At 39.6% G+C, this 211,991-nt stretch overlaps 1 protein-coding gene and 1 long non-coding RNA gene across 5 annotated transcripts; one reads left to right on the top strand and one right to left on the bottom strand.

Annotated features, from left to right (window-relative positions):
- Nucleotides 1-68,691: 68,691 nt before the first annotated feature.
- On the bottom strand, nucleotides 68,692-70,725 carry LOC131575841 (uncharacterized). 3 transcript variants are annotated; one of them, XR_009276872.1, is made up of 3 exons: nucleotides 70,535-70,725; nucleotides 69,371-69,457; nucleotides 68,692-68,963 (listed from the first exon to the last, which is right to left on the bottom strand). It is a non-coding gene; the product is annotated as an uncharacterized LOC131575841 (long non-coding RNA). The 3 variants fall into 3 exon arrangements; XR_009276873.1 differs by lacking the exon at nucleotides 70,535-70,725 and adding an exon at nucleotides 70,073-70,172; XR_009276871.1 differs by lacking the exon at nucleotides 70,535-70,725 and adding an exon at nucleotides 69,822-70,010.
- Nucleotides 69,525-192,778, top strand: ZEB1 (zinc finger E-box binding homeobox 1). Of its 2 annotated transcripts, none has more exons than XM_058831840.1 (9): nucleotides 69,525-69,647; nucleotides 168,519-168,719; nucleotides 173,928-173,990; nucleotides 175,615-175,776; nucleotides 178,657-178,859; nucleotides 183,905-184,010; nucleotides 184,813-186,623; nucleotides 188,111-188,291; nucleotides 190,281-192,778. In XM_058831840.1, exons 1-9 carry the CDS (start codon nucleotides 69,590-69,592, stop codon nucleotides 190,838-190,840), a joined length of 3,345 nt encoding a protein of 1,114 aa, XP_058687823.1. In that variant the 5' UTR covers nucleotides 69,525-69,589; the 3' UTR covers nucleotides 190,841-192,778. The 2 variants fall into 2 exon arrangements, with proteins under 2 accessions (XP_058687823.1, XP_058687824.1); XM_058831841.1 differs by lacking the exon at nucleotides 69,525-69,647 and adding an exon at nucleotides 70,160-70,530.
- The last annotated feature ends 19,213 nt before the right edge of the window (nucleotides 192,779-211,991 follow it).

The following is a 211,991-nucleotide window of genomic DNA, read 5'->3' as shown; positions in this document are numbered from 1 at the left end:
CAAATCCTTCATGTGCCTGCTTTGGAGCAGGCGCCTGGGATCGGGTGTCTCTGCTGCGCACTCTGACCAGCGGGTCTCACTGCGGGTCTCTCCCAGGCTCCCCTGCTGAAGCCGCTCCGCTTTGTATGAGCTGATTAAATATTCAGAGGAGGAGAATGAAAAGGGCTCTGCGGCTTGGGGTGGGGGTGTTCATCCAGGAGGCCGGCTCCCAGTCCCCGTGCCAATGAATATTTAATCGCTTTGTACAAAGTGGAAGAGTTTCAAAAGGAATCCCTGAAAATCTGTAGCTTGGCAGCTCGGGTATTTAACCGAGAAGAGTCTTGGGTCAGAGCCTCTTTTCAGTATTGTGCGGGAGAAGGGATTTAGAAGTAAAACCCTGAGAAATGCTTTGGCCACTACAGTCTTCAGGACACAGCTTCAGGGTCGTTGTGTGAGAGCCGGCTTAGCTCGGAGGAAGGAGCTCTGTCCTTCCCACCCCAATTAGCCACGTGTGCCCTGCAGGGCTCCGAGCGCTGCGATCCCTCCCGGGCAGCGCGCACGGGCTGCGGCGGGGGCTGAGCTGAGCCATTGCCACACAGCTACCCCCGAGTCCCTCGGTGGCTTTTGCACTGGGGCTGTCGCTCAGCAGTGTCGTGTTCACCTTCCTGAGAAACATCCAGCGATTTCCTGGGACGGCGGCGAGGTTGTGCTCTTGCCGCTGCCAGCTGAGGCTCTGAGCAGGTCCTCCCGGATGGGTTTGTAGTGTTGGACAGCTTCTACTGCTCTGTTCCTGGCCAGTGGCTGCCCTTGGGAAAAGAAGAGATTTTAGAGAGCCCAACATCTTTTCCTGCTACAATATTCATGGGGGGGGGGGGGGGGGGGGAAACAAGTCTGTTTTATGATCGCAGCAACCTTCACTACATATTTTTGTAACTGCATAGGAACAAGTAACTATGTTATTATAAACTGGAGTCAATTTGTATCTACACCCGTTTGTAACTATAGGTACACGTATACATCTAGTAACATATACGAGTGTATAATGCATCTCTGTCAATAAAATTCAGTGCTTGCAGTCTGGAAGTGATCATGCCTGGCTATCAACAAAGCTATCCTCCCCAGCACCCTGCCAAACATTGCCATGGCTTATCGTATCACTTCAGCAATCAAACTACAAGTTCGTTGTGGATGAAACCCCAGCCTGGATTCAGAGAAATATTTACAGATGTGCTTAACTTTCCATGAGTGAAATTCCACCCTTATTTAGTAACACACTTGATTTCAGCAAGATCCAGCTGCTGCTCCAGGGCTGACATCCCTGGCTGTGCTGGTCCTTCTCTGAAGCAGCCTGGGCATAGAGTATTATCTGCATATTATTGGGTTTTATAGGAACTTGAAGAAAAGAGGACTAGTCGTTCTTTTTCAGTTTTTGTGCTGTGGGAGAGAGAAGCAGCAAGGACTGAATAAAGGACACCAGAGGGGTTCCCTCCATCCTTGCTGCTGGAACCCACATTGCCCTGCCCCTCCTACAGCACTAACCCTTCGGGCTGAGCTCCCCGGGAAACTGAGGCAAGCGCTGGCCAGACCTGCAGGTGGGCTCCTGGGATTCCCAGGCTGTACGTGCTGAAGGGCCCTGCCTCTCTGCCTTCCCGCACGGCTGCTGTTCCCCCGCCCCAAAAACGTGACCTGGGGAAGCATCCTCATCTGCCATCATCCCTCCTCTGCCGGGTCACACTCTCAGCGTGAGAAACCTCCCCTGCTTTGGAGTGAAACCGGACTCCGCACGCCCGCTGAAGGTGTCCAGATGTCGTGGTTCCACCAGCAGCAGCGGCCCCCGGAGGGGAATCGCCCGGTGGCCAGAACGCCGCGCTCTGCCGGTCCCCCGCGCAGATGGCCAACCTGGAAATCCCACCCCAGCGCTGCCGCGTGGGAGATGCCGATCGGCCAAATCTGCTGCTGTCAGCAAAAGACAAAACCTCTCCCAAGCCCTGCGGCTGGCGATAAAAGGGAGCGGGCACAGGAGCAGCCCTGCGGAGGCCCCTCGGGAACAATGGCAACCTTTTCGGGAGCCGGCGAGGCAAAGCTGGACAAAGGCGCACGCTGCCCCCAAACTCCAGCTGCTGCCTCGACACAAAACAGGGGGCTGCGAATTTGGTTTCTTTCATCTAAATCCTCTTAGGCGGTGCGAACGCGGAGAGCGGGCGAGCACCCTCGCGTGTCACACTCGGCCGCCAGTGCACGCAGCCTCAAGTGCCGGGCCACAATTTATTGTGGGTTTATTTGACTTTGTAGGAACGGGGAGCTTTCCGTGATGGGAGCGAGCAGGAAAACAGGCAGCGGAGGGGCACGGAGAGTATTGACCAGTGAATTTGTGCCTGCCTTGCTCTGTTTTGCCTGGAAAAGGCTGAGCTTTTCATATTCTGAAAAGCCAGATGAACAGCGCAAGCCATTAGTCACCCAGGTATTTACAGTGTTTTTCCTATTTCCTTTCTCCCATGGCCTCTGTGGTCAGCAGTATAAAATTCCTAGGCACTCCCACCTAAACACAAGTTTCCTGTTTATGCTCTCAGTGGCTTTTATGTTTAGCTGTTAAAACCCGTTGTCTAAAGAACCATAAAACAATATGAACAGAGGCTGCAGGTGAGCAAGCAGGGGGGGAAAAGCGAAGCCATGAGCAGGCTGCGCGGAGGCTGCTCTGGCCAGGGAAGCGGGGCTGGGGGAACAAAGGAACAAAGCGGCAGCCGGGCTTTGCTGCTGCTGCTGCTGCTGCTGCTGCCCGAGCGCCGCCGGGTGCGCCCTGCGCGGCCACCTCAGCCCGAGAGCTGCGCTGCCTGAGCTTCCTCATCTCAAATCAGCCGAAAACCCTGGCATTAAAACTTAGCTGGGTCAATGGGTGGTAAAAGTCATTCGAGGTCTGTGTTATTGAATAACGTAGAGTTGTTTAATTTGAGTTATGGCACTTCTTTTGAAGTATTTTCATTACAGTAGCGTTGCACTCACGCTGCTCCTGTTTGGTCTGGCAGCATTTACATCATGTAAGTTCCTCCTCTAATGTCAGTCATGTCCGCTTCATCCTGAAACCTAGGAGAAGAGTTGTCGGCGAGAGCAACGCTGAGATTCTCTGGAGCTGCAGGAAGGGAGAAGCTCCAGCTGACCATCAAACCTACCTCTGGAATTCCACTGAGAATCCCTGCCCTGCCGCAGGCTTTCCTACACCTCCAGACTGCACAAACAATTGAAAGTTATGCTGACATCAAGAACATCCAATTTAATACACTTTGTTGTGACCACATGAGGTCATAATTTCTAAAGACACAAAATATGATACCGGTCACACCACAGATTTAGATAGCTCTTCCCAGAGCCTTTAGACAACTTTATACCCATAGTTATATCTATATCACAAAGTAATAGTATACTTTATTATATATTATATATTATACAATATTATACAACTCATTTTTATCACCCTCTCAAATATGCCAACTGTTCAAAATAACACTATCATTAGCTTTTATTATCACTGAAATAAAAATGAATAATTATAAAAATACAAAATAGACCTTAGCCCACCATAAAATTCGTAATTAAAACTAACAAAATTTCTGCAAAAACTTTCATACACAACAGTGTGATTTAAGGGCCTTTGTCAATATTGTCTTTGATTTTTTTGGTTGATTTGGTTTAACCAGACACTTACAGCTATTAAAACATAGTCTTGTGTATTTAATTATATCATACATTATGTCATTTTTTACTACAGACACCATTGACATTTCATGTATTTCATCCAGTTATTAGTAAAGAATAATTAAGCTTTTACTATTATAACTGCTTTTCATGATCCTTTGTCTTCTAGAGCAAGATAGAGCAGAAGTAGCAAAATTTAATTATTAGATACTAAGATTTACTTGCTTTCAGGTTATACATCAATAGTTCCTGTATACAAAGCAAGGACTGGATGATATGACAGAATCTATGTGTTCACTTACAGACATCAGCATGGGTGAATAACAGATCCACTGTGTTCAAAATCTCAACATACACAGGGAGATGGTTTTATGTGGACATATAATATATATAAATACTTGTGATCTGTATATTGCATAGGTTTTTGGTTTTTTGCTTAGTGAGACTAAAAAGGTTCCAACATGTACAAAGACTTCATATGCAATATATGTAACATCATTTCAACAGCTCTGTTTGTACTGGCAACTCTCTCATGAGTGATATGTCACTTCACAAGCTTTTTTAAACACTCTCTTTTGAATACAGATGGTCTTATTTCCAAATATCATTACGTTTCTCTGTATGATGCACAGGCTGCTGGCCTGAACTAAGTCGCTGGTGTAGATGCACCAGTGCTCAGGTTTGGCTCTTACTGGCCTGGTTCCTTCAGATCCTCCATTTAAATACACAGACTTCAGAGCAGTGTGTTCCCAAATCTCATCTTCTGACAAACTCTTTGCAACCCTGTTCAAATGAGCCCCTTCCTGGCCTTCCCTGAAGAAGTTAACACATGTAAAACTTCTTTCTTTTGTCACCAGCTGACATTACTCTTTCCCACTCCAGAGAAGGGAAAAATTTGAATAGCTGAAATATTTGAAAGCGCCTCCCAGGCCTGGCTGTCAACAGAAAATTAACTTAGTCACAAATCAAGCTAATTTGTAGATAGGATGAAGCATTACAATAGGAGACACATGGGTGAAAAAAACAAAAAGATATGGGAAATCTTTGAAGAAGTCAACACAAAGGAAGTACTTTAATGTAGTCTTGATTCTGCAAATCACTTCTGTTTCATGCTCAACATCCCAGAGAGGCATCAGCACCTGGAATGTGCGTAGGCAGAAGGTAGACAGGGAGATGACTCACTGATGCAGGAACACAAGAGGGGAAGACAGAGCATCATCTGTGTGAACCTTTGAAGGGAAAAGAAAGTGTCTCTGCTGACAGAAGGTTACAAATCTTCATGCTTGTTGCAATGTGTGCATCCGACCACCAGCATCATTCTAAGAGCAGCCAAGGAAGCATGAAGAGAAAAGTCTGCTTTAAGAAAATCAATCTGAAACCTGTATTTAATTCTACAAGCAATAAAGCTTTTTACCAGTGCTGAGGCAAAACCAGACCTGGCAGAATGTGATCTTTGCCTTACTGCTAGTTCTGGGGTGAGAGCAAGCAGAAGTTTCCAGCAAAGTACATTTTGTTTCCACAAGTTATGAGGCCTCTATGTAGCAAGTGAGGACCTCCTTGTGGCCATTTTCCACCCATACCAGTGACAATGTACAAGTGTGTAATTCGCTCCTCAGTCTCTTAGGAAGTACGGCTTTCCCTTTCTCCTGTCACAGAAGTTCTAGTGCCAATAAAAATATCAAATAGGCATAACAAATCTGTTGTTCCTTTGTCAGGTCACTAGCAGCTGTGTTCCTGAAAGCCAGAGAGCTTTCAGCAGCCCTGAGGGAGCCAGGCAGTCTCCAAGCTGGAAGTGCAGAGGGTGGAGTTTGGGCAGAGGAGGAAGGACTGAATGGCTTCCTTCTCGAGTGCTCGGTCAAGGTGGGCACCCTGTTCCTCACGGTGGGTGGTGCAGCTGCCTGTGGTGGCTCCTGCAGGCGGGGCTGTGTCTGCCGAGCTGCAGCTCCCGAGCTGAATTGTCCCAGGTGACTCGAGGCTGTCCTGCCAGTGACCCACCTGGCGATGGTGTCCCTGCTGTGGCCACGCTCCTCTCCTGTGCCACCTGCATTTCCCTACCAGCCACTGCACTGCGAGCAGTTGTGCTGGTCCAAGCAGGCAGGGAAAAGGGAAAGCAGCATCTTCTCTCTAGCCCATTTTCCCTGCCAGGATAAAGGTCACCCCAAAAGAGGTTTCTGTGGGAGGGAGGAAAGAGGTGAGGGGCAGCTCTCAAGGAGCAACCCAGCTCCTGCTGCAGCCAAGACAGCCCTCACAGCCATGGAGGGAAAGCCACTGCCCCCATGCCCAGGCACCTTTATAAAGAGAGCATTCCCTCACTTCCACCTGGTGCTGCATGATAATCCACAGAAATTCAAAAAGTTTCCTCTCTCTGCTCTGGCTCATCACAGAGCTGGTCCTCACAGCACCACAGCTGGAATTTCAACTTTAAAAGACTAAATGTTGTTTTCTGTACCACTGGCACTCAAAAATGGAATACCAATATGGGTCTGCACATAAATCTGATCTTCCCTGGAAATGCTTGGGCTGGGCCCATTTTAAACTGCAAAAAGTAAAATTACTAAACACACACTCCCTGCCTCATGTAGATGTGCTACTCTTTCCTCCCTGAATTTCACACGTCTCTGATTAAAGAGGAAACCAGAAGTTTCACTGTTTGCTGTGATAATTGCTATTATATTTCCATTTTGACTCAACTGATATTATGTGTGGTCCAGTTCATACACAAAGCTTGACTTGTTGACTTGAACTACAGCTGGGTGGATCTTCTGTAATGAGACTTGAAGCCAGGTGTACACAGATATAAATCACAGGCCAAGTTGAATTCAAATTTGCAGAGACTCACAAGGCTTTCAGCAGACATGGACCAGTCTCTGCTTACAGGTGGGAGTCAGACTGAAATCTGGCTTCATCTATTTTTCTGGAAATCCCAAAACAAAGCACAGCTAGCAGTTTGAGAGAAGTTTGGCTTCGTTTTTACAAATTTAATAGCAAAAAAATCCACACTAAGGAAAACTGCACAAAATAGCTTCAAGAACCCCTGAAGCTAGGACTGCTGAGATTAATTTACTGTCCCACATTACTTCCCTAGTATAAGTACATAGTGATTTCTGCCAGTCAGCTCCCTTGAAGTCAGTAGGAGTTTTGTAACACGTTCCATTGCTGCAGTCACTTTCCATTATCCATGGGTGGCTTCTCTGTTGGCAGATAAGCTGCATCCTGGGCCTGAGCCAGCTGAGCCAGCTCTGTGCAGCTCGGCTGAGATGGAGCCCTGAGCTCAGCCCTGGCCCTGCACACCTCTGGGTGACCACGGAGCAGACACTGGAACCGGCTGGTTTGATCTGCTGTGAAGGCAGAGAAACTTTCAAAGGATTGGGAAAGGGGAAGGTTGGTGACAGAAAGCAGTAACAAGCTTCAAAAAAATAGTTAAAGCCCTTTGAAAAACAGTTAATGTGGAATGGGCCCATTTAGAATTCACTCTTCACTCTTCACTACTGACTGAGTTTTTCCAAGTGCAAGGAAAAGATCTGTCAGTGCTTCTAAATTGCAAGGAACGGGGAAGGTATTGCAGAGTTGTACTTCCCTGTGGCACCAGCCAGCCTCATCCTGGGCTCTCCTGGGGGAGAATTCTGCCTGCTCTCATGCCCACAGGCAGGCACTGCCCCCCTCCTCCCCCCATTGCTGGGTGTTGGCAGACTCCACTCCTGCATGGTTGCCTAATTTCCACGAGTGTAGAAACCTCAGGTCTGAGCTTTCTTTTGCACTTCAGGCAGAACCCCCAGAACAAAGAATTGATCCAACAGGGATGAACCTTGCTTCAATGAGCAATTTCTACTTGGTCTCTTTGTGATGGAGAGAGGAGAAAGAAAATTAAGTGCAAAACCCATCTATTTATCCAGTCCTTGTTGATTCTAAACAGCTCTAATATGTACAGTTCTGCCTTTATAGAGGACACCACATACACTGTATATACACATTTATTTACACACAGCCACAGGTTGCATGGCAAGTTATCTGTGGAATGGTGTCTTGGAGCTTTACCAAGTCATGGAGGAATGTGGCTACACAGATTGAGGGGAATTCAGAGAAGATGTTTTGTTAGCTCATCCAAAGGAAAGAGTGTTAACATATACTTGGGAGGCTGTGAGCAGGGAAGGCTAAAAAATAGTAAGCACAGAAAAGAGAGGCACTCAACCCATGAAAAACATATTAAATAGTCCATTTAATCCTCAGTCTTTATTTTCAAGCAACAAAACTGGTTTTCATGGAAGTCCCCACTCCTAGCCTCAAGTCCCCTTGTTTTCAGAGATTTTGTGTGGCAAGGGAGCCATCTGTAGCAGCACAGCATGGACATATCTCCAATGACACAAACAGCCTTACCCAACAATAACAGTGTAATATCTTCTTCCCTCTGGAATTTTATATCACACAAGATTTCCCAAATGTGGATAACTGCTGTGAAAGATATCAACCCCTTTTAGCCAGTTTGCAAATTATATGAATGCACTAAGTTCCCTGTGCTAGGACACCTTCTCTCATGCTGTATCCATGGAGCATGCATAAGCTCTCAATTGTTCCCCACTGAATGGAGAGCTGAAATGCCAGATCTGCAGAGGTCCATTTTAAGGCCTGCTGTGGCTGTTTCTGTCTCTCAGCAGTGGACAGCTGCTGACACTGACTTCTCCTCAAATGCACCAGTGTGGCAAGAGAGGCAGTCCATTCCAGTTAGTTCAAAACAGGAGAAAGTGCCCCTAGCAGTGATCTGGAGTCACCTTTGGATCCTCCAGGTGCCACTGAAAGGAGCTGTCTCTCCCAGCACTATGCAGTGCCCTCAGAGCTGTCACTCTAGAGCTGTGGGGCCAGAGGAAAGGTTTGGATGTGCCCAGCTCTCAGATACACAGGTAGTCATGAGCCTTATGGGGATTTCTTTTGTCAGGACTTCAGGTTTCATTCTGCAAGGCTACAAGAAACTCCAGTAGAAATTCTCAAATTTCTCAAAATATCTGTGAGGAGCACATTGCTGCCCAAAAATATCCAAGAGAATATAGAGAAGGTGGCTTGGGACCCTGTGGCAGTTTCACAAGCAGTGAAAAGTGCTTCTGAGCTTCTTTGCTCTACTCCTTTCTGTGCAGGGATATAGAGATGCTCAAAAGTCACAGAAAAAGGGTGAGACAGAAGTGTCTCCAAATCACAACAGCAAATATCCTCACAAAAGTACTCCAAATTCAGTGGTCACACAACAAAATGCAATAAATCCTGAGTAACATCACTTGGCTCAGAGTGCATGACTGATGTCAGATTTTTTGAACAGAAAGACTTAAATCACCTCAAGATGAAAACTGCATTAAGGATCAGAGAACAGACAGAATCCCTGTCCTCTTCTCCTGATCAGATTTCTCCTTGATATATGGCTCCCAAAGTATAAAGAACAAGAAGTTGTTGAAGTAAAAATCAGCTCAAGGTGTGTGGGATGAGAGGTAGAAGAGTCTCAGACACAGATACTGCTGGAGATTTGGCAATGTCTCGTATCAAGCAGAGTGAAAATTTCAGACATCAGCAGTTTGGTCTAAACCCACTGTTTTGCATGTGGGTTTTACAAACCCAAGCTTGTACAACAGATGTCACAAAATGTCCCCAGACATATCTAAAAGACAATTCACAGGCAGCTCCTACCTCCCTAAACATTTTAGGGATTTAATCTGTAATCCAAGAGTTTGATCTCAGGCATGTAAATGTTTGAATTAAATGCTTGATTTGGACCTGGCTCCTCATCCTGTCTTATTTCTGCTTGGGTTTATTGGGAATACAAACCTTTGGAGTGTGGATGTGTCATCTATTTTGTTTCTGCTGACTTTGGCATGTGAACATATCCTGCTTGTAAAGACGACGAGGCTGATCCCCACGGTGGCCAGCTGGATGGATCTCATAAGGGACTACCTCCTGTTGAAGTAAATTGTTTTGATTCCTCTAACAGAAGCCAGGAGAGTTCTACAATTAATGGCCCACAATATTGGAATGCCTGAAATCTCAAAGAAAACAGGTTGTCAGTGCACTATACATCAGGTCTGGGGAGTGCTGGCCTGCTGAATTTACCTTCTCTGGTTATGCAGGACCCAGAAATGGGCATGTAGGTTCATACTAACTGACCATGACAAAATTTACCAGAACCCACAAAAGTAAAATAAAATAAAATAAAATAAAATAAAATAAAATAAAATAAAATAAAATAAAATAAAATAAAATAAAATAAAATAAAATAAAATAAAATAAAATAAAATAAAATAAAATAAAATAAAATAAAATAAAATAAAAACTGATATTTTGTATAATTGGACCTGCTGCAAGGTGATGGATCTGCATAGATGCCTCACAGGTGCATACTGGAAACTGGAGAATGGTAAATGATACCTATGTCATAGCAGTCCTGCACAAATCCTACATACCCAGAATTAGAAAATGCCATACTGAATACATTTATTAGTTTTATTTCTGCCTGCACCATTACTGTTTTATCCCAGCCATGTAGTTATTTCACATGCTAACAGGGATCAGGCCACTTCAACCAAGGATATATGGAGAAGTGGGAAAAGACTGATGCTCCAGCCTGGTTAGGTACTGCTGATCCTCAAAATACTCATATTCACAGAGAGAAGCTGTGTGATCATCTCAGGGGGTGCCCATGTGCTGCAACCGAGCTGTTCAACACTGCCCAAAACCCATGGAGGTGTGTGGGGCAGGGACAACTATACATAAACCTATACAAACCTAAAACTATACATAAAACCTACACATGAAAGGCACTGAAAGTGGAGAAAACTGTTCTGCTCTAGTGTGACTTTTGGGAGTCTGAAAAGGGAACTAATGTAGCTACTGAAGCACAGATCTATACCACAGCTCACTGTGCATTTAAAAGCAATATAACCACCCATCAAATGGCAGAGCAGTCAATATATTCACATGTATTCCTCTTTTTTTTTTAAAGGATACAAGATGTACTTGGCCCCTGAGGGTAATGGGGTGGGGAAGAGGCAGAGACTTAAGCCCATGTACATGTCTACTCTCTCATCACTCTGCTGTGGTGGCCTCTTTACCCATTAGAGGAGCTAAAAGGAAGTCTGAACAAGTAAAGGATCCAGATGAAAATTTACTTACCACATATTAAAATAATTATTTCTAGAGCAATATGGCTCACTTTTCATTCTTTATAAAATCCCCCATGATGTACTCCTATCCACTATCTGTTCCAAAACCCATTGCGTCCTCTTTTTAATGAGTATCAGATGCATCCTTGGAATTTGTAACTTTATCAAGTTCAGGCTTCTGCAATCCAACTCTTAGAAATATGTCCTACATTCATATGAAAATTACACTGAAATCAAAAAACACAAAGGAACTGGGCCCAGTGGTCCACTGCAATGTTTGGAACATGAGCTATTCAACCAAAAGCAGCCAAATAGAACCCTAACAGGATTTTTTCGATGTTTAGTGGGAAGGTATCTGCCAGACTCACCTGTTTCAATGTGTGCCCATGCATTACATAGTCCCACCACTTTCTAATCTGCCAGATCCCACCTCCTCTTTGTCCTCTTCTTTGATTTCTCTGGAGTGAAGGCATCAGTCCTATGGACTGGGGTCCTGGAATCACAGAAACCTCTGGAAACAAATAACCCTTTCCTATCTGCCATTTTACATCTAAATTCCCCTTCTTCACTGAAGACCCACTGTGAATACAGACATATGTTTTTAAAGAGACACAGTTTTGTCTTGCTGATCACAATGTAATTAGAAAACTATTTGGCACATACAGGAACTTCCATACTAATTTGGCACTATCCCATCCTACTACTGGCAGCATTGGTTTTGCTCCCTGTTGGCGACTCTCCGAGATGTCTTACAGCTCCTGGAAACATCAGCCATGCCTGTTCAGGGAATAAGCTGGCAGGATGCTGACACCTTGTGCAGTACATCCAGCAGCAGTGTGGCTGTGTGATGTTGGCTCATTATCAGACTCCACCACTGGATCTTCTGCTGGGGTATGGCATTACAGAGACAGGTGCATGGTTTGTATTATGAAAGCCAGCATGACATTTCCCATTAACTCAGCTTCAATTACAAGGTTTTATCTGAGTTATGCTTCAAAGTGGGGTCCTATGTCAATTCCTCATTAGCTTTTTTTCCTGAAGAACTTACAGGAGAAAGCAAGTGTTTCCCCCTTTGGTCTCATTTGCTTTAATAAGAAAGGACACATCCAGCTCCTGAGTTATGATGCTTCAGGTTTCAGAGGTTTCAGATATCCTGGTTGATGATCCATGGGAATATGGGTCTCCCTAGTCTAGTGCATTGTCTCCAGAATTCCTGTCACTTTCATCAGTAATGAGAAAACACATATTGCTAGTTCGTGTGGGGCAATTCTGGAAGAAAAGAGCTCATAACTTTTACAAAGGAATTTTTTTATCATGATTACTTGGCCAATGACTACTTTCTTCTTGCTGTTTGGATATTTTAGCTGTCCCACTAAATCAGAACTCCATGCCCTCTAAGTGAACACACCGGCAAAACATGAAATAATCCAGTGTGGTGAAGCCTTTGCCTGATCTACTACAGGACTGAGCCATCCTCCTTGGTGCTATTGATCTTCATTCTGAGCAGTCCTTTGAAATCCAGCCTCCCTTGTCATTTCCAGGGTTATCTGAGCTTCCTTCAGAGGCTTTTCACTGCCTTCCTCTGAGTATTTTATAAGAGGGAAATGTAAAGCTGCTTTTTCTTTCCTAGCCCCTCCCTACGTTTCCTCAGTCTCTCCTTGGTGTAAGTGGCTACTCGTGCCTCCTCATGCCTGTTGGAACACTGTGCGGGTCCCAGCAGCTCCAGAAGCCATTCTCAGTATTGCTGACACCAGCCACTCCCATATCATGACCTATCCAAAAAAAGTGCAAATTTTGTTGGTTTTTTTGTTGGGTTCTTTTTGCTTTTTTGAAACTTTGGGAGTCAGAGTTTCAATTTTGTTTGTACAGTATGAAAAAATTAATTTCCTTCTTTCAATGAAACCTTTGATTTTCACACAGTATTACTGCCAGTGAGAAAGGGCACAGCAAACAACTCTGGGACGAGGTTTATGATAAATGTGGAGGGTCATAGAGCAGAGAATATCTGCTACTGCCCCTCTGGCTTCAATCCACTATGCCAGGCCAGGGAAAACGTTTTGGCTCTTCATGTCATTTGCAGCCACTGTAACTAGTGCAGTGCAAACATTACTTTTATAAAAGCCTGCTGCTTTTCTAATCCTGCAGAATACATTAAAAACTTTCTTCAGTGAATTCTACAGGTTTGCTCTACCCTACTTATTCATGGTTCTCTTTGTCAGCTTTAAAAGTGCCATCTTGTAAATGCAAGCTTCCCTTTTCCTTGTTTTCTGGGACAGGCAGAACAAGAGCGTCTGACTGGCAAAGATGCTGATCCCCAATGCTCATGAAAATGTGGGAGGAATTAGGTCCTTCCAGCAGATTTGACTGCATTCTCCAGAAACTAAGCTTTCATTTAAAAACCTAATGAAGTGTTTAGCCCTTCTGGTAGCAAAGATAACCATGTTTCAGTTTGAATTTTACAGGGGTTATCTTGTGTCAAAGCCAGAGAAACTGCAACTGAACCAGAGTTAGGAGCTTCCTCTCTTTATCTTAAATGGGAGCGAGGTGTAAAGCAACGTGCCAAGGATATTGGTGCACCACAGACCTGGATACAGAGACAAATTTTGCTGAAAAGAGGCTGAGGGGTTGATCCAGTCTGGATGGGGATTCCCATGGGATTCAGCCATCTCCTGCCTCCTCTCCACTCCTTACTGCTCACTGTCATTGCTCTCCTGCAGTTCCATCCCCCAGCCCTTCCTTTTGTGGTGCCTTCATGAGTCCTGATGAACAATGTTTCAGTTTTCCACATGGGTTTGCACACCGAGGCCATACATATGACAATAATTAATAATATGAGGCAAGATGTGCCACGATCTTTGTTGGAAAATGACAGAGGGGCAAATTTTGGCAGAAGTGCTTGGAAATATCCTGAAAAGGAGCAGCTGGGCCAATGCTGATGAGGAATCTGTGTGCTCAGACACCCCTTACCCCTACCCAAACCTTCCCATTCTCCCAGCTTTTGGTACATTGCCAGAAGGATTGGCTGGCTCCTAGACACAAGTGAGCAACTTCATCATCCTCGGCCCTTCTTCTCACTTGGGAACCATGAATTATTCACAGGTTCTTTTAGCAGGTTCACATTGTACATGTGGCATCTGAAGTCATACACAGTAATGATGCTGATGAGCCACCCCTCTGAGTGCACACGTGGCTACACCTGCAGCCACATCTGCACACCAGGGTAGGCACATTCTTATTCTCTTCTTAATGCATCCCCTCACTGCAGCATCTCAGGAACATTTTTTTTGCTTCTGCTGCTTGGTATCTTCACTGAGCTCTTCACAATAATGCTCAGGTCTTTCCTCCAGAGATTACAGTTAATTCAGAAGCCATCAGTGTGTCAGAGTAGTTTAAATTATTTCTTTCAAATGCATTACCTTTTAGTTCAAGTTCATCTGCCATCATGTTAGGACAACCACTGGTGATATTAGAGTTGTCTGGTGTTTCAAACAATCCTTTTCAGCTTTTCCTTTCTGATCAAGCTTTTATCAGCTGCTTATTTTGACATTTCATTGTTCATCAAATTCTTAGTGTTATTAGGAAATACAGTACTTAGCAAATCCACTGAAACTATGATCATAGTCTTAAGACATCTGTCTTAAGACATAAAAAAATCTATAAAAACCCTAATGGGTACATTCCTTATCTCAAAGTCCATATTTGTCTGCTGTCTGTTGTAAACAGATCCTCATAGAAAGTGAAGGAAATCAGTGTAATGTATGTACAACATAGTCACCTGCACAGGGATAGATAAAAAATAGTCCTTATAGACATCCTTAGGGCGCTTCGCTCTTAATATTTTTCAGCCTCAGGCTTCAGACACTTATTTCCACTGCCAGCTTGTCTCTTCAGCAGTTGTTAATCCAGGACAAGATTTTACCTCATCTTCTTGTTACCAGACTTCTTTCATATTCTCACAGGCAGAATCCTATCGGAAGGTTTTCAACACTCTAAATAAATTATATCCATCATCTTGCTTTAATGTACTTTTTTTTTTTTCATCTCAGAGAATTCTATGAGTTTAGGAGAAGCATAATTTACTTCTATGTATGTCATGCTAGTATGTTCTTACCAAATTATAAAGATTCTTGTGCTTTATTGGTCTAATTATTTTCTCTATTTTCTACACTCTGAAGTATTTCATTCAAAAACTATCCTTAGCTCCATTTTTAAATATGGGCTCCATATTGAGCACTTCTGCCTGTGTTGGTGCCTCAGTTGCTTTATGTGAGGGAAAACTGTCTAAGCTTTTAATCGCAAACTACCTTCAGATATCTCAGTAGCCTCAGCAGCTCTTGGAATTAACTGCAGCAGAGAAAGCAGCATACCTTGAAATGAGAGCTTTCAACATTATTTTTTTCTTTTTAAAGATTGTTTCCAGATAACTATCTTACTACAAATCTCCTCCACAGTTTTAACAAATCTTGTTATAATAATTCACTGGGTGTTATGCATAAGCTGCTCTGACACAGTCGTTTCCATGAATGACTTTACTGGGAATATTACTGCAAACTGAGGAAAACAAAAGCTCTATGGGAACTTTAACTCTACCAGCTAGACTACTGTACTTAGCTGAGAGGACTATTATTAACCCATTTACAGAGACATTTACTTGAATAATGAATGAGCTATTGCATGCTGTAATATGCTACTGCATGCTGTAGGCTGTGAGACTTAAAAAGAAAAGCTGAAAGTGTTCACACAGAACAGTGGAGGACAAACAAGGAAAAAGGAAGAATATTGTCAAAGATTTAATTTTTCTTTTAGGTTAGTTTTGGAAAGGTGTTGATTGACATCTGAGAATAGTGATCTTCCTCCCAAAGATTAAGATGAAAATGAGTCCATATGTGAAACTGCACCTTTGAGAGGGCAGAAGGTAAATTAGCCCTCAGACACAAAACTCTTTATTTTTTCTTCCCTACAGAAATGGATCCTCTTCCCTCTCCCTCACTTAATCCCACACAGCTCAAGGCAATTTTTTATCAAGCTGCCAGGAACACCACAGCTGGGCTGTGCCAAGGCACTGGCTGGGCAGTCCTGACCTCCACCAGGTGTGAGCTCCTGCTGCCTAGAAAGGTGCCCAGCTGCACCGCAATGTCCCAGCTGGCCGGAGACAATGGCTCAGAGGACACAGAGCTAGCACAGAGTTATTGCAGTGTGAGGAAGCACCACTATCCCTCTGGTCACACACCTCTCTGAGGCCTCAGGCCATTGGTGATTCCATGCATGAAGCTGAGAGTCCCCTTGAGTACTTCATGGCCACCTCTCTGGACATTTCTGCGAGGTCCGGTCCTTTCAGAAGGGAAAAGGATTTACAGTCAGGTCTTCCATGGCCCAGACAAAGGACAAGGTGAGCAGAAGAGGAAGGGGGATGAAATGACACTTCCCCTTCTGGCTCCTTCCTTGCTTCCTTCTTCCTACCTTCTTGCCAAAAAAAAAGGAAGAAATGAAGTGAAACTATTTGAGCACCTTGAGCTGAGCTCACAAATAGTTTCAGGACTTTCAAAACCCCATTTCCATGTAAATTTACTCTTCCTCCAAGGATTTCACCAGTTTCTTTCTTACTCCTGGTTTTATTTTCTGACTGGTTATAGTGTGCTGAGAGGCCAGCAATAAGGCCACTGTTAACACTGCTCAGCCTTTTGTTTATTGGAAACAACTTTCTTCCTCTGTAGAACTGTCTTAAGATGTTTCAAGCTCCTTTCAGTCCTGTTTGCACCCTGCCTGACTTTACTTTTTTGACATCTCTCCAATCATGTTATAAATACACTTTTTAATCACCTGTTTTTCTAGAATACTATTTTGATTTAACACACTGTTAAATTTTTCCCAGGTGAAAATTAGCCATTTATTGTCATTTGTTATTTTTCACTAGGCTGAATTCACATATACCAGTTTTGTGCCTTTCAGCTAGGAAGAATCTTATCCGAACTTTAGGGGCATATGTAATTTATCCTTTCCATATCCACATAGTAATAAAAAATCCTGTTTGTTTATTTCCTCATAAATTCACTGAATCCCTTGAAGGCAGACTGTTGGCAAAACACTGGAAAAAAAACTTATATTTTTTTTCAATTTTTAAAAATTCTTATTATTCCTACAGCTACTTTTGCTGCAAACATTTCATATTTACAATCATTTCATATTTATTGAATTTTTTAATATGAGGCTGTTCATTTTTCTTTTTGTGGATGCATGGAGGAGGGATTTTAATTTTCTGGAAGTTACCTGGATGGCTCCAACCACCTGTTCAGTCTTTGTGCTTGGCCAGCTGGCAGAGGGAGCTGCAGGCACCCAGCCCCAGCCTGAGTGTTCGTACTCTGACATGCAGGGTGCCTGCTCTTCTCACAGTGGGAGCCACCCTGCCATGTCCCATGGCCAACTTCGGCTTCACATTTACACTCTCAGAGCTCACTCCTGTGATGAAGCTGAGGACTCACCAACACGAGATGAGATGAGATGTGCATGGAGAGCTGAGGAGCCGCATTGCACATCACTGGGAATCACCTCATTGCTTTGAAACCTCTGGCTTTAATAGACATTTTTATTGGCTTTGCCTCCCAAGGTGTTTTTCTTCCTGTCTCCATTCATCTTGCCACCTATAAAAGAGTCCAGAGTTTGTACAGGGACACAAAAGTAATTTGAATCAGACTAGATTAATTTCTATATTGCAGTCATTCCAAGAAACAACATAGCTAATACTATGTGTGAGAGTAAAGCAAATTTGGACTGCTTTCATGTTTTAATGAAAAGTACATTCCACTGAGTATCAACACCAAACAGCATTACCTAGAGATATGTTAATAATAGTTCTGCCACTTACTGGAAGATTAAGATTTCACAATTCTCACAGAAGCACAGCATTCTATGTAAATTCCTCTTAAACCTTGAAAACAGTACTACAGAACTAATAATTTATTTATTTTAAAAATGTCAGCAGGGTATGACCACTGAATGAAACATCTCATTTCCAAGAACATCTTCAGGGATGATGGCAAATTACAGGCACTCACAGCAATGCACATGGCATTAAAGAATACAGTGTACGATCAAATATGACAAGTGGAGGACTGTTGGGTTTTTTTATAAGGAGAACAATAAATTTGCCTAAAAGGTAGATAAATTGTGATAGAATGTAACATTCTGTACTATGGTGTTCCAGTTCAGTGGCTTTGAATAACTAAGGAATTTAGTTTAATTTTTATTTCAGAAAATTTAAACCCTCTCATCTTCACAGCTCTCAGTCTGTGTTAGCTATCAAACATAGTCTGATATTTCAGTAGACAGAGAAATAATAACCTAATCTACAGCAAAGAAGTTTTATACAACTAGATTTTTTTCATTTTTCCCTCCCAGGGAAACTATCATAGAATTTCTTGCTGCTATTTTATATAAGATACTGCTGTGGGGTTTATATTTTCTTTCTCATGTAAAGTGTTTTCTATTTTTTTTCTTGAATTTTATCATTCATTCATCTTTGTAATAGTTTTTTCAAGTCTCAGACTTTCTACTTTTACAAAAATTATCCAGTGACGCCAACGGTACACATGAAGTTTCATTTGCTGAAATAAAACCACAGATGGCTTAATTAAAAGAAATCCAGTTTCCATCAGAGCAGCAATGGTCTGGAAATTGCCCTATAAGTAAATATGGATCCAAAGATCACAGAAGATACAGAAATATTTTAAGGTCTCAGCGTAAGATTTCCTGCTTAAATATATCATGCTGTGCTTTCTTATTCCTTTTTGCAATACTGTTTCTGTAGAAAGATGCCTCAAAAAAATCATAAGAAAGAAGTTTACAGTGCTGCACAACTCCCAGATACAGACATAATTACATGTTTTAGAGGCTTTAGGGTCAGGCACTCACCTGGTACAGGTCAGGATGGCCCTGCTGGCTGCAGCTCATATCAGGTGGGACTTCAGCTTTCATGATTTCCATGAAGTCTCTGTAATGTACGGTGGGTTACAGATTTAAGTGCTTGTAGTTTTGTTGATTACACAAATGTTTCCAAAGAACATGATGTTGAAACAAAGTGTGTTTCTCTACAGAACAGATATTTCTCCATGTTTAGACACTGCAGGGACCATTGCCTGGGAAAAAACTTTTTTTAAAGTCTCACTTGCCTGAGAGTCTCTAAGCCTCATGCTTGGGGCCTGGGCATATCCTGCCCTGCTTGCAGCACGTGCCTTTTCCCTGAGCTCCCACGGGGGTAGCCCTTCTGTGGGTACCAGGACCAGGGCACACAAGCTGGGAGCAGCAGCACAGGACCAGGGCTCACAGACCAGCCCTCCCTGTACACCACAACACCTGAGAGCACACACAAAGCTGTGCTAACACCCACTGACACAGCCAGCGGTTCTTCAGAAGCTCCTGAGTACTCAGCTGTCACTCCTCAGTGGGAAACTGTTTTTATTTCTGAGGTGGCCAGGGCTGCCCTGCGGGAGCAGCAGGTGCTGGCTGCAGAGTGCCCGGTGCCAGCGGGTCCCAGCTGGGTCCCATTGCAGCAGCTCAGCCACCTCTTGCCTCCTGTGCCACCCAGGCAGACCAAAACTCCTGAGCTGTGGCATGCATGACTCAAATGCTGGAACAGGAATCCAGGAAAGGATAGGATTCACCACTCTGCTGGGATACTCTGTACTGTTTTATGGGGGAAAACATTTCTTCAGTGTTGCCCACAACTCCCTTCAGTAGGGGAGTTATTTAGTACTAAAAACCCTTTCTTTACCACCTCCACTTCCTATCCCAAAACAGGAGCAATGAGTAGAGTTCTCTCTCTACTTGAGAACTCATTTATAATCCCTCCAGTGTTCTGCCCCTGCCATGGGCCTTGGGACATTAAAGTAACAGTAAGAAAGTCTCAGATTATTTTTACATCATTATGAATGGCACCAGTCCATTATTTTCCTCTTCATCCTATGCTACACTGGTTGCACCCTGGCCACTTATGAGCTTTGGCCTGCAGCCTCTGGAGTGTTGGTTCAGCATGAACTCCTGCTGTTTTCCCTGCCAGGAAGCTTGAGATGATCATCTGCAATAGTCCTCACAGACAGTGTAGGTTAAAAACCTGTTTTGTGAGTATTTTGTATCTCATGTGCATCCCATAGCAAGGTGAACCTTGTTCCCAGTTCTCCTTTCTGTCAAGTGCAAACACAGAGCACAAATGGCTGAGAAAGCCTTTGGCTAAAGCTTCTACCTTTTTTTCAAAACAGAGAATTACCTGGGATAGTGCATGCACACCTGGGAACATGACAGGATCACAATATGGGCTTTTTCCTCCAGGAGCCACCTGCAGCAATTGCCTCTTTCCGTAGCCATAATCCACAATCCTCCAGCTGCAGCTTGAAACTTCAGCAGAGAAATTTGGGTACTCAGCAGAGCAGAAACACACATCATTGTCTGCTACAGCTGCATCCCATGTCCTCCTGAAGGCCTGCAAGCTGAGGTTTAAGACTGAGTCCTGAACATGCAGGTGAAGAAAACACATTCAGGACAAACATGTCAAAAGTTGGATCAGAAATCTATATCCCAAACAGGATAAAATGCAAGAAGACAGATTTCTACTCCAGACTAGGCTAGACAGAGAGACGTAAGAAAGAGAATAAATCTGTACAAAAATTGGAAAGAGGACCAATATGAATAAAAGAATAAAAGAGAGGAGCAGAAGTATTCGTAGTACTGCCAAAGAAAAACTGACTGATCTTGCAAAGCTTGAGGCAAAAGAGCAAGAGCTCTTCAGCAGTGTAAAACATAAGGACTTAGAAGTGAGACACTATGGATCAGACCTTGCCTCAGTTTCCCACAGAGATGATGAGTTTAATCATGATAGAAAAAGACAGATGATGGTAAAAAGAGCTGGAAATCACGGTGGAAACAAAACTCAAGGAGTTGAATGCACTTGGTTCAGAGAAACGGTATGATCTCATCTGTGCGTTCTGAAAAATACTGGCACAAAAAATGGCAAGACGGGTGCTTCAGCAGGAAAACAAAGTACTCAGATTAATTCTAGACTCATTAGTCTGTCTCAGCAGTACTGATAGTTTAAAACAAATTCTGAAGAAAATCATGATTTTAAAAAGTGATAAAACGCAACAGGAGTGATTTTAAGGTAGCTTCTGCCAGATTGCCCTAGATAAAACATTAAATTTATCTCACAAAAAAAATATTCCATACGAAGTCTCTGGGCTTTACTAGGATATTTTACCATAGGTCATATGGAATTCCTTTCTTTAAACTGGAAAAGCTGGGGTCAGTTGGGAAAGTGAAAGGTGAGTAAGAAGTTGGCTTAGAGATAGGAGTGTGGAGGAAAAGGAGACAATGAGTAATCCTGCAAGAAATATGGGGCTGGAGGGAGGTTAGTAGGAGAGACTCCAAAGTCTTAATATTTTGATAATGACCTTGTCAAAGCCATTAGAACTGTGCAGATGAATTAGCTGGTGACCTAATGTTAAGGAACATCATGAATACAGAGGAATAGCAGAATACCATACAAAAGAAGAATTATACGGCCCTTGAGGCTAGAGTAAAGGGAAGGGATGAAATCCTACAGTACCAAAAATGAGCTCATGCTCTTGGGAACAAAAGATCCTCATGCAGGAACCAGTCCTAGCTTCCAACTATGGAATTTGCTCAGTCATGCCAGCATAACAAAAGCGTTCTCTCTCATTGACTGGAGTAATCTCCAAAACACCTATAAATTATAAAACAAAATTGTATGGGCAAAGCAAGAGGAGGTGACATTTTACCCTCTGCTCCAGGGTGAATGGGTGCCCCATCAGCATCATCTTCATAAAATCCTCCTGTGAGTGACAGCCTCACACACAGGTACGTGTGGGACAGCCCCTGGAGCTCCCTGTGCTGGCTCCTGACCCCTGAGGTGGAGCAGCCTGTCCCGTTCTCTGGCTGGGCACCAGGCAGCCTCGGGGCACAGGAGACTCGAAGGTCTGTCTTACCACAAGTTTCTCGACAGTCCTGGTCAGGAACAGGGGGTTTGGAGCAGGCTCAGAAACAACAGATGGTCAACCTCAAGGGACTGGTTTTGGAGGAGAGCGCTCCCAAATCTCTCAGTAAGAAATAGAGGGAGCTATTTTTTTCCCCTAATGTGGGCATGGCAACCTCCATTGCTTGGCACCTTTTTTTGGTCAGTTTTCATATGCCATGGAGGGCATGGGCACAGATGACTTTTTGCAGAGCAGTTTCTCTTGAGGCCTTGTGGAGCCTCAAGGAGAAACATTAGCCAAAAAATAAAGCAGGAGCCGACTAAATTTGCTCCCTTGCCATATTGCTCTGCCACCACAGACGCGAGCGCTTGAATTCAGACCTAAGCATACGTGCTTGCAAATTCACAAATGCATTTCCCTGAGCTAGAGGTACTTTGCATAAACTGAATAGAGGCAGTTTGGATTAACTTGGCTATAGATCCAGCACAGACCCAGAATTTGGGTGTTCCCACACAATAGAGGAAAAGGAGCCTTCTTTAAGCTTGCTGAATAAGTACTGAATAGTATTTTCAATACTCTTTATGGAGTGTCTGTAATTATTAAATCTGACTCTAAGCAGTGGATAAAGACCTCTGAAGTTTTGAAATTGTAAATATTCTAAATATCAAGCTCTAACAAGGTGTGCATATGGCCAGTTCTGTGTGTGAATAAGCTACTAAGGTATTTATAAAAAGACAGAAAATAGTCTACCCAAAAATCTCTCAAATCAGCAAAATAAATTTAGTGGCTATTTTTCAGCTTTGAAGGAAAGAGCGTCATAGGTCTATTCAATTTCCACATGTTAAGACCTCAAAATTACAGTCAAATATGACTTTGGAGTGATTACTGCTGCAATGTAAGGACTTGTCTATAAAAAATGCACAGAAAGAATTTGTCTGGAAAACAGAAATTCTGATGACACCACAGTATCAGCAAGGAGCTTGGTAAAGATCCCAAACACATCTATAATACATGGGCTGAAATCATGGTTTAAATTTATTGTTCAATTACAGCTTCAGGCTCTTGGAGTTCACTGCTGCCAAGAAATATATATGACATTAAATTATGGAATATTTTCTTAAATATTTTAATACATTTGAGTACTTGTAACATTTTATTTAAGCATATTATTCAGAGAACAGAAAACATTGCTCTTTCCTAATTAAAGGTGTGAGTCAGCAAGACCAATAAAATGCTTACTCCAGTGTTGGAAAACTCTGAAGAGGGAGAAAAATTCTATTAGAAAGTCCCCTATTATCCTGGTAGTGCCTGTCTGAGTGACATCTCAATGTATTTTTGCTGAGTTAAGCCTTACAAGGCCCATCCACTTATGGCACAAGATTTCATCTCACCATTAATTTATTTGATTTGTCAAGAGATTAATAGGCATGTGAGATGTTAGTTAAAATTTCAGAGCACCTTGTGAGGCTCTATCAGATAGAGGAAGGCTATTATCAGCAGGAGTGTAGATGTTATCTGAAGGGTGGAAGGCCACAAAATGTGGGGTGGGACCGATCACCTTAGGTGAGAAGGGCCATGCAGACACTGGGCAGCGCCTTCCCACTGCTCTGGCCAATGCCAAACTATCAAAAAAGGACCAGATAAGAAATGGTATCTTAATTTCCAAAGAGTATTCTGTCAGGGGTTGAGCTGTTTTGCTTCTGTGACCCCTGAAAGACATATTCGATGTTGTAGCTCTGTAGAGGCATGAGGGTTAGCAGACTAAAAGTTTGGTCTCTCACTTGGAAGGTTGGACCCACACCTGAAGAGCTCAGCAGCTGGAGGCCTGGCCAGCTACCTCTGGATGAGGCAGGTCTGCTCCTTGGTGCACTGGGATCCAGTTTTCTTTCACCTTTTCTTTTCTTTGGAAAACACAGCAAAGAATGCATCCCTCACCCCTGCATGGATTTAGGCTTTCACCAGGCTCTGTAGGTAAATGTGAAAGGTAGGAAGAGCCCTTGGTTCTGTAACTCAGATGGAGCTCTGTGGAGCAGCAAAGGCAGAGCAGAGGATTACAAAAAGATTTTCACCTTTACTCTAGCTCTTCTAGTTGCTGAATGGATCAATCATTAAAGCAGATTGCATGGCTTTTCAAATGGTTTAGAATGATTTGTGGGCATCCATCTTTCTCCACTTTCTCCAGAACCATTAAATAGGTTGTCTCAGATCTGAGATCTGTTAAGTAGGAATGCAGTATTTAAACTGGGATTACCCTCTCAGCTGCAAATTTTTAATAAAATTTCTAAATGGCAACATTACTGTCATTAGTAATGAAGTAGATACAATTATTGCTAAGTGAACATTTGATACATATTAATAGCATCTCATTCAAACATGCAGGAAAATTGCATTAGTTCCAGAATGTATCCTGCAGGGAACAGTCTCTCACTGCCATGAGGCCAGATTCCCATGTTGATAAAACCCAAATAGTTAAAAGAATAACTTCTGATAGGTTTGAGAGAAAAATATTTTCAACAGCCTCCCAAAAATCAAGGGTCTGATCCCTTGTGAGTGAGGGGTAAATCTGTTCAGCCACTGTAATGCTCTTCTACTCCACAGCCTCCTTGATACTCCCTGTGTTGTAAGAACTGAACTCAGCTCCTCTACCTACTTTCACAGATTATTTAAATCAGAGCTATGCTCTTTAGTTGCAGTTACCTGTCCCTGTTAATGCAGTAAGTGTCTGGTTGGTGCTCATTAGCCCCTGTGCATGAGCACATATCTCATCTGGGCTTCAGGTAATAGCCTCTCCACTGTGAGGGTCACATGCAGAGATGGTGATGCTCTTCTCCACTGCCATCCTTCCAGGAGACTTTCTGAAGTGAAGCATTGCTACTGTGCAAATCTCCTGGAAACAGCTGTCTGCTGAAGTTTGCTGTGTCTTCAAATATTTAATGAAATCCTTATAGAAGTTGAGGCTCAAATTAAAACTGAGACAAGAGTCTGGTAGGATTTGAAAAGCCCAATTCAGTGAGAGTCATGAGAGTCTCTTGAAGCAAGGCTCTCTGAAGTGGTACAGTCATTTCTCTGGATGAACATATGTTTGCCTTGTCCCTGTAGGAGTGGAGCACATTCCCCACCAACACACAGTCTCGTTGTTCTAAAGAGGGATTTTCTGAACATCAGCAGCTTGTTCAAATGCTAATCCTGAAATTATTGAAGCAATTCTCTAAAGACTATTATTTTTGCAATACATATTAGAGTGCTATTCTGAACACTGTTTTTCTTTTCATCTGTCCACAAAACCTGCAAGAAATTTTCCTATTTAGGGCGTGAGTCTGCACCTTTGAATTTAGCAGGAGCGTTAGAATTGAAATAATATAAATCCAGATTTTTTTTATGTGGTACATAAAATAGGACTTTTCCAACAGCCAGAACTTATAAACATCATGTATTTTCCCTTTTTTAAGGGGAGTGGCACAACAGTGTTGCCAGAAAATAAATATTCCCTGTTCTCTTTCCATTTCTTTCTTGTACACACACATTCATAGTGAATGTCAAGAAAATTACAGCATAAATTACTATAACTGAGAGTTTAGAAATTGCCCAGAACTATAAAAATGTTGGATTGAAAACAGTCAGAGAGAGCTTGTGACTCGCTGAGTACTGACCATGAACACTACAGGGGAAGAAGATGGACATGGAGCTTGCAATAAGAGACTGGCAATCTTTCTAGGGAACTCGCAGTCTGTGACTGAAAACATCCCAGATAACACATATCCCCAGAGCCATTTGGGCTGAAATGTAGATCTCCTCCTCCTACTACCAGATTGGTGGATTTCTGCACGTTGAGAGCAGCAGTGTTAGTGCTACCAACCATCACACTTAGCCCTTCCCCTTCTAGACAATTCCATTGGTATAATGCCATATTTTCCATCTGAAGATCAGTTTTATCTCACAGTTAGAGCCTCCAGTGTAATGTTTGCAGAGGTCTGACAATCCAGGATTTACCTGGAATGTGTGACTGCAGGCAGAAGAGCCAGTGGCAAATGCTGTGGGTAAGCAGAAAGATCCAGACACCAAGGCCCTCACTGTGAGCGTGACAGCATTGGAGCTTTTATGCCACATCCTGTGTCTCCTCTTTGCACCATGTCTTGCTTCCATTACATCTCTGTTTCCGTCTTCAAACATCAACATTGCATGGGTGTGGTGTGGTTTTAAACTGCCCTTGTATGTCCTTCATTTTTGTGCAAGGAATACCAACACATCTCCCCAAAATGGATTTTCTCAAAAGTTTTATCTAAGACCAACATATTTATGTTATAGATATCAGATCTGAGTTTTTCAGAATCAGCATCAGCAGACAGTGTCAGATAAGAGTGTGAATATCTTGGCATATCTGTATTCCTTTCCCTATAGAGGCAGGGAAGGAGTGAATTCAAGACACTGTGACTCTAATTTAAAAGTGGCTTTCAGAATTTCTGTTTCACATGTAAAGCAGTGACTGCCTTAATCCTGAATATTTTCCTGTAGTCTTACAAATCCTGATAATTATTTGGAAATTACAGCAGCAGCATCGAATTTTTATGGGAAAATTTTGTTCAGGATTTACTTACTTCCTGAGGAATATATCTGTTAGTGTGGTTGCTTTCCCATAGAACTTGCAAGGAGGATGCTGCTTAACACCCCAAATGTTAAAAAACTAACAGTCTCTTCTAGAAGTGAATCTGCAGAGAGTAAACTGACCCACAATGAGTCATAATTTTCTGGGAATAAGCAACCCAAGACTGTGTCATCAGAATGGGGAAATACCATAAGCACAGCAGTTTTGCTAGCAGCCACCTGAGATTAAATAACTTGCTTGAACATCATCCAGACATCCTGTCATGGCTGTGAGGTCACCATGGCAAATAATAGATGATAATGTGTGAGTTCAAGGACATAGCTGAGCTTTATATGATTTGTTCCTGGGTCAAAAATATTTCTGTCTTTTATTGATATTGTTATTATCCCAATACAAAATAGGGAAATGGTGAATACAATGTATTTCTCAGAAGAAATTAGAAAAAAGTGAGGACCTTTCATGCTCTTTCTTAATTGAGCGGTTCAAACACCTCTGGAGACTTTCCTTTGTATTTACTGATTTTTTCCTTTGAGCGTTCTGCAGGTGGAAATTTTCCTGGGAAAAAACAGGCTCCTAAAGAGAAGAAACCACATTGTTGCAACAGCTGAAACCTTGGAACCCTCCACAAACATTTTCACAAGCTGAAGGAGTAGCCAGGCAATAGGCATTTTCAAATTGTTGCTATCTACCTTAAATCATCCAGAACAGCCCTGTGTATTCCCAGTTTTTGGCCCGAGGTGTAGGTTTCTTGGGCCTCCTGGAATAACTCCAAATCCCGACCGAGATGACGGTGCCAAGGCCTTAAGTGCTGCAGCCCTGCTTCTATCACTGTGCAGAGCCAGGGAAGAAAAGCGATCTGGGTCCTGCCAAGCAGACCACAAATGATTCGCTGAGCCCATTGTTGCTTTGTTTCCCTTAAAATAGGGGTTCTTTTCTCTTCCTGGCCATGTTTTTTACCAGTATGTGATGCTGACTTGTTCCCAAATGTGAAAGGAGACCCTGGTGGACTGTGAAACTGCAGGGGCCAAAGGTTTGTCTGGTGAAAGGAAAATTTTGTGCTTCCTCTCCCAGCCCCGATGGGGCTGGTGGCCATCTCCAGTAGCAGGTAGACCACCATCCTGCTGGGAGCACACCCCACATCCACAGTGCCCCAGGTTAGGCCAGCCCCAGGATTCCAGCTTGTTAGTGACCCCAGTGCCAGCAGCAGAAAAGGCTTGGGATGCACAGCCCTCCTGACCCATGCCTCATCCTGCTTGGCACCACTCCTTGGAGTGCAACAGTGGAGTGGGCTCTGCTGGGCTGGACGCAGCCAAAGAGAAGGAGAGCATCAGGGGCAGTAAATAAGTGCATGTTAAAAGTTAATGCCATCAGTCAAAAGCCTCAAATGTTCCGAGATGGAACATTATCAATCTTTGAAAGTTATTATGCAGAAGCAAGCCACTGAGTGCATAAATATTTTATAAATCTTAAACTATTGAACAGTTATTGGAGCTAGGATTTAATCTCTTTCAGCCTGACTTGACAAAATAACAAAAAAGGGGGTCATAGTGAGAAAACAGGCTATGAACTGGTGTGATGAAACCTTGGAGTCTATCCAGAGAGTCCATTCTTCTCCCATAGTGGTAATTGTTGTAATTCACTGACTTTAATGAAGTTACTTTTTATTCACACACAAAATAAGCTGGAAAAAATATAGTGCAAAGCTCTTGATTATCTTCGGAAGGTTTCAGTATTTGAACTCATCATCTGTGTTGCAAGGTTGTCTTCTGTGTGGTAAATACTCCTAGTGCCCTTCAACTGCAGATATAGACTTTATTTTGTCATAAAACCAAAGGAACAGACTTGATATATGAGGGCCTTTAGATGTGCCCTAAAGTTCTTCCCACAAATACATGGGAAAATTCCCAAAGTTTTCCTGAAGGAGTGCTTTATACTGTGACTATGACCCTTTACATCTCCATAATGACTTTATTTGCTGTGTTAATTTTAAGAAACATTGGGGAATGCCCCAGTGTGGCTTTCCAAATGGTTAGACAGAGCTTCTCCCAGCTGCACGTAAAACCTCATGCATTTTCTCACCTGCACAAACAAGGATGAACTCACTAAACTGCAAACTTGGCTTTGCAGATGTTTTCCTTTTGTTTGCTTCCTGCAGACCCTTTACTTTTGTCTATGTCCTGCATAACATGGAAAGGACTTTACTGACAGATTCTGGACAATTAAAATTTGCTGCCTGCCTCAGGAGCAGCTGCTGCAGCACTTCCAGCTCCCAAAGGTGGCCCACACCAGCTGCCTGCAGTGCAGGGCTCCTGTCCAAGGGCTCATCACGATGGGATCAGGGCCCTGGTGCTCTGAGGGTACCTGGCAGGTGGAAAGTGGAGCTGCCTCAAATGGAAACACAACATCCACTGCTTTCCTTTTACTGGGCACGGTTTGCCCTGCCTGGAGGATGTCTCTCCTGCTTTCTGGGAAGGGAAGAACAAACCCTGCCAGGTCATGCTGTCAGGACCTCTGACTCTTCTCTGCCGTGTCTGAACACTCCCACATACTCATAGCACAGAAAATGGCCTGCCCTTAAGCACAGCCCGACAAATGTCTTCTCTTTCTTTTCCATTTCTGGGAGTTTTTTGTTTGGTTTTGGCTGAGATTTTTTTCCCAAAAAAAAAAAAATCCCCTTTTCTCTGTGTGTATAAGACAGGAAGATCTGCTTTCCTGGAGTCAGTCTATAAATGAGTTGACTGGCTTTGACCCCGGGGAAGAAAGACAAACTTCTTTACTAATCTATTAGAAAAGGGTCTCATTCTGGTTAAAGGGAGGCTGGTTTCTAGCTCCTTTTTCTGCTGAATATTGCCACAGATTTTCTGATGCAAAGCACTGGGAGAGATTTTTGCAGTAAAAGTTTAAAATATAATTTTTTTAGGAAAAGTGCTCCTTTCTTTTACATAAGGCTTTTCAGCCTTGGTCATACTGATAAGAGGTGCCCATGGAGCACTTGTACCAGCACTGACTGGAGAAACACTGGGCATGATTAGACGGTGTCTGTATGATAGCAGTGTAGCTTAGACCCCATTAAATTAAATTAGACTTCCCATTAAATTAAATTAGTCTCCTCTTTACTTCTGGGCTCACCTGACACAAAGAAAATGAATTGCTGTGATTTACATGCTGCTTTGGCTTGTACCATCTTTCAGCCGCTCGACATGTAAGACGCACACATTTAAATCCATGTACAATAAAGTAAATGAAGGTGGATTGAAGGAAACACAGAAGTATGCAAGATTTGGTGACTTGTGTGGGAATTTGTCCTGCCAGTCTCAGTCCTGGCACGAAGGGAAGCCTTAGTGGCTACAGCAGGATTCTCCATCCCTGCCCTCCCCTTCAGACCTAACCCTGTAGCCACTTCTGGGTTTTCCTTTGGTTTCTCTGAGGGATATGGAATGTTTTTTATGGATTCCACCTCCCTTCATCATCCTCCCTCACTCCTATCCCTAAGGCAAGCGTGAAACAGCATTCCTTTTGTAACCTCCAAAGAAAAACTTATAACATTTCATTCACTCATTAGCAATTTTTGGTGCTTGTTTCCCTCCTGTGTATCAGTGAAGCTGGTTAAAGGAAGAGACTACTTAATTTTGACTTTCTGCCTGCTCAATATAACTCTCCTTCTTTTATGAAACAGCACAGCATATTATGAAGAAATATTTACTGCATTAAGCAACAGTTTCCAAGGGCAGCTGGTATAGAAACATTCTGTTAAACTTTAGTCTGTGTTTTATTTTTAAAGTTACTTCTTCTCAATGTAAATTCTGACTCTGGAAATTTCCTTCCGATGTTTAATCAGCCCCTGGGAAACGCACTTGCAGCAGCTGTTCTTTTGAAGCTGGCACACCAGACCAAGCTCCATATTAGATAAAGAGCGTTTCTCATATCTCCATTCAGAATAGTCAAAATTTAAAGGCTCAGCTAGATATCCTCCAGCTTCAGCAGCGCTGGTGAGAGTACAGTCAGCCTGTGCCTTCAGTTTGCATACTTTCAGACCTCCAGGATTTACAGAGCTTTAGGGGTTCAATACTATATCATACACCATTTGAGAATTTGCCTTCACCCAGGCAAGATAATTGCCTGTATTTTGCATTTTCTCTGATTTTTCCTGACATCCTTTCTTCCTTCACTTTATTCTTTGCTCACAGACACCTGTTCACTAATGTCTACATCTTAGAGGGGAACATCGTGTTTCCTCCATTCCGCCTTGAATGTATTCAGAGACAGTTCTACATGATGCTGAAGTTCTCAAAAGCCTCATACTTGGGGTACAAGAAATACTACGTTGCTGAAATTTAACTGTATCTGAGAATCCTGCTGAATAAAGTTGAATTAAGCTCAATATCAGTGGTGTTGGAGAGAGCTCAATCTTCTTCAGAACAAGTCCCTGCCTGTGTAGGGTACTCCTGGAAAGGGGCTACAGTTCTGCTCCAGGGAGCTGAAGGTACTGGTTTCACCACAGAATCCTTTCTGTTATAAATACTGGTTTTTCATAAGAAAACATATCTAAAAATATACTATAAATCGCTGATTTTTCCTAAGAAAATAATGATAAAATACAAAAGATACATCAGAATGCTAGCACAAGCTAGAAGTACTTTGTTTCCTTGTGTTATGCTACATTTTTTAAATGTAAAATAATAATTTGATTTTATAGAACATGATTGATTTACCTTTTTTAAATGTAAAATAGAATTTTTTTCACATAAAGGTGGCATTCAGTAATATTGATTTCTTACTGTTATATATATTGTCCCATCAGTGTGCCACTATCAGCTCAGTGTATCTTTATCAGTATGGGCCAACACTGTTGGCCTTAAATGCAGCAGGAGTAAAAACAGTTTGCATTTTAGAGATGCAGAGTGTAAAATGCCTCTCCTGGGATTCATCTGGAGTGGAGAACTAAGGAAGTTTTAAGACTCTCCAGGCTTGCAACTGAGGGAGTGTCAAGACAGGTGGACATAAGAGACTACAGATGCCATGAGATGTTAACTTGTCTTAGGCTGTTCGGCTGGGGAGCTGCAAGGTCTGCACTGCCTTGCTCATGCATGGTCCTGCAGATAACCAACAGCCCTGGTCCCAGCATGCACAGAGCAGAACCAGAGCCCCTCTCTGCCTCCTCTGGAGAGGAGGATAACAGCCATGGCTGGTGGGAGATGTCAGAGGTAGCAGAGGATGCCACAGGAGTGATAAAGGTGGGGGTCATGACAGCCGGCCACCAAAGCCTTTGAGTGCACAGCAGGAGCTGTGGGGACACTCCTGACTGTCCAGTGTGGTGGGGTGTGATCTCTGTGCCCTCCCTGTCCTCAGCCCTGGACTCAGCTCAGCAGGAGTTATGCCATAGAACATAGTCTGCTCTTATTGTGACTTCAAAAAGATAGTGAAAAAAATAAAATGGGTATACAGCCCAAAATGCATTATGGCCAGGTTAAAATGGCCAGCAAAGGGTTTTGTGTTTGACCACACATGTTCATAGAAATTTGAGTAATTACGTGCCAACCTCAGGCTGAGAGGTTGATACGAGGGGAGAGGATTGCATAGCATTAAATGAGCAATCATGCACAGGTGGACAGTGCAAATGATAAGATCTCAGAGACTGCAATTAATGAGAGAAAAATAGATGATCTCAGAATTAAAACGTAAATTGGAGCACTGACATCTGGAAAATAAAAACTCACATGAATATGAGATGGTAAATGTGGAACAGTTTGCCCTATGTCTTAAGAAATAATATACAAGTCTGATGAGTGGAGTCTTTTTGTGTACTGCTGCACATACTTTGGGCTCAGCAACTTATAAAGTCTTCCCTCAGATTTTTTTTCCCCTAACAAGACTTCAAAATATAGTCCAGTATATTTTTCACTCAGTGCTTTGGTACCATGATGTCATACACATTTTAAGGAACTGCACCAAAGAAAAGAAAGAAATTTAGAAATACATATTAATCTTGCACTGTTTAGGACCTTGGCAAAAACACGATGGAATACGTTCTTTTCAAGGCTCTTGGCTTGGGCAAAGCAAGCTACGCATGTAGTTCATGAAGGCTCTCTAAAAAGCTTCACTGTGACTGCAGCATGTGTTTTAAATGGTCTCTAGTCCCTATTAATCTATTTTCTGGTTTTCTTCCAGTCCTCTTCATTGCTATCTCCACTTGCTGCAGAAATCGAGCACTTGTGTACGTGGGAGGTGTGGTGTAGCACGGATTTATCATGCCAAACAGAGCACTCCTTATTGGAGGCATGCTGCTAATACCTCTGAAAGGCTACAGGGCCTGCTGGAAGGGACTTAAATCATCTGCTGGTATTTATTGCAGCTCAAAGTTATGCATGCAAAATAGTCATAAAAGGGGTGGCTCGATGAATCTTTCCTGCCCTGAACTTGCACTGCACCTTTAGCTGACCTGCTCTGGCTCAGGCAATTGGCACATGAGTTCTCCCATCCCTGTCCTGCTCCCTCCTCTTCTTCTCAGGGGGGAAAGGACGACAACAGGAAGCTGTCAGCTGCAGACCTGCTGTCAGGTTCCTTTGAGATGTGTGATCCCCTGGCAGGGCCCCAGTGGCCCAGCAGTGCCTGGCTGGCCCCTGCCTGCTCCTTGGCTCCGACTTCCCTTGCAGAGACACCAACCCCAGTTCAGGGATCCCTCTGGCAGCCCCCAGCCAGGGCCCTGAGCAGCAGCACTGCTGCTGCCTTGGGATCCTGAGCTGAGCTGGAGGGGGTTGCTGCTCTCACCTCACCTCGCTGCCCAAAACAGTTGTTACATCTCAGCCCAGATGCTTCATTTCAGAGGCGAATGCCGTGATTCCTGTATACATTTGCTTTCTCAGCTTGTCAAGCACTTAAGTGCCTTTCATCTTGAAGTATCCTAAATGATAATATGCACTTATATAGCTTAAGCTGCTCTAATGAATGAGGTTCTTCATAAACACTTGGTAATTAGGTCTCACAACAGCCCGATGAGCTGGGAACAACTCTTTGCAGTGGTGCAGAGGGATGAGCTGAGGCTGGGAGGAGACAGGCAGGGTTCAGGCTGTCAGCTCAACTCAAAGCTCAGTGGCCATGAGGCTCTGGGAGCTGTGTCTGCACCGAGAAGAGTTGCCCTTATGTCCACGAGGAAAGAGCACAAAACCCAGACTTTTTCCCAGACATTACTTTCCATATGAATGAGGGTAGTGAAAACTGAACTGTTTCTGCTTCCTCGGTGCCTGCCCACTACCTCTGCTCAGAGCTTGTGGTGACCCAGCCCAGCCCCTTGTCCCAGTGTTGATGTTGTTGGTGGTGGAACAGGGACCCTGGCACTGCTGCCAAAGTCCTGCTGGACTTGGTCATCACAGCCTCCTGGGAAATTCATGCCCATTTTGGCTAGGGAGTGACCAGGGATTTCTAGGCAAGTATCAATTGGCTTCAGACATGTTCTTGAAGGAAACAGCAAAGAGGAATGTTCATATGAGGAAAGAGCCTTTCCCATCAGAAAACATTCAAAGGAATCCAAAGGAAAAAAGAAAATCACTAAACATGTCTGCCCACAGACTTCTCTTGCTTTGACTCTTTTTTTACCTTTCTCAGCATTGCTGTCATCTGTCACTGGCAGCTCTAGTGTGGGAATTTCCTTTCTCTCTGACTATTTTGTAGCACTTTCAGCACTGAGACAATCAGGAATTATACTTATCACAATTCTAGCTTTCAGCTAAAGGAAAGGACCTCTTCTGCAAGGTCTTTCATTGTGTCTTCCACAGTGGCTCTTCCAAAATTACAATGAAATCTGCATGCTTGAGTCAAAAAAATTGGCACTGCTCAGATACATGCAGCTGTTACTTTTCCTCTAGTGGGTTCTTATACAACTTCCAGATACTGAACTACCCTTTGTGTGCGATCTTCCTATCTCTTTGCTGCTGCCACTTGTTTTTTACTAACTCATATCATTCAGGTATCCTGCTGAGGTATCATACAGTAATGTTGTTGCCTTCTTCCCACGATGCCCATGAAGACATCAACCTACCCATTTCCCACTTTTCTGAGCCCTGAAGTTACCCACTCCAGCAGTCAGCAGTGTGTGTTTTGCCTTGCCAATGCAGTAAAACTAAGACAGCAACGAAGCATTATAGTAAAAAAACCTGTCCCTGTGTTTTTTCCAACTTTGTTGTGGATTTGCTGGTGCTGCAAAGGTGTGTTTTTGGTGACCTGTCTTGCCTGCCCTCCTGCTCTGTGGGGATGGTTTCCCTTTGTTATTTGACTGTTCCTTGCTGCATCTTTCAATTCAGTTTGTGCTTTTTTCCCTCATGCCAGCTCCCCCCTCCATCTACTTCCCTCTGTGCTGAGGGTTTTCCTGCCCTCTAAGCCCCGCTCCCCATTTCTGCTCAGCTTAGCAAGCCCTGGGCCTGCCTCAGTGCCCAGCAGGAGGGGACACCAGCCCTGTCCCCTCGGCACACACTCAACAGCAAAGTCGCACTAATGCTTTCATTTGCCTCCTTTCACTCCCCTCCCTCTCTCTTGAGGTGCAATCTGTCTTTCCTTACACCAGAGAGTGTGAGCAGAGAGAAACCAGACTCAAGGCAAAATTCCCATTAACTTCAGTGGGGGCAGGATTTCACCTCAAGTGTTTCATGTTCTGGGCACTGGACAACAACATGAAAGGACTCCACACTTGTAAAACCTGAGACGCTGCAGCCATTCAAGCCAAGCAAATGCAGATGCAGTTCCTGGTGCCCCCTCCAAGACCCTCTCCACAGCCACACTTGCTCCTCCAAGACCTTTGGAGGTCATTAATCTCTCCTCTTAGCTGTTTATTGCTGCCATGTTGGCAGCTATTGCTGAGCGAGGAGTTACCCCTGCACAGCCTGAGCTGGGCTCTGACAGCTGCTGCTGCTGTCCAACAGTACCTAGAGCCTTGTTGTCTTCCAAGTGTGCCCCCCTTCAGTCCAGCTTTCCCCATTTTGTTTGTGTTATTGCTACTGAGGAGGCTTTTTAAGCCTCTTTGGCTGCTTCGGTCATGCAGGCTCCTCTGGATTCCTAGGACACCCATTTCCTCAGCACTCCTGTGTCAAATCAGTGAATTCCTGAAATCTTGCTATGTCTGCCTTCCTCTCCACTTGCCTTCTGGTGATCTGTCTTCAGTTTTACCTCCAGTGCTGCCTTCAGTACCAGCAGGCACCCAGCAGCACCCCTGTGTCTGCAGATCACATCATTTTCTCGTGCCTCACGGCTGGTCTGCCACTCAGGCACTGCCCATTGCCCTACAGTGGCTTTACCCCCAGCTCTCTTTATTGCTGCAAGCCACCGGTCTATCCCAGCACTGTGATGCCTGTGGCTGCTGACAGCCTGTCTGTCACTTTACCCTGGGGTCTAGATTTTGCTACTCACTGGTCTCTTGCTGAGCTGGTGTTCCGTCCCTGGGAGGATTGCTGCAAGAGCATGGTATTTCCAAATAGACATCTCTTCTTGTCTCTGCAGTTTTTGCTCCTGGCTCTTTACTGTCATTCCTGCCTTTCACTTGTTTTGTAGGTACCCAGGGGAAGAGGTCTTATGCTCAGATTCTCCTGGTACTGAATTATTTGAATTATGCTGCAGTGCATTACAACCTACTGAGAAATGTACCTTGCATTTCATGATCTCTGTTCTTGCTTGAATGCCTTCCACACAACCCAGTTTTTTAGAAAGAGAAATAACAATTTAGCATGGCCATGTAGTTAGTGCCTTTAAAACAGAACAAATAATTTCTGACTCTTTTTGGGCCTGGTATTTTCCTGACCTGATCACTCAATGGTCACACTACTTGATGTACATCAGCTGAGCATCCTATTTTGGCTGCCAGAGATAATCACTGGCTTGCCTGAGTGTTCATCTCCTGGAGCCAGTCTGCTGGGACTACTGCTCTGCCTATTGCCATGGTCACAGATGGTATCTTACCAAGCAGCAACAGGGAGTTTCCTTGGCAATATTCCCTCTACCAATGACCGTGAGCTGCTCTACTTTCTACAGCACCTGGAGCTCTTCAGTACTTTGTTAGATGCCTGGACATTTCCAACATAGTTTCATCATGTGTTAAATAGTATTTATTTTCCTCAGAGAAATGTAGCTTGGGAGTAGTTCTAAGGACAGTACTTTATTTCCCACTGTAGTACTAAAGAAAAAAAAAGTCATGTAATTGCTTAGTGTAATTACATATGTCATTAGGACCTCTCTGGGATACTAGCACTGATCAAAGCCTCTAAGTTGGACTAATGGGCCTAAAGAAAATAGAGGAGAGAAACTCTTCTCTAGGTCTTTCTCTACCCAACAGTATGCTGGGACTCTGTCACCAAATGCCCAGGACTTCTCTGGGCATTTGCTCTGCTTTGTTCACAGTTGTCCTTCTGTGGCAGCAGACTGGAGCTCTGGTTGTCCCACAGAGACTGAGGCCCCCAGGCTCCCCATTCCTGTCCCTGGGTTTTCCGGAGGGAAGACAGCTGCCTGTCTGTACAAATGGTCAGATTTCTTCTTTTAGTTGGGGCTCATCAATCAGTGTCCTTCAGAAACCAACAGACATCAGATGCAGAGGACTAGCAACATGCTAATTTTGCCCTAATGTTCTCCTCCTGACCATTGTGCTGAGGTTGCAGAATGCAGTCAGATATTCCTACAGACTTCCTCTGTCTCACAGCTCTGTCTGCAATACCCCCAAGATGCTGGTGCTGCAGCACCTCTCTGTCTGGCCAGGTGCTCAGGGGCATTTCTTCCAAGCTTTCCTTGCCAGGAGCTGTGTGGGCACTGATAGGCAGCTGAATGGCTCATCCATCTCAGTGAGCCCATTACTGCACCACGAGAGGTGCACACCACAGGTGTGATCATATTATTTAGTCATTCTTTTCAATATTCGGTTTACCTGACTTCAGTGGAAGGTGCTGTGGTTACCTGAGAGTTTTCTCCCTGCCAAGGCAGACCCAGACTCCATGTGGCACTGGAGGATGAATGATGCCTGTTTCTGCAGACCTGCCTGTGCTTTATCACTGTCTTGCAAAAACAGACAATCTGCAGCACTCATGGATGCACTCTGTGGAGTAGGGCAGGGAGACCATCTCTAACTTCAGCCACATCTTAGGCTCTGAGAATCTGTGATATCCAGGACCTTCCTCCCAGGAGGATTGTTTAGATACTGCCCAGAGTTTCACCTTTCCATCCTCTCTTCTCCAACAGAAGCTGTGGCTGATCCTGGTGACAACAGCTCTGTCTTCAGCTGTCTCAACAGCCACCTTGATCACCTTACTGGTCACAGAATGGGTTTGTGACCCAGCTCTTGTTGGCTTTTCTCCACCTGATCAGCTGTTCTGCAGTGCTCCATTCACCTGCTTGCACCCACAACCCACATAGAGGTTTTTTCCAGACAGTTCAGAAGAGGACTTTTTCTGGTGTCCCATATCTGTTCTGCCCTTGTGTCCATTTCTTCCCCAGGGCAGTTTTGTAGCCCTTGCTATTTTGAGGCATTTAACTATGTTTTAGAACTGTTTCTTTCACTGATCATTCCAGCAAGCTGGAAGCACACATCTCACAAATGACCCGGTTATTAACTGGGAAATATTTAATGTCTCCAAATTCATAGGTGATGCCAGATTTCTCATCTGTGTAGTATAAATCTCAATTTTCCTCTTGGGCAGTCTCATCTGCCTGGAACAGGCCATTTGTCTGACACTGTTATCCACTTGTTCTGTAATTTGGATATTATTCCTTGCTGAAGTCTCACTCACTCCTTGCTATTTCCTGTGTCTATTGAGACCAAGAACATGAGCAAGAAAGTAAATAAAAAAGCTTTACCTTTACTTTTGTCTTTTCACAGCTGTGGCCATGGCTCTGTATAAGCATTTAGGTTTTTTACCCCACTTTCCCCCCCTACTCAGAGTATCTCTCCTAACTCTCTACCTTCTTTATCTACTTGGACTCTATTTGTTAATCCTGCAACCTACTAAGTGCATGTCTCAACTGCTGGGGCCAAAGCTGGGAAAATAAAGGCAGTAATACACAAAGTTGTTGCATCTGTGGCAAACACAGCCATGTGCACACAGATTGACCTTTTACTGCCTTCTCCAAAATATTCTGCCTTGCAGGCTGTTTTCCTCCCCCAGCTTCCAAGCAGGTTCATATATCCAATGTTGAGCTCAAGACCTCCTACCAGCATGACCTCCTACCTTGAAATCAGTCATTTTATTAAAACATTCCTCCAAGGTAGTCTGGGTCTGTTTCACAAACAGGGAACCACGAATTCCAGAATTTCAACTCTTTACTCAGGGGGGAAAATAAAAAAAAAAACATTAATTAAAAAGAACCTTTATTTAGATGAAAGCAAGTGATATGAAGGAGGGGAAGAATTTTTTATTCCTATATGGCAGTAGAAGAGAAAGCTTTGGATGTTCAGATAAAATAGCAGATTAGTAAGTCAGACATTTCTGATTTCTAATATAAAACAAGGATAACAACATTTTCTTGGGCAGAGAGTGGGGGATGTTAGAGGGTGGAAGGGGTGGTAGGAAGGGGATGCTGGGACATCAAGAAATTTGGACTTTGTAAATATTTCATAGAGTAAAAGCTACTTCCATTAGCTTCTTCTGTTTACTTCATCTAGGCAACACAGGTGCTTGCAGATCCCACTCCAGATGTATTGCATGTGCTGATACAGCACATGCAGATAATTCTGCTGTTATCTTGAACTAGCAGAATTCTGTCTGTCTTCTGTAATGAGGAGAAGCCACAACTTCTTAGAAGCATATTTTGGAGAAGTAAATAAAAAAAGAAGAAAGAAAATCTGACCTCTAAGGGCCCAGCAGACAAGTAACCTGAATACCAAGTTTCTTTATTTTTTAGTATGCATTTTTCTAAGTAGCAAGAAAAAAATTACAAATTTAAATTAACTATCAATGGCGAAAGAAAGAAATATGATTGAGACTTAAGGATTTGTGTCAACATCTGGACTTGGGGCTTGAAAACTAGGTGGCTGAGGTCATTCCACTTTATAAACCCACCTTATGAACAGTATACACAGCCTACGAGCAAGTGCAAAACCTGGAGTCACATAAACAGTGTATTTCATTCCTGAACACTGAAATAACAAAAAGGGCAGAGCCAAAGGGTTCCTCTCAACATATGCACTTTAAATATATGTGAAGGGCCTATGTGACACAGAAATAGCAACACTGGGAATACAGAAAATGAGACTGAACAATGTTTACATTACCTTTTTTCTTTTTACAGAGGTGAAGGGTTAAATTTGTTTAACGATAGACTGTTGTGGTCAAGGATATGGGCTCCATCACCTTTCCAAGGCTCTCTGAATGATTAAAACTAATAAAGAGTTTTCACAGAAACAAATTCTTATCGTAATCTGAAGAAATTTCTCCCAATAAACATATTTACTTGTTAAAGCAAGTAAGAACACTTTTGCTTTATGGTGAAAACTGACATAAAAAATTAAATGGACTGTTCCTTTAAATCTTAGGCATCCTTCTCTCCCATGCACCTTCTTATCCCATCCAGCAGGTCAGAGCTACCCAGCAGTGCACAGGGATTAATTGTGACAGCTGTGTTCCACCTATGACTATTAGCAAACCTGCTCTGATCTCAACATGAAAACGGAGACTTGTTTCTGCACCCAAATGTTGGCCTCATGCTATTTGGTTGAAATTAGCAGTCAAAGGAAGCTTAAGGGCAGCTCTACAAGCACGAAGTTCCTCACTGTCTCAAAACACAAAGCCCATGTCTCTCAAACTGGTGTTTCTGAGACAGTGGGGGCTGAACACATTGTGCAATGCTCTGCAGCAGCCAAAGGGACAAGCAGCCTGCAAGAGCTCACAGGAGAGAAACAGCAAGAGGACCAGAAATCAGTGTACCATTGCCTCAGCCCTCAGAGCTCCTGCTTCTTGAGTGCTGCACGGGGCCAGGTGATCTCATTTTAGAGAGTACGCAGTAAGAACTGCAGAGAATAAAGGATGTACGATGCAGATCAGAGGTCTGGAAAAGCATTTGCAGAGGAAACCTGCTGTGGCTAGTATTTTCAATTTCAGAAGTGAAATTATTCCTCTTTTCTACAGCTGTAATGCAAATCTGTGAAATTACAAATGGTTTGTGGGGAAAAAAAAGAGAAAATTAGATGCTTTGTCACAACAGAATTAGAGACAGCCAAAGTGCTTATCCAACAGTAAGTTTAAAACAATCCAACATCACCCTTTTTCCTTACAGTTCTTAATTATTCTCTGGAATCTGTTGTCACAGACAGGGCTGAAATAATAGCTGAGTGAAAAAATAAATTCATTTGTTGTTTGAAACTGAACACTATCATAACTATATGTATATCTATGCATAATGAGCCCACAGCTTCAAAGTGAACTACTTATTGCAAAATTCCTTAAAACACTATTATAAAATGGGAGAGTACAAGGAATCTCATTCTGTAGTTTCCCCATTCTCCATGGAGCTCTAACACGGCCTAAAACACACTGGAGACAGGATTAGGGGGCTGAAGGGGCTGGGTCTGATCCAATTTCCTAGTTCCTGTATTCTTAAGAGAGTTATGGGCAGGTGGCCAGGCAGTGTGCAACCATCTCAACGTCTTCATTTTTGAAATGTGAATATACAGACTACAGCCACTGATAGCTTGGAGCTGTGAGGAAGGAGTGTAGAGGAAGTTCACACCAGCAGACCTGATTCCTGGGGACTTGAATGCTATCTTCCATGGGGGATTTGCACTCAAACTCAGCTTAATTCACTAGTCTGAAGACGAATGAACAGTGATGATGGTATCCTTTTGGGAGATACTTATGACTTTCACCTAGCTCACAGAAAAACTTTTTCAAAGAACATGTGAATGATTTCATGAATCACAACACAGATTTAGGTTTGTTCTACCAAAAATTCCCACAAGGCAATATTGATCTGAAATTGCCTTTAAAATAAAAACCTGATGACTTAGACTTAAAAGGTCTACGTTGGGAATAATAATTTGAAGCTTTTTTCCCTTCTTTGACCCATGTTTGTTTAGTTGCATAAAATAACTTTGAAACAGCACTGTCTTTTTGTCAGGTTGGACCACAGGTCAGATAGCAGCAGTTCTGTGACAAATAAACCTCTCAGTGTGTCACCAAATTGTGATAACTTTCATTCCTGGTAGTGGCACCCAATGGATAGCTAATATGATCTCATGCTAGTCTGGGCCTGCAGACTTTACAGAGAGAGCCAACTTCTGCAAGGTAAGTTAATCTAATTTATATAACCACTGCTAACGAGGACCAAAGAGAAACAGAAGAATGGAATGACTCGGAGAACTTCTAAGTAAAGAGAAAACCTTCCACATTGAGGGCTAGTAACAATCAAAATCTGTTCTTAGCTGATGGCTGTGCTAATTTCATGTCATACACAAATTGGACCAGCACACCAAGATGGCCTTGCTTTGGGTGTCTGGACAAAACCAAGGGCTTAGGATGTCACAAAAGCCAAAAGGCTTTATCCTGATTGCACTAGCTCTTTGGGCCAGGGCTGACTGTGGGACAGGGAGGTAAAAGCTGGACCCCTGCTGCAGTTTCTTGGTGGATGGGCAGAAAAACCTGTCTTTCAGCATGCTCATTTCAGCTCAGTTGTACATGGCCCCTAAGTCCAGCAGGAGAAAAGCCTTGGGCAGAAAAATAAACACTGTCCAGTTAATTTTCCTCAAAATGTCAATCTGTTTTGTGATTTCATACATTCATAGAAAAAATTATGCCTTTTTTTTTTTTCATACAATTTGTCACTTGAGACCTATATTTTCATTCTTGGATCTTGCCAGTCATTTCAAGAGTTTCGGCACTGAGAAAAACATCTTATCTCCATAACATCACAACAAAGAAGTTACCTCTTCCAATTTCAGACTCAGTCTAAAAATTTATAAGAAGCAAATCTTTCATAAGATTTCTGAATGATTTATTGTTGTTGTCATGAAAATATTTTCTTATTTACAGGTTCAACATTTCTGCTAATGTTATATTTCTGACATTATCTGCATGGTAGATGCTTCCATTATCTTCTTCCTTCATGGGTGGAAATTGGTGACAATTGGAACTTTAGCTATTCGTGCTTTTTCAAAAAAGGTACTTGTATAGAAAGAAATGCCCTGTTTTGCCAGCGTAACCATGAACATACTTGCTTAATGTGTGTTGCTACTGTGCTTGTAAAATGTATATGCCTTCCCTGGCCAGAAAAAACCTCAAATGCAAGAAACTCTTCAGGAGGAAGGGGGTATATTACTGTAACTCTGTTGAGTTCTGTAAATGTGCAATGTACAATTTTGGCTGAATTTTTAAAAATTTGAATCATATTTTAATTTTGCCTATTTTTCTCCCATAATCCTTGTTATGACAGTTTGCATATTTCAATACTAAGATTTATTTTGTTCCCATTTCTTAATATTGCCCAGAGACAGCAAAACAGCCTGACTACCATTAAACATGTATTTTACATTGGAGCCCAAATATTTGATTGAATTGGTTGTTTCAGTGACTTAATTACCTAATTGCTGAGGTTTTATTTCTGTGATAGAAATTGCCAATGGGTTTGGAGGATCAGTTTCATTCCTGGATACTGGAAATAATCCCCTTCCAAATGACATAAATAGTTGAACAATTCAGGCAAAATATGCCCTGAATGTACATCCAATGCAAACTTTGGCTTAAGCAAGTTGGAACATCATGTCTGTTTTTCTTTAAATTCATTTTTACAGAATACTAGGTGTCTACTTGAGTTATATTTTAAGATTATGACATTATTAAAATTATACTTTTGTGTGTATATGCTCAATGCCACATTTCTGATTTTTTCCCCCCGAGCGTAGTCTTATATTGCTTAGATTAAAGATAATGTTGCAAACTGCTCATTTTTAAACAGATGCAATCAATATCACAATCTTCCAACATCTGCAGTGCAGAAACAGAGAGAACCTGGAGGGTTGAGGCTTTCCAAAAGGAAATATCATGAGATGAAAGTGAATTAATATTTGGAAACTACATCTCATATATTTGTCTTAAAGATGGATTCTAGATAAAATCTCATCAGCCTTTCTATTTATATTTAAATAAAACTTGTTCTTTAATGGTTAATAACAGAATCACTCCAAATCTATGTATTAGTATATGCTTTACATTTCGAATGGTTTCCATAATTGCCGGTTGGTGAGCGTATATCAAACCTGGCAAACTAGACTAGTGCTCACTCAGCTCCTTGGTTTGGCTAGAAAGACAGCCAAAACACGTCCTTGAAACTGAAGGAGAAAACCTGAGGTGTGGCATGGAGCAAGAGCAGAGAGTAGATGTGTTCCATAAAAAGGTCCTTTGCCTGCTCTTCTAGTAGTATTCGCTTTTTAACGCACTAATATCTTTGGAAGTGGTAATTTTATGGCAAATACAAGGATGTAAACACTCAAGTTATGTTCCAGCACTAACAGCAGAAAAAAGCCTTGTCATAATGCCAGGAATTCTCTTGGAAACTTTGGGTGAGGACTTTGGGGAGGTAACTGCTGCTGAGGAGAAGGAGGAGGTTTGTGGCTGTGTGGCGAAGGCGCTGCTTCCCCACTGCCCACCAACCTGGCCTTGGGGACTGCAACATCAGACATTCCCAGCAAAGCCACAGGGAGGGCATGGCAAACTCAGCATCTGAACGTGAGATCCTGACTTTAACAGCTCCACTATTTATGGGGCCGTTTCCTATGTGATTGCCAGGAGATCAAAGGCTGGCCCGGTGGAAGGGCTCCCTGTGCAGCCTGGACTGCAATGAGCGGTGTAGGATGGGATGCCTGGGCTCCTGCTCTGTGCAAGAAGTGAAGAGGAGAGAAGAGTCAGATCCTGAGAATGAAGGTACAATTAAAAGTGAAGCAGATATTGCTACCCACCATCACAGCAGGTCTGGGGCTTGGTTATGTGCTGTGAAGAGCTGTCTGGGAGCTCAGCTGAGCTCTGTTGGCAGTGGGAGCAGTGGCAGTGCTACCTGGAGAAGCGCAATGCACAACATTTCTGAAACTCCACCTTTGGAATTATACTCACCGTAGCATTAAAATTTCACAAAACATTTCAGGCTTTGACATAGTTTGACACAGGATTTTATGGTGACCTTGAAAGGGTGAGACTGGAGTGGTATGTCAGACAGGTGGATACTTCTCCAGATCTGCTGTGCAGCCCACTCTGTTGCTAAAAATCTAAACAATTATAACTTAGATGCAGCCAAACAGATATTGGATTGTTCTCACTTTTTGTAAAATAAATTCACTGCCAGACTGAGACATTGTATGCCAAGTTTCAGACTGGAGTGCGTTTTATGGCTGAATTATAAACCCTGGAAGAAGAGGTTTGCAATGTAAATGCTGACACAGGCAGAGCTGTAACAGAGTGAACAGTACTGCAGTGATATCTTATTTACCTCTAGCAAGGAGCATATATGAAAAACTAAATTATATATTCTTGCTGCTAATATCATTTAATCAGTAAAGCTTTTCTCTGATTTTATTTGGTAAAATTTATTTGAGGTTGAATTTATTTTAGGTTTAGATTTATTAGGTTAAAACTAAAAAGGTTGTGCATCGTTTAAGCAAGAGTTACAATAGTCTGTGTATTTCTCTGCACCACATGATTTACACATGTGCATGTGATAAAACACATATTTATTTTAAATAGATTACAAACTATTTTACATAAAAGGAAAATTTAGAAAGAACAGAAAATAATAACAAAAAAGTAAGCAAAACTGCAGCAACTTATTGCAAATGATTGCAACCATCACAAAAGGCAAGCAGAGGTGACTGTTGTATGTAATTGAGTACCCAAAAAGTACCCAGTGCTGCCTTTTTTCCAGATATGAATAATTTACAGCAGAAACCCCAGAAATACTCTGCTGTAGCACGACATCTGCTTAACTGAGCAGGAAAGACTTGCGTTGAGCTAGCAAGTTAAAAATGGGAGGACAGTCATTCATAGGTAATCTGAATAGAGCAGTCCGGAAATTTTGGCCACTGGCTGCCAGTCTCTTCCATGACCCACAAATGCAGCACATCTGTTGGGGATGTACAGGGTGCAGAATCTGCTTGATCAAGTTGTCTCTAGGTTGGTCCTGTGTAAGAATCAGTGCCTGTGCCTTAGCATTCTGTGCTGTGACTTCTCTGATGTCCATTTCTGGGTGTGGTTTGGCTAGCTGCATTGCAGAATGAACCTTCTAATTCTGAGAAGTGGTTTTTCAGGCACCTCTGTCATTTCTGGATGAAATATATTCAGTCTTCTGGAGCCGACAAATAAGTCTAACCATGCAATGTACAGTGTTTTCTCCTGTATTTTATAAAAGTGAAATGACTGAAATAATGTTTCAGGAGAAGATTTTGCTCTCCTTGCTCCAGCGTGCTTTGGCAGTCCCCACGCAGTGAATAGTTTCTCCAGCTTCAGAGGAATGCCTCTTGGATGAAGATAGGGCTCACGGTGAATTTAGCTGGCCTGCTGCTGCTGCAGGAATTCAGGAACATGCTCTTACACATTATACAGGAAAAATTACACAAATGTCCAACGACAAGTATATATTGTTGACATTGTATCCAAGAAAAACTATTGTATACATGAAAGAATGTGTCTGTTTGGCACTAGCTGAAATAAGAACAGGCAAGAATTTGTGGTCTGGGTTCTTTTTAAGTTTTTACATGATGAGACCGAGCACCAGTTTCTGAGCACTTTTGCAACACTTCCCTGTATTGGTCCTCTTCCCTGTCCCCTCGCCAACAGTTCTGCACAGTTTGCTGAGCGTCCCCTCGAGCTCTGAGATTAGTGAGATATCCTACATTTTTCTGCTTAGAAACAGGAATCAAATTGAAAAACTCAGACTGATTTTCTTTTTCGTAATTTGTTTATTTCTCCACCTACGAAGCAAAGGCAGTCTTTGCTCTGTAATTTAATGTCCACCTCTTTTTCCACCAGGTTGGTTTGGTATTTCCTTTGCAAACCTCAATTGTTGGCATTAAAATCTTGGCCATTTCAACTCTACTGAACTAAAACTTGGCAAGCAGATTGTCAGTTAGCATTTAATTTATTCTTCTAAAATATCTTGCTTTTTATGAGTAATCTATGACCAGTCTTTATCCCTGCAATCCTCACAACACTTCTAAGCCTCCTGAAAGTGAATCACTGGAAGCAACTGGTTTAAAAATGCTGCTGACTCTCTTCACAAACACATAAACCAGAGACTGCAGAGCCCAAATTCTGTACCAAAGTTCAGTTATCATTCTGTCTATGTGTCTGTCTGTCTGCCTGCAGGCAGCCTTTCTTAACGCTTCTCCATATCAGGCCAAAGTCTCTCAGCAGGAGAGGTAGACAGTCCTTACCAAAGCCAAAAGGGCAGAAAAGCAAGAAGGCACAGAATAAATCTCTCCTGGTGCAAGATCTGGACTGTCACCTCAGTGCTCTGAAAAGGTGTTACCTGTTAGAAAAGGTGCCACAGCATAGAAGAGTTTCTACTTCCAGTAATACACAGGACCCTGTACCAATTAATTATGTTTTAAAATGGTGGGGTCAGGGTGTAGAGAGGCCCAGATGAAGCACCACAGAATCAAAGCTCACCCTAACCCAGAGCAGTAACTTGCAGCCAGAGGCAGGAATAAGACAAAGAGGCCGTGTTGTAGGGCCAGGTGAGTTAGGAGGTGGGAAAAGCCCTTTACCTCTGCCTGTAAAGGTCAAAGCGTAAAGTGTACCCAAGTGCACCTCAATACTGATAGTCAGGAGTGAAGAAAGGTAGCTCTGAAAGCTCCCTGTGAGCACAGGGAGGAGCAGGTTTCACAGAATCACTGAATATTCTGAGTTGGAATGTACCCACAAGGACCATTAAGTACAGCTCTTAAGTGAATGGCCTGTTCAGGGAGTGAACCCATGACCCTGGCATTATCAGCACCCTGCTCTTACTAGTTGAGGTAATCTTAATGGTGAGAGATAGTCCTGACCTTTCCTCACCACCAGCTGACATCCCTCAATGTGTGGTGTCTCCAAGTGTGGGGTGACAGGCACTCAGCCCTCTTCCTGAAGGGGTAAATCACAGTGGTATCCCAACAGCATGGGGAGCTCACTTCATGTGGACAAACCCTCTGGTAGCCAGCCCTGCTGCCATGGTCAAGTGCAGCACATTTGTTCAGAGCTAGCTGGTAATTAAAACCTGATCCCAGGGGAAAAAACTGATACATTTAAAGCCAGGAAAAATAAAATAAGTGCTTATTTGTAAAAACACATGGGTAGAATAAGGTGGAGCTGCTCAAAGGGGTATAGCTCAGCATGGTAATATTTAGATTTCTTTCTCAGAAAGCCATGGAAAGGCAAGTGCAGGTCCCATGTCCCCCATCTCTGATGCCATCACCTCACCAAGGCTATGGAGTTAGTGGGAGCTGGATTCACTTTGGAAGAGCAGGGAGAACAGGGGAAAGGCTTCCTGACCATGATCTTGACACAAGATTCCTGGGAAATGTAGTAGACACTACCTGTTTCCTAGCAAATCACACAAACAGGTAATAGCAGTTTTTAAAGGAAGGCCTCTTCTATAATTGTCCATTTTGAAGGGGAAGGAGGTAGTCAGAGCACTGTGGTTTAACTGCTGGGTAGCAGCTCCATTTTTGGTCTGCTAGCAATGAAAGGCTGCTTGGGTTCATGGTGCACCTGAAGTATTCCTTGATTGACATGGGAAAAACTGTTCAAAGCCCAGTATGCCAGGATGGATGACATTATTTTCCTGAACCCAGTTGCAGGGTATTCTCTTGGGATAGGTGGCATACCATCTGACTCATCTGCTAGTAGGGTGTGCTGCTAAGTGACCACAAGTTAAATAAACCTGAATTCCTCAGTCATGACTGAGGGATAATGAGGAAAGTTCCCTTCAGCCCTGCGAGTAGCTTCTGCAGGTGTTGGACATCTGGAACTCCCTCAGCTTCCAAAAATCTATTAACCATGGAGAAGAAAACAGACTGAGTAGATTATTGTGGGTTTGGATGAAATAAGAAATCAGAGACATTTCTGATGAACAAACTCTGCTTATAAGTGCTTGCTACAATCACTGTTCCCATGCTAAATGGTTTCTCTCTAGAAGTTACCACAAAGTCTTTGCTTTTCATGAAAATCATATAAGCAGAACCAGCTACCTGGTCAGGACAGTCCATATAAAGCACTCAAATAAATTCTCAGGTATGTGAGTAATTTATTTCTTCATATGTCAGGAAAACAGAATACATGTAAAAAGCCACATAATTCTGTAAAGATAACTTGTGCTGAAATTCAACAAAGCATGTTATTTTTAGTAGTTTCAGATCATAAGTGGACATTTTACAGAGAAACCTACAAAAGCTAGTTGTGCTTTCTGGTAGTAATTACCTCCCACAAATATGACTCACTTCTGCAGTTTAAATGCAATGGTTTAGTGTCCCAAAATCAACAGTTTTATAAATAAATCTCTGAATCACAGACTGAATGCCTGAAGTGTTTAAATATTTCTTACTGGCCTGGGAAGTAGTTTGCATTTAAGGTTTTTCTTCATAACAAATTCCCAGTGAGCAGGACTGACACTGAAAGGGACTGAATACAGACAAAGTAGAAAGGCTGCAGTGGTATAGGCTGCTCCAGAGGTCTGGAGCAGGATAGCATAAACTAAGTTTTCTCAGTCTTTAGTATTTATGCTAACAAGAAGTGGGATTACCAAGCTAGATGTGAATAGGACCCAAGATAGAATCAAATTTTCCTGTTTCATCGCATCCTCTTCGATGGAAAATATACCAGGAGCTGGAGTCACCTGGCTCCAAGCAGAACTGGGGGGGACAGTTTCTGTTCTCCTGGGGTGCAGATCATCTCCATAAGAAATGAGGAATGACCATAGGAGAAGAGGCCTCTCTTCAAAAGGCCAGCAAGGTTAAAAAAGAAAATAATTTCACATTCCAAGATAATTGGATTTTATATTGTGAAAACTACAGTTAATACAATAGTTACTAACTCTACTTAACTTGTAGCTAGTTTTTTTTTTAATTACATGAGGCTTTTCGCTTGAATGCGCTCAGGTTTGCTTCCTGCCTGACGTTCAGCACGGCAGTGCTCCTGCAGGAGGGCGATCGCTGCCGCTGCGGCGCATCCGCGGTCCCACCGGGAATGTGCTACACGGTCGAGGGAGCAGAGCTGCATCAGGCATCCTCTGTCCCGCCCGCTGCTGCTGCTGCTCAACATCAGCTTTCAGCTCTTTCTGGGTTCGCTTCCTGCTCTGCAGCTGTTCCCGCGGCCGCTCTGTCTGCCTGGAATTGGCAGGACACGGGGAAACACATCGGCTCTGCGGCCGCCAAGGGCCGGCTGCTGCCAGGGCAGGGCGGCCGAGCCTCCCCCGGGCCGGCTGCCTTCGCTCCCGCTGCCCGCGGCGGAGCGGCCCGGGAGGGGAGAGGCCCCGAGCGCGGCCCCGAGCGCGGCCCCGAGCGCGGCCCCGAGCGCGGCCCCGAGCGCGGCCCCGAGCGCGGCCCCGAGCTGCCGCACGGAGCTCCCGCCTGGGCCGCGCCGGGCACCGCGCACGGAGCGCTGCAAAAGGGCGGAAAAAGGAGAAAAAGAAGATGAATCTCACCTGTGGAGTTTTACCCAAAGGAAAATGAGCTGTCTCGGGAAAAAAAAAAAAAAACAACAACAAAACAACAAAAAAAACACCCCCCCCCCCCCCCCCAAAAATAATAACAAAAAAGCATTAATTTTTGCTGTGTCCTTTCGAGGATTCTTCTAGTTACACTGCACATTAAACTCAGATTTTCCCCAGTTAGACAAGAAACAAAAACAACCAACCAACCAAAAAAACCCAAAACCCATCCCTCCCCTAGCTGACATTGCCATGCCGGCATGGCTTGCTTTACTAGAGGTGACCTAAATAATATTAATCTGATCAGATTGAAAAGCAGAAATATTTATACATGTACACGTGTTGAAAAGTCAGTTAACTTGGAAAACAAAACCACACAGAAGACAAGAAATGCAGAAATGCAGCTGAAACCTATAAGCCTTCTATCTTTATTTAATTGCAATCTGTCAGTTAAAATCACTACTGAATGTGGGATTTCTACTGAGAAGTTATGTATCATAAGTGACAGCACAGAACATGCAGTCCTTTTTATTTATATTTAATTAGAGAAAAAAATTACAGAGAAAAAGGAAAAGGCAAGAGAACAGAAACCCAAAGAAATAGGAGCTGAAAAAAAGAAAGAGAGAAAGAAGCAGGAACATTTTAGATGGATCATCCACTAGCAATTAATCAAAGATTTCTAAAAAGTTCAAGCCCAGAGTCTGCAGCCTTATCTTGGCTAAGGAGTCTCAATGTGATCTACAAAACAGCCCACTTATGAGTAAATGCATTCACCTCTTGGCTGACTCATCCTCAGACATTTGCTTTTCTCCTTTATTTATATTTCAGCTGCTATAAAATCTCTAATGCTTCTTCAAACCTACCTTTGTGGAACACACTGATCATTGCTGTTTCTACTGCATGGCCACTCAGAGACCTGCTGTACCAGCCCCAAAAGCGGCAAATTCTCCACCTGTGAGTTTTTAAAATGTTATTGGTAACAGGACAGTGAATTTATTTTCTCTGTCATCTTACCTCCAGCAACTGGATAACTTTGTCAGGCTCAGTTATATCCATTTACTTTTATTTTATCTAGATATAGATGTTCCTCTGATATTATGCAAGCAAAGATTAGAACAGAGCACATCATTACAATTATTGTGAGGCTCCATTTTTGATGACTGTGCACAACATCATTTAATCAATCACATAAACTCTCTACAGTGATCCCCTGTGAGCTGTAGACTCTGTGCATGTTGCCAGCCACTACAACACTTGCTTTCCACAAGCTGCCTGCCCTGGTGCAGTCAGCAGGCACATGCTGCCCAAGACTTTCTGCATGATTGCAATTTTTAAAAGTGCAAGGCCTCCTGATGCTTTTACTTAGAGTTTTACATTATTATTTTGCATAAAATACAAGTGCCTTGAAGAAGGTGGCACCATTAACATAGCTTTTCTTGTTTTTTTTTTTTCCCCAGAAAAAGTCAGGAAGGGGGACTGAGGTACTAGACATGAGCAGAAACTTAAAAGTAGAAAATGTGAGATCAAGAATTTAAACTAACAACAAGAGCAAAATGGAAACAACAGAGGAGCAAGATAATAATGAACTTGCTGGCTGATCACAGGATTAGTGCAGCTGAGACAGGATTGTCCTGATAAAATACAAACATGATTAAATGATGCAAAACATGATCATAAGATATAGAAAAGCATTGGCAGCACACAGGAAGAACTCAGGCCCTTGTCCAAGGCATTGGACACCTCTACTGACATCTTTTGAATAACTGGGATGCTCACACAGAAAAGACAAATGCAAACAGAGATAGGTGCAGAGTGAGGCTGTGAGGTTAAACACTTTATTTTATAAAGCCAGAACGGAGATATAATTGCTGTCTTTAAGTCTCTCCTAATCACGTTATTGATGCAAATAAAAAAAAAAATTAAATAAAGGTACAGATCTAGAAATACCTTAGCAATGAAACACATTAGCAGAACTAAATAGGTTTGAAAACCTACACTGACTTTTCTGAACAACACTCAAGAGCTATGCAGGCACACCAGCCCTCCCAAGGCCAAGTGAGAGATGTGACTGTCCCAGTTAGCACAGAGATGGAGAGTAAGAAGAGCTGGCAGATTACTGGTATCTGCTGTGCTCAAACTACCTACCTATCCCTGCCTATCCCTACCCCTTGGTCAGCTTTACGGAGTCTGAAGCCATGGGGACATTTCAATAGCCTGCAAATGCTGCCCCTTTACTGCTGAGTCCCTCTTCCTGAGGGAAGCTGGTATCTCTTCAGTAGGCTGGGGAAAGACTTTATCCTATCTTTCATCCTGAGCCTACAAGGTGGAAGTAAAGGTGGCCTCAAATATAAACACCCCAAGGCTTAGGTCCTCGAGGAACAGGGCTCAGATACAGCCTCCCCTGCTGCTCTTGCCAAGGATAGCTGCTCTGCCAACCCCTCTGAGAACAAGTGAGTCGCTAAAGGTCACATTTCTCTTGAGGGACAGCGAGTTCCTGCACAGGTTGTGCCCTAGGCATAACCGCAGCACAGCCCCCTCTGTCCTCGCCCGCTCTCTCCTCCCTGCAGAGGCCAGGCCTAATTGGGTTCCTATTTTTGCCCTTGCTGCAGAACGCCTGAAAAGGAAGAAAATTTTCTTCACAGTAAAAAGATGTTTCAAAGAGAAGAAATGCTGCCTGAGCTGCCTGAGCTCAGTGGCTCTTGTGGTGTGCTCCTTATACGTATTCAGACTCTTGCTGTAGATGCTCCAAGGCTTTCCACTGGTACAGTTTCCTCTCAAATGCTGTGTAGTCATTTGTCCTCTGCTTGAGATCACAGCTGTGAAATGCTTCAAGTGGCGAGTGTGCTGTCCCCTCTTTGGCTGCAGTGACAGAGGGCACAGCTATGTAAGCCATGGAGGCAGGACGCTGGCACATCATCCTGAGAATGCACTTTGAAGCAGTGAAGAATATGGAGTCTGATTAATGCATCTGCAGTGCAAAAAATGGACAGTGATTGTCCTTTGTTTCTGTATTTGTGACTTTGCAATGTGGATTGATCACAGTGCTCTGAACTCAGCAGATTTTCTCCCTGAAAGCCGGGGAAAGCATTGGTGCTTTATTTAGAGAGGATTTCTGGAAAGCCTGTTGCATACACATATCAACAACGACTTGCTTGGATGGTTTTGATTTAATAGGGTTTTGAAAAGCATATGGAGAAAATTTCTGTTGTAGTGCGTTTGCCTTAGAAGTGAGCCATGCCTGAAGGGGTGAGTTCTTAGCAGTTACAATGTGTCCAGGTAAAGTGCGTGCTGGGATGCGTATCTGTGTCCTTCTGCAAGCTCTGGGGCCTGTGGCTGGATTGTACCTTGCTGAAGAATTCAGCTTGTATGGAGGCAAGGCTCTGTGTAGAACTTACATTTGCTAAAATGTTTTGCTCAAGGCCTTGAGTTTTGTAATGTTTTTTATGACGTTTGCTCTTTGGAGCAATACCTACAATATGTTCATTTTCCTTTTACTCCAAGCTCCAGCAATCACCCTAAAATGGCATTACATAACATAGCACATCTGGCCTGGAAAAGGGCAGTTCAAATAATTTATATTTGGGTTGTGATCATTATTTTAATGTAGGTCTAGTGAGGGGATTGAAGACAGATAATGTTTCTAAAATTTGAAAAATTTTACCTTGCTCTTTTATAGTATTTGACGTTCCTTTATTTCCAGATCATGGGAAAAGCCCTTCAGAGTTGACACACAGGAGAAATATGGAATACAAGCAAGGTGTGTCTGCAGTCTGCAGGGACTCCAATACACCCTGCACTAACAGTTAAACAAGAGGGAATTTGCATCCCTCGAACATCACAGCATTTTGGTTACGTTTGATTTTCTGAATATTCCCTCTCTTACAAATAGTTTCTAATTTCATGGTGTGCAGTAGCAAGTCTGAACAGACAAAAATCAGGTCACTGTTATTCAGACATATTTTATTTCAAAATAACCCAGTACCTGATGCAATTCACTTTAAATAGTACATCCTCAAATCATTGTTTTAGAAGCTTCCTTAAAATTTGTTAAGGGGCTTTTCTGCTTCCCTATTGAAATTTACAGTGGTCTGTTCAGCAAGGAAGAAACCAATCATGGTCTCAAATTAAAAATTATCTACACAGACCAAAATAAAGCAATATATACATGTTAAGTCTTTGCAGGACAACCATAAAAGAGAAGTTATAAAAACTGACTATGTCATCCAAAGCACAGAGAAAACAGAAAATATCAGACCATTTAGTAACTTAATTTAATCAAGTTGCAAGCACATGAAGTACTCATTTCTCAGCCGTCACTGTGATTTTCAGATGGGAGTCAAACCTTCAGGATTATTCCAAACAGGTCTCACAAGTTATTTAAAAGTACGTATTCATTATTTATAGCTAAAGTATTTCTCTTGTTTCACTTACAATGAAACTAACAATTGATCTTTTTATTGGCTTAAAGAGCATTATTCAACCTGATTAAAGACCTTAGTTTCTCAATGCAGACTGGAAAATACAGCACACTCATGACAGAGCAGGTAAATATGAAGTACAAATGCATAGATGCTAATGTGAAAGGCAACATATCTCACTCACATTGGGGAACAAGAAGGAACTGAAAGAGAAAAGACTGGGAAGTAAGCAGAAGAGGAAAGGAGACAAGAATAAGCACTAACAACCTGAGTCAACATTAACAAGAAAAGACTCCCTGAAGGGAAGAGGTCCCTTTCTCATGACTTTTCTGTTTATTGATTCAAATGGAAGTAGATAGATACCACACTGTGGGCCTGTTTTCTAATTAGCAAACAAACAGAAAGCTATAATTACAACATCTGATTTAAAGAATGCATGAAAAGCAATCTTACTGTTTTGACTATGACCTGTTTAGTCTGCTTTGAGCTTTTAGGAGTTCAATATCAGAGGTTATGGAACAGATGGAAAAAAAAGTAACACTAGCACATTTTTTCCCATAAGCTAAATAATAGGGCATGGAGTAGGTAGATATCACATAAGTGATAGACAAAACCTTGATTTAGATTCTAGAACTTGTAAACACCCTACACGTTGCAATTTTTAGTTACTGAAAATCAGTATTATATCTTTAGTCTGAAAAACAAAAATCCAAACAAAAACCTTCCCAGATAATTTTAGAATGCAGCAATGTGTCAAACTTGCTTATCAAAAAAATCACAGCTCACTTTGGTTTTTCATCCATATCATACAGGAAGGATGCTTTCAGCACACTGTAAATCAGTTGCATATCCAATGTCATTAACTTTAACACAGTCTTCCCAAGGTTTTGTAGCTCTGCAGTGTCCCTGGTCACACTCACAGCTTGCAGCAATCACGACTAGGTTGCAGACATACTCCCACCAGATTTTCTGGATCCAATGAAGCCACAAGAACACATGTGTTTGCACTGATCCCACGCTTAATCTCACCACAGGAAAAGCTGCTCAGACTTGCTCTAAGCCTGCAGTTAAATGGAAGAAGACAGACAACTTCCAGGGCCTGACCCAATATCCACCAGTTTCTCATGGAGACTTGGCAAAGACAGTGCTAACCTGTCCATCAGGCCCCTTGGCATTCAGTGTCCAGCACACCCAGCTCTAAGAGCTGTTTCCAAACCAGGAGCAATATGTCTTATTTAAATTGCTGGTTTGTGAACTTATCTCTAAATACTCCCACGGGAACACAGTGAAGTATCAAAACTCAGTATCTAAAATTATTGACATACTGAGTAACCTGTGAAGGAAAACAAACATATCTCTCTAATCACAGAAACAGAAGATTGGTATTGCTTCTGTGAAGACTAATAAGACCATTTATTTCGTATTTCTTAGATGCTATTGATGACGGGAAAAAAAAAAGGGAGGGCTGGGAGAAGGATACAAGGAGAATGAAGAGCAGAAGAGATTTTCACTTTGGTAGAGCCCCGAGGAAGTACCAGAGCTTCTGTCTATGTTATATCAATAATATCCTATTTGTTAGCAGTGAGCTGGATGCTAAAAAATAGCTTAAGAGAGAATGGAGCTAAGACACAGTGCTGTATGCCAAATAATCTTTACTGACCAAGATCGCAAAATTGTCAACTTTACATGTCTTCAACATTTTTATTATTATGGTTTTAAAAGTCAGTATCCAAAGAGCATCTGATAATGCCTTCCAGAGAAACACCTAGGAAGAAGTCAGTGAGTCAGGTGGTCATAAAACCAATTTCTGGTTTTACAGTGATGCTAAAGACCAAATTAATTTATAAGAGGGAGAATAAAATCTACACTTCAAAATTTTGTATATACCAGGGAATTTTACTGGTAAAACAGGGAAGGAAAATAACTATGCATTTCACCAGCTAAGCCCCACTAAAGTTAAAATTGCTGGGAGGTTAAATATGTACATATTTCTGCTGCCTTTCAGCATTTTTAGTGGTGGATCAATCAAGTGTTTTTCAGTGATCTAATTCTGTCCCTGCTTCGGAGCATGCTTGAGTAGATGGATATTTTTTTTCTTTTTTTGGACATCCATGTGCTAAATTAGTACAAAGAGCTACAACTTCTGAGACTTTGCACAGAAAGCAGAAAAGACATCATAACAAGATGGTGAGTTCTTTGCCAAATTTTAAACAAGCTTAAAATATAGAACTTCTCCACATGGTCAAAATACTATATTTTTGCTTAATTGCATGATAGATACTGATGAAAAATTTTGCTGAACTTCTGACTTGAAAAAGTTGGACTGTGGGATTTAGCCAGCAAAGAAAACTCCTGTCCAATCAGGTAAAATTTCAACCAACCAACAGCTGAAATTACAGCCAACTAAAGCCTGCCTCTTATAATGGAAATGACAGACATCAGTAATTGTAGGTCAGCACCAGTTCTGTCTACAACTGGGTAATTTTATTTTCATCCTTAGAAATGAATGGAGTTTAGGGAAAAAAAAAACTTTTACCTATTCAATTCAAAATACATCTTCACTATTCCTCTGATTTGGGCCAGCTAGCAGCAACAGAATTCCCACCCCACTTGTTTGCTGTGGTTACACAGCCCTGTGTTATTTCCACTATCTCACACACAGAGCCAGAAGAACTTGGAAGATGAAAATACTTTTGCTTTCAAATATTTTCCTTTTAAAAGCAGAAAGCTAAGTGTAATTCTATGAATGCATTATTATTTTGGAAGCACTGCTGAAGTCAGGAAATTCCAAGTCAATGCTATATTATATTCATTGTGCAGATGTACCACTTTCTATTCCTCTTTTCCTTGTTAAATATAACCTGTTGTGGCGTATTTTTTATTACAGAATGTGCAGTGGGACAGTTTCTGCAGTAATGTTGGAATCTCCACCCAGGGGAGATTAGTTACATATGGAAGTGGATGGGCAAAAAAGAAGAGTAAAAAATGGCTGAAAGCAAGGCACTATGTGAAAATGGAGCTCAGAATCCATAGGACTTTCACTTTGAGAGACTCAAAACATTGCTCATTTTCAGATAATTATAATAGGATATCTGTCTCCCTCACGTCTCACTAACCAGTAGCTTCGTTATTTTTTTGTAACATTCTGTACCAAAAATTTGTACTTAAAATTCTGTGAATGATTACTAATTCAAATATTTGGTAATTCACTTGTTCTTTATCTACACTTCACTATTATGGAGCAGTTCGCTCTAAACCACTTATGAATATAAAGTAATAAATAATATGTATACCATTAAAATGAGAAAACAAACAAAAAGCCACCAAAAAAATCCCCTCGAAAACCAAAAAAACCCAAAAAACCCACAAGAGTTCTCAAGCGACTTAAACTGATTTACAGCCCCACCGGTTCTTCCCAGACACAGGTCATCCTCTTGCCTCAAGGCTCTGCCTAATTGAGGATCCTTATTACGAGCTCATGCCGCAGGATGTCTTCCAACCTGATCTGGCTGCCTCGCTCTGCTAATGGGGCGCTAATGGTGCTTTCCCCGGGGGGATGCGCAGGGTGTCCCGGGGCTCGGGAAGCGGGGGAGCAGCTCCGGGCAGGGGCACCCAGCCGCTGCCTGAGCCGCTCCTGAGGCTGTTGGCTGCCAACAGCACACCAGGAGAGTTTCCAGAAACCTCTGGCTTATGCCTCTGCTAACCAGACAGGAATTAAATACTACAGAAGGCAGTTGTGTTGCTTGCCATTTCATACCTCGCTTTAAGCAGCACTTTGACAAAAAAGTTCTTTTGCTGGGCTTTCTCCCCAAAGCACGGTTTTACTTCTCCTCTTGTCACTTCTCTCTGCCTTTGCAAAAGCAGCTTTTCCAGTTATATGCCAGTGACACCCACTTCTACCCATCACTCTGCACAACTGGCTCCTGACAAATTTGCCTACCGTTCAGTTTTGGGCAATGGATTTATTTCATCTGTGTCATTCCAGAAATGGACCACAACTGCTTTTTAATCTTTACTTCTTTGAAGTGTAACTACGGCTAATTACCCTTAAGAAATTGCATTGAAACACTCTTATAATGATATAAACTGTTACAAAATACTAAATACACTAAAACCAAAAATTTGGATGCTGTGTACATCAATTAAAGCAAGAAGAAATGGGCACCAAGCACCAGCAGTAGTGTGTAGAAGAGATGGAACAGTGATGCTAGTAAATCTTATAGTAAGGCCCACCACAGACAGCTCTGTAGGTACTTAGTACTGACTAATTGATCACCCCAAAATCCTTCTTTAGTAGAGTCCTGTGGATTAAACCAGTGGGATTGATTCTGGGTATAATCTGTAATTGCAGTTCTTGGGTTCCATGAGTAATGGGTCTCTCCTTGTATTTTCCTTGGATGTTCAAAAGAAGAGGCTATGAAAGCACTCCAATCCTTTCTTTCCTTCTCTAACATTCTGACATCCTCAGCTGTAATTAGGACTCCCAAGAGAGAATATGTATTGACTTAATGCTGACTTGACTCAGCAGAATGTGGTGAAGCAACATCTCAAACCTCCCTCTGTTCATATCAAAGAGCACTGATTTCCAAGGAATAGCTTTCCCTGTCTCTCTAAGTGCCTTCTGTAGATTCCCACTCTGGGAACAGTTGGATAAGCAGTGCTGTCAGGTGAGGAGGGAACATGCTCCCAGTGATGGATGCATCACCAGCAAGCAGAGCACTCACCACTGGTCAGATGGACTCTGTTAAGAAAACACATGGTTAGAGCCTGATGGAGCAGCACTGAAAAATTCATAATGGAAAATGAAAACAAGGTGATTACCTTTAGCCTTGTGGAATGTGATCTAATTCCTAATGGGAGAGGCAAAGAGAAAAACCTGACACTCTGCTCAGTGTATACATTAACCCCTAAAATTTCCTAACATATAGTCAATGTAAATTAACCTTCGTGTTTTATTATTACATTTAACTGTGTCATTATTAAATCACTACTCCCTATTATTTTCTGCATAACCCTAAGCCAGTAGTTTCTTAAACTCTTTGACTCTTTTTAGACAGGAAGGTTATATTCACTTAGCATCTAACAGAGGAATTTAGCTTTTATCTGATACTGCTTTGCATCTTGCTTCAATATGTTTTGATTAAACATGGCAAGCTAAAATATTCTTTCTAATACTGGAATGATGTTTTTCTTTTAAAAATATCCCAGATGGTCAGATAACAAAAGACAGGTCTGTTCAATGAAATTGACAGTAACCTAAAAACTGGAGAATACTAGTCTCTAATATCAACTAGCATCTTCTAAAGGGAAAGATAGAAAAATTACTGCTACATACTCATCCTGAAACTTACATTCTCAGGCTAGGGATCAATGTCCTGATATTAATTGATGCCTATATTTTATTTTTGAGATTGTATCTTTAACTAGAACTTAGAAGGGCCCTCCAAAGCCTGCAGAAGGGTTGTGGTCCAAGAAGCACTGCATCTTCTTGAGGAAGCAGGAGTCTTCCTCATGACTTCAGGAAGTAATGGATCTCTGTAACGAAACAGCATGCTCACCTTTCATACACGATCTAGGAGAACACAGGGAGAGCCATATGGCATGTCCTAAAATTAGATATCACTTAACACAGTACCTAATTGCAAGGCCACAGAGCCTACATCTGTTGGAACTGGGTCTAGCATGAAATGTCAAATGCAGATTTAGATATAAGTAGGTTTGCAAAAGGGAAGTGTTTTTGACATTCTTTTAATTGAGGAAGAAAAGAGATTTCTGATGAATTTAAGATTCTGAGGAGGAAGAGCAAAAGGTTTGGAGAAAACTGAATCTTTTCCCATCAGGAAAGTGCAATTAAAAATATTTGGAACTTTTCTGCTATCTACTCCTCCATGCTATTCCCCAACAGAGATATGTCTTCTTAGCTGGTAGTTAACAGTACAGTAGAAGTTGTTGGAACAGGAAAAACACTTTTCTTGGTAAAGGAAATTTCCCATTTTGGCTAGATTCTCAAAGTATTTAGGAAGACTACTATGATGAATGAAATGTGTCTGATATGATGTATGACCTTCCATACATTGCATAAGTCAAAATCACACATAAGCATCTGCCCAGGGCTGCCTTCCATGGAAATTCCAAGATTGTCTTCCGAGTGGGGTTTGCATAACCTGCATGATTAGGATTTGGAAACTATTTTGAACAAGGAGGAAAGATACATTAACATTGCCAAGTGACACACCTTCTCAAGCTGCAGGAAGAGAGGGGGTAATGTAGCTAACATGCTATGGGATAAAATTAAAAATCCCTGACGAAAGAGAAGCATTATTATTTCCATTCTGTAATGTTGCCATCCATACTGGATACAGCTGGAGCAGCTGAAAAGAACATTGATCCTACAACTGGAAACAGTAGCCTCTTCAGCCACTTCAAATAAATTGGAGAAAGACTGGGTCTGCAGCTGCTGGTCCAGTGGAGCATTTTTAATTTGGACTACTGCTGTTTTCAGTTTGTTAATACATGGGGATTTGAACAGCAGCCTTGGCTGCGGTGGGAGTAATCTCCTGGGAAGGGATGGGGCAGCCAGATGCGGGTATAACCAAGGGATCATGAATCTAGGCCAAGCCCATGATTTTGTGACCTTCCTAATCTTTAAAAATAGCTTTATGCATGTGTGTATATACACAAACAGATAAATTAGTATCTGTAGTAACAGATATACACCATAAATACTATTTAAAATTGTTTTGCACATTTTTTAACATTCTGAAAGGTAAGAAAAGCTACTGAAGAAAGGCATCCTGAGCCCTGGTGCTCATGGTAGGACATGAGAGACAGTATTGTATAGCAAGCAAGTAAAAGAACACACAGATGAATTTACATTAAATATTTCCATTCCATTTTAACCACGGGTTTTGCTCTGGTACATTTGGTGATTCCTGGCTGGCTAGGTACTGCGTCTATATTTTCTTTTATGTATGAAGAACAGCCTGTTTGCTAAGTTTGGCATTTCAGACTAGGTAGTCACAGCAATGGACAGGTCTGTCTGTTTGCTTTTTTTTTTCTCTGATCTTGCCCAAGTCAACAGAAAGGGTTATCCATCACTGTTCCAGAGGAAAAACAGGCTGGGCAAAAGGCACCAAAACAGTTTGCTTAGGATTCATACCAGTATGCATCAGTTTAAGGAGAATGGAGACCCAAGCAATGTCCTTAAAATGCAGTTACAGACGTTGTAAAACAAATGTAGCGCATTACTGTTCAACAGAAAATGTGACTGTGATTTGACTCAGATTAAGACTACGCTGTAGTTAGAATGTCTTGAAATAGATTCTGAAAAATAGTTGCCCATAAACTACCTGTCAAAGGAGAAATTAACAGGAGTTGAAAACATAATTTTTTAGACCTTCTGGAACAAACATTTAAGCAAGAAAAAATGTTAAGATAAAAACATTATGGAACATATAAATGCTATTTAGGAGCTGAGCACTATTTGTGAAGAAATCAGCAACTAAAGATAAAGCAGTCTAAGGTGAAGGATGCAAGGTAAGTACAATCCTGGATTCACGGTGAAGAACACTATTGAAGTGAGGAGTTTATCCATTTTGCAAAGTAATGTAACACCAAAAATTAGAAATGAATCACACGAAATTTTTGACATTAGAATAAATGGCATGGCACCAAGTACTATTGTTAATACAATTAAGTGAATTTTTCCGTCCTTCTCTGAAAGATGTTGCAATGATGAATCCAAATACATCTGACAGCAGGAGCAAAGTTTGAACTTTAGAATTGCAAATCTCTGCAGAATAAGGCCTCCACAGTTATCCTCTCTATGGTAAGACTGCCCAGATGTTTTATAAACATTTTTCTGTATTTAAAATATTTATGGGAAAGAATAAAGCAATTTTTTGTGCCATAACAATGCTTTTGTTTCCTTTGGTGTTGTGTGAGATATGGCACATTATATGAAAATCCACAGAGGATGGCCTTGTCATGAAACAGTATCTAAATATAGTTGGCAAAGCATCAAGTTGCAGGTGAGACAACAAATTCTAGGACTTTTCACCCCACAAAACTGGGAATGAAAATTAGAGCAGAGGAATGAAGTCATCTCCAAAACACCAAACACCTCACGACAGGAAAATATACCTCACTGATTGGAGCGATGTCAGGAGTAAGAGATGGGTTGGAATTCATCTCAATTTATTTATGTGCCTGTGAGATGTGCCAGACTGCACTGACTAGATCCCCACTAACTACAAAGGCAGTTGGAAGGAAGAGCCCACAAGTAAAACTATATGAGGCAGCTGAGTCCCACACATGGTCACCTACCATGGTTACTAAACAGGAATTAGTCATCACCTGCAAGAACTCAGCTGCTACAGTGAAGGCCTACCAACAGCTACTGAAATAGGCAATGAATCTTCTAAACAAAATTCAACCACCTAAACCAAATATATTTTTAATTTTTTTACTTCAGATAGTTTTTTTGTATTTGCAAACCCGTGGTCAGTCAAGATCCTGGAGACACCTACAAAGCTCTGAATTACTATTTTCAGCTTCTACCTAATTCCAGTTACTCAGGATTTTTCAGGTAAATTCTCTGGGCATGTGAAGATCTACTTCTGGTATTCCCTAATCTGCCTAATTTTTCACTCTACCTAACCACCTGCAGATCTTTAAATTTGGTTTTTCTCTACCTAACTGCTCTTCAGCAACCAATCTGGGCTTTTCAGAACAAGCCCAGCATGCATGAAACATTGGGTATGATCAATCTTTAATATGAAATCCCAGTAGTCACTGAGTTCCTGCAGGATATTAAAAACCAAGGTTCAATTATATCCTCTTCTAATAAAAATCTGAACCATTGTCACTCAGCAATGATGGAAATTCACCTTCCTAAAGAAAATTCAGATGGTCTTCATCTGTACTGATCAATGTTTTTGGTTATAAAATACTTAAAATAATAATGGAACTAGAGAAATATATTAGTCTAATGGCCATAACATTTATCTAAGCGGTGTGGAGAGTATTTAAGTTCTTCTCTTAAACAGAACATCTTCCCTTAAGAGAACACAGGAGCTCCTGTCCTTTTTACAGTACTTAGTCATGAATAAGAGAAAATGAGAGTTCTTCATAATATCTAAAGCCCACGGATTTAAGATACTGCCCACCATAGACATCTCTGTTCAAATCTCCCCACTAAGAACAGGGAACCTAGTAAAGTGAATTTTCAAGTCATTTAGTTCATAGAAACCTGTGGACCACCTGCTCTGCTTTAACAATTGCTTTAATGCAGACTTTTAATACGTGAGTAAAAAAAGACATTTTCTAGATGATCCCACATAAAATCTTTTTAGACCTTTTTTCCCACAAGGGAAAACAGAAAACCTTATTATTTGGATGGAGTCAAACTAGGCTTTTCTTTTTGATAGTGCAACTCAAAATTCTTGATACGCATAGCCTTATGTGAGATTTACAATCCCTTTCCAATTCTTGTATCAACACATGATTATTCTTGCATTAAACTGCTGTTCACTGCTCCAATAAACTCAACTCAGATATAATTACAGTAGAATTTTATACAGCTCTGTAGTTCCAACAAGTTTGGTCTATGCATCTGAGTTTCAAACATATTGCATTTTAACACCATATGGTTGTAACTACCAGACAGACCTTGCCTTGCCAACCCTGAGAATCAGACCAACTATGCTGAGTGCACCAAAGCTTCACTTGACAATCCAGAAATTACCGTTGCAATATCTGTTTCTCCTTACGGCATTGCCAGATGATTTGTTGAGGTCTCTTAATGAAAATGAGACTTTCAACTGTATTTATTTGTTTGTTTTGATAGACTCTCATACTTTTTTTTTTCTTGTTTTCTTTATGTTAATTCTGTATATTCAGAAGACATACTGCAAGCTCCAGAGCAACAGCTTTCCTTTTATGTATTAACAAACATTCCCTGGAGAAGCATTACGCACTTAAAGTGAGAAAAAACAAGAAAGGAGAGATAACAAATGAGTAATGCCTAACATTAGAATGTGTGTCAACTACTAAAACCCCCAAATATAAATGAAAAAGCTATGCAATGAAATAATTAAGAAATCAGTTTTAAGTTGGGATTTAAAGAGCTATGTGAGCCAGCTGTATAGATATCATAACAAAGGGAATAACCCCAGATGAGAGCCAAAAGAGCAATTGCACAAAACTGTGAGACAGCAAGCAGCAAGAGGGCTGGGCAGCAGAACTAAATCAGAAATAGAGTGGAAGTTGCAGAAGCAAACAAACATGATCCATATGTGAAAATATTCACAACGTATTAGTGTTTAATTAGCATAAAAGATAAGAACACTTAGCAGAGTCATCATAAACAAAGATGAATGGAAAACGTGCTGCTATTAAAAGTGGGCAATCTAACTGCACTACAAGTGTAATTTGATCAGTCACAACTTCACATGTAATTTTTTTTAAAAAGCAGTATCTTGAAACAGCACTTTGCTACTGCATCTAGTGGTAGAAAATAGTGTTGAAGTAGACATTCTCATCTGAATGAGAATACCTCATCAAGTATTTTGGAAACAAACAAAAAACCCCTACAACTGTTCACTATCCACAACTTATACCCAAATATACATTCCAATTCCATTTTGAACACAGAAGATTTGCCTTTTGGATGAAGAATGTGAAATGACTTTTTCAAGTTTTTTCTCAATTTTTTGCTTGTTTGAAGGCTCTGAAACAGAGATCACACTGAAAGTTGAAATTAGTATAAGAATGGAAGAGTAGGTCCTTGTTATATTCCAGTACATTCATTTTTTACAGCATACAAACCTGACATATGTATCAGCACAGGTTATATTGCTTTCAAGATAAAAACAATATGCAACAAGTAGGGCAAAGGGAGAGCAAGAGAAACAAAATGGGTTTGAGGGCCTTTGTGACCTTCACAAACACTTTTTCTTAATAATGAAAATGTTAGCAAAGTCAGCTGCATATGTGCAAGCAATATAAATTATATATATATATATATAATAGCTATCTATAGCAACATTCTTATTGATGATTTATGGCAGTTACACTCTCACACATCTTTCAAGAGGTACAATCTCCTCAAGTTGTGCAAAGACATGACAACTTATTAGACCTCACAAGTTTCAAGCTTTAAATAAACAAGTAAAGTATTCATACATGGTAAAGTATGGAAACAGAAAACAAAATTACGAGTTGTGGAAATTGAAAAAAAGGTAACTTACTGTGAGAAATATTTACAAAGTCTGCTCTAAATGAATGTGAAAATTTCAAGCAGCTTTACCATTTTTTGAGACTATACAACATCCCAGGGTATACCTCCAAAACTTATTAATTTGTAAGCATAAATAAAAATTGGAAGACCATCTGAAAGGGCACTACATCTCTATGTTCTTACCTCTAAAATTAACGTTTTATTCAAGATTATCTCCTCAGCTGCAGCAAAATGTATTTCTCTGTCATTGTTCTCCTAACAAATCTTTCAACCATGATTCCTATGGAGGAATAAAAGTGCATTTAACAAAAATCTAAAAGAAAAATCATCAACTGAAAAATAGATTTTAGGAACTGAGATTTCAAGAAATACATGGAAGTGAAAACAAAGTTTCACTAGAGAAAATCAGAAAACAAACAAACAAACACAAAAAAAGAATCTCAACAAATCAGAAATTAAACAAGAAACAATACTGAGCATTTTCCCACTGTAACTCTCCATTGAAAATTCAAACTAAATTCAAACTAAATTAACACCCTTGAATCTAGAATACTCAAGATATGATGTGAAACTTCATAAGTCTTAATAACTAGTAGGAATACAAAGGACTGATTGCTTTTATTTAATGATACATACTTAAGAGATCATAAATCATAACGCCATATGCAGGAACATTTTTAAAATGGGAAAAATGGTCTGTAAGAATCATTACCTGTTTTTTGAAGATCCATAGAACAGTGTGACTATGGAAGTATTTTAATGCTTGTCTTCAGACAATGAAAATAAATTTCAAAAAAGGTGAAGTACAGCAGCTGTGCAATCTCATGTTTTAATTACAATATGCCTATTTAGGTTTCCTAAATTCCCACACGAATTATGTTAGTAGAAATTGTTATGGATCACCACTGTCTTAGAATTCCTCCTTTAAAGAGATATCTTCTCAAGACTGCCACATTTAGGAGGATGAAGAAATATGCCTCTTCACTAAGATTTTGCAAATTAATACATTCATTAATTCCTGCATCCTTGACTGAAAAGTCAGACTGAAAGCTGTGGATCACAATGGAATACCAGATTTTCTATTCTTGAAGCACAAACCAGTTTAAATTACATATACAACATGCTCACGTATTGCAGAATGTGACAAAAATAATAGGAACTTTACCTAGTTGCTTTGCATCCAGAATTAGAAGTATGTATTAGGTAAAAATTCTTTTACAGTGGCCGCATCCTTAATTTAGCACAGTAAAAAAGGGGAACTTTGTATATCTGTATATCTAAATCTATTTATATCTATCTATATCTATATCTATTTGTCTATATCTATATATATACAAGGGTGTGAAGTGTCCAGCTGGTCAGATTAAATACAACAAAGTTTAAAAATCAAACCCTGAAAACCCAACCTGTCTACATACTTCCAAGTTGTGAATGAGACACTTTTCACAATGAATCATGATTTGGGTCACCAATAACTTGATGCAAAACATAATTCTCTGATCCTTTTTTAGTTTCTAGTCTTTCTTGGTCTCAAAGATGATGTATACAAAGGTTGCTTTTATTTTCTCTTCTCATTTATCCAAAACATAGCAGTGTACAGCTACCAATGTTCCTGCCAGCTTCAGTTCTGCTCTTCAGAAACTAATGGGCAGCAGGAGTTGTCACCAGTTTCTTCCAGCTGCCTGGAAATCTCAGGAGACTCAAGTTCAAACAGACACTAGGGCTACTGGAAAAAAGAGCAAAACAAACATCAGGAGACTGTTTCTCTTCTCATTCTGTTAGGAAACATAAATTGCCCAAAAGGAAGAGACAAGAATTCTTATCCAGAGGTGAAAAGTGACAAAACTCAATGAAACATAAGCTCTTCAAAGTTGCTTAAAGAGGGCCTGGAACTTTTTGTGGGCATACAGAATATTCTTACAAATCTACAAATATGTTTACACATATTATTTGCAACCACCTTCTAAGAACATGACTAAATTTAAGGAAGTAAAAACTTTGCATGAAAACCTGTAAAGAATTCCTTGGTTCATCCTCAAATTCATGCACAGAATAATAAAAAACATCTAACAATTCCAAAACTCCTTAAGCACCCATTTGCAGACAGTTTCACAGCCATGGGTTATCTTCTGCACAGAAACTTTTCAAGCAAAGATGTTGAACTAAAAACAAAACTCTGCCTTGAAATTTGTAATTCACTCACTAGAAATTTGAGCTGACAAGTTTCACTTTTATCTTATAGTTGGTTTCATGTTGCAGTTCTTAGCCAGCCTCATATTTGTGGTTCAGTACTCCCAGCTGATGCCAAATCTAATGCTTTTGAATGACTCCTGTTAGTTCACCAAGCACTTGGTAATGTTCGATTTGCTTCTTTCATCACTTGTAGGTAGATCCTTATTAAAATGTTGAGGTTAGCAGCCAACCATCACTGAGTAAAGACACATGTGTAAAAACAATACAGCTAAACTTAATAATTGTTTGAGAACTATCAGACAAATTATTGGTTTTGACTGCAACCACTGTTTTCATGTGAGGATCCAAACACAAGACTTGGGGGTTTTTGAGGGTAAAATTGATAATGAAAATATCCCTTTGGATCTTTACCTAATTCTGCAACCATTTTAGCCCACTACTTCTCTTCTAAGCACTTCTCATTGTCCAGACTTTTGTGGGAGGTTCAGATGCAAAGTATACCCATAAACTGACAGTGTTCAATAGTTAATTTCCTAGAGACATGTTATGCTCCTTCCAGGAAATGAGGTTGCTTGTTACAGATGTGAATATCTAGCATGTGGAATATGACAATGTAGAACAGCTGAAGGCCTCAAGTTCTGTAGCGTATCAATTTCTTATTGAAAGTATCTCATTAAGAGAAATGCTTTCACTGAAATTTAATTTCTTTAGATAAAAGAGTCCCCAGAAGCACAGAACTATAAATTCTACAGAATCATGCCAAGATAAGGTAAAAAAAAGAGAAATGAGGAAGCCTAGAAGCAAACTTACTAAATTATTTTATTGCCTGAAGTGAAAAGCAAGAGTAAATAAATAGTACAAGTGTTTGATGGTTTTAATTTTTAATACATTAAATAAATTCATTAAGCACAACAGATGTTGCTTATTAACTATCCCTGAAAGATTGCTCTCTTCTCTTTATTTTTTACGGCACAGAATTTTATACCTCTCCTCCTCTTCGTAAAACCGGGAAGTATGACTAAGGAAAGCCCGAGTGCGGCATTTTTCACGTACGGTGGGAACGGCGTCACTGTGCTCCAGCTGTTTCCTTCTCGCTCAATCCTGTAAGAGCAGACGCCGGTCCCGGTGAGCCCCGGCCCCGGTGGGCACCGGTGAGCCCCGGCTGCGCCCCGCGCCGCGCCAGGTGCGAGCCCCGCGGGCCGGGAGCGCGGCCCCGAGCGAGCCGGGACAGCCCCGCGGGGCAGGGGAGCCGGGCCGCGCCGCCTCAGCCCCGCCGCACCTGGGGCGGCTGCCGGGGGCCGCACCTGGCAGCGGGGCGGGCACCGGGCCGGCCCTCAGCGGAGCGCCTCGGGACTGCGCCGCGGGGATCCTCCTGCGCCGCCCGGGGACCGGAGATCACCGACACCCCCACCCCGGCCCCGCCCCGCAGGGGTCCCCCCGCGCTGCCGCGGGCGCGGGGGTCGGGAGATCCGAGCCCACCCGGGCGGCGCCGCCGCCGCTCCCGCTACCTGCGGCCGCAACTTTTCCCCCGCCGCCGTTCAAATGCGCTGCCGTAAAGCGCCCGTCTCCCGTGGCAACAAGGTTCCGGGCGAGCACTAGGTGTAGGAAGGTGATGTAAAAGTAAAACCACCCAGTGTCGTAAACCAGGTCCGGGGGGGAGGGGAGGGAGTGAGGGGGGCGGGCGGGGGAGGAGGTGACTGGAGCATTTAGACACCAGCGAGCGGATCATGGCGGATGGCCCCAGGTGTAAGCGCAGGAAGCAGCCGAACCCGCGCCGCAACAACGGTCAGTCACCCGCGGGGCAGCGCCGCGGCCGCGCTGGGGCGGCGGCGGGGCCGGGGCGGGGGCCGGGCACAGCCGTCCCGAGCGCGCAGGGGGGAGGTCGGGCGGGCGCCAAAGTAATTCCCCCGCCGCGGCTCGCCGGGAGCGCGGCTCCCTCCGCACCGTTATATCCGCTACCTGGAGCCTCCCTCGCCGCTGCCTCCCTCCTCCGCCTAGCGGTGCCTCCGCACTTCGCCGCTGTCCGGGACCGTTACACGCTGCTTCCCCCTCACGCCCCGCGACCGCCCCGCCGCCGGCAGCGGGCTCGGGGGCCCCCGGCCGCGCCGCCGCCCTCCGGCCCCGGCGGGGACGCCGAGCCCTGCGGGGAGCGGCGGGGGAGCAGCCGCCGCCCGGCCGGCCGCGACAGCCCCAACTCCGAAACTTGTTACCTGCGCGCTACCCCGGGTGGAGCGGGGCCTCCCTTCAACCCCGCGGGCGGGATCGCCCCGCCGCCCGCCCGGGAGCGCCTTTACCACCCGCCGGAGTTTCCCCCCCGTTTGCCCGGCAGCGGGCCGGCTCCTCGCCCCCGGCCGGCGCTCGCCTTTCGTGGGGCGGCGGTGGGGGACGCCGGCCGTCCCCGAGCGGGTACACCCGGGAGCACACGCGGGGGAGGCACTGCCGCCGCAGCGGGCAGCGATTCGCGCGGGGGCAGCGCAGCCGCCCCGGGCCGGCGCCCCCGCTCCGCGCCCGCCCGCCCGCTCCGCGCCTCCCCGCCCCGCCGAGAGTTGGTGCCCGGTGGCGCCCCGCGGCCGCGCTGCCGCCCCGCCGGGCCGGTGGGGAAGGGAGGGCTGCGCCCGGGTGGCGGGGGCGGGCGGCGAAGTTTCTTCCCTTCCCTCTGGCTTCGGAGGTACCTGTTTGTATAATAATGGGTGGTAACGGTTTGGCCGGGGGCCCCCGCTCCGCTCTCCGTGCGTGTGTGACCAGCTGCTGCAGTCTATATAAGGAATTACATTTACATTTCAGACTTAGGGGCTGCTGTGGGGTGGTGTTTTTTCCCCTTTGGTACGTGTGTTACTTTAAGATGCAATGGGAAGGTACACGGCGAGGGGAATAAAGACTCGTAACACCCACTCTCTACTTATTTTCTGGAAAATGGAGAAGTAGTTCGGTCCTCGTAGCACGACTCTTCGGAATAGGTTGTAGACTAGGCGATTTTGTAACCCTCCTTGGTAATTTTGGGTTTTATGTGGCATTTCCTGTGCAGGGTCACAGATAGGAAGGCTTTGCCTGCCATCTGAGATGTTTTCATATGCAGTGAACAGTCTCCGAAATAGATCGGAGTCACGATCGGTGCTTCACCTCTCTAATCCTGACTGTTCAGGGCGTAAGGTGGTGATAAATGACGGCCTTTCCAGGGGCTAACGGGTTGGTTTGATTGTGTTGAACTTAAAAGGGTTTTCTTATTTTTGCTGTGTGCGTTTTGTAGCAAGTGTTCTTATTTGCACGCTCGTATTATTAATTTCTTGTCCTAGTGTAAATATTTATATTTACCTCATGATTTGGCTGTGCTAAAGGTAAGTTTGGAAAGTGCTTTTCTCTTTACCTTATTAAAAATGTGGATGATTAGAGAAAGGGGCTTTTCTTGTTGCTGACGACAACATGTGTGACATGTGAGTCTGAAACCACCCAGCGTCTGTGCAGGAGCTGTAAACATGTTTACCTGAACAGGAAAGAAAATGGATTTTTCTCTTAAAGATCCAGTGATGTGAATACTATACTCTTAAAGCATATCAACAGATGCCTTGAGAGAGAAATTTTCTGAAAACCTGGCTTTTGAAATCGACGGGAAAAAAAGATCCTTGATTGCTGCAGCAAATGGCAACTTGTGCAGGTAGAAAAAAAAGATGGTGTTTAGTTTTCTCCTGCATGCATGTCAGCCCCCTCCTGTCTGCTGCTTTCATTCTCAAGGGAGGGATTTATTTACCACGCTTGCTGTCAGTGTTTTTCCTTTGTGCTTAATATTAGAAAACCAGATTTAAGGCTGTTTAGCACAAACCGTTTTGTCTGCAGCGTGTATCACTTGCAGAAAACAAAAGGTGTATAAGATGTAGTATCATTCCAGGTATCTTTCATCTTCATCACTTTTGGACCTCATTGCTGTACCCACTTTATTATAAAAAGCCTCTGATTCTTTATCAACTAGTTCTGCAATGTAAAATGTAGTGTGTCTTGGTTTAGGCTGGTTTTGGCTCCTTTTATTGAGGAATTAAAACCAACTTAAGTCATTGTGCATTGGAGCATCGGGATTGGTTAGATAATAGAATCTGGATAATAGAGATTTCTCAGCAGTGGGTTTATGTTTGACTTGCAAATATTTACTGAAGAAAATGCACAGAAAAAATATTAACCCTTTAACCTTTAAAATAAATAAGTATGAGGCTTTTTTTTTCTTCAAGTCTTTAAATGCACTTGGTTCTTATAGGTATCTTCTGTTAATGAGGAATGGGCATAGGGGAGATGCATAAATAACTGGCTTGTTTGTAGTATAAGAAACAAAAGCATTTTTATGCTGTTTCCTCTCTAGTTTCCCACAGAATAGGAGATTATTACAGAGAGATTGCACTAAACATCCAGTGTGTCAGTTAATAATACTGGGCTATGGCATTGAGTTATTATACTGTAAACTTTTCTTCTTTTTACCTCTTGTGAAAAACTTAATACAGCTATTCTTACACTCTAAACTTTTGTTTTGTTTTTTTATTTCCCCTGCTTTCTCTCTGTGTTTGGGAGCCATCCTGGTTCATTAGCTCTATCTGGAAAGACAGTCTTACCTTCTTAACTCTAGAGCTGGTTCCTTTTCTACCTTGTTTATTGCTCCCTATGGGAGATCAGCAAAGAGCCGATTGGTGCTGCCATTAAAGCCTCCACTTACAAGGAAATCTGGCACTTCCTACCTGAAGAAAACTACCCTGTGTCATTGTCCTTAGTTCTGGCCAATACACAAAAACATCTGCTACAGCAGAACAGTTAACAAAGTGTTGAGGTAATGTGATACAGCAGAAACACAGCACTGGAAGTCTCTCATCCTATCTACTTCTTCCCCTTCTCCCCCTCTTTTGGTAAAAAAATGAAGAGGAGGAAAGAGACACGCTTTGGGTATTTTTTGCCGGTCATCTGCGTAGCCACACTCTTGTGAGACTCCTGTGTAGACTTCAAATAGATTCAATATCAGCAAAGGTTTTCTTATTCTGAGTTGGTTTACAGTCAGGATTAATTGCTTTCTTAGCTTCTGTCATGTATGTTATGGGATTGTCTCAGTTCTTGCTAAACAGCAAAACTAAAAGTGACACATCTTGTTCTTCAGCAATGCTGTGAGATAAGTAAAACAAACAAAATATTTTAAACTTTCCTTCTAAGAGTGTAAAAAGATATCAACTTTAAGTATAGATATTCTGAAAATAATGCAAGTATGCCTTCACGTTTTCAGATGCATATTTAATGGTAAAAAGAAGAATGTTTGAATCTGAGTGAATTCTGCACGCTGTCAGGTACATGTGAGGAGAAGGTATAAATAAGCCAGCCTTGGTCACAGTGAGTTCATTACCAAAAGGTTATGTAAATTGACTCGTTAGAGTGCTATTTCAGTTGCTTTACAGTTGATGCTCCTCTCTTTTTATTTCTATTAGATAACAATTTAATATAAAATTTTGCTACTAAGCTAAGAACTGTAAGAAGACTGTAAGTCCCTTTGAATACGGCAAAAACATATTTCTTTTAGCTCCGAGGTGTTAACTACTGGAAGGGTGTCAGGTGTTAGTGACACTTGGGATACAGCATTCCTGGTTGTGCCTGTCTTCTCTTGCCCCTTGCCTTCCTTTTTTGCTAGGTATCATGTTTTCACTCTAGTGTTAATTTAAATTTGCAATTTGGGATTTGTGGAATGTAGCCTGAGTTAAAATTCCAGGCACAGTGAACAGGTCTACACAGACAACTGAATTAACTGTTTGAGACCAAGGAAACCTCTCTTATAAACAAGTAGTACTTCTGTTTTAATGTTAGCTATTGAAATATAATGTAGTTCTCTTAAAAAGGTCTCTATCTCTTAATTCCTCTGTCAGTTGTGAAGTAGGGTATCTTAAGGTAATTAACTACCTGAAGCAGTTGGGTTTTTTTTTTAAGGTAATTTGTTTCCCGAAACAGTTTGCCTTGCTTGTAGGGTTCTGTATGCATGCTGCTGAAAGGGTTAATGAAAAGTAGTGATAAGATGAAACTTTTCTTCTGACATGGGCTTCTCACTCATAGAAATCACTCAGTTTCTTTAGTTAGAAGTCTGAGGATTTGACTTCTTTGAATTCAGTCCAAATTTTCTGTTGAATATTTTTAGTTACATCAGATAGTCTCAGTGGGGAGGGGTTTCTGTGGACTTTGGGCTTTATGACAGGTCCTGTTAATTGGTGTTACTGGCTTTGGTTGGGCCCTTGCTCTCTGTAAGCAGCTTCTCTGTGGACAGAGCAGGAAGAAGGGGTTCTACAGCTGTTCCCTGCTTCCTTCCCCACTGAGACTCCAGTTGTGGCATTGACCTGTAATTTCTTCTTATAGAAGTTTTCCAGTGCTGGGGGGAGAAGCTGAAGCACTCTGAAGTCAAAATATCACTATAATACCTTTCCTCATGTGGAAACATGAGTTTTAAGAGAGTTTAAAATGCCACTGAGGAATGGTACACATTTTTAACGTGTGTAAGACTCTGTATTACTGTGGTAAAGAAATAAAATTAACTTCTTTGAAACTCGGGTTGTAGGTTTTTTGCTTGTTGAGGTTTTTTAAGTGATTTTTGATCAACTTCTCTCTATTGCAGAGAAACTGCTGGAACTGCCTTATCTGGCCAAATGCCTCTTAAGCATCCCTGCTTCTAAATTCAGTCATTATTTACTAAAAATATAAACTTACTGCTCTCAAGTCATTAGCTGTTTGTAGTCACTTCACAAACATTTAACTAATTGATGTTGGAAGCTGAATGGAGTAAGTGTGCTTTGTCAACTGTAAACCCAGTCTTTAGCAGTACATACTGCATCTCTGGAAATCATAAGGATTCTATGCATAATAGGTTTCAAATACCAACAAGTAGGGTTTGAAAACCAAGAATTACTGTTTTATGTAGGCTTTCATACTGTATTGCACTTCCAGGTTAACTTTCAGCTGATTAACATCAGTATTTCTGAATTTTTGGTGGTTGTTACCTACATTTTTCAAGAAGACTCACACATAGGATCTCTTCTGTTTCAGATAAGTAAGCAGAACCCTGTCTTTCATTTGTGGTCTCAGAAACATTGGTGCTTCATTCTGGAAGCTATAATAGGCCTGTTATTTGTGAGAACTAAATTCTCAAGTGACTTACCCAAGGTCACACAGGAAGTCCATAGCAAGACTGAGTCTCAATCCATTTTTAATCCTCAGGACTACCCTTGCCTTTGGCTTGATCTAGAGTCTTAAAGGGAAAGAATAGTTTTGTCATTTGGTAGTTACTATTCCTTTCAGCTTAATTGTTTAAGTTCTTTCATATTTATTGGAATATTTTTGCTTTCAGCAAACAAGTGGCAAGAAGCAAAACTCAGTTTTGTCTTTAGCTATTTTTGGATGGTATTAAGATAGCATTTTTACTGGTGATGTTTCCTGTCTTCATAGTCTATGAAATGATGTGCCAGAGAAGTAGAATGTTGTCTTCTGGTGTGTTTTATATTCCCAAATCTTAAGTTCAGTGATGCAAGGGTAGACAAAAATCACATCAGGAGGGAATTAGTTAAAGACTGCATTGACATCAACACCCCTGCTGGGATGTGGAGAGTTTTAAAGGGGGCTGTTTTCTTGGAGTTTAACATCTGGGCAGAAATTATTTCATCAGATGTTGCTTTTGTTGTGACAGTAATGACTAAAGAATGGTCTCAGTGTATTACTGGTATTTCTAATATTTGAAACTAATAAGTTGGTAAAAAAGCATAAGTCCTCCTCAAAACAAAAATTTCCCAGAAACATGTAAGTGTCAGGCCTGGGTAAGTCAAACACATGCAGGTCTAGGTTTTACCACCACAGCTGTTTGTCACAGGTGGAGCTGTGTGGGAAGTGGCTGTGGGTGCAGGTGGGTGCTGCTCCTGCCTGGGTAGCGTGAGGCAAAGGTGGGTGTGAAGAGTGTTCTCATATCTTCATTTGTGAAGATGTGTGGTTAGCTCCAGTCATGAGACGCTGCAATACATCAGTTTGGGTAGGGATTCTTTCCTGCCAAGGGAAATGCTATTTGAAGTCCTCAGTTGTTAAAAAAAAAAAAAAAAAAAAAAAGAACAAACCCCTAAGCAGAGGTTGGAGAGCAGAGGGTTGTATGCATGAATGCTGGATGGGTGAGGCAAAGCCTCAAATGTATGGTGAAGGAGGGAGAGTGGAATAGGTAGGGGAGTAGTCTGCTTCTCACTGAAGGTCTGATGCCTGATTTGTGATGTACCTTGCTGGCCTTCCAGGGAGGAATGTATTTGTCTGCTGCATGAGAAGAACACAGCAGTAAATAGCTTTGACCTCAGTTGGCTGGGTGATGCCTTGAAATATTGGAATTGTTTTTGAGTTCTGTAGGGGGTTTCATGAATGTATTGTTTTGTAATTCTTTCTACTTCCATGTTATGTTGGCAAGTTTTTTAAACCTTTTATAAGACATTGCCTCTAACATTCTTCGTTGATTTCTTTTTAGCTAAATATTATGGGCTCATTTATTTCTACCTCATGCTTGCTTTTCTAGTTGTCCAGTTCCTTGCATCTTATTTTATTGTTGTTGGCAAGAGTAACAAAAACTTGATATTTTAAAAAACTGTTCACATTTGCAACTTTCTAATCTTTGTGACCATTTCTTTTAAGGAAATACTGGAGTTGCTTTTATTTTTCCTACTGTTATTTTAATATATTTATTTTAAATATGTTTATTTAATAATCTATTTATCTCTTTCTTGCATAGATAAATAATATTCCTGAGTGACAGCCAAGGAGAATGGGAAGCCCACTCAAGAGCAGTGAGACTTGATGGATAAAATACTGACTCCAGTTAAATGCAGCATAGCTTTATAAATCTATTTCAGTACTCCTGAGAAAAATACTACTTCCATCACACAGTATGTAAGCACCTTTCAGGCAGTAAAAATGTATGTACTGAGTCTTCCTGTATCTTGGCCTGTACATCCAATTCCTTATGTAATTACCTGGCAGCTTACATTCATGTGTTAAGAGGATAGGTGATGGTAGACTAGAAAGAAGAAACTTCTCAAATTTTTATCTGTGTGTGGAGCAACAGAATTCAGATGTTTCAGTTGGGTAGTGCTGAACATATTAACTGGGTTTCTTTAGACTTGTACATTTGTCCCCAGAAGGGACAGTAGAGAAGAAAGGAGCCTTTGCTACTTTGCCTCACTCTTATTGTCTCAGAAACCATTACTGTAATGTAACTATATCTTTTATTTTAACATGCTTTTTCAGAGCAACAGAAGTTAACTAAAAATATGCTTTCTCATTTTTGAGAAGTCAGTACTATTTGAAAGCAGCCTGTTTCAGTTCTCTCCTTTTCAGCTGTCATTCCCAGCTGTCACAATCTCCTTGATGTGAGGACTTTACCCCCGTTGTTTCAAAGAAGTTTGGTTAACAGCTGCTGTCACCCAAAGGTTAAAACCTGAAAATGGGCATCCTTTATTGGCTTCCTTACAAATATTTGGTTTCTGTTTGGTAGCATCTTTCTTGTTGCTCTCTGTTCAGTGTGTTCCATTGATCCTATTTTTGGAGAACTGTGTAAAGCAAATGAACATGTCTAACGATGAATGTATTCTTTGGGATGTGGTAGGGTGCTTAATTATAACTGAAAAAGAGAGCAAAAAAAATTCTTTGCTGTGCTGAGATTACATTGCATCCTGTTCACTTAGTATCTGTGAATATGAGTAGCAGCTCTTCAGTGAAAGGACATGAAAAATTAGTTCTTTAAACACCAAGAACCCTCTATGATATTGGAGTGTATCAGAAAGAAAAGAAACAACTGTTCCTTAGCTAACTGCATGGTATACTGTTCTTCTTTTGATGCAGATATCCTCTCTTTCTGAAACTCCTTGGTTCTTTAGCTTCTCACTGGTCAAGTGATAGATCAGGAACACTGGAAGAGCTGGCAAGATCATTGGAGATAAGTGAGTTACAAACCTTGCCATTCACCATGATCCTGAGAGTGACTTTCATGGATAATACTTGAAGTAAAGGGGTTAAGAGTCTGATGTGGTAGAGAGTATTTTTACCTATGAGCTAGTGTGCCTGTCCTTGTTAGAATCAAATGCTAGTTGGGCCAGTGATGCTAGAGAACACCTTCAGTTATTGTGATATAAAATGTTTTCATCATTTCAGCAAATATCCCTTTCCCAAATCTCTTTGATACGCAGCTGACAGAAAGTGAGGGCAATTTTCTGTTCTATTTTGTAGGCATCCATCCACAGATGTGTATATGGAAGAAAGCAAAATGATATTACAAAACATCACAAATGCAGTACAGTTTGAAAAAAGGCCTGGGGAAATCTATTCCATCTGAAAAAGGGCAAAATAAAGAACAGAAAAATCATGCCTTAACTACAAGACTTAAGTTGATTTTTGTTGAACTGGTAGATCCCTAAAGAAGCAGGTTGGGATTTTTATTTGTCTGTTTTCCTAACACCTTCCTCCTCACCTGAGCTAACATAATTTTTATTAATGCCCAGAAACATCAGGGAGATGATTTGTCCCTTTTTCTAAGACGCACTTGTCTTCAAACAGTTTTTCTTAATGCCTTGAGGTATTTTTGCCTTGTGTGCTTCCAGGTATGTATCAGATTTTCCTTCTTCACACCTTCTAGTCCGTTTTATAATTGCTCTTAAGTTCCTGTAAGCTATCTACTGCAAGTCATGTTAAGTCTTAGACTGGAAAAGGAGGTACTGTTCAGAATCTGTAACCTGTTTAATCTTCCATCTTGTTTTATGTCTTTCCATAGCCTTTCCTTTTCTTCGCAGTATTTCTGGCACAGCTATTTGGTTAAGTCAAGCAAAATAGAACCAGTCTCGCACTACTGGATTCATTCTTATGCTATTGTTCACAGGAAGGACCTAGGTACAGTTTGCCTGGTAAAGAGCATGAGGTGGTGAATAAGGACTTTGAAGCAGATTTGGAGCTGTAATGACTGGCTTCCTTCCCTGCTGCTGTCCCTTCCCCTTCCTTGCTAAGCATTTTCATTTGAAATACTAAGGTGTGGTCATTGGGCATAGCTGTTCTCAACTTCCAGTAATTTTTTGCTCACTACTGAGCTGCACCATAATTACATATGCAAATGTAGTAATTTTTTTTCCCTTCTTACCTTGTACATGTGGAAAAGGAAGATAAGGTTGCAGAGTTCTGTTGGGGAGGTGCTGCTATTGAGGGGGTACTGCAGGTGGCTGCAGGAGACAAGTACTCGACCTGCAGGACAAGGCTCAGCAGGGGATTTCAGAACTTCCAATATCTGAAAGGCAACAAGAAAACAGTCTTCTTGCCAACTTTAGATAGGATCAGATTGTAGGATGGCTTGTTGTAACAACCTATTTTGATACATTCTAGCTACTGAGTGCTGAAAGTTAATTTGCATTTCCAGTATGGATTTGTTCTGTAGACATATATGAATCTACATCTATCTATACATGTATGTATATCTGTAGTTATATCCAATAATTTAATCTTTTAGACTGGCTTGGATGCTCCCAGTAGTAACACAAGGTAGACTTCTGTTCATAAGTGTTGTAATGATAGTAAAACCACAGAGACGAATTCTGTAGAACAGACTATTCTGACAATTTCTGCCCTTCATGGTAAGGCTTACCTTGTACATTTTCCAGATTTGGAATTGATGTACTGTATTCCTGGAACACTGAATATGATTTTGAGCAAATATTGGAAGATGGAATTGGTTCTATAGTGCAATCAAAATGCTGTGAGGCTTTCTGCACAAAAGAGAAATAATACCTTAGAAATGAGAAGCAGAATTTAATTGGTAGTTGTGGCATAGGAAAAGGGAAATAGTTCCAGTGACACATCACGCAGGATAACATGCCATAGTTCTCTGTTTCACCACGTGATTAATCTCGCCTGCATAGTTCATGTAGTAGTTATGTGATGGAGACAGACACCTTAAAAAGATGAGCCTGGCTTTTTCCTCAGCATGTGAGTGAATAAAACTAGTGGCAGATTTTCTATTTCTGTGAAGTAAGCCAGTTCACAAAAGGAGAATTTTAACTTTCCAACTGTAAAGGATACAAATAAACCTAGGCGAATAAAAATCATGAGACACAGCAGGGGTTTATGATCCTGACAGAAAATTCTTATGAGATGTCTGATGCAAACTGTTGTCTGTGGATCTGATGCTTCAAAAATATTTTTGGCAGTAGCGCTTGTGACAGTGCTAAGATGCTTTCCTTCAGTAGTGAAATAAATCAAGGTGGTTAAGAACTCCAGTAAATACGGGTATTTTCTTTTCTTTAGAAGTTGCAAGCCTTCTCCATGTGTTTATGTCACGTGCCTGGAAAAAAGTAATTTAAAAACTCCTTGTTGTGCACTACTGTATGCAAATCATTTCATTGCATTTGTTTTTTTCATGTGTATGGTGTCACAATACTTTGGCATATAGAAAATATATACAGCTTTTTAGAAAAGAGTGAGTTGATTTTTGAGTTGGTAAAAAAACAGAAGAGCTGAAATTGGAAGCTCGTAAAATGTCTTGTTTTAATAGTTTACAGTTTCCTGTATTTAGCTCTTATTTCATCTTTCTGACTTTTGATAATATTTTTAAGCATTTTGGAGGTCTCATATTCCAAATTCTCAGAACAAAAATGTTTGTGACTTTTCAAGTTCCAAGGTGTTCACTTACTGTGTAAAGTCTCCCAGGTTTGTGCCTTAATGTATCTTAATAGGCATCCTAATGAAGCTTTTTATCCCTTACATGTTTCCCCAACCTGTCTACCTTTAAAGAATTCATGTGTCTTCCTTCAACCACAGGTTTAAGTAGGACTGTCAATCCAATGTGTGTCTTGTTCATTTTTGGGTCTACTGTTGGAACACTTTGTAGCTGAAGTGTGTGTGCGCATGTGCAGCTGCATGTGCTGTTTTCCTGCCTTTTCCTTTTGTCTGTCAAGCTTCTGGCTGATAGCAGATTAGCCATCTGAATGTGGGCAGCAAAGAGTAATGGGCTGTACAGAATGCCTGGGGCTTCTTGCATACAATAAAATGACTCCATTATAAAGCAAAAAATGACAAGCTTGCCATGGAAGATGTCTGTACTGGGGAGATGGAGAGTAGCCTTTGGTTTATGATTGTGTTAATGGGTGTAAAATAAACTTTATTTTTTTTTTTGAACCGTCAAAAGTATTCCTAGGTGCTTTACAGAGCATTGCTGATGGTTCTTCTAGCAGGAAAATACTTATGAGCTAAATTGGTGATGTACTACTTGCTATTCCTGATTGCTGTTATATGTGTGGGGGAAGGAAGGGAGTAACAGCATGATGGCTCAGTTTCATTTTCATCATGCAGGTGTGTGTGTTTTTTTCCTTTCTTTTCAATTTTTTTTATCTCTAATGTTTTGCTTAGTTACAGGATTACATAATCTGCCCTGCAGAACTGTGTTAGGTTTATGAAGTCTTTTGGAAGATGTGCTAATACAGATTTGAAGGAAATTGGGCCAGGAACATGGCTGAGATGCAGGGAATCCAGATGCTGGAGAAGGACATGAAATATAAAGCTGTAGAGAGTTGGATCGTTGTCAGTAGAAAAATGAAGCTGTGTGCAGAGGCATAGTAGCAGGAAAACTAGCAGGGAATCTTATCAAGTTTTTTTTGACAGCTATACTTACCTGTATTAAGAATTTGGTGTTTAAAAAGCCCTCTTGATTGTCTACAGTTTACTGTGTCAGTAAGCAGTAGTGGCTGCTTGTGCACTTCTAAATTCCAGTTACAGCTCTCAAGAAGATGTTTTGTTTGTTTTTATGGCATTCAAGCTCTAAAAGGTGCTCTCCCCTGTAAAAAAAACAAAAAACAAAACAGGTGCAGTGTGTTAATTTATGCTAAATGGAAGATCTTCTTGGTTTGCATCTGCTCGGGAAATTAAGACAGCTGATATATATGAGCTTCCAAGCTAACTGGCAAGTCAGGATAACAACAATTTGGTATATAGAATATGGATGTATTGTTAAAAAATGGAAAACTTGTCTTAAAATGCTTGATTAAACATACCTCTTAACTGATATTTGATGTGGTTTGTCTTGCTTGTTGTAGTCTGTTCAATATGTCGTGATTACTGCTGAAGTGGACTCTGGAAATCTATGCTTTAGCAGCAAAATGTATGAATTGTGATGTTTAATAAATAAAATGGGAATACTGTTTGAACAAGCATTATTTTTCTCATTCTGTTAGCTGCTGCCAGGTCTCCTTGCGACTGGTCTGGATGAGGATGCTGTTTGTTGTAAGGATCATGTCCTTCAACAATCTCCTTTTAGCTACATGTTACACACCAACTTTCCCCAGTCTCTTGGATTGATTTGTCTTAAGCAAAAACCCTTTCCAAAAATTTCTGCTCCCCTCCTGTCCTCCAATAAAGTCTGCTGCCCATCACCTCCTCCCCCTCTCCCAAGAAAAAGGAAACAAATGAAACTGATTATACCATAGAGCTCCGCAAATGCTGCTCCCTTGACAGCAATATTAATTCTCTTTACATACATTTTTATTTTGCATTCAGAATTGTTTCTATAATCATATAGCCTTTTTGTGGTGCTGAAGACTGTAGCTACTTAGCAAGGAAGCTGGTGATGAAACTAAAGCTCAGTTAACTATCTCTAACAGTGGGTAGTATGTAACTGGTGACAAATAAAATACATTCCAGACTAGTTTAAGAGAGATCTGTGGGGTTTTTCTTGTCTCCTCTTTCCTTGCCCCATGTGATTGCTGTGGTTTACAGTAGGAAGCCACTAGTTTCTGCAGTCACAGATGGAAAGGGAGGTGTATTCATGGGTAAATGATGTAAAGACATCTGAGTAAGAATAAGAAAGTGAACTCTCTTAGGGGGGAAGGAGTTAGCTACATATTTTACAAATCTTTCAACATCTGTGACTTAATTGACACTCCTGCAAGCAGTGTGTTGCACATTAATGCAGCTTAGGAGAGCTGCATTTATGAATATGAATAAAAAGATCTAGACCTGTTCTTGTCTTTTATAGGATTTTCATAGTTGTACATCAGACTCAGAAGGGTATTGCCTTCGACTGACCTGGCTGACATGGCTACAGTATCATGCCAAGGCTTGTTTTCAGGACAGATATGGAAAATTGCAGAAGAGCAGAGTGGCAGAACAGTTGAAAGCTGATCTTCACTTAACCCAAAGAGAATGTGGAAAATGGGGGTTTTATTATCTTAAAAGTATTTAAGTACAGAAAAAATATTATTTTGGTGGACAGTTTTACCTGTGGTTTTCTGTGTTGTTTAAGGTGAGATGGTGGTATAGCTGACTCAAACAGCATATTATGAGGAAAGTTTGCAGATATGAAAGGATCTGTGCTAATATATTCTAAACATCCATAGAAAAAGCCTTATGATGAGATATATACCATTGAGGGGTGGAGTGGGGTGTGTGGAATCCAGTGTCCTTGCTTCCTAGAGTTGAATGTTTGCTCTTCATTAATGGGATGTGATATGGTATGTCAGTCTGCCTGACCAAGCGCTACAGTTTCTAAATGTCCCTATCAGACAAATGCACTAAAACCAGGAATTTTTGGGAACTTTCTGGGTCCTGCTAGTACCTGTTAGTTTGGAATGTTAACCAAACATTTGGTTAACAACTATGGTTGAAGTTTTCTATTTAAAAATACACTAGTAAAATATAATCCTAGTACTAATAAATAGGATTAACCCTCAGTTATAACAGCCTTTGGGTTGATGCTTAAGATCTCTTTGTAATTTTTTTGTTGTCAAATACTAGTACAGCAGGTTTGGAATCCTGAGTTTAGGACATGTTAATTTAGAGTACCAGCTGCAGAGCTATGAAGTGCCTGAACTCACATGGGGCAGAAACTTGTAAATCTATATTTTTTAGGTTTCAAAGGTAACCAGTTCAGAATATTTATTGCTAGATTTAATTCAAACTACAGCATATTTTAAAACTCTTCAAAGAGATTGTCTTTTGCTGATTGGAGTGAGGAGGATGCGGAAGGAGCTTAGTGTCTCCTCTGTAACGTATCTAGCGTATGAAGTATGAATTTATGGAAGGCCTTGTGCAAACAGAAGTGCAATGCTTGTCACAAAATGAGATGCTTAGAAAATACAGGCCTGGAAGGTGCTGTCCTGTATCCTTCACCTTTTGTCCCCCCACCTCAATTTTCCTGTTGTGAACCATAGTGGCCAGCCCTTGCCTTAAGCTTTGACCAGCACAACGCTGTTAGATGTGGAAGCTCACAGGTTTACGGTGATTTGCTCTTGCTCCCTACTTCAGCCCAGAACCACACAGTTTACCTGTCTTTTAATTGTCTGCTGTTTTTCTTAGGTAGAACAGATTTGTTTCTGCAGTAGACAAGTTAGGGTATGTGAAATATTGTTTGTTGCCATTTTTTCTATGCGTTGTAGGCCCTGTGTGAATCCTGGTGACTCCAGCAAATACAAAGAAGAGTCTTTTAGGTGTGCTGTATAGACAGATGTTATAAAGCCTCATGGCTTTTTCCTTATTCTGGAATGGAATAGTTCTTAAAAGAAGTTAAATGAGTCAGTGCAATATTCTCGCTCCTGGATGAAGTAGTGAATCCTGTCATGCTTATCTAGCTGTCCAAGAACGTCAAGATTTTAAGATGTGCAGAGCTACAGTGTTTATTTTCCTCCATTCTTCCCCTTCTTCCAAGCAAGACTGTTTTAGAGATGGGAAAATATGCTACCAAAAAAAGCCAAATCTATGTTTTTCAGCTTAAATAAAGCATATGATTATCTCTGCTGTAATAATAGGTGGTTTAGATTTCTTGGAGTAAATCATGCAGTTCTGGAAAACCTATGTGACTATTACAGGGTACTTCAGTGGACAGTCTCTGATACAGTTGGGAACTCTTTAATTTGGGTAACTTGCAGAGACTGAAATGTAATCCTCAGCTGATCAGCCTGCAGCGTATGAGAAGGAGTGTCAAGTTCTGTTTTGGAGGAAGCGTGTATTCAGAATCATTCAGGTTCATTCACTTGTGCTTGCCCTTAGATTTCCTTTTGATGTTGACTTGTAATGGTGTTCTGCAAAACTATACAGCCAAAAGCATGTTGATATTACTGCCTTGGGTGTTATTGATGAGACTAATCTATACCTCTGATTCTATTTTTTGTTTTGTTTTTTAAGGTTTTGTTAACTGAGTCTTATTTCTCTGTATGTTACAGATTCCCAAATTAACTGGTAGCCATCACAGCCATCTACAAAACTCAGAATATTGTAAAACTAGGAAGCAACTGGACCAACATGACAAATCTGTTTGCTTACACAGCATGATAGAAAAGAAGGGATTTCTGTACCATCTTAAACACAACCTGCCAGGCATTAGGAAAGCAATGTGCTTTGTTCACAGCGGGGGACAGAAGGGATTTGGAGAGAAGTGAGGCCTGCATTGCCTTGTGATGCTTGTGTTGTCATCCTCACGTGAGAAAGAATAAGTCGTTTTTTAGTCATCTCTCTTGTATCAAACCCTCTAGAAGTGTTATTTTTGCTGTTTTTCTCTATTTCTGCAAGTGGGACACTCATGGAAAGCCTACATGTAGCTTTCCATTTAGGCTTGGGGGCTCTGGAACAAAATATTCAGTCTTTGAGGTCATGTCAATCTTTTACTTTTAATGGAATCTTAGTTATTCATGTGGGAAAGGTGCAGATGAAGAAGTCATACTGAGCATCTGCAGGATTCGGAGGGGCTATTTCCTTAGCCAAAAAAGAACAAGCATATTTTGTGCTTCTTTGAGAAGTGTTTTTTTTCCCCATTTGTCAAAATAATAAAGACTGTCTCCTGCCCAAAGGTTATTTAAATTGATGCCCTAGTGTTTGAGATGAGAGCATGTAATGTAACTAATTCCTGTCAGTTAATGGCGTGTGTCCCACTAAACACAGCCCTCTTGCTGCTGCCTTGAGAAGCAGTTAGTTGGACAGTCCCATGTCTGCTGATACCAAATTGTATGGTGGAAACTGTGAGGAATAGAGGCTGTGTTTTAGCTGATGCACTCACAGTGCTTTGGCATAGGACCTAGAGGTGGTAGTAGTAGGAGATGTTGGTGCCTTACTGTTCAGCTTGGCGGTGTCTGGGTTGCTGACAAAGTGACAGAAACATGTCTGATTGCCAGCTTTGGTAAGCCAGCATCCTTATGTGAAACCATCTCCTGTAATAAAGTGAGGTTTGAAATTCTCTCAAGTTAAGACATCTACTGATGTCTACTGGTGGGAAAATGCTATATTATTTGTAAGACGTGAAGAAATAGAGTTGTTCCTAGGAAAACAGTGCCTCAGGAATACCACAGTTTAGGGTGTAGACCTCTTCGTTGGCAGTAAAAACAAATAACAACTTGCTTGCTGAACTGTGACCTGTTTTGGAGTGACAGTCTTGCAGCTTGCTGAATCGACAGCTGGGCTTGCCACTGTGCTGCCCGGAGCTGAGAGCGAGCTTCACAAAGGCTTTGGAAGAATACATTTGTTTTCCTTCACTGTTGTTATTTCTCAGCAGGTTTTCAGTTGCTGCTCCCCCACTTTTAGTAGCCCTGAAGCTTCCCAGCCTGCTACTGTTTCAAGTTGGTTTCTTGTGTGCCTTCTTTAAATATCCTTAATGGCAGCTGGAAGACTCAAATATTTGAGGAACTAAGAAAATCAATGAAAAGTTATTTGATAAAGCTTTTTGAGCTCTCTGGTTTAGCTAAGTGATTTAAATGTGACTTTTTTTTCCGGTTTGAATCAACTAATTAACCTCTAGTTAGGTAAAAAAAAACCTGTGGGTTTGTTTTTTTATGTAAAGAGGGAAGGATATAAATGGTTTGGTTAGACCTTCTTTCTAATAATAATTCAATATTCTGCAGATGAGTTATATGAGTTGACATGAATCTGGCTAAAAAGGAAAATGATCCATCTTTTCCAGATGAGGTAGTGCCAATTGTGAGGATTAAATGTTCATGCAAAAATTATATTATCTCTGAGCTAAATTTTGCTAAACATGCATGACATATTTTGCTGGCATAAACTGTATGTCAGTGTTTGTGGCGATGGGGGTTTAAACTAGTTCATTTCAAATCCTAGCAAGCAGCAGCTGAAACACTGCTGAATGACCTTTGACATAGGGACCCATGAATGCCCCAAGTATGATTTCACTTTCACCATGTTCTTTGTGAATCTGAATGCTTGTCAAATCAGATGTGTGTTTAGACCTTTTCACTGAATATGCTTGGAGGGAAAGAACAAAGCCTGGGGTCAACTTGGCATAATCCCTGCGTTTATCTTTATTCTATTATAGCGGCTTGAGGGGGATGGAGTTACTATTCTCTGTGAGGTGAAAGTGCAAGTTGAGTGTAGGTAGGCTATCCGTCTTTTCTTCCAGACTTTCCCAGCAGCCTAACCGGTCTCCCATGATTTACTTGTGTTAATGAATGGCTGACTAGGCAGATTGCTGGCTGATCCATGTGCTTTGCTAGTTTTTCTACCTATCACTATTCTGTAGCTGCCGCTCCTACCGACTGGTGTAAAAAAGCACCTATAGCTTGTCCTGGGTAGCACATGCAGGAATGGCTCTGTGCTGCAAAGTGCTTTGTTCTCCCCAGAGGACACGGGAGAGGAAATAACATGGGTTTTCGCATTACAACTACTTTTGCTTCAGTACAAATAATTTTGTTTTATTTTAAGAGATAAGCAGCTTCATATGGTACATATGTATTTTTTGCTTTTGCAGGCTATTAGTCACACCAAGTAAGGAGTGACTAAGTCTGTTATTACCCATTCAAATTGGGAAAGCCTTTGTCTCTTAAGGGAAGAACCGTGGAGTTCTATGAAATGATTGTTATAGACTTTTTGCAGTATTTTTAGATTTTACTCCTCTGGTAGATTCACTTCACAATACAGGATTGTTTCTGTGTGGAACTGGAGTGGTCTGAATCTGTAAACGAGCTATTGTGCAGTAAAGTACAAGTGGGTGGAGGAGCTATATGACAAAAGGCCTAGTTACCTTTACAGTTTGTTCGCTGTACCTCATACACTTTGTTTCAGAAGAAAAGCACTATTCAGCGACTGGAGGATAAGGAGGCAGCCTTTCACACGAGGCTTATGGGAAATTTCTCTCTGACTTGGGGGTTGTGTACCTTCTGAGGCTTTCCCTGAAACAACTTAATGTGTCTCTGAACCCTGTGCACTTCTTGGGGTGAGCACTTCCAAGTCTGATGCTTTGGCCAGTGTTTTCCACCCTAACACAAGCACTTGTTTCGGTTTTTCCCGTTGGATTTTTAATTAAATTCAGAAAAATTTATTTTTTAAGGAAAGAGTGTGTTCATTTGCTTTTTAAAGGGTTCCAAACTAGGAAATAAAGCACCCTCATTAACTTCAGATATTTAAAGCACATTAAACATCAAGGAGATCTGTCTTCTTTTATATATGTAACTAAACCTGTTAAGAGTAATTGTGAAATCATGAGTGTACTTCTCTTGTTTTTAAACTAAACTTTGAAGCTCCATGTCCTCAGCAGTTCCCTTCAACTTCTTCCATGTGTTTTCATTGTTTAGTTTCTCTTTTCATAGCTTAGAGGATAAGTACTTAGAAACCTGTTAATTCTGCTTGAAAACAAATATGCTTTGCGCAGCACCCAATTCTCAGATTTAAAACACTTTTGCACAAAGAATTGCTCTGGAGCTGGATGTTTTGGGGCTTTGGATTTATTTTTATTTTTTTTTGGGCAGGAGAATTGTGTTATGTCAGTCCATCTTGGAAGAGAGAATGAGTGCTCTGGGAGGACTCTGCTTCTCTTGCCTGACCCAGGCAAGCAGGGGATGGCTGAAGACAAGAAGCAGCCACATACTTTGTCTGAACATTAATACCCATAGCTGGCTTCTGCTTCCCTCCCAGAAGCACTGGAAGGTGTACTCAGCCCCACAGCTCACAGCCCTGCACATGAGTTGGAACTAAAAGACTTCAGCTCAGCAGAATAATTTTGAAAAAGTAGTGGAGGCCTGGACCTATACCTGTGTTAACTGTCTGGGTTATGGAGGCAGTAGCCACTAGAAAGAGGGCAGAAGAGGTATTTCATAATCTCTTGCTGCTGTAAGAAATATGTTTAGTGCCTTTGTTTGACACTACCAACATAATTTTGCTCAGAATCTCAGGCTGGGCAGCATGGTGTGCTTTTTTGCTTGGTTCCTGCCCTGTGTACCCTCTTCCTATCAGAACCTGCCTAGGTTTGAATGTTGCACTTACATACCTACGTGTCACTAGCTTGCATTTAAGACCCTACAAATCTGCCTGTTGTGTTCTTTGTGGCATGCTTTGTTCAATTGTATAGTAATAATGACAGCAAGAACTTGCATCTTAAAACCCCTTACTGTTGCAGGCTGTAAACTAGTAAGTTACAAAATATGCCACAATGCTTACTGTTTCTCAGTATAACAAAACTCTGAACAGTTCCACCATAGGTGAATGAAACTGATATGTGTTTTCCAGAGCTGTTTATGAGCTCTTATCTACTAATCTTGGGTACTTGTAATTAATACCAGAAAATCCTTTGCTTGTATTAATCAGAATGAAAAGGCAAGAGTCAAATGTTCACTTTTGCAGTTTCATGCTTTTTAATTGGTAAATCAAATCTTCTGTTCCTAAAATGCTACTTATATGTTATGTAATAACAGCTGTTCTTTTATTTCTGCCTTCCTCCTCTTCTGTCAGGCTATGAAACTACATGCTGTGTAAGAGTTTCTATTTTCTTTGTTCTCTGTTTCCAGACTGTTTCAAACTTGAAATGTTAAGGGAGGTTTTCCAGTAACTAATGCTCCCACAGCTTCTCCATTGGTTTCCAAGCCTGGTATGTTCTCTTGGGGTTCTTTTGGGTCTGGTGGTGTGAGGGTGGGATTTGGAGAAGCATCTCAACTAGCTGTGAAGTGAAGGCTGAACTGAAGAAGCAGTGCTGGAGGAAACATACCTGCTGTTTTGTACCTAGTTGCGAAGCTGATCTGATTTCACAGTTGATCTCAAATGCAGTCTAGTTGGAGACTGCTATATACTCCAGTAATACCAAGAGCTGACAATTCAGGAATGTAAACTTGTTGGATTTTACATTTCTCTTACTGTCCCAAGTGCCAGCGCCTGGGGGAATAAATGGTGTGCCTTAAAGACTAATTTGAATAGTTGAGACCATAAAAGCATGGAGAGAAGTGCATTCAAAGCCACAGTTCCTGGCAGAATAGCTGACCAGAAGTCTGCCATGTGGGGATTCTTCAGCTCATCTGCCCCTGCAACTTGCCATGCGGCTGCAGAGTCTTCTTGCTAATTTGGGAGGTTTTCCTTCTGAGGCCTGGAGCCCACTGACATAAAGCATTCCTTCAAACTGGACTGAAATCTATGTACTACCTTCCTGCTGTAGTTTTCAGCTCTTAACAATGTAATTTGTTGAACATGTTGAACATGAACATGTGAATGGCCTTATCTCAAATTGGAAACTGGTGGGGTTGTCTCCAGGTTTCTCTCTGTCTGGGAACAGTTGAGTTGGGTCCTCCCGAATAGACATTGGCTACTGACAGCCCCAAGGCTTTTGTTTTTGCTTTGAGCTTTAGCTAACTACTGTCATTTGGTTATGTTTTAGAATGCTTTGTTCCAAAATAAAAATTAAAAGTTACCTCGTGTTAATTTAAAAATGGCTCTGATCCTATTTACGTACCAACTACTAAAGACTGAAACAAGGCAACAGCCCCAGATTGCTAGTACTGTGGAGCTGTTTTCCAGGATTTTTATTTGTTGGTTGGTGTGGTTAATTTCTCGAAGCCATTCCTGTCCTAGTAACTAAGAGAGGATGCAGGACAATCAAAATAATTACTAATTTAAGTCCTCAGGCAAAATAACAGAGAGGATGCTACTTTGGGATTACTTGACAAAGTATGAGATGAAGGAAATAATATCCTGTCAAGTAAAGGTTTAGGAAAAGTGTTAGGTCTGGTGGTCATGTTGAGAAAGTAAAGGTAGGGAAAGAACAGCTTTTGTCAGACTTCAAGACGGCAGAATAATGCAGAATCACTGTCATGTTATTTACAGCAATATTTTGCTCAAGTCTTCCTGTAATTGCTGCTTTAATATCTTTATTTCTTGACTGAAAATCATTCCTGGTCAAGGAGGCAGGCAAACCCAAAGGAGAATAAGAATTACTGAATTGTAGATAGTGGTTTCACTCACACTCTCCGCTGGAGAATCCTGTTTACCAAGAAAGTCGGGTGTAGATGAGCACCCCAGTAAGCCAACTGTTGGCATCTCAAGGGTTAAGAATGTAGCCTGTGCTTTAGCTGCTTTCACTCTTGTGTCCTTTCCTCTGACCGTGATACTGAGGGGCTGAGAGAAAGAGGGATGTTAGCCTGCATAATTGTCAAACAAGTGGTCCCAGTGTTATTCTATGGGCAACCAATTGATGCAATCTGTGGCTCTGTCAACAAGTGGATCTGTTATCTCACAATTGGGAGAGATTAAGAACAAGTGGTCAATTTACGCCAATTCAGGGAAGTGGTGCTTTGTTGTCTTATTGCAGTGTCTGAGCATGCCCTAACTCAAATTCTAGCTTCTGTGTTGTAGGAGTTTTCTAGTGTGGGATTTTTTTTGTTTGTTTGGGGTTTTGTTTCCTTTAGAATACATTTTTTTCTTTCACTCAACCTTTATTTACTTAATTTTCTAGTTTGTAAGTCTGGTGCTATGTATGCACGTGTGGCAACTGGAAAAAATGTGACAAAACTATAATAAAAAGATACATCCGTGTCAGCCCTTCACTACGCACCCAGTTCATGAATGAAGGATGTTTTCCCTGAGCAGTTGTGTGCTGGAAGTCATTCAGATGTGTTGCTATTTTGAAAGACAACTTTTGTAGGGCAGGATCTCTCTCTCCTTGTGTGTATCTAAAAACTATTTTCATGCAGACTGAAAGTTGTATGGAACATAGTTCAGGAATTCTAGTCGTTCTGTTAGCAGGCTTTCTTATTGACTTCTCTTTTTCCCTACGTCCTTTTTCAGAATAGGTTATTTTAAAGGACTGTTGTCCCAGGGGTTGCTTACAGCATGTGTGTGTTTGGCCTATCAGCATGCCTATGTACTTTGGCTGTATAAATTGTAGGGCTGGCTCACAGTCTTGGGCACCTAAATTTAGATACCAGGGTGTGAGCTCATTGCCTGTGCTCCCATTATAGTTTGCAGAGACCTAGCCAGTGGACCTGAAGAACTGTTCAGCTGACTGAACATAGGTATCTGCTTTAGACTGAGCAGAATATATCGTTGATTATAGTGGGAACTTAAGCAACTAGTTGATGAAAAAATTCCTGAATCTGCGTTTTTCTGTCTGTGAGCTGTGTCTCATCTTAATGCTGCTTTTACCTCTACCAGTTGAAAAACTGTTTTACACTCCTTCACTGTTAAAACTGCTTTAGTGAGTTCTCTCCTATATTACTTTCTTTTGAAAATAATAATAGTGGTTGAAATTTCTGAGTGCTAAAAGCTGCATTTTGAAGATGTTACCTGTGTAGAACTTTCTCTAACAATCTCATCTTCAGTTCTCTGGGAGTCACAGACTGGTATCTTAGTTCAGCTGGGAAACATGCCATCCCCCTGACCCATGTACCTTCCTTCAGAACATTTGGTATTGACCCATCTGACTCAAGTCAGGTTTCTTGTGTCTCCTACTGGGAAAAGAATGAGCTTTTTGCAGTCTATATGCCATCTCCAAGTGTTGTGAGGAAACAGCAATGAGATTGTGCTGTTTTCCCTTGTTCAGTTGCATATGCTGCCATAGACGGTCACAACTAGCTTTTAACTTTAAATGTTAATTTCTGTTGATTACTTATAGTGTTTTTGTACTGAACTGATTGATTATAAATGAGACTGAGGCATTGGGGTGGGGAGGTTTAATAATGGGGAAAGCTGCTTTGAATTGAAATGTGTCCGTGAAGGACTAATTTTATTTTATTTTTTTAATAACAGTGAAGTTTTCAGGGCCTTGAGTTCAATGTGATTAGAGTAATTGCTAGTTGTTTCAGATCAAGGAAAAATCAGTTATGTAGCTGAGCAACTTAGACACAACACAAAAATGTCTTTTCTTATTCCCTTCTTCTTCTTCCTGTATAGTAGTAGCTACCTTCTTGAAGGTTTCTTCATAGCCAGAGTGCATGTCTTGGATTTTGCTGTCCTCAATATTCAGAGTGCTCACTAACCACAGGATTCATTCAGTACTTAAAGAGTGAAGTGGCTGGGGGCAGGGGGGACGACAGCACAGACAAGAAGTGAAGAATGGTGCTTAAACAAATAGATACTTTTAGTTAAATCTCCCACACTGTATGAAATTATAGCTGAAATTGTTCAATTTTTTGGTGTTCATACTGTACAGTGTTGTTTTACAGTCCTTTTGAATTCATTTATGGAAATGAATAGATCTGTTAGAACAGGAGTAGGTTTGCACCCTTGTAATAAACATGGGGGTTGGTGGAAGGCAGGTGAGGCATCCTGCAGGCATTCACCCTTAACTGGGTCTCTTAAAATCTCAGATTCTGAGGTAAAGCGATGGGATTATTTGAACCATCCCTACAGGTGTAGATTTTTTAGGAGATTAAGAGGGTTGATAACTCAAACTTCATGCTGCTTTTTTTCTTCAGTGTCCTGCTTTGCAGATATAAATACAGGCAGCCTGAGAAGTATCTTTTCTTCCTTTTATTCTCACCCATAACTGTATCAATATAGTATCCATCTGCTTTGAAACATCAGTTTGTATCTGGGTTTTTTTGTGTCGTGGCTTGTACTTGAGAGTTAAAAATTCCTATTAAAAATTACAAGGAAATAAGTCTATATGCATAACTGTATTAAAATTCTTGCATTAATTTTTCCAAATTTCCACTGAAAAGAGCTAATATAATTTCATGGACTGAGCAATATATTATTCTATTTTTGTAGAAATCAAAATCTCTTGAAGTTATACAAGAAGCTCTATTAAAAATCACCACATTTCTTCAGTGATCCGAAAATGTGATATTTGAATGAAAATGATCTATGCAGTGTTTTCTTCTGATCCTTTCATGTTAGTGTGAATTTCAAGAAGTCTTTAGGAAATACTTAAAAAAACCCCAAAACATACTAAAACAATGCATTTTTAGCTGTTCCAAATACCCTTCTGAAGAATTCAAATCCATGTGTTTGACAGTGAAACTTACAAAAAGTATATATGAAAGAAACTGGTGATGTGAAAATAATTTGTCCTGTATGTAGCAGTAAGTGAGATTATCTATGCAGAAGGAATGTTCACTCGCTGACTTTTCATATTGACCTTTTGGGGATTTCAATCTTGAATAGCTTCAGCAAGAATGTTCAGCAAGAATGTTCAGAAGAAAACACTAGAAAGTCTTTCAAACTGTGGTTACTCACTGCTGCTAATGTGTGCATACCTTTGAAAGGATGGTCCTAGAAGACACTGAGGTTCGTGCTGGCCAGCTGATTGTGACTTCCAGGACTCTGAAATGGCTCCTCATTGACTGGAAAATGCTAAGGAGGTGGTGTTGCCATTGTATATGTCACTAGTGAAGACCAAAGGTAGAATATCATGCCTGCTTCTTGTACCAACTCTTCAGACTTGCTGCCAGCATGACATACAAGAAAGCTTGTGTCTGTGTTCATATTAAAGAAACAAACCAAAGTCAAACAAATATAAAAAACTACCATCACCACAAACAAAAACCAACCCCCAAAAACTAAACCACCAAACTTACATTAAAATTTTAGTAAAACTGTTTGTGCTGAGAATAAAGGAGCCTATTTTGAGTTTACCTGGAGGAAGAGTAGGAAATGGTGTGGTAAGTCTCATAGCTCAGAGGAGGATGTGAAAGCTGAAGTTGGGTTGTTCTAGCAGATAAAGGTAGATGTCTGTTGCTTCTCAGCAGTTACTTCTAGCATAGCTTCTTCTGCATGTCAGATCTTAAAGACAGTTAAATTTGGGGAATTTACCAAATGTTAGTTTGTCATGACCATAAATTAATCTTTTTAATAGGCTTAATAAGCCTTTTTAAATAGTCGTTTCTGGGTTAACCAGGAATCATGGACTTCTTGAGCTGGTGGCTGAAGCTTGTGTTCTGTGCTGCTCAAGGTGACAGACTAGATCATCATGCTGTGTCTGTTTTTAACCCAGGAATGGAGGGGACACACAATTCTTTGCACATTTGTAAATTGATTACAGTCTAGATATAAGATTTCTATATTTGTGTTTGAGAAATGTTCCTAAATACTGATTGCTTAAGAAAAGTTGGGAAAAACTTCCTCAGATGCAGTTAGGATAAGATTAGATGCATGCAACATGTCTCTAAGTTTGGAGAATATATGCAGCCTTTTTCACAAATATTCTTTTATGTGATAATTTGACTGTATGTCTTCTACACTTTGTTTAAAATGAATATGTCTGCATCCCTATCTCATGGCAGAAGTACATTGCAGTGAAAGGGTTGGTGGGAAGCATCGGTGTCTGTGAAAGCTTGCTGCAGATAGTGAAGCTCTTAGAGGTTATTTGCCCCAACAGGTAAATTGTGAAGTTAATTAATAGCTAAATCTTATAACATCTCCACTACTGAGTTTTGTGTGTAATCTAAACAGTTGAAGAGGGATATTCTTGGGGTTATAACACAGGAACAGCAGGAAAAGTTACTCTCAGGTAGAACTGTAGGTTATTTGCATTACTTAAATGTTCAAATATCAGACTTCTGAGTTTTTGAATGATGCACCTGGCTGTACTTTGTCTGGGAGCTGGGTGACGCTAGGTTCTCTTTATTGGTCACATGTGCAGCAGCTGCCCACAATAAGCTGGAGATGCTCTTGGTCTGCACCTGATAGCCCAGATTTCTTTCAACTAGATTGTTGTATTGGGAAGAAACATAGTTACACTGTGCAATGTATTGGCTGCTCTTGGCTTCTTAAAGCTCAGCAAGGAGTGAGTATACTATTAATATCCTTCTGTTACAAGACGTGTTTTATTGTTTACCCCTCAAGATGTTTGAGCATTTTTTAAAGTCAGCTTTAAACATGGAATGCTCTTGACTGGGGTGGAAGGGGAAAATATGCATTCCTGATACAGTCAATGATCCTTTCTGCTGTTTATTGAATGGAATGACTGACAAAGGTGACTTTTTCGTTCCTTGCTTATGTGCTGATGCTCCTTAAATCTCTGACATTACCATTGGAAAGGTTTTGATTACATTTTTTATAGCACTGTGCATATCTAGTAATTTTGATTTATCTTCCAGAAGGGGAGAAAAGTAGTTGTGGTGTTTCAAATGGATCAGTAAGGAGAAAGGAACTATGCTGGTCATCAGCATAACTGCAACTCTAATTGCTAGCTATTTTGCAAAGCAATGATGATGATGTGAAATAGTCATCTTTTTCCCATTCTTCTCTTGGATGCACTCTTCTGTAGGCTCTTGCTAGTGCAGTTGAAAGCTAGTAAATAATGGTTGTAACCTACAATGCTGCAGTTCCAATGTTTGCTTTTTCTCTGAGGTGGTTTTCTGCTGAATGTGTGTGCTCTTTGATTATCTGCTCTGTGCTTCAGCATATCTAGAGTGCCTGGCCTTCTGTGGAAGCACAGTCCAACATGACCCTTAATTACACAGCTGGCAAAGGGCACTGGTGTTGGCCAGGAAGAGTTTTGAAATGCTGGCAGCCCCAGGAGCCTGTCTGCTTTCTGGATTGTGCAGGAGTTGTCTGCAGGACTCTGCTTGGTAAACTCCAGGAGATAGAATCCTATGGGTCAACCAGCTTTCCTAGACAGGAATGGGAAATATTTCACCACTTTACTTAATAGCTTCCTCCTAAAAATTAAACAACAAAGGTTTTTTTGGGTGGAAGAATTACCCAGGAAGTAATATCCATACACAGTGCAGTTCCATTCAACGTTGAATGTAGCTCCTTGCTGAAGTCAGTGAAAAGTTACAATGTAAATCAACCTCTACAAATTATTTTTCTGCAAGCAACATCATTACTCTGGTTCAGAAAATCTAGTTCTTTCCTGAAGTCTTGAATAGAGCAGATAAACTTAGTTTAGTTAGTGCAACATGCATCATAGACTTTCATCTACTGCATCTTGCTCAAGTTGGAATCTCTACAGGAACTGTATGCTACTTTAATGTTTGGATTTTTTTAGTTTTGGGAAAGTGATGTTCTCAGCTAAAAATTATTCTTTCAACAGTAGAAACCAAAAATATCTTCAGATTCTGGGTATTGTAGGAATTTTAATGTATTTGTTCTGTTCCAAGCATAAGGACATAAGTGGCAGGGAACTGTTTTGGGTTTTATAAGTTGATTAGAGTTATTTCTTCTTTAGAAGGATGTGATTGTTCTAGTGTGTCCTTGGTGCAGTAGCATGTATAATTGAACTGAATCAAGGCCAACAGTCTCTGTTGGTATAATTACAGCACTGAGATGTTCATCATCTCCTGTGTAGGGGCAAAAATCCATGGTCTATGCTAGAAGAGCTCAGCTCAACTGAAGTTTAGAACAGGCTGCATCTGTTTCATCCCAGATATTCTTCTGAGTCAACTTACTGGTTATTTGTGTCTTCGTCTTTTTTTTCCTTCCAGTTTTTGCATTCAAGCTATGCTTTTTCATGGTTTTTTGTTTATATTACAAAGGTAATAAAAGATGGGTGCTTTTTGGTGTTGGGGTCCAAGTGGACCTTCCTGCTTGTGGATCTGTGTGAGGTTTTTTTCCTTTCTTTCCCCTTCTCCCTGCCCACTTAAACCCCCTTCTCCCCCCACTTTGCTCCAGTCCCCAACCTACCTGGGGTGTTTAGGTTTATTGCTAGCAGTGCTCTGATCCCAGTTTCTGGTGAAATAAGAACAAAGCTTCTGCTAACCATTGCTAAATGTGATGAATATAACAATTACACCAATGTGAAGCTCAGCCTTGGTTTTCTTTTAGGATGGTGCTCTGAAGTTGAACTCGGAATGTTTTTGGTAAGGTCAGTAATGACGTAGAACAGTCCTGTCATGATCATTTAGAGTTGTGTAGTATTTGTGTGTGAAGGACTAGGGACAGGGATATCTGTATTGAGTAATTTTATTTTTTTTAATGGGAATTTCTTTCAAACTAATTGAGTACCATCTCACTAGTTTGAACAGGTCAGAAAAAATCTTTCTTTTAATGTAAGAAAACCTGTTGCTTTCAACTTCAACATTTCGGTAGTTTCTTTTGCTGCCAAGTAAAAGCAGTAAGTTCCTCCTGCTGTGCCATGAAGATAAAAGTTTAAATAACAGTCTTGGTAACTGAAAAGCATGTCTTGTCCTGTGACTGAATTAACTGCTAACAACGTTATCATACCTGCCAGTGACTTCCTTTGAGGTATATCAACCAACTTTTGGTAAAGAAAGACTCCTGCTATGATGTCTGCTGGAATCTGGACAGCTGATCACCAATTTCCAGTGGTTGTTTTGAACCACCAAAGCAGCACTTATATGATAATGGACCATTTCAAACCTGTATGGTTTGTACTTACTTTAGTAGAGCTGTCAAGTCAAGTGAAGCAGCTGAAAATGAGTCCAGCAGTTTTTTATGTAGGTTCGAAGAGTTCCCTAAGGAGTAACTTCTGAAAGAGACCCATGAGGAATTTCTTTTAAATGCTTAACAATGTTTTTGATACCATAAACTGTAACAGATTTTCGATGTAGAAAGCAGTCAGCTGTCAGGCATCGTTTGGAAAATTACTTTCTTAAGAGAAAAGAAAAAAAGAGATGGAAGTTTTATTTGCATGAGTCTTTCCTTTCCTAAAACAGCACTACCATTTATCCAGCCATTCATGTCATGAACGTGAGAAACATGGAAGAAATGCAGGTTTTGTCCCAATGTATAGGAGTTTAGGAAAAGTCCCATAAAGAATATTTCTATAGCTTTGAGCTCCAAAACCCAAAGCCCTCATCCCTCCCCTCCAATTTTAATTGTGGTTGGAATAGATGAAACAAATCGCAAAGCTAACTAATACAAAGATGTCTGACAGTCTGTTTTGCAACTCATTTCAAAGTAAGATGTGTGGCATTTAGCTGGCTGTAAGAAACTGTTCATAGTCTATTATTTTGAGGTTTCAGAATCTAAGTATTCACATTTAGAAATAAATTTCACTGGTGTTAGTTTCACTCTTTCTGACTCCAGGTTATACGTGCTATTTTTACATTAATAAATAGCACAACCAATAAAATATATTAGGTATAGCTGAAGGCATTATTAACAGCTTAGCTTCCACTGTTCCCATGGAGGTGAGATGTGAATGAAGAGCTCAACTTGTGTTTTGAAGATGAGAACACAGCTTTGCTGCCATACTTTTACCGATCCAAACCTGAAAGTTGTTACGTTGTTGAGATAGCACCTATTTGGGGATTGTCAAGCCAGCTTGGTGTTGAATTCTGTTTAAAATGACCAGACTTCTTGAAATGTTGCAATACTTGTCGCAGTGAGGGTGGCTGCAACAAATTTTTAAGTCCCCTGATATCAGGACAGAGGGGTGGTGAGAAAATAAATAGGAGCAGGAGTGATGGTTGGCACCAGGAAAATAACACTTCAATAAGGAATAAAAGAAAATAGAGATGATGCCCAAAAGCTGAACAACAATGACCAGGGGGAGCTCTGTGGGGGTGACCAGCCAAAGACAAGCACAAATGAAGGCACAACAATATATAACCTTAGGGGACAAACATTCTAGTAGCCTTACCATATAGGGAGCAATGTTACCCAGTCTGTAACTGACACGTAACTTATTTAACATAACGAGGGGTTATGCTTTCCAACCCCGGAACGCTATGAAAGCATATGCTTTGGGAAAGACTTTTAGGCTGCTGCAACTTAAATGAAAGATTCCCACAGCTTCAGATGGATAGGTGACCCTTCAGAGGCAATAGTCGACTGGCTCGAGTCCCTGGCCAGGCTGAATTCCACAAATACTCCTATGTTATTTAACTGTATAAACATGTTGTGCTGCCTTCATCCCTTCCTTCTAGCCTAACTGTGGAGTGAGACAGGCAATAATGAATGTTAGTGGACAGGGAGAGAGCAGATCACACATAAGTGAAGATATGTGTGCTTCAGCTGGCGAGCTCTTTACTTTTTGAGCTGTAGGAATGATACTTTGGTTTGTCTTGAGTGGGCATTCCTGTGGTTGGTTCTTCTATTGTGCTCTAATGCTTTTAATGGCATACTTAACAATTCAAACAACCTTTTTGCACAAAAATGTCTTCTGTTTTGTAATTTACTACTATTATTGAAGCTCATACCTTCCCATTAGAGAAAGGGTATGCAGTTCCAAGAGTCTCATATTTCAAGGCAAGAATATTTTCTATAGATAACTGCTTGGTCTTGTGTCAGGAGAGGAACATCTCTTTTGGGGCATCTCAGAGCTAACTTGCAGCAAAGTCAGGAAGGTAGACACTATGGTCTATTGTCATTGTCACAGTAGTGCTATGTAGTCACTGGGAATCAGGATGGAGCTGGTAGAGTCAGTTGAAAATCCTGAATCTGTTGCTGCATGCTGATACGTCTCATTGTACAGCAGTTCTGTTTCCTTATGCTCTGTGCCTCAAATAGGGGTGTTCTGAAGGTTTACAAAACAGAAGGATTTATGCTGTTTCTCAAGCATTAGGCTGCCACTGTATTTGGACAAAAACCTTTGAAACACAGCCACCTGTTCAAATTTGCTTTGTGAAACCAGTATTTCATATTTCCCCTATTGAAGCAGATATCTACAGCATATTCTTATACTATGTACTACCTATTGTTATGACTTCAGTCACTGTTTCTTTAAGTCATCTATGAATGATGGAATTCACCTTGTTAATGCCTCTAAATTTGATAGTTCTCATTGTGTGGCAATTCCTGTGCATTTCAAGTTCTGAAATTTAATGGCCTGTTCCCTGGTATGAAAGCATCCACTTTTTTTTTACTTTTCTCAACCTCATTAAATGTACTGAGAAGTAATTCATTATTTTTCTGTGAAGGTGTCTGACCAAGATATGGGAGAAGTCCTTGTCCTGATACTGAAGCATGTGTGGTAAATTCATTGGCCTATGTGAAACAGGACGAGTCCCATGGAAAAGCTTTTAGCATGATCTCTTGTGATTGTCATACATTCTCTGTTAATATAAACCTTTAATTTTCTTTGTTTTGGATAAGAAAAGAGATGATCTGCTGCTATATGCAATTGACTCACTTTAAAGGCACTATTTAGAAGGGAAAGAGTTTGGCTCAGTAAAAAGATTTGATTGTGAAGTACAGAAAACTTGTCTGTGAAGCTGTGGATGAGGGAAATGAAGTTAATGTTCCAGCCATCCATCAATACCTCATCCCAAAACACTACTGCACTTCAGATGAAGTAGGACACCAAATGAAAGGCGAGACAGTAATGTATTGGAAATTCATCCTGATTGCATTGGTTTCAGAGGTGTTGGCAAGAGGCATGGCCAGGTGTCTTGACTGATATAGCTATGGCAGTAAAATGTCCCTGAGTCACGTAGGAGTTTACATTGACAAGCTGATTTTCCTGTAACACACTTGGAGCTATTAAGACAAGCCAGTAAATGTTGTTAGATCTGTCCTTCTCCTGGGCAGACAGTGCAGATCATCATTTGGCTGATTGCATCAAACTGGCAGAGCCCTTCAATTACAGATCTCATGCTGCAGAGTGGAATGGTATTCTTGAGGCCTATGGAACACGGGTTTCCTCACCCATATGAATCTGAAGGATGGTGGAGCATGACCTCATTTCTGTGCTGGTGCACGGTGGCTCCAGTGGTCATCTAACACAAGAACTGAAGGCTTAAACTCTTGCAATTTCGGATAACCAGGCTCTTCTCAAGCCTGATTAACTGTTAATTCCTTATCAATTTAGCTTCTGCTGTGTCATGCCCTTTATTTTAATTGCCGTGACTCACCATATGGGCACCAGCGTGTTATGCTGAGCTCAAGTAATAGCCTTCCCTCGGTCATGGCCGTGCTTCGGCGTCGAGCTCTGGCTGTGAGCGGCATTGGGTTACTCATGAGAGGAAGGGTGTGGAGGAAATGTGATACAGCTTGACAAATGGCCTGTAACCCTTTTAGCCTGAACCTGCCAGAACATACACACATAGTCAAGGCCATATGCTGCTTAGAGTTCATTTTATATATGAAAAGAGAAGAGCAGCTGGCAGACATAGCTAATACAGGGAGATACAGACATAGCAACTCATGGAGTTGAGATGTCCCAGGCCTGAAGCTTCAGGCTTGTGGGAACCAGCCTAGTTGCAGGAGAGATGACATGTTTTAAGGCTGTGTGTTAATTCAATGGCAAAAAAATCAGTTCTAACTTTTTGGGTTTTTTATAACAGGAGCATAAGCAAAACAGGAAAAATTATCAGAAATTGTACTTCAAGTACAGGTGGTTGGTGCAGTGCTTTTTCTGAGGAAATAGTAGCTGACAAATGCGGAATGAAAAGACACCCAGACAAATGTAGAGACCCATAACATGTTTGAAGATACAATATAAAGCCTCAGTGTGAAAAAGCAAACCTGAGCAAGAATTAAAAGCTTTGGAATAAAGTTTTCTACTTCTTGCCTCGTGTTTGCTTTGTATTTTTCTCTTGTAAACTTCACGGTTTAGTATTTAAGTGTGGTTGTTTGTTTTCAGCTAATAGTAAGCCAGTCACAAGGCAAGCAGATTCATGTTTTGCAGTCTCTTGTAAGGACCTTCTGTCTCTGTGATACATTGAAGAAATAATGCCAAGCATTATGACTACATCAAACTCAGAAGTGTTCATATAACTGTCAGTAAACACTGTCTTGATAGGCTGTAGGCTTTATTGTAGTCTCAGTGTTCCTTTGACAGCCTCATTTGCCATCATGCTAGTCCAAGAGCAGCGAAGGAGGTGGCTTTATTAGGGGGTGACCAGGAAAGCAATGGGAGAAGGAGCCACGTTCTCAAAAATATTTATTCTGTGCATTTTGCAACCATTTCCCCTGTACTTATGTGGGCTGAAGATGTTTCTGTGTAACAACTGGGTTTTTTTTGTAAATTCATCCCTTACTGTTCCCACTGGGCCTTTTCCTCAGCTGCTTATTTTCTTCTGTCTCATACTGCGAGTGAAGAAGAAAAGTAGAAAATTTTTCCAGTGTTTGGAATAGAATCAGCCAGGAATGGCCTTGGGTTGTCTTCCAGAGCAGAGAGACGTGCTGCAGTGAAAGGAGTGCACTGGGAAAGAGGCATGAAAGGAGCTATGGCAGACTGTCCTATGGGATAAGGGATGAAGTACACTAGTTTCATCTTAATTTAATGTGAAATGTGGGGGAAGGCTGAGGATGGGGATTGTAAGCTCTGTATTACATAAAAGTATAAGATTCTGGAACTTAGCTTTGCATGATGGAAGCATTATGTAACAAAATAAAATATTAATATGAGATTTTTAGCAAGGAGACAAATTTAAGATTTAACACTTGTCATAGCTATACTAAAGCCACTGGATTTGTATGATTCAGAAATCTAAGAACTGTCTGTTATGTTCAAAGGAGTCTCTCCCTGTGTGCCTTCTGTACTCCCATCTCTTCATCTTCCAATTATTTGCTTCTCTTATATTTGGGAGAAAAATGTTAGATGACTTTTCTGTGTGGCTTAATGTACACAGCTTGGCAGTAACGTTTTGTAATTGTTGACTGTTGATGATGACTTTTCCTCTTACTGAAAATACATTTTATGGTTGGGCAAGTTGTGGAAAAATTCACTTAAGTTTTCTAACAGTGATTTTTAATGCTCCATTTGCTGGGGGTGCAGCTAAAGTGGGGAAATCAGTTTTGGCTGTGAGTTCCATGTTGCATGTGTTTTACTAACAAAGGTCAATGCTTACATTTTCACTTCAGAAGTGCTTGGAACTAGACCTCTGGAAGAAGCAGTTTGTTAGGCTTCATTGCCTGTTGAATAGGAGTTTAGTCAATGGTTAAATTACTTTGCATGTGAACTATGACTCTTTTATGACCTGTTTAAAACTAATTAACACGACATGCTTACTTGAAGCAACTTGTGAGTTTTGACTTCGAACAACAAAAAACAAAGCCTGAGCAAGTGCTAAACTCCTACAGTTAGACTTCAGTCCGCTTAAAAAAAATTTCCCCTGAATCAGAAGTGTAAAACTAACACACTTTACTTTTCTCTCTTTCTGTATGCATGCTTTTTCTTTCAGCTACAACCAATCACAGTAAAATACTTCATTTATATTCTACCATGGGAGGGAAGGATGACAATAGCAGCACATGGGGAAGTTTGACCTTTAAAGGTTCTTTCCAACCCAAGCTGTTCCATGATTCTGAGTTTCAGGTCAGAAGCATATACAATGCCTGACACACCACCTCTACCAAAAAAAATCCCAAACCCCAACAGCACTCACCAAAAAAAAGCCTCCAAGAGTGCACACCTATAGAAAACCAAACCCAAACCAGCCCTATCATTAAGCAAAACTTAGAAGAGAGCAAGAGCAGAAGTATAAAGTACTTTCAATAATGCTGCTGGTTTAGGTAAGCAGCTCTTTAACTGAGAGATTTTCATCACATATGGTGGCATAAAGAAATGTAATTTGTAGCAAGAAGTAAACAAATTATTACTACCAAACTTGAAATCACAGTTGGTAGCATTTTGTTCTGTTTGTTTTGGTGTTTTTGTTTGGATTTTTTTTAAACTTGTGTGTTGTCATTTTGTTTCTTATATTGAGCAGTTTTACAAGTCAGGTGTAACATTTCAGGAGCAGTATCAAAATACATACCTTCAGTTTCTTTATCTAAAAATGTGGTTCGTTCCTTTTATGCAATCCTTTTCTTAAAGAATGCCTACAAATTACTTTTAGTATCAGTGGCAGGGATGTCTTGTATCTTCTTTCCCCTGTCTCATTGGCTGTTTAGAACATATAATTTAAAATAGAGATGCTTCTGAGGCTTTCCCAAGCTATCTGTCCATATTAAACATTCTAATCACTAGTAGAGTGTGTAAGCCTGAGCTGCCCTGTGTTAGAACATGCGATTGTGGCACATACTGCCAGGAGGAAATCTCATTTCCAGTAACTGGGTGGCAGAGTCTGAATCCACTACAGCTAGAAAAGAAGGAATCTGTGGGCATGAAGAAAATGCTGGGTTTTGTCTTGGTGTTCACTTTTAATTATTCTTCTGACAAGAACTAAGTGTAAGTTTGGAAAAAATTGATAGTGATTTTTCCTTCACAAGCTGAGATGTAATTCCAGGTTCATTTACATCAGGCACCTGGGATCACTCTTCTACTGCTTTATTGCAAAAAAGCTCCACCTATCATTATGCCATTATACAACTATGTGAAATTTTGTGGGGATTAGGGGATTTAAAAGCGAAGTGTGTATATAGGCTCGAGATCAAAGTGTAATTGTACTGTTAAGTAAATGCTGATGGGTCACAGTTTGTGCTTCTTAGTCCTGAAAAGGTAAGTAAAAAATTCTTGGAGCAAGACACCAGTATGTACATCTTAAGATTTAAGAGCCCTCCAGTGGCTAAGTGTATCTTTCATTTATGCAGATGAAAACAGTGTAGACTAATATTGTTTTATAGAGGTGCTGCTAAATACATTTGTATGATCTCCATTACGTTTATGTCTGTTTAGACTTTATCCTATCTAATGTGCTGTTGTATTGCAAAAGAGAAAGGTGTCAGTAGAGTCTGTTGTGGGCATCTCTCCCTCCCCAAACCCTTTGTATCTGTTTTTGTTTGATTTGGGATTTGCTGACAAAGCAGCAGCACTTACCAAAAGCTTATTGGATAATTGCTTCTTAAAACGGTGATTTGCATGTTTTCTTAATGTAGTAAGTCGTGCTGAATCTCCTTCGCTGTAAGAGTTTGCCACTGCTAGCCAAACACTGAGTTACTGCTGGGACAGTTACTTGCTGTAACATGAGGTAAATTTCCCTCTCATCTTCCCTAAGCAAACAAACACAAAAAAAAATTGCTTGGAATTTCTGCAATATTCTGTTGATTCCTCTGCCTTTCAGTCTATTCTGGGAAGTGGCTTTACATTTTCTTTGCTGTGGTGTTGCTTGTGGGTGTAGGTTTGGAGACTTTTGTGAGTCTTTCGGGAACTTCTGGATACTGGAGATCAACAGCAGAGACAGCTGGCTGATTGCTCCTATGGTTATTAGCAGGCAGATGGAGCAAAAAGCATGTCAGTCTTTTTGGCACTATTTCAGCTACACTTGCCCTCTGCACAAAGGACTTTTGTATTTTCTGTTACACTGAGGATCCTTGTATAGCAAAACAAATCATGATGGGAAAATTAAGTATATGCGATATTTGTACCCCTTGTGACTCTTCACTATTGTAATCCTTCTGTGCTCAGCTTGGGATAAACTTCATGTTGAAACCTTTGTTTTCTCCTAGGAAATAGTGCAAGGCCTCAGCTTGTGTCTAAGAGTAAACTACACAGGATCTACAAGTCTGGAAATCCAGACCATGGCTTCTTCTTGTGTCCTGGGCAGTGACATCCTTTCTATATCACTGTGAACCAAACCAGCAAGGGGTGCTGGAAGAAACTGTTTGTGAGACTATTTTAATATAATTAGAGGGAGGTAATTTCTGCTAATTAGTCAGTTATTTTGGTTGCCCCAAAATAATCAAAGGAAATTTTAAAAGTGGGGTGTTTTCCCTTGCCTTCACTGTGTTTGAAACTATGAAGACTGATATCCTCACACTAAAAAGGTAAAATTAAGATAGCATCACATCTTGAGGAAGGTGAGACTTTCCTTTAATTAATGGTCTCTAGTATAAATTTTTATCCCATAAGACCTAGAAACTGACATGGATTTATAAGAACTAGAGAGTATTTTCTGACTATAATAAAGAAAAAAATCCCTCAGTATTTCTGACTTTTATATAAAAATGAGATTTGTGAGGGTGTTTTTTTGGCTGCCACTGTTCTCTCCATTTTCTGTTAGAAATTTTTAGTGGGATCAAGGACTACTCACTCCTTGGTGAAAGCTTTTTTACTTTAGAATAGTGATGCCCCTGAAGGACATGGGATGTGCTCAGATCCACTTTTACACATGTTGACTTGTTTAACCATTTCTTAAAGAAATGCCCAGTTTCACAGCTGATCATGGATAGGCAGTCCAGGAACAACTAACCTTTTGGTTTTTTCATGCTAGCTGCATCTTCATCTCACTGAATTTATATAAAAGCTCATTGAAGCGTAGGAACTTCTGTCTGGTGGGGAGAAAACAGCATCTTCGGACAATTTTAGTTTTTTGGTGGTTTTAATTTGTTTTTATTGGTTGAGGTTTTGTTTATTTGTACTTATCTGTCTCTCTGCAGAATTTAATCTGATAGAAATTTTTGTTCTTCACTTACATATTGTATTTGGGATTCTGGATCTGTACTTTCTAGGACAAGTTAGAAAACTAGAACAGAGCTTTTTCTTTCACCTGTTTTCTACGCAATGTGAGGTAGCATGTGCATGTATGTTGAACAGATACACTAATGTGTATTAGGAATGGAAATTCTCAGTTTGTATATGTGTTGAATGGGCTTTTCTGGGGAATTAAAGGCATGCCAGGTGCATTGCTTCTGTCAGAACTTCTGCATGGATACGTAAGGTGTAAAACATTTTAAGTGATTAGGAGGCAAGCTGCTCATGCAGTATGGTTTAACTGAGTCTTTGGATTAGATAGATGTTTTCAGTAAATAATTGTAACACACTTTCTATTTATGTCTTTCATTGCACAAGATGTAAAATATGTAGCATGTACAGTGATTCAATGCTTGTTAAAGCAGCTTTGAGCCTTTCTAAATGAGTTGGTTCCAGATGTACTGAAGAGCTTCATCTTCTATGGCAGTATAAAATGAGACTTTATATTTTTTTCCCAGAGTTCTTGCTGGTGATCCTCACATACTACTGTGACCATCAGATGCTTTGGGGACTGAATAATTGTAGGTTGAGGGGGTTTTATATTGTATGGATGTATGAAAGTAGTCACCACATCGCAGAGTCCTCAGTTAAGCTACATCTTTCTTACATTGAATGAAGTTGAAGTTATGTTTTTGATGTTGAAAAATGATAATTCATAGTGTATCTAATGTTGAACAATCAAAACTGATCTGCTGAAAGATGAAATGTACCAGTTTCATGGAAGTATGATCAAAGCGTGAGGAGGATAGGGGGGTTTCTTTTCTTGTATAATCCTGTCTCGGTGTATGGAAGGATATGTGGTATTGAAAAAATCAGCATTTTTTTAGGTGAGCATAACCAGCCTATCTTTAATTGTGAGGATGTGCTTGAAGAAATGAATGCCTGGCTCATATTGCACTCCTCTTCGAGAAGCTTTACCAAGTGCAGAAGTTGAGCTCAACAAAGCTAGTTGTGAGAAAACCTGACTGTTTCTACCTAACCACGAGTATTTCTACACTGAATCTCACTACTGTTTTGTTAGTAATTTTTCTGCCTTTTTTTGTTTCTGCACTAATGTGCAAGTATGGTTAAGGAACTTGGTGATAAAGTGAAACAGGTGACTGCTTTTATCCTAGCTGGAACTGTCTTCTTTGAAGGATTTTTGGAGATTTGGCATGTGTCCTTGTAATAAACACTGATTGTTTTCCCAAAAATTACATGCTTGCTCTTCCTTGCTACCTTGAAAGATTAGTAATGAGGAAGAATACATCCACCTTATGGAAGAAAAGTAGACCTCATCTTAATTTTTTTCCTACTGTCTTTGACTCCTGTGCTGTAATCAGTTTCAAATGGAGTAGTTGTGTTCAGTTCATGGTGCTGCCTAGCTCTGGTAATCAGTCTCCCTCTTCTGAATCAAGAATAGGCACTGGCTTTAAGGTTGCTTCATGTTGAATGAAGAGCATGTGTATGGTTTGGTTTGTTTGCTTTGTTTGGGGTTTCATTTTTGTGGGTATTTTTTTTGTTTGTATTTATTTTTTAATTTCACTAATGCTTTATGTAGAGCATCTCCCACTCACTGTACCTTTGAGTATAACTCTCACTTAGAGCCAGTTTAGGTCATTTGCAGCCCTTTAATATTGTCAGCAACATGTAATCCCTTACAGCAGGTGTCTGTTAGGCATTAGGTTACTATGGGAAATTCTGTACAATAATGATAAGCTGCTTTTTGTATTTATCAAAAACATACCCATCTGAGGCTTAGGATATTATTTGCTGCCTTTCATGCATCTTTTTTTGCCACTTGTATATAGTCTTTAAGAGTACTTTGTAGGTTAATGTGGAATCACTTGCTTATTTTGTTAGTAAACAAACAGTCACCAGCTTCTTGCTGTGGAGCACATGATTGAGGAAGTTTCATATGTCTATTTAAGGCCAACTTTAAAGACTTTCCCTAGAATTAGATGGAGAGCTCTTCACAGGCTTGATCTAAATGGGGTTTCATCTGTTTTTAGAGTCTCTTCACATTGAAGTTATTGTCAACATAGCTTGCTATTTTGGATATACTGTGTGTTTCATGGGTTAATGAAAGTTAATATGGTCTTTTTAAGCAGTATGGACCAAATTATGTTATTTCAAGAGTCTTTGAAATTGTCAGAAACTTCTTGGCAGAACTTAGCTCCTGATGCCATTTTAAATTTCTGACTTCAGGTTCCCCTTAGGCAAATAATATGACCATAAGTTAGAACTTGGGCTTGGTGAACTGTGTTTCATAGGCTACCCTGATTGCTTCTCAGTGTATGGATATCATTGAAAGTTTAGAGAAAAGCTGTAGGACATGTAAGAACTTAAATCTACTCAAGGAAATGTATGCAAAAGATGTTAAATCTTCTCAGGCGGTAGAGGAAATGCTAACTCCATACAGTAATTGTACTGTTAAGTTCAACTCAACATGCCATGAAGTGATGGGAAAATTAAACTTTTTGTTGTTTTTTAAAGAGTTGTGATGGACTGGAGCTTTTGAGAGCAGTCCCTCAAGCACAGCCATTTTGAAAATTGATTATAATTATTTTGGGCTTTTGCTGAGGCTATTCTTCATTTATTTTGTCTACTTAAAGCCCCTCTAAAGTACTTGAACCAGGTTATTTACCAAATTAAACAGATAATTAGAATTTGAATTATATTTTTACTAGTATTAAATCCAACTGTGATACTAGAGATGCCTGATATAACAAGAACACAAATTATCAGAACACATTGGCTAACTCCAGGAAAGCAGTTTCAGAAGAGAAGTCAAAACAACTCATATTTTGAGTAAATCCTGAGTTGGAGTGAGTTCATCTGGGTGTTTTACAGATGTTTTGTGGTGTACTGTATAACTCAGAGTAATGTTTTTCATGGTGAGCAACTGTAGACTGGGGACAAAACCAGAAGTAGTGTTATTAATATCTCAGGATGCTTCTAAATTAATCTTACGTTAGGAAAATAGTAATTTACAGAGGTACATGTTACAATATTTCCTGAACAAAGTAAATCTGAAAGGCAGCTTTTGGCAGTATAATTAAGGCTTTTGTGGAGTTAATATGTATAATTCATACCTGTCAAGTCTTGAAAACTAGACCTTCTTAGTGAGACCTCATCCAGAAATGCTCTGGCTTTAGTAGCATGAAAATAGGCACATGCAGAAGTGTGTGAACCTCTTTCTGTGTCTGTTTGTGTTAATAACCTCTTCTCATACTGTTCAGAATGACAAATAGTGACAGCATACCCAAACAGACAAATTATTGGAATAATAATGATGAATAACCTTAGATACTTGCTCTGTGAAATCTGTCATCTTTAAAGCTTTTAGTACGTGTAAAGGTCATGGAAAGCTAGACAGTGAAGTTGTTCAGAAAGTTAAAAGAAATATTCAGATTATCCAAGTTCTTTAAGCTGTAGGAGTTTGTGTTTGTCAGGCTTTCAAGTACCATCTTAATGCACTTCAGTACATAGAAGAAAAATGCTTCTGCAGGAGACTGTGTAGTCTCACAGCAGAACTGTGTCCCCTTGATGTACTGCTACCACCCATGCCTGCAGAGATTCCCCAGCTTCTGCTTGTCCTTAAGGCTTCAGCTCATGAATGAAGTCAATGCTAAGAGTCCTCAGGTATGGTTTGAAACTGTAATTCATAGTTTTTTCCTTCTAGCTGGTCTTCTGTTCACTGAACTCACAATTGTGCTTGGGAATTTGCTTTTGCACTCTGGCATGTAAAGCAGTTGAAGCAGTAGTTTCTACAACATACGGGATTGTCTTACTGACTCAAGAAGCAGAAGACTGAGTGATAATCCATCTAGGATGGGAGTGGGTCTGGGAAGCAGGACAAATTAGACATGTTCCCTATTCTGAGAGGGTAAGGAGATTGCTGAACTAATTACACTAGTCTGTTAATTACATTAGTCCATGTCCTAATGCATTAGAGGATCTGTGTGTTCTGGGAAGATAGGTCTCCTACTAAAGTTAAAATCATTTCCCTTATGGTGGATCTCCTGTGGGGGTCTCAGGTCCTGCCAATAAACCTGTTCTGGGCTCTTCTCTCCACAGGTCCTACTAGGAGTCTGCTCCAGTATGGGCTTCTCACTGGGTCTGTCTTCTTTGGGCATCCACCTGCTCTGGTGTGTGGTCTTCCACGGGCTGCAGGTGCATATTTGCTCCACTGTGGACCTGCAGGGGCACAGCCACCTCACCATGGTCTTCACCATGGGCTGCAGGAGAACCTCAGCTCTGGCACATGGAGCACCTCCTCCCCCTACTTTTCCCCTAATCTTGGTGTCTGCAGAGTTGTTTCTCTTCCATATTAACTCTTCTCTCCACTATTATTATTCCAAGCAGTTTCCCCCTTCTTAAATGTTTTATTCTGGAGGTGCTGATGCACGGGCTTGGCCTGGAGCTGGCTGGTATTGTCTCTGTTGGACGTAGAGGAAGCCATTGGCATCTTCTCCTAGAAGCCCCTGCTGTAGTCCCCTGCTACCAACACCTTACAATGCAAACCTGATACAAACCTGGATCTTGTGACATTCCTTAAAGAATGTTTGAAGGGAGGATGAACTGGACTTTAAGCAATATTGACAAGACTGTCATTCTGTTGAGGAAAAAGCCTCCCAGCAAAACTAATGCTGCCTTCACTTAGTTTGGCTTGTCCTTCCAGTGGTCCAAGGGCATTAATTTGCTGAAATTGTTTTGTTTATAGTGACCCTACAGATTTGTTGACAAGTGGTGTGTATTTATGCCATGCTGAAAGTGAGAGAAGTTTCAAATGTGAGGTGTACAAGTGTAATGGTGTTGGGACACTACTGGGATTGTGTGGAGACAGCCTTGATCTGTAACTATGTTGTCCTGGGCTCTCAGCTGAGAGGTGTGGTAAGTAATATGATTGTGTGTAAATGCCAGTAAGGGCCCTTACAGGATTTAATTAGCACAGAAGAGCTTTGGTTATGCAGGCTGAAATAATTAACTGGTTTTGGAATTGATAGCTCCATTTTTAATAGTGATGATCTGTGACTCCTAATTTAGATGAGATGCAGGAATAAGAGGGCAGAATAAAGATTAATACTTAAATTTAGATAATGAAATTCAGATTGATACTTGATCTTTCTAGTTTTCCCCCTTTTTTTGCAGCATTCTATTTTTCTCTCTTCAAAGTTTAAATATATTTATCTCAATTTTAAAATTTTATCTCAATTTTAGTTTTGTGATGTTGTAGCATTTTTGGAGATAGGAAAAGGAGATAATTTCTGTAAAAATATCTTCGTATCAGTCAATATTTGTCAAATGTCATCTTTGAGACTTCTGTTAGTAAGCATTGGCATTAGTGATTAACCTGCTGTGCCCACTTCTGTATTTAACTGACCTGCATTGTTCATGGGGAAGTTGGAGATTAACAGAACAAAATATGATTATTCCAGCACCTAATCAATTCTGGATGTGATTTTGGTCCTCGAGTGATGGCATTTACTGGCAGTTGCTGACTAAATTTCTGAATTTGTTTAATTGCTAAATATACATTTTAGAGGTGTTAGCTCCAGTGATCTTTGTGGGTCACTTTCAGTGCGGGATGCTCCATGATTATTTGGAAAGCTGTTCATGTTTGGGAGACGGGGGAAGTATTTTAGTACAGGCTTATATATGCACTGCTTGTTGTCTTTCATCGTCTACCTGGGCATCTTCTTGGATTAGGTAACCTGTACTTGTATCTTTAACTATTTAGGTCTTCCCAGTTTTTATCCCTGAGGAGTTCTACTCTTAAGTGTCCTCCTATAGTCTGCTGTAGGAATTTTATATCTTAAAAAGGCAGTTGTCCATGCAGAGAGAAGTGTAGAAGCATATATTCATCTCATAGCAGTTGCAAACAGTTCCTGAAGAAAGTATTGTGAGCTACAACCTAAGTATTTATGTTTCAAGGAAAAACTTACAAGAAATGCAGCACAGGTGTTTCAGTGTCCTTCCTGAGCACCTTGTACTTATTGTACACAAGTAAGTGCTGTTGCACTTCTCTTACTTAACTGGAGAACAGGTTGAAGTTACTCAAAACTGTTTGTAAAAAAGCATGACTAACTCCCACTGTAATAGGAAAACATAAACAGTTGCAGTTTGACTAAGCCTTAAATTCTACATGTTTTGTTCTCAATGGAGAAGATGTATGGGTGATAAAACACAGCATGGACTAGATACTCAAGCTTTGCAAATGTTTCATATTAGTATGATAGTTTGCAATCCCATACCTTGTGAAGGTACCCCCTGTAGTAAGATTGAGGGGAGCTGGTTTCGGTGGGAGTTTTAGTTCTTACAAATTTTAGGTACTTTTTCCTCTTTACTCTTCAGCTGTCTCTACAGTAATTATCCATCCATATGTTTGTGCTTCTTTCAACTAAATTATTGCTCACTTGTAATGTTTCCAGATACTGTCTACTTACAAATTAGCAGCTGCTCAAAACAAAACAGATTTAGAAGAACATGTAAAAGGTTACTTTTAAAGAAGAAAAATGTGCTTGCAATTAAATAGCTTTAAATAAATTGAGAGAAAGCTAGTTTTCCTTGTATGTAACTTCCCATGTTTCATTTTAAGGGTGCAATCAGTTAATACAAGTAGTAGTCCAATGTAGGTTTAAGTGTTGAATGTTTTTCTCTTCAGTCAACTGCTAGTACCCATAGTGTATAAAAGGTAAAGCTACTGGGCCAGATTAAAGCATTGTATTCTGACTTCCATAAACATCTCCCTCCTTATGAAACACAGTTGAACACTATAGCTGAATAGTGCTCTGGATTACTGATGTAAGTCTGCGCTGTGTCACTGTCAGTTTGGTGCGATGAGAGTTTTTAAAACATCCTTTCAGTATGCATTGCATTTCTCAGTGTAAACTACCATCCCTTGTACTGGTTCCCTGTTTTTTTGCTTTCATCTTACTTGGCAGCATGTAGAACAGCAGCAGGAAGAAGGAATGAAAGCTGGAAAAATTTCAGTTGCTGAAGAAGTTATAGAATGTCCTTGTAAGCTATTGATAGGAGCCCTGCTCTTGCAAGATGTGTGCAAGTGTTGGTGCTAATGAAAATTGCTGCATCATGCTTCCTGCCCTGCATAACCTGGCATAACAGCTCATGGGTTTTACTTTGTAATCTGCCTGTTGCTGTGGGATTTCTGCAGGAGAAGGTTGATGCATTTCTGCTTGTGGAATTTTGTTTATAATTGCTTGTCACTGGATGGAAATGGATCGAAGGTACAGGTTGAACACGTGTTGTTCTAGATGATCTCAGACTGCCGCCAGCACAGTGGGTTTTTACGCATTTCCAGTTGAGCTTGTGAACACTTGTAGCAAACCACTCACTCATTCTTCCATGGAACGGGCTTGGATGCAGTTACTGTATTCATGTTTGGCATGTGGAAATATTTAACATGTGTAACCTGGCAGAAAGTTAAGTATATTCTAAATTCATTGTTAAGAGAGAGACAAAAGTTTATATTGTGTGTATCTGTGGCTTTAATGATTCATAGTTGAAAATAAACAGTGGTAATAAATGAGAATATTTGGCTTAAGTTTTGTATGCTAAGGAAAGAGACTCTGCAATGCTGGTGTTACACTGATGTTAAAAAGTGTGAAAATAAAGTTGTTCCATGTCCAGCACAGTGATGGCATTAATTCCTACTTACTCTGCTGTGCAGAGCAACAATAACTCCTGCCAATCTCCTCTGTTTGGGAGGGACAAAAGGGTGGGGAAGAATGTCAGACTGTTAGCATAGTTTTCTAGTCCCATTTCAAATATTTATTGAGCTTGTTAACAAATACAAAATAAGCCAGAGTGCTTGTCAAAGAGAGGGCTTGACTCCTTTTGTTGCCCTTGTGCCATTATGTAATACAAAGTTACACAGAAGTGGGTCAGAAAGATAACTTCCATGTTCCGTGGTCCTAATGGCTCTTCATACTATATATTCAACACTTGAAACCAAAAAGTAAACAGAATAGGCTATATTTAAAACCATAATTCCATGAGGTTTTTTTCATGTTCATGTTGATGTTGAGGGCTTTCCTTTCCTCTCACCTCTGGGAGGAAATTAGTAATTAATAATTTTATGTGTTTCTAAAAGGCTTGGAACCAAGGTAATTTCAGATGAAAATTTGGGATGATTTGGCTAAGGAAAATAACAGGATTCTTTTGAGATTATACAAGTCCTGAACTTTCTTCCTCCTCTTTCCTTTTATTTGCTGTGTTCAAGCTACATCTTCCCACTCCAAATCAGTGTTTCTGGGCTAGGGACAGCATGTCAGTAGCAGCACTGCCTCAGTCCACAAGCTCCATGGACCTTCTCTTGTGTTACATTAAGCCATTAAGCTTTCTTTAAAAGTATTAAACATTCAGTGGGCTCTGACTGTATAGACAGAAACAGTTATTTCATAAATATCTGAGGAGTGATACAGCTGTTTCAGCACAGGTTCTCTTTAGGAGAATGTGTTTAACTTCTAAATGATGGGCTCACATGTTCTCTTTTGTCCCCTATTTTTCTACTGCTACAGTGAAGATGGCCCAGATAAGCATTCTATTAAGTTGTAGTGCCTGGATAGAGTGATATTACTGAACACAAGAAGCTTTGAAATTTATAAAGCTCATGCTCCAATGTAATAAACAGAATTGCCAGAAGGCTGCATGTGTCAATTAGCTAGAAGATGTGGGGGGACAGGATGGGACAGGACTGTAAACAAGCAGTGTAAATACCTTTCTTCCTTATTTTCTGAATGAGTGTGCTCTGATTTTGCTTGGATTGGCTTCTCAGAGATGATAAACTTGTCGGAGTCAGAGGCGATCCTTTTGCTCTAAAGTGTCAGTGTAAATCTTTTAAAATTCTTCTTTCTTTTGGTCACTTCATCTGTAATGTCTTGTAAGAGAATACCAGTTTTCACTACTCCATAATGCACAGGTTGAAAAGGAGCAGTACAGTATTCTTTTCTGCCCTGTCTTTCAGGAAACAACTTCCTTGTGAAGAAGTTTTGTGTATACTTTGTGTGGGGTTTTAATAGATGAGTTACCAGATCCCTGAGTCGTGTGAGCATCTTGTTTGCATAAGTTGAAAACAAGATATTTGTAGTTTCCCTGCAGCTGTCCTCTGTCTGTGCCTGTAAGAAGCAAAGTAAACTGAAAAATCTATATTTAAAACCCAACAACTGAACTGATACAGGCAGAATTCCTTCTCCCTGCCACCAGTCTTTGAGGAAGACTGCTATAAAAATATGTTCTTGTGAGGTGTGTTAGGAGATACAGAACTTATGATTTGCAATTTGTACTGATGCAGGTACACTATGTAGGTTTAGTTATGTAATTAGTTAATCATATGCATTTAACCATAAAAAGTATTTTTTATGGTCTTTTAAAAAATTTTAAATAAAATAAATCTCAGAACTCCTGTCACTTTAGAATGTCCTACATATCTACTATGTTTCAGCAGTAAGGGGTGTTTTAAGATGCTGATGGGATTGGTATTCAATGCAAAGCTAAGCTGTTGGTGTTTCTGAACCAGAGCTTTACCTGAACTTGTGTAGAAAGCAGAATTCTTCACGTTCTCTGTTTTCCTCACGGTACGAAAATTACTGAGGGGTGAACTTGTGTGTCAGGATAACATTTTGGGATATAATTTAAATGAAGATACGGTGCTTTATCAGTCTTAACTTTGTGTGATGAGCATTGTCAGAGAACAGATTCTGTGATAAGGATCCATCCTTTGCAAAGAACAAGTTCATTATGGCTTGTACTCTCTCCCACTGTCCCTTATTTTTGTATCTAGTGCTTAAAATCTTTTGATCTATGAGAAAATCCTAGTTTGTTTTTGTTTTATTCCATTGATAAAAGTCTTGACAACTTCATATTCTATTTCCTTACAAGTGTTAATTTATGGCCAAAAAGCCTGATCCAGGCAATAACCCCTTATGCACAGCTTGGGAAGAATAGTTGAAACTGAAGTAAACATCAAGTGACGGCCCTTGAAACCCAAGACCTTCTGAAGTATAAATCTGCTTCTCTAATTCATCCATTTTAGGAGAAGCTTGTTATTTTTACTGATGTTTAGGTCATCTTATCTTATTCAAGTTTGCAATAGTATTCTCTGGATCGATGTTAAAATAATATCCCTTGTGCTGCCCTCCTTCTCCAACCCCATGTCTGTCTCTGTCCCACACACAGAGTCACAGACAAACCTCAGAACTCTTCATTGTTGCATGTTGACTTATCTGTGGGGATATTATGCCTCAGGGGGGGCAGGGTGTGAGTCTTAGAAAACAGTTTTTTAAAGAAAAAATGAATACTTTTACTACTGGATGCCTAAGTCATCTCTGCAATGATAAAAGTTTCATCCTTTAAAATGTATTCCTCTTGCAGGAATAACTCCTACATTAGTTCTCAGCTGGAAAATTCCCTTGTTTTACACAACAATTGTATTTAAGCTTCCAAATACTATGGTCTTTCTGTTCATCCTCAGTCATTAGTAAAGTACAGGCTACAGGGCAGGGGGAGAGATAACTTACATGTTTTGGTCAGATTCAGAGCTGTAGAGTGGCTCACACGCTGATCTTTGCAAGAGCAGTTCTGGTATCTATGTGGCTTTTGGGAATTTGTTAGCAGCTACGTGTATGCAGTGATCTTAGACACTTTGTAGCTTACTTTCAGTTTCCATTTTTTCATTTGGTATGGGTATGTGTTGTTCATTGTTTTAAGGTGCTTAAAAATTTAGTTCTGATTCTTCAGGAAGTTTCCTGCTGTTTCAAAGAGCAGTTATGCTGTCTTGACTTGGAGAATTGTACAGAAATATTTATGCAAGTCTTCCTTCAACCTATGCAGAGATACAACAAACTTTGGTATTGTGTGTGCTTGTATCAGTATTGGAATCTGCTTTCTGGGGACTCCACTGTGACCCTTGTTATCCCTTTCTCATGTTGGCTCTTTTAATTGGATACTGAGTAAATTATTTTGTTTAAGATTTGTCTGGTTTCTTTTTATAACTAATATATATGTGGTTTAAGGTAAATGCTTCCCTTCTCTGTTAATTTAATCTCGTATTTGGGATTTTTTGTGCTGGTTATTACTTCGAGAATTTCAGTGATAAGACTGTTTTACAGTTTTGAGTATGTGAGTGATGTGAAATGTTCAAGAACAGGGAATTACAAACTTAAGTAGCAGTGATATTCATTAAGTATAAGTAAGGCAATTCTTTAAGCAGATATTTACTCTAAGAAATTAAACAAATTGTAAGAGTCACATCGAAGAAACATTCTAGCTGATCACATCTTGACTGACATTTCATATTAATAAAATAAAAGTAAAATGTCTTCTTGTTTCTTGTGAGAGTTCAGCCTGCTGGAAATGCACATGGTATTGGGTAATACAGGTTCAAGTACTAAGCTGTTGAAGCCAATAGCTAACATTAATGTGCCTTCTGGAGGTGGAATGCAGATACTCTACTGCCATGAGTAGTAATTGCCATGTTATAATGTCATGCCCTGGTTTCAGCAGCTGCTTGTAAATATTGCAGATTTTGAGCTTTCATGTAGAAATCTGTAGACACCATTTGGTTTAAAATATTGTGTTTATTCTGTTTTCCCTGTGAGTTCTTGCTTGGTTTGTGTTAGATTCCAAATAAATAGTCCATTAGGAAAAAAACCTGTTTGTGCACAGTACTTGTATTTTACTTGTCAGTACTTCTGTGTAGTATGCTAAGAGATTTTATTCTAATTAAGATTGTCTGACTTTTTTTATTATTAAATTATTTTATTATCAAAGGCAAGTAAAGAGAAATTAGTACTTCAGGTTTGTCAGTGTACTGAAGTTACATGTTAGTGTGTTCTGTGACCTACATACTTCCCCAACATGGACACTTGTGCAAGGGCTGTAGTAAGTCAAATAAGGCATTTCAATAGAAGTCAGAAAGGTCAGGTAGAAGAAGGGACTTAACATATTTTAAAGGTAAAAAATGCTAGCTTTTTAAATGTATAACTTTTCATTTATTTGTTAAACAATTAAGAAGATGCAGATGCCATTGTAGTATCCAGATTTTTTTTGATCTCCTCAGCCAAATACATTTTTAAGAAAGCTTTTATTATTTTATTTTCTACTCTTTCCCCTCCCTCCTGTGCCCTTTCTGAAAGCATTCCTAACCTCTGGTTGCAAAATGCAGTTCTATTATTAACTTATTTTTAAATCTTTATAAAATGGTTTTATAACATGTCCAGTTACTGCTTTTGATACTCTAAGATATCTGTATTTCTCCTATGCAAGTTGAAAGGGAAAACAAAAAAAAGGATTGTGCTTTTTCCTCCTCCTCCTTTGAATTAATTTAGAGAAAACTCTGAGAACTAAAAATTTAGATTCTAACGCCAGTGTTTTTATTTCCTTCATACTTTTATATTAGAGAGGAAAAGTAACTTTACAGAGTTATGGCCAGTTGAAGACTTCCAGCTTTTTAGATAGGAACCAACATCACTCAATAAACTGCTGTCAAGTAGAATAGGTGTTCATGGCAGTAGGTAAAGAAGCATTACTAAATATGTGTCTGTGTTTAAATAGTTAAATGGAGGTACCAAAACATGCACTATAATGAATAGTAAAGAGCACTACAATACAGCTGAGGCGTACAATGCATTAATTTTCTGATTACATGACTGTATGCAATTATTATGACTAGTAAATGAATGTGAAATGTAAATGGGGAGGAAGAATAGGCAGTAAAGTCATATTTAAGTTTAAAAATGTTAAATTTAAAACAACTGTCTTGTTACTCTGAACTTTGAGACAAAAGCTTCAAGGAGATTTGTTTAATTTGTTTAAAATTTGTTTAAAATATCTTTCAGTAAGAAGCTCTGCATGAGCAAAGGTTTAGTGCCAAACTAGTTAGGATATTTTACATTAAAAAAATAAAAGTAATAGAGTATGATCATGCTATCTTACTCAGAAGGAATTATTCAAAATTCATATTTATTTCCTATCTGTGAGTAAGAGGAGTTCTGGCTTCTTGTCAATAGAAAAATTTTAACTTTTGTCCTACATCTTCATTGTGTCCAGTTTACTTGGACCCTGAAAGAGAGTGAAGTTATCATAAGCTGCCTGTAGTGTTTATTCATGTCTGTTAAAATTCAGTTTGTATTCTTGACAATTTTATAATTGTGCTAAATTCTAGACTTGAGCCCATCATAAATTAACAACATTCTTTCAGTCTTATGTCCTGATCTACAGGCTCTAACTAACCTACCCTTGTGTTCATGAGTAGGTTCAATCTTGTAGTTTTTTTGGGTCTGGGTTTTTTGTAGTTTGGTTTTCGAGGGTGTGTGTAATAAATTCTTAAACCTATTCTTAGTTCCGTATCAAATGTCCCATGGCCTATGTTCAAAACCTCAGAGCTGGGATCTTGCTATTACTTCTGCAGGAAGACCACAGGACAATTCTGTGTGGGACTTGTGTCAAGACCTTGGATGTGGCCAAAGGTTGTCTGCTGTCTTCTTGGTGTGATACTGCTTTGGTATGTCAGAATGGGACACCCTCAGCTCTGTGCTCTGCAACTGCTTTGTCCCTGCTAATGCTCGGTAATTTCTAGTGAACCAGCTTTGGCAGCCTCTGTTTCTTGCAGTGTCTGATGAACCTTTGCATGTTGTGTTTGAAAAAGGCATGGTAAACTTAGGTTAAAGCATTAGTCAAAAATTTAAAAAATAAAAATCAACAAAAGACCACAACTGTATCGTGGTAGGAAAAGAAAAAGATACATTAGTGGTGACTTTCATCTACAGCAATGCAATTAAAGACATACAACAGAATAGGTGTACCTTAGTTGATTTTCCAACCAATTTTTTTCAACACTTTTTTGGTATCTAAAGCTACTCTAATATTCTTGACTGAAGACCATCTAAAATTTCTACTGAAACTGATATGATGATATAATTACCAGGGTTTATCATTGAGTAAATCAGCTTGCTTATTCAGTGACTTAGCTTTAAATCTGATGGAATTTTCTTTTAATAAGACATTTAGAAATACTGTAAATGAAAATATGCATTTCAGAAGTGGGAGGGAAAATAGCAATGCACCTTGATGCTACTGAGGCATCTTGGAAAGTCTGATAGAATAATACTTTCCTAACTTGTTTACCAGGCAATTGAGAAAGTACTTTTCCTTAATCTGCAAATTATGTTGGAGTTTTCTGTATGGTAAGCATATCCTGCTGCTAAAATGGATTGATGAATAGTAGTACTGATAAGGATTATGGGGTTTAATGAATACATTATAGTTCTTCATATTCATACATTCAAACAGCTACTGAAAATCTTCTCCTGAGGCTTGTATTCAACTCCTGATTCAGAATATTTGAAAATGTAAAATTCAGAGTTTCTTCAGCTTCAAGACATCCTGTCAAAATATTTGTATATTTATTACTTTTGATGTATAATAAATGTCAAGACCTGGCTGTGAATGTCTTTAATTTTATTGTCAATTTTACTTAAGATTGCTTTGATTTGAGTAGGGTTCTTTTGCTTTCTCTTTTAGGATGCAAGTAATCACTTCATATATTGCCTCATGGAATGAAGAAGCCAAAAGAAATTAGTAAATGTATGTGAATAAGAATGACTGAAAACAGAGTTCTGTAAAGATTACAGTAGATAATAGAAGTTTTTAGTTACTCTTTAAACTTCTTTGTGAGAAAGAAAGTGCTATTGTAGTTGCAGTTTAATCTCATGAACACTACTGAGATGCATAAAAGTGATTCTTGTTTTATGGCTTATGGCTCTTGCTAAGATTTTTTGTTCCATAAAACTGTCCCTAGAGAACTTTATGTATACATAGAGATTTGCGTATCATCTCTGTTAGGTGATGTGACCGTATACTTCTTTTGACAGTGCTGCCTGACACTTGCAGGAGTCAGGTTAAACATGTTTGCAATATATTGATCTTGAAATCTCTTAGTTATGTATCTGATGATACAAGTGTTGATGTTATAAGGAACCAAAAATTCAGTTTTAGTCATTGTTATTTCCCATCAGTCAATACTGACCTGGCTAGCATTGAATGGAGATGGACATTCCTGTAGTTTTTTTTTCAATATTAAATTCTAGTTGCATATGCCAGTAGAAGATATTATTTTAAAATAAAATAAAGAAAATGCATTATTAATACATCAGACTCATATTCTTACATCTTCTGTGCTTCCATTAAAGAACAGTCTAAACTTATTAACTCCCAAACTTAACCCAAATGAATTTGTTTTCAGAAGGAGTGTTTCATTTGGTTGTAAACATTGTTGAGTTCTCACAAACCAAAGTATCTTACAGCACAGTATACAATGGGGAAAAATTATAACGTATTTAATTAGGTACTTACAGTGGAGAATGCAGCACATAAGTGGGCTGCAGAAGTGCAAAAATAAAAGCTGTGATTGCTGAAGGGGGGTGATACAGCTTTCACTTCAGGCTGCTGTTGTGCTCTGGCGTTAATATGCAAATAAATGCACATATACACAATCACATCGTCCCCAGCTGAACTTTGTTGTCCCCTCAAGGTCACAATAAAATCATTGCCCACAGTGATTGTATTCACAGATAATATGATTTGAAAGATGTGGAGGTGCCTTTTAAATTACACTGTAAGACTGGCAGATTCCAGCAAGACTGAAGAAATGCTTGGTCCTCCTTTTAGAGGAGGTGATAAGTTTGTGCAAGAAGTTGCCAGTATCCCAGTACCCAGTATGACACCTTCATTAGACAGCAGAAATATCACAGACAGATTGTTGGAGAGCTTGTAAGGGAAAGTGGTTTTGACTTGTCCTAAATGATATACTGAACCTGAATGAGGATACTGGAAATACTGCTATTGAGGAATAATTACTCTAACAGCAATCAGGCTACACTTAATTCCTGCAGGAATGTTTCAGCTGTCCAAAATAAGTCCTTTGTAGTTTTGTTGAAGTCCCCTCCCCACCCCCTACTGGGGTGTCTGTAAAAATGTTCCTTAAAACTAAAAAGAAATGGAAAGGGGCAGCCCAGAGTGGTGTGATTTTTCTTGAAGCCTTGAAATCACCACACAACCTGCAAGTGGTTGACTTGTAGGAAAGATCAAGAGAGTTTGTGTGATTAGATGGTACAGTAAATGGAAGTACTGAAAGAGAAAGATAACCTTTCCTCATAAAGTTCAAATGGTACCCAGCATTGGGAATAGGAAGTATATTAGGTTCTAGTAGGCTTAATCCAGAAACACTAGAGACGGCCAAACCAAGAGTCTGGGGAACAATTTACAAGGTGCCTGAAAACTATTAAAGCCTGGTTTTTCAAGCATCTGAAACAAGAAGCTTTCTGTAATACTAGAAACTGATTAATGTATGCAAGCGGCACTTGAAGAAAGTAAGGTCACAGAACAAAAAAGCGATGCCTTTAGGTAAGTGCGCTGTTCAAAGTACAGGAGGTCAGACAAGTTCACTTCAGTCCAGCTCTGCTGTATTGCAAAAGGAAACTGCCTTGAAACAGGTTGTTAAGGGTTTGGAGGTGGGGGGAGCGAGCAGCCCCTTAGGTAATGTGTAGTCTTCCTTACGGATGACATGAGAATGAAATCACTGAGCAATCTGTGGCATTCACTGTATTTATTGCTCAGGTCCGCTTCAGTATTGGGGCACTTGGGAAGGAGGGTACAGCTCAGGGATGAGTCCAGAGAGTTCCAGACCTGCAGGTTTCACACTTCTGATTTCTCTAAGAGTCACCAGGCAGGTGGACAAGAGGGATGTGCAGTTGATGTGGTTAGGAAAAACCCTTGTGAAAGGTTATTGAATCCTTTAGACAGAGAAATTAATTTAAAGTTGAGGGTACTAGAAAAAGGGAGTGGTGATAAAATAGGGTACTCACACAAATACAGAAAACTTTTGCTGTTCAGTAAATTATCTGGAAAAGGGTGTGGAGAGCAAAAAGAGTAATTTTGCAAATGATGTGAAGTTATTCAGGGTCATGGAAAAAAGGGTGACATAGAATTGCAGAGATTTCATGCTAGAGTAGCAAAAGGGACAAGGGAAATTCAGTGTTTTAAGAACTCTAATACTGAAGCAGAATACTTGTCCTATGGTAAAGGACAAGTAGCTGGTCTGTGGTTCCTAACACATACAACAAAAGACCAGACAGTTGTCTCATCTTTCAGAGAGACTAAAATCCTAACATGATATATAAAATTTTTCAGCAGAAATTCATGCAATAAAAGGAGTTATGCTGTAGCAGCTAGAATAAGAAAATAGATATTAAACCTAGTACTATTTAAACAATGGAGGGTTTTTTTTCTTACAAATTAGGCAGTGCTTTAAGTAAGAAGTTATGAGAAGTAGAATCACTGTTGAAAAGAGGTGGAATGACAATATGAACATTTGAAGTTGCAAATAGAATATAGATACAGATAAAAGTAGAAAGCAGAACTGGAAAACAGCTGAGCTTAGATGAAATTGCCATTTCATTTAAGCTGTTTTTTGGAACCAAATATTAATGTATTTTAACAGTTGATTGTGAGATCAAATATGTAAAATCCATTTTTTAAAAGTACAAAATTAACTGATGTAAATTGTGTAGCTGTTTCCTATGTTAAGGAAAATTTCATAAGCATAGAAAGAATTGGAGAGAGGAAGCTGGAGTGAAACATGACAGACATTCTGGTAACAATGCTCCTGACTTCTTAGAGTTTTGATTTTTACTTAAAGAATTTATTTGAGGCAGATTGTATTGGTTACTGCAGTTGGGATTAGTTTATATCTCCAAGGAAATCAATACCATAACACACCATTAAACTAAACCAAAACTGCAATACAGGCACACTGAAAAGGTCTTTATCGTTCATTATGTATCAGATTATCGTATTTACCAAATTACATAGAGGGAAAATATCAACAACATTTTATCTAGTCTGTAGCCAGCATAATCTAATTTAAAATAAATATGATACAAAAATCAGTGCAGAACAGGAAAGAACAATAAAAGGAAAAATTACAATCTAAGGGGCAAGTATAATGCAAGGAGGAAGAAAAATTCTGCAGTATAGTTGCTTTACATGGTTGCTGCTACCACAGAATTACTTCTCTTGTAAGAACCAAAAGAACAGATTAATTCACTGTCAAATCAAATTTTCCCCCTGAGACTACATATAACATTAAAAATGGGAACAGTGGATTTTTAGCAGCTCTCCATCTGAACCAGAGTGCAGCAGACTCCAGAGTCCATCTAGTTGCTGTAAATTCTTTCTTTTTCAAGACAAGACATACCATTCTGCAACATTCCCTCTTCACATCTTCACATTGAAAAGAGAAGACATCTTTTCAATTATATTCTCTGTTCAGTCTTCAACTGCAGGAATGGAATTTTTTCTTTCAAATCAAACACACCCACTCTAAATACGCAATATGTGTTGGATTCCAGTCTTTCTCTGGGTTTATTATCTTAGTTCAAATCTTTAAGACCAAGCTTTTCCATTGAGCTCCAGAGGATGCATGTGCATGTAAAAAGGGAGAAAATATGTCAGCAATTCTATTAATTCATATTTATTCTCTAGAAGTGATTAACAGGTTTTGAAGTTTATTTTGGACAAAGGGCTACTATATTTTGGAGAGAAATTCATCCTTAGTCATGCCATTGATATGTATATAAAGTGAGTCACCATCACCTGTTCTTTATTCCCAGTGTAGAAGAGTTCACTGTCTAACATTCATTTCTTCTTGGCTTTTGGCAGATCTGTGGATACTCTGACTGAGAAAAAAATGCTTGTATCTTACCAGAAAAGGATTGTTTTTAAAAACTGCTGTTTTTTTTTCCTGGTGATTTTACTTGTTAAACTTTAGCAGCAAAAGAAGCTTTTAATGCTTTAAGTGGGCTGTGAACATAATTTACCACTTTGGGTTTAATTAATTGTTGATATCCGAATCTTGTCAAATGTAATTTGCTTTGAAAGAAGCATGACAGCAAATGGAGTACCTGGAGACTGTAGTCTAGGATTTGGAAGTCTTGTTCTATTTTAAAAAAAAAGAGAACCCTTGGAGCGAGACCCTTTTAAATCCCTGTCCTTCTTGATTTATATGTTCTTATGCCTTAAAACAGTTTTAACTTTTATTGCTCTAAGTGAACACTCAGAGGTTAAGAAATGGCAAGCTACATAGTTAATTTGGGTCCCACTACCTTTCTGCTCTGTTCTGTCTTTTCTCTCCAAATGTAGATTCTTCACTGAATGTATGTGCATGTATGTGTATGGGTAATTGCTTTTAGGTTCCTGATAACTTGAATTTTTTCCACATAATTCAGGTTTCAGTGCAGATGTGTGGTATATATTTAATGGAAAATTAGTTCACAGCATTTTTCCACCTTATTATTCCATATATTTCTTTGAATCTTGAAGTGTCAGAAATAAATAAATAAATATTAATAAATATTAATAAAAATAATAAAAATATAATTATTTCTAACTAGGTATTTGTAATACTTCACAACTATCTCTTTTCACAACGCACAATTGTAAAGGGAGGGTTTTCCATTGGTTTTGGGTGACTTTTTTTACATTCTTAAATACTTCAATAATTGTGCAATACAAGGAATAGCTCCCGCTAACATAGCTGCAGCTGAGTAGTTAGTAGCTGTTTGCTTTAGAAGAAAATTCAGGTGGATATCTGAAAAAAGTGGAGAAAGTAGCATAAATAATGAAGTTTAAATAAATTTGGTGTGAATTACCTGCTTGGTGTCAACAGAGAATCTGTGGCAAGGACAGGAATAGCATATACTTATATCAGCAAGAGACTGTCTTGCTGCAATCCTGGTATCATTCACAACTTTGCAAGTTCTGCACTAAATGAACCAAAGATACAACAGTCACTGACGGTTCCTCATTCTTTCCCAGTGGAGATGCATCCTCTACACTGAAGGGTAAAACAGTTTTGTTGGGAAGGGCCACATAAAGAATAGTTTCATATGACTTTATTTTCATGTGAGGTGGGAAAAGTGGAGTTTAACAGCATGAACTGATACCTTTGCACTTCCATTCTGACAGCCTGTATGCAGTTGATCAGCAAGTTGTGACCTCTTGAATTCCCCATGAAGTCCTGTGGCCTGGGCTGTTGCTGGTTCCACTGACTGCTGTAGGATAGGAGAAGGCATGTTTTGCTAGCAAGCTGTATAGCCTTTGCCAAGAAAGAAGACAAATAACAGTTAGGAGTTAGGCATTCCACTTGAAAAAGTTCTGAAAAGCAGAGCAGCTTCTGCTTTCTCTGCAGCTCTGACCATGAAAATTTCTCTTTCCCAACTTGCTTTTGCATTCCCTATCCCTCCCTGCTCCATCTTTGCATGTTTGTCTCAGTCTTGTTCATGGTATCTAATTGCGTTATTCAGAGTTCCTGTGTCAATAACCCTCTTTGTTCAGACTGTACCAATATCTTCATGGAAGCTTACCTGGTTCCCTTCTCCCTTTTTTTCTGACTACCATGCTTTATTTCCTTCCTTGGAACTCTTTCTAATTTTTCTCCTTTTTGCTCTGTTCCGTCTTCTTGTGCCCCCACCTCACCAGTGTCTGTCAGAAGAAATGGAAAAGAGCTACACAAATATGTCTTCTTCCCACTGCCTTTCAGCATCTGTGCTGTTGTCTTTGTGTCCCCTCCTTTGCATTCCCAGTTTCCCAGCTCTGAGATAGTCCCTGCTTGTGCCTTTCTCTCTGTTCCCAATTTTCCCACTTTCTCAGCATCCTCATTCTCACTCTTCACCCAACTGCTTGTTAGTCCTTCACCTGCCATTTTTCTTGTTGTCTCTTAGTCAACTGCCTGTCTTCCATGATTTGGTTTTCCACTGACCCTCCCTCCAGTTACCACTGTTCTTGCCAAGTAGGCTCAGATCCTCCCTTGCCAGTTTCCTGCAGCTTCCCACTCACCACATTTGCTACAATCTACTTTTTTCCTTTTCCTCACTTCATTCATGCCCTTTGCATTCTAATCACAGTTTCCTTTCTGTGTTGCCTAGGTGTCAGCACAGAGTAGTTGAAAGCTAAGGAGAAACTTTCTGGCTTCTGGACTGCATTTTCAGTGCTTACCTAATCAAAGAGCTAAAACTGTGTGGAAAATTCATTTTTGAAAAGACCAACTTTATCCTTGAAGTCATAGTTGTCAAAGAAAGATTGTAAAACTGTCTTGGTAAAGTTCCTAAACTTTTTCCAGTGCTGCTGTGGCAGTATTCTTCCAGATAATGTCAGTGCATAAAAGATATTCAGTTGTTGGGGCTGTGTCTATATACTGTATAAAACAGTTTGGGGGCTGTAACTTGGAAACTTTTACTCTGGGGAAAATGGAGCAAAGCTACCTCTGACAATATTTGAACATGTCCACAGTTTTCAGACAGCTTAGCTGATAAAGTTGAAAAGACCTACTGAGAGTTGCTATGTGGTGTTGTGGATCTTTTTTTATTGTCATTAGTATGTACAAATTTATTACTCCCACAGTGCCACAGGAGATGTATTTTAGGCCAGTTCTAGGGGATGAAAACAGTAAAATGTAAATTCCTATCCTGTAAATTATACATTGTTAAGGAAACAATCCTTCTACTGAAGGCTCCTTCTACTAAATGTACAGGTGCCACCATGCTCAAAGGTGAGGCTTCAGTGTGTGTGCCCATGTATTTTACTCAGGTTTTTAAATATTTTCTGTATCTAGGTTTCTTGGAATTATTTTAGCTATTTTATGACAGATGAGCTCCATGTTGAGTATTTGCCTCAAATTAGACAATATGTCAAAACTCTAACAAAGTTGGCTTATGTTACTTTTTATAAGAAAGTGAAAACAAAGTGTTCTGATGGCAACCTGAATGTTGAGCAATCTTTGAATTTCATTCTAGCCTGCATAATTTTAAACAGCTCTTGTGGGATAATAATAAATGTCTTGGTTCCTTGCTGCACTGTTGGAAAAAGGAGCTATCCCTTAACCATGATGACAAGGTAATTAAAGCCTCTCTTCTGCCTCTTTATCACTGCTGTCACTTTGCTCTCCCATCCTTACTGGTGAGAGTGTGCAGTTTCACCAGAGCCAAACTAGTAAAGTCTAGTCAAGGACTCAGATTTTTAGTGTCTTTAAAGATAGAAATTATCAAAACTGTTGCCTTGTTTTCTGCAGCTGAGTCATCTAATCTGATTGTAAGGACTGTGTGCCCTGAGTCAGACTAAGGATCTGGCTAGGGAGTGGCCTTCACTGGTTCTCTGTATAGTTTTTGAGGTCCCTCTGGGAATGAGGGTGTGTTCATGCCTTCTACTTCCAGGCTTCACAGAGATTCCTATGTGATGGAGGCTTTTCTGCGTGGAGCATTCTGGCGTAGGCTTTCCTTTTTCCTGTTTGAGGGCTCCAAGGTGACAAATAGCTCTTTACCTTCATATCAAAAGATACTTTCCAAAACTATTCTGAGCTGCCAGTCTTTCACCAAAACCCCTTAGAACCTGCAAGCTTCTCAACACAATTGGATCCCTCTTGGTCATTCAGAAGGTGAGGAGAAACCTTGCTGAGAAGCTGTAGCACGATCCCCATCCTGCACACAGGCCTGAAGACCCCCTTACCTGCTAGAGAGCCCATGAGCTAGATTTAAGTAGCCTTGATGGATCCCATGCTGCTTGTCTGTCCCACCTGCTGCAGAAGTTGAGCGCTGCAATTTTCCATCTTAGGCAAGTCTTCCTAGACTCACATTTCTGGGCAGAGCACCACTGGGTATCATCCACCATCTCCTTGGACACCTTCAAGGATCAGTGGGTGTTGGCAGTGCTGCTCTGCTTGGCATCTCCTCATAATTCATCTTCTAGCCTCCAAACCCTGACAATTATTTGATTTGTTGTTCAGCTCTGACAGATGAGCTGTTTGGTTTTGCAGCATAAATGGAGAAAAATGTAAAAGATACTTACTAACTGCAGATGGTATGGGAATATTGTGAAAAAGAACAGCAAACTATCCAAATTGAGCACTGTGGCTCAGTGGCCTCAGTAACTTCCTGAATAAAAAGGTCTGATTGCAATAAAAGTCAAACAAGATTTTCTTTTTATTATTTTTTTTCTTTTTATTTCACACTGCTTTTTTTAAAATTGTTGAGTTTTGCTTACAGGGAGAAATTTTGCAGTGACAAACCAATAGTAATAACATCTATTTTGTATTGCAGTAAATGATGTGAAATGCTGCTTATTTAGTTTTTAATGCCTAACAATCAATACTTCTTCCTGAACTGTCACACACTTCATGATTGTTTTGTTTAGTGTATTAAAATAGGTGGTGCTTTTTATAAGCTTGGAGTTGGAGCTGTGTAAACATGGAACAGCTATTATGAAATGCACTGAAAACATTCTCAATGACTTAAGCACTGAACATGTCGATGATTGCAAAGATTTTCATTTTCTGTATTAATGTTACTGTATGAAAGTTAATTTCCATGTTTAACTTTTTATTTTAGAAGCTTCATTAGTACAGTTTTGGTTTTTACCAATAGCCCATAGCAGCAGTCAAAAGGCATTTGATGTGGTTGTTTCTATATGCCTTTAGTAGAATTACACTTGCTTTTACCAAGGTTTCACTATGTGTAAAACGAGTTTAGCATTTCACTGCTCTGATTTTTAGGTTCATCCCCTTAAATTCAGGGTTTTATAATGTGTATATGTATTTTTTTATGATTATGGCTTTTAAAATACCTAATTTCTGAAAATAAAACTGTCATCCTGTGACAGAGAAAAAAACCCAACCCATTAAGGTGCCATTACATAAAAAATAAAAAATACTTTTTAACTTCTGCCTTTGATATGTTAGAAATGTTCCATTTCTGTGTTTCTCTGCCTCTTTGCCTCTTTGTTAATGCTGTACAATGTATATATATATTTATATTTATATATATACATATATATATATATTTTTTTAATGTCTTTTTGGTTGCAATTTCAATGAATCTGGGAGAAAAACCCCAGCTTTTTCTGATGCTAGTAAGAGGATTTTTGGCATGGTACATGAGCTGGAATTGGATGTTAAAGTGGAGCAACAAACAATCTTGAGGAAGTAGATTATTTGATTTTTCCTATTTATAAGTTTCATGCTGTTTTAAATTAGGTACACCTGTAAAACGGAAAAGGAATGTATTTTAGTGCACTTCCTAGAGAAAATACAGAGCATTTTTAATTAGTGTGATGACTAGTCAACTTAATCTGTTCTGTTCTTCTTGGAAAATTTACTAATTTTTGTTTTTCTTGACACCACTTATTTCGTCCATTCTGTTTGCACCTCTTTGACCTGTAAGAATCAATACTCTCCGCTGTTTTTCAGTGTTTACTTTTACATTATGGCACTGAAAGCATGACCCCTTGGGATCCTTCCTGCCTAGCATAAGCTGATATGGCACAGATTGCTTAGGGAAGAAGAGTTAGAAGCATCCTGTTTGGGTTTGTGTTTTGTTTTGTTGAGTTTTTTGGTTTTTTTATTTTCTTGGAACAGCTTCAGCTTGTGAAAGTTGTCAGAGTTGCAGTTTTACTTTGCAAGTGGCACTTTGATTTAAATGTAAGTCTGGAAAACAGCAGGAAGCTGTGGTTAAAAATAGCTGTAAGTATTTCCTTATCTTCTAAAGTATTAATTGACAAAAATCTATACTGCCCTCATCTGTTCTTTTCCTTTCAATTCTTGAACATCTGCTTTACCAGATTTTCCTCATAACAGCAGTTCCAGACTCTCATATTTAATCTTAGAACCAATATCTGACTAATTATTTAAATATGTATTAAATATATGCTGCATCTGGGAGACACATTACCTTGTAAAAGCATGATTTTATTTCCTTTTTCGTTTTGTTTTCGTGTTTTTCTTGTTGTTCCTTATTGCTTTGTAAAAATTTAAGTCTTCATGCTGGAGTTTGCCCTGTTTCTTCTTAGGATTCATATCTGTATCAAGAATTCCTTTTTGCTGTAGAGTGACTTTGCAAAGTTTATGAAGTGAAATTTGAGCAAATGATTTGTCTTAAGTTCTGAACGCAGTTCTGTAAGGTTTCATTAAGACTTTTCATTTGATTTTTAACTGAGAAAAGGTTGCAAAAGGATGGTGAATTTAAGGCCCGGAAAGAAGGTTTTGATATGGCTAGCAATGTACCCCTAAGGATACTCTACTTGGAATTCAGGGTTCTCAAGTGTGGGTTATAAATGTGTACTGTTGTTAAGATTTAGTTCTCATCAGAGATCTAGTAAGTAAGGTATGTTCCATCTTAAATATTTAAATGATACATTTTTTTTCCTACTAATCATAATAGCTCTTAGAATTTCAGGAGCCCTCAAAATGATAATTTTTAGGTGTCCTTGATATCTCTCAAACTGAATCCATAGCTGAAAAACCACTCTGTTCAGCAAGATTTTGGTGCTGAATCTCAGACATGAGTGTAGGTCTCCTTAGCATTATTTCATTAACTGCTTACAATCTTCGTATCATCTAAAAATAAAAATAATAAATTGACAAAGGTTTTAAAAACTGTGGAGAAACTGCCTGCAAAACCTGGTTTAGCCCAACCATGTGTACACTTGAAAAAAGGCTCTGTGTAGTATTTTTTAATTGAATATTAAATTATGTGTGCCTGTCACATTACTTTGATGTTTTGTTAACCTCTTTGAATTCTGTGGGTTAAAGGAACTGTAAAGAGATGACCTGGAAACTAGCTGATGGGGAAGAGAAGGCTCTAAGGAAAGCATCAAGGAGCAGGTTGTAGCTCCTTGCCAGGGCTGATATCGACTGAGGTTATTAGGAAAAGAGGAGGGTAAATGTTTGCAAAGGCTTTTAAAGTACCACAGACTACTGTACAGGTAAAGCTTTGTCTTCAAACTTTGCTTTCCTTTTCATCTGTCTTCAGGATTTAATGAATAGTATCTTTCAAAGATATTGATGCAAGGTTGTTTCAGGTCTCTGACTGGAAACTCTTGAGAGACAAAATAAATTTGCTAACATTACTTGCAGCGTTGAGAAGGAGAGGTACAAATCTGAGGTCCACTGAGTTATTGCAGTCGTTATGCAGAGCAGCTAGGATCCAAAAGATGAGCCAGGTCACCAGCAGCAGGAAAGAGTATATGTGAAATGTGAAGCATGGCCACTGCATACCTGGAACAGTAGTGGTTACAATGGCCTGTAATGTACAGCTTTCTATCACATCTGTTTCTCATTCAGTGGTCAATGAACAGAGTTGGCTCTGGCTGTGTACCTGCTGCTCACGTCACTTTTGTAGATAATTTGGTGTTCACAGGAGCAGCTTCACTGTTAAAATTCTCATCTGCACATGTACGTGGCTGTCAAAATGATAAATACTTTAAAGAACCTGAACTTCCAAATTATTGAACACAAATTATTGTTTTGTGTTGGTGGCTTTTGTATTTAATTTTTAAGTCTGATCTTTATCAAGTGAAGTCTAGTCTTCCTATTGTCAGAGCGTTGTTGTGAAGGTGTTTAAGTACATGAATACAAAGAATCATAGGATCATGAAACGTGTTGAGTTGGAAGGGAGGTATCAGGATCCTTGAGTCCAACTCCTGGCCTTACACCAGGAATCTCACAATGTCCCTTGAGAGCATTGACCAAATGCTTCTTGAGCTCTGTCAGGCTGGTGCTGTGACTACTTCCCTGAGGAGCCTGTTCCAGTGCCCAACCACCCTCTGGGTGAAAAATCTTTTCCTGATATCCAGCCTAAACATCGCCCACCAAAGCTTTGTGCTGTTTCCTTGAGTCCTCTCACTGGTCACAAGAGTGAAGAGATCAGTGCCTGCCCCTCCATTTCCACTCATGAAGATGTTAAAGATCAAGTGAGGTCTCTCCTCGGTGTCCTCTTCTCCAGGCTGAACAAACCAAATGACCTCATGTACTCCTCATACAGCTTCCCCTCCAGACCCTTCACTGTCCTCACGGCCCTTCTTTAGACACACCCTAACAGCTCAATATCTTTTTTATATTGTGGCACCCAGAAGCGCCCCAGCACTCGAGGAGAGGCTGTCCCAGCTCAGAGCAGAGCAGGACAATCCCCTCCCTTGCCCGGCTGTGCCCCCAGGACAGGGCTGGCCCTCCTGGCTGCCAGGGCACTGCTGGCTCATGTTCAACTTGCCATGGAGCAGGACCCCCAGGTCCCTTCCTGTGCCACTGCTCTCCAGCCTCTCATTGCCCAGCATCCAGGTTTGCACCATCCCAGGTGCAGAATGTGGCACTTTCCCTTGTTGAACTTCATATAATTGGTGATTTCCCAGACCTCTAATTTGCCATGGTTTCTCTGCAGGGCCTCTCTGCCCTTGAGGGAATTGACAGCTCCTCCCAATTTAGTGTCAGTGGCAAACTTACTTAGTATTCCTTTGAGTCATTAATGAAGCTGTTGAAGGGAACTGGTCTGAGGATGGGTCCCTGTGGAACCCCACTAATGGCACCAGCCTGATGTCACCTCATTCACTGTAACGCTTCATGCCTGACCCATGATCTACTTCCTCACCCATGGTGTAACAGGGCTATCCCGCTGTGAGCTGGATGCTTTGTCCCTAAGAATATTGTAAGTGAGTATCAAAAGCTTTGCTGAAGTCCAAAATGGTTACATCCACTGGCTTTCCTAGATCACCTCAGTGGATTACCCTGTTGTAGAAGGAAATCAGGTTCAACAAGCAGGACTTTCCTCTCATTAGGCCATGCTGGATGTGACCAAGGACTTTATTGTGCTTCAGGTGTTTTTCAATACTTCCTTTCCATTTATCAGGCACTGAAGTGAGACTAGTAGGCCTGTAGTTCCTGGGGTCCTCCTTTTTGCCCTTCATCAAAACTGGGACAATATTCCACCAGCTTCCATCCAGCTGGGACCTCTCTGGATTGTTGAGACCACTCAGAAATCATCCAGAGGTTTTGCGATGACATCAGCCAGCTCTTTGATAATTCTTGGATGAATCCCATCAGGCCCCCTAGATTTGCAGTGATCCATCTGGAGCAGTAGATCCCACGCAATTTCAGGGTCAGCTGGGAGTTGAACATTCTCACAGTGATGCCTTTGCAAATTAAATCTGCCTACCTGCTTAGTGAAAGAGCATTGCCTGTCTTGTATGTGGAATGAGACAAAAGTCCCATGAAAATATAGCAAGTGGTTATGTGAGTGAAAAAGGTAGTATAGTGTCATAGGGCCTCATCCTGAATTTGCAGGAGCCATTATTTTCCCCTCAGCTAATGCAGTCATCTTCCTTGCTTAACTTCTGATTATGTCTTTCATGTAATCTATGCTGAGTTATTTTTATATGCTGAGTTTGCTCTTATCTCTTCTACAATGTTCAATGCTTTTCAGATTAATTTCCCCAGCTGGGTATTAGTCCAAATGTTGATGTAGCACATGCCATGCAGAGGGTATCTGCCAGTGGCTTTCAGCATTCAATTTGTAGATCTTAGAACTTTCTTGAGGATGATACAGCTGACTGTATTATTAATTCAAGTTTGTTAATACATTTTCCTCAATACAGTTAGCAAAATTCTTGAAAATAACTTAGTGATCTGTAAAATAAAACTAATTGTTTTACTCCTTTGAATTGTCCTGTTTTTGTCCTACATACTCCAGAAATTTTACACTTGTAGCAATATAGTTTTACTGAAAATAGTGGTTTAATTTTTCCTGCAGAAAAATTTTAAAAATCAACTTCTAAAGATGACAACTATGGCAGGGTAATGAAGCACTGACCTAAAGAAAAATTATTCAAGGTAGATTCAGTGTCTAAAAAAAAAACAAACCCAAACCTTAGACCTGCTTTAACTTTTTTTTCCTTTCATGTGCATGATTATCTGCTTTACCTCTCAAAGCTAGAAGTTATGCCTGATCACACGTCATTTAAAATTGGAGAATTTAACACAGTATCAAAATTTGAATACGTTTCTAGATTTGACAGTCTTTTCACACACTAAAAACTGTTTAATACAATTAATTTTGGGTTTGCTTTAAGCTGCCAGCTATTTTTAGCTTCTAAAATTTCAGAGCTCTTTTTAGCTTTCCTGGGGTATGGCTTGCTCATCTAATAGCTACAGCATAGCAACTGGTTACAGGAATTTGGTCTTACTAAGTATCTAGGATGTTTGACATTGTTATAATAAAGCAGAAAATGTTCAAGTGGCTTTGTACATGAGAAGGAAAACAGAAAAATTATGTTTTTCCATTTTGAAAACAGAATATTAATAATGTTGAGAATCCAGGAGCACTTCTGTCCAGACCCATTGGAGCTGGCATGCAGTTTCTTCTTTGTGCTTATGTGAAGCTCTCTTTTCATTCTGAAAATGAGGACCGGTGTATTTATAGCAGTTCTGTTGACTCTGCAAAGACTGATGAACACTTTTTTTTTTTTTAATGTATTAGATTCTGAAAGTAATTTTTAATGTAATTAAAGCTTGAAAGTTGGACAAAATATCAGTGAGCAGTACAGCATGGATTTTGTTGGATGAATAATGGAACACTTGAAAAGCTGCTTGCAAGCTGATACCCATCTTGCTGCCCAGTTTATGTCTAGGAGAAGATACTCAGTTAGTTGGAGGCCTGGAAGAAGCAGAAGTAAAGAACATTTTACTTTCTTCGTCCTAGCATACTGCCTGTTACCAGGGGAGTTTTTTCAGGTGCTTGTTCACCCATAGTCTTTATTTTCTTCTGCTTTGAAGGAGAGTAGCATGTCTCAGGCTTTAAGAATTTCCTATTCTCATAGCAGAATCCAGGAACAAATAAAACTGTAAACTGTAAAGGTTTGAGAGGAAAAGTTCTTTGCTGTTATGGATGGGATGCTGACAGAACTATGGAAGAGGGCAGGGGAACTGGCAAATCAGTGCCATAGCAAACCCCTTCTGTTGTTGCCCAGTGAATATCCACCTGTCACTGCAACAACCCCCAAAATCTGGTGCTTTGCAGTATGATCAGTTGGATGATCAGTTTTCTTCTTAATTATCCAGTGCAACATTATTTTTCAAGTCTGTTGTGCGATGCTTTATAGTTTAGCTGTAAGACACTAAACATGAGCAGCAGCAGAATCTGTTGCTTTTATTGCTTCATCTGTTAGGCTTTGTTGTCATAGCTGTGGTGTGCTGAGTGAGGGTAGGACCTGCAGTCAGCCCACCTTTTTTTTTTTTTTTTTACTGTTTAACTTCATTAGGTCTAATTTAATTCTCTTATCATGAAATCCTCAACTGGCGACAGTTCTAGATATTAAGTCTGGTACTTGTATCCTTTTTGTTGAAATTTAATAATATGGTCAAAACATTAATTTTTCCCAAAAATACTAATGTGAGATACTGTCACATCAAGAGCCATAGACTCTTTCAGTTTACTCTTAAAGAATATTTCAGAGGAAGACAGTCAATGAGCTAAGTATCAGTTTCAATATTGAAGTGTATTTTTTATATCCTCCCCCCACTTGATTTCAGATTATTGTTTTATGGGTGTTACATTCAGATGTGGTGGTGATGCCTTAGAGAACTTAGAAATGAAACAACACATTTTCTAGATAATATTAGTATAGGAGGTAATGTAAAGGCTAGTCTATTGGAGGCCTCCAGGGGCAGATATGGAAAATGTCCACAAAACACCCATCTCCCTCCCCCACAGGGTGAATACAGTTTATAAGTTTATCAAATTAGCATAATTGACAAAAATCACCACTTAGAGACATAAGTGGTGAGGTAATTCTCCCTGGTTCAACCCTTTCTGAATCCTTCCCCCTCAGATGGGAACCAAACATCGTTTATAAAAATGTGTCTTGAAGAGCTGGTTTCAACCTTGGTTGCCACGGAGAACCAAGACGGGGTAAGGGCCTTGTACCCCCCAGGGCTTGGAGCTCTGGAATATGTTTTGTCTTTCTGCCTAGGGAAAAGGTAGGGAAAAGTACTGGGACCATGAATACAATAATAGGCTACAAATATATGTGTAAAGAATACAGAGAATATATAGGAGAACAATGGTGAAAATTAATTTGGCATCAGTGGGACAACTGCTATGAGTCTATGCAATAACAAAATGCCTCTCACAACATCAGAACAGAAGGTGTAAGATTTCTGTAACAGTAGGAAAAGTTTCTTCACAGAAAGGGGGATTAGGCATGGAACATTGGAACGGGCTGCCCAGGGAAGTGGTGGAGTCATCATCCCTGGAGGTGAATAAGAAAAGACTGGACATGGCACTTGACATGGTGCTGTCCAGTCAAAGTTTGGACTCCATGACCCCAGAGGGTTTTCCCAACCCTTATTCTGTGATTCTGTAGTTAATATCTTTAAAGCTCATGGATGTATTTTCTATTGTAGCTACAAATGGTGAAAATCAGAAGACATATATACTACGTTTTTGAAATTATGCACAGCTCAAAATACCTAGCCACTCTTCTGTTCTGCTTAAAGCATAAAGATGCCTCTGACAAAATGTTGAATTTTCTTATTTTAGTCACGTATATGCTAATATTTACTACTTCTATTTCTCCTTTGCTTATTGCAGAAAATTTTGTCAGTGTTGAAATGAATTCTCTGTTGGTGAATGCACAGCTGCTCCTAAAAAGTGCTATAAAAACTGTATTTTTATCTGTTTAAGTGACAGACACAATTTACTTTTGGGTTTGAAATTGCCATCACATCTAAAGACCAGTATTGTGGAGAGATTTGTTTTCCTAACTATTGAGAATGAAAATACTTCTTCTGGTCTCTTACCTATGATTCCAAAATTGTAAGTGCTATCATGATTTGTTCTCTAAATTTATGGGCATGTGCATGCACATGTGTTGTGAGTTCAGTAGGTGGGCTGCACAGCAAGAAGGTGTGCAGGACACAACATTCAGCCACTCCTGCAGAGATGCTCTGAATCATGGACTTGGTGCTGATTTGTGATGATAATGTTATTGAGATACTCTCCAAAGTTAGATTAAATAAAATCTAATGAGGTTGGAGGTAGGGATTCTGCCCCTCTGCTTAATTCTGGTGAGACCCCACCTGCAGTACTGTGTCCAGCTCTGGGGTTCCCAGCACAGGAAGAAAACTGACCTGTTGGAGTGAGTCCAGAGGAGGCCACCAAGATGATGGGAGGGATGGAGCGGGTCTCCTACAAGAAAAGGTTGGGAGAATTGGGATTTTTCAGCCTGGAAAAGAGAAGGCTTTGGGGTGACCTAATTGTGGCTTTCCAGTACCTGAATGGAGCCTTCAAGAAAATTGGAGATTTTTTACAAGGATGTGTAATGACAGAGCAGGGGGAATGGCTTCAAACTGACAGAGAGTAGGTTTAGATTAGGTATTAGGAATGAATTCTTTACTGGCGAGGCACTGAGCATGTTTCCCTGAGAAGCTGTGGATGCTTCATCCCTGGAAGTGTTCAAGGCCAGGTTTGATGAGGCTTTGAGCAACCTGGTTTAGTGAAAGGTGTTCCTGCCTATGGCAGGGGGTTGGAACTAGATGATCTATGATTTGAGTATAGAGGATATTACATTACTGGAAATAATCTAGTTGGCACAGCTTGAAGAGGGCTGTTGATCTGTTAACTGCCAGTCACTGATTCTGTAGGAAAAATTTATTTTGTGGCATTTCTTGTCATTTAACTTTGGAAAGATTCTTAGAATCTTTCCAGAGTTAAATTAGAAAAATGATTGTTTTTAGAGCTAAAGTTAATGTGTAAGCATTTTTTTAAATAAAAACTTTAATTTCAGATGGTACTATACAAAAGTAACTTTTCAGTTCCTCTTTTTCAATCTCTAAGATCAATTCATAGTTTCAAGTTTAAAGTTGACTTTGTGTTATGACAATTTTTTTCTCACCTTCAAACCTGTCTCTTTGTCATTTGTTTAAATGTGACTATTTCAATTTGCTCTTAGAGAACAATTTGAATAAGGTTTCTCTGTACACAGATTTTAGTTAACTAACATAGGGGAGTAGGACTTGCATGTAATTACTTCCTGAAAAAAAAATCCTGTACAGGAAATAAAAAGATACTTTTCAGAAAAAATTTTAGTCTTATTAGACAAAGCTACCATATGTATACAGTACAAACTCTAGGCTGCTAACTAATAAAGTAAACATAAATACACACTTGCAGATGTGGATTCCAGACTTTTTTCATTTAAGCCTGTCTTGACACTGCCATCTCCACCTGTCCTGGGATTTCTTGAGCCATTCCCTCCTTCCCACTCTCACTTCTCATGTGTCAGCAGAAGCCCAGGAGCTCTGGGAAGCTGGAGCCCCAGGCTCTGACCTTTTATAAAGCTGGCAGAGATCTGGGGAACTTTATGTTCTGTCTTAGCACCCCTCACCTCCCTTGTGCTGTGTGAGAGTCTCTCTTACCAGATGGGAAGAGAAATTTGAGACTCATTACCACTTACCTTATAAATGTATGCTTTTCTTTGTCTTTAGTCAAATATGAGCACCCTTATTGTTCAGTATAGCTATTAAAAAGCAAAGATGAAAAAAGTTGTCTTTCTCTGAAACACACTTTTCTAAGTTCTGAAAATAAAAACAGTTTCTCATTATGCTGTGCAAACCTAACATGGAGGGAACCTGTGAAATTCTATTCAGATGAAGTAACTTCAAATGTAGGTGCTATTTAAAATTTGTAATCATGTTTACTGTTTGAAATATTTTACTAGGCTTAATAAACAGGAATATTTTTTGATAGGTTAGTTGGAGCTCTGGCATAGGTACAAAGGTGAGACTTCTTCTAATGAACTACTTTTAATATTGTAGTGCTTTTTTCTTCGTTACAGTGAAATGTCTTATATTCCTCATGCAATCAGGTTATATGGATCATAAAATACTTGATGACATTGTTCAGTTTTTCTCCAGGAAACAGTACATTAAATTCAGGAGTATCATATTAATTGAATGACATTTTCTACAATTAATAAGATTTTTGTAGTCTGTCTACAGTGTGTGAGGTTAATAATGATTTTAGAAAATTGAAATAGGTATAGAAATCATCCTTTAATGTATTTTCATCTTACTGATTTCTTGTTGATGATGATGATTTAAATACAGACCTGGAAAAGAGAAAAGATAACCCAATTTTTAAAAAAGGAAAAAAGAAAGACCTCAGTGCCCAGCAAGTTCATGGAAGAGATCCTCCTGGAGACTATGCTAAGGCATATGGAGAATAAAGAAATTATTAGTGACAGCCAGTATGGCTTTACTAAGGGCAAATCATGTCTGACAAATTTGGTGGGCTTGCATGACAGGGTTACGGCAGTGGTGGACAAAGTAAGAGCAGCTATGTCATCTAGCTGGACTAGTGGAAAGAATTTAACACTGTCCCATGGGACATGCTTGTCTCTAAACTGGAGAGACGTGGATTTGATGGATGCAACAGTCAGTGGGTAAGAAATTGGCTGATTAGTCACACTCAAAGAGTTGTGGTCAAGGGCTCGATGTCCAAGTGGAGAGCAGTGGTGAGTGACGTTCCAGAGGTTACCAGTGGGACTGGCGCTGTTTGACATCTTTGTCAGCAGCGTGGACAGTGAGATGAACTGCACCCTCAGCAAGACACCAGGTTCTGTGGTGTGGAGTTCCTTCCACTGGAGGGAAGGGATACGGTCCAGGGGGACCTTGACAGGTTTGAGAGGTGGGCCCAGGCAAGCCTCATGAAGTTCAATAAGGCCAAGTGCAACGTCTAGCAGCTGGGTTGAAACTGCACGATCTGTAAGGCCCCTTCCAATCCAAACCATTCTGTGTTTTTATGATTCTCTATACCTAACTTCTAAGATACAGAGTTGGAAAAAACTTCCCTGTCAAATTCCTTCTCAGCAGACCTACCACCTGTGCCAGTGTGTAGCTAATTCAGAATGACTTCAGAAAGCAAAATAACCTTTCCCATAGATGTTTTCTGACAATTGGCTCATCTTTTCATATTATTGGCAAGAACCATGTTAAAACATTCTGTCACTGATCCTTTTTTCATTGTTCTAATTCCTTTGCTCAGCAGGGTAAAGTACACATTGTCTTGGAAATTCCCTGCTGGTAAGCTGAGAGAAGATGTACTCCCTGTGACAGGACAGCTGAACGTGGGCTGCAGTGTCCACAATGCAGCCAATTGTGTAGAATGGCTCCTGAGTAGCCCAGGTTTGCCTGTGGATTGGAGAGCAGAATTCAGAGCTGAAGATCAGGTGCTCTTACCTAGTGGCAAGGTAAATAAATACATAATTTATTTACCCTGATTGATTTATCCAGGGATTTGGTAAAATGTTTGTTGTACCTGGTACATCGTCTGAAAGAAGCACAAAAGCAAGGGAAGCATCATAGTCTAAATCCAAAAGGAATTTGAGCTTCTTAGTAACATTCAGAGTACAGAGCACTGGAAGCAAGTAAAGTAAACTTTAGGAAAGAAAAATTGTGATTAAAGTAGTATTTTGATCTCAAAAAGGATCCCTTTCTTTTGCAGTATGTATTTCTCTTAAAGCACATTGGCAGCTTTTGCTGTATGCAGGTGTTCCTGCTATCAGTGGTGCAAAATGCAGTGAGAAAGCACCAGAGGCTTCCTGAAGAGCAGCATTGCACAGCAGTGACCTGTGATCAAGAAAACAATTCATATGAGTGCGAAAAACTAAACTGTGATCATGGGTCTGTGCAAGTCTGAGATCTGGACCAAAGACTCGCCTACATTAAAGTTTCCAGACATCTGTCTTCTGCTCTTACTGTAGCTTGTGTTTTTGGAAAAAAGTTTTACAGTTTGATTAGGTGTAATAAGTTTCTAAAACTCATATTTGCACAACCTTCTCAAACTGAGGAAAATGACTTTACAAACTGTTATTTCTGATCAATGTCATAATTTCTAAATAAAATTTTTATTTTAAATTTGTTTTTCAATGTTACAACAACAGCAAAGAAGCATAAGAAAAGTGATGTCCTGTATTACATTCATGTTGGGATGCTCAAATCTTCTTTAATTTTTCAATATGTTTTAGACCTTTTGCTTCCCTCACTGTTACTTTCTAGCAGTTCTTGACTGGGTTAGGGACCCAAGCACTAAAATCTAGGGTTAGAAATGCAGGACAAAATTAAGCTCCCTACACTGACAATCTTTTTTTTTGAAAGAAATAGGACTGAACAGTCTCTTGACAGTGGTTTCATCTCTTTTAGGCTGTAAATTGGTCTGAAGAGGTATTGGAGTGGCAGAGCTTGACTTACCAAGAGAGTTCTCTGCCAAGTATGGTGTCCATAGCAGAAGGGTGAAGCTGTTTGGAAGCTTTAGGAGCTCCTAGCTGAAATTGCTGCCTTTTTTCTTTGTATTTCTTAAGCTTATTTTTATTTACGTATTCTTTGTTGCTTGCAGTACTGCTCTGAATGACTTTGAAACAGGTGATTTTTATGTCTATAGCAGCATGCCTGCACTAATGAGCCAGGCTAAGTAGCAGGATGGGTTTGCCTGGGCCTGGCACAAGCTGGGGCGCTGATGAGGGTTTTGTTTTGTCGTTGCCTTGTGCAGAGTCAGGTTGGAACCCAATGGAGCTCTTGGTGAAGAGCCTTCTCTGCAGTATGCAGCAGGCCTTAATTTCCTACAAAGCTTGTTCAGTGATGGTAATACTGTCAGCCTTGTGTAGTAGCTCCTAATGTGTTAAACTTGGCCACATTTGCTGTCCTCTCATACTTTCTGCATGTGTCACTCACTATTTCTGCACATTTAAGGAAGTTCAGACATCTCTTCCCAAGTATATTTAAATTAGAATGTTGGAGGAGACCAGGGGTAAAACTGAAAGCCAAATGGATTTTGCAAAGGGGAAATTATCTCAGTTTGCTGATACACATTGTCTTCCTACTACCTCCTAGGAGAAGGTTCAAGTACACCTTAACCCTAGAAGTGTCTGTTTTCTTTTAGGTTATAGCCAGGTATCTTCTCACAGGTATTTTCTTCCTTAGGTACCTTGTCATAGTCACCTGTGTTTATGAGTTGTCAGCATTTTAGATGCTGAGATCTGGGCTAGTCCTGCTACATTCAGTCCACTTTATCTTGGAGAGAAGTAAGCACTCCTACAGGGCAGCCCATCTCTCCTGAAGCAGGTGGCTGTCAGGGTACATTAAGTGTCTGTTGGAAGCACTAAATATATTCTATCAAAAAAAGTGTGAAATTCTTCATTTGTATAGTCACCAAAGAGGAAAATAAAATAACAAAACGTAATTTCAGATGTTGTTTACTATTCATTCCTCTGGTGCCATATCCAGTGGAGCATGAGTATTATTAAGATATAATTGATAACATACTGTATCTCAATCCAGATATTGCATCATGACTGGCATGCACATACCTTTTCTTAAACTATTTAATTCAATTTAATTTGAATTATCTATTAAACTGTGCAACGAATGAGTAAGCACGTAGGGTCAGTTGTGAGAAATTGAGCAGGGCTATTCACAAGCAGGTCAGAAGACAAGACTGCAGTTTTTAAGTTTTAAATTCCTTAGGGTAATTCAATATAATTAATTACTAAAATTAAAAATAATTTTATTGTAGTATGATGAAAGTAGAGGTGTGCTTTTGGTCGGTGTTCCTAATGAAGTGAACTCATGTTCATGTGCAGATTCTTGTTGTATGTGCCTCAAGACCTTCTTTGGAATGTTATCTCCAAACTTGGATTTCATTAGCTGATATTTCATCCCATGTGGGCTGCCTACCTGCCAGTTTTAAAAGTTTTTATTGTGTAAGTGTTGCTTTTCATTCTCATTTACAGCTCATATAGGTGTAGCTGTTGAGCTGCTTTCATCTGTGTATGACTATTGGATTCTTCTCCATTTACTGTGTCATGGTCCTAAAATACTGACTAATATTTGGTATCATGTGAGAGTTGGGCTTATTTTTAACTCATTTGGTTTGTAGTTGAGTTGTATTTTTTCTATTGTGTTCCCTTTTCCACTCCTGCTTCTGTTCTCAGCTCAGAGCACAAACACAGCAATGACTGGGGTTCCCTTTGCTGGATTACAATAAAGTTGTTTTTCCTCTAGTTATTGACTGCCAAATAGGTTGCAGTGATATTTAAGGATGTTAGGCACTTCATAAATAATTGCAGCTATTTATATGTGTGTGTGTGTTAACATGTCTCTATATCTATAGTCTTAATATAGATATATTTTATAAAACTCAAACTGTATTTTTTCTTTTTTTACTCTTTATAGAGGTCACATCTGATGCTAATAAATACAAATAACAATTATATATATTTTGTGGTTTATGTCTTTATTGTTTTTCATTGGTTTTGGGGATCAGCTTGCTATAGATCCTTTTGTACTTTATGGTGAACTTGATTTTTTTGATGTTGAGAATATGTAGCACCATAATTGGTACCCAAAGGTCATAGGATTTTTCCAGTTTCACTTCCATGATCCTTTCTTACTTGCTTGTGGGATTACAACTTTCTTCATCTCTGATGATAGTGCTGAATATCTTGTCCTAAAACATCTTAAGGGTTCAGACCTGTCACCTCTCCAGTTCATTGTGCTTTGTGAATCCAAACTCTGCCCTTCTCACTGTGGTGGGAAATGTATCACAATTCTTTCTTTTGTTTATCAGAACTCAGTATTCTTCCATGGCTTCTGCAAGGTTGTGAGGCAGCTGAAAGCAAATTATCATTAGGCTCACAGCAACTGAAACTACTCTTAACACTAGACTTCTCCCCATTACCTAGGCACCAAGGTTGTAAGTTTAGTTGCATATTGGATGAGAAGAAAGGTTTCTGTTTTATTGACAATAGTTCAGTGCAGGTATCCTCTCTAATATTAGGAAAACCTTGAAATTCTCTCTGCCAAAATGCTGATACAAGAAATAATGTATAGTTATCTCTTTGTTTCTTGCACAAAACTCTGGTTGTAAACATACTGAACATTAGAGCATTACAATTACAGCAAGTAAGAGGCTTTGTTATTACCAAAAGCTGTTAGCTGAAAGTACAGGTAAACTGTCTTTTACAGAACAAATGGAAAAATCAGGGGTGGCTTATCAGTATATGTATAGTTCATATAAGATAGTGCATATTTTTGGAGGAAAAGAATTAGTTTTTATTCAGGCATAGCTCCATCTCCTTGACAGGACGAGGAAAAAAAAAAGGCAGTTAATAAAACTTACAGCTATCTGGAACACTAGCTCTTATAAACAAATTACAGAATTTAAGGTAGATGGAGGGCATGTACACCTAAAAAAACTGAAGTTTTTTACAACTTTTTTACAAGCTTTCGGGAATGAACCAAACTTTGGTGATATCAAGGCTGAGAGGGTGTGTTTCTTTGTGTAAGCTATATCCTTTTCTAAGAATTCATTAAGAGCTGTTGTGAGGAAGATGACAGTGATCCAGATGAAAAAGTAACATACCTAATGTGGAAATGAATATATTCTAAGATGCCTGTTGACATCTGAACCTTTTCTACTTCTTTATTCTCTGGGAGCTGAAGTAACACAGCTTGCTCCTTGCTTTTATGTAGATCTTGCTGTAGTCAGCTGCAATTTTATCACTTCACTATGTAAGCTAGTATAATATGCTTTATTTAAAACATGGAAATCCAGTTAAAAGGTATAGCTGTGTAGAATACCAGTACTGCCTTTACTGTGGGGAAAGACTGAGAAGAGTGGATCCTTCACACTGTTTTCTAGGGTGTTTGTGGGTGTAGGTAAATGTTTTGATAGCTGTGAAGTTCTTAATTAAATTCTGAAGTCAATTCAGTTCTTAATTGAATTGAACTTCTGAATATCCTTCATGCAGGAGGTCACTCTTGCATTATGGTGAGACCATGAAATGTCAAGAAGATGCAGCAGGGTGGTCAGCTTAGGTTGGTGCTGTGGGGATACAGCTGCTGGGCATGGCCAGCTCCAAGGGCAGGTGCAGAGAATGATGTCTCCTGTGTCTTGATCTCCTTGCATCATGTCATGCATCATGTCCAGCTGCATGAATACTTATATATGACATTTTAATATTAAGGTATGTTTCTAGGTTGGAGAAAGATTTGTGTATTTTTGCTGTTCATGGGAAATACTAGCTTTTTTAACATCAGGTACAAAGTAGCCTGTGAGCTATATAAAACACCTTTGACCTAAATCTGATAAATAAGTGAGGTTTAAATTGTAATTGGCTTAAATACCTCAGAAATGTTTGGGGAGGGGGGATTATTTGGGTCCCCTATTCATGGAGCTCATTCTGTGAAATAAACCACAATGGAGCAGGTAAGGACTATGAACATATGGGTGGACATGGCACAAAGTAGTCCTTGAAAATCACAGGTGAGTCTCTGCATAAAGGGGGCAGCAGAGATGGTGCAGGGCCTTGAGGAGAAGCGGTGTGAGGGGCAGCTGACATCACTTGGGCTTTCAGCTGGAGGAGAGTGAGGAGACATCACCTCTGTCTGCAGCTCCTTTGTGAGGGGAAGAGGAGGGACAGATACTGATTTTTTCTCACTGGTGACCTGTGACAGGGCCTGAGGGAACAGCCTGAAGCTGTGTCAGGTGAGAATTTTAGTTTTGATATTAGGAAAAGATTCTTAACCCAGAGGGTGGTTGGGCACTGGAACAGGCTCCCCACATCTGGTGCTGTGACCGCTGTCTACCAGAGTTCCTGAAGCGTTTGGACAATGCTTTTGGCCTCATGGTGACATTCTTGGGGTTGTCCTATGCAGCGTCAGGAGTTGGACTTTTGTGATCCTTTTGGGTACCTTCCAACTCAGGATATTATATGATTCTATGAGTATCAAGTTAGAAAAGTAAAGCTTGTAACAGGAAGTGTTCCAATACTTCTCACAGTAACAACAAAGAGTGGGGTCTGTAAAATGAGAATTATTTGGGATTTTTTTCCCTACTAATTTTTCTTTTTCTTGTAGTGCAAAATTAACATCTAAATTGTGGTCCACTTAACTATTATAGTGCTTCTGAGGAAAAAAAAAAAAAAACCACATAATTTTTATCCTTTTTTGCCTAATTGATAAGGAATTGATTGTCTTGTTGTATTTGTCATTTTATCCAGTAATCTTGAATCTCAGAAAATATGGGGAATAGGGGAAAAAATTAGAACTTGTGCAGATCTTTTCTTGCTTTGTGCATTAATTTCTAATTATTTAAAAACTCAGGAAAAATAGGATACGGTCTCATATGAATCAGGGTTCTACATAAGTTGTTTCTTTGTGCTGTTCTGCTGGGAAAACAGAAGCTGCTTCATATTCGTATGAAATGTTTGCATAATACACTTACTCATGCAGTTCCGTGTATTGTGTTAACTTAATTTGTATTACTTTATATTTGTAAATAATGCTGTTGAAGCTGGATTTTGTGAGCAAGTCTTAATAGTTTCATTTCTTTCAGATCTGTTTGCAAACTACCACATAATTGGCCTGGTTTATTGATCTCACAGAGATTACGTGTCTGACACTGCACCAGTTAATAAAAGGTTTTGTTGGCTTTCTTTAAACTGAGTATTTGAGAACACACAGTTCTGTTATGCTGCAGAATTTAAATTGCTTATGTACTGGAATATTTACTACCCTCTTTGTTGTTTCATTTCAGAATGACCTTATTTAAAAATGTATGAGGCTATTTATAATCGACTCTGTGGCAGTGATTAAAGAGGTGTGAATAATAGCTTATTGGAAGTTGACAGCTCCTTGTTTGCTAAACTGCTGTTAGAACGTTTATGCTGCTCAGTTGTACCTCATTTTTCTGAGGGGAAGCTGCATTTTGACAAGTGCATAGAACAGGTATATGTGGCTGACATTTTTATTATTTAAAAAAAACATTTTGGGTTTATTTCTTTAACTGCACAAAGTTAATTGATTGCTTACTTTGTGCCTAATGATCTGTCTATAGTGTGTTAGTAAAATAAGAGTGAACAAATGCATTTTTACTTGCAAAAATCAGATGTTGTTCTTCCTGAATGAAAAGTGTTGCTCCAAACATGTTTGATTAAGCAGCCAGGCATCTGTCTTTCTGATGAGGGTAAGACTGGTCTCTGATGTTTTTGATTTGTGATTAGGATTCTGAATGTCTCTAACTTTGGGAATGCAACGAAGTAATTTTTTCATTGCTTTTCAAAATAAAAACAGAGGAAAAAAGGACCATGGCTTACTTATTTGCAAGTCATGTTGAAATAATTTAGGTTTTGGTAACAGCATACATAGATACCAATGAGTTTATAGATAAGACTGATAATCAGATAATACTCAGTGTTTATCCATACAGCTGAAAAGACAAATAACTTTCTGGCTTTTGCTCTGCCATCACTAGTATCTCATTCAACCTGTTTTAAACGTGAACAGTAATTAAAGCCCCTCTTCACTCTTGTGTCTTGGCTTGTGGTAATAAGTAGTTTCTTGTAGGTCTGCACACCCCATGGTGATAGTATAAAACATAAAACCTTTTTGTTTATTTCAGAGAGCATATGTCAGAATACTGCAGGGACTTCCATGTATATCTTAAGTTTCTTGCAAACAAAAATTGGTAGTAAATTTTCTCCATAACAGCACTTCCTTTTAGCAGTGACCTGGCTATAATATCAGAACTGTTTATTCAAAGTGTGTAACAAATGGTGAAGAAATTCATTTTTTTGTATTGGCTTATTACTAAAAACATGTTACTGATCCTAATGCACTATTATGTCTAATGGTACAGGACACAGTAGAATTACAGAAAGAATGTATAATTTTGCTAGATCCTTTAAGAATTCTTAATAGAATAATTGGTACTAGCAAAATTGCTGTCATACAGGTTATCTCTCCATAAGCATTAATTCATAATTTAACAGGTTTTACTCCATAAAGCACTAAAATGAGATAGTGCATAATTAGTATTCAGAGTGCACTGAGCTAATGGACTACTATAAGATCTGAATATTGTTTAAATAAATATATTGTGAAATTAATCTTCATTGTTTCTGTTCTTAAGAACTAGATAGGACTTTTTACAGAGAAGGGATGTTGTTTCTTAGGTGTGTTCAGATTATGACAGAATATTGTTTTCAGCTATTCTGGTTCACTCAGCTTCCTCAAAACTCTGCTTCAGGTGGCCAAAAATGGGTATGAAGTTCCACTCAGGAGTTGTCTGGTTTGTAGTGTTGAGTGTTTCCATTGTGGATAGTCACTCAAAATGACTGGGAATTCTCCTGGAGAAAGGAATCTGAATGTCATATGGTGTGAGTTTTCCTCAAGTATGTAGGTAGAGTATATGTCAAAAAGCTTTGCAAAACAAGCAGAATTTCATATCAAAAAAAATCATTTGGAATACCAAAGTTCTGGAATTCTGTATGGTTTTCTAAGAGCCTGAAATACTTTGTCTTGTACTTAAGTTGTTTATGTATGTCTTATTCTCAAAGCAATGGCCCTAAGATTGTACTTTTTCATCCAAAAACATATTACCTGAATTTGCTGTTGAGCTAAGCATCATAGGATTTGCTTTAATATATACTATAAGTAGTGTCTTGTTTTTTTGTTTCCTTGGGATTCCTAACTTTTCTGATCTCCTCTTGTATATTTAACATCACTTTTGGGTTACTTAAATATGCAGTGCTGCTGTCCTTTCAGTACAGCAGGCACGTTACAATTTGACTATTTGTCTGAAATTCTTAAATTTATCTGGAATTTTTGTTTTAAATTCTACATCATCCTGGCCACCCTGATAGTCTCAAAAGTCGCTGTCATTGTTCAAGACTTCTAGACACAAGGAGTTTAAATCATTTTTGTGCTAAGAAAGTTTGGTTCCTTCTGTGTTTTTTTATGTTTTTAAGTAGATATGAGTGGTATTACAGCATTGTAATGTTGGAGAAGGAACCTGGTATGAAGCCAGTGTGGGGAATGTTCACATGTGTTTCTGTGCACTGTGTAGTAAACGAAAAGTTTAATTACCTACTCTACTCCCTCGTTTTTTTTCTCTTTCCTTGTGTGGCCTTGAGTTTGTTAATCAACAGACCTCATAAGCAAGCCAGATGATGTATTGTTACAGCACCTTTACAGCTGCTGCTTTCTGGAGCACGGCGATTACCTGCAGTGGCCAAAGCCTGTTGCTTCCCATTAGACTACAGTGTTTACTAATTGATCTAAATGTAGCTGGTAAAACAAAGTCGATTTTCACTCTTAAGCTAAAGGGTTTTTAAAGTCATGTTGTATTTAAATTATAATGTGAAGCCTTGTGGGTCTGTTCTAAATTCTTTGCTCTTTATCTCTCTGGTTTGTTTGTCCTCCAAAAAGAACCAGTATGTTATTTATGTCAGCTTGCACAAAGACGGGTGTTCTGAAGGCAAGGATAAACTTACTGACTCATATTTTCAGAGAGAAATATTTATTTCACCTCAGGTCTCATGTTTGGCTTAAAACGTAATATTGTAGGATGAGATTTCACAGGTGTTTCTCAGTTTTTACCAGTTTTACTCAGTCCACAACAGATCTCTCAAGTTTCTACAGGTGTCTTTAACCAGAAAGATTCATCCTAATAATTCTCTTTCTTAAGATTCATGGAGTTCAGAAAACAGAAAAGATTTAACTTTAACCAATCCTAGAGCAGTATGGATATATTTGGTTATTACTGGTATATACAATAATATTTCCAGCTATTTCATTAGACTTTTTACCAGTCAGCTCTTCATACTGGCCGTAACACCTCAGAGTATTGTGCTTTCTGTGGTAAAGGATAATTAGGGCACAGAGTCTTTCCATACAATCCTTGACACAGTGGAAATGTGTCTTTTCCCCTTTAGTGCTGCCTTTCCCAGAAGTGCTATTTCTGTCAGGCAGCCTTGCAGAGTAGTGGGTTTTTAAACATCTCATCTCATCTTTCCACCTTCATTACGGCCATTTGTTTTTCATTAGTAAATTGATTTCTTATTCAGTGATGACTTCTCAGTAGCCTTCAGCTCACTGATTGTGCTTGTGTTCTAATCCTCCGTCCATTTCCATGCACTCCCCTTTCTCTGATGGCATCACAGCTTCAAAAAAACTAAATTCCCCTGAAAAACCAGTCTGGTATTGATCTAGCCCCATCCATAATTCCAGTTTGCCCTAGGAGATCCTGTTTATTTTAGTTATGTTTGTAACCATAAAGATGTCTCAACTGCTTTTATGAGGAACAGAAGATAAGATAGGTCTTAAGAAAGGGCGTTGGCATGTTCTTGGAAAAATCATCAGAGGTTGGAAAATACATTTTTCTTTTTAGAAGATCCAAAAGTCAGGTCTGATCACATTTGAATTCTTCAAATTCCATGTTTACTTGTTCTATTTCCCTTGGCAAATAAAAGGTTGTAAGACTAGAGATGTTTAATGTCTGAGCTATTAACAGCCAACTCATTTAAGATTCACAAATGGAGTAGTAAGTTGGTTAAAATGTTTTATATTTTTGAGCATTGTTTTTATTGCTGCTGTTCCTCTTTGTAGCGTATCAGTGAATTGCAGTGTTCTGATAGAGCAAATAAGATTTGTAAAAACTAAAATCTGCTCTAGAAATACTGTCTATAAAATTAAACGTTGCATACACTAAAGTAGCTGTAGGTAACACTATGCCCTTGCTGTCTTCAGTAGCTATCTGGCTTGTAATTCTAACCAGATAGCTCTTAAAAATCTCTCAGATGCTGTCTGTGAAGCAGTAAAAAAAAATTAAAAAGGTATTTGGAAGTTTCTCTTCCTTTTTAGAATTTCTGTCTCTTCATAGGAGACCTGGCACAGTAAGCTTGAAAATAATTTGCCTTCTAAACAAAGGAGTTTTACCTGTAAACCACACACTGAGGTTTGTTAGGGTTCAACTGTTTTTGTAGTAACCTTTACAAAGCAAAGTCTGAATTTCAGGGATTGCCAGATGTTTCTTGCTGTCTTCCTCAGTACTCATCTGAACTCAGACATGTCTAAGTTACTTTCCAATTGTCTTTTCAATTTGTTTACAAAAGATTGGCAAAATTAAATTTAAGAATGCCTCTAATGTGTGTCAAGTCATTTACATGAATAAATATTGGGGGTGGATAAGGTCTTTTTATTAATTTTTATTTTTTTGGAAGCTAGTCTCCCTGTTTAAGCTACCCTGTAACTGATCCTTTGTTGGATTGTTCTTTATTGCTGTTTGTTTACCTTATGTATGAATTTCAACCTTGCTTGAAACAGATAAGCTCTTTTAAATTAAAGTCTCAAGATGTTTGACTTCATCCTTGTGTAGACAGTGGGAATTTGGAGGTGTTGGACTAAATTGAATACAGTTATTCATCACCATTAACATGTCTGGGAACCCCCCCGCCGTACAGTAAGTTCCAATATCATATTTAAAATTTTAGTTTTCTTTTATGAATTGATATTTTGAATCCTCTTTATTTGCTTAATTTTCTAAAGTATTTTTTGTTAGGAACCTTTTACAAGTTTTACTGTGCTGTGTGTTGATCCTGTGCAAACGTGTGCATGCTTTCTTAGAAATTCAGTGTATCATGTAGTTGCATACTGTAAAAATTAATTATGAATGGTTAAGAAACATTTTAGCATTGGCTTATTAGCTACTGTTCATTCAACTCACTTTCACTTGTGTTAGCACTAACTGAAAAAAGTAAAAAAAGCTCTTTGCTTCCTTCCACTGTTTTGTGCCAACACTCCAAATAATAGTTGCAGATAATATTATATAAATAATTATTACCTGCAGTCTCTCTTTTATATATTTTTTAAATGTAGCAACAAATGAGTGAAAGATTAGAAATATTTTTGTTTGTGGGTTTTGGGGGGTTTTTTGATGGTTGGAAAATGCAAAATAGTGTAAGGAATAATTCAATTAGAGTTTATGAAGAAACAAATATGAGGCTGAATGAAGCAAAGCAGCTGAGGGAGTTTCTCCAGAGGTGCAGCAGTGGACAACGCAACAGCTTTTTCTGGATCTCGGTCACATTACAGACCCAATTACTTCAGTTCTGTTCAATAAGGAAAGCTATTTCTTTTCTGATTGTAAAAATGCTTGCTTGGCCGTTGCTTCTTTAAGGTACATAAATACTTTAAATTAGGAAAAAAATAAATAAGAGTGTTAGAAATCCTGGCACTTGTGTCATTTACAGCCATTTCTCCCTGTACTGGGTTTATTTGTGAATTTGACATCTCTCTTGAGAAAGGCAGATTATTTTCCTAAATCATTGAACAATATATAAATTTTCAGCCGTTGATAGGAATTTCTGTTGCTGGTAGGATTCAGAAATGCAGGAATGAACTATAATCAGAGGAATATAACGCTTAAAGGCAAGGGTTGTCTTTTGGAAAGAACCCTGATGCTCAGGAAGGGAAGAGTAGGAGCCCTCCCTGGGGCTGCCAGCAGCCTTCAGGATTGCAGGAAAGGCAGTGTCCTTCCCCTGCTCCATTGCTCTGCCAGTCAGAGAGCCTGTTCCAGTGCTCAGCCACCCTCTGGTGAAAACCCTTCACCTGGTATCCAACCCAGACCTACTCTGACACAGCTTCATGCCATTTCCTTGTGTTCTGTCACTGGTCACAAGAGTGAAGAGATCAGTACCTGCCCCTCGGATTCCCCTGGTGAGGATGTTGAAGACCACACTGTGATCTCCCATCAGTCTTCTCCAATCTGAACACACCAAGGGACCTCAGCCACTCCTCGTATGGCTTCCCCTCCAGACCCTTCACTGTCCTCATGGCCCTCCTTTGCACACCCTCTGACAGCTCAATGTCTTTTTACACCGTGGCACCCAGAAGTGCCCCAGCACTCGAGGAGAGGCTGTCCCAGCTCAGAGCAGAGCAGGACAATCCCCTCCCTTGCCCGGCTGTGCCCCCAGGACAGGGCTGGCCCTCCTGGCTGCCAGGGCACTGCTGGCTCATGTTCAACTTGCCATGGAGCAGGACCCCCAGGTCCCTTCCTGTGCCACTGCTCTCCAGCCTCTCATTGCCTGGCTTACTCTGCCACGGAAGTTCAGACAGAGATAGTATCGTGTCATCATGTTATGTCTGCTCTGAAGTTCCTGGCTTTGCAGGATATTTTCTTATTCATTAAGACTGTTTTGATACAGTATCATTCTTCAAGGCTAGCAGTGCTGTTCTCTCAGGATGTTTTTTCACATTTCAAGAGAAACAGTCTGAAACAGTTTGCTAGAACATTTAATAGTTTGCTTGTTCATCTGAGTAACTTATATTGAGAACTGAATGAGAATTTTTTTTTTAAACTTAGGCTAGTGCCTAATTTACTATTTCTTTATGCTAGAGTCCATATATGTGTGTTTTTCAGAAAGAGGCTCTTATATGTGTTCCTCTTCATTCTTGCAGCACTTTCTTGACGCTGATTTGAATCTTCGTATTTCTGATGGAGAGCAGCTGTAGTGTCAGTATGGCTGTGTAAATCCTGGAAGTTTATTATGTTCTCTTCTCATACCTTCTCTGGGAACCAGACTTCCCTTGAAGCATGTGCTAACAGTGACTGTGAAATATTGCAATAGATATATAGGGGTTATTCTTCAACATGGGAGCCAAAGAGCTGGTGTGTCCAGTTTTTGATCAAAACATCTGGGTCGAAGGGCCTTTGCAGGGAGATTCAGTAGCTGTATGTGAACAATTTGTGTACAGGAATGGAACAGTGTAAATCCAGATTACAGTTTTAAAGAAGTTAACCCCATCTTTGGAAGCATCTATTATAAATTACTTGATCATCAGAGAAAAAGAACATCTTGCTAATGTGTGCTGTGGAATCCATTCATAGTCTTTTGAAGTATTTTCAAGAGGTTAGTATAGCAAAATATGTTTATTTCTTTAATATAATATCATAAATACGAATTAAGTTTCATTCTGATTTGTATAAATGTAAAAAAATCTTATTTAAATGTATAAAATGTACTGACATAAAACTTCCCATTGCTGTTTTAGCAATATATATAGTCCTCATGGAATGCATCTTTCGAAAATTAAATTATTCCTTAAGCTTTAGACTTCCATTTAAACAGGATAAATGAGGCCTTTCATAATCTCATGTAGCCACCTGTTTCAAGAGAACGCCAGGGATTGTCTATCCTTGAAATCCAGTAAAAGTCTGTAAATCCACTGTGGATTTTTTGACCATCTCTTTTTTCATGCTTCTATACTGTAGTAGATTCCTGAGAATGATAGCTGTTCATTATCTTGAAAAGAGAATAAGCCACACTTAGAATTTACATGGTGCTTTATTTCTCACTTCACACAAATAAATTATATAAATGGTCAGTGATTTCTTATTTTAAAAGAATTGAAAATCAGTAATGTGAAAAATCTGTAACGTAAAAATGAGTATTGCAGAAATAAAGTAGACAGTTAAAAATTGGAGGGACTTGGAACTTGTCATACCACTCCCAGACAGCAATTTTCTACTGCCAATGTTTTAGTTGATTAGCTGTGAATATAAATGCAAACAATTATGTGCATATATGTATAAATATGCGTAATAAACTCATGTTAGTCAAGGTACAAAGCTGTGTGTAGCAAGCCAGGTCATCCAAATTACATGCTAAAACTGTGTTCATCTACATTGTGATATTCTAACACCTCTTTGTAATATTTATTTTTAAAAAAAAGTGGAATTAGGAATTTTTGCTATAACAATCTGTCATGATAATAATATATAATCACTACAACTTAGTTACCCTGGATCTAAAGGTCAGGACACATATTTTGAAAACTGAAACATAAAACACCATTTAAAAGTGCTATTCTGTTATAATGTGGAATTAGAGTGAAGCCAAAATGTAACTTGTCACCTTAACAGACAAATAAAAGAAAGTCCCTTTGCATGTGTCATAAATAGGGAACAGCCAGGGGAGCTACTCAAATACTGGAATGTTTGAACTTATAGTCAGAATAAATAGATGACCATTGTGCATTTGACAGACTACCTCTCTCTCAAGAGGAAATTACTTGGAGATTAAAAACAAAAGTTGTGAAATATGAAATGAAAATATATCTGTGCACTCTCTAAATAAATGCATTTTGATAGTTTATTAATTTAGATTGTATTTATGCAACATCTCTTCAAAATTGCGTCATTTATTGCTCTGTTAATTTAGGACTGAGTAAAAAATGTCAGAGCTTCACAAGCATGTGATTAATTTCAGTGATATGTGTGCCATATATTAAATTTTCATAATGCTGAAGACATTTCTAGTGGCATCTTATGATAGTCATAAAAATTTTGGGACAAGAAAAAATTTCTGTCATAGGCTATTCTCATGTATAAAATGTGCCATTGGAGTATCATCCTTCTGCTTATATTTAAGAGGATCTCAAAATTTTAAAGCCAAACTGGTATTCCTGTATTGTAGTCTCTTTATTATCCCTCAAATAAATATTTACTGTCTATAAGCCTAGGTAAGAATGTTATATAAAATAACCAGGATTATGAAATACATACATTTATATAAACATGTCAACTGTGTCTTCCTGAAGAATTAACCTGGCCTAATGGTATCTGAATTGATTGAGGGATTGAGTGGCATCATGGAGTTGATTTGTTTACAAGTGATAATTTCTACTAACCCAACTTTTTATGTACAATGCTGTGGCTGTAGAAAATGTGGCTGTCAAGTTTTTCAGCATGGATTAAGGTAATTATCAAATTTTAATTCAGATTAAGTCTTTAATGAGGATAAATCTAAAGCAACCGTGTTAGAGTTGTGTTCAATTTATGCTGCAGTCGTGACCAGAAATAGGATATCACACTTGTACAGGAAGTTGGTCAGTATGAGAGAACTTGTATGTAATTTTGGTGTGTGTGGTTTATGCCTGTATGTATCTTAAAATTAATGTCTCCATCTTGCTGCAGTCAAATAAGCTCCTCTTACCACATTTTCCCAAATGATTGGAACCCATTGATACCTAGTGCCCGTTAATGATGAGACAATTTTTTGTGGCTTATCTTTGGTTGGTGGCATTTCTCTGTGTGCAAGGGTTAATTTCTATATAATAATTAATCATCTTTTCAATAACCTGTCTCTGAGAAAGTCATTAAAGGTCTTATCTCCTGAAAGCATCTCCTAGCTAATTTTTTTCAATATCTGAGAAGTTTTATAAAGAAAATAATGTCAGCTGTCTGGAGTTAAAAGTATTTTGAACATGGAGCAGATTGGTACAGTCACCAGTGGATAGGTAATTTTTGAAGAGTTAAACGTTCTATGTAATGCATGGACATACTTCTTCCTCTTAGCCTTTCGTCAGTTTAGTTCACTGTTTCCATTTGTTCAGTAATTGGAGGTACTAAAAGATGAAGGTTTCTCAGATATTTATACATTACACTTGATTTTTATGATCACAGCGCTCAGTTGTCTTGGAGGCAGTAAACCTTTGCAGCTCTCAGACTGTACTCAGCTGTGAGGAGCAGATTTGGGTGTGCAGATGAATTTTTCCAGTCTTCTGAGTAAGATGATAAACTGTATAACTAATACTGGTGATGGAAATCCAAACTTACCAGCAATTTCACAGGATACAAGGAAAAGGTTTCTATTTTTTGCCTCTTTGGTTTAATCAGACAGTGATTGAAACATTGCTACCTACCCAGAATTGGTCCCTGCAGTATATTTTTGAAAGTTCAGATTTATTTGGTTTTTTTTAAATCATTAACATCAGTGTTTTTTATTTAGGCCTGTGCAACTTTATGGAAAAATTGTGTGTTCTTTAGATAATGAAAAATAGACAGAGTGCAGATTTAATCAAAAGTTCATGTCTGTGCATTACATATCTACTCCCACTTTCTGTTTGATATTTATTTTGTCCAAATGCATTCACAAATATAAATATTTGTAAAATCTTCCATGTTGCATAGTAGAATTTTTGTCACCTATATTGAGTGAACACTACTCTGCATTTTCCGTGGCTCCCTGAGGGACAGCATGGGAAATGGGGGAGCCCTGAGAGAGAAGCATTAGTGGTACACAGCTTCTCCTGAGTGTTTAAAGCTGCAGTGAAAGTAGAGATTTTTATTTTTTTTTTAATGCATGGAGGGATATGGTTGTTTTTTCACTGCTTCATGCTTTTATGAATAGTTTCATAAAGTATTAAATTTCCTATAAGTTTTTGTAAAGCTTTCTGACAGCAGCAGGTGACATGGAATTACACAGACAGAAGAGTTAAGTTCTCATTTGTAGAAACCTTGGATTGTACAGTGGTGATAACAGGCAAAGGGTACAGTTAATTTTCTCATACACCTTCGGCTGTCTTGTTTTTGCAGGTTAATTTCTTTCTTGTGGGACCATTTATAGTATTTTCAAATACTTGTAGTAATACCATTTTTCAAATTATGCTGCCACAGATAACTTTTGTATTTGCATGTAGCATTTACGTCAATCCAGAGACTATAAAGAGAGAACATTTGGACAATAGTTAGCTTTTTCATTAGAAAAATGACCATCATTTGCAAATCCAATAGAGAATTTAGTATTGCATGTCCCTTTGTGTCACTGAAAGACTGAAACACTTCATTTGTAAAGTCATAAAGTTGCAATTTTTAACACAGAAGAGCTGCAGAGTAATGAAGAGTCTCAAAGCAGCATGGTGAAAATTATACTTAAGTTACTTTTCTGTAGGAGTCCTAATAAGAGAAATATTTCAAAAGCAGGTTATTTTTGTATTATGATACAGGTATTCCTTTCCAAATCTAACTTTAGGCCATCAAAACTGAAAATATGTATGTAAGTATGTATGTATGTATACATAAGCATATGTTTCCTGTATTTAAGATTATTTTTGGACCAAAGCTAAACACTTGAAATGCTTGTCTGTGTATACTCTTTGCTTCTCATCTCTGGACTCATATCATTTCTACATACAGTTAAACTCTCATATTGATTTTTGGAGTTTCCTGCCCTTATAAGTTCAACACATTTGTAACAAGTAGCACTAAGGCACCAGTGGTGGCAAAACTTCCACCATGTCTGCCCCACTGGGGAGCCTTGAGCATGTCCTGCATTTCCAAGTAGTACACGACCAAAGTGTCCTGTACCAAAGTCATTTTGCATGTAGGACTAAGTTACCTGAAACTGACATGATGATAAGAACAAGGGCAACCAACAGAAAATTTTCTCACTGAGACTGGAATATTTGCTCCAAGTATCACTTATGTCATCTTGAAGTGTAGTGCCAGCCGTTACCCTTGTTCTGGGGAATTGCTCCTGACTTAGATTAACAGACTTTACTCCAGACTTTGCCATCAACATTGAGGGCCAGGGTTTTCTTTAGTGTCAAATCTGATTGATTTTAAAATCATAATTTAAAATTGACAAACAGGGAAATTCTATTTACGTCATTGATTTTAATGTATGTTGGGTAAGCCAAACTAAATATCCAGTCTCCCTCTGGGTAAAGCATTTAGAGCACATTTTAGTCTGAAGTCTGCTTGCAAAGCATTTATTTTAAGCTCAAAGTTTCTTTGAGTTGACCTGAAGACCAAATAATCCAGTGCATATGTATTGAGGTGATTAATATACCTTAGTGCTTATTAAGATTCTTGAATTTTATAGGTTTTAATGTGTTTTAATGTGTTGGAATAGTCAATCAAAGTGTGTCAAGCTACTCAACCTGCGTTTGACTAGAATTCAGTTAAGAGGTGTAAAGATATTTTGAAAGAGGTTTTTATTAGTTAAACAAAATTATCAGAAATGTACTTGGTACATATAAATATTCCGACTTTTATTTTTCCCACTAATCATATATTTATATAAACTTGTGTGGGAGATTTTATTCCTTCAGGCAGAGGAAGGTCTGAATCCAGTTGCCCTGTACTTGTGTGAGCACACTCACGTGTGTGTGTATCTACACAAATAGAAGTCAACATGAGTCAAGCTTTTATATATAAAATACAGTTCTGTTCTCCACAGTCATAGCACATACGCTGTTCTTAAAAGCAGAATGACTTTTCTGAAAATTGCAAGTATGTTCTTAAATTAAATTTTAAATGGATTGTTTCAGAAACTAATCTCTGGCATGGTTTTTGTTCCTGAACAATTTAACTGAGAGTATAATACGGTTTCCTCATACTTTGCACGTAATGAGATCTCATTGTGTTTTTTTACTGAATTCAACAGACTACCTAATGGAATGTTTTTTGCTGCCTCCACTCTCCTCTGTAATACTGCTGGCCATCCCAGTGCTACAGGAAATCACCCTGCTGCTGATAGAGGCAGTGACATGAGTGTGAAGCAGCAAATATTTTCACTAAGGGTTGTTTGTATTTGTTTGGGAAATAATGACAGTGCTTCCACATACTCAAGCCAGTAGTATGGCAGGTAAAATTGTAGATGGATAAAAATGAAGCAGTGTATGTTGAGGAAGAGTCCTGTGATGGATTCTGAGCTGATTGTTACCATTCAGGAACAGCACTTCTGTGTTTACAGATAATAAACTTTTAGTAATGCCAGCTTAATTACTTGTGGAAGTCAAGAAAAGTCCTAGAAATCTGGTTGTGTTGTTAGAAAAGGAATAGCGAAGAAAACAGTGTGTTTCTGTCCTGCCGTTCTAATCCAAGATGAATGCTAACTGCAGTTCTAGATTGTCTCCTCTCCCCCTGCTAACACAGTGATGCAGCAGAACAAAAGGTCCAGAGAGGTGCAGCAAAAATGATCAGTGGAAAAATTTCTTCATGGGTAGCAAGCAAACAAAGACCCATGGCATTGTAGGGGAGGGTGACACGATGTGTGTAAAATCATGGATGGCATAGAGCACACAAGGAGGGCAATTCAATGGACACCCACTGAATGTAGTGCAGAGCAGGTTCAAAATCAACAGAAGAAACTTACTCTGCCCACAACACAGAGCTGTGAAACTGCTTGCCTCAGACTAATGTGGATGCCAAGATTTTCATGAATTCAATAAGTAAGCAGACAAATTCACAGAAAATTAAGATCTTAGGTATGAAGACAACACAAGTCATTTAGGAATTCCAGAAGCCAAAAAACTCCAAGCAGAGAATTTTAATAGAAGCATGAGCATATGCCTTATTTTTCCTTAAGCTCTTTCTCATGTTTCTGCTTCAGATGGTAGCATGGCTCTGTATATATTATTGCATGTCAAGTGTATGTATTAAACAGAGGAAAAATATTAAAATAATATAGAGGTCTAGCTTTACCAAAGACCCTGGGCAGCTCAGAGCAGTGTAAAGTTGAAAGTATGGCATTTCATTCAGGAGTAGTAACAAAATTAATAGTACACCCTAAAATCTAAGTATAAAATACTGAATGCTAAATGACTAGGTTTTAGACTTCACAATATCTTTTGCTTAAATATTGCACTAGAGCTAAATAGTATATAGGAGCAGATTTTCAGGTGGGCTGACAGAGGGTAAATGGTTTCCAAAAGATGATTGTAGGCTGTCAGAGCAGAAATCCATGAACTGGGAATGAACTCCAGAGAGCACAGGAGTTGTTCCATTTTGTAGAATCAAACCTTTCTTTCTAGGAGTATTCATGCATGAGCATTCACAGGTTTTTTTTTTTTTTTGGAAGAGCTTTTAGAAGTAGGATTTCTAAAAGATGAGAATCTCTCACAGCTGTTCTATATCCCCTGCCAGTACAGTGTTGCAATGCTGAGCTCACACAACTCAGATGCGTTGGTTACGTGTTCAACATCTTAAAAAAATTCAATAGTGTTTGTGTTAACTCACGAATTCCTAAAAGTTTTTTGTTTAGTGGAAGGAAGTAGGATTTTTTTGATTAAGTGTGGAGAGGTGTACAAAAGGCAGCTAGTGAGAGTGCTGGACCAGATGCTACATAAATGACCATGGTCAAGTATTGAATAAAAGGTTTTAGCAGGTTCAAAGCAGCCTTCCGTATCCCGGTATTACATGTTAGGCACTTTCCCTTAGTTCTGTGGAATTCTGTCCACTTTTTAGTGCAGTTTTGTCCTCTTGCCACCTGATCTCAGATTATTCTGATGCATATTCCACCATGTATGTTTTTACCTTGTTGAGTGGCATCAACTTGATTGTTGACAAGGATTGTCATTCCTTGTGTTGGGAATGTCATCTTTCATGTAATCTAATAATTCCGAGGGCAGGTCTGGATGGGGGAGTGGTGAGCGGGTAACTGCTGACAGTTTTTTAAAAAGATTTCCTTCTGTTGCCATCCAGGTGGCAATAATAATATAATTGTCTTTTTGAGGACTCACCCATTATGTTATAGAAACAATGAATCCTATAGTCTTTCATCACCACAGTATTACTGTTCACCTTGAATTTCCTGGGTTTACTGGTTTTAAGTCAGCAACTAGCAATTTTTTCCTTTCACATACCATGTTTGATTTAATTTGACATACGTATCTCAGTTTCACACCTGTATTCAACCAGCAAAATAATATATATCTGTTTTAGGTCTTTAATCATTATTTCCATCTAAGCACATTTCTTTTTTAATTAGAATTGTGCAACGTCATACATCTGCTTTGCATTTAGGACTGTAAAAACCCCAAAAGCGAACCTCATTTTCTGCAGTTCATTTTGCAGTCACTTGTTCTTAGAGCAAGGAAGGTTTCAACTACAGATAATAATTTGTTCTTTAAGAACAAGGATACTGTATCAAGAAAGTGATCAAGAGGAGAAAAAGTAATTATGGTTCATAAAATGTATTTTTAATTACTATCTCATAATTATTTCAGATGTTATATAGTAATGATATAAAAATTTGCTTTATTGAATAAATATTTAGTCTTCAGTGTAATTTATGTTTGTTGAGGCTTTCTATTCATCTGTGAAAGTAAAGCTGAAATCTGTAATTAAACTTCAATAATGTAAAATTTGGATGAGGTGTCATACTGTATATTAAACAGAGTAGGCCCATGCATCATACATGCTTGTCTGGTGACCTGTCTTCAGCAGATTACAGCCATGGTTTGTGATTTGTAGCTTTTACAGTTAAAGATAAGACACCCCTCAGTGGTCTGCTGCTTGTCCCCTGCGGCTGATGGCCATCCCTGGAGCTGTGGTGACCAAGGGTGACGTAACCTCTGTAATTGTCCTTGCTTTTCACAGAGCAATGTCTCCTTGTGGAGACACTGACTGCTGTTGGTGCCAGATTTCTGTGATCCAGGCTGAATTATTTTATTTAGCTAGTCACTACTTTTAAATGACATTAACTAAAAGTAAATAGTACTGAAGCCTGTAAAAATTTGTAGCTCCTTCACTGGGAAGCCATAACTGTTCCAGGCAAGGTTTTATGTGTGTTTGATTTTCTGCATGGAATATTTTGCCAAATTAGAAGTCCCTAGAAGTCATCATTTATGTATAGTCTATTGAATTTCTTTCAGAGATTGTAAGCAGTTGTCTCTACATATTGCTTTTGTATTGAGTACACTTCAATCTTTATCCAGAAAGGTTTAATGAAATTTATTCCTCCTAACTTCAGCAGCTACTGTGGCGCCAGGCGTTGAGCGAGGCTTGTGAGTTTGTTGTCCTCTTCTTTCACTGGTGACTATTCTGAGGAAGCATCAAGGATGAAAGGAGAAAGCACACAAAATTATGTACAGATAGGGAAGGTCTAAATTTGGCTCTAGGAGTGAACTGAAGAAAGGAGAGGGGGAGGATGATTATCCCTAGAATTGAATGCCAGATGCCATAGTTCCTGTGAAACATGGAGCCAAAACCTGTCTGAGTAACTTCCTACTACCACCCATTAGTCTTGTAGGGCACCAGGAGCAAATCTGCATTGCTAAAGCTAAGATTTGCAGCCATGAAGGTATCAGTATGGTATCATGTAATGAGATTTGATTTTCATTTTAATTAGCTAAAAATACAGTAAATTACAGGGTTTGATTGGTTTTTTAACCATCATTTCCATTAAAGAATGTAACACATTTTGTGAAATAAAACACTTGACTTTGAAAGCTGAGCATTCAAAAAAAGTTGGAAAATGTCAAAATGAAGATTGTTCAAACTGTTTTAATTTGTCTCTTGCATGTATGCATAACGATAACATCTTTAATTATGTGATCACCTAATTTTTTCACAGGAGGAATGCTGTCCAGAGAATGAAACAGGGGTGTTTATTAAAGGGAGCTGTTGCCTCCAGAACCCTTGCCTTAATTGCTGGAAAGCATAGTAGTTTAAGTGGAGGGCTGCAGGAATCAAAAGCACTCTCTCCAGGGCGTTTGAAAGCTCCACAGAAAGACTAGATTTTACTTTCTGATTTTGAAAGAGGTTTTATGTGATTCTGGGAGATCACTTATTTGGAAGTGATCTCTATGTTTCTACTTGCTGTGGCACACGGGCCAAGGTACCTGGGCTCTGGGCACAGCTGCATTTGGAATGGACACAAGTGTGCTTTGAATGTGTAAAATGCTGTATAAATGCAAAGTCCTCTGTAAAATACAGCCTGAAGTGCCCTGCACTGATGTGGCAATGCCAGGATTGCCAAAAGACTTTTCTGGGTTTTAAACACTCAAGTTCTAATCTGCAGAATGGAGATAGCATCAACCTACTGCAGTTCAGTTAATTATATGTTTTGAAGCCTTCCTGCTGAACACCATGTAAGGAAATTATATAGAATATAAAAGATATAATCATGTCATTATGCAATATATATTTACAATATATTGCATATGAGCATATGCCATACATTATAATATATAATATGGAACCCCATTCTGGCTAACATTCTATAAGGGAAGCTTTGGGAACACTGCTGGCTGAAGGGAATAAGTATGAGCAATCACTTTGCAATCTAAACAAATGAAGCAGAATGCTACAAATACTCAGTTCACTCCATAAAACTGAGCATTCCCTTCCTATTTTCTATCACTGAACTAGATGAGGCATGGATCTTGCAGAAGGAAAGCAGCATGTTTTCATTTAATTAAAATTATGTGTAGGTATATGAGTGGTTCTGTCATTTTAAGTGCTTGACTTTCTGCTGTGTTTGGTGGTAGGTTGCCTGGCTGCCCCAAGTGTGCTGAGACCTTTTAGATGCAGCTTTGGTAGATTTATTTTCCCCAAACCATTTTGGGGAGAGATAAAAAGGAATGCCAGAGGCAGATTTCTTGTTTGCTTTATAATCTTGCCTTGTTGACAACCGATTTTTAGTGAAAGAAACTGAAATCCCAAAGACCATTTGTTCCTCGCTTTTTATGAGGAAGGAGGAGTTTTTAACTTTTGCAGAGTTGGCACTTGAGTATAGTGAGGATGTATGGAAATGTTTCAAGGTGAGGAGAGCCATAATGAATAGAATATATCTGTAATACATTTGATGAGGAGAGAAGAAACATTTTTTCCTCCATAAGTCTAATTCTTGAAGAGAAAGTATTTGATTATGGTTTTGTTTTCCATAAAAGCACTCTAAGTCTAATATAAGGAATGCCACCATATCCTAAACTAAACAGGAAATTTATTTTTAAAAAATAAAGTATTCATTATCTACACCTGAACTTATCCCTATAAATTTTGATCCCAACTTTTAATGATCTGTTTCATGTGTGGCAAATGTAAATACATTGCTATTTTATATTAATAATCCTCTGCTTCTAAGCCTCAGAGTAAAACTCAATCAAGAGAAAAGGCTAAAATTATTTTCCACTTCCTCTTGTTTTATGTCTGTTCTCACACTTTTTTAAAGTTGCGTTTACTACTTCTCAGGAGAATAAATTCATTAATCTCTTCTGCTTTGATGAGGGAGTACATCTTCTATATTAGTATGTCTTTTATATCACGCGGTATTATAGCATCACTTACAGTAGGTATTTTACTTTGCAGAATCAGTTACAGGATATTAAGTGAATATCTATTTATGAATTGAAATGGACCAGATGTTTTTTAGGCAATTTGCCTAAATTTGCTGTTTTAGAAGATGCCAATTCCATGAGTAGTGGGGAGTTACTACATTTTTCAAATAGCACAGTGTAAAATATGGTACCACTGAATGATTGTTTTAAATTCAAAAGCCTCTTTTGTCATTCTCAAGCATGTTTTAGATGAGACATTTTTCTCCTGAATTGGAAGGAAATGAGATAGTAGCCTATCTGTTCATAATGTTACTCACTTTTCCTGGTTACATGCATTTTTAAATGACTAAAATATCAACTTTAAAAAAAAAAAAGAGCTAACTTCAGAAGAGCAGGAGTCTGGTTTGCTATTTATCTGCCTTAATAGGCAGTATTTCATATGAAAGAATCAGTCTGGCTTCTTGTGAACTAACAGTGACAGGTTGCAGGTATCATAAAGTACCATGATTATGTGCCTCCCAGGTACAGTTCTGATAATCATTGAAGGACTGTTGCAGCCAAATCCTGTTGGTTTATCCATCTATAAATCTATGCTCTTTCTTAGACTGTCTTTTGCAGCATTTTAGTAAGAAGTTCCAACTTGGCAGTGAAGAAATAATACCGATGTAGTTCGGTTTCATAGTAACTGCAGTGTAACAAGACATTTAAACAGATTGTGAAAGTGATTTTTTTTAATACAGTTTGCTTACAGTTCATTACATTTAAGGTGAAATGGCCCTAACTGATCTTTTGTGCTTACAGATGAAGACTATTTTAATAATAATCTGCTCCCATATGACAGAAACATATATATTGTCATGTAATCCTTTGTCCAAAGACTCTTGCAATATATTCTCCAGGCTAAGAAAGTAGAGTTATTACCTTTTCAGGGTAACTGGGCAAATGTTATGTGAGATTCCCTGTCTAAGTGATCTCTGTGATTTTTCCTTTCACATTCATCCTGCTGAGTCTTTAGTGGGTATAACTACAAGAGCATTTTAGCTTGGATTAGGAGTACTTAAGCCATTCTGAATTCAATCTCATTATTGTTCCCGCTTGTTTCACTGTGATTCCCACAGCCAGAGCATGGGGTGGCACTGGTTACAGGAGGAGGCAGTGGGAGGCTGGGCTGGGGGAGCACATTGTGTGCCTGCAGGAAAGGACTGACTCCCTTGGACCCTTAGAGAGGTGGGCTGCCTTCTCTGCAGGATGCTCCACCTGGGGCCATGGGTCTTCAGTGCTACAATAATCATAAATGAGACATACGGCAACACTGGCATCCACCTTGGAGTGATCCAGTTGGAATTCTCTTGCTCCACTATGGCTCCAACTTTGGAGTTGCCCACTGCCTTCTCTTGTGCAGCCTTATGGTGGGTGTGCATGTGAGAGGTGGCAGGAGCCCAGGAGCTGTCGGGTGCTCCTTGTGTGCCAACATTCCGGCCAAGTTGCTCACAAGGCAATGCCATCCCCATTGGGCAAGAAGCAATAATAATGTGACCCCATGGAGATGCCCAATGTATGTCCCCTGGCCAGATTACTGAAAGCTTTGGACCTCCATGCCATCAGTTAAGAGTATGTTGATAAGTATTTTGTTTTTGTCTCTTCACAGTCACCAATTACAACAATGTGGTAGAAGCAAACTCAGATTCAGATGATGAAGATAAATTGCATATAGTGGAAGAGGAAAGTGTAACGGATGCAGCAGACTGTGATGCTAGTGTGCCAGAAGATGACTTGCCAACCGACCATATAGTGTTACCAGAAAACAGTGAAAGAGAAGGGAGTACAAACTGTTGCTGGGAAGATGAAGGTATGTTCATTTCTACTGGTGATAATATGTAAATAAAGTTTTCTAAAATGAAGATTCAGTTGAACTTTTTTTTGGTTCCTTTATTACTGTAATAACATGTGATACTCACAATCAAAAAAGAGGATATATAATGTTTATTATACCATACTTCATGTTCTTCATTTATTATTTGAAGCAGATTCAGAGTTGGATTAATTCCATTGGCATTGTTTAACAGGAGCTTCCAGTCTGTAGATGCAGCATTCCAAAGGCTGATTAGAGACTAGTTACTAGATTTCGGTTTTTTTCAAGTCTTTGCCTGGCAGGTCTCTGCCAGAGCTCCTTGTAAGGCTCAGGATTGGCTCAGCTTGAGGAGTAAGCAGTAAACAAAAAACATTAAAAAAAGTCAGGTGTTAATTTCTCTCTTTTTCCTTGTAAAACACAGGCAGAAAAAAAAAATCAGCTGATTAGCTTTAGAATTGGCTATGTAAGTCATAATGAATCATTCTTTTGAAAACACTGGAAGGAGGTAAATGTTGCACATATTATGCGTCAGGTTTAGCAGCTGAAAATTTTAAGCAGAGAGGAAATGGGCCTTTTTTTACTGTGGAATCAGATAGTGAGTTTCATAATATCACACAGCATGCTTACTTTTGAGCCAAATTGGGATAAATGCATAAATTAGTTGAATTTATTGTGGAATTTGACCTTAATGCCCTGAAAGATACGGAATGTTTTCCAGCATATCCCTGTTTGTATCTGAACTCCAGCCACAATTCCTAGTGTCCACCTTTTAACAGTGGTGGTTTAGTACACAGTGCATGACCTCACATCTAAATAAATGGAAAGCAGTCATATGGTCCCTATCTGCAGTCCAGCTGAGAGAGGGCAGCTGAGACTTCAAAGAAGAGCATCATCTCAGTCTGTTTTTACATAGCTGCTATTGCCAAGGTATGCTGTGCTGGGAAATGAGTATTTTGGAGCTAAATTATTAGGTAGGTAATTTTCTTAGATTTCCTGTAATATCTTAGTTCTCCTGCAGGCTGTGTCTGTCAGAAATTGTGGTTACATTGAAGTGGGCTCTTTATAGGCTTGAACCCTTCAAGCATATGTATAGGAAACCTGAAAAGGGGAAGGAAGAAGAGCACTGGCTCCCAGATATTTGGGATGGATCTTGGACTAGATGATTTCTGGAGATGTATACATCACACAGCATCTCAGGCAACTTTCTGGGAGTTTTCAGGGCTCTAGACATGTGGTGGCATCTTTTTTGACTCCTTATATCAAACATACCTTTAAAACTTTAAACTTTTTAACCTTTAAAAATTTGTTTGCTAAAATTCTAAATTCTCTTTAGTTTTACATTTTGCTATGGTTGTAGATTTTCAGTGTAGGCAGTGTTTCTCTGCTTTGGAGTTTTCTGATGAAGACAGAATTTCATTGGTAGCCGGACAAAAGATTAGTCAATTGCCGTACAGGCTTGTTCAACAACCACAAATTTCCTCTGTAAAAATTATGTATTATTAAGCCTCTTTTTTAGCAGTCTGGAAGGGTTTTTTAATTCGATAATAAGGTTTTTTAAAATAAATAGTTTAAATTTTTGGCAACGACTAGATTAGAAAAGTGAAGGCTACATTAGGTTTTTTGGAACTTTGATTTGCTAGTGTAGAATACCATTTACTCTTTTGATAGCTATCCTAGAAGGAAAGGTATGAGCTGAAAATCACATCATCAGTCTTCGCTGCATGTTAGAAATATGAAGAGAGAGGTACTGAATACACGATCTCTCACATACGGGGAAATGTACTGGGGTAGATGGTGTGCAACCATCTTCAAGACTCATGATTATCTTTAGAAAAATGTACTCTACAGCTCTTTAAGTAAGTTGTGTTTCATCAGTAAAGAAGTACTCAGTAGTTCTGGGTTTAGCTGAACTTGACAGAATGAGTTTTTTGCATATTTATTCTGTTCACAAATTGCCAAGAATAGAAACAACACACATAACATTTCTTTATCAGATTAGTTTCCTTCCGTTTCCAGTCATTCTAACTGAATTTCTGAAAGACCCTAGGAACAGGTGTTTTAAATATAAGGTGTGTTTCTCAAGAGGTTTAACTGAAACAGTCCTATGGGTTTAAAAAAGTGAACCACGTGTATCCTGTACAAGTTGTTGACAGTGTGCCAGCATTCATGTGTGCAATGATTCCCTAATATGATTTTTCTTCGCTTTAGTTGGAAGCAATATCTATGCTACAATTAAAAGAAAAAATTTTAAAAAGGAAGGAGTTTAACTTACTGTATTAATGCTCTTAAAAAAGCATTATTATGTACTGTAAGTATTTTGCAAACTTGGAAGCCTATGGGTTGGAGCTAATATATTTTTGAAAAATTTAAAATTAAAAAAAGAAAAAAAAAAACAGACATTGAAATAACCTTCAAAAATGAAGGAAGTTATGTTTTATGTTTAAACTCTTTCTGGAATTCAAAAATTGCTTTAAGTCATCAAATTTTAGGTTGAGCTTATATGCTCAAAAGTGTGTTCTGACATTTTGTGGGTTGTGTGGCATCTTTTTGATCAAGAAGCAACCAACCAGTCAATACTGCAAGCTGTAAATAGTTCTTGCTACATGAGTATCAGAAAATCAGCTCTGAAGAATTTAAATTAGAAACTCTCTTGATGGGCTTTGGAATTTATTCCCTTCTCTGCAGATAAAGACTGCAGTGGAAATTTCAGTGAAGTTTGTCTTTCTGCCTACAGCCAAAATTTCCACTTTGCTAGTGGTTTCAATTTGATCAGTTATCTTAGCCATGCAAAGATATTTACTGTCAGCCAATGTCATTAGTTGTCAGGCATGTTTGCTGCTAGTTAACACTGTTCCCTGTCATCTGAAAATCATCAGCATTTAACCCTGGGAAGCCCCACTGTGTCTCTAAGCAGTAGCTCATAAGCAGTGATGAGATGTAGAAGTCCAAGAACCTGTTTTACAGCTATCTGGTATGTCCAGCTGTAATTCCAGGATGGATATTAATGACCTAGATGCTATTTGTGGAGACCTCTATTTAAGCTGTCATTTAGCAGGTAGCTTGAATTTCCTCTGGAACTCAGAACTGTGACTTCTGCTTGGTGGAACAGTGTCTTAAGATCTGTTCCCCCATCATCACATCCTATTCTGTTGCTTCCCAGCTGTGTGATAACTGGGCTTCTGAGGGCACAGTTGCAATGTTGCCTTTCTTCGTGGACCATACATAGCTATAAAAATGTATATCTACTCAATGTTTTTCAAATTATTAATAATTCCTACAGCATTTCCCTGTGGAAAAGGGTTTCTCCCTGTCTTATACCATACTTTAGCTATTAGGAAGAGACAGCACCAAACAGAGGTTAGGATTATTAGCATTGAGAGGGGGTTTAACTTCACTAGATTAATCTATAATTCCATAAATTCCTTGACATTCCCTTGGGAAGCATAACCTTTATTTGTACTGAAGCCAGTGGAATTTACTGGAGACACTTATAATTTAAATCTCCAGAGTAATAACTTACTGATATTCTCCCTCTCATGTAGATCCTATTTCATAATGGAGAAAAATCACAACCATCAAAAACTCTCCTTAAAGGAAAACAGTGGTTTTTTATCATGTTTGATTTTAAGGAATTAAATGTTTGGTTTAAATTTGCATTGTGTCCAGCCATCCATTTTACAAACTCTGAACCAAGTCTGGTACCATGAGCCAAAAATGTAATTAGTTCACAATCCAGAACTGACCAACATAATACAGGCTGTTGGAGTTGAGGTTTTTTGAGGTTTTTTTTTGGTTGTCAGTTGACATTAAGGTAAGATTTAAGAGTTGCAGTTTCCTTTTAAACACATTTCTTGTTTAAAGCAAGAAATGTGTTTGAATTCTCACTATTTGCAGATACCTTGGGTCTGTGGGCTTTGGTCAAAGTAGGCAGAATTAAGAAGCTTTTCCTTTGAGGAAGCTGGTACTATTTGTGAACTTAAAAGTTCTCCTAGGATTTAACATCTTCCACATAAAGGAGAAATCGGTTTATCCTGTAATTAAAAAGCTGGAATGTTCTGGGCTTTTGTCTTGCCAACCTAAAGGATTATTTCCTGCACTGATGTAGAGTGAAGTAAGGTAAATAGAAGTATAACAGTTGCCTTTTCAGGTGAGAGCAGCTGTGTGCTCTAACCTTCTTCATCGCCTAGAAGGCTTTTTCTAGAGTGTAGTTCTGAAGCATCCAAGGTTGCCATAATGAAACTATGAAATAATGCTTTAGTTTCACATCTATTAGCATAGCATAGTACTGATAAAGAGCAAATCAGGCAGCATGGCTTTCTGATGTACTCCTGCCATAAGCCAGGTACTGAGGAAATGTCAGCAGTGGCTCTTCCTGTGGGAACTTCCCAGTCTGTGCAAGCCAGTGAACCAAAATGAAGAACAACTTGGCTGTTTATCGATTTGAACCAACAACCTGTAGTGAGTTAAAGCTTCCGTGCTGCATCCTTGAAGGCTGCAGCTCAGCAGAGCTGGCAGAGCTGGGGAAGCAGGTTGGCTTCACAGCGTTGGCTCTGCAGACTCATACCGAGTATTGGAATCAATATGTGAAGCATATCTGTAGTGCACAGTTATTCTGAAGGGGGAGCACACGTTTAAAATCTTTTTTTTGTTTAAGCAATCACAGCCTTAAGTGGTTTCCAGATTATTTGCAAGAAAGAGAACACATTAGTTTGCTGTTTGCAGACATTACCAGCAAATTATCAATCATTTCTGAAAACCACTAATTGCAGAAAATAACATAACTGCATTTGTTTTATTATGCTCTGATTTCTGGAAGTAATATTGCAGTGTATCAGATGGCTGCATATGTAGATGGGGTCATTTAAGTAGCTGACTCTCTATTTGCGGGTGAAATACACTGGCCATGTCTTTACCTCTCTTTACATAATGGTCAGTGTTTAGTATTGCTTCCTTTTAAGGTTTGGGCTCCTTAAGTATGAAATATCTTTGTGGTTCAACTGTTCACACACTGCTGAAATAATGTGCCATCCATATTTTTGAAAGAACACTGTGTTTAAATGCACTTACTTCTAAACAAGACAGAAATGGAAATCACTGCTAAAGCAATAACTCAAGTATATTAAGTTGTTGGTGTGCATGTGTCTTTTGTTGTTTGGTGAGATTTTCTTTAAATATTTATTCTTTTTGTGAAATGTGCTATTTCAGCTGGAAAAGAAAGAAAGGAAATCCTGGGGCCTGAAGCTCAGACAGATGAAATTGGATGTACAGGTATTTCGTTGTTAATCTTAGTCCCTTATTCATAAAGTGCTATTGAATTTTGGTTAGGTGAGCATCATTCCGAAATCTTTGGAATTCTCCCACCTCTGTTTATAAAAATTTGCTTTTCCGCACTAGAGGTCTTAAACTGTAAATACTGTTTTAGCCGAGGAAAAAAGTCTGGGCATCTTTTGGTGTCCAGGGTCCAGAGGTGTAGGTGAGCTGTGCCACAGGGCAGCCCACCCTCCCAAGGACTGACCACACATCTCCAGCAGCACTGCGTCTCCAAAGGGTAAAACAAGGAGTAGCAATGATCTTACATGTAGGAGTACATGTCAACAGGTAGTGTTTTAAGCTATGAAGAAATATACAAAAATAAACTTAAGCTAATACTGTATTTTATTATTGACTCCTCTGTTTATACTGGTTACACAGAAGGCAAAATGTGTACTTCAGTTTCAGACTCAAACAAAAACAGATGGTTTGTTATTTTTTCTATTTTTCTGCTTGACAGAAGATTAATATATATCTCATCCAACTTTTTTTAAGGTTTTTTGGGTTTTATTTAATGTCCTTAGTGTATAAGTAGATAATATCAGAGTAAGTCTTATTTAAAAGCAAACCCACATCTAAACACTGTTGTGTTTTAAAATCTAGTTTCACACATTCTTTTCAGTTCCTATAAAATCAGTTCTCTCCACTTAAGTATTGAGAGCTGCATTATTCATTGCATTATAGTCTACTTATGAGAGACTGCCTCGTGTCATAAAAAGATTGTGTCAAATTGTAAATTGAGTATGTGACTTCACACTGAGAGATGAATCATAAAACTTCTCTTTCCTATTAAAAATACACCTCACATTAATAGTGGAGAACATCAGTCATGATTTAGGGTGCTGCAGGCAGAACTTTCACAGAATGTTCCACCATGGTAAAAATAAACTCTATTAACAATGTATTTAGGCAAATACTTAGGATCAAATATTTATCGTACCAGCATTAAGTAAAATATTTAATTTATTATTTGCTAATTTTGCAATACAGTTGTTCATTGGAATTTTCTCTTAAGTTTTTAACTGGAAGATGTTGAAGGTTGTTAATTAGATCTGAAGCCTTTTTGATAGCCATTTCCAACACCACAGAACAAGCCAGTCAGAGCTCAAGTTTGCTGCATTTATCTGGCCAGCTTGTTACTGAGTTTAAATATCTTCTGAGTTTGTGCTAATGAACAGTTATAAATAACATTAAAAATTGTGTCTTCAAGGCCACAAATGTACTTTTGAAAACACAGGAGCCAAGATGGTAAACAGGCCTTCCAACTACAAGGCCTAAATCGTAATTAATGTTGCATTTAAGATTTTTAGGGAAATTTAGAAGAACAGCCAAGTCTGAGATAATAAAAATGCACTGAGTTAGAGGCAAACTATGTTTAGTAAAGTATTTAAATACCATTATGCTACTAGTTCTTCTAAAACATGGTATAATCTGGCATCTTAAAGGACTTGACCTATGCTATATCTGTAAAGAGTTTTAAAATACTTGGCTAGAGGGAGATTTGGCAATGTGAATTACTGAATCTTGTTTATGTTCTTTTTAAATTTAATTTTTTATCTTGTGTCTTGTTTTTCCCACTTAGTAAAAGAAGATGAATGTGATTCTGATGCAGAAAATGAGCAAAACCATGACCCTAATGTTGAAGAATTCCTTCAGCAAGAAGATACAGCTGTTATCTACCCTGAAGCACCTGAGGAGGACCAGAGACAAGGCACGCCAGAAGCTAGTGGTCAGGATGAAAATGGTAAATATGTCATTAGTTCAGTTCTTATGAAATCAGTTGTACTCACTGCTTGACCCAAAACTTCTGCTGTACTTCAGTTGTATAGACATACAACTGTAGAGGAAAAAAAACTTAGTTAAGTAATTATAAGAGGATAAGATCATCATTCAAAAAACATTGCCATTTGATTTTGTAAACAAGATATACACTGAGATTCACTTTTATGAATACCAAAATGATAACCTCGAGTCATTGAAGAGAAAAGTTCAAGATTTCATAAATCATTCAACATCCTTATATGAAAGAACAGAATAAATATTTATTAAATATAATAGAAGCAAAATAGAATAGTTTTATATAACAATAACTTAAGGAGAGCTATGACAGATTTCTTTCCTCTTTTATATTTCTAAACAAAGATCCCAAAAGGATCTATTAGAATTTCTTTAATTGGGTAGCCAGTCTATGACAGGCTTTTGAGGTCTTCTGCCTGAAAGGACAGCAGCAGAGAAAAAAGAATCACTGTTCATAAAAAAATGTTTATGTGAAAAAAATAATGACCTGTTGTTATTTTTAAGTAGATACAGTTTTTTTTCCTCTGAGGAAGTTTTGTGCTTAAGGTATTCTGAGTGAGATGAGAAGTTACACTTTGTCATTTCTTCATCATGAAATATTTGAAGATGAATACTGTTAAGATTGGTTTTGCATTCTGTGTGTTTTCCCAAGCATTCAGCTTAGATAGCTTGTGACAAATGGAGTATTTATGATTTTTCAAGAAAAAGTAACAGCCTACATAAATGGTTGGGAGGGGTGTTCTAGTTGTTTTAAGAAATGAATATAATTGGGCAGATAAATGTCATTGTAGCTGCAGTACTGTACTGGACTTAGACTGGAGTCTAAAGGAGAGCAGTGAAAGAAGTAAAGATAACCTTTTTTTTCTGCTCCTCCAGAGATTTTATGCTATTACAGATTTTACTTTAAAAAATGCATTCATTAATTTAAGATTTTAATATGTGGTTGCAGTGGCACATATTGTCAAGTTAGTTTTACAGACTTGCCATATGATTTCCATGTAGTCATTAAAAATACACATTTGTATTAATCATTTAAAGTGGACTTACCCCAGTAACTTCACTGAGAAGTATTGCGAAGATCACAATGCTGAATAATAGTGTTAAGTGTTTTAATCATTTTGGAACATGCCATAAATATAGTGACATTTGGTAAAGATGCGTGCTTCCAAACTGGGAAAGTAGACAATAGAAGCAACAGAATCAGAGTTTTTAGAGACTTTGGGAAACTGTTTTAATTTCTCCTTTTCCTCCAATGGAAATAGAATTTAAGTTAATGTGCTTCTGACATTTCCAGTGAGTTGTATTTGTGCTGAAATGGAGTATTCTTTATGTCAGATGAGCTGAATTATAGATGGTAAAAAGAATTGAAAGGAAGCATACTTGGTCTAAACATCTGGGGATGGCTTTGTTTTTGGACAACTCAGCTAAACCAGGAAAAGCAGAAATGGATAGAACAACAAAAATCCCTGTGGATAGGGGTTATTTTGATTGTTACTATAACAACTCTAGAAAAACCTATATGAGAAAAAGAGTATTGATTTTAAGTAATAAGGAAAAGTGGTCTGGTTGCTTTTCATTGTTGCAAGATCACTGGCACATTCAGTAAAAATGAAGTTAGTAAATTCCACACAAACAGAATAGATTGTAGAAAATACATTCAATCTGTGGTGATAACTGCTGGAAGAGGTCATGAAGGTAAATAATTCACAAGTACTTTCTAAAGTACTGGTTCATTTTATGAGTATTAATAATCCTTACAGTTCTGAAACTTAAAATGACAGCATGTACAAATGTGCCCCTTGTGCGTCAGAGCATAAAATGTTAATCAGTAAAGACCTTCCACCTTTCTCATGCTCAGCACAGTGCATAGGTGCATCCTTGCAACATTTTCTTCCTGTTTGTCTTGAAGCAAGGAAGAGTAGCATGATCATTGGAGGCTATCACACCTATAAATATATGATTTGATCAACTACAGCAAGCCCTACATTTATTTGAACATACCTTTATCAATTTATAAATAATTTTTTTTTTGGTCCTTAAAAAAATTAACTTTTCAAGGATAGAATGAGTTACTATGGGGAGGGCTAAACATATGCTGGTAAGAAGGGATGGAGCTAAAACTTTATAAATGGTGACTTCTTGAAATAGACTTGTGAAATTAATATTTAGCTTCAATCTTGTTTCACTTTTCCCTGTACTGATATAGAAGTACTTTATGAAAGCCAGCAAAATAGATTCCACAGATCACATTAGACTTACATATATGGCCTCACGTTTAATATCTCCACTTTCTGTCCTCCAGACAGTATGTCCTATTAAAACATACATATCTGTGAATCATAGAATGGTTTGGGTTGGACAGGACCTTTAAAGGTCACCTAGGTCCAACCCCCCTGAAATGAGCTGGGACATCTTCAATGTTATGTTGCTCAGAACCCTGTCCAAGCTGGTCTTGAATATTTCCAGGAATGGGACATTTGCCAGACTGCTAGGCAACCTGTTGAAGTGTTTTTCCACTCTCATCATGAAAAATTTCTGCTTTATATCTAGTCTCCATCTACTCTCTTTTGGTTTAAAACCATTCCCCCTTGTCCTATCAGCATATTGTGCTGACTCTCTCCAAGGTACATTGCGGCAAGTGTGGGAGGTTGCATAATACCTGTGGGAAAAAATCTAAATTATCACTAGTCCTTCTCTAAAACAAACGGAGCTTCCAGCAGCTACATGTTTTCTTACAGTAATGGGTGTAAATGTAAAGCCTGTTTGTTGCTGGTAGTAAGACTGGAACTTGTTTGTTTAAGTCTGGTGCATTGTCTCTCCTGTTTAGGAACACCTGACGCGTTTTCCCAACTGCTCACCTGCCCGTACTGCGATCGAGGGTACAAGCGTTTTACCTCTCTGAAGGAACACATTAAATACCGCCATGAGAAAAATGAAGATAACTTTAGTTGCTCCTTGTGTAGTTACACATTTGCATACAGAACGCAGCTCGACCGCCACATGACATCACACAAATCAGGAAGAGATCCAGTAAGTGACGTTTGAATTAAGGGTTATTGTCCTCCGCAGCAGTGCTGTGATTTGTTATGTGGGCGGATATGTGCAGAGCGGGGAAACTGTTCACAGCAGATCATCGGTGTGCTGATGGTCCAGTCCCAGAACACACACTCAAGCTTGCTGCTCAAGTCAGGCTTTTTCTGTAGCTGTCAAAGGTTGAGATCTCAATTCCTGTTTTTATTCATCTAGGAAGTAGGGTTGCTTTCAGAAGTGCAATATTACATTTATAGGTAATCTGTTGGGTTTTTTTGTACATTGGCTACCATTGCATAAAAACTATGACTCAAATCTAATTTCAAGCCTCTAATGAAACACTTCCTCTTTTTTTCATAAGTCCTGTTTGAATAATTCACAATTTACTGTAGCATTTTTGCCCTTAAGAAACAAACCATTGTGTTACTTGAACTGTGAGGTACAGTTTTATAATGCAATTCTTGCTGTAAGACAATATACAAATAATTGGTGTGTAAAATATGGTGTTTCAGTACTAAATGAAGCAACAGAAAAGGCTAAAGGTGTTATGAGCTTATTTTCTCTGCTTCATGGGCTGATCTGAGGGCACGGGTACCTGGAACTTCCTTGAGTTAACCATCTGATCATTACAGAAGATCCTGAGACTCTGTTCTCCTGTCCCTCTTTTCTTTTTTTATCCCCACAATGTCCCATCATCCATCCCCAGCATATGCTTCCATAGCTTATCAGGGGCACTCTGAGGCTCAGGAACCAACTGAAACAGTCAGGAATTATCCAGAGGAAAAAAACATACAGATTTTCCACCAAGTTAAAGACGTTTGGAGATATTTCCTTTAGAGGACAGACTAGAAAGATTGATTGTCTCCAGAAACGAAACAGGAGATAAATGCAGTAGGAAAGTGCAAAACAGGATGTAAAAGTAAAGGTACTTCCAATATTTCTGGTAGCACCAAACCAACAAGCTGTAGTCCAGAGTAAAGAAAGATGCTTTACTTAAGGAAACTAAAGTAAAGGAGATGCTTTTTTTGCACATTGGCTGTTAACCTCCATCCTACAAAGTATCACCAAGTCCAACAATTTAATAGGCTTAAAAATTTATTGTTCATTTTTATACCTGTGTGTTTGCATTCACAGGTCAATTAAATCAATACAAGAAGTGTTGGCCGTCTTGCTGCAAGGATTTTATTGTCTCACAAGTTTTGGAACAACTTCACCAGCATATTCTGGTGTGACTGTTCTTTTTTACTCAAGTATGCTTCCCATGAACAATTAATTTCTGTTTCGCTTCCTTTTTAGCTCAGTTTGCACTTTAAAAGTTACTTTCATCTTACATACATCTCATATTTCTAACTATAAAATCTATGAATGCTATTTATATATTGCTTTTCTTGTGGGCTACCACATTTGTTTTCCGTCTTTTCAGTTACAAGCCTAAAACCACAAGAATAAAGTAGTTGGGGGATATGGAAGCCTTTCCCATGCTTGCATGTAGTTTGAATGAAAAAATTAAAAAAATGAAAGTAAACACTTTCAGAAGAATTGATAAAAAGGGAAGCTTAAACTGTATTGCCACAAAAAGTATTGTAATGGATTTATACTTTTGATGGCACAATTGTATTTGATTAATGTTGTTTCTATGGAGTATCTGGAATTCAGTATTACACCCATTTAAGTGTGTTCTTTTCTCTCAAGCCACAGCCAGAATTAAAACTACAATAGTTTAGATACTTGGAAAATTTGAAATACTTTTTTGTTTATGTTATTATCACAGAGTTGTCACGTCTTCAAAATTGGTTGCATATACATGATTGCATCATTTGTGTAACGGAAAATGAACTTTTGTCCATAATGAAGTATAGACCTCCTGGTTGCGGATCTTAAACGGCTGCATGTTTGAAACTTGATGTCTTATTCTTAAAGAATTTCACCTGACCATAGATTATTTGGGTAACTTTGTTAGCTGGTAATGTTCATCACGTGGCAATTTTGTAATTGTTCTGTACAAAGAAGTAACAAACAAAGATAAAATTCTAACTTAGTGAAGGCAGTGGAAGGGGCACACTGGGCCTCCTTCTGAGCCAGGGGAAGATATGCAAAACTTCTGCCTCAGCAGAGAGCTGAGAGCCATCCTGCACCTTGTCCTTCTCTCTCTCTTCCCCATGCTCCTCTTGCACCCTTGGCTGCTCCTACACCACTAACAGTTGGTAGGAGGTGATGCTACATGTGCTGTCTGCCTTCACATGTGAAGCACCAAAAGAGATGCTGAAGTGTGAAAAAGTGCTTCTTATATTTGTTTTATTTTTTTTCTCACCAAATTATGAAGCACCTGTAGGTAATCTTCCAAAATTTCACGATGTTGTGCATACTGCTGAGAAATGGCAGTTCTTGGAAACTGTTGTCAAACCATCTCTGAAAAATCCCTGATATACCTGTAATTTTTGTCTTCCAAATATCTTTTGAGGATTCTAATTAATTGGTTTTGTTCTCTGGTCTGAGAGGGGTGGGCTTCAGTCCTAAACACAGTAAACATTTGGTGCACGGATGCATTAGTGGCTAGTTATAGACCTTAAGGCTGAAGTTTCTTCTTTCAGTCCTTGAAGGAGTGCAAAAGAATATTCTTTGAATGTTGCAGTTAATTCTTTAATGAGCAGAAAACAGCAATTATGTGCAGTGTATTAGAAATACATCACAGGCACAAACTGATGTGGCTTTAACAGTGCTGAGATGGGGAAAACCTTAACATTTGAAAAAATTTGAATTTGAGAAAATGAAGGTGAAAGTATTACAGGCAGTAGTTTGGAGAAGTGTTAAGATTTCTCAGTTACATTTAAAGAAGATCCTTCAAAGTAATTCTGAGGAAGTCCCAAATTTATAAAACAGTATTTATGAGAGACAGCAAGAAAGCTGAGCAGAGTTACAAATATAAAAAGCTAAGGCAAAATAGATTTGGAAACACTACCTAGCAGAAGGCTTAAAGCACCTTACATGACCAGGAAAACAGGAAAACTCATTAAAAATTTGATAAGTGGAGTGTAGACTTCCATGCCTTAGAAACAGAACATTAGATTTTAAGGACTGAAGCAGAAACGTTTCTGACAGGTTGAATACACGCACTGATATTTAGTATGAATATTTATGCAGTCCAGGACCTGCAGTAACTGTATATATTCTGAGATCTGTTAGCTTGTATAATTCAAGTCAAACGGTAGTAACTGATTCTCAGCAGGCTTAAGTAAATCCTGACACGGTCCTCCAGACTCATTGCAGTTGGATCATTAAACTGAAATGCAGTGAGTCAGCCACAATCTTCTAGAACATCATCTTGAAGGGACTTAGTTAAACTGAGCTGAAAATCCATGTGAGCTAGCAAAAGACAGCTGACAAACCCAGGAATGAGGGTCAGGTGCTAATCAGGATAAGTTAGAATGGAGACCTCACTGCGGATCCCAGGGGAGGCAGGAAGAAGCCCACCCTGAGCAGGGTGGGAGCAGTGTCTACTGAGAGGTAAAATCTGCAGCTTAACCAAATGCTTCTGCCAAGGGGACTGTTGAATTACAGTATGTGGAAGTAATTTAGATGATCTTACTTCATTTTGTCTTTTGATAAAGAAGGACAGGGAGTAGAACAGGAAGGGTTGATAATTTGGACAGCTTATCTCATAGCAGAGAGTTCAGACTTTCATCCAGCAACCTGTGCAGCCACAGGTTCTTCAGATCTGCAGGCATGTCTCACAGCAGGGTCATCATCCTGTGTTTTTTCCATCCCTGCTTCTCCAGCACAGTTGTCAGCCCCCAGTTGTCATGTCTGTGTTCAGAAGGAGCCCCAGCACCTGGTGAGCATCTGCTCCCAGTGCTACCAAGCACAGCAGGCCAGAGCCAGGGGTAGGAGTTCCCCCCATGTTTTCACATCAGAGGTGGCTGATCCACACCTGCTGGTGGTGGTGGGCAGCCTGTTTGTTCCCAGAGTCCATGAACAGCTCTGTTCATGAGTATATGAAAATGCTTGCCCCCATTACCAAAAATCTGCAGCACATTCCAATAGTGGTAGAATGTCTTTTTGCCAAGTGAGCTCTACTTAAAAAGAAGCTACTGTGTTTTTTTAATAAACAAGTTGTTTGAAGAGAAAATTTCCTAATTCCTCCATTTCATGTTGGTAATTAAGCTTCTTCAACTTTAAAAGTGTATGTAATTTTTTCCTTAAAAATACATGTTCATAGATTTATACAGTTTGTGGTAAAATTACAGATCTTGCACATATGTGTCACATATATACTACATATATTTACTTGTCTGTCTTATCTTTTGCTTTTTTAAAAACTAGTCTAGCAATAAAGACAAAAACAATTTAGAACTTAACAATAAATGCTCTCACAAGGCAAAATCTAACAAAAATAATCACAGAGCTTCAGTCCAAATACTGAAGAGGTTTGGTGTTGTGTACTTGGGAAACCCTTCCATATTTTTATTTGTTTTGGTTTAGTTTCGCACATTTATTTTGCAAATTAATTGTGAACAAGAGTACATTTATTGTCACTGAACTACTTGCTCTTGAGCAATCCTGTGGCATCATTATATAGAGGAATCCAAGGCCAACAGTAAGCCCATGTAGATAAAAAAAAATCAAGTCAACCAATTAGTTTAAACAGGCTTCTACAGACTTTAATGTTAGTCCTGCATGAAATATTCTGTGCATAGTAGCCTTGGGGTTTTTCCTGATGGTTTTGCTTTCACAAGTAGAATTAGCATTCATCCTGAAACTTCCTGCTAACACATCAGTGTAAACTTCACCTGAATTTAGGAAAAATGGCAACTGTATTTTAAGTTTGTTTTGTTTCTTTCTTTTTACTGTACCAGATTTATTCAGAAGAAATGTGTGCCTCCATTTTTACCTGATTTGTAATCTGTTTCTTTTTCCATACCACCTTCAGTCTGTTACAATTATGTTTTTTTCAGGTTTGTATTGCATTTTCTCTATTGCAATGTGAAAATAGAAGGTGTTTCTGCGAGATGCTGTCCTGTACGATAATTAAGACTTCTTTCTTACAGAGACATGTGACACAGTCCAGTGGTAATCGAAAATTCAAGTGCACTGAATGTGGAAAAGCTTTTAAATACAAGCATCACCTAAAGGAGCACCTACGAATCCACAGTGGTAAATAAATCAAGTATTGAATTGAGTACTAATGTTGCCATTTCTGCTCTTTATAATGTTGATGTAACAGCAGTCTTGTAAGTCTAAGTTTAAATTACTAGTGTTTTCCTTATTTTTTTCCCTCTGGATTACTGCAAGTGCTGACTGCAGCCTTCAGCTCTGTGCAGGGAATATGTAGAAAAGCTCAAGAGGATTCACAGTTGCAACTTAATCTCTTACAATTAAGGAAAACTTGACTTTTCACAGAAGAAATGGGGACATCTTTCTGGTCCTTTTCATTTGTCTTTTTTTCTTCAATATTTGCAGATCATTTAGTGTGTTACAAGCCTTGCTAAAGAATTTTAATTTGTAATAATCAGGACATAAGAACTGTGTGTTCCTCCTGTGTCTGTAATTGTCATCATTAGAGATTAGGCATATTAAAGTAAAGACTCAGGACACAATTTGTTAGAAAAGTTATAAGAAATATTATATAAGAAGTTAATGGTGGTACTACTTTAATGGAATTCAATAAAATCTCTAATTGTTAAACAGAGTAATACTGGAAACACATGATTGTGTGGGCTCCATCCTATATCTACTAGTGGATCACAAACTTATTAAAGGAGCCTTGGCTCAGAACTAAACTCTTACTGTTCAATTCACTAGACAATATTTTTTTTTTTTCCCTAGGACTCTTTGAGAGGTCATTATGATGTATTTGTTCTGGTAATTATTGTTTGATGAAGTTACACTGTAAACTGGTTAACTGTTGGATATGTCTTTTTTTCTTTTCTTTTCTTTGTTTTTTCCTCATCTTCAGGAGAGAAGCCATATGAGTGCCCAAATTGCAAGAAACGTTTTTCCCATTCTGGTTCATACAGTTCACATATAAGCAGTAAGAAGTGTATTGGTTTGATGCCCGTAAATGGTCGAGCCCGGTCAGGGCTCAAGATGTCTCAGTGCTCCTCCCCTTCCCTTTCTGCATCACCAGGTAGCCCAGCAAGACCACAGATACGACAAAAGATAGAAAATAAACCCTTGCAAGAGCAGCTTCCTCTTAACCAAATTAAAACTGAACCTGTGGATTATGAATTCAAGCCCATAGTGGTTGCTTCAGGAATTAATTGTTCAACCCCTTTGCAGAATGGGGTTTTTAGTGGTGGTAGCCCATTACAGGCAACCAGTTCTCCTCAGGGTGTGGTGCAAGCTGTTGTTCTACCAACAGTAGGTCTGGTGTCTCCCATAAGCATCAACTTAAGTGACATTCAAAATGTACTAAAAGTGGCAGTGGATGGTAATGTAATAAGGCAAGTACTGGAAAACAATCATGCTAATCTTGCGTCCAAAGAACAAGAAACAATCAACAATGCATCTATACAGCAAGCTGGCCATTCCCTCATTTCAGCTATCAGTCTTCCTTTGGTTGACCAAGATGGGACAACCAAAATTATCATCAACTACAGCTTGGAGCAGCCAAGTCAACTTCAGGTTGTTCCACAAAATCTAAAAAAAGAAAACTCTGTTCCTGCAAATAGTTGCAAAAATGAAAAATTACCAGAAGATCTTACAGTGAAGTCTGAGAAAGATAAGAACTTTGAAGGAGAGACCAATGATAGCACTTGTCTTCTTTGTGATGACTGTCCAGGAGATCTTAATGCACTTCAAGAATTAAAGCACTATGAAACAAAAAGCCCTCCTCAGCTTCCCCAGCCCAGTGGAACAGAAGCTGAGAAACCCGAGTCCCCTGTCCCATCAGAAACTGGGGAGAACAACTTGTCTCCTGGTCAGCCACCTTTAAAGAACCTTCTATCGCTCCTAAAAGCATATTATGCATTAAATGCACAACCAAGCGCAGAAGAGCTTTCAAAAATAGCAGATTCTGTAAGCCTACCACTGGATGTGGTAAAAAAATGGTTTGAAAAAATGCAAGCTGGACAAATTTCTGTGCAGTCTTCTGGACCATCTTCTCCTGAACAAGTTAAATTAAGCAGTCCCACAGACAACAATGATGAAGCAGCAACTACAGATGTGAGTGAACCCCAGAACAGCACAAATAACTCACAAAATCCTGTCAGTACAACAAAATCTCAGACTTTACCAGGGGCTCCAGCTCTGAATGGTTCACACAGTAGCACGCCATCTGCATCACCACTAAACCTTTCTTCATCAAGAAATTCACAGGGTTACTCGTACACGGCAGAGGGTGTACAAGAAGAGCCACAAATAGAACCTCTTGACCTTTCGCTACCAAAGCAACATGGAGAACTGTTGGAAAGATCTACCATAACTAGTGTTTACCAGAACAGTGTTTATTCTGTCCAAGAAGAACCTTTGAACTTAACTTGTGTAAAAAAAGAACCACAAACGGACAACAGTGTTACAGACTCTGATCCTATTGTAAATGTAATCCCACCAAGTGCCAATCCCATAAATATTGCTATACCTACAGTCACTGCCCAGTTACCTACAATTGTTGCCATTGCTGACCAGAACAGTGTTCCCTGCTTGAGAGCTCTCGCTGCCAATAAGCAAACCATTTTGATTCCACAGCTGGCTTACACATACTCTACTACAGTTAGTCCTACAGTTCATGAGATACCACCAAAACTGACCCAAGCCAATGGAAATCAGGTACTTTGGTCCCCATTTTCCTACCTGATGAATGTATGATATATTCAATCCATATCTGTGCTGAACTAACAGAAAACTATCAAGTTGAACTAAATAAAAATATAAATATAAACTGTCAGGTTTGTTTGACTTGATTGTAAATGGGTAATAGCTATTACTGTTGTGCCCTCTGCAAAGCTAGTTAGCTCAGGCAGCTTGAGTCCAGACTAACAGAAATGGTTCCTCTTGGACAACTCAGTTATTCTCCATATTTAATCTTCTAGTACATTAGTGCTCACTGTTTTAAAGACTATCTAATGCTCCTGATCAAAAAGTAAAATAAAGCCATGGCTTCTGTCTTTTGCTGGCTCTGTATCTCCTATTTCCCCATATTCAGAAAATAAACTCTTTGGAACTTTTGGCTACTCATTTTGTGCTGTTCTTCTTCCTTGGTTTGCAGAGTAGCTGAATTCATCCTACACCGTAATGGCACTTTAAACAAAATGCAGATATATTCTCAACTGAAAGTCAGGGAGGTATTTATCTTCATCTAACATTTCTGTATCCCAGCTTGTTCCTCCCTGGGTACATCCAGATGTGATCTAATCAGGGTCAGTCCTCCTGAGATTCACCTGTGCACATTAAGGTAGGGACAGGGCAGAACAGAAAAGTGGCTGAGTGTTTCTACTTAAATCTTAGAAACTGGCTGTCTAGCATTTTATTCAGGCTTCTGTATTGCCAGAGACTGAGGAGCCTTGAAGAGTTACAAGGCTGCTTATATTAAAAGTTTGAGGCTAACATGTACATGTAGCTAGTGTGCACTTTTATATTCTGATTTGATAATATCTAATAAAATACATGTTTAGTGATACTGCTGATGTCAGTAGAAAATACTGTGCTTTTACAGGGAAGCTTTAGCACTTAAAATGCTTAGAAATACATAACAGTTATATTTTTGAAATTATTTACTAATGAAACAATTTTAGGTCCCCTAATTTTTTGGATTAAGTAGTACTTGTGGTATTTTCATGAGGAAGAGGATAGTCAAATATGCAAATTCAAATGGTAACTCAAATAGCTTTCTTGTGAAAACTTCAGCAAAAACAGTCTTTTCATAAAATCTGTGAGGCAGCGAAAGGTAGGTGACCAGCATTAGCTGAAAAATGCAGTTAGGTTGCAATTTTGCTCTTCCCACTTAACTGAAGTGCTTTAGAGGTTTGTAATATTGCATTTATGTTATGGGTCCTAAAATACAGTGTGCCACCAAAGCTTAGACCTGGCCAACAGTCAGATTTGGATGTGATTAAAGCCAGTCCCAATGAGGATTCTGCATCTGGATGGTGGCAGGGACTGCAAAGCAGAACAATGCAGTAAAGGATTTTTTTTTTACTGTGGAAATCTAAACAATTTTGTGTGGCTGTTTATGGAATTGAATGACAATAGCAGCTTCAGTTTATGTGGGTGAGTTCTTTTATTAGACTTAACTTTTTTTTGTAATTTTTCTGAAGGATGAAAGGCAAGACACTAGCTCAGAAGGAATATCCAATGTAGAAGATCAAAATGATTCTGATTCAACACCCCCAAAGAAAAAAATGAGAAAGACAGAAAATGGGATGTATGCATGTGATTTATGTGACAAAATATTCCAGAAGAGCAGTTCATTATTGAGACATAAGTATGAACACACAGGTATGTACTAGGAAAAGTCCTTTCCAATCCTTATTTCTTTGATAACATGTTGATCTCAAGTGGAATCCAGTTCTCAGACAGTGTAGGAAGTGTAGCAGTTCTTACTGCCTGTGCTAAACTTCTCTAGAAACCGCTGGTTTTGTATATTTGTTTGACAGAATAGAAATTCTGTCTTTCTTTAAATTTGTTAGACCTAAACCCTAAATAGGAAAAGGAGAGTTTTTGCATCTGGCTTGTGGATAATAATCTGTGAGCCACAGCTTATATCTGAGGATAATTACTTCTAATTTACCTTGCCTACTTATAAATTTTTATAAAAATAAAAATTGGAAAGAAAAGGATCATGTATGTATTTGATACTGTAATGAAAAGCAGAATGCCTATCTGGCATGAAGGATTTTCAAATTGAGCCACATTTTTAATGACCTGAAGTGAACAGCTTCAGCTATTCATTAGACATAGAATGTGACCACTAAAGCATATTTTTAGCTTTGATTTTTATTTTTAATTTCTCATAGTTGTTCCTTTTGGCTCTGGTTCTGGTATCTTTAAGATTTTTCTAATGCCTCTTGCTCTCTCATTTCTTCTGTGATGTCTTAAAATAATTTATTTTTTTTTTTTAATTGGTTAGGTGCCAAATATATATTGGGTTTTGTATTGTATATTCTTTTCTTGCTGGCTCTGTTATCTTCTCTTTCCCCAAATCCATAAAATAAACTCTGGAACTTTTGGCTACTCCCTTCATGCTGCTCTACTTTCTTGGTTCACAGAGTAGCTGAATTATTGTATTATTTCTGCATATTAACATTTTGATGTTATCTCACATAAAATTAAAAGCATAACAAGTTCTTTTTTGTCTTGACCAAGTCTCTCGAGTTGTATTCATTAAGGGTATCTAGTTTCATTCCTATCCTGTCCTGAGACTCTGTAACTCCTCCTTTTCCTAACACAATTTTTCTTCCCCTGCCAGTTTAAAGTTCAATGTAATGTTCAAAATCATAAAATCATTTAGGTTGGAAAAGACCTTTAAGATCATTGACTCCAACCATTAACCCAGCACTGCCAAGTCCACTGGTAAACCATGTCCCAAAAATGCCACATCTGCTTGTATTTTAAATACCTTCGGGCAGCCTGTGCCAGTGCTTGACAACTGTTTCAGTGAAGAAACTTTTCCTGATTTCCAAACTAAACCTCCTCTGGCACAACTTGAGGCCATTTCCTTTTGTCCTATCCCTCATTTCTTGGGAAGAGAGATCAACACCCACCTTGCTTGTTTGGCATGAGATGACGTGGATGTGCTGAGCATCTGTGTAGTGTGACCAAAAACCTGATGTCTTACTGTCTTTTATGTCTGAGCTAAGACTGCAAAGTTGTTTTGTTAAAATCAAAATAACACTGCTAGGCTCCTGATACATTTATAAGAGATTCTAAAAACAAGACACTAGCTGGAAAACAGCAGAAGCATACTGAATGAAACAGATTTTTTTCATGTCAATACATGTGTAGTCAAGTTTTGCAATAAAGCATTCAGCCTAGATTCTAGGATGATTTTCCTTTTACCTGTATGATGGAAGGACTTGGTACAAAAAAAAAACAATGTAAAAGCTTAGTTGATTTTAAATTAACATCAATATAGAAAACTTAAAATGGTTTCAATTGAAAATAGTTTATGCAAGAAAAATGTCTCCTAATTTATATTTGCAATTTTTTTGTGCTAAAAGTTATATATGAGAATCTCTTTATTCTCCTATGATGAGTTTTCCTAAAAAACTTACAAATTACTGTAGTGATTGTGACAATGTACCCTTGCACCTTCGTCCTTTGCGCTTAGGAAAGCAACTGAGGCTGATAATGCATGGAGTAGAACATCTTGTTATATAAAATTTAATCAATGCTAATATGTTCACCAACAGCATTTTATAATTAAAACAGCAGTGTGCATTTTTAAAACTTCAGCTACAAGATGCAAAATTGTGCTTTATTTTACAGGTAAAAGACCTCACGAGTGTGGAATCTGCACAAAAGCATTTAAACACAAACACCATTTGATTGAACACATGCGACTGCATTCTGGGGAAAAGCCCTACCAATGTGACAAGTGTGGGAAGAGGTTTTCACACTCGGGGTCTTACTCTCAACACATGAACCATCGCTACTCCTACTGCAAAAGGGAGACGGAGGAGCGCGACAGCGTCGAGCCCGAGGAGATGGGCCCGGAGATCCTGAGCAGCGAGCACGTGGTGGTCAGGGTGTCCCCCTCACAGATCGACTCGGATGAGAGGGAGAGCCTAACCAGGGAAGAGGAGGAATACAGTGAAAAAGAGGAAGAGGAGGAAGAAGAAAAAGACATAGAGGGACTTCAGGAAGAAAAAGAATGTAGGGAACTACAAGAAGTAGGGGATGCAGAAGAAGAAGAAGCAGCAGCAGTAGAAGAGGAAGAAGGGAAAACTGAAGGTAACAAGAATGATGAAGCTGTAAATCAAGCAAGCAATGAAGAACCGGAAGTTATACAAAATAATGGGCAGGTGTCAGAAGAAAATAACGAATAAAGCTTACATGCTAGGTTTTTTCTATAAAGAAAAAAAAATTGGTAATGAAGTTCCTTCTATATTATACATGCTTTTCATGGAAACACAGTAGCCTGCATACTGTGATTTCTGTTCACTACTGTGTACAAAAATATATATATAAAAAAAATGAAAAGAAAAAAAAAAAAGAAATCCAGGTGTGCCTGAACCTCAAACTTAGTAATTTTTCACACAGTTTTCAAAGTTAGGAACAAGTTTATAACATGAAGCAGATTAGAAAAATACAGTGACTCTGGAAGCAAAGATTTAACAGGTTGTAGGAAACCTGATTATTAGACAAGCATCTGGCATTGTTTGTTTTATCAGTATTAATTTTCATTCTTAAGTTGATTAATTTTTAAACTGTACAATTGGGAGAGATTTATATGATTTTTTTTTTTTTTATGGTAAAACATTTCCTGAATCCACTTCAGTATTTTCTTATGTTTTACAATGTGAGAACTTCTGCACTACGAAATTCCCTTTTGCAGAGACGTGTAATGCAGTTGCAAACAGTGCTTGGCTACCTTTGTAAATTCAACCTAGAAGGTAGCGGTTTCTGACATTAGATGTTGTAGTAGAGCATATTATCATTTAAAGTGTATTGTTAGCCTTAAGAAAGAAGATGATAGAAGAACTGAAGTTTCTTACTCATGTGGTTAAAAATGTAGTTGAGAAGATTGTCGTTGAGTTCTGATTGCAGGGACTAACAGTGTTAATACTGGTAAGGACAGGAAAGTTGTCAAAAACAGTGTTTGTAATTGTGTTTTGAGTATGTAGTAACAATATGAAGGATATGATATGAAGCTTTGTATCTCCTTTGGCCTTATGCAAGACCTACGTGCTGTAAGTGCCATTTATCAGTATTACAAAGGCTCTAAGCAGCCTTTATCCAATGTGTGGCCTACAATAACTAGCATTTGTTGATTTGTATCAAACTTCTAAACTATTCATGGGGAAAAAACACTCAGCCATCAGAGAAGTAAGAACACTGGTATATTTCATTATTTAATTATTTGGTGGTATTTTGGGTTAATACCTGACTTGCAGAATTTCTCTACAATAATTACAAGGGAAATTTTCTAATCTGCTTTATTGCTTTATTGGTTTACTTTAATTTCAGACACATACATGACATGTTATCTGGCTCATAAGTATTTTCAAATGTTAGTTATTATGGACCCCATTTATTAACAATGTTAGCTGATTTTTACCTATCAGTATTATTTTATTTCTTTTAGTTTATAGATCTGTGCAACATTTTGTACTGTATGTCTTCAAACCTGGCAGTATTAATACCCTTCTTACTGACATATGTACCTTTTTAGTTTTAGAAAACTTTTATATTTATGTGTCTTATTTTTATATTTCTTTATTTATTACACAGTGTAGTGTATAATACTGTAGTTTGTATTAATACAATAATATATTTTAGTATGAAAATTTGGAAAGTTGATAAGATTTAAAGTAGAGATGCAATCGGTTCTCTTGCATTGAGATTTGATTTAACAGTGTTATGTTAACATTTATACTTGCCTTGGACTGTAGAACAGAAGAATTAAAATGGGAATGTATTAATTTTACGATTGCAATCAATTCATTTTACCTTTACCCGGTTTTTAATATAAAGCTCTTAAATTTTGAAATTCACTGTGTGACTAATAGCATGATGCTCTGCAGTTTTATTAAGAGATTAGTCTAACCATAAAACTCTCATTTCCTTAGTAAGCCAAATTAGAATAATCTTATAAAACAGTGTTGGGAACAATGTTTAACATTTTTGTGCCAATTTGTTCCTGTATTCATGTATGTATGTTACAAATCTGAAACTTCATTTTTAAGTTCCTTGTTACATCATGGTCATTTTCTAGTTTTTTACCAGACTCCCCATCTCACAATAAAATGCGTCAACAAGTCAGACTTACTGTCATTATTCTGGTAATGTAGAAAGTGCATTTAAATTCTTTCCTTGAGGAGTTACTGAGACACAGCTCCTGCTTCAGTGGAGCTGATCCTGGGTTTCAGTGATACATAAGGAGCATGGAAGAGAAAGAAGGGTTTGAACTGTTCAGGCACAGGGATTGCTGCATTAGTTCATTGATTTACCAGTGTCGGGAGAACAACTGAGTTTTCAAAATGAAATGTGGGTTGTTCTTTTGGGTCTTTTTATTTTGCCATACCTATCTAATATACTGTTTAATGCTATTGTTCAATAAGACTGCTTTTAAATGAAATAAGTCCACAACTGTTTTCTTGACTTAGCAGTTAGTTGTCCGTGGAAAGGCTGGTGTATATATTGCTGTTGAAATTTCCAAAGATACAATGCCAACATTGCAGATATATAATTTCAGTAATGTAAGTATAAAGGCTTGAAAATTTTATTATATATGCATGTTTACAATGTTTTGCAGTTCAAGCAAAGTTTACAGGCTTTTCTTTAAGTGAAGTTCTGTTCTTTAATGATCCGTAAAATGGATTTTCATTTATTCATATGGGGAGCGGGGGGCTCACGAACATCATTTAAGTTACTTTATATTCACATACCTAAGTTTTGGGTATTTCTCAGTCTTATGATACCAACTTTAATACATACAAAGTATTTCTCCCATATATTAATCATTTTAATTCCCATGCATTTTGCTATACAATACAAATACTTCACTTTTAAGTAAACTTCTACCTTCATAGTACCATTGAGCTAAATATGACAAAGCTGTTTTGAAAAAAAGCAACCATTTATGTTGCATTAATAATGTCACCTTGTAATTATTATTGTAACAGAATTAATCAGGTGGTTTAGTGTTTCTCACAGATAAAAACTGTTTCTGCTCTCTTTTAGGTAATGAAACACACCTTCTTGAAAGTATTTTAAGATTTTCTGTATTTTTCATATTCCAAGATGTCTGTGGTAATAAACCCAGTGAGACATTTGTTGAAATGGGAAAACTTTGTTGTCTTTAGCATTAGAACAGAGAATTTTAATAAACCTAACGTTACTCATGTAAGTGACAGCTGAATGTAGAAGGCCAGTGACTTGGATAGAAAGTAAAGTCCAAGCAATTTTTACTCAGGAAATGTCATTGTTTAGGGGGAGAAAATTCATATTCATTACTTACATTATGTTATTAACATTTTTTGTCTTAAAAATGCATTGGTGCATTGAGTTTTGCATCTGTTCAGCTCAGTGATGTCTTTGTTGTTTGTGGCTTTGTAACATCATCTGTTATCTGTTTGAAAAACACAGAAACTGTGGTGTGTCTTCATTTAGTTGAGTAAACTCATGTGGAAGCCAGAGGTGCTTAGAGGATGCAGATGCCGTTCCCAGCCCTAGCAGTGAGATTCCAGCAGTGAGGAAGCCCTGTGTGTGTGGAGCTGCCTGGGCAGCTGTGATGGAGTCCAAGCCCCGGGGGAGCAGCAGCAGCCCAGCTGCGGCCATGTGGGTTTTGTGATTTTGTGACCTCTCTCTAAATTAATGGCAAAGCAGTTTCAAGGACAGTGAGTTTCACACAGGAAAAAAAAGGAAAGCAAAAGTGTAAAGCCTTTGGTTCTGTCTTTTAGAGATAAATGAAAGTTGGGAAAGCGCAGCAAACATGAGATATGCAGTTTTAATGAAACTCCACTGTGCTATGACCTATTCTTCAGTTACAAGATGAAAAGTCCATCAGCTGCCCTGTGTGCCCAAGCTGATGTCCGCACCTGCTTCTTCCTCAGGCTCACCATGCATGGCTCATCTTGGCACAGCAGTAAGAGAGCAGGCTGACAGAAAGAAAATGTCCTTGGAATTCAGCATGGGACAGAGCCCTGCTGTGCCTGGAGTGCTGGTTTTGATTCTGCTGCTGACCTGTCTCCAGAATAGAACAAATTGCCACCTCAAAATCAGTTCTACTTGCAAAATTGTTGTAGGTCCTCTTTTATCAAATAATATGAGAATAAGAAAAATATTACAGAATAACTGCAGGAAGATTGTTACAGAAGTAAATACTAAGTTTCAGCCCTGGGATGGGAAATACCCTGCAGAGGTCCTGAGCTGATAGGAGAAGAGAGAGGGATTTAAGGCTACAGAGAAAACTTTGAGGAGAGAAAACAAAGAATACATTGAGGATACATTGAGGAGGAGTAACGGCTCCTTCTCTTTCAGTAACGCTCTTATGGCATCCCAGTGGTGATTTTGATGGCATTCTGAAAATCTCCATAGCCGCATTGCTGTCCACTTGCTATTTTTCTGGAGCAACCTATCCATATATGTAATCAATATCACAGCAATATTCAGCAATGCTGTATGATGAGCTTGAAAGCTCTTTTAGCATACTGTGTTGAATTCCAAATACATTAATGGATGCTGGAAAAAGAACAGAGAAAGTTTTGTAATGGCTAGTCTTTAGCTAGTCTTGAGAGTTGCAATGTGTTTCAGTAAATACCTTAAATTTTAGTTGAATAATGGCATATCAACCCAGAATGTAACATATTTACCCTAAAAGGCACTGTTGTTCAGATTGAGTAAAAATTGCTTCAACTGACAACAAGTGGTTTACTCACACTCTTGAGTGAAATTATTGTAATGCAATTGTTGCTGGTAAACCCAAAGTCGGTGTCTGTACAAAGAAGCACTTTACTCATGTTTGTGCTGGCAAAGTGTACCTGGGATGATGGTGGCCACCAGACTGAGTTGCAATTTGAAAGCACAGCTATTTCCAAGATAGAAAATATGAGCTCAGTTTTTGCCAGCGCAAAATGCTACACTGGGGCTTTTATCATCAAAGCAATGAAAGATCAGGACATGACACTCCAAACCAACACAGAAGTCTATAACAGAGAAATGAAAATACTTCTTGGGGTACAGAAGACCATTAGAAGTGAAGGTAATGGTGTGAGGATAAGAAAAATCCATTTGGCCCTGGAAGCTGTAGTAAAGATAGTTAATGGAGGAGGAGAGAGAAAAGAGCTTAATCTGCACTGTGCTGAGTGCTTCTTCAGAGTGGGTTCTTTCTTATTCTAGTCTGCACACAATTCTCTTCTTGGATAGAGGTTTTGATGTGTGTTTTGTGGTTCCCACTCTGGTGCTTTAAAAAGCACTTTTTTTCTCTTTCCTTGGCAGACTAGCTTATTTAATTGTTGCTACAATAATCTCTACATTTCATAGTGTAAATTCAATATCAGAGTATCTTTCAAGTCTGTACTTTGTCATTTATTGTTCATATTTTTCTTGAACAATTGTTATAATGATATTTGCACAGTATGATTATGATTACAACAAACAAAAAAAAAACCCACAAAAAAATGTGATGACCAAATTAACTCTCAAAAGTGACCAAATATTTGCTACTTTTACTTTATTCCTCTGCTCTTTCATGGCCTCTGGTTACTAATGACATCACACAGTCATCTTAATTGTGTGTATCATGCATGTCATACACATTGTATATAGGTTGTCTCTAGGGGAAACAGTGTATTTTTATTTATTCATTGCTTCAAAAAAAGCAATCTGCTTTTTAAAAATCTGTAATTAAAAAATAAACTGATAGTTGGGACTAAACATGAAATGTGCTGATGAAAGGAGCACTTTTGTGGCAGAGTTTGTCCTAGTAGTTTGCTGAATATGAACGTCTTGTAGTATTAACCTACAATTACGTAAAGTTCTCCAAGGCCTTACCTCTAAACTGGCAGATCCCTCAAAAGATCTTCAAAATTATGAGAACAGTGGCAAGTAATCTTTAGATTACATATTTGAGAATGCCATTTTGGTTTTTCCTTTGATGTTCTGCTGAGCCTCCAGTCCTCTGTTGCTGCTTTTAGATTTTGATATTTCTCTGTTGGGGACCGTCCTTGGGTTTTGCTCATCATTGTGTAAACTAAGGTTTGTGTAATGATCACAAGATTCACATTCTGTGTTAATTCAGGAATTAAGGGGATAAATTATTAAATTAAAAAAACAAAACCCCAACCTGAAACATGCCTATGCTAACTTTGTGTTGTTCCTGATGAGCTTCTGTTCTTCCATCTGGAAACCCTGCTCACTTTTAGCTTTGAGTCCAAAGAAGGACCACCAGTCTGACAGCACTTAGGATGACTGGGTCCTGTTCCCATCTCTTACCCTTCAACATACCTCTCTTTAGGCCAAATTCTGCATGAATATCATCAGATCTCTTGATCAAACTTTCTACATTTTCAATAACAGGTAAGCTGTTGCAAAGATATAGAGGGAGCATTTTGCTCTTTCAGTATGCAAAAATAAAACCTGTTGAACCAAATTGTTCAAGAAATAAGTTAATTGGAAGATCATGCGAAATCCTGAAAAGAACAAGAGCTCCCAACAGGTTTGCAAGTTCCTGTACACAAAAAGGGTAGTTGGAATCCTACTCCCTTCTCAAATCAAATGAATCTGATAATGGGACAATATCTCTGTGGATAGTAGTTCTCAACTTCTTTTGCCCTGGCTGAGCATAATGCTGTCACTGGTCCTCTCCAAACCGGGAGATGAGCTAAGACGTGCACAGACTCTGCTTGAGTCCTTGTGGTCAGAAAGGGCACAACTCCCTTGTTTGGGTGAGGGGAAGGAAGGTTTGACCCTTCTGGAAGTTGGATTGAGTTGTCCTGCCAGCAGCACTTTATGTGAACTGCTGCCCTGCTGGCCAGGCAGTGTTTGCAGTGGCCACAGTTAAAAGGTGACCAGGGCAAATGATCTCAGCTGTGGTTGCAGAGATAAGAGAGGCTTCCATCAAGGCAAGCTGGCTAAGCTGTCCTCAAGTCAGCTTTTCTTCCCTGATTTAGACAGCTCCAAAGAATGCCTCAGGCAAGAGCCAGCAGTCATGCTTTGGAGGAGCTACTGGCTTACATTGCTCAAGCCCAGAGAAAAGCTGCCCCTCAGTCAGTAAATTACAAATTCTTGAGAGTGGTGACTCGTGTTCCCCAAAACATTGTATTGTCTTTAAAATCCTCCTTTTATCTTCTTAATCAGGCTTCTTATTGACATTCTGGTCTCCCAGACAATCTGTTGTGTCCTGAAGCTTAGGGAGAGGCACTCTATAAACCAAGGAACAAGGAGTTCTACCACTGGCATTAGTGATGAGTATTATCACCATTTCTGTATCTTTTCCAACTGTGAGTATAAGGTGAGTTTTCCTGTCTTAGGAGAAAAAAAAAAAAACATATAAAAAGAAATAATTGATGAGTGGTAACATAACTTGAGCAGGGTTATTCAGACAGAGTTGGGAACAGAACTGAGGACTTTAACATGGGAAAGCCTTCTGTCTTACTTTGACATGCACTTTGTTCTGAAGGACAGTGGCAAATAGAGTATTTCTGTGATTTTCAGCAGCCCAGGGGAGCTCAGCCATTAGCAGCTACACCACTTGTCAAACTTAACCTCTTACACTGTTGTCAGAGGCCAATTCTTCAGCCCAACCAACAGTCTCAGACTTTGTATACAATTAAGGTGCCATATGTGGGGTCAGTAGATGCCAATAAAAAAAGGCTGGTGGGACTTTTGCCTAGGTGGTTGGTGCCACCAGCAATTTACTTCCAAAAATGTTCTCAGAAACCAGTGGTACTTGTGTCTTGTTGCTCCCTGCACAGGCTGATGTTGGGATTGCTGCTTTACATGAAGTGGTGAGGATCTGTCAGTCTGGAAGGAGCTCAGGTTCTGCCAGTGGCTCTTATGGAGGGGAAAGAATAAAAGCTTTGCTGATTCTATAGTTCCTGCTAGCCCAATGCATCATCTTGTTCTTAGTAGGTTTTTGTGAAGGTCACCTGTTAGGGACATGTGTTTTGGTTCCCCAGTAGTGGCTCCGCCTGCAATCCTCAGGGGAGAGGAGCAGAGAGGAAAAAATACCTCAGTGCAGCAAATAGCACGTGTGTTTAAAAATATATATTGTTCCATCCTTCTTTACAGAAATTGCTTGTCTCATGATTACTTATGGCAGTAAATTCATTGTAGGATCTGCTTTTTCTCCTTTGCTATTAAAATACTCTGATTTTTCAACATTAAGGAAAAACTTAATCTCTACTGTAGTTTCTTATTTAATCTAGTTCTCATTGCTTCACCATTTATGTTTAGGGACAGTACTGCATTGTTTATTCTCTGATAATGGAAATACATTTAGTTCACTGAAATCTGAATCTGTTCAGCTCACTGCATTTAAAACTAATTGAAAATACCTGAAAAATTTGATGTAAAAACTGATGCAAATACTTCATCACAAGAGCCTTCTATAGGCAAAGACCATTTGTGTTGCTTGTTTTTTAAACTGTATTTTCAAAACTGATGTTCAAGTCCATCTTGTGCTCCTCCTGCTTCCCAGTTCTGTCAGTTTGGCCCCATAGATCAAATCCACCCAAACACTTGTGCATCCCTTGTCACTGCTGTGGGTAAATAAGGTTCTCATGCTGTGGCCATGTTATAGTGACCGCCTCTACTACTGGAAGAGCCAGCACTCTACACTGGAACAGGAGGCAGCCTGGCTTCACTGTTGTAGTAGAACTGCCTCAAACATTTCACCATGATCTAGTCATAGACTTCCTTCTAAGCACAAATTTTAAATTTTTCTGGGATTTCTCATGGTTAATACCCTTTTAGTTCACAAATTAGCCTTTCCTGTAATCCCTCTACATGAGCTCTCTCCTGGATCTTCTGAAATGCATTTTTCCCATCTTTCTGCTTAGATATGTAGACACATTGTTTACTGATGTGGAGTCTTCTGAGTGCATGTTGATATCCAATTCTCTTTGTGGAGAACCTTTGCTCCCCCATGGTACATGTTACCATCAGTGTCATGCAGCCTATGGAGATGCTCTGCTGAATGACTAGCAATGACAAAGAGTGGAAGAATGCACCTGTAAAATCTTTGATTTGCTCTAAGTTTATGATAATTACATATTTCCCAGCCAAAAAAAAGGCAGAAATATATTAAATAACTTTGTGGAATACCATTCCCTTGCTATTAATGGTATGTAACCACCTATCTTGGTTTTTGGCCTTGATCTCCTAAGAAGTGGTATTTGTGAGCTTGTGCTGCATGTCCCCTTCTCTCATCTAACATTTTGACCTTATGATTACGCCTGGCCAATTTTGGCAGGGAAGGTGACGTGTCAAAGATGTTAAATCCTTGCATGACTTCTGAAAATTGTCTTCATAGGGTAAAGGACCAAACTAATGTCCTTGCTAAACAAAGGTAGCTATTACTGCATCCCTTACAGTGCAGTTGAACTGCACCCAGCATGTGCTGCTGCTTGTTCAGCAAAGAGAGGTAGGTAAGGTGAAAGTGGGTTTCATTAGTTCAGTCACCCCCTTGTTTATGCTGTAATTTGAGAGGACAAAAGATAAAAGAAAATAAACAAATACAAAAGTGTCAGTATGAATGTCTAATTAGTGATTTACTATTGCAGTGCCTTTAAACAGGAGACTTGAACTAACTACAGTGTCTGGCCATTATCCATATGGGACACTGCCAACAGGATTGATACCTTCATCTCTATCACAGGCTAAGAATCATGTTTATTTGTTCATTCTCCAGCCAAACAAATACAGGATGCTGTCATGCAAAGTAGAACTAACCCAACAATGGAATCTTTGTCTTCCAGGAGGGCCAGAATGGAATGTGCTGCCTTGAAATCTCCTCATTTCAATGGAAAAAGTGAGTGCAAGTTTCATATGTCCTTCATGAGTGCTGTAACATGGAAGTAATAATGAATTATCTTGTCATTCCCACACCAGTGTGCAGTTCAGTCCAAATGTTTTAGGTGGGTTTAAGCCTTTCTTGCCAGACTCCCCAAGCAGTATGGGTGAAGGAAGAGATGGTCTGTGGGCTCTAATGGATTAATCAGCATGCTGATGCTGGTGCACTTCTGGGAATGCCAGAAGCAGATGCTTAAACCTCCTGAGAACTATCTTTCCAAACTCTGAGTCTGCAGTTCAGCAACCATTGCAGTCAGTATTAGTAAATGCTGCTGCTGCTGGAAGGGAGCATCCAGCGCCCTCTCTCAGTACAGCCCCATCAGGACTGATCCTTAACAAGTAACATTTTTCCTGGATTATTTTTCAGCTGAATCAGTTCCCCAAGTAACACCAAAGCAAGAGAAAGGAATGTTGGGGGGTGGATTTTTTTCCTTTTAGACTGGTGCAGAGCAGGCACAGAACATGTTCTGAAATGTTCTTCACTTTAACTTAAAACTGGTTTCCCAAAAAGAAACAGCCTGTAGAGTTTATTAGTCCAAGACACGTATCCCAGTGTGAGTGCTGAGAAACAATTTAGGTAAGATCCTGTCATTGTAGTCAGCAGCAGTAACAGCTCATAGTTAAATCCAGACTACTGGGTTTGCTCTGCTCTTTTTCCTGCACTGACATTGGTTACTCTGAAATGTAAGTAAGCAGTGTCGTGTAAATGAACTCCTTTGTTCCCTGTGTGTGTTACTTCCAGCAACTGATAAAAACTTATTTTGTGATGCAAGCAGATCGTTTCTGTTTTGAGCTAAGAACCATTTCCTGTGCTGTTTGACTTAAAATAGTTCTTCCCCACTCTCCCACTCCTGTCTGTGCTTTGCATGCTGCTGCTCTTGCTAAAACTGCAAAGTAGACTCTGGATTACACGTATTCTACTTTTCTGTGTTTGCTTTATTCACCACAGGGTTTCTGTATGTTCTGATAGGTACCAGAGTGAAGCCAAGAACAATGTTGCTTAAGACTGGACTGAAGGCCAAAAACTGAAGTAAATTACAAAGGTGATCAGGACCCCAGTAAGAGTGGGCTGCTGGCAGCATGTCTCTGCAAAGGCAAACGTGTGCTGCTGAGTTATGGTCAGACCTAGAAAATGTCCTTTGCCCTATTGTGTCAACCCCTCTTTTTCGCTTTCAAGCTGCTACAAGAGCAGAGGGCACAATTAGCTCCATTAGTCATTTAGCAGATTCAAAATCTGAATGGGTTGGATTTTCCCTTGCTTATAAATGAGGCACTGGCAGCAGGATGTCGTCACGCTGAGACTGGAAGCTAGACATAAGAAAAGACTTGAGGGCCTGACCCCGGAATGGAGTCCAAGGATCTCCGTTGGGAAGCTACAGAGTGCAAAGGGAAAATTAGGTGCCTGGCATTGCTTTGGCCGAGGGATGCACTCAGGTCCTTCTGTCCAGATGTTCTCCAAAACATGGATTTCTCCCTGAGAATCTGTGTTTTACCATATCTGTGCTGGACAGGGCTCACTGCACTCCTTCAAACCCCACTCCTGCCCATGTGTAAGAAATAAAATTATTCACATGAGAAGGAGCCCAATATCCTATTTAATCCACCCATTGTCACCTCAGTAATTGATCACCATAACCTAGCAGACACAAAGAATTTCAAAGCAGCACTGGTGCACACCCTTTCCTTTTGTTGAGAGTGCTTTCCTCTTTAGATAGTGTTTCAGGACCTGTGAGAAAGGAGAAGGTGGAGAGAGGACACAAGTCATACAAACAAGCATAAGCACCAGAGGGAACCTGTCTGTGATCGTGTGGGAAGGGCAGTCCCTTGGCAGAGGAGATGCCCATGTGCAGTTGCTGTGTCCCAAGGACCAGTCCATGCACGTTCAGCCACCACGATGGTGTAGGAGATGAGAAGCACAGCGTGAGCACAGCACGATGCTCTTGCCGAGTGCTCTCGCTCCAAGCTGCTGCACGAGGAATAGGTGTCTCTTCCACCCAAGCTTTGGAAGAATACGGTGAGATGACCTCAGAGCACAGCCTGCAGATCAGGCTCGTTAGGAGATTTTGGGATCTCTCTAAAACAAGTTGTCTCTCACCTTGTAACTGGATAGGAAGGATGCACAGATCCACTGGCACTGAGGTGGTCCTGATCACCTGGGCACAGGGACTTCTGGGTGCCTGCTGGAGGGCCTGAGCCATCTCATTAGATCTGGCTTCTGCTGTCTGTATCACATCAGCAAACACACACACTGGCTGTTTCCATCAACAAAAAAGAAATGCATCCACGTCCATTGCCTTGCTGGTTTTTATCCAGTCTCCATATGAAATCTTTCCAGCTAAGAGTATGGCTCTGCGATGTTTTCGGACCTGACCCACAAAAGTTTTTTTTATAGCTATCCAGCACATGGTTGGCAAAGCTTCCAAAAAATACCTGAAGATCAACCTTGTTTCCCCTCCCAACAATGAGCAGTGCCCTACTAAGAAACCCAACAATTTTTCTGGGCATCTGAGTGGGTCTTGGTCTCCTTCTGTCAAAGCCAATAGGCAGAGCTGTAGGGGAAACAGCCAGGTGCCTCCTTTTGCCCCTGTGCGGGCACAGATGAAGTGGAAGGCAAAAGTCCTGGATCACAAATATCACATTCAGGGTGGAAACAATTGAACCATTTCTACAGCAGGAGAAAAAAAAAATATCTTTATCTTTGGTCTGGTTTCCCTATCTTTAGAGGAAAGGTAAGTCTAAGTCATTATCCACAGGCATGGTGTAGGATCCAGTTCCAGTCATGCTTAGCTGGTGAAGTGTGGGGGCTCTAGGAGAGAGAAGCTGCTGCCGTGTGGATGGGGCTGGAGCACTGCCCGTGATACAGAGGGCACCTGGTGCTCAGTTCCAGATGCCCTCTGCAACAGGGGCTGTCCTGTACTTACTGCTCAGATCCCAAGCCTCGCCTGAAGGGAAGGCAGACCATGGCTTTCCTGCACTTTCACTGCAACACGTTAAATCCTACATGTGTGATGTGGCTCTCCCATGGCTGTAGCCCCCACAGGGCACTGGGCTTGAAGGCACTGCACAAAAGAAGGCAAAAGGACATCTCTGGGACTGTGTGGTGTTTAAAGTCTGACAGCCCTGCTTGACTCTGCCCCAGTAAGATCTGCTTCAAGCTGTTTATAATTTTTTGCAAAAGTTCTGGTTTTCGTGTGGAGACTTGCATCTCAGATTTGTCAACTGGTTTTTATTTGCTTCTTTTTTAAAAAAGTCCAAGAGAGTGGATAAGCATCTTGTCCTGTGAGAAGATGGGTGGTGAAGGTGTTAGTGGAGCACTCATTACGTGAAAAGAGGCAAATCAATGCTTTTCTTTCAATGGTGGGGTTGACATAGTTCTTTCTTCCACTGGATTAGGCAGGCATGAGGTTTGTGAAGGTCAAGTCTTTCCTGTCTTTTGGGATGGCACTAAGTTAGAGACCACCTGGACAGAAAATGAGCATGCTAAAAATGTGGAAGAGGGGGCAGGCCAACCAGGCAGAGAGATGGGAAACACGGGCCTCTGCAGCCCAGGCTGGGGCTCCTGGGGCCTGGTGGACAGGGTGTCCAGTTGCTCTCATTAACCCTGTGGTCCCTGCCCATGGTCATCCTCCAGCTCATGCTGAAAACTGAGGCTGTCCCCATGCAGGACAGGAAGCCTTTCCTGCCTCTTGCTTTGTGTTTATTAATGCAATTCGCTCAATTTTTATTTTAAAGTACAAAGCTTACTTAAATCCCAAATGTTATGAGACAAAACACTATGAAGAATGAGTTCAATATGTATTCTGCATTCTTGTTACCTTGGTGAGGTGAGAAAGGTTCATGTGCATGTAGACTCTGGACCTAAAAAGCTTTTGTTCTTCATAACCAACCTTCTCTGAGACACAATGAGCTAAGGAAAACATTACAGCCAGATAAAACTGGATGCAGTCATATTTGAACATTATTTAAGCCTGTTGTGTAGTACCTCACAGTAAAACCACCAGTCATAAAGCAGCAGAATTACTTGCCTTCATTTCACAGAAGAAAATGTTCCTTGAAATCAATTTGGTGTTTTTCTTTTTTTCTTCTGGTGTTTCCCAGTGAACTAGTGCTGGACAACTTGTTCTTGAGACAGGAAACTCTGTCTGGACATGATGGAGGATGCTTACAACTGTCTCAGCAAAGGGGTGTCAGGCTTTGTACAGCTGTTTCCTCAGCTCACTCAGGAAGAATTATTCTCACTCCTTTTACTCTCACAGCCTTTTAGTTTTTGGTGCTGGTAATCATGATTCCAGCCTGTGACAAACTTTCCCACTGGTGGTAGCATGCCTTCTGGAACAGCTGCCACTTAAACCTCTGCGTGTTGGGCAGGCAGGTCACAGGATTATCTTGGTGACCTGTGGTAATGCCACCACTGCTTACCTCCAGTGCTGGGTGTTGTTCCATTCATCCAGCAGTATTTTCCTCACCCTGCTTCCAAGAGGGAGCAAAAATACAGCAATAAGGATATTTTAGCCTGGTAACTACAAAGACCCAAATGAGAATAAACTGTCCAGAATATTGCACAATAAATGGAGACAAAGGGTACCTGAAAATCTGAAAGTTGCCCACATTGCTTTAGAGATCACTGCCAGCAGCCTACATCTGTGCACCATATGAGCAAGTGTCTTTGAGAAGGGTGTAATGTTGGTCCTGTGTCAATAATGGATCTAGTCCAAGGTACTGAAGCATCTGCTCTATATTTCAGTATTTTATTTCTTACACTTGTAAGGATATTTGAGAAGGTGAGTATCCACACCAAAAAGACTTCATTTGAAAGAAAAGCTAAGACGTGGTCACCACCAGCCAAAACACTCGCTATGCTGGGAGGTACTTTGGACTCTCCTTCAGGCTACATGTCAGCATTGGAAGCAAATGATCACCATATGTAGGTCTGTAAAGCTCCAAAATTAGCTGTGTGGAGAGCAGCTCTGGGGTGGTTACTGGTGGGCAGTTAACTGCCAGTGCAAGAAAATTAAATTATTATTGGCTCCCAATGTGACTCCTATATGCTGTTAATTCATTACCTGCAGCTTAATTGCCAGCAGAGTGGAGCAAGTCTCTTCCTTGTCTCAGGGAGTATCACCAAAAGAAGTGGAGCCCAATCAGAGAGGCCCACAGGCCATCCTAGATGTGAGATAAGTGCATGTGGGAAGTGGGGTTTGGAAAACAACAGTTTAATCCATATCCTGTACGCTCACCCACAGAAAATATGGACTTCTGCCGTATGTGACATGGAAGGGAATGAATCACAGCCACAGTTTTTCCATCCTTTTCTCTTCTGCAGCCTCTCACTGACCCAACAATTTTCTTTTTCTACATTTACAACATAATCTCACCCCTTGGGAGGGGTGAGATGCTCCTTTGTGTTGGGGTGTTCTCCCCAGCAGCACTAGCGGAAGGCAATTACGATGCTGGTGATGTGCTCTCCTTCTCTGAAGAGTTAATGAATTCCATCCTCCTATTGTTGCAGAGTTTCCCCGGGACCTGCAGCAGGGCAGGATCCTCCACGCTCTGCAAAGGGTTTGCTTCCTGGTAACAGAGCAATCCATTAGCTCTTGTAGCTGTTGTTCTTGAACTGAAAGCTCTGTGCTCTAAAGCCCAGCAGGAAGAGATAATTAGGACTAAATTGTGTATTCTGGGCAAAATCCATCCACTTCTGCCAAGATTTCACAAGGCCTCAAATACAGTGGAAATACGTGTGGGGTGGATGCTTTTTGCATAAATGTAGAAGGAAGTGTGCATGACTGCACTCTTGGTCAGTGTGGCCCAGAAACAGGATCTAGGGTCGATGCGGGTCCGTGCCAGCTCCACACCCTGGGTGAGCTGCGGGTTTGGTGGTGACAGCTCCAGCAGGGGACAGGGGCCAGTGCCTGCAGGGACAAGGGGCTGCAGTAACATGTGAGGGAAATAGCCCCTGTGCCAGCCATTCCCCTTGTTCTGCTGCCTTCCTTGGCTTTCTTCTGTGCACCCTGCTGCCAGCCCTGCTGGGCACTACCTTGCTCTTGGTCCTTCAACAAGGTGGGCTTGTGGATGCCCCAGGCTTCACTTTGGGAGTCTCTGTTGTAGGACAGACAGAAACCCCAGACCCTGCACAGCAATGTCACTGCAGCATGATGCAGAATTCTTTATCTATGTATTGGGTGCCCCTGCTATATGTGTTTTAATGAACATTCCACTGTTCCAGTTCTTCCTCTGCTTCACAGCATGCACAGTTCAGATGCTTGGCCACAGGCTTTTGGCCATTTTCCTCTAGGAACTGCCACCTGAGTCCAGCTTCTGGTCTAGGAAGATGGTCTTCTGGAGGTCCTGTGTCATACCTGGCAGCCCTGGCAGGTGCATCCTGAAGGTGCCCATACTGGAAATGTCCCCAACACTGTGTGTCCAGGCTGTGTCTCCAAGGGCCAGCAGTCCCTCCTCAGACTGGTGCTGTGACTAAGAACCATCATGTCCCAGAGCTTGTCTCAGCTTTATTGCAGCATTTCAAGGCTAAACCATGCAATATCCCAGACAACTGAGTATGTTCAAAAGCAGTTGGTTGTGATGAATGCTGGCCACAACACTAAATCCTGAGGGGAGTCTTGCAGGACTTTGATCTGAGGAAGCTCTGGCTCAGACAGATAAAAGGTGTGAAAAGGCTCTAACAAGTGGTCTAAATTTGCATTCTTGCTGTACCAAACTTTACCAAACAAAAGCAGAGGGTGGAAGACATCACACTTCACATCACCTGTTTATAATGGGTAGAAAGAGGTAGGTTTCTGCCAGACAGCTTAGTTTTAAGTTTTCCTCATCTTCTCATTTCCACACAGAGAATACCCAGTTCATCAGCCTTTTGTCTTAGACTGAATCTTCTAAACTTTTGGGCTTTCATATGAGAATCTTTGGACCTTGACCATCCATTTTCCTTGACACATGATGCTGAGATCTGGACACCAAACTATGCAGAGAATGCACCGGTGCCGATTAGAGCACAACAATTTCTTCCATGTTTTACATGAAGCACACTCTCAGGTGTGTGTGTCCCAGGATGGCATTTGCCTTCTCTTATGTTGTGGGCAGACAATACCAAACATTCAAACAGTTGCTGTATCTCTAAAGACTGTGGGTCCCTTTCTGCATAGTCTGCACTCCCTGGCAGATCACTCTTCATGAGGGCCACAGGTTGGGCTTGTTTGTTGGGGACTTTTGCATTTGACATTTCCCGCTTAAGTGCTTTTTACTGACATCTATTTGATTTCTGACCGTACCTCAGGGGTTTTCAGGATCAATTTGGATTCAAACCTTGTCTTCCTGTGGGAAATGCTATAGATGACTTGTGGACAAGATGATCATTTATCTTAGTTTGGGAATTAAAAGAGTAGTGAATCTTGGCCACATGGACTTGTTCTTGACAGGCTAGAGAATTAGTTTACTCAAAAAGTTTTAACACTTCAGATAAATTACTACTGGTTCCTCTTCTTTATTAGATGTCATAATAATATGGATATTTAGATAAAAAATATAGAGATTGTTCACTGCATTGTGAGCTGCTCCCCTGTCCCTGGCTACAACCAGTTTCTCCAGAACTGTTTTTATTCTGCCCCTGCTAAGGACTGGCTGTGATGTGGCCTGGAAGCTCAATCCTGTGCTAGGTTTTCCATTCAGGCTGCTGGGGCAGTATAGGAGGTGTGAGCACTGCCAAGGCACAGAGGGATTTGTAGGAGTACCCAGCACTGAGCATTTTTCTTCTCATTGTGCCCAAAATGCTCAAAACGACAAAGGGTAAATTTGGCCTGGTGTGCAATCTCATCCAGCCTAGCAGATCCTGGCACAGGCAGCTGAGCACAGCCTGGTTCACCCCACAGCCTCAAGGCTGAGTCCCCAGGCCATGCCTGGGCAGGGGTCACTCTGTCCTTTGGATACTCCATCGTGCCATTAAGCAACCAGCAAAGAACTTTCTGGCATTCAGCTGTCAAATGTATCATGATTAGATCAGAGTGTGCTGTGAGGTTTCTTGTTTTCTTAGGTGATGCATGATGTTAAATGCCAGCTATGGCTTTTCATAATAGCTTTGGACCACTGCCTTTGCCTAGTCTGTGCCAGATTTGTGACAAACTTTGTTTGAACATTATTTAATTCTCCCAATAAGTCAGTGAAATATTGACTTTTTTTTTTTTTAAAAAAAAAAGCAGCCCACAGTCCATTTTCCAACTAGTTTTACATCTTTCTTGATATTAAATCTACACTTTTTCCCGCTAGTTTCCATACAAGTATGTTTTCAGGAAGTGTTTTCATTCTCATTGAGAAAAATGAATTAAACTAAGAGGATGTACAAACACAAGTATCGAGCAAATGGTTGCTGCTTCAATCCCAGACAGGCTATTTGTATAACATTCCTGCAAAGTTAGACATTAAGTTTATTATGGAACCAGGGGGGTTTTTTTCAGTTTTTTGAGTTTTTTTCATATTGAAAGCAATAAAAAATTAAGTTATAGAAGACTTTGCTTTGGAAAAGCAGTAAGAGAGAAGCAAAGAAGCTTGGCAGCAGACGTGCCAGATGCTGTAAGCCTGGGGAGTGATGTTAGTTCAAAGATCCTGAGTGTTACAAAATAGATGGTCTTCCAGCAAGGTAAGAGCCAACAGGGATCTTCAGAGCTATTACTGTGGCAATGTTGCCATTGACTTCAAAGGTGCTGACTGGACAAGCAAAGAGTTATCAAGGCTTTCTGTGGAACATCAGATATGGGACTGCTGTTGAATTTGTAAGGACTTTGAACATATGTCAAGTGCATCTCTCATTATTACTGAATAGATCTCTTTTCAGTTACTGATTCTTACAGTGCTGGGTGGCTCTGGATGCCTCAGAAATGTGCTCAATTTTTACAAAGATTTTTTGTTGATTCCTATACCTATATGCAACTTCCCTTCCCCCTCCATTTCCTAAAATAATTCCTGTGGGATTTACAGCACCCACGTGTTGGATTTGCAGCACCTGCTCTCAGATGGACTATGATTGTGTTCCACAATATAAGCAATTCTGCTGCAAAAAGAAAAGATCAGAAAAGTGGCTTATCTGGGTGCTTCATGGCTTCTAGAAACACCTCAGTCTTTGGACAATAGTCCACAAATGAAGCAGGTGCTATTGGTATGACAAGTAAAACCTTCCGCTGGTGACAAGATTTGTCATCATTCGTATGACAAAGCCTCATGAATGAAGGTGTGAATAAGGAAGATGGCAGGTCACTCTAACACCCCGTCTGTGTCCTGATTCCTGTGAGAAAAAGATGCTGCTCTTATCCTGGATCCCTGGGACATGTTGCTGGATAGGCTGAGCTGTCCCCATGAGGGAGCCTGCCCGGGAAGTGCAGACAGTGATGGAGCTATGGGCAGCAGCAGCTTCAGCATGTCAACAAATCTTCCCTCAAAGCCCAGAAAGATCTGCAGAGATCCCCCTTACATACACCACTGGTTATTTGTGCAGTAGAGGTGTCTCTCATTCCTTCCTGCCGCTGAGCTCCCAGGAGCAGCTCCCTCTGCCCAGGTTGTGGCTGAGAAACACCCCCTCTGTCCCTTCCGTCCTCCTCCCTCCTCAGCTTCTTCCAGCCATGCTGGCACTTGGAGCTCTTGGAAGGAGCAGTGCTTTGTTTAACCCTCATAACCTTCTCTGCCTGAAAATTAAAAAAAGAAAGAAAAAAATAATGTTTTGAGTAAATGTGTGAAACTGTTTTGAACCCCAGCACTAAGCTGTGTCTCAAAATTAATTATATTTCTCTATAAAGAAATGCAGTAGGTCAAAGGACACGGTGAAGTAATATATTATGGGGAAGCTGACAGGAGAACAGTAAGTTTGGGCTTAAGTGAAAAATTTTTTGCTTTGCTGGCTCTTGGTATGGAGCCAATAACAACAGAGCAGGAGCTGTCTTGAAATGACCATGGAGAGCAGGTGTCCTGCAGACAGTGTTGGAACTACTGAAAATAATACTCTGAGTTACGGCACTTCTGTTCAATGTCTAATAATAATAATGTTTGCCCTTTTTGGGATGCATGAGCACTGAAATACTGTTTTATTAGCAATCACTGCCTCCCTGGAAAGAGTCATATGGGACCCCCTCCACACCACATGGAAACAAGGAAGTGTCTTTTGTTTCAATGCAGGTTTCAGGGTTTACAATATGCAGTCTGTTGAAGTCAGGAGCTCAAAGCCATCAGAATTAAGAGATTTTCCTCTCTCCAGAGAGCCACACAGGCATCTGCTACCTACCAGCCCTTCTGACAGCAGCTGGTTTTGTTGCCCATTTTATACAGTTTCACTGCAGCAAGTTGAGAAGCAGCACTATACTCCCAGAACCAGGAGTTGTGTCCCCAGTTTCCAGAGGAACAGGTACTGCTGTTATGACCCCCAATCTATGCTGCCTACTCCACAAAGCCAGGAAAATAATTTTATTGCACTCAGAACCCTTTCACTTTCCTGCCAATCAGTAAAGATCTTTTCATTAAGTAAAAGCCCTGCGTGCAGATCCTGAAGGGAGACGAGCACCTGGAGGCCTCTTGAAGCCAACAGAAGTTGCTTGGAATGGCTAAAGACCTCTCAGGATTTGACTGTGAGGGCTTAACAATCCACCCCCTGACATGTTTTTTATTTCACCCCAGTGCCTATTATTTTAGACTGTATTTTCTGCAGCATGCGCTTCTCCTTCAGAGTCCTGGCATACAAAACTGCTTTGATTCCTGATTCAACTTCAGCTGGCTCCTCACACCACGCTGCTGAAAGGTGAATTAGAAATGGTTTCTCCATGCTGCAGGCAGGGCAGAGCACACCCAGCTCACCCCCAGCTCACTCTGGGCAGGCAAAAGGAGTGAGATGAAGGACAGCACCAGAAACTGCAGGGGCAAGGGAAAGCTTTCCACTCAGATTAGGCTTCAGTGGCTTTTTGCAACAGTCAAACCAAAAACATTAAGTCCTTGTAGGGGTAACAGTGAGATTTGTACCTGTATTTATGCCAGGGACTGTAACACTACACAAGAGGCAAGCTTTCTCCCTAAATATATAACCTCATTGCTGGGTAGAGGCAGGAATGAATATGAGTGAAGCTTAGATATTCCTCTGAAATGTTGAACACCAAATATTGCTGGAGAAGAGCCCCTGGACTGGGTTGCTTTTCATGAATTGTGTGGCAAACAATTATTTCTGAAGAAAAGGGCTCACACAAGCGGATGTGCTGCATTTAATGGAGGTTATATAGTATCAGGTGACTGAAGGGAAAAGATGGATTGGGATCTTGGTGGTTAGTGTTATGGGGGGGTTAATAAATGTTATTGATCTTGAAATCTTTCTCTAAAGACTAGATTATTAAATAAGTATGGTGCTAATTTTATGACAGCATTGTATTAGTCATAACAAGATCCTCTGCAACATTTTTTAAGTGCTCTTCCAGATGAGATCACAAA

The sequence above is a fragment of the Poecile atricapillus genome, chromosome 2, assembly GCF_030490865.1.
Source record: "Poecile atricapillus isolate bPoeAtr1 chromosome 2, bPoeAtr1.hap1, whole genome shotgun sequence".
Taxonomy (NCBI): Eukaryota; Metazoa; Chordata; class Aves; order Passeriformes; family Paridae; genus Poecile; species Poecile atricapillus.
This window is presented reverse-complemented; position numbering and strand designations above follow the sequence as displayed.

Coding starts and splice junctions, on each gene's coding strand:
- ZEB1 (XM_058831840.1), top strand. CDS start 69,590: ATGGCGGATGGCCCCAGGTGTAAGCGCAGGAAGCAGCCGAACCCGCGC. Junction 69,648..168,518: donor GAACCCGCGCCGCAACAACG/GTCAGTCACCCG, acceptor GTCTCTTCACAG/TCACCAATTACAACAATGTG. Junction 186,624..188,110: donor CCCAAGCCAATGGAAATCAG/GTACTTTGGTCC, acceptor ATTTTTCTGAAG/GATGAAAGGCAAGACACTAG.